The sequence below is a fragment of the Osmerus mordax genome, chromosome 16 (genome assembly GCF_038355195.1).
Source record: "Osmerus mordax isolate fOsmMor3 chromosome 16, fOsmMor3.pri, whole genome shotgun sequence".
Lineage (NCBI taxonomy): Eukaryota > Metazoa > Chordata > Actinopteri > Osmeriformes > Osmeridae > Osmerus > Osmerus mordax.
The window spans coordinates 8,765,795-9,050,245 of record NC_090065.1 but is presented as its reverse complement, the minus strand read 5'-3'; the positions used below and the strand labels follow the sequence as shown (position 1 = coordinate 9,050,245).

Genomic DNA, 284,451 nt, shown 5'->3' with positions numbered 1-284,451 from the left:
CTCTTTCTAATTAATCTTGTATGAGAGCATCCCCACTGTGGTTATTTCTGCCTGAGTCACCGGCTCTAACTACTGTACAGATGCCCTAGAGAAAATAGAAAGGACACACAACAGGATTATCAGAGGAGTTCTTTCCTCACTCTTGTTTCATTCAATGAACCAAAGAGGATGAGAAGAGGTTTTGTTTGGGCACTTCCTTTTCTTTCATTTATCTTCATTTCCACTACCTGTTCGTGTCAGCAGGTGCTGAAATAAGCAAGGTATGCAATGACTAAGAGGATATCCAGATGCTGTATAAGCCTGATTTATTGTATGGTTACATTGGTACAAAAGGAACTCCAGAAAGACTAGTGGTGGGTTTAAAGATCTTCAACTGGAATAAACATCCGCATGTGTAAATACATGCGTTAAAGTTTACAGGAGCTCACTATTTCAGAGTCCACATTTCCTCAAATTTGGATAAAGACAAAATGTAGTTACATTACATTTTTTATTACATTTTAAAGGGGATGTAGACTTTCTTAGTATAGGATAATATATTTATTTCCGCAGAATAGGCCCGTAAAGGCATTTCTAGTCTGACTGTCCAATTAGTCCAATGGAGCAAAGAAACTGTTCGAATCCCAGAAAGTGCTCACTCTTTCACAGCACTTAACCTGAGTTGCCCTTGTAGACACAGCCATTAGAAACTGAAACAATGTGTCAGATGTCAGCTATGTAAGCCGCTTTCTGCTATAAACTTCTATTCAGCAAAGAGAGAGTGAAAATTATCTATTTGGAAAAGAGAGAGAGAGGAACAAATGTCTGCCAGGTTGTTTTTTACAGTTGTATCTATTTGGTGAAAATGGGTACGGTTTGAGAGGGATGTTAACTGGCTTGGGGGTCACTGGAGTCATTTAGTTTTGTTAGTGAGGTGTGGAGTAGCTTCAGGGCTCTGAAAGGGTGCCATCTTATTACTATAATGTCTCAAAGGGTTCAAACGAAACAATTTCTGTAAAATATAAAGTAGCAACTTTCAGCTTTACTGTAAATGTATTTATTGGTTTGGGTTCTGACATGTACAAGACCTACAGTGCGTGGTCATATACGAGATGCAATTCATTGCCAGGCTTTGAAATACAAAAGGCAGTTGTGTTGCACTACAAACGAAAAAGTATAAAACTTTCATTGGGCTGTTTTGTAACTGTCTATGAACTCTCTTGCTATTAATAAACACATCTGCTTTTGTGTAAGGGGTCTTGTCTTAGAAATATCCTAAACTATAAGTAAGTTGTCTTGTTGTTTGTGTAGTAAAGGCAAATGTGTGTTTCTGGAAGCCTGAAGTCATGATTATAGATCTGGATTATGAACTGTTCCAAATTAGCAAATAATTTATTTTCTTTACACAAAACTCCATTGATGTGCTCCTTCAAAGAGCATCTGCTTTATATCAGATAATTTGGCAGGATGCATGATGAACATCAATGCCTAGAGCCTTCAGGTTCTTTAAAGGCTGATGACGTAGCATCCTTTCTGCTTTGATCAGGCTGACCAGACAAAGTGATTGTGACATTATTATTGAGCTATCTGTCTAATCAAAACCATTCAAAAGAGGCCTAGAATACTTAATACATGAAGCCCATTGGCTATGAGGTTCACAACCTCAGACCCAACCACCACAGCTAACCACCCACAACAACAGAACTAATCCTCAATGCATGAATCCCTTCACTGTAAAATCAATTTTTGTATTGATATAATGCCTTCCACGGGATGTGACTATGAGTATGTGGCTACTAACTAAAACCTTCTGTGTACATTTAGCATAGAGAAGTGCATGTCCTGCACCTCCCACTGATTCATAAGAAACGTCAATGACATACTCTGGGATTATACTATATTTCTCTGTCCATTCAACAAAACGTTTTAAACTTGAATTTTCCATTTAAAAATGAAGTTGTTATTATTCTGTACTCTATGTTAAGTTTAAACCCTCTTTTGGTTCTCTTTTACAAGAAAGGGCACCTTGACTTGGCAGTCATAAAGAGTTTGGGGGATTATTTTTCATGCCCTTTGAATCTTCTTAGGGGACGTGAACAGGATTTCTTTGAGAAGACGTCTTGTGAAATGACTATCTAAGGATGTTCAGTGAAGAACAACGGAAAATATGGGAGCAGAATTGAACTTACTGTGCTGGAACTAGCCTGAGGCTTAACATAAAGAAGGGAAAGTCACAAAAATATCCCTTTGTAATTTTTGTAAATTTGAGCTGCAAAATATATGGGGATTTTGTATTCTACTGAAACATTTTAAAATATAACCTCAACACTGTAAAACAATTCACTTTGAATGTATTAATGGATATATTCCAATTAAGTCCCTTTTAGTGATAGCAAAAATATCATTTTTAAATAATGTACTCTGCACTGTATAACATGGAACAAACTTCTCCAAACACAGCCTCTTGAGAAAATCCATCTCAGCCCCAAGCCCTAAGTCTCTTGTGTTCACTTAGACTCCAAGGTCAGATTTAACCTATCCCTGAAATTCAGGATGCTCATTAGAAATCTACACTCGTTCTTAAGTGTCCTAAGGGGAAATATCAAACTCAGCCCACACAAGGCAACTTGAATCTCCATTCATTGCTTGAATCAAAAAATCAAATTGCATTTTTTTCATGCACTTCATTTTCTACTGAGACTGTCAAGTGTGGCTACATACTGTAGGTTGAGTGCTCCTTCTCAAAGGGCACATGAGCTGTACAAGCCAATGGGAGTTGACCTTATTACTTTTTTCTACTCATTTCCACTCAAGTCAGTTCACTAAGTTTGTTCACTTTGGCTTTTGGGTCTTATGTGGCTTTTTTCTGACCCATCAACCCACCATCATGGTGACCATTTGTAGACAAATCATGTTTACTGTAGCTTGTTCACATGACTAGTCATTTAGACAAGATGCCAGGTGGGATACAGCAGATCAGCAGATAGGGGCCTACAACCATGTAGGCTTTATTCACATACTGTATGTGAACCATAGCAACAGGTCTAGTCTTCAATGTGGTAGGATAGCTGCAATACAGACACAACCAGGACATGGCACTAATCCTGTCTAGCTCTCTCCAAAACATCTAGAGAAATCCGTCATATGTTGTTTTCTTCACGATCTGCACCGCACAATTGCGGTACACGAATTAAAGTGGAAACAAATCGGATCTTTACACAATATTTACCCGTTGTCCAAGTGTGTTAAGCCTGATGGATAATTCAGTGGATCCTACTTCGGCTTATGTCCTAATATGTTGATGCACGACCAGCTGACCTGGCCATAACGGCTTCAGGGTTTAAAGCCTATTTTTAAGCTTGACATAATAATCATATCTTCGCTTTAGAGTATGGGAGCTTGAGAGATGAGCCTCCCTCAAAACAAGAGTCATAGTATTGGCCATACACTGTTGTGACGGAAAACTGCTTCTCTACTTTTCTCGACAGCTCCAAATTATGCGAAATATTCCAATGAGACTGTTCACAGAATAAAAGGAAGTCCCAAGAGAATCCATTTATATGATATTAAATGTGCAGATACAATAAAGTGATGGTGTAAATGTGAAGCATCTGTTTAGTTGTTATTCACACCCTTGGTCCTGTGAGTGTGACTAAAACGATAAACATTTGTAACTAACAAACACAAATGCAGACACACACACACACGTTGCTCATCAGCTGATGCAGGGATCAGCAGACAGACCCAGTCGATTAAGAGGTCCAAGGTTGCACAACCACTTTTGCATCACACAGCACCTTTCTGGCTCCTCTCCCCCCCCCCCCTCCCCTCTATCTTCATCTGTCTAACAATACATGGTGTAAAAATCCAAACTGTGGAAACACACGGAGGACATCCTATGTCAGGCAAACAGCAGTGACGTTAACAGTCCCCATGTGTTCACTTGACCATGAAGAATGAAAGGTAAACATTTACATTTATAACCACCTCTGGCGACTGTGTCATTCCTTTTTCCACTTTCCATGGCTGAAGTGCACTAACCCATTTGGAGGCTTAGTTTGCTGTGCACATTGATGTGCATTAAGACTGATCTCTATATTTTCCATTACCAAGAATAAATGTTGAAAAAATGCGAGCTCTTAATGAATGTTTGTAATGTGGCAATACATCTGAATTAATACATAAATTCTAAATTCATGCTTTCAACCATGAATAGCTTTTTTATCGAAAAAAATTGTTGTTCTATAAGCACAGGTTTGAAACATGCTCATACCGAATATGTTTGAAAGATTATTTGAGTCAACTCCTAGTGGATAGGATTGCGATTTACATTTGAGAGTATGCCAATTATCGTATGGGCTCTTTTTGTTTGAGATTGAGGAAGTGTGAGATTAGCATGATGTTTTTGTTCCTAAATCTGGTGATTGCAGTTGTTTCTCAGTTGTTGCATTATTGTCTCCCAGTTTAAGAGGATGAGACCCCAGGGAGCAAATAACTCTTCGAGACTGACTCTGAGAGACTCCCTGTGCACTTAACTGCATGTAGCTGTAAATGGAGTCTCTCTGGTACTGTCTTGCCATCATTCTATGAAAAAAAAGACCAGCACATAAACTCCAGGGTTTCACTTGTCATAATGTTCTGTATCTCTTCAGGCATGAGCAGGTATACGTTTTCTATTAGGACCTATACAATTGGACCCATTCAAATCATTTTGGGGTGGCACCGGCACAGGCTTGAGGCATCAGAATTCTTAAGGCAATGAATGCTTGGTCTATAAAATCCAGTGGAGAAAATACCACATGTGCCGGAAGACTTGAAATATTTACGAGTGCTTGGCCCATTTTTTCTTCTCACATAGCTTATTCCTTAGATGACAAAACAGTAAACTTCAAGTTTCAAGTCATCAGCTCCCTTGGTCCTCACAGGTCAAACCATCAAAAGTGCCTATGTTATGCACTCAATGCATCAACCTTTGAAGGCCAGCCTTTGACAGTGATGTCAAATGGACTAGTAACACAGACAATTTATCTTCCTGGTACAAGAAAGTGAGGGCACGGCTTCCGTGTTTACAAAATGTATTGGCAAGTCCAGCAGTTTAGGATTTTATCAATTTTGATTGCAGAATTGTATATGCATTTTCAAGTAATGTGCCGGACTTATGTGTGTAGTGACTTTGTGTCACAGAGAAGTTTTCTCTGTGTAGTCATTTTGATATCTGCATGTTTCTATCATTCCTTTCAAGAGCAGTCATTTCTGTTTGCACACTGTGCACTGTTTGGTTTGATCAATGTTAAAGACTCCAGGACTTCAGATGTTGCTTGTCCCTTATTCTACCCTATTAGAGGAAGACTTTTCAGTTTCTACATGTATCTACAGTATGTGTGTTTAATTTGTATGATCTTTTCAATTAAATTTGCTGATTGTGTAACAATTATTGACATATATTTGCTGGTTACATGTATTAGCTTTCTATTGATACAGACTTAACAACTAGTTAAGTCTATTTCCAGCATATGTCTTGGGATCATTTAACACCCTGACTATTTCCTCATAGCAACCCAATGTACAGCCATTAATCCAGAGCTATTTTGACATGTATATATCTAGACAGCAACTTTTGTGTTTGCCTTTGATAACTGATCTGCATGGTTACATTTTGACTTAATTTTCCTAAGATTTGGGAAAGCAAAACTGGTAAAAAAATTGGTACCCTGAGCCCACTTTACCCCTTGATGGACAAATAATCTTCATTAGTTCCAGTATCCAAAAATTAATGGAGATTATTCTTTTCTAACCTAATTCTTTTTTTAGTCCAATTCAAAGACAAATAGCATAAATCGCAGCTCAGGATCACTGAATGGGGAAAGTGTTCTCGGTTCACTGAGGGATGGACCCTTTTTCTATAAAATGAACAGGATGCTGCTAGCCTGCTGCCCAGTCATGTACCTGCAAGTGTTGGTAGCCTAGCCAATTCCTTAACTGCAGCGGATGGGATATTTTCACTCATCCCCACTTCATTTTAGTAGAGAGATTTTAAAGAGTTAGTGTAACCTATGTTTGTGTTTTTGGATCTATCAGTGGAAGTGCAATAATTTTAAAAAACGAATCGCAATTACAAATAGGCTAAGGAACACCTTCTGTGTTCTCCACGTGTAATATGCAACGGTTAAAAAGAGATGAAATAAGCTGAAATAAAATATTAAACTTACCTGTGAATGCCCCTGATACATAATGAAATTGGTAGGTGGTTAAAATGAACTCGACGAGGTCAGCTCCAGGATGAACTCTTAAACGTTCACTTGACACTATCCGAAAAGAAAAGGAGCTGTCCCTTGCTGTGGTCCTGCACACCGAGTTTACGCTCTGTTGTATCTGTATCCAGCTGCTATCCCATCGGAAACGAGGTCCCGGACAACAGTAGTCAAACGCTAGGCGCTCTTCTAACCCTTCCCTTTTTTTCTTGGACGCTTCTTAGACGTTAATTGTTTAGCCTGTAAATCGCTCTAGTTTCTGTCGTGCTCTTCTCTCGAGGTCACTATAAACTGATTCTCCCCGTCCCATATCCCGAAGTCAGATCCCGAGTAGCTTCTCCGGCTCACGTGCCCAATTGCATAGTGAGCGAGAACAGAGGCTCAATCAACGTGAGAGATGCTGATAGCTCGAGATGCATCTTTCGGTAAGGAGGGGTAATTGGGAAGTAGGCTACAGAATGTTATTTCTATTTACTAAAATAAATAAACTGCTCACATAGGCCTAGCAACGTGGTTTTGTACAAGGATATTTAAATGAGCATGTATATATTTCATAAAAACATCCAAATATTTTTCTTTTAGCTGTAGGCAAGTTCTTAAAACCTATGCAAGTTCAAAATAAATGTGAGATCTAGTGCCGACCGATAAAATACAGAAAACAATGCTACAGATGAGCAGCCAAATAGGCTGTTCCGTTTGGTCTTGTTGGCACCATAATATTTTTACTTGAGCCAAACATCTAGTAGCCTATACCACTATGGAGAGCCTGCAATGATGCCAGCTATTTTTTCAAACAAGAATAAGGGAGTCTGATTAAGTTCATTGAGCTGAGAAATTGAGTTACTGCATTCAATTCTGTCATAATGATTAACACGATCTCATTGAAAGGAGGCAGTCCCTATCAGTCTTACTTCTGGTTATGCATGGTATGGCATATATTTTAATTGAATATTGACATAATATAACCAAAACAATTATTAACTTCCATGATATAAGAAAGTTGACCCATGTATTATTTTCTAAACAATCAGAATTTAGATTATTGTCCTTATCTGCCAACAATCCCAACATCGGAGAAATATGGTTTATTCAGTTGTTTTTAAGGATAATATATACATCACATTGAATCAGGCTACACTCGAATGCCAAACAAGTGCTCATTATATCCTCTTCACCATTTTTATTGAGTGCAGTTATTGTATGCCCAACATTGCCACATGTTAAATAACATGAATAGACTGTCCTGATTTTGCTGACGGAATTCTGTAAAACACATGCTACAGGACCTTTAGGGACCTTTTACGGGACCCTACCTTTAGATTATTACACATGTCTGTTGTGGAGTCAGGATTATAATTGAATTACTGACATTTGATATTTTATCCACCATAGAGAGAGAGAGAGCTAATCTGTTACACAGATGGTGTAACCCAAAACTGAGCATGCTCAAATTACCATAAATTGCATCTGTGTGCTGTTGACAGAGAGTAGGACTTTATTGAGCTTTTCTCCTGACCTTATCATAACCTTTGTTGCATCCAATTCAGTCTGAAAATATCTAAATGTATTGATTTTCAAACGAGAATAGAGACGCACAGATAAAGGGGCCAAACAAGTTTACTGTTCGTTCATCAGAATTAGTTGTTATTTGTGAGAAGTGAAGGTACTGTCAGAAAAATATATTATTTGAATTCACTATCATACCTTTACACTAAATCTATGATTAAAACAAAACACCCACTCCCATCTACAAACACACACACACTGTTCCTAATCCTTATTCCTATTGTATGTATACTAACTAATACTAAGATACTAACTTGTGTCCTTGGGCAAGGCACTTCACCCTACTTGCCTCGGGGGAATGTCCCTGTACTTACTGTAAGTCGCTCTGGATAAAAGTGTCTGCTAAATGACTAAATGTAAATGTAAATGTAACTTTGGACAAAGGTAATAGGGCCAGGAGATGACTAAATAGCACAATGCTGTGTTTTTCAGACTCAAGATCTGTTATAAAGAACACTGGCACTCTCCATGTAGAAGGCTATCAAGAAACAGTGCATAAGTACATTGAATCCCACTGAACCAAGTCAGTCTTGAAGAGCCCTGTTGGGGGCTCAGTAGGCTTGTAATTGTGATTGACTGGCCTGAAGACAGACAGCTAGGCTTTCTCAGACTTAATCAGTTCTTTCAGGTGCACACTATTTCCTTTCCATTTAATGAGTTGGTGAGACTTCATCAAAGATAACATAATACCTGGTACATTATGCAGCATAATCCCTGAAACTGGGACATTCAAATGCTGCAAACTGTGAATGCTCGATGTCACCCTTTATTCTGACCTGTAGAAAGATAGGGTGGACAAATCTGGTATGGATGCAAACAAATTGTTGTTGGAAATGCTTTGATTGGTTCTTTGTCTTTTTTTCCGTTATTTTGCATGGATCCAGTGGCCACTTGAGAATCAAACAGAGGCTCCTGTCAGCTTTGATCATTTAAAGCATCAATAGTGAATTAAATTAGTTTTCAGATTCTTGTCAACAAGGTTTAGAGAACCCATTATGATGATAGATAGGATGACTTACCAACATCTCCCCTTTCTCTCTGCCCCCCTCCAGCTCATTCACTCTCATTTTGTCAGTTACATAAATTCCTACCAAGGGCATATGTTGTTGGCCCTTAAGGCGGCAACAACTGACTGAGAATCGATTAATGATCGAATTCTGCTCCTTACTGGGGAGTAAGGATTAGAAATGACATGCATTCCTTGTAAGCACAAAATAAGAGCTCTTCACGGATATATTCAATGAGGTCTCCAAGGTCTAGAGTGCGTGTGTGTACACACCCATGCATGTGAGTGTGTGTGCGTGCATGTGCAAGTAAAAATTTACTTGCTGATGGTGAGTATTCACAGTTATATATTACATAACATATTGTTTTTCGAGCTATTCACCATATACAGTAGCTTGACAAATTCTGAGAAGGAACACAACTACCGTCCTATTTTATCACTGGCACTCCTTTTTCGTAGGGACAAACATTTTACACTGACCACCTCTCGTTTTTTTGTTCTCTTGAGGAATTGTGTCAGCATAATTCATTTAATGCACATTAACATAATGTAATTTCAAAAATAGCTTGATGCTACAAAGGTTATATATCATACTTTATGGCCTTGCCATGCCTGAGTACCCACCAGCATAGGCAGCAGGAGAGGCCCCAGTAAGTAAATGTTAAAGACACTGAAAGACACTAACACAGGGTGAAGTGGCATAGCACTAAGAGGAGCACCCACAGTAATAATTTACAATGATTCACTTACTCAGACATGCGTGCATGCATGCCCTCCTTATTTTCGGCCTGTGCCTGTCTGTCTGTTTGTCTAACTGCCTGGCAGCCTGTGTGCGTGCCTACCTGCCTGCATGTTTCATGCATGCAGGTCTGTGTGCCTTGTGTTTGTGTGAGTCTATGCAGTCAATCTAGATGCACTGCTTAGATGTGGTGAGAGCTGAATGGGGCACCTTGACACTGTTTCACTGATTACAAATGATGGCACTAAAAACATAATTATAAAACATATCAATTATTATATTTCCTACGTGATAAATTTCACAGACAATTTCACAATGACAAGGACACAAAAACATTACAGTCTTTCCCCCCCCCCACCTGGGGTTTGGTGGAGATCTATTTAATTAAATGTCCTCAAATCCTGACATGTTTCCAGCAAGCTTGGCTCTCTCTCTACGTCTGTCCCGCTAGTCTGGTGAGTTGAGTGCCAGATTTCAAGTCGGCCCAGCTCAGGCTGACAGCAGTGCTAGGAAGAGGAAGCTGTGGATCGAGGGGGACATAACCCCAGGCTGTCAAACCTGCATGCCCTTCAGGTCAGAATGTGAGGCAGAAAAAAGTGACATAAGATCAGATAAAATTAATAAATGATATAAAAAGAAAAGCATAAAGGCACCCACTGTTTTAATTGTGCTGTTTTAACCAAATAACTGAGCATGAAGTCTTATTCACCATGCGGAAACACACACATACTGTAATTCTACAAAGTTACTTGGGGACATACTGTACATTTCAGCAGAGCCTGGGATAGATACTGTGTTCACTAAAATGACAAAAACCTTTTCATATAGTTTTTTCAAAGGTTTGCTCCTAAATCATTCACTGACAACAAACTGTGGTAAACCTCAACCTTGAAGGACCCCAATTTGTCCCTGTCCTCCTCAAGATGTCCAGGAACAACAAAAGATCAGCCAGCCTCTCAGTTTCAACAGTCCTTCATGAAAACATACTTTTCTCATCCAGAAGTTGTTTGTTTTTTCTCTTGCAGAAAAAAGGATGTATGAACCCACATGTCCCTATGATTTTGCCATATTCAATACACACGTTTTAAAACTTTGTTCACAGTCAAACATGACTTGTTTCATGGCTTTTTGACGATCAATTACCTCCAACCCCAAAGCAATCAACCTAGATCTACCATAATAGCTTGAAAAGCATGTCCCCTACTGGACATCCTGTTTTCTGTAGCGAGTCATTTGAAGTTATAACATTTTGCTTGCAGACCATACTGCTTGGTGGGCTCTTCAATCCAGAATTAAATCAGCTTCCTGAATCAGAAAACAGTATGACAGAAGTTTATGCCATCTGGCAATGTTCAGCTACAATGATGTTGATGCAAGTTTAATGGGAATGATTCACACACTTTCTCCATTTGCTGGTTTCAGAACAGATTTTGTCTGTCTTAACCAATATAAGACTTCAGTAAGTGAGTGGTGTAAACTCTGTCTTAAGCTCCTTTGCAAACTGGCCAGATGTCTTATGTGTGGACTCAATTCCACTCACACGATTGTTGGGTTGATTATGAAAAAATATGCAAATGAGAATGGAATGTCTTGACCCATAATAACTGGGCAAGCCAGGGCAACCTCTTTCAAGGCTGGATGCAGGTTGTATGTGTGTTGTTTTCAATCATTTAATATCTAGTTTTGTTTACACTTTCTTTCTCACTCTTTCAAACTCAGACGCCCACACACTCCTCTCTCTGTTATCCCATCTCTTCTCAGCCAGTGCTTGTCTCCAGCCAGGCATTCTGATTTAATTCCAGGAAACCAACCCTAATCTCTTGTCATTTTGCTGTCTGACAAAAATACACTGATTGAATATACAGTACGTTAATTGGATATACGTACATTAATTTATGTAATCGAATGACCTTTGTCTCTGTTCAAGTAAAATCACGAATCCCTTGCACCTACAGTCAGGCACTCGATTGCATAAACCAAAAGACCTCTGGTATGTCGACTACCTCTGATAAAACGTCTACCATGTTGATTCGATTGCCTGCAGATCTTTTCAGTATAGTAGTCAAGTATATTGAACATTTAACACATTCTTTTCTTTTCTGCCTTATCTTTTGCAATAGATTGCTTGATCTTCTTTCGTGGAATAGGCATCAACCTGATCGCTTCTCTTAATCTCTTGATGTAGTCAGATTGCAGAGCAATCAAATCACCATCCAATCAGCGTGGCTGGCACAGTTTTATGGATAATGTAGGTAGTAATGGGAGTTTGCAATGTCTGGAACTGGCAACCTATGTATTATGTACATGTCTTCTGTGATAAGCTTTTGTGAAAGTTAAAGAAAGGCAGGTCGGGTTGTTTACATTCTGACATGCCAATCACTCACAAGCATTTGAAGTGATGTTGAAGAATATGGTTCCATTAAAGTAAGTGACAATCTGTCATGGTTGTCCTTCACTCATCTGAGTCATTTCTGTCACACAGTAGGTCATGTGTCAAATAAGCTCTTTCCTTGTGTTTAGTCACTGACAAATGTAAGTTGTTTATCTTCATGTTTTTAAGCAAATCTTATGCAATGTTTGTAATAGAAGTGTGTTGTTATCCATCCTACTAGTAGCTCTTTTGAGTATGACAATATCCACATTCCTGAATGCATCATATGAAAACTCACACAGTGATGAATAGGCTACATCTTGGAAACAATCCACGGTTTTCATGGTCGTTTTCTTAGTTGAATGCAAACAAGGTATCAGTGTAATGCATGTAGTGATATGCTGCCATCTCCTGTTGAGGAGAAATCACCATGATTATTCTAAGGTCACTGAAGATTTTAATTATTTAACAGGGCTCTCAAATTGTATCAAAAATTTGGCCTGAGATTACCCTGAGATTACCCATGATGTTTCTGATTGGCTGGTTGGGCAGGTTTTCAACTCTGTATAACTCGAGACAACTATCAAATCGGCAGAAATCTCCCCTTGGTATGCCTGCGCCTCGTCCATTAATTGTATATAGCCTGACAATGTCCCTTATTTCTCAGTGTGGGAAATGGTTCATATGCGTGAGAAATACAAGGTGCGGCGTGAGACCGTGAGAAATTGTTGAAATGTGTGAGTCTCACGACGAATGGATTTGAGAGCCCAAGGGCAATACGTATTTTAAATTACTACATAGGTTCAATCAAAATGGTATTTAGGTATGATGGGGCTTATTTGCCACCTTGTATGAATCCACGAATTGGCTTATTTTACATTTCACTGTATTAAAATGTACTGTATTTTTTTCATAATGAAGAGTCATAAAAATATGACTTAAAAAAAGATACTTTTGTTTGTCCTCTGCATTTTGACATGGAACTAAATAATATGATTACGAATTATAAAATATTATACTTCTGTGCATTTCCACAAAGTATTATGCATTATTTGACCTGAAACGTAATGTATACAAATTACACAAACCCTACATATCCCAACATGCTTCTCTCACAGGAAGTGCTTACAACCTTCAAGTTACGTTTTGCAAACAGAAGACAGCATGGCGAATCCAGGTGTAAGTTCTTCTTAACCTATTACACTAATTGTCTCATACATTTCTGGGGGTACAAGTTAGAGATGCTTTGAAATCCACTGTCAATTGGCACGGCCAAAAACGAGTTTATGTCTTAAGTAGACAGTTAAGGGTCCACTACATCAGCTAACATTTGCCAGAGCTGCCTTTACACTACAGTCAGTAGTAGGCTAACAGGCACTTGTTACTCAGTATAGGATAGGGTCCAAAACCAACGTAAGATATCAAATTAAGCCAATTTAACTAGCAACAACATTGAATCAATTTGGGTCAAGTATCTATTGTCGTAGAAAATCAATGGTTTGACCTCCCTTGGAATCTAACGTTGAGTCATTTTGTTCAGAAAGGCATTTCCTCGAGTGATACCGCAGGTGACATAGAATACGGCATTCGAGGTGTCCCCACTCACCGGCTGGCCTTGGTTTGTGTACTGGAAATTGATTTGGATAACTTTTTGTCTCAATAGGGTCTGTTGCAGCAGCTAAGGCATATTGCTAGCAGAATGTCCTCTAGTCCAAGAGGTGCTGGACTTGGTGTCAAACTACTTATTGGGGCAGGAGCACTTGCTTATGGCTTCAAGGAAGCCACATACACAGGTAGCTGTTCTGGCCACTAAGTCTTACATGCTGCGTATAGGTATCGAAAGGGAATTCGAGTTTTTCTATTTCACGGCATATAATGGACTTGGTAGCAGTGCTTTCGCCTTAATGTGTGTGTGTGTGTGTGTGTGTGTGTGTGTGTGTGTGTGTGTGTGTGTGTGTGTGTGTGTGTGTGTGTGTGTGTGTGTGTGTGTGTGTGTGTGTGTGTGTGTGTGTGTGTGTGTGTGTGTGTGTGTGTGTGTGTGTGTGTGTGTGTGTGTGTGTGTGTGTGTGTGTGTGTGTGTGTGTGTGTGTGTGTGTGTGTGTGTGTGTGTGTGTGTGTGTGTGTGTGTGTGTGTGTGTGTGTGTGTGTGTGTGTGTGTGTGTGTGTGTGTGTGTGTGTGTGTGTGTGTGTGTGTGTGTGTGTGTGTGTGTGTGTGTGTGTGTGTGTGTGTGTGTGTGTGTGTGTGTGTGTGTGTGTGTGTGTGTGTGTGTGTGTGTGTGTGTGTGTTTCTGTTTGCTGACTGCATATATTTCAGCTACACTGATACTGAGTGTATGTCAGAAACAAGAGTAAGCGACCCTGTGATAAAAGTCAACTTGTCCTTTTTATCGCCTTGTGGCAAAAGTGGGTTCATTTGTTTTACTACCTGTTGAGACCCAGTACACTCACATTACTTCACATCACCAACATGGTGATGACATATCAAAATCTCTGCCTATGTGCTCATTTAAAGCATGCAGAACACATTGTATTGGCCTTCATATAGATTTCTTGTAGGCCTCATGAATGATTCCATCGGCAGTCATATGCCAAGACTCAGTTGGAATGTTCAATAAGTGAGATTCACTGAGCCTCTTTCCCCAGTGGAAGGTGGCCAGAGGGCTATCGTCTTCAACAGGATTGGTGGGATGCAGATGGACACAGTACTGGCCGAGGGACTACACTTGAGGTAAGTCTATCCATAAATGACCTATCATGACTAAATCCATATTTACAGGTTGTTACAGCCCTTGCAAAGCTGTGGCTGTATAAAAGAGGCTAAATAGTATGATTGTGTGAAGTAACATTTCAGTCTTGTTGACAGGATACCATGGTTTCAGTATCCCATCATATATGACATTAGAGCAAGACCCAGGAAGATATCATCCCTCACTGGAAGCAAGGGTATCTTGAGCTTTGTTGTTTTCTGAAAAGAGACTGGGGGGACTGTGGGATGATCTTAAGCATGCCACAGAAAGTGTTGTTGGGTTTTTTCTCACTGCTTTTTCCTTGATGCGATTATTGTAACCTCAGTGATGCCTGACTCCTTGAACAGAGTGATCAAAACCCAAACTTTTTTGTTGTTGTCTGTGTTGTACTTTTACTTATGTATGTTTTCCTTGGTGTTGGGGTAGCAACTCACTTAGCTTACAGGCCCACAAATTTGTATTACGTAATGTACCCAAATTTCCCCCGGAACAGTATCAAGTCTTACAGCTTGATATAATCAACAACAGGCACAACAATCACTTACAGACCTCTCACAACTGTCGTCCTTGTTTTACCCCCCAGACCTGCAGATGGTGAACATCGCCCTGCGCGTGCTGTCCCGGCCTCTGGCCTCCAACCTGCCCTCCATGTACCAGCAGCTGGGGAAGGACTACGATGAGAGGGTGCTTCCCTCCATCGTCAACGAGGTGCTGAAGAGTGTGGTGGCCAAGTTCAACGCCTCACAGCTCATCACCCAGAGAGCCCAGGTACAGCACTACTATGAAGGGAACTCCAGGCATGGGGTCTAGTATGGGGAACCGTGCCATCTACTGACTCACCATTTTATTAGACAGTATGCCTATGCCCATTTCACATCGGTCTTCAGTCAGAAGTGCACTCTATCTCTTTTCCATCAAGCTAGTTAAATAGCTGTTCACACAGGTTGACTGGGAGGCTCCATGCAGCATGATGTCACTCCCATCTACACAGAATACCACGGTGCTTGTAGACACAGTTACTGATGGCGAGCTATGTATTCTGGTACAGGTGTCTCTGCTCATCAGGCGAGAGCTCTATGAGCGGGCAAAGGACTTCAACATCATCCTTGATGACGTGGCCATCACCGAGCTGAGTTTCAGCAGGGAGTATACTGCTGCAGTGGAGGCCAAGCAAGTCGGTGAGCTCTTCCACGCACACACGTTACTCACCCCTAACTAGACCCCTGTCACTGCCACTAACATGTTAGTACACATTGGGTCAGTGGCCCTGAAGACCCCAAGCACTTCAAACCACATGTGGGGAGGTGATGTGTTCCCACTTGCACTTTGGTGTCCTTGCACCCCCAGCCCAGCAGGAGGCGCAGAGGGCCCAGTTCTACGTGGAGAAAGCCAAGCAGGACCAGAGACAGAAGATCATCCAAGCTGAGGGAGAAGCTCAGGCTGCCAAAATGGTGAGCTCGTTCATCTCTCCTCACCAGCCTCTGTGATGGGCGTCAGAGTACTTGCACTGGCCCGGGCTCTGTTCAGCTCCATCTGAAGTCAACCAATATGTTTAGCTTTAACAGTTTATGTGGACTTCTGTTTTAATTCTCAATTTGTGACAGGTTAGGACCAGGATAAGACCTTTTCGTCACTTACGAGAAAAACAATAGTTATGATTCCATTCTGTGTGAACTGTGGCTATTTGTACCAATCTGCCCTAAAACAATTAACCTAAATCCTTGTCTGAAAGCTTTATCTTTATCTAAATCTTTGTAATTATGAAAACCATTTATCATACTGTAATACAGTATGAACAGCTATCTCTGGCAAGATCAAGAAGATAGAAAGATTGGCAAGCAGTCATTGACACGGTGTTCTCAAAAAGCAGTCTGTCTCCATCAGTTATTTACTCAGCAGAATCTGAGCTGGTCAGTGTTCAGTATGACCACTATGAGCCATCACTGTCACAGAACCTCACTGTCACATCATCAAAAAACCTGTACTGGGTTATTTTTGTGTTTATGCTCAGTAGAAGATTATATGAATGGGAACATTTTGCCCTAATTCACTTTTGCACAACTGAGGAACTTGACTTGAATGTAGCCTTTATGATATAAACAGTGGGAGGGTCGCTGTTGGAATCCAAAGACTTGTAGAACCTGCAAGGAATCTAGAGGTTATATATGTATATTTTTACTTGTTGCTTTGCTTCTTTGTCTGGCAGTTGGGAGAGGCAGTGACAAAGAACCCTGGATACCTGAAACTGCGGAAAATCAGAGCAGCCCAGAACATAGCAAAGACGGTATGACCATTGAATATAGCTGGAGAAAATCAGCAATAGTACTGTTTATCCCTCTAGAACTAGATGGCGCATGATACATTTATGCATTTAGCAGATGCTTTTATCCAAAGCGACTTCCAAGAGAGAGTTTTACAAAATAAAAGCGCATTATGCACATTTCTATGGCAAGAAAAGCACAGTCTACATTACAGGAAAAAAACAATAGTTAAATAAGGTTAAGGCTTTATCGTACGGACAGATGATTGCATAAAACGTATTGTGTTGACGCATGACTTGTAGATTGGTGTGTTTAAAAATAATTCTGCATTTTTTAAGCATTAAACTACAGGTGATAATAGAAACTACTATTATCACCTGTAGTATAGATCAGTTACCAGTAGCACTTGCTTGAAAGTGTCCTTATCATTGTAGCCATAGTTTCTAGCATTTATATACTTTTCTCTCATAGTGATCTCAGTTGTAATGGTTTTAATCAAATGAACCGCAGTTTATATTGTGTATTTCTGTGTTTGATCTCTAGGTGGCGACATCACAGAACAAGGTGTACCTTAGTGCAGACAGCCTGGTTTTGAACCTCCAAGATAACTTGAGCTTCAACAAGTAAGTTCAAAGACTTATTTGCTTTAATATCCCAGCATCTAACGGATACACTTTATAGAATGCACTCATCATTATGTTTAGTGTATAATATAATCCTTATCTTTGACAGACATGATCATAGATGCAAAACTGCACTTTGACAACCACCGCTGTTGGTAGACAAAGATCATTCTAAAACGCACTCTTTCTCTTTCAGTTTGACGTTGCAGAAGTAAAATAAAGCATCTCTGAAGAGTGTATGCATTCCTCATGTCACGTTTGAGCCATCTCTGTGGATCACGTTTCACTCCTTCACTTCAGCAGTGCTGAACACAGGTCCTGAGGGAGACCCATGTTTACAGGTTGTCAGCCCAGATGCTGTCAGTGAATAAGGCCCAATTTGTGTTGTTAAGGACTCATTTCTGGGATCATGTTACAAAAGTAAGCCTGGTTTACCTCAATCATAATTGCCAGGTTTTTATAGATGAACTGAACAAATTTCCTTATTACAGTGCCTCAATATGGTTGGGTTTAAGCAAGGCATCATAATGGCAGTAAATCGAGTGAGTTCTCTCCATCAGTGTTGTCACTACACGCCTGCCTTGAATGAATTAGGTAGTCTCAGAGAACAACCTATTTGGGTCCTTTGTCCTATGAACAAAGGGAATTTACATAATCTATAGTTACCTACATTTGTGCTTTTGTAACAGATGACGTTTTGTCACACAGTTACCGTGTTTCATACTTCTTACATGTCTCAATCTCAGGTAAACAAAGTCCCTTCAAATGCCAATTACTATTTATATCAAGTGTGGAAAAAATGTGCTTGGATTTCTTTATACACAATATTTACCTAAACATACAAACTGTTGTGTGTCTATTATATTTAAGTGTATGTGATTGTTTTTGTGTTTTGTTTTTTGTTTTTTTACAATTGTTTTTTGTAAATCATGTGTCTCTCTGCTTAGCTTTGGAGAGGTTCTCAGTAACATGTTAGTGTCATGACGCGTTCAGGTACTCAGTTAAGTGTTGGAAAAATGTAAAAATAAACCCAATATTTATTTGGAGCACTTCAGCATTCGAGTCACCACTGTAGCGCTTGATCTACTAAACTGTATTAAACCTTGACATGGGGAAAATTGACAGTTTGTTTCTCTGGTCATTACTGTTGTGGCTAGTTTGCTGATGTAATACTCAATATACATTATTAGCCCAATTTCAGATGTGTACTGCCTGGCCAATGTATTTTCTAAACATGATAAAGCCACCATTTTTGGGGAAATAAACATTTGGATTGCATCTTTCATTCATTCTTCTGTTTCTCCATAACTTAACATGAAATTGAATGCATTGTAGACAGAAGTAGGTGAAAGGTCATGATATAAACTGCCTCTGTGCAGACTCGGAGCAATTGCATAAAGCGGGTTATGAACTGCATGGGTGAAATAAATGTACACATGTTTTTGTGGCGATCTATAGCACCAGGCTCCAAAAACAAAAGGCAGACCAGGGATTCATGTGGAGAGCCTAAAGGTCCTATTGTGTATCACAAGGCACTGCCAGCCATCTCACGTTCTCCCTAAAGGTCCTATTGTGTATCAGAAGGCACTGTGCCAGCCAGCTCACATTCTCCCACCAAGGATGTGTGATTGTGCCCTTCTTTGATGGCCAGCATGTCGTGGGGGGGAGGGGGGGGGGCAGCACGGTCATATTGCAGAGATCTTTCTTTTTCCCCCTCTGGCCATCTGGGAGGATGCTAGGTTTAAATATTCATGAAGTGAAGGGGGTTGGGAGAGGGAAGGAGTTTGGGATTGGCTCCCGCCAATTTACCACTCTGAGCCTTAGCCAACCAGGTGTGACTGTATTGTTTGAATGATACAGAGAAGGAAGTTTTATTATATATGAGCTGAGAATTGATGATGTGATGTGAATTCAGGTGTGAAACCCTCCAAAATTCAATAATATAACACTGCTTAAGCTACATCCAATCTGGCTCTTAACTGTCTTCCATGCAAACATCCAACACACTAATGATTGTTAAATATTTAATCACAGCTTATTTTGCGTTAAAGAAATACCAACCCTTTTCACATGCCCTAGTGGTAAGTTACCTCGTCGTTTCATCTCTGTGGTTTCAGTTTGTCTGCAGAGCATCAAGGGTGATTTGCGGAAATGAGCTAATAGGAGGATGGTTACTTTTGCAGCTTGGAGATACTGTAGTGAACTCAAACACATACACAGGACTCCCCTTCCAACCTCACTCTTTCTGCAGCACATAAACAAGGACAGATTACTGTTCAGTTGGTCCATCTCCATGGAAACACTAACCTCACACTGTGACCAGCATTGGGCCAGTCGTCATGGCGATCTTCCGCCACCCTTTGTCGGAGTGCTAGATCTGCCCCGGTCGTTGTAGTGCACTGCAATGCAGTTATATGTCGCGTTTTTCTATGGGGGGGAGTTAAAATTGTTCATTGGTCACGCATTCACATGTCAACTGTCAGTGCCTCTAAAGCAATCCTCCCTTACCTATGTTTGCCTTTTCAATTGTTTCCCCCTGAAGACTGTTAGGGAGACTGCAATCTGACTATAGCCCATTAGCGACCAATGACACTGTCTTTTTTGGGTGTGAACTGACTGCATAGGACTTGCCGGGGTGACAGCTTTACTGGTGTCATAATGTTCTCATAACAGATGGGATGTTGAGATTACTTTTGCACTCTGCTGTGAACTGGTGGCATGTCCTTGCTGATGCCACAGTCCCCAGGGATCCAGAAAAAAGGCCTTTCTTTTCTATTTGTGACAGGTTTTTCACCAGAGAAGGTAATACGGAGTGGACACACTTCAGGCTTATGACAAATCGTTGGCCATCAGGCTTGGGCCGTGGCTGAACAACATTACTACACAGAGCGACCATGTAATGTCAGCATCCAAGTCTCAAGAGAAACAGTCTTTATCAAGTCAAACTCTGATTTCCTGTATCATTTGCAGACGACTAGATTATCGATGATCTGGCATGGTGCTCTGAACATTGAGTTCCCAGCAGGTTTGATAAATATGTGCCACTCGTCGTTGGAGAGGCCCACTTGATTTGCTGAGCAGATTTGGCTAATTAACCTGCTTCTGTTTAATGGTTAGCCTCATTAAAGAGTCTAAGGGGAATAGGAAAATCTTGCCCTAGTTCACAGAACGTTCTTCATGCTTGTTTTCTCATTATCATTTAGAGACCTTTTACCTACCCGCAAAACTTGACTGACTCAGAATGATCATCTTTGCAAGCTTAACATTTTCCAGCAACTTGATTAACTAAACAACTTTAGTCATGAAACAGTCCTTTAAGTTAATTTCAATCATTTTGATCTTTTTGGTACAATTAATCTGGTACAATGCATAAAGTGGAAACATTTATGTAAAAAAAAATGGCCTACATGGTCACTTTTCAAATAAAGAATTTTTATAATAATACTTACATTTCATCATTCACATTGCATTTAGATAAAAGTTCATACAAGCAAGAAAAAAACTACCGTTGAGGTAAATCCAACTATTTTACAAATTCCAGTTCAGGCAGATACATGTGAACCAGAACATGTTGACAGTTCACCTTATAGCCTCAGGTTCATACTTGGCCATGAAATTTGAATCCCTTCTCTTTGTTTGAAGAGTAATTACTATTCTCACACTCAGTTCAATGAGGACAAGCAGAGAGCTATAAACAGCTTAAGGCTAAGTCTTCAGTGCTCCTGTTTCAGCTTCATGATACAGAATGAGGGGAAACTAGAATCTCTTTGTAGAGCTGTTTAAAGTCACCTAGCCCATACTGTTATGGTTGGGCCAGAACAGGCCTCTCACTACTTCCTGTTTCTTTATGCGACTCAGGAAGTAGATATCAATGTTACTCTCTGGAAACCTAAACTCTCTGCCTCTGCAATGTTTTTTTTAATTTGGAAGGCTGATTTAAGTCAAAAGACTGAACTAAAAATGTATAATAAGTATTTTGTGACCTTTTCTGATGACCTACATTGAGCTACTTCCTTGATTGTGTACTAATGTTACTAACCGTCTGCCATTAATGCTTTACAATGCGAAAGGTCTTATTTCCCTAAATTCACCACCTGGTCATGAATAACAAAACAAGTATACCGTAGCTTACTTTCTACTGAGAAAGGAACAGAAAGAGCATAAACAAAATAAACACTGATAGACCTCTTGTAACGGTTGATGGACCGAAACGTCCTTGTTTTTCAAATTTTCGCCTTGAATGTATCTCAGATATTGGCTTTCTTTTCAGAGGGAATGGGAGTGGTTTTTCAAGTTTCCTACAGCAACCACAGTTTCATTTTTGTTTCAACAGCGTTATCTTGTATAGGTGAAGAATAACAGGTTAACACATTGGAATGGGAAATTTGCTCTGATCCCTGTTCCAAAGACCAGTGTTTCCTAGCAGCCTGTATCTCCTCATGTGTGCCTTTGTGTGGAGTGTGAATGTTCGTGTAGTGTGCATGTGTGTGTAGTGTGCATGTGTGTGTAGTGTGTATGTGTGTGGAGTGTGTTTGTGTTTGTTTTCAGGACATAGCCCAGCCCACCCATCACTCTTTATCCACTCCTTGTTCCCGCTTTCCCAAGTCCTCAACCCGCCTCTCTCCATTTTGAGACTTCTTCTCAAGCAAGCCCATGTATGGTATGCGATGGATAAGTAAAGGGGGAGGAGAGAATGGGATGGATATTTCAAATCTCCAGTGAGGAAACGTAACTGGGAGCAACAATTTTTCTGAAATCCATCCGAATTCATATTTTTAGTTGTTATACGCAATTATGCAAGTTTCTGTGTGTGTGTGTGTGTGTGTGTGAGAGAGAGAGAGAGATGGGGTTTGTGTTCAAATTGCTGAATTTTTGTATTTAAAATCATAATATTTAAGATAGCACTATGGAAAATCAAAACATTGAGTTAGGCTATGTGTTATAGATAATTTTTAACTTTTTTGTAATTTCGTTTATCCAACACCATTTTTTATTTATTAATGCTGTCTGTAAAAAGAATAGGCGTTTGAAGAAGCAAAATATTGCTCCGGATCCAGTTCTAGATTGAGATCCGCTCCACATTTCATGTTTATTTTTCAATCCTCGGTTCAGATTTCACTGTCCTTTTCTCCTAGGTCCGCCATTTCACGTTGCTTGAAAGGGGTTTTCGCAAGTCGTGTCATGGAAGAACACATTAAAACGGTCTTTGTTTTCACGGCGACATTTATGCTCGGAAATGTGTCATTTCACTGGCCTAGTGGCCTATAGTCATTTGATCAATGCATTGGTAAAAATGGATAGTAAGCAACATTTAAATATTCCAAAATATATAATTTATGGCATGGATAAAGATAGATGTAATTTAATTTCCCTTAATGCCAAACAAAACCCAAAGGTGCATAAAAGTTGTAATGTGTGCATCTTCTTAACCTGGATACGGAACAACAGTGTACAGACCCCTAATGTAGCCAAGAAAAGGTGGATCTTACACACTTCAGATAATGACCCAAATACCTTTTGATGTAGGAAGGGGTAACAGGCAGAGTAGATTCTAGTTTTAATTCACATCCGTTGAAACATGATATGTATAATATTCTCAAATAAAATCATGGCATGTATGTCTAAATACAGTTAAGTCCAATGTAACAGCCAGCCACAATAGCTACAATACTATGGTGAACTGCCTGAGATATTGGGATAGCTCAAATTTATAAATCTGGAGAAAAAAGGGCTGGTTGGTATACTTTATGTTAATGAAATTTCTTCAAAAGTTTAGGAAGTGCTGAGTAGACCACCAGCCATTTACCTGTCATTGTCATGGATAGAGTTGAGCAAAGTCATGAATAACAATACAAAGGAAAATCATGACTTTGATCGGTAAACCCAGAGAGCCTATAGTCTGCATGATTTGTATACATTGCCAGGTGTATGACCATGGTGGTTGTAAGGTTAACAACGTTACACAAATGGATAGTGTACATTGCGCTCTCTTGAATTTCTATGTAATTTATTATTGGAAAAACTCTATAAATCAGTAACTCTCTTTGCATTTGTTGTGTCAGTACCCTGTCAGAAGAGGTTGTCGTTCATTGTTTTGACTTCCGCATCCTGTTTAGTGGGATGGACAACACTATCATCCTTAATAAGAGATATTTGTGGAGATTTTGTTTTGATCTGGATAATCTCCATGCAATGCAATCTCAACCCCATGAGCCTCACTAAATTCAATGGACGCTAGATGGCAGCAAGTGACCCAAAAGATCGAGTCTTTTTTGAAGTTTTCAAAGAGCAAACATGAAAGGGACCTTCTGAGCCAAAGGCCACCATGTCAATATATTTCAAATCTCCTTCTTTATTTCAGTTGGTTACATATCTGCAGTTGATTAATAATAAAGTAAATATTGCATTTATGAAATTGTAGTGACCTGTAACTTTGTCATATAAATCATTCATTCATGGGAAAGTGATTGGTTTGAAAACACTCTGTAGTATTCAGCCAACTTCTGCCCTCTTTTGACATAGGGAATGTTTGAGGCATTTAACTCAGGTAGCTCTGTGTCTGTCCATTTTTGCATGACGTGCCACATAGAGATTATTGATACGGATTCATTCATTTATGGTACTACATATAGTTTAATCTACATGTACAATATCTTGCCACAAGATGGTGATAAAGTATTGTAACAGCAGGTGAAGTAGTCACCTTTGAAGGCAGGTGGGTTTGCATCAGGCACCCAATCTGGAATTGTTTTGTTTTATTTACTGTATCAAACATGCATCTAAATAAATGTGCCTACTAAAGGGTTAGGACATGTGTAGTCTGTATTTAACCATCTGATCATACAGAATTATTTAAAAGGTAGCTTTTATGATGACTGTTGACAATGTTAAATGTAACAGTCTTGTATTTGTGCAATGTTGTACTGTAATCTTTATTTGTCAAAAAGGATAAAAATATATGTAACTTGGAGAAGTACAGAAAATAAGTCTTCTAAAATCTAATGGTTTGTAATGTTATTTCACTCATCACATAATGAACATGCTATAAATTCTAGTAAACTGGATCAGATATATCTAGCTTGGTGCCCCATCTGTATTAGATAATCTAATTGTAAATCCAGACAAACAAGCTGTAGAGATCAATATTTAAACATATTGTGTAATGGGCCAGGACATAAGACCTGAGAAAGACATCTGCTGTGCTCAACTGGCTACATATGCTTAGAGTGTGTGTGCGCGACATCTGTGTGCCTCTCGAACTATTAATATATGTATGTGTGAGTTTGTGTAGGAGACAGAGAGGGGGGGAGGGGGGGGGGTATAAATAGTATGTCCGGATGGATAGGTTTGAAAATGTGTGAGTGTAGTATCATAGCAAGGTCAGTGATGTTAGACATTCCACCAATAAGCCTCCATTTGACCTTGTGACCTCTGCCCTGAGTTTGATCTAAAGGGCATCGGCTTAGTGTGCTAAACCCCTACAGACAATGTAAAGACAGTAAACCCATTTTATTGACTCTCTTAATCTTTAAAACGTGTTGTTTTAGCAGCTAAGTACTCAATTATATAGTTAGAGCTAAGTACTCAATTATATAGTTAAAGTTAAAAAAATCTATGATTTAATCTGTCATTTTGTTAGGTTCTTCTTGCTAAATAGATAATTTGATACACATATATATAAAGGCTCTCTGACAACAAACTCCATGTACACCACATGAGAACTTAAGCACAGATAATTACTTTTCAAGTCTGTTTAAGTTATTAGGGCGGTATGGGCTCATGTTTTCTAATGAAAGTGAACACAGGAATTAGTCCAAATGCATTATTATTGGAAAATAAAGTGACAGTGTGCCCCAATTGGAACCTTCTCCATTCAGACACAATTACTGATGGACTGTGTGGCCCTGTTGTGTAATTATCCAGCGATATTTTGGACTGGAGCTGCAGCTACTCATGCAGATAAACAATAATGTGCTCTCAAATTCTCTCCGGGAAGTCAGTGTGAATCAACTCCTTAGTGAGCTGGCAGGGAGTTGATTCAGATTCAGAATTGATGAAGATTCAGAAACCCTCTCAAGATGTGGTCAACTCTGTGACTCATTAACAAACTCTCTAAAACCTGAAATCATCAAGTGAGCCATACATGTAACAAACTTTGGAGGGGAAACATTCAAATGAATTCAATAGGTTAGAAAAAATAAACATTCTGGGGCTCATTGGGAAAGAGCGAGCACCACTAAGGTTAAGGCCTTAATGCAGTCCATTTCTTGCAGGTCTTACCCTCTCAAACTTTCTTAATAAAAAAGGAAAAATTATCTATCAAAAAAAGAATTAAAACATAAACCCTTCTACACATCATTCTTACCGCTTAAGACTAACAGGAGAAACTATTCCTGCTGTCTATTGCTTGTCTGTCTGTGAGTGAAAGAGGACAGGCTATGTGGAGGGGCAGATGTGGAGCCTATGGTAGAATTGACTGGAGAAGGCTGGGGGAGGCAATTAACCAGGAAGTCATGTGGGTGAGGGTGCGGGGGAGGGTTCAATCTCTGCAGGGGTTCTCTTAGGAATGAAGGGGAGTTTCTCCAATAAAAGATCTGGATGTTGTCCTTGTCTACAAACCCCTTTCACAATAGAAATGTGAAATATACAGTAGTTTGTTTTAACTCCATACACTTCATATACTTCTTTGACAGAAAAAATACAGAATGTATGATAGAGGTTTTCCTCTGTCATGGTTCTTTAAACAGATAAACGTAATTGTTTAAAAAAACCCTAAGCATACACAACACTACCTTCCATCCTGATAGGTAGAGATAGAGGCTGATCATCTACTTTCCCTCTTCAAACTGTTTGGTGTCCTCATTCAAAAACCCTCCCCCTACTTATAAAATGCAAAATACTTTAGCATTTACCTCCAGTGAATTCTGTCCATGGCATATGCACTAATACTATGCAAGACACAGAAGCTTTTAAGTGGATTACAGTCATTGGCCTGAATTAAGTTTGCTTGGTGGTCAGGTTTTACATCAGTTGAGCATAACATTGAAGTTTATTGCAATATCAGTTTATCAGTGCAATAATTTACATGTATTCACTGTTGTACTTCAGACAAGAACACAGTCAAGACAAGTGATTTATTTATCATGTGCACAGTGTAACATAAGGTCATCCTGGACAATGAAATTCATAAACAGTTACAGGATAAATGGTTACATCTACATCTACAAGACCTTATAACACTTCTACAAACATAGCTTGTACAGCAGTAACCAGTTATTTCCTAATTCTTAAAGATGTGGCCCCTTAGCTTGCATCAGCACTAGAGCGCCATCTGTAAATTTGTAGGGCTCGTTACACTGAAAGCTGAATATAAATGTGATATCTGATCCATTTACGAGAATATTCTCAGGGGCTTTGGATGCAACTTAATATTTTTTGAGGTTTTTATTATTATCTGCCTCATCAACCAAAGTAGGACCAAAGTAGTTCATATACTCAGTGTTTCGCGGACCTTCACTGAAAGTGCTTATACTTTGGAAAATAGTACCGTTTGGACAGTGTTGGTACGTTGATTGTAAAGGTGAAAGAGGATAACAGCTTTGATGGTCATCGGAGCACAACACATGAAGTCTATGTGGGGACAAAGACTTTACCCCACAAGCTGGTGTTTGAGTCTTCCACAAGCTATTGTTACCAATAATATCCAATTATAATAGCTACAGGCATGTTTTCAGTGGTATTTAGTTTTCAAGTTAATGCATTTCCAACAACGGAAACACCTTAATGGTGTTTTCAAATGGTGTGTGCTTAAAAGGGGGTGGGGTCTGCAAGACACAGGCAAGTGTTACTGTACTGTATATAAAGGTTAGAGAAAGGTGGGGGGGGGGGTTATAGGGGAGGGTGTGGGTAAACTGCTGGGGTTTTAATCATCATATAAAATCAAACAAATGTGTACTTAATCTTATATGTCTAAATATTTATATCCGACATATCCACAATCTAACACAGATAAACATTTTCAGACTCCACACTGCACTGAAATGCATTCCCACCCACCTACCCAAACCACTTTTTTCTTCTCCTATTCTTCGATGTGTGAAAATCCATTCCCTGATGAATACGGCTTTGAAGTAAATAGGCAAATTATTCGAGAGGATGATGGAGACTCTTTATGTATGAAGATATTGTTTTCTTTTTATCTTTAACTCAATCCCCACTGTCTCAGCATGCTCTTCAAGCATAACTCTAATGCTAAATACTGAGCCTCAGGGTAAATATTCATAAAAACCTGCAGAGACGCCTTTTTTAAAACTTGCCTTGAAGTTACATAGGGCCACGGCATTCACTCACACGTGGGTGCACACATACACGTCAAACTGGTATTTCATGTCACTTCTAAGTTAAGTCTGCAGTTATTCCAGCCCTGTTGCCAGTGTGATCCATACATCCTTTAATTTTGTCTTTGTGTATTCATTATTTAAAGAATAATCGTTTATCACACCTGGTTAACACTACAAACTTATCTTGACCCACCCTCTGATCACCTGTACTGTCGATCTGTCTACATTGCACTACCCACCCCCCACTCCATCCCATCTATAAATCTGCATCCCAATCACATTTCCCCCATCCATCCCTTCACTCTTTTACCCTCTCTATCTCTCACTGTCTTTCGCTCCCTCACTCTTTCTCATCTCTCCCCCCTCCTTCTCTCTCATATCCTTTTGTTGGTCCACTTCTTTCCTCTTTGTCCTTGAAGAGGTCTGAGTCAGGCATCACTCAAGGGCAGGTGTGACACACACACACACAGGTGTTTATCAGTGCAAGAACAGAAAGAGAGAGACAGAGTGTGTCCTGTTAGCTTTATGGCACAAAACCTCTTCACAGCCAAACTCGTCTCTTTTCCAGTTCTCCTCCATCCACCCTATGTAATGTTATACATCAGGCATAACGCCCTTGTCCAAGCAATCGATAGAGAAAGGGAGGTGGAGAGCAGGATGGGCAAGGGAGGGAAAGGAAATAGATCACAAGATGATGAGAGGACGAAGAGGAGGAGACAGACCAGCAAGAGAGGGGAGGGGGGCGAGGTAGAGAAGAGAGAAAGACATGCAAGACTGGAAGGAACAGAGAGGAAGAGAGTGTGTATATGTGTGTGTGTGTGTGTGTGTGTGTGTGCGTGTGTGTGTGTGTGTGTGTGTGTGTGTGTGTGTGTGTGTGTGTGTGTGTGTGTGTGTGAGAGAGAGAGTGGGAGACAGTTACATAGAGAAGAAGAAGGGAACAGAGGGGGAGAGAGGGGGAGGGGGAGATGAGATGATAAAGCAGCTAGAGATTGAGGGAGAGCTAGTTATGAAGAGCGAGGGATGAAACAGAAAAAATTAAGTCAGACCAAGAAGTGTGGGAGAGACTAAGATTGCAGAAGAGAGAAGGCTGGGAGACTGTCCCAGCAAGATAGTGGGACAGAGAAGGATAGGGGGGCGGTCGATAGAGAAGGTGAAACAGAGAAAGAGGAAGAGCCTGAGGAAAGAGAAAGAGCAATGAAGACAGAGAGAGAAAGCTGAAGACAGTAGAATGCCAAAAGTACTACAGTAAACTAGCCCAGAAAATCAGGACACAAAAGCCATGCGACCTGTCAAACTCCACATACAGGATATTGGTATTTTACAACAACCCACACTGATTTCATTTACCACCACTATATGAAGTTGTACCTCAGAATAAGATGACTGGCTTGCAAGTAAGGTTAGAATTGTGGTCCTCTTTATGTACTGTGGTACATGCACGAGAGAGTGGGACTTTTAACATGAATCTGTTGTGAGAGGAAGTTGATGTCAGAATATCATTTCTTCCTCTGGTTCCTCTTAATGTGCAGAGTGGGGGAAAACCACATACGTACACACCCACACAAACACACACACAGTCAGGTAACACATCCTCTTATCTCCATTATAACACTCAGTGTCCTTTCTCATTGACAATAGCCTAAATAGTTTTCAGTGTTCATTTTGTTGTCCATGTAAACTGTATGTTGCTAGTATTGTTAATCCACTGAATTTGTAACTCATGTATTGACCTCTTGACTGGCCCAAACTGTACATAGAGTGACATTTGCAATTAGGTGATGTGTATGGTAGTCTAATAGGCCACCAATGTTAAATTAACATAGGCCCCAGTCGGTCTGATCAACTCGAACATAAAGTTATTCGTATCACATTAAATGTTTAAAACAAAATGAAATACCATTTAGTTGGGTCCAAACCAGGGTGATTGCTATACTCAGAATGCCGCACTAGAGGGCGAGCATATAACATCTAACAATCCAACCCACGAGCTAAAATGATATCATGTTTCTTCTGGTTTAAGGCACCAACTCAAAACCATAGATAGTACCGCTGGACTAGTGCTGCTCCCCCAGCTGTCGACATCGCAGAGACAGGTTTACACATGCACTCCTGCTCGGCCTAGCTTACTATAGAGAAAGGCAGCTATGGATTCTCAGGTGGTAGGAGTGTGAACCGAGGCATCTGCTCCGCAATTCCAACCGGTGAGAAGCACGAAGGAAAATTTAACAGCTTATGTCACATTGATTTGGAGGAATTCTTATCCCTGAAAGTGCTCTCTAGACTTGTTCGACGTCATCGGAAAGTTGTTAGCCTATATTACAGTTAAACACAGCAGAATTTGAATGTATTTGTAGATTGTATGTTTCAGTGTTTAATTGTTTTAATGGATTATTAATTGGCTGTGTTATTCAATATGTTAATATTTGTTCATTTGGATATTTGCAGATGTAAATCACCTGTCCCAAAAAGTTGTAGGTCTTTAAAATAGGCCTATAATCACACCTAGAAATATTTATCTTTTATCCTTCTATAACCTAAAACCTATTCTAAATAGTGCACACATGCATAAGGGGATTATGAACGTGGAGTCATGACAGTCGCTAGTACTTCGGGCAAAAAACTCAACACTGTAGACTCTTATTGTGCATGCATAGTGTACAAATCCATAATCCAGATCCTCTTCCAATGCTTATCAACAACCATTTCTATACCCTTGAAATGATTGACTTTCATAGTGACCAATCGTTGCGCGCCGATCGTCAAGTGAGTGTTAAATCTATGTATTCAACCAATCGGGTGACTTTGCTGCCAGATAATGCGTCATCAAAGTAGAATGCGAATGTGGGTTACTTGTGTTCAGCCAGGCGCTCTGTCTGGCGGTCCCCTCCCCCATACAAGCGCACAATGTCGGCATTTTGCCGCTTTATTCAGCGCTCTTCCAGCTTGTATTTACCATGTTCTATACTGGGTAAGAATCATACGTGTTTGCCCTCGTGTTTGAAAAGAATATACGTGATTGATAACACTGAGCACTGTTTTCGCACTTGTTTATAGCATGTATATGTGTAGCACTGCTTTTTTGTCACGACGCGCCATTATACATGGATGAAAGTAATAGCATATTTATTTGCCATTCAACCACACATTGTATGCGTATTTGTCGCACCATATGTATATTTGTGTTATGTGAGAATTTTGCTACGACCTTGACGCGTGAACGTATGTTAGTGGGCACACATTCATTGCTGGGGCTGGAAGGATGTTCAAACGTAGGCTATGTTAGAAGGGGAGGGGCAAGCATGTTTTTGACGATCGCCGGCTTGGTAGATTATAAAAGGTGTACGATATCCTCATTTGGGTAGACCTGGTTGAAATCTAAATAGCATAACAACAACGAAGCACAGTTATTGTGCACCTGAAAGTCGGCCGATTTAGACTGCTAAAGCCAGTTAATCTTAGGTCAAAGGCGTGCAGTCAAGTGCCCTAGTAATGAACAGAACTTCAATCAATCAAGCTGTAGTGCGACGTCAACTCCAGAAAGCCTGTCTCAATCGTTCTGGTTATGTTCTCAAAAAATATTAGCTTTACACGATAAGAACTTCTTCGTCCGAATTGTTTTTTAGTTGGTATAATCAAACTATTGGTTGCTGGTAATTGACATTTGCTATAGCTGGCGAATAGAGGTGTGTCTTGTGGGTTTAGAAATACTACCCATTGTTCAACTCCAACGCGCAAGACGCACACCTCTGCGTAGCCACTGACCAATCAGGTATCTCAGACCGCCTTCTTTATTCCGCCCACAAGCCTATATTAAAGCCTCCGCTGTTGGTTGAATTGGCAACTGGCACAATATTATAGTGTGAGCCATATCCCAGAAAGGATTGAATCTAAAACAATTTATTTTCGCCCGTCCATTTTATTACACACACATAATGGCAGATACAAAAGTTGACTCTGGTTCGGATATCTCTGCCAAGGTAAGACATTTTCTGCTTATCATTTCGTCGGCTGATTCATGTGATATTTAACGGACTCTAGATTTTTGTGAAGGATTTCCTCCCAATGATTCGCGCTCATTTAAACACCCTTAAAACACCGACAATGTTGGCTAATTCGAATGGTCACTTTGAACATAGCCTATTAACGCCGCACTGACTACACACTTTTATAGAAGTGGTGATGGAACGTTATACAATGTAGCAAGAGTATCGCGCCCGCTCGGTGGAAAGCGTTTGCTTTCATTGTCCGTAGTGTCAGTCTGCGCGGGTTCTTTGTTTATACAAGCGTGCCGGTTCTTTGAACTTTAATAATGTTAAAGCTGTTATTACACTAAATCCGTATCTTGATATTTCATAGTTTTTTCCACCAATAATCGGTTCGAGTTGTCTTTTCTAATTCATTCTCATCTGGCGATTTGTTAACAATTTCATACAGTATAGATGCTTTGATCTAAAAGCGTTTCAAACATGGTAAAGCTATACCGTTCTGTCTAACAGTGGACATGCATGTGCATCCTTAATTCACTGACCCTAAAATACAAGATAATTGTTGAGTTCAGAGCCCATTTGATTGAGGTGTGATGACTAAGTTCACCGGCTGTTCCGAGGCAGAGCTCGTCTGAAGGGACAAGGAGTCCATAAATAAGCGTTCTATGTAATGTGCGCACATAAAAGGAATGAATGCCAAATATATAGGCTACAATTAGCCTACTTACTATTACACACACCAATTGTAGGCTATACTATGATTTGCCATCGTGTTAAAATGGTCAACACTTATCGGCTAAGCTATAGCAGTTTGTAAGCTATAAAATAATATTTCTTATTGGCTACCGAGGATGGAGGCGCAACTCAGCGTCGGAATGATAACGCTTTGGGTAGTCTATAGCTGTCTAGTGTCTGCGGTTTCCTCAATGACTAGTCTAATTATACTTTTTTTCAACAAAGACGGCGAATACAGTTCAGCTACTACTGCCCAACCTACCCCAATATAACTTTGAGTTATATTTCACAAACGTTCTGCACAAAAGGAAACTGGTTGCAGGTATAGCCTAACCACTTTTCCCTCCCATGAGTAGTAGGTTATTCTACAGAAGGCTTGATTGTTTTCAAACGGAATATGTTTCCTGAGATCAACAGTCGGGCCCAAACAGTGGTCTTGATTACTAGTATGACCTTAATCAACAACAGTTATCTTCCGGATGCTGGTTTGGCCAACTAAAGGTGAACAAACGATTACGCACACAATAGAATAATGTTGTTAACGCATAGTCTGATGGGATCCAATATTCATTGTCTGAAGTTGGAAAAATAATTGTCACAAACTTTCAAGTCCAATACTCCGGATGCTAAAGTTCTCTTAAGTATATTTGTTTATCCTACATGCGTAGCCTAAGTGTAGGCGGCGCTGAGATGGTGCAGATAAACGGATTTAGGGATAAAAGATTATATAATGGAACCAATAATGCTATTTATCTGATCTAAGCATACGTGCTTGTTGCATTATTAATCGGAGTGAAACAAGGAAACAGATGAGCAGCACAGTGGTCACAATATATTGGTGAACTAGAAAAGTAGCCTACATAAACGTGATGCGTAGTAATAAATAGGTTTGCCCCGACTAATCTCGGTGTGAGTGTGGCCAATGGCGCACAATTACAGTTGCTTAGTCCAGAGCCATGTGTCGTTTTCTATTGTCCTATGCCTTCTGTTAAATTGGCCTTGCTCTTTCAGGCTCTAGGCTTTTACTTTAATTTAGCTTTGCACCCTGGGTATTGCAGTGTTTTCCCCGGGCGTGTCTAACGTGACATATGGTGCCAACGAAACCTGCTGAACTACAATATCCACAGTAGGCTACCCCCAACCACAAACATTAGAGTATCAGATTACAACACAGACAACTCCGTAAAGTAGGCGGGAGTCAAAAAGGAAGCGTTGCTTTTCGTTTATTTAAATCTCTGAAGCAACCAACATGTTTACTCGAAGCCATCTTTTGGCAAAACAATATGTAAAAGGGGCAGCTCATTGTGGGCTCTTGGTAGTCCTCCTGCAAATGTATAAATGTTATAATTTATGATGTAGGCAAATGCCTAAATCATACAATTGTGTGTACAATTGTCTTACTTTGTGGGTCAGTTTTTATTGTAACATACTAATACATTGTTTGTTTTTTTTCCTATAGGACCTCAAGGAGAAGAAACTCCTTGATGAGAAAGAGAATGGTAAAAAGGTTGCCACCAATGGAAAGGTAGGGTTTGAGATTGCTTTTCTCTTTACTGTAAATAAGTTTTACATCAACGTGTGCGCCTACCTTTTAATATAGGTTAGTAGATACTGTCCCAAGAGCAGGTCCCATATCTCATGGGAATATTAGACTATAACTTAAATCTAAGAACCTCAAGGTAGCGCATTCAAAGACTTTTGAAAGTACCAAATTACATTCGTGCCAGGTTTTTGATTGAGCTTTTTGTTTTTCCCAAAGGAAAATGAGGAGAATGGTGAGCCCGAGATAGACGATGAGGATGATGAAGAAGTGGAGGACGACGATGAGGAAGATGAGGGAGAAGGTGATTGGAAAACACAAGTTTTATTGTCCACAACTAGTGTTAAATATAAATTTGCACTGGCAGGGGGAAAAAAGGAAATGCTTTTTTTATGTGAATGAGGGACTGTGGGTATATGGTTCTGTTTCAATGTTGAATTCATGGAAATTATATACCGTTTTCAGGTGATGATGATGATGACGAAGATGATGACGATGACCTGGGGGGAGGCACAAAACGGGCAGCTGATGAGGATGATGATGAGGATGATGATGATGATGAGGTAAGGACAGACCTTTTGGTATGAGTGGATGACTGCATTTTATGACTTCAATAAGGCCCTGCTATTTAGACTTAACAAAAACAACCCTCTTTATTTTATAGGATGAAGTTGAAACCAAGAAGCAGAAAACTGACGATGATGATTGATGCGTTTTCCTATCGTGCTGAACACTTCCTGATTCTTCACCTTTGACCTTTATGTTGGAGGTGACGGTAATGGAGGACTCAAAAAAACATGGTCATTAGAAAAGTAAAGTTCAACATCCATGTCCACACAAACACCCCAACTGTAAATTTTCTAAAGGAAACACCACCACAGCAATGCAGATCAAGGCTCCACATTCTCAATGAAATACACAAAAGGAGAATTTGTTTGTATTTTTATTTACATTTTATATTTTTGTACATATTGTTAGGGGATCCGTTTCTGAATAGTGACCTCCTGTGACCAAATCGGTGCTTCTTTATGAAAGATTTATTTGGTTGACCACGTTATGATATTTCAGCTGAAGAGGATACAAAACATGTATAAATCTTAAACCGTTGAACTCAGAGCATTCCAGTAAATTTTATGTATGTTCTTTAGTTGTACCATAACTAGCGTTTGTTTGTATGGGAGGGCATGGCCAAAGAACAGGAGTCTCTATTCCTTTGATTTTTTTTGTCAGCAATTTGTTTTATGATGGCCTGTTTCGATGTATGTGTGAAGTTTGTTGTTTGACAATAAACCGGACTTTTATTTTGTGACTTGTATATCCTATTCCCTTATTTATTACACTGATGTGTTTGCTGACAAGGAAAACACCACTGCAAGGATCACAATATCGGACTGTCACATGGCAAAATCAACTTTCAAATGTTTCAAAAACCTCAGATTTTTGCTTGCTGTCACCAGAAGATTGTCTTACACTGAAGAAGGTAACCAGTGAATGGAAACTTGTTTATTAAAAGTATTGAACCTTTCTAAGCAAGTCCCTGGACAGAAAAAAGAGACCCAGCCTTCTAGGTATGCAGGCCACTTCCTTGGCTCCTGTCCACAAATCCACTGATGTCCTTGAGTGTGGGGTATCACTTGCTTTATTGTCCATGTACATATGTGAGTTTCGCATTTTTATGAAGTAATATAAATCCCCCAAATCTACCTCAAATATAAAATATGTTTTTTGACATAAGTTTTCTCTGCCCCTAACATGACCAATCATGAAGTAATCTCATTAAACTCTCAACTCTCTTTGTAATCTTTTCATATACTACAGCTAAGTTTGAAAGATGTTAAGTGTGATTAAACCATGGAACCACACAAAGTATCTAAATTATGTTCTATAGCAATAAGTCTCAAATAACACTCAAAACTGTTAGGACCTACAAACCTAATAAAGAAAATTCTGGCCTGATGTTGCTCTCCCATGTTTACCTCTAGTAGCTTGAACCCCTTACAACCGGCTTTGTATAGTCCCTGTTGGAGTCAAAGCACTGCAGCTTTAAGATTTTAGGATTCATGTCTGATTGACCTCAAAAGACAATTTAAGATTTCCTCTCCGGGAATCTGGGCTCTGATCTAGTAACGATGGAACACACCTTTGGAACACAAGGCTCTCTCTCTCTCTCCCCCTCTATCTCTCTCTCTGATAAGTTTCCTTTCATTGGCTCTTTGTTACAAAAGCAAATGTTAATTTAAAGAAAATTCCATGTACGATTATGCCAATCCCAGTTGATCAATATGAATGAAACACTGGACATCATGACAAACACAACAGCACAGTTTATTGACTCTGCACACAGGGCTTAGTTGTTCTGTTCTAGGCTGTCAGAACTAGCCTGTGAGGAGCAGCTTACTGAAAAGTACGTAACAGTGGCCCTGCTTTAACAGTAGGTCAGAGGGACTTGGGAGATCAAGCCAGAGCTTTCAGGTGGATTTCAGCCTGCAAGGGGAGAGATGCACGTAAGAGAAGCAGTCAGGCGTACTCTCTCACTATTATGTAAGAGCTAACAGTATTTCTCTCTTAACCATCTCAACTCATGTCTGTAAATATATACATACAAAAACACAAACTGTTGACAATGGGTGATGCTGATCTGCATTAGCAGAGCTCATTTGCACTGTCTAGACTGAATCAGGGCAGTGAACTCTGACTAAGCTTGCAGCAGAGGCTAGGCTGTGCACTCCGCACCTCAGAAAATCCTGACTAACACTCTCACCATAACCAACACATAGTCTAACTCCGCACTCATTGTCCTACCTGACCAAGAACATCAATCTAAGGTTAGGATTCACCGCAAAAAAAATGTCCAGTTGTCTAGATTCATAGTATACACAGATTTCAATTGAGAAATTGTACACACTAGGTATCAGTTTTAGTTTCCTTTCACAAGAAAATCTGAAAAGAATGATTTAATTTAATGTCATTTTAGACATTTGATAATTTTCATTACCCCTACGTGGTAGGTGATATACTATTGAAGAAGGATGAAAACACCTAATTAGAGAGATTTACCTCAGTGTAATGAGATAAGGAGACAATCTGTATGAGGTAAGGACTCCCACACACGCTCAGCCAGCCCATTCAGTGGTAAATACAGCAAACGTCCAGAGCTAAAGTTTTTAAAAAAGTGATAAAAAGAGCTTATCATCCTAACCATCCTCTGATTCCACAAGGTTGATTTCTGGATATTTTAGGGACTGACACATGCAAATTACCACTGAGGTGAGCACTATAAGAAAACTATACTATAAATACTATATAAAGGTATGACATTTACCAGACTGGGTGATTTCTTTCAGTATTGACAGGTATTTGGTTAACTTGCCATTGATTCCTGAAAAAAAAATCAAGTCTTAAGAGCCGCTGCTGGTATAAATGCTGTGTTTGGAATAAGGGCAACTTCTGGCTTTGTTATTGGACTTTGCTCCTCCTACTGTAGTATTTAGAGCCTTGGGTTGTTCAGGTGAGTCTCTGCTGCCACCATGTGGACAAATAAATCCTTGCATTGTTAGACACCCATGTTTTCACGAATGATAAGATTTTGTAAGTGTAGTTTAATCAATCTATTTAAATGACAAACAGTCACCCTATTTTTTTTTCTGAGCTCCTCTATGTAGAGATATTTCTGTTGAAATATTTTGTTGTTGTTACCCACGATGCCCATTTTTCTGATACATTGGATTGATTTGCTCAACCTACTTGATTAATGATACAGGGTGTAGGACAACTTGTAGAGGTTACCTGTTTTAGAGAACAGTCAGTTCCCAATACTCAGGCTTTGCCTCTGGAAGAAGATATAAACACATAAAAGACACATCCAGCTTCCCCCATTTCTTCTTCTGTCGTTATCTCTTTACTTCTCCCCCAACCCCCATGCCTCAACACACAGAGAAGAGAGAGACATGCATACACCACCCTGGGGGGCTTCGTAATTGCTGCTGAAAGGAACGCCCTAAGAAAGTCAATGGGGATTGATGGTTTTGGATAAGTAACAGAGAGTAGTAGTAATAAGACTCAGATCCTCTACCCACTCATCCAGCACCCTGGAGATAAGCACCCCCCTTCACCCTCCTGACCCCTCCTCCCTACATGTACCCACCCACCAACTCCCCTCCACAGTCCCCATAGAATATAAGGAATAAAAACTCCCACCTCATCCACACTCAGCTCACCCCACCCTACTAACATGTCAACCCCAAGAGACTACTACCACTCCCTGGCAACCATGACCTCGCCTAGCAACGGAGCCAGCCCAAGTCTCCCCACAGCACCGCTTCGAAATCACTTCCAAACAACGCCCTATAGTCAGTGTTGTGAAAGAGAGAGGTTGTTTTATGGCTTACAAGAAGATGGTGTCAATGGGTAGACCACCAACCAGACCTCAGCTGCATGAGTGGTCCTGAAGCAGCTCTCAACATGGGGCTTAATGAATGAGACTGGTTTTATGGTTGCTCTGTCCTTTGTTATTCTTTTTTTTTTTCATTGGAGAACCGCCATCTGTTATTTCTTGTCACTTAAGTTACAAACAAACATTTTGATGTTTCCATTTAGGACAGTGACAAAATGTTTACAGACTTTTTAATACTTACTTGAGTTGACTTTCAGGGGTATTGAATGTATTTTGTATATTCAATAATCGTGCGTTTTAGACAAGGGAGAGAAACAAAAAGATTGCTAAGTACCCCAAAATGTAAGGTCAGACAACCGTCACTGCTTTCGATTTAAACTGCAGTGCTCCATTTTAACCACTAGAAGGTAGCAATGTAAAACATTTAGCCCTTTTTCCCAAGTGTCATGTCATGCAAGAGTAACCAACAAGCCCATAATCAAAAAAGGTCATACAGCATATTAGTAAAATAATCTGGGATTGAAAACTCTTAGGACACACAACAGACCTTTAGGCATGACCTAAATGCATGCATTATACAGCGAGACTTTGCACGTGTTATTGCAAGAGATGGAAAGTAAACTGACCTATGATGTCATTAAACTGGACAGGTTATCAACATATTTCCGCAGCATCTTTGCAGAAGTAGGTTTACTAAAACGTGCATTTGTGCATTTGTGTCTACATTTGTACATGCACTTAAATGTAATGTGTGTGCATTTAATAGCTGTCCCTGGCCCCTTGACACACACACACACACACACATACATACATACATACATACATACACACTGTCCATACGTGTGTGTCTCTCTCCCTTAATCCTATTCTGGTTCTGGGTGCTAATCGGCTTAGGGGCCCTGCTTGGTATGTTTGGCCTGGGCTGATTACCTTCGATCAGGGGTGGCTTTGTTCCACCTCCACTCTGGAGCAAAGAGCAATCAGTTGTCTCTCTAATGACAGAACTTATACGTGATTTGTTTTATGCAATCCTGTGTTTCCAGTATCTTGCATTACTCAACATTAAAGAGACAGATGTGGAAAAAGCTCTGTAATTCTGCAATCTTAACATGTAATTTATTCAAATACAATTGATTATTTACCAAGACAATGAAGTAAGGTTGGGTATGTGCTAATTTGTGGTATTGATGGATCCCAGCATTATTAAACAGAAAGGGTGGTTTCTAATGCTTTCTTCCCAAGGGGCAACTATTGCATGTTATGTTTGTAACATTTAGTAATTTACTGTAATACAAAGCACAATCTATGCAATAGTATGCATGTTAAAGATGTCCTATCTTAACATAAGTTAGTTGGTGTTGGGAGGTCATAATTTACCTTTTTGGAAAATAAGAATCAAAGCTTCACTCCGCAGGGGGGCCAAAATAAGGCTTGATCCAGAGTGTTGTCAGTGTGACGTTATAGGGCTGATGCCCACCAATGCCCTATAGTCAGGATACCAGTTTGACTGGGACATCAGACACAGGTCTGGTCTAGGAATCCAGACACACAGTGGCGGCTTCAGTAATGCCAGTCTTTCCCCAAATTCAGAATCTGAGTTCACATAAATCCAAGATCCGTAGGTGAATCTGCACAACATCTTGGACAGACAAGCATGAGTGTTACTTCCAATACCATCCCCCTTTTATAAAAGCAATACTCAGTGTCTAGAAAGTGAGAGCAAACCCCTGTCAGTCTGTAAACGTCATCTTATCTTCTCCACTGAGCCGGGATTCTGGTCACTATAAGCCATCCCTGAGCTGTTTGGTAACCCTGGGTTTGGGCACCTACAGTAAACCACCTGACCTGCATTAAAAGCAACTGAGAGAGAGTAGAGGTCACCTGAAGTCAAGGGTTCCTATTCCACATTTATAGTTAGAGAAAGAAAATTTAAATACAATATGTAAATCTTCTTCCATCCATCCACTTCACTCGAAGAATAACCATCTTAAGAAACTGTACAGGATGTTTATTATCAATTTGTCTATGGGTTAGAAATGGAAATACATGCTCAAATATTTCCTGTATGTATATAAGATATAGCTCTTGTAGTACATGGACTGTACTTCAAATTACAGTTAAATGTTTTATGTTTTATTAGTTTTTGAGTTTACAGCAGAACAAATGGAATACTGTGAAGTATTTTTTTTTCTATAGTTCATTTTAACAACACAACATATTCCTTTGCCAAGATAAAAGGAACACTTCAATGGAATCTCACATTTGCCTAAGAATGAACCTTTGAATTTCCATGCTTGAAAAATGGGATAAGGCCATTGGACATTTGCATTACTAAGGGTGTGACATCAAACAGCTAGCTCTATTCATTTAGCCTCACTGCCATCCAGGATTTCAGTGCTTGCACTTGGTCTGTGAGTCTTTCAGTCCATGAGTCTATGATGTTACTAACGCAGCAGTGCCTTAAAGTAGCTGTGTGTTTATTTTAATCTGCAAAGTAAACCTATTACGACACTTCTGTCACTGCTGCATTTTGGTGAGGCAGGCTATACATGGCGCAATGACAAAACAATAGAATAGAACATGACATGGTGGAATAGAATAGAAAAGAATAGAACAGTGTTTCTTCATATGCTTGCAAAAGAATGTTTCCCTGCAAAACCCAGAAAATACATTATAGTCTTATAGTCTTAGTGACTCATATGACATTTCCTCAAGGCTTGTCATCCAAACTCGTTTGACAGAGAAACATTTTTTTTCAAGTTGAAACATGTTGGGGTGAACTTGCCCTTGCTGTTTAAAACCATTTAAAACATTGAGAACAACATTGTTGTTTTGACCAGATGTCACGTTTGAAGCTTTTAATTTGATTTTAGTTAAGTAGGCTGTGGCTATGTTAAACTATGAATAAGGTTTGATTCAAGAGGACTAGACAGGAGCTCACTTTGAGTTGCAATGGTCGTGTGAATGTGTGCTTGTGACAAGGAGGTGCTCACAGGCAGCCACATGCCTTCCCTCATGCCTCTACTTTCAGAGAAACAGGCAGGGCTTTTGTCCTGTCTGTCCAGTACACTGACGACCACAGCCATGACTGCCATCGCTAACTCCAACTAATGCCTGGTGCCTTTGTGCCCCCTCTCTTTCCTTTTTTTACCCTCCTCTTCATCCCATTCACTCTTTCTTTAACGGCAACCAGACACCAGCTTTTTTGGCACCAGGTCCTTCTTTGGGGAATTTGGGGTTTGCTGAGTGATGTGAGGGTTTCTCAGACTTAGAGAACAAGACAAGGCCCTCTTTCTGCTTTCTCACTCTCTCTCTTAGGTGAACTGGAAATCATGACGCACGCCAGTAACTTGGTTAGGGTGAAGTGCACAGACAAAAAAACTGCAACTTTGGAGGCACATTTCTGACAGCCAAGAACACGATGAAAACTGGATTGTTTTACTCAGGGACACAGTTTTGGTGATACTTACATGAAGGGATCTCAGCAGGTCTGGGAACTTGATCTAAGTCTTTCATTCAGTCAGAATGAATGGGACAGCATCAGTACTGAAGAAAATGTCAAGGGATATTAAAGTCGGACTTCAATTTAAAATACTTAATTGTTTCTCTATTGGTCTCCATTAAAGTTGCATTGACTAGGGCTGAAAGACAGCAGATTGGAGGTGTTGGTGGTCAGAGGTGTGTTTATACATAATTATTATTCTCTGTTCTCCAAGTTCACAGGAAAATCTGTGATATCAGGGCTTATATTTTACCTTTAGATCTAGACTTTGTGTTGGTTAGCCCTCTGCTGCTTGCCCATTGAAGGAGTCATGTTGCAGTTTGGATCAAGACTGGGATCATAGTGGGCAGGCAGATCATGACAAGACAGTGGGAGACTGATCTGTCTCATAGGATGCAAGATCCAGTACACCAGAAGTTTATCCATAGGGGGTACACCCAGCCTGTGTCAATAGCTGACAAAGACTTGTGTGGATAGTGTGGCACAGCAACTAGTTTCAAGAGCCACATCTGGATGGATTGAGAGCTACATGAGGGTTTCTGAAATGTGCAAATGCAAGTGTGTTTACTTATAGTTTTAGATACATTACTATTTATGTCTATTTTGACATGGTTGCTATGGTTATGTTAAGTATTTTTTTGTTCTTATTGTTTTGTTTGACTTCTGTATTTGGTCTGTTATCTAGACAAAGCTTGACAGAAAAAATACTGAATAAAGTCCATTTCAACTGTGGAGCAGCTTTCATCTGAGCCCAGGGAAAACACCAGCTTCAGAGTCAAACTGAGGGAAATAGTTAGGGTTTCCTGTCTGTATTTGATTTGCCTTGATCTGCTATTTTAAGTAACATCAACTTACTCAAAGAACACTGTAATTACCGAGCAACATCTGGAAATCATAAGAATACAGTGTAACCAGCAAAAAAACTTTCATTCTAAATAATAGAAAAGTATAGTCTGCAATGCTTGAAACATAGCCCCTGTGTTTATTACTGAAAGCCATGCGTATCAAGGGACTGATAAGAACTCTGAAGCAAAAACAAACTACCAACTACGAGAACAAACTCCTTCAGCCCTGGTGACCACCTAGTGGTCACATCTTTCCAGTTTTCTCAACAGGAATTCTAAGGGACTCCCAACTGTAAATATTTCCTCTTTGTTTGTACTCTCCTCATTCTAGAAGCTAAATTCTAGGATGAAGTACAGTACAGCTGCCCACAGTGGCAACATGTCAAATCAACACCAATGTTAACGGGTCAGAAAATTGTCAAAAGGGGAACTACTGTTGGGGTTGTTCCACATGCTACATGGAACACAATTCAAACCAAGGGAGAGCCTTAGTAAAACATCAAATCTTTAACCCTGCCAAAAATAGTCTTGATCTCTCACACATTTGTGATGAGTTCCAAATATTTAAAAATCCAAAGTCACTATCTGGCCAGAGCTCTCTGATGCAAGTTTTGCCCTGATAATTGCATTGCCATAAACAATGGGATTTTCATGAATGGTCTCGTAGGGCATTTTTCTCTCCCCTAACTCCAAGCCCCCTATGTCAAAGCCACAGCATGCTGGGCCCACATCTGGCCCCACTAATTCCCCAGCAGGGCTGTGCCGAGGAGGGCAGCCCTGAGGCATATGGTCCCTGGACACCACAGAAGGCTGTGACCATGTGGACAGAGCATTTTATTAATGAGTCTTCACGAGTCACAAGGTCTGCAGGACATGAGATGAACAACATTCTGACCACACATTTGTACATATTTGCACAGATGGGTGCATGCACCCTTCCATCCACATAAACACACATGCAAGCACACATGCACACCCCACGCAGTCATTGCTACAGTCAAAGTCACATGTGTGGGACACAAGTAAAACCATAAACTCTTACACATTAAATTATACACACATACATACTCACGTATTGTAGTCAATCTTTGGATTTCTTACAGTCACACTTTTGACAAGTTTGTTCACCAGTATTGTCTCTGGTTCATTGACCATGCGTCATCCTGGTGTTTGTTACCTATTTCCTACTGCATCGAGTATAGAGTTGCATTCTGTAATTGAATGGGCATCCTCATCTTTTACAGTAGCTGCTGCATTATTTCTGTCTTGTACTGTAGAACAAATTCCTTCTACTCTCCAGCTAATTCAGTCCATTGTTTCAGATTATTTCTGTCAGGCATGACAGGGATCGGGTTTAAGTTTAAGTGACAGTCAAATAAAGGACACTTATTCCAAATTCATAGAGAGGGAGAGGGAAAGAGAAAGGAAACAATAAAACGAGACACAATGGAAACATTTAGATGGTACTTAATGATTTTGAATAAGATGTCTTTTCATTATCAGTGTCCACAAATGGACTGTTATATATCTGATGACCCTTGTCATCATCTAGAAAAGGGACAGTATCTCATAACATGTCATGACCAGTGTCATGCCCCACTGACCTCCACTTAAAGTCTACACTCACTAACATACAATATGCTACTGTTTGACAGAAGTCTAGTGGAGTAATGCCATGACACACTATTGTACCACTATGACCTTCCCTGAACAAATGTAGAATTGTAATCCAAAACAGTGCTTAGGCTGCCTGGTGTGCTGTATGTGGTCTACAATGAGTGTACTGTCTATGAAAAACTACTGTGTATGAAAAGTATACAATGTGAACTGTATACTTGATACCACAGGTTAACACTTGGACTCAATCATCCTCCATTTAAATCCTGTCTCACAGTATTACATTTACTTAAATGAGCACCATATTAAACACATAAACACCACTCACAATTAGATTCGAAATGTAACTTTCTCCAGACAATTTTTTCCCATGGCTATTTTAATGCAAAGCACCCCTAAGCATTTGTAGTCATGGCAATCAATTTCAGCAGCTCCCTATCCTCTCAATAAGATACATTTTACCTCCTCTTGTATACAAGTTGACTTGGGGTCACTGCACAGCTTTCATGGAGGTAAAGTAAGAGGTGGGCAAGATGTCCTTAAGCCTTGTCTCCTGTGACCGGAGCTCCTGTAATAATAATAATAAGACTTTATTTATATAGCACATTTCATACAAGAATTGCAGCTCAAAGTGCTTTATATAAAATCAATAAAAACAATAATACAAGTGATAAAAGTAATAATACAAATAAAAATAAATACAAATACAAGCCGCAGTCTTTGTGGGAATCCAAAACACACAAGCCGCAGTCTTTGCGATATCTCGAGCCACAGTCTTTGTGGTATCTCGAGCCACAGTCTTTGTGGTTTCCCAATATAAATAAAAATTTAACTCAACAAAATACAATACTGTAGAGGGGGCTGCATTAACATACATATCAAATGATGTAAGGACAGGATTTGGTGGGTGCCATCTGGCCATTCAGAAATACCGTAAGCGTTGGGTGTCCAACTACTGGCGTTTTCATCAACTGCTTGGGTCAGTGAGGGGCTTGACAGGATTATCAGGCAATCCCACCCTCATTCTGGGCAAGGAGTGAAGCAATGGCTGCCAATCAGCTGAAGATTCCACGAGAGATAGTCCATACACTGAGTACTGATCCACAGCTGTAAACAAATGTTTGTGTTGGAAGAAGTGTTGCCTTTTTCTCAGAACAGACCTAGTGTTTGTGTCAACATGCTGATTGGATGACTGGTTACTGTAATTTCAATCAATTAATTTGTCATAATTCCGTAACATGCACCATACATGTGAACTGATGTCTACAAAGTCATATTTGAGAAAATTGCCCAAGTTCTAGCTGTGATATACAACATTAATGGCTGCAATAACCGTCTGAGCCTGGCTGTGATTTTGTGTGTGTGTATTTGTGTTTATGTGCGTGTTTTGTGTCTGTGTTTGTTTATAGTGTTGCAGAATGCGCTAAAGACCATGGCTGCCAAAGCCCAGATTTATGCCAAGATTAATTATGATTATGTTGTCACTATAGGGATGAAAAAAACATGACATCTGCAGTAATCATATTACAGTGTCAGATATCAGACAGCGCGTGGTATAACTATACAATCATAGAGGAGATGGTGCAGAGTGGTCACAAATTCCAATTGTCCTGATGGTGTTATAAATTGGCTTTATAGTATTGTCGTTGGAATGTATTCAATAGAATATGAGTGAAATTCAAATTTATTTAGGTAGGCTAATTAACATAAATAAATTACAGGTCAGACAATTGATTCTAGGAAGAGACCTACAATATAAAGGTCCAGCTACAGGGTAAATATGTATTTTAGCCACAATACTCATAATTTTTACTGCCAAGGATAGAAATACCGATCATTATCAAGGACTTCCTATGATATGAAGGCATTCCTAAAGACATAACATCCCAATATTCAAACACTTACCATATCACTGTAAACACTGTACATAAACACAGTAAAATTATGATATTATCCCCAATGTGTGCAACATATCATTTACCAAGACTGTTTAGAAACTGTATACACATAGCATGTGTATGTTAGATAATGAGACACGTGAGAGAAAGAGAGAGAAGAGCACAAGAGAGGCTTGCCTTTATATACTTTTACACAGAGCCAGCCTCCGAGATGGTCATTCATAAAACATGGCCATCTAAAAATAAAACCCTCTTTTACCAGAACTGCTTTCTAATCTGGGCCAGTGCGTGAATTGTTTGCATCTTTTCATGTTAGAGATGCATGAGGTAAGGCATGTTTGTTTGAGAGACGATGTTTCTTACTGTAGGCCTTACGAAAAAAACTATTACGTTTCAGTGCATGCTGGAGGTAGGCTTGATGATAAGCAACACACTCTAACTACATCATTTCAGATTAACACATTAGAACAAGATTATTCTTCTGACCATGTGATGCCAAAAATGTCAAACCAGAGCTGGATTTGTGTTTGTGTGAATAGTGTTAGCTCTCCAAAAGCTCTTACAACTGGATGCAAATTATATTATTACATAAAAACATACTTAGCATGTTGCAACATTAACGTTTCAACTCATTTTCAACAGAGCACAAAAATACAGATGTAGAAGCAAAGTATTTTAAGTAATGGGGAACACATCTGCCTAGTAGGCTATACTGTGCAGAGAAAACTGAAATTTAATAAATCCAACTGTTTGTTACAAACTGTCCAATAGAAGGAAATCCATCTCTCATAATGTATTTTAACCTACTAGTCTAGATGAAGTCATGATAATGTAGACTATGTGACTGAACTATTAACCACAACGGATTATGTAATCTACCAATGCTGAAATGCTGAATTTGGGAAGTTGCATGGACGGTAGACTGTGTTGGAAAGGTTCTTTAAGAGTACCACGGCTGATGCATCTCATTGATATAGGAAACTCACACCAAGTCTACATTTTGTCCCGTGGCTCCGCCAACGTAATTAGAGTGCTTCCTTGTACTTCAAGAAAATCTGAAGTCTCAGTTTCCTTCTCTTCCAAGATCTTTAAAGGTGCATGATTGGGCGGTCAAGGGTAGAGTTTGAAATCACGTGATATACTTCCAACCCAAAGACGCCATTTTGCAGGAAAGTTTGGAATTTTCTGTCATACTGTAGGGAGAAAGGAGGAGGGGTACTGAAATAAGTTTAGTACGAAGGTTTACGTTTATATTTCGCGGAGAAAAGAGCACAAGGAGCAAGTTTCTGGATTAGAAGAAGTAGTCGCATTGGCACGGGACGAGTTCATTGCTGCCACTGAACTACATTTGTGGTTTTTGAGTTTTTTTTCCAGCCACCCTTGCTGCAACCCTTACATTTTCTTAGTTGCGTGGACACCTGGGCATGCACGGATTTGGCGATCATTGCAGACGACAAAAAAGGCATTTTTGTGCTTTGTATGGATTTTAACGAGCAGTCGGACCTAGTTAGTATAAGACCGACTATAGCATATGTGGTGTCGTGGCGTCCCCTCTTTGCCGCTGTCAGGTTCAAGAAGTGCAGCTGTCAGCTAGCTGGTACTCGGTAGTTACATTTTTTGCAGGGATCTCCTGTCCGCCTACATTTAAACGGTAACGTTACTGTAGCTACCTCTTTTAGAAACACAGTGACGTGTTCTTTCCAGTTTGTTTGGGGAATTTTACATACGGAACTTGCAGTTTCATTGTGGAGCGATTTTGTTGCCCCTTGGCACTGATATTGGACACCAGCAGAGTGAAAGTGTTCCAGTCGCGTGCTCTTAACACATTTAGTATCTGCGACTGGCGGGTTAGCGAGCTAGCTGCATCACATTGGCTCGAGCCAGCCTAATCATGCCAGTACGAAAGAAAGGTAAGCGGCTTTTACCTAATTGTATCTAACGTTAGCAAGCTAGCTTACTACTAGGCAGCTATTAATGCAGGTAGCTAGCTACCTGCATACAAGTCGCTAACTAGTCTGGATGGAATGACACTGTGGCAAACGATATTTTACTTGTCTGACAATAAAATTACAGTGACAAGATTTAAATTACTATATAGTTACAATAGTAAAATGCAGTTTCCCCGGGTGATGATGAGCAAGTAGCTAGCTTAGTAACAACGAGCTGGTGGGCTAAGTTGCTCTTGGGGCACCAAGATCGCTTACCAGTTTCTAACCTGTGATCGAAGTCGGTGTTTCTTTGTCGCTAGATAGCTAATCACGCCTACTCAGTTGCACCGTGGCCAATTGAATGAAATGTTACAATTCTGTACCACAGTGTTAAAGTGTTTTTCACCTTATGTTTTGTTTTCTCTAATATGTTGCAAGCATGCTGCATGCATGCAGAATTTTATCAGCATGTCCAGTGTAGAGCCTGATAGTTGCAAGCATAGGCAAATAGCTACAAGTTGGAGGCCTATCATTTTTACAACTTCATTCGGGACTTATAACATTGTTTTGGCTAGGGTGAATTGATGCACCTTTGTCTTTTGATTTATATGTTTTTTTTTCTGTAGATGCACAGCGAGCCCTGTCACTCTTGGAAGAATATCGGACAAAGCTTAATCATACAGAGGACCGACAATTGAGACACTCAATTCAGAGGGTTATTGACATCTTTCAGAGTAACCTTTTCCAGGCACTCATAGGTAAGTTTACAACTTTTCAGTATCTATGAGTTAATATATACTGTAATTTATTGACTTCTGAAATAACTTAATAAGTTGACACATTAACGCATCAATAGTGCACATGATGATAATTGCCTACTTTAAGCTTTTACCTGGAGATATTCCACTCAACATGTTTTCCATATATTCCTGTAACCTGATGCCATTTGAGGGATTTATAGATGTTTATATTTGTCATGTAAGAAAGGGGTAGACATGGGTGTTTTTTTAAATTACATTCCAGGTTTTAGCCCTGAAATGTATTGTCAGCTGTGGTATGATTCTCTTCTTTTAGTGAATCTTCAGAACCCTGAATAGGGAATGAGGCAATGTGGAAGTGAGAACCTTTCTGCTCTTGATTAGTAACATTGAAGCTGCTGTGTCATCACACAGGAACGTTAGGTTATAAACTTGTCTTGATATCCCAATGGGACTCAGTTCCCACTGTGGCTTTTGAGGCTGTTTCATAGACATTGGGAACAGTTGCAGAAATGTAGAGGACTTGTCCTTTACATTTTGAGAGCTTTTTTAAAAGCTGTCTTTTGAATCTCATGTACACAAACATGAGATTCAAAAGACAGCTTTTGAAACTATATATATATATATATATAGTTTTGCATAGAAACGGTCAGAAATAGTTTTCCTATTTAATACATCTGTTACTCCTAAAACATTTAATGGATATTTCAGTGTGTTTGTTGTCATGCATGTCAAAGCTTCCTCCTCAGTTCCAGATACAGCATGGTGTTTTCACTTCCCAGTTAAGACGTGTGAGGTTCAATAATAATCAGCTGTCATGTTCCTGTGACTTGTCTAACTCCTATGAACCTCAACCTTTTAGTTCTACTTTTTATTAGGGTCCATGCACCGAATCTGCCACATGCATTCCTTTTTTCTCAAGAAGGTCCCCTAGTCACCACACATGGCCTCCTGTGAACTTACTGCAATTGCCCGTTTCTAATTGACCTGTCCATCAATTTTGTTGGACTATTTCTTAATCGAACAGGGCTATTTAACTAGACTCAAATATGGAGTAAAATTTGCCTCTTTGAGGAAAGTATCTGAGGCCTGAGGGCCGCATTTGATATACACTCCTTCAGGCTTTAACAGACGAACCACCAAGAGCAAACGCTCTGTGGAAACTAACTGAGCAGCAGGAATGTGGCCTGGCCTGTTTGAGTTTCCCAGGGCACTCTGGCTGGCTGGCTTGATGCCAGGTCCTCTTACTGTCAAGCCCTCCAAGGTGTAAAAAGCTCTGTGTCTTTAATGCCATCACCAACTGTCAGTCCATAGTCATAGACCAGGGTGTGGGAGGAGTTTCTATTTTTTACTAGAGCTAAAGAGCTCTGTGTTTTGAGAGAGAGATTTCTACTCCTGGTCCAAGACTTTATATTAACACACATGGTACTTTAAATTCAGTTTAACTTGTCAGGGTTGCTTGCTTCAGGCCATCTCGATCTTAAAAAAAATCTATATGTTCTAAAGGTTAAGAGCCCTAAATTGCTGTAATGATCATCTTTATGGTTGCAGTAATATCAATTTCTCCTGCGTTTCTCATCAGAAAGTGACATTATTATGGCCACTGTCTTTTCTATTAACCTTTGGCTACATACCATCACACTGCCTTAACTCTGAGGGGTTAGGCAAGATGCTGACCTTGCCAAGACAGGTCAATGCATCATGCATACATGTGTTACAAGCCCCATGTGAAACTCCCACATATACACTCACAGAGACTCATTGGTTCATACTCACACAAACAGTCACACATGCACACGAACGGCATACACATTTTGACAGGCGTACACAACCATACCCACACTTAGCCTGCTTCTTTTCAGACAGTCTCATACGCATGCCCGCACACAGACATTCCACCATCTCTGAGTGTTGCTAATGAAAAATAGATTGCTGTCACGGTTTCCAATCTACCCAAGGCCCCCCCCCTCCCAAGATATGTATGCATAGGGCCAAACAAAATGTAATCCGTCAGTTGACATGATGATTACCCAAGTCCTAATCCTGCTGCTGCTGCTTTACTGCAACAGCGGAGAGGGAGAAGGAGAGGACTACAGAGCAGAGAAAGGGGGAAGAGAGGGAGACGAAGAGAAAAAACTTGCCATTGAGTAGGTTCCAAAGTACGTGTGAGGATTAGCTGGCGTGTGAGGTGCTAATTGTAAGTTGCACATTGGTAGGCTACAGTGTAGGTAGATTGATGAGTAGTCCCTCTTTCTAAGGAGAGTCTTACAGTCTGCATAACATTGTAGTTCAGGTCTAAATGCTTACCAGTCCTTGTTCTGCTGATTTTATACCACAGATTATGCCTGTACCTACAAACCTAGGTAAACCAATGAGCTGGTAACCAATCTGTCAGTCCCCTGTTGTTTGGTTGGCTGTTAGTCGGCTGTGTGTGTGTGTGTGTATCTTAGCCATCCAAGTGGGGTGTTTGTGAACATTTATCAAGTATAAGAATCTAACGCAAGAGAACAAGTTTGCACTGTGAAGCTACTGTAACGCTTTTCCACAATTCCACAGTGGCTCTGTTTCATCGGATATCAATACTGCACTCTGTTTAAGGTCGGGCCTTACCCACAGTCTTGTCCCTCAAGGGTGTAACAGCAAACATGAGACAAGGGAACCTGGGAAAGCAGTGACACCAGAGACACTTCAGCATTTGTTTTGACATGCTTATTATTATGCAATAAGAAGTCTTGGTGGTTTGGCCATTTTTGTGTGAAGCTACAAGATGTTTGTTTGTAGTTAAGTTGTTAGTGACTTTGGATAGATTTACACTGGCTAACTGTATTGTTTGTACAGTGGACCATAGTAATGTTAACAGTCACATTAGTTATTTCAAACCACAGTTTGTATGTCATTGGTTGACCACTAATAATGTTGTAGTTGTAGCTGACAAGAAGTCTGTATAAAAGCCCCCTCCCCTGCCGGTGTGCAAGTGAGAAGAGGCATCCGGTTTCAAATTGACTCACTTACTCACATCCCAGTGAACGACGAAAAGACCAATTTGCTCAATTACGTCCTTTACAATATAATCCCCCTAACACCCCCCCCAGTCTGACCCAATTTGACCCCTTTGCCTGATTGTAATACCGATCGCTTCTTCTCATGATCTTGGAGGAGGCTCATCCAGTTCCAGTGGCGGTGTGATTTCTGTGACTGGCATTGACTCAAACTTCCTAGTTGGTGATGTGTCTGACGACTCGCTGTGTTATCAGCAGGACTCTTGCTGGGATTGCAGCTGGACTTTATACTATGGCAATATCCTGCGCTTGTCGTAAATCTGTCATTGTTACTGAGGGAGATGTTTTATATTGGATAAAGGTAGGCTAACAGATGTAGGCAGCATTAGAGAATTTGATCATGAGAAAGAAAATTGCACCCAACTGAAAATGGAGACGTGCAACAGCAGAACAGGATGGTGTTTTGTCTATGTTGTACCACTCGCTATTATTTTTCTTCAAACTGGTGTCACAGCTTTGTTGTATCTATTGAGCACCAACCAGTAGCAAAATGTTGCATAAAACAAACACACATTTTGATGTTCAACTTCAGGTGTCACCACACACAACCTAGATTTTGAAGGTTGCTGTCTTATTCCCCCAAGTCTCTCACAAGTTAGTGCCCAGATAGTTCAGAATTTCATCTGATATGTTTTCGCTTTCTTTAAATGAAAGCCGATTAGTATTTGCATTGATGACATGGAGAAAAGCAACTGGATTCATCGAAATTGGCAGCCTCTTACCCCAGTAGACCTGGTCACAGAGGATTCGGTTGTATTTGATTACTTCCGCTTGGAACAGAGTTCTAACACCATGCAGATTCTTTCTACAGATGGCGACTTCAAAATGGAATTGCCAGTGCTTCTCCTCTTCGTTGTGACCCTCCCCATAAACCACTCAGCTTTATATTAGTTCTTGTATCATTTAATATCTTAAGAAACAAAATCAAGAAAGATGTCATAGAAGGTATTATTGGTATGGTCATCCTGGGAGAGGCTGGATGACATGACATGAATTGTTTGATTGGATTTAAAAGACCCAGTGGATGCATGGTTTCTAGCTATGACTATCATTAAAGGGTGATCTGATGTTCTATTGGAGCACATCTGTGCCCACGAATAGCCCTGCCAGGTTAAAGAAAGACCAGTTATTTTTGATCCCTCCATTCCCGGTAAGCCCTAGTCAAATTGTGCGCCCATAAATATAGTATCATGAGAAGTATGTGACCACTTGCGGTTTAGTTCAAAAATACCATCTTCTCACATAGGAGTGTCAGTACTGACTGAGAGTTGGGCCAATTGATTCACCAGTTGCAATCCTTAATGAAGTTTGAGCTTAAATAATTGTGATGAGCTTTCTCTAGCCTTCAGGGCATGAATGTCATTGAGTCTAGTGTCCTGGTTTCAAGTGAAAATGTTCAAATATTCATGCTCACCATTAAGGGCACTTGTAAGTACAGAACATCTGGACTGTTGCGTAGACTTCATGTAAGAAAGGTTCACTCTCAAAGCTTATTCACTTCAAATCACTATTGTCTTCTGTCAAGTTGTGGTCTGTGTGTGTGGTACTGCATGCCTCCAAAGTGAGCAGACAGTGTGTCAAGAGAAGAAAGCAGAGCTGGGGGAATCACCCCCACCGATATGTATTATAAAAATATTTACTCTAATGACCCCTTGCTTCTCCATGTGATCCAGCAGTTATTTCGAGCGGCCTGTCATCCAATCTCTGTCTTACACTCTTTCTGGTCCCCTCAGATTTAGTGTTCTTAGTCAGCTCGCCAAGCAGAGCGTGAATCCAGACTGTACAGTAATTGCTTATCATTTAAATTTTTTTTTTTTATTATCCTGTTTGTAAACCCCTTTGCTCATTTATGGATCATTAACATAATTGGAATCAAATGGAGTAGTATATCAGATTCCAAAACAATTATTCAGTTGATGAGCATGTTAGAGTATGTGATTGAAGTGGCTTGAATGAACATGTCTTTCATACTTGGCTGGCATTGCAGGGGTCGGCTACGAGGCTTGGTCCTGCCTAGTTGTATGTCAGTGACAACTTTGCGAACCCCCACCCAGAGCGTTGAGGTACCAGCACAGTGTAGCAGTGTGGAATCCACCCGCCGTCCTGGTGCCCGTGAATGCCCAGATGGCTGCTAAAAAGACTAAACTTGACTTTTGCCAGCTTTTGCTTGTGTCACACTGAAAGCTATCCTCTGAATCTTCCAAGTGAAGACCAAGGTGAAATCTGAACCAGATGTTGCTAGTAAAGGATGGGTTCCCATCCTGTTGTTGTTACATTCATACACCGAACTATGAAAGAAGACATCGACAGATTAAAATAATTTGTGTGATTCAGACTGGTCGTTCAGGTGCAGAAGGCATACCTGCACCTTGTTGTTGGCAGATCCCTCAAACAAATTGACTGAGGCCTTTCACCTTAACAGCACCCTGCAAGACAAATGGGACTAAGCTGTTTACCTTCTGATGTGTCATCATTCACTGTTACTGGCATTTTGGAAGGGAGGTTGGAATCTCCTCTAAACCTGTGCTATAGTTGGTTAGGTATTGAGGTCAGGCAGGACTCCTTGAGGAACATGGCTCTCGACCAAAATAGGATTCGATGTGCTGAATGGCCAACAAAAGTTTATTTTGGGATGAGATGTGGGATGTTATATACTGCCTTGCTCAAGCTTTGTTCGGTGAGAGTTATGAGTTTCTCTTTCAGTCAGACTCATAGACAGAGCTGTAACAGGCGGACCATATTGTAGGCCACACCGTTATTTTGCTAGTTGCTCAGTAGCTTGTTCCAGTCATGACATGTTGTCATGATTAATAATTTCAAAATGTTTGGCTTGGAGGGCACAGATTACATGAAGGGGTCGCTTCACGCCAAGTCCAGTTGTTGCACAGACAAGAATAAGCGCCTGGCCTTCGTGCCACGCGCGAGTGTAACCCGATGAAAGTTGTAACAGCTGTGAATGACCTTTACAGCCCCTCCTCTTCTGTCCCTACTCAAACTATGTTCTGTGTGCTTGTCATGTCTAGGCTAAATTATGTCTAGTTCATTTCAGGTTATACAATTAAAGTTATGAGTGTCATCTCCAACAACACTCATCGTCAAGTAGGCTAAAGGACAGGTACACTGATTATTAAAATCTTCCAAAAATGTAATTGGAACAGCAAGACCTAGATTTCTGACAAGATTCCTGGAGGAGACGAAATGCCATTGCTGAAGGCCACTCGGAATTACTGAACTATTGTCTTAGTTCTGTCTAGTATCATCTGATCTTTTTATTTTATTATCTAACATTTTACTACCCTGTCTTTCCCATTTCGGTCAGTTTTTTCCTCAATAAGCTGTTAGTTCATAAACTACGGGTATAGTAACTGTCCCTCCCCTCTCTGTGTCTCTCTCTTACTGTCACAGATATCCAGGAATTTTACGAAGTGACCTTATTGGACAGTCAGAAATGTGTGGAGTCACCAAAGGCAGTGGAACCCATGCCGCCAGTCAACCTGTGGGACTTCTCCAGCCTCCAAAGCACAACGGTGACATCCGACACCCTGCCCAGCCTTAGCACCAGCATAGAGGTAAGCTAAAACTATGGTTGGTGCTTCTATGTCATTAATGCAACATGATGCATTATTTGACAGTGATTTGAAAGTTATTCCATTTCCAAGGTAGAGCATGGTTGTGTGATGATTTAGTTTTTCATCTATGTTAAAACAGGCGGCCTCTGGTGTATATTATGAGGTGCTTTCATCTTTGTGCATGTGTCATACAAATGTTGAATTGCATCGATTGTAGGTTCAGAAATAATTTATAATGTGTAAACCTGTCCCTGAGTTATCCTGGTGTTATGGCTATATTTGAGTGCCGCTGCCCATTGTGTCACTAAAACATGCTTCTTCCATAAAAATACATACAATCATCCACACTGAATGTCACCTTTGACCGGCCACTTCAAATATATGTATTTGCAAGGGTACAGTGCTTAATTGATGTCTCACAGTTTTTTTTTTTTTTTTTCTCCTTGAACATGCCATGGTTTGAGTCTTAAGTGAAGGAGAATTCCATTTCAGCTCCACTGAACATCCTTTAAAATCTCAATAAGAAACTGGTCAATCACAATGTGTGCATCTTTAGCTTTGGAAATTAGAGATCAGATAATGACTTTCCCCCTTTGAAAGATGCAAAACATTGATCCCTTGTTTGGTGTTTGAAGTACTCTGATAGTTGTTTTAGTTGTAGTAACAACATTGATTCAACATGTTAATATTGTGATGGCTTGAGTGATTCATTGAGTTGAGTGTGATTCATTCAGTTGTGTTTTTTGTTATTTCAGAAGTTGAGTCAGAAATAGCCTGTATTCCACTTGGGAGATTTCAAGACAACACTCCTTAGTGATCAATTTTGGCACAAACCCTCCCTCCCTCTCTCTCCCTCTCTCGCTCTCTTGTTCAGGCTAACCAGCAACTACATTTATTCATTTAGCAGACGCTTTTATCGTAAGCGACTTCCAAGAGAGCTTTACAAAAGTGCATAGGTCAATGATCATAAACAACGAGATAGCCCGAAAACATTGTGGGTAGCCAAAACATGAAGCATACATTGTGAAAGCAAATAAGTGCCAATTGGAAGAAACATAAGAGCATGTAGTTACAATTAAGCAACATGAACCTCAAAAGTGCAAGAGTGTACCTGTAGGAAAGCAAGCAACAATAATATAATTCAAAGCGAGTACAAGAAGTTAAATCAGGAACTAGAATAGTATAGGTGCTTAATAATTTCTCTTTTGATAACTGGGAGATGAACCAGCAACCTTTTTGTTTCTGTACCAGATGTGGGTGAGATGATCAGCCAACCATTAAGGCTAAGCTGCACACAGCATCCCATCTCAGTCCTAGGTTTTCCATTTCAGCTGGCCTGACATGTCATCACAAAAATTACTAATGTTTTGTCCAGCGCATTGCCAGCCCCTGCAACATGCCATTCAATGGACAGTAGTACTCTTGTGTATGGGGCTTGAAGGCAAATCGTTTCTTACAGTGGATCTAACAGTTTGTGAAGCATAACTCATTCTTATTCTAAGCTTTCTCTAAGCCTATCTCGAATGCTAATCCATCAAATTGAACACCTTCTCCCTTTTCCTCCTCCATTGTTTCTTGTTGTAAACACACATGTTCACTCTCAGGACTCTCCCCTTCTAAATGAAATACTGCACACGCTGGCACAGGCAAAAGCCTCGCCCTGTGAGGTCGAACAAGTAAGTACTCCACCTCTGTTATCGGTGTGGGTGGGGATGGAGCGCCTTCCCCTCGACGCATGTCCCATCCCGCTCTTGTGTGCTTTTGACCATACCAGGGTTGTCAGGGGTGGGATCTTCATGGTTCAGGGTTCATTGGGCTTCCATTTATTTTGGGCTTCTCTTGTTGGGTTGACTGCAGTACATCTCCTGTCTTAGAAGCCATGGTTAGATCTATTAATTGGCTGAGGTGGGATTCAAGTAAGCTTCAATGGCTACTAAGAATCTGTATTGGAATTTTCTTTTGAAAGAAGAGTACCGCTACATATGATTTGGATACACTTGTTGAGAGCAGTGTGAGCAAATGGATACAAACATTTCTTGAGTCCGTTGAGACTGGAGTTGTACTTTTTCAACCTGAGAGGTGGTGGTTAATTTGAGTTGTGTTATTGTGGAGGATGCGTTGGTGGAGTTAAGGAAACCCTTCACTTTTTTTCTGGTGTAACCAGTGTTTCCCCTAGGTTTACAGCTTTGGGGGGGGAAAACCTTTTTTCTTTTTTATTAACTTGACCTTCCAGGGGGGGCCGTTGGGGGGGGCAGGGCGCCCCCCTAATATAATGGTAGGGGAAACACTGGGTGTAACTACTATATATTGCAATCACAATGCATCTAAAATGTGTTTTCCAGCCATGTTTACCTTTACCTTGAGAAAAGCCATTCTTGAAAGTATATTTATCTTTTGTGTTTCATCTTGTCATTTAATTTTTAAACAGTTATTATTATTTATTAATGTACATTTGTATGGGTCAGAATTAACTAAACAAATGAGTGGATGACCATAGTGTGGCGTAAACCCCGTCTGTGTCTGTTTATGAAGCACTTCGTATTTTCGTAGTTTAGTCCCGGCCTTTTAGACATACTTCTCTTGAGAATCAACCCCGTGGCAGTATTTTAGACCAACACTCTTCATAAATCCAGCATTCCTTTGGCAGAACAGATCAGTCTAGTCAATGTCACACTATTTCTTCAATGTTCTCTTTGCTTTGAAGAGGCTTCCTCTGAAGGAGTTGAAGCACTGTGGAGTTGGCCCTGGTTACAACACACGGGCATCATGTGGGCTGGAGAAGCTGCTTTTAAGATGGAGCACTAATCACAGAATCTGACATCAAATATTTATCAGTGTGCAGCGTTTCAGGACACTGTACCTCACTACTGGGACTGTTCTCCTCCCCTTGTCTATCCCCTGCCCATGTGTCTCATGCTGGAATGTACCTCATCTTTGGTCAACATAGTCTCTTTAAAGGTGAACTCTTATTCACCTGTATTATCCATATTGTGGGCTTGGGGTGTGCTTTTTAAATGTATGTTTATGGATGTAGTAGAAACCATGCTCTTGACTTTTCCGTCTCACCATTTACCTCGTCCATAAAAGTACTTTTTGAGAAACTGTCTGCATTTTTTATTGGTTGCTTAGTGTACTCCTCCAGCTGCTCTCCTGCCCAGTGACCAAAATCTCTACAATTAGTTCTTGTAATGCGTATTATTAGATTATGTTAATGTATCATGGTTAATATATTAAGTAGCCTCAAATATTACATAAATAATGTCACCCACCAAGCAAGTTTACTTTTCGTGCATTATTTGTGTTAGTGGTCAAGTAACCCCCAAAATTTGAAAGGATAAAGGGAAAAACGGTAGTCCTATATCGCTGTTTCGGTCCGGTAAAGCATCTTAAATGTGATCTGTGTTTCCCTTGGGAATATGCTTATGACAAATGTATTGAGCCTGACCGCATACTGCCGTGCATTAATTTAACTGGCCATGGAAGTGATGCTTATTTCTCCTTCTCACCATTGTTCTGTAAAAGACCTAGCAGGCCCAGGCTACTTTTGTGACTGATTAAAAAAATAACTCATTAAATAATAATTATAATAAAAACTTTAATATTTGCATCAGTTGAAACTTCTCATGTGTAGAGGTGAAGCTAGTCAAGCTTTTTGTTATTCCTTTAGACAAGTGGATGGAAGCAAGCAAAGCTCATCCATGATATATTAAAGTTAACCTAAAATATTTATGATTTTGAGTTTCCACACGCAGAGTGCATCTCTATTTCCACACTCAAAAAGGCTAACTCCATCTCCTTTAGTTCTGCAAGCCCGCAATCCTTCACGGTTATGTTGTATCTGATCATTACCAGATAGAAGATAAGTTTTGTGAAGCAAGTAAGCATCTCTCTCTCGTGCTTGATTGTGCTTGTGATGGATGCGTCATCTGATGGCAGTATATGCCTCAGATCACTAACTCACTGTTCTTAGCCATTACGGATTCATGGACAAAGAACATTATAGTTACCTTTCATCCTTTTAGCGCCACGCGGTTCCAAGGTCTCCAACTGGTAATATACCCTACCGGTGAAGGGGGCAATAGATAGATATGTTCTGGTCACACATTTGTATGTATAAAATCGTAAAATTATTAGCTCATATAGAATATTTGCCGGGTAGTTTATTTCATTCGTAAGTGCAGCTTACTATTGGACAATTGCTATTGGATGAAAACGCACCAGATCGGCACAACGTCCCAATTGAGATATTGACAGTTTAGAAAGAAACTACCTTAATTCGATTTTTAGCTGGGACCAGCAGCTCTATAGTTCGCTTGGTTGGTTGGTCGGTGCACTGTTAATGCAAGCACGCGTGAATGCATGCGCGTACTTGTTCGCTGCTATTGCAAATTCGCTCGTTTCCGCAGGAATTAACTAGCATGATAACTATGATACAGTGGTAAATCTCTTATACTGTGTCAGGCTATCCCCAGCATTGAATGGGTTAAAGCTACGCTGGCAACATTTCCCACGTTTCTGGGTTGGAGTTGGCTTGGTCCTCTGCAACGCGTTCAAGACCATTGCGCTGTACCTACTCCTGCGCATGAAAATAATTATATTCTGGATACCACCAATTACGCATGGAGTAAGTGGAGAGGAGGGGAGCTCTCACCCCCCGGTGCTTTCACCGACACGAGAGTGAAGACTGCGCGTCTATCGGCGTGTGTGAGAGATTTCTGTAAGGAAAACTGCCCTGTCCCGAGCGCATTTGAGAGTAGGTGTGATATGAAATGCTGCTGATACTTCCGAGGCTACTACCTCCTAACACAGAAGGATGGACTGCATATGCATTGTCACAACCAAGGTAATTTATGTCGGAAATTGTCAAGATTGGCGCTTTTATCGAAGTTGTATTGTTTTCCCAATTGATAGGCAAACAGCTAATTTGTGGTTTCAACACACATTTTCTTAAGCTTTGATATAAAGTCCTATTTCACGTTGATAATGGTATTTATAATACAACATTTTCTTGCTTGGATATCTTGTAGCTTTCTCATAAGGATGCGTGGAAGTAGTAGCTGCTATTGTACTAGTGATCTGTTCCCACAAGGCATTTTATATGGCATATTTTCCTATTCATACAGTACATGCGATTGCTTAATTGGTCCATGTACTGCAGGCGTTTTTGTTGTTGCTGTGGTCAGGGGTTATAGGGTGAAAATCCTACTGTACTCATGATGATTCTTGTGTTACATTGGATTTATGTATTAGTCCTTAAATACCCACACCCACTCACTCAACTTTGAGAGCGCACTTCATATTGCTACCCAAGTCTTGGTTGTCATCTGTTCTCTGTAATATTTTGTGGTGGTAATTTTTGTGCTGTTAACAATGAGAAGGCCCGAAACTTGACCTTTTGGTTTGATCTTTAGACTTCTATGGCTTGTGTAGGCAGGTGCATTTCAGGCTTATAACACTCCATTCTTTTAAAGAAAGTGGTTGGTTGGTTGTAGTTCAAATGACTAGGACATTTCCCCCATGGCTTAAACGAATGACTCCACCTAATTTTGTATTAGTGATTTTAGATTAATTTTAGAAACTACATTTCATATACACCATTTAACTGTTAATTCTAACAAGAGTGATGTATTAATAGATGAAGTGCTTATAAGAACATAAGATTGTGTTCTTGTACTAGTTATGTAGATCCAGTTGAAAGCCCCTTTGCTCTGTAGATAAAATCAATGAAGGGTCTAGAGTTTTATGTACACTTGCTTTGTCACCTGTTTTTATGTAACCTACCCTTCTCCATTCACCTAGAATAACACAATAATATTGTGTTATATTGTGTTGTGTGGATTCTGCGGTGCAAATGGGCAAACCAACTGCATCTTCGTCCTCGTGATTGAAAACAACATGCCTGCTGTGGTCACTAGTTCCCTCCCCCCCTACTCCAACTAGACTACCTGCAACAGGGAGTTGTCCAACTGCCACAAACGATCCCCAGCCTGTTTCTGAGAGGTAGTGGAGTCTGCTTGTTCTGTCACACACTATAGCCCTGCAGGCTGATCGTGCTGCTCCTTTCCCCTACAGGCAGCAGTGGGTGTTTACATAGGGTGTCTTTGTGTGTCAAGGTCCCCCTCCCCCATCATAGACAGTTGTCCTGTGAGACAGCCGCATCCATTCCAGTCTGCAGACTCTGTGGTCCAGGGCGTTGGAGTTAGGGGAACTCTTACTTGAGCTGCAGGTGCAGAACAAACGGTGCAGGAAACGAAAGATGGCTTACTGCGTGTTTTGGGACCAGTTATATGCTGTGATATTCAGATTTATTCGGAGCTAGGATAAAAATAGGCTTTGGAGTGTGAGTTTTGTGTAGAGAACGTACCGTAAGGACTTTCTTGAAGCTCTTAAGAGCCACACAAAGTGAAATGTTAAATCTCGGTGTAGCTTGTATTTGTGTTAGAGCTATTCCCACACTTGTGAGAAAATAAAAACAATTAGAGGGGAACTGCCGCAGCCAATAAGGACCCCAATTAGAACCAGATGTGAACCATGTTGTTGACCCCTCACTTCCATGGTCTCCCAAACCTGTCCTGTCCTGTCCTGTGGTCCGGTCAGAGCAGCAAGAACTTGAGGAATAAGCCTCTTGTGTATATTTGTATAGCTTTAGATCCATCTGTGCTTTATGGTATGACTTAAGAAAGGCTTTATACTACTATAAATCACTCAGTGTCAAAGGGAATGAAATGGCAATACTAATGATTCTCCCAGTTGTGCACATCTAAAATCTTGTTTTTGCTTTGATACAGGTGAGCAGTACATTTGTTTTCTCATATGTACTTTTTAATGTATATTGTCAGCAGTGTCTGTGAGATGTGGTTCACAGTTGTGTATTTCTGTTCTAGTCCTCCTTGATTAAAGGCAGGGTGAACATAAGATGCACCAAAGGTCTATTCCTGTAAAACTTGTGCAAAAGGCTGTTGTCTGTATTTGCTTCATTTGGTGTTCCAGGCTATACTAAAGGTTGTTTGTTAATTGTAAATGCCTGGTAATAAAATCTCCTTTATTGCTGTAATAGGAAGAACACTAGGGTGTACCGTGTACACAGTCAAAATTAATCTGGGAATGAATGTTAATGTATTCCGTGTGCTTGCATCACATGGTCCATTATAACCTCAGTGAGCTATGCTGTCTTCTGTCTGTAGTGTTGGTGCATTACCAGGAATGTTTAGCATAGTGCAGTGCTGCATTAGCATGGGAGCGCATAGAGTAAGGGTGGAATGAGTCAGAGATCCTGCTTCTCACACCTCAGGCAGCCCAGACTCTGCTCACTCTATCAGAGGGAAGGTTATGGTGCTACTCTTGCGTCATGGACGCCACCACCACCTCCCACTGTGTGGCCTGTTCGGTCTCGGGATGTGACACTTGACATCGCTGTGTCTTTATGGGTCATTCGTCAGACAGTGGGAGAATTGTACTGTACACAAATTTATATGTACACTTGGCCCTCTTCACTGAAAAAGAAATATATATATATATATATATATATATATATATAAATATATATATATATATATATATATATATATATTAACATGCTGAAGAATTTTCCATGATAAATGCCAAGCAAGGTTTTAGTAACTTAGCAATTGAATATTGTGTTGTTTCTTTATACATGCTTTTTTAATAGGACCAGTTGGTGGTAATTTCCTTCCTTTCAGTTTGTATTTATATTTGAGTTTCCTATATTCATCGTGAAAGCCTTCACCACTGCTCCAACAGTAACTTCATTTGAATAGTTGTATAGGAAGCAGTTTCCTTAATAATTGACATTGAAATGTATGGGTACCTTATGACCCAGAAAGTACCTCCCAAGTACACAGAAAGCCAGTGTCTATATACATAATGTAGTATAGGCAAATATTTGCAAACTAAAGGGAATGGGTTGATTCATGCAGCATGTGCTTCAGACTAAGTCAGGAAGGAATACAACCTGCCTCTGTCAAACACTTCCCAGTACGGTCCTAACCTTTTGTGCTTTTCTGTCAATCAGACAGACACCCTTAAATCCTACAGATGGGTCAAATCAGTTGGCATTGCTTGTTTAGGTTTTTTTGGCATTGCAAAATGTAGTATTTAATAACATGGACTTGGCCCCCCAAAATCATTTTCTTTCTGACCAAAGCTGTTCAAGGGAAACAGGTGATGACGTTGAACTCTGCTGGCCTGTACCAAAGGCATGAAGGGATTCATGAATTAAGCTGTGTTGGCAGTCAATCATTCATAGTTTAGGATTGTTCTGCAGTTCCTGCATTACCAATTAATTGGTGGCAGACGGGGCCATGCGCATCTCTCGCTCCTCTCACTCCTCTGTTTAACAGGAAATCACCTCCTTCTTGTCTCCGAACAGTACTTCCTAACCCTCCCACTTCTTCTTCTCCTGTTTTCTTCACCTCTTAATTATCTGTCCTCTCTTCATTACATTGTTCATCCCACGATATGTTATCACCTTCTCTATTTCCATTCTTCCTCTTTCCTCTCCTTTTAACCTTATGCTTCGCCCACCCACCCTCTGTTAACTTGTCAAGGTGCCATGGTTTATGCCTGTGAAGGCTTGTGTGAGTGTGTGTGTGTGTGTGTGCGTGCGTGCGAGTGTATGTGTGTTCATGCATGGCCGCTCCTGGCCCATGGCTTCTCTGGCGCATGTCCTCCTTGAGGGCACATCAGTCTTGGCTCCAAGAGCACAGATTTCCATGTGGGCCTCTTGTGCCTTACTCCATCCATCCCCCCATCCATCCATCCATCCATCCTTCCACATCTATTTTCCCTCCATGTCCTTTCTCCTGCATCAACCTTCTATCCATTTATTTTTTCTCTAATTTGAGAAAGCGCTCAGCTCCCCACTTCTGTGATTTTTTTGTGACTGTTTTAGACCACTGAACTGCAGCTTAACTCCCTGCCTGACATCAGTTTATCAGAAATAGCCTATATTTTGTAATAACCTGTTTTCATAACTAAGTAATTTGGTTGTTGGGGATAGCTTTAGCTGCTCTAATCCTTCCTGCACTAATTACCACTTTCTCAATAAGTCAGTTGAGGTCAAATGTAACATATTTGAATGGGTCTCGTTAGAAGTTGACGCACCACTGGTTTTACAGACATAGACACACATGACTGAGTTTCCCTTCGTTTTACTGGGTCTACTTTTAGCATTTGTTAGCAGCCTTTAAAGTTTGTTTCTCCAACAATGCCGTTATTCCCCAATAAGTGGCTACTGTATGTAGTAGTACCCTTATTCTTAGGGAGTGTGGTTTTACAGTACAGTAGTACAAACCCTAAGTGGTGTGTGCAGAAGGTTAAACTAAGCGATTTGCTGTTTTGTACCCATTTCCCAAGCAAAATCACTGAACACTTCCCCTAACATCAAGTCGATAGTCAGAATGGAAAGAGATTCCCGTTAGCTTGTACACTACAATGACAATGACCGTTTTACATCAGAAGTGTATAATGGATGTCAGATTAATGACCTATTCATGTGTGATGAATAGGTGAGGGCAGTGGCTGTCACTTGGCTGAAGTCATGTGGAGCTAATGGAGTATTGAGCAGCTTCACTGTGGTGCATGTCGTGATGCCTATTTGTGTTCCATCCACACAGTTACGATAGTGAGATTGTCAGTGATTCCAAATGCCTTCTTGTTTCATCAAATAAATGACATGGGTTGTAGCTAATAAGGCTTAATCAACGTATGAGTTGATGCTGGTGTAGCAAGGCTGTTGACTTGACTTAAGCTTGAAAGTTTCTGAAGTCTTAACCCATGCAGGGAGTCTCCCTCTACCTTTTGTGTGATCCTCTAACACGCGCGCACACACACACTTGCAGTCATGTACGCACGCACACACACACACACACACACACACACAGTAATCCTGTCTGCTACACATTTGTATGCATAGTGAAGGAGAACCAGGGGTTCTCTGCATATTAAACTCAACTGTCATCTGCTGCAGCGGTGCTGTGTTCTTCAATTCTTTTAACTCCTGAATAATGCAGGAAGGGGGGTGGGGGGGGGGAGAAGAGAGATTAAGCAGGGGAGAGATAGTGTGGGTGTGGTATGCACTGTGTAAACTAGTTTGTAGTCTAGAAACTCCTAGGCTTGATTCCACAGGCAACGTTGACATCTCTCTGTCACGCATGACTTGGTGAAGCGTTGCCCTCCTTGCCAAGAGATGGACAGGTGGCCAACCGGCTGCCCGTCAGCGGGGTCATTTTCGCATTGAAACTTTCTTCTTTCTTATGTCTCAAAGGTCCTTTAATGTGACACCTGCACACAGTCAACTAATTCATAAAGGTGACTGTCTGTAGAATGGAGATATCACAATTGTTCAAGTGACAAGACTCTCTGTTTCTCGCTTTCTTTCACTCCCTCTTCCTCTCCCCCTCCACAACTCCCAACCCTGTTTTAAACATTTATTCATGGCTAGAAGCTTTTATCCAGAGAGACTGCATCTTTTAAAGAACACGTTTTGTATTCTAGAATGAGAACAGAACTGGGAGGACATTCCTGCTTGTCTTTATCCTGTACTGTTTGTCCTCTCATTGCCTTCAGCTCTGTGTGTGTATTTTGTTATAGTCATCTCAATGAACGTTTCAGTTCAATTCTTAGATTTAAAATGTTGGCACTAGAAAAGTACGTTAGAGTGGTGGGAATGTTGCATAACTCTGCCCACCTGCTTCTTCGAGTGGGTGATGCCTTTGGTCAGGAAGGGAAGGAACATGGGTCTTTTCTCCGCCAGTCTGGGTCCTTAGCATCAACTGCAATTCCTCCAAAGATGAGATCTAGGTTGGTTCTGCTCCAAGAAACATCCCAAAAGAGGTCCCCATTCTTTGCAGTCTAGTACCTGGACAGGACCATTGATCTTTAAATACTCATGTTTTATCTTTTAACTTCCACATCTTTAAATGAACATTTATCAAACATATACCTGGAGGCTCTACGCAAACATCTCTATCTCCCCTTCACGGGGCATTGAGGCGAGCCACTCATTGAGACGTTAGTAATGATGTTGAGTCTGCCCTTTGACCCTCCCGGCACTGCCTTCAGCCCCCTCCGGCCCGATCATGCCATCTGCAGAGAGACGGCGCCGCCAACAAGTTTCTCCTTCACTTCGTCATCACATAAAAACAGAAGCCAGCCAGCCAGCCAGTCACCCTACTGTATTGCAGCCTGCGTCCATTGACCCCACTGCCAGTGGGAGAGACGCATCTGATCCATAATCAGTCCTTAAGGGCAGGAGAGTTGTGACCCAGCCAGGGTCACATCCCCCCCCCCCCTTCTCTCCCCCTCTCTCTACTTCCTCCCCTCCGGGCCACCACTGCCATCTGTGTGGCTGCTTGCTTTTCTAAGGAGAGGCATCAGGCACGGGGCCAACTGTGGAGCTCCACTTCAGCTTGAAATCAGAACCTCCATCATCAGGCTTCTTGTAAGTGGCCTTACAGACTTGTGTTAGTCACTCTTGGATCACTTTTTACTACTTGTGATTAAGACGTCAGAATGTGACCTTTAGGGAATCTAATTTGAGTGGATCATAAAAAGTTAATGAGTAGAGTAGCAGGGCAAGGGAATTTCTTTTGAAGTTTAACAAGGTTTAATTTCTATTTTACATCATTTTGTGTGTTTATTCATAATATACATTTCTATTTATATAGTAAATAAATTAAAGGTTTGGGTTTTTAGTTGAGGTATTTAAAGTGGTTATTTTCTAACTTCAGTGCTGGCCTGTGTTCTGTGTACAGTGTGGAGCCCATGCTATGTATGGCAAAACTACTCTGTGGCCATCCTGACTTGTGTCTCTCCTTTTTGTAATGGAATGCTGCCCTCTTCTGTTAGGTGGTGTAACTTCAGAGGAGTCATGGGGGAGATGATTCTCAAGGGTTCACCTGAAGCTTCCGTTTTGTTCTCTTTTGAAGTGTTTTGAACACGGAGCTATGGCCTCCTCCTGGCTAACTTGGTTCTTCTGTTTAGGCTTGGGAAGGAGCAACTAGAAAGTGTAGAAATGCCACATGACATCTGAATTAAGATGTCTTAATTAAGCAGATTTAACAGTAACCTTTAGGTATGTAAACCAGGAAAAACTGGTTTGCTGCTGTTGCAGTGTTCTCTGGGTGACACCTTCGAGACCTTTCAAAATATTATGCACTAAAGACTTCCCATGTCCACCAGGGGGCATTACACCCATTAGAATGCAGCCATCAAGGTTCAACTATGCTTGTCCTTGCGTGACTGATAGCTTGGTTACTCACTGGCCCAGGTTTGTCTGCTTAAGATGATCAGTGTGTCAGTCATGTGTTTATCCTTCTTAAAAAGGATAAACAATGTATTTTCTTCCATTCCTCACCATACAGGAGCTAGGGCATTTACTTGTCCTGTGGGAATTTTGAGTAAAATGGCGATTAACGATTTAATCTAGAATTTGTACACTTCACGTTAGACCTGGGGTGTTTAAATCTTAGTGCCCGAACTTCGTACCGCCCTCAGTCATTTAGTAATCCCTTCATCCCCCTCTTCCTCCATTTCTTCATCCCTCTCTTTCTCTCGCTCTCACTCAAGCTCCCATTCTCCCTCTTTGGCCCCAATGGCCGTCATTAGAGACTGGAGTGGTCCTTTTGATGTGCCGTCCTGCTGAGGGCTTTCCCCTGCATCTCTGTCAGGAGCCCAGAGAGGATTAGCATGCCTCAGCCACACGTCCGGCTCCATCAGCCTCCCAGACTCTGTGGGGGACCTCCGGTCCCGATAGGGCTGCGGAGTGTTCAAATCCTGCAGACGCGCTCTCACACACGCTCACGCATCCTTTTCACACACACACACACACACACACACACACACACACACACACACACACACACACACACGCACACAGACTCATTTGTGTACCTTAAACGTAGGCCCACTTTTGTGTACATGTTGGCCATATTCTGAGTATGTAGGGAATGACGCATGTTTCTCACAGGGATAGTTGCAGCCTGACTCAGGCTTTGATCATAAAGCAGTCAGACAGCTGAACGAATGCAAATGGGGGTAATTGGTGCAAATTGTACAAATGGAACCATTATCTTCTGCCCTATTTCGACGCTCGCCAAATCCGGTCCCTGCTTAAGGTCTTATTGATACATTTTGCAGATTGTAATTCGGCCATTGTATGTCAGGCCATCAGAAAAGGAATTAGGGTAAATACAAATGCTAATTTTAATTGCCTTCATCATCATCTTCAACCATGAGCTACTCTGAAAACCTTTTACTAACAAAAGATAGATAAATATTAGGCTAAATGCAACTGTCAAGACTTTAAAAAAGTATATATATTTGATAATTACATAGGCGCAGTAATGTTGAGTGAAATATGCATGGCCATGCCATGCCAGCAGACAATGTAACCCTTTGAGGGACCAGCACTTCACACTTCATCCATGAACTCACCAAGGTGTGTGTGTGTGTGTGTGTGTAAACTATGTTGTTTGTCTAGGGTAGCTATGGAACTCTGTACTGTAAACGCGCGTGTGTGTGTGTGAGCGAGCGAGCGCACGCACGCGTGTTTTCAGAGTGGGGGGCGGAGTTTGTTTGCTCATGCAAATGCGTCTCCAGATGGCCTGGAGCGGAACAAGGCCTGCACTCTGAGCACCACAGCCCCACACCAGCTGAGTGGACTGATGATGCAATTCCTTGTTCTAATGACTTAGTGAGGAAGCACACACACACGCATAGTAAGACAACCTAAGAGAAGATGGGATGGGAAGAGTCACATTAGAAGACAGAGCTGCTCTTCTCTTCCTGTCCTGACTTCAAGGCATTCTTCTAAAAGCAACTTCTGAAGCTTTTGTCTCTCTCCACCCAGTTCTAATTGTGTGTTATCACACCATCTAGTTCCTCTGAAGATCTCGTCCCCCTCACAAATTGTCCCTCCAGGGGAATGATTTTGGCTCAGCTTCTGAAGATCTTATCGAGGCAGGTGGCACACTTGTCATATACCGTCGAAATACCTTGTCGTCCTTGTCGTCAGATGCGGTCTTTGCAAGAGTTGTAGTGGATACGGGACTGTAGTCTAACGCGCCTCATAAACATAAATGGAAATAGGGATGCCTTCCTTGATGCAAATCCCTGCCCCATTCTCTTGTTTGCAGAATTGCATTACCATCACCCAAAAGGGACGAGGTTTCGTTTGCATTATCAAGCGCCCGCCCCCCCCTCACTTCGCAAGTTTCCTCAAGCAAAGTCAGAGATCACTCCCCTCTTCCTTTTCCTCATCCTCTCTCACTGGCAGACACTTCATACAAAGGATTCTTTGCTATGTAAAGTCGATTGGCAGTAAACTTGAATGGGTCGAATGAATATGCATCCCACCTTTGCTGTCAGACGAGCCTGACATGTTATATGCAGTCATGTTGGATGGTTCTGTGGCTTTCTGTTCTGTGGTTGGGCACAATGGATCTACATTGAACGGTCCCAGCCAAGGGTAATCCAGTTAGCTGCCTTCTCTGTTCAGTCAGCTGATTGGTCGTCGGCTCTTCTTCCCCCCTCCCCCTTCCACATTTACAACGTTGCCCGCTATCTCTCCTAGATGTATACACACGGACGAGATCACACCATTAGCCGTACTCATCTCCCTCCAAGTCCCCCAGGAAACGCTGTCCTTCCTCTACCAACACACACACCCTACCCTACCCTGTCTCTCCTTCTTTCTACTCACCCTCAGGAGATGTCCTGCCCTCCTCATAAATGCCGCCTAACTCTGTCCCTTATCGCCCTTATCTCGATCGTGCCTGCACGTCCCCTCAGGAGGCAGTAGGCTGCCGTATCTCTGCTGAGCGCTGGTTTGGCCCATCCCCTCCTCACTCCTGCTTGGGGAATTTACTACTCAGCCTTGTCCAATGCTAACTAACCCGCTCTATATCGCTCAAAATTCCCCTAGGATATGTTTTCTCTCTCTCTCTCTCCCTCCCTCCTCCACCCTTTCCAAATCACCCTATCTCCCCTCATCCCTAGCTCTGATCTCTTCCCACGCGCTGAGTCTCCGCTAGCTGGGCCATGTGACAACAAACCGCACGCTGCTGCCCGCTTCCCCTTCTCCCTCTACCCCCTGCTCTCCTTTCCTCCTCGCTCTCTTGTTCTCTTACTCTATGCCTCATATTCTCTTTCTCTTCTCCCCCCCCTCTCTCCACTGAGGCTGTGTGACAGTGTCTCCCCTCCGTCTGCTAGAGCAGCGTTTGACAGACACAGTTCGGCCGTAGGTGCACCCTCAAAGCCCCGACAACCTCCTGCATCCTCCCACTCAGAAAAAAACGAACAACCTTAGACCACCCCCTTTCCCCAGCGTCCAATCAGACCCCTACAGATGACAGCTTAGCACACACGCACACACACACCCACACACACACACACTCTCTCCCTCTCCCTCACACGCATCATGGCTCCTCTGTGGCTCTGGTGAGTGCTGCTTCTCTCGGAGCACGTTGACTGCCGAGGAGCGTAATAAAGAGGGGGACACCATAGGGAGACGAGGAAGTGAGAAGACCTGAAAGAGAGGAGGAGAGCCAGTCATCCTCCAAAGTGAAGAAGCAGAAGAAGACAGGATAGGTAGACGACGAAGAAGAAGACTTCAACGACGTGGTGGTGGAGGAAGAGGAGCCGGGGAAGGAGAGGGCACAGGCCCCTGGATGAAGGCAGACCCCCGGGTGTCTTTTCCCCCCCACGACGATGGAGTGATGCGAGGAATGAGGGCGGATGGTGAGAGCAGGCAGCAGCAGCAGCAGCGGTGGAGGAGGTGGAGGAGGAGGTGCTGGCAGCGGAGGGGGAGCTGGGGGCAGCCGGAGAGGCAGGAGCAGGCACCAGTCTCGGAGGAGACGCGTCTCGGCCAACTGCCCCGGAGCCGAGAAAATGTCTCACAGTGTGAAAAACTTGGACTGCTTTTCTCCTATGCTGTGCCATTGCAAAGTAGCATGCACCAACAGCACTATCTCGTTAATGTTTGGGTGCAAGGTGGGTGATGGTGTCTCTTTCTGTGGTGTTGTTTTTTGTTTTGTAAGGTCTTTGAAGTTGACCTTTTTTAACTCAGAATTTGTGAGCTCCGTTGATTGTGTCGGCAGTGCTTTTTACTCGAGGTTGTTTGACTCAGACAGTTGCAGATATAAAAAAAAACAAAAAAAGACTGAGAGAGTCTGTTTACTGTTCCACCTGAGAGCACTATGATAGGTTGATGGAGCTGCCTGTCATCTGTGGCTATGTGAAGGGGCCAATTGCAAGGTCCGGATGTTGAGTGTTCAAGTAGTATTCGATAGCGGGGTGCCTTGGTGACAGATGAGATCGGTGGGCATGTGCATGTGTGCCTAACATGTGCTCTGTACCACAGCCTGTCAGGATATCGAAGATGTGATGGAGGCTGTTTCTCATGTCACAGAATATTACTCAAAATCCCAATTTGTTTTGATGATAAATCTAGTAATGAGATTGAAGAACACACTTGACAATAATTTATGGTGTTTCTTTTTCTTTAAGACAGTATTCCGTTTTGTCATTTGAAGAAGAAGAAAAATCTGTTAAACCTTTAAATACTGTAGTTTACGAATGTTTCAGTTTCCTCATACAATGAATGAAGGCTTGACTACTGTGAAGGAATGAATTACAACTTTAAACACCTTTGAACTCTTGGACAGGGTGACCTCAGGGATTATTTGTCATCTGTCTCTTTCAATGGATTGCTTTTCATTGTTAAATCTTTTGATTGCAAAGTTTACTTGTTTTATAGTGTCTAAAACACAGTTGTTCAATATAGTATCCTGCTGGAACACTTTTACAGTGAAAATGTGCAAACTAATGTGTTGGAATTTTTAAATATATTTGTCATTCAATTCAGTGTGTTTTGAAATGCAGTTTCATTGAAACATTATCAATGCAGACTTTGTAAAGAGCTTGAAATATGCACTGGAGAATTGAATGAAATCGCCCTTGTAAACTCTCCATGGCCACTCATATGGAATAATTTGATGTGCTAATTCTGGATTTGAAAGACATGTTTCCCCATTGTCGGATACTGCGTTGCCTTGTGTGGAGGGCTTTATCTAATCTCAGTTAACCTCCAAAGCATATTGACTGAGCAACATGTCATTAATCAAAAGTGACAGAACAGCAAAACCCTTTCCAAGCCATACTGTATCATGCCAGTATTAACATCCTTTCAAACACCAATTTGCATGACAGCTTTCAAAATGAATATATATTTCTCCTACCAGTCGTGTACAGGATATATTTTACTAACAAACTGAGGCGGAAAGCGGGGAATTATTTCCCTACAATGAATGGTAATTATGCAGTTGATTCTTCTAACTGTCTCCTTTCCTTCCTGGCTCTAGTAACATCGGCACAGCAGCTCTGTGTGTGTGGATGCCACTTGTGCCTATTTTTAGCCTCCTTGGCAGGCAGGAGTCGGCGGTTTGCCTTGGCCGGCCCTGCTGCTCCGGCTCCGGAGCATGATGCATCGATTTAACAGCGGCCGAGGCGTAGGAGGAGGCACTGCAGGCCTCTCCGGGCAGAGGTTGTCATTAGTGGCACGAGCGCGTGCCGGGAACACACGTCACAGCGGTGCTCTCATTCTGTTTCTTGTTCTGGAATCTCTTATTCAAATTCTCCCTTGTTCATGGTTTCCCTCTTGTCTGTCTCTGAGCCCATTCCCCTGAGTGACGGCCCATGCTTCTGGGCTGGATGACGTCGGTTGTTTCGGAGCCTCTGCCCCTCACCCGACCTGACCAATGACCTCTTGAGGGACCTTTACTCTGCGCTCATGGATGGAGCTCAGGTCATTCTGAGGCAGGAGTGGAGCTAGCATCGCCTGAAGGCTCCTGATGTTTCCCCCCCATCTGTCTTCTCTGTCATTTGCAGGAGAGCAGAAGTGCAATCTAACATACACTTATTTGAATTTGCTTGTTTATGGAATCCCATAAGGGGGCAGTTTTCCAGTTTAATATTGATATATCGACTTGGTTATAGTGCACTGTGTGTGGCCAACATGGGCTTGTGGATGTCGGCCATAATTGCCGCCTCTTAGTTTACCACATCAATAGTAAAAAGCACCTTTTAACAGACATCGCTACAGTGTCCACCGATGTGTGCTGCCTGCTGGGATGCAATTGACAGGATTGTCTTTTGGAGCAGACTGAGCACATGATCCAGTTTGAGCCTGTCCTCCTCTGCTCACTGGTGAACGCACTGCTGGCAGGTTTCAAGTCCCAAACCAGCTGTCCACGTTGGACCTCCTGACCATTTTCTGGATTGAGTTGCCCCCGGTGAATTGGTGTTAATCTATGCTCGTTGTTAATCTACACTGTGGTTTCCTTTTACTTGAATGGAAACCCCACGACAGACCGCTGGTTGTAATCAAATGTCCCTGGCGTAACCCACTCTAACCTCATCAAATACGACCCTGCTTCCAGGAGATGTGTGTAGGGTACGGAAGACGCAGTTGATGTAATTTCAAGTGTGTTTGACAGAGGTTCTCCAAAATATGAGAGGCACTTTTCCTATACAACTAACTCTATTGCTGTGCCCTACATTATTTCCTGATGTGTCATTTGTTAGAAAGTGTAAGAGACCCTTTCCTCTGATGGTTGGCAAGTGACAGTCAATGATGTGTGTGGGATCTGATTAGTGAGACCTGAAAAGCTGCTTATCCTCTAGAGATCAGAACACTGGTGTAGATTACATGATTTGGTCATGACAGTAAGACAGATGTTATACACTTTGAATTGTCCTTGAGATCAATTTTTTTTATTTAATTTTTTTATTTACTTAAGTAGGTAATGGCCACCACAGCCGATTGTAGTAATGGCTATACTCTGGGAGCTCCTGAAAAGAGCTCTGTCTTCTGACATGTTCTTGAATGCTGAATGACTCCAAAATGCAAATCCCTGATTGTTAGTCTGTTAGAATGGCCTTTCTCTTGGCACTGTATGGCTCGATGTGTATCCACACACTGTATGGCTCGATGTGTATCCACACACTGAATGTCACATTCAAATTTAAATAAGGACAAAAAATTGTTTTAATCATTACTGGAATTTTCCAGTAAAGTAGCTAAATGTAGTAGCAAAGGGCCTCCATGGCAGTGCTATTTATTCACTTGCTTTCTTGGAGCCTTTTTATCACAGTGCACGTGGCAGTTGGTCATGTGTTTAATTGAATTAAATGAATTGTAATTCTCCCAGCTGGCAGTAGCTTGTGTGGGCACTTTATTTTGATCAAGTTATTAATTCAAACAGTTTACATCTCTTTTTTTCCCTTTTCTCTTGTCAACTTAACTTCAACTTAACAATTCTAAAATCTCGAAAGGATAGGAATTAATTATTTATTTTGTTGGCATTTTAAATTGTCTGTGAAGCTCAACTGAACAGTGATTACAAACAGTGTTAATTCTTAACCAGGGGATTCAAGCTGTAGAGGGTTGTGACATCACATTCAGTGGTGCCACTGGTTGCTAGGAGATGCCTCCCTCCCAGGTGACCTACCCATCATGGATGTCCACTAGCTTAGACGATCTGCATTTTGACAGGAAACCTCTAGAACAGGAACGTGTAGAGAAGGAGTTGACCCAATTATCTGTACGAATATGACCTTAGTTACTTTAAAGTCTGTCTTTCAATTTAGACCAAGAATGTGTTTTGCATTGGATAATGGGTGATCTGGCCTGTGAAATCTTCAGCCATACCATTTGTTAGTTCCTTGTATGCCTCTCTAAAGAATATTCTGCCGCCTCAGGAAATATCGTTCTCAGAAATCATGTTGCATGTGGATCAATAAATACTGAGCTTGTAGGTAAGATCAACCTGCCTCTTCCATTCCCATAAGCTTCATGTCAGTGTAATCTACCTGTGTTTGAATCACTTCCTTCACCTTTCCCCCCTGGGTGGATGTGTTGGTTGGTTGTTCCTGTCAGCTGATGAGCCAGTTGCCTTGGAAACTGTAGCGAGGGGGGGGGGGGGATGTCAGTTACTAATGCACCCCACCTGACAACACCATGAGCCACCGCTGTACAGAACAAGGGAAAGGACACGTGTGCACACACCTACTGTCACGTCATCGAGAGTGCACAAGTACTGTCTGAAATAAGGTTCCAGGTTTAAAAACCTGTTTGTAGCTCCAAGGATTCAGGTCAAAACATCAGACAGCACCCATGCTCATTCTAGCTTTTAATTCTAGTATTGGCAAACCAAAATTGGACCATTATCAGTGTTGTCTCCTATTATCAGCTCTCCTATGTTATCAGAGACTGTTACATCCCAGATAAAGTTCCCAGGCTAGTTCTTATTTCCTTGTCAAACTCTAAGCCTGTTCTTTTGAAGTCGGATGATTTTACTCACAGGTTCACTGGGGGAAAAGCCCAGTTTTACCCTTATTCCCCACAGCTTAATTGTGCCGCGCGTTCCACGACACTGTGCTCTGTGAGCATGCGCTGTCCTATCGGTGTTCCTCCGCTGAACTCATCTCCTCGGTGTCTCTCTGTCCTCCGCAGAAGTACAAGCACCACGATGAGGACACGTCCCCCCAGGAGCAGAGCTCCCCCCAGCTCACAGACGAGAGTCCTGGCCCCGAGCTGGTCCAGGTGGCGGAGAAGAACCTCTCCCAGATCGAGAACGTCCACGGCTACGTGGCACATGCGCACATCTCGCCCATGAAGGTAGGAGGTCCAGCACCCACTGAAACATCTGACACTTTCTGATTCTCTGCTTGGAAACTGTATACCCATCTCAACAAGACACACACACATGTCCCCCCCTTTTCATTGTGTTACTGTACCCATGAATACACATCTCCTCCTCTCTCTCACACACATGCCTATTACCTACTTGATCTCGCCCACATTCACCACACTCTCATGCCAAGGGAGGATGAGAGAGTAATTTGAATGCTTGTTTCACTATCCATGTCACTCTTGTGTGCCTTACCGAGACAGTGCCCTTCAAAATAGTCACACATGCCATACATGTACTCATGCATACATGTATCCACCTCATGGTCTCAAGTTGGATCCCCCTGCAGTGCATCAACAAGGCTCTAGGTACCATGCAATGGTAATGAATTCAGTATTTGGAATACAGTCTAGGGTTGTAGCTTCCACATTGTCCAGTATGTACAGGCTACAAAGACCATCTTGATTTGAGCACTTTACAAGCCAGTCACTGCTCGTATCAGTGGATATTTATTCAGACCACTTAAACAAAACTGCTTATATTACATCGATTATTTACCAAAAAGATTTGAAATCTCTGGTTAGTTAGGGTGTTCCTATAAAATATTTGCTCTCCTGCACGCATTATAATTAAATAATGAATGCTATTTTTTGCATCCTTTGCAATCATAGTCTGCCGCAAGACATCTTTCAGTATAGTTTTGGCATTTGTCCTGTGGCATAAGTTGCAGCAATCATAGACTAGTGTTTTTGTTACTGTATGTTTTTCAGTCTTATGAGGTAGGTTGTATTGCAGTGATTTATTGTGGGTGTTTCTTGAGCAGTGGCTGTTGGCACCAATGAAATAAATGTCTGGCTTTAGTTTCAGCCCCCAGATGTAGTCTATACAGTAGCTCAAAGCTTAACACTTTTTTTCCCCTGTCATGACTCATGCGGCACCTTTGCAGGCAAAGTATAGTGTATTATCATTTAAAAACCCACTAGTATTTCCACCAGAGTATGAGATGCTTGGATTTCATGCCTCATATTGGAGCTATGTTAATTTTATTTGATTACTGTTCTTGTTCATTACCAGAGTTAACTGTCAGGAAGAGGAATTGACATAATTGATTTCACACAAGTAACTCAACTAATAATGTTGGGTTGTAAAGATCTCTAAAGGACCAATGCTGCCACCATGTGGTCATCCAGGCTTTAGTGACAGCAGGGCTATTGAACCGCTTTGCACTGCCTCCTCTGCTGTATCTGAACTAGCTTGAGGCTCAGCATGTGTGTTAGTTAATGGCACACTACTGCCACCCAGAGGCAACATGGAGTAAAGGCATGATATGTTGGCCTAATAGTCACAGTGATAACAACTAAATTGCGTTCATTAACCATTTTGCGCCATTGTTGATGCTGCAACGTTTGTCCTTGTGCCTTGTCTTTTGCATGGCGTTTCTCAGCTGTGGCATCGAGACGTCAATGCCAGCTCGTATTCTGCATCGGATTTCAGACCATGTTGATGGAATCCAAGATTGTGATGGTGCCGTGTGATAAAGGATCACACCTCACAGTCTGTCCTCAACCCCGAGGCTGTGTTGGAACTCGTGGTGATGAATGTGGTGTACGTAATACTGCTTGGAACTTCTGAATGTCTCATTTCATAAATGAGCAATTCCTCCCAATCTCCCTAGGACTGCCACAATTCAAGCCATTCGCCATGAAACACACATGTTGTGTTTTTGCCATGAAACACACATGTTGTGTTTTTGCTAATGGCAGGCCATTGTGTGTCATACAGTGTTGTAATAACCCAGTCATCCCTTTGTGAGCTGATGTGGCCGATCAGACAAAACAACCCTGATTGTTGAAGCCAGTTAGGCCGTTGGTCGGTTTGTTGTTTTGTCTGGAGCTTTGAGGTCTTCGCAGGATGTGTGTCTTGTTTCTACATTGTCTGAGCTCAACTAGAGTTCCTAGGGGCTCAACTGATCGCTGGTCCTGGAGAGCTTGCAGTGTGGGTTTGCATTCACCAGCAAAAAAAACAGCTCTAAATTACTCTAATTATGATAATTGCTTTAAATTGAAACAATCATGCTTGATTACACACAGTACGGAATATATTCGTGAATGATTCCTAAACTACCTATAAGAGAAATCCCTTACAACCCGCCACTGTAACAGCAGACCCAGTAACTCTCAGCGATGAGGATCAGATAGTGCTGCAAGTTCTTTAAAAAAAATGGTTTTATTTATTTTTGTACCTCTCCCATCGTATTAACTTCCCTGGTTTAGCCTAGCTGTTCTGTTGTCTCACCCACCGTGCAGGCTAAGCTGCCCTTGTTCTGTTCATCCTCCACATTGGCTTCTCCCACTTCCTCTTGTCCTTGGTTTCTGCTCTGTCGTCTTGTCTGCCTTTCCATTCATGTCTATCTTTATCTCACTGTCCATCTCTCTCTGTCTTTCTGTCTCCATTTCTTTCTCTCTCCCCCCCTCTCCCCCTCATCTCTTTTTCAGCCTTTCTTATTAACACTGCTTTTCTACTATTCCTGTTCTGTTTTAGTAACCCTTTCAGTTCCGTGCCCCCCCTTCTGTAGGTAGCGTCTCTGGAATGCATCTTTGACGGGTCGTCTGCTCTAGGACAGCAGGAAGTCCCTCCCCTCACGCCCACATCCCCGTACCCTCCAAGCGAGGACAGCCCCCTCCCTTCCTGCTCCTCTGCCCCCTACCCCCAAAGCCAGGCCCTGTTTCAGGTAACATTCTTCCCCCCACCCCGCTCGCTTGTAGATGCTTATTGTCAGTAGAGCAGGCTGCAGGTGCAGTTGATGTGGGGATAAGCTTGAATTGGGTGGCTGACGCGCTTTGCTAGCTGTGTGTGGTGTGAAGGATCTCGCCCCATGAGGTAACATAGTCCAGAATGCGGGCTTCTGTCTTACTCACATGGGTCTTGTTGCTCACCTTGAACACTGGATGCTTTGTGTCAGACATGGGTTTGTCCTTCTGTAAATAAGTGAGGTCTATGATGTGTTTCACCAAACTATCTACAGTATTGGCAATGCTGGATGCAAAGGTTGTCATGCTGATGTTAATTCCTGCTTGAGCAGGGCAGGGCATGTGGATGTAAATTGTTTTAAATATGCAGAGGCATGATTTGTTTTTCGTACCCGTCTTTTTTTTCATGGTTAATACATCTCTGTAAAAGGCCATTGGTTCGATTTTTGAATCACGATTTAGGATTGACATGTCTTAAACCCTGGAGAACAGCTCTTTTTTATTTTTCTAATTTATGATTTATTCACCTTTACCACAAATTTTGTGACAGAATTGGTGTTAAGCCACATTGCATTCTCTGTTAGTAAGAAACGAGTAAGAGAGCTCTTGCAGGATTAACAAATCAGTATGTTATTGCAAACTAATACACCTGTAAGTACATACTTTGAATGTCTACAGACACGTCCTAGAATGTGTATCAAGGATTGTTGATTTAAAAAAAGAATACATCAAGAAAGTCAGTGTTGCATATTAGTCATCCTTTCTTCCTTTCCCAACTAGTATGTGTGCGTGTGCGGGCCATTAATGAGGAGCGTAGCGCCGGCAGGTTGTTAAACCCAGAGAAACCTTGGCAGTGCAATTCTACATCCCGCAGTCCATTGTTCTCTCACAATTCATCTACAGCGGAGCTTCAAGCTGCCCTTTTGCCATCAGTGACGTCAGCAAGCCAGTATCTTCACCACCACCAACGCTGCTGCGATTACAGACATGAATGGAATCCCACGTTCTGGAAAGACGTCGGAGGTAGAAAAGTGACGGCGCAGCAGAGAAGAGGACGCACTGTACGTCTCTCGTTCCCTCGCCCCTTCTCTCAAGGAGCGCCGTGGAAACACGGGAGCTGAATGCTGACACGAAACCAAAGGAAAAACTGACACCAAGAAAATGGAGAACCTTGTATGAGATATTGAGGGAGAAGAGAAAAGGGGAGGGGGAAGAGAGTGAGATTGAGAGAGAGAAGGTTGAACCTATGTGGAAGGACAGATTTAGTGAGGCTTTCTTTAATGGGAAAGGTGGGATCGAGTGCAGCAGTGACTGCCTCCTATCCCTTGACCAAGATTTACAGCGCCACATCAGCACTGCTTACTTATATCCACTTAACATACCCAGGAATCCAGTGTGACGTACAAATGGCCCAAAAAATGTAAGCATTGATGTCACACTCAATTGAAAATCGATTAAACACAAATATTCGAAACCATCAGCAGCCACGGTTCTGACATCGACTTGCCACATGACGGCACAAGACGCCCTCTCATACTGGACCAGGACGCTGCAAGCTGATATGGTAATACTGGAGCACGGACGGCAGACACTAAGCAGTAATGGATGGCTCCCCGAGAAAGCTCCAGAGCATTCTGTTCAGCCTGTGGAGGAATGCAGGGATTCATACTGCCAGCATCCCCCCCCACCCTCCCCCTTCTCCAATCTTCCCCCCTCTCCATTGTCGGGGCGTTCAAGTCAGCGTTCTGCAAGCATGAGATTCGCCTGCTGACTCATTTGTCGAATGGGGGGATAGAAGGATGAGTAGGGCTAAATGCACCTGGATCCAACCCTGTACTACCCATGATAAATTAGGATGAAGGAGAGGGCAGAGGGGATGAGGGAAGGAGAGAGGGAGAGAATGGCCGGTGGTCAGAAGAGAAGAGGTTAATAAAGCAGCATTTTCAAAAACGCAGAGAGATTTGAAGACGGCTATCTCTCTCTCCCTCCCTCCTCTTCCTCGATCTCTCCTTCCGGCGGCTGTAGACCCTCTAGCACTGCCTCAGTGTCTGTGTGTGTGGGGGGACAAGGTGAGCATCTGTCTGGATCTCCCGACTGCGAGCCCACCTCCACGCTCTCGAAGCAGCCTGCGTGTATTTGTGCCTGCAAGAGAAGGGAGTAAGGAGGGGAGAAATAAGTGAGGGAGGGGGGGACACGAGCCAGTGTGAAGCTGGAGTGAAGACCCCCCCCTTCCTCCTCCTCCTCCTCCCCCTCCCCACCCGTCTGATTCTCTCCCCTCCAACCACCACAACCAGCAGCAGAAGCTCTCAGCCCCACAGCAGGCAACACAGCACCTAGGCAGAGGCAAAGACGGTATCAGCAGAAGCAACAAGCATGCTGTCCTCAGTGTGGTATGCCAAGAAGATGGGGCGCCGCATCATGGGCACCCTGCGGAGGACCAAGAGGTTGCACCGGCGCCTGCTGGTAGGTCGGTCACCCACAGCCCCTCGTAGCTTGACGCTGGGTGTGGAGGGAGAGAGAGTGGAGGTGGTGGTGGTGGTGGTGGGGGGGGGGGCTAGCAGGCAGGCATGATGGGGCTATGTTGCTTAGAGGAGGACTGAGTGACGCCCTTTGCCGTCTGAGTCATTTTATACGACGTGTCAGAACAGAGGGAAAACAACTGTGTGTGTGTGTGTGTACCAACGCTATGCTGTCTCGGTGTGCGCTGTGCTCCTGACTTATTTTGATTCATGTGGTCACAGACTTAACTCCTGTTTGTGTATTGGGTGGCTTGCTCTGCACATGCGGTGTCTGTGTTTTGCTGTCTTTGGCTGGGCGATTCAGTTTCCTTGTGTCATGTCATAGTAAACGGTGACAGACTTCATTAAAAAAAAAAACAAGCTGGTTAAAGGTATAGCATTGAAAGAGCTAGTGCTGCGTCATTTATAATCTGTACATTGTAGGTTGCAGATAACTGACTGTGGTAGCTAACGGCTACACAGTGAATACATACTGGGATGAGCTGTGTAGTGAGCGCAGCATCACAAGAGTAAAAAAAAAAAAAAAATGGCCTCGTTGATAATCCATTTGACATAACATGTCACACGTACTGTAATAATTTTAAAGGATTTATTTGCCTGCAGAGTTGTCAAAGGAAATGACATGTGACAAGGGCTGCAGTGTGCAGAACGGGAAGCTTCAAAGCAGTAGAAATGCATAAACTCCGTGTTGTATGGCGTTGTTGTGCGGGTGCGTCCAAGGTAATCTGATATCGATGCAGCATTTATTGGACGAGTCCTCACTGAGTTTCTCTATAAATTGCTCCCACAGGGTGCTACTAGTCCAAAGGTAGGGGTGTGGGGTCAGAGTGAGAAAATGGTTGAGTGGAGGGTTTTGCCCAAAAAACACTTTGCACTATGTTGGTATTCTGGTTTTCGGTCCTTGTACCAAAATATCTCCTCTGGAAATAATGATTAGTTGCATCTTCACTGTCTGTGTATATCAATATCCTATCAACGTTGTAATTAATTAGCCATGAATGAGATACGTCGGTGTACTATGAAGACTGCATAAACACTCTTGCGTAGTGAAGGGGCTGATGTTGGGAACCCCTGCAGTACCACATGCCTTTCCCTGCGTTGCCTAGCAACCTCTGGGCTCCTGACACGCAGCACTAACCCCCCTTCTCCCTATTTACTGCCTCAAACAGAGACTCTGCCACCCAGGCACTCTCTCACTCACACACGCGTAGGCAGAAGGACGAATGGCACCTGCCTCCATCGTGATGCTTCAATACATACAATCAAAGCTATATAAGTTTGAAGGCATCGGTACATTTAAGAATATTGGAACTCAAACGGCATGAAAACCAATATTATACTGCTCAAAGTTAGTGAGACGTTACATTGGTTAGTGCAAAGATGTTTCTGTAGCTGCGCTTCAGCTATGGGTTGGTATTAAGAATAGTTACAGTATAAAGCAAATGATATGACAGTCAATTGAACACATGCCAACCTGTAGTTACGAAGCAGTATGTTTCCGTTATGTGATGCAAAGTATTTAATTTATCAAGTTAGTTATCAAGTATTTAATTTATTGTTGTGTTTGACTTGCATACCGAATAGAGGCAGACATTTAGGTAGGGATCAACTTATTATGCCCACAGAAAGTGGGCTAAGGAGTCTACAGAAGAGAGAGTGAGGACTGGATGTCATACACAAACCAAACCTGCGTAGATGCGCTCTGTGTCCTGTAGATGGTGCTGGAGACATGTTGTTCCACAACCGCTCTCTAATCCTAATCCACAGCAGATCTCCAGCGTAATTTAGCATTATACCTGTCATTATATGAAGCCATATTTGAGATTAGAACAGTGGGGACAGCCTTTTCATGTCACAGAGGTGAATTTGTGTCTCAGACGATGTCTGTATGGGTCAGACAGATGCAAACGGCCTCCACCACACACACCTAAATTACTTTTCCTCCCATCAACCGTACTTAACTTGTTTGCTGTAGACCGATCGTTACATCCACAGTTACCACGTATTGATTTGTGCTCCAATACATGAATTTATATCAATAGATTTTGCAAGCCTTTCTCTGTCATCATGTTTGTTGGAAATTGTTAAACACACAGCGTATTGGTTTGTGGATTGGACTGGAGGACAGTTCCACACCAGGTTATTGGTTTTGGAGCAGGAACACAGAAAGGAGTGGGGGGGGGGGGGAAGGGATGTTGCTGCCCTGCTAGTGATGGCCATATGCACATGTGTAGATGAATTGTCACAGGACCAGTATATTGGCATATGTGTGTGGCAGAGGACAGTATCAGCTCTGAATGCTAAAGAGGGTGGAGCCCAAATGCTCCTCACCAACCATGGTACAGAAGCCTGCTTGTAAACCCGCTTATGAAATCCAGCCTCAGTCCTAATTGCATAGCCTTAGTTGTCATGTCAACTCGAGTATGTAGGTTATTCTCAGCCATATTTTCTGTTTTATAAATCATTGGTCCATTCATAATTTACTGTATGTAAAGGCTGTGTACTGTGTGTCCGTCTATACATGGCCATCTGTCACAGTGCTTAAGCCAGCCTTGCTTTATCGGTTGGGAGTGGTCCCCCTCTGTGGTAACAGATTTGTGGGGAACAGTAGGACTTCCAAGCTAAGCTGTCATCACTATGATTGCAGTTTGAGCTTCCTGGTATCATTCATCTTGAAGGATTTCTTCTGAGATTCTATACCTAGGTGAGAGGGACTTCTACACAATAGAAGCAAAGAGGAAAAACCGTCTTCAGTTCAAACTAGAACTTTATAGTATCCTTCCTGAAAGATGGTTTACCGGGTCATTATGTTATACATTCAGTATAAAATAATAACCAGAATTATAACTACAAAACAATTGTCGTCAGCAAGGTTGCTACAATAAAGGGCTGTTACAATAACTAAGAACTGTTTCAGAAATATATGGTTGAGTCTCTACTCAAGTTCCTTGCCCGATAACAATTTGAAGTGGATCCTTTTATCAACTGTGAAATGCATTTTTCATTAGCTACCAATGATGTACACTGATTCACTCAGCCAGTGATTCAAAAATACTTTGTTATTCAGTAGGTATTGAAAGTTATCATGTTTATAGATGTAGATTATTTAGTGTAACAATCAATATATATATATATATACAATAGACAATATTTATTAAATAGATACTGTCAACCACCATTTACTCCAGAAGTAAAGACCAGAATAGATTAGTAGTAAGTATCTACCATGAATATGAGCTAGAGTGACAGGAACCTTTTAACTATCTAGAAATTGCATATCAGTTCAAATTGAGAGTTTTCAAAATCAAAAGTGAATTTTTAATACCTTGGTCAAGTGGCCAGACTACAGGGTTAACTGTTTGCTCATCAGCAACAGACCTAACGAATGCTGATCTGGGCACGGAACACTCTCACATCAAGATTTAAAGAATGCCATGTTCACCTACCTACCCCTGGTTGTGAACAGTGACTCTGCGTTGCAATCCCTGTCGTCTGATGACATGTATGACTGTGTATCCTAATCCGGGGGCAACATTGATTATTCATGCCGGGAGAAGGGGGGCCCCCCCGTGCTGACATGTGCCATACTCACTGGAGCCTATTAATTGGCATGAGAATGAGAGGAGAGAGAGTGAGAGAGAGAGGGGGTGCGAGATAGAGAAAGGGAACGCGAGTAAGGGAGAAACCGGACGGGGAGGGTGTAAATACGCGAGTCAGTAAGTGAGATAGTCGGGTGAAGAGAGGGTGTTCTTTTTTAAAGAATACACAGAGTGCCGGATGGTTGATGGGGCTAAAGCCTGAGACACAGGATTGGCTCTGATCTATTGGCTAACAAGCTTCTCTTCATCGCTGCGGATCATTTTCTTGCGTCTCCTCTCACTCTGGAATCAGCTGTCTCTCATCTTCATCTGCTTAGCTAAAGAGAATGACCACCTACTACCCAAGACACGAATACGGCTCCAAGGCCTCCAATGGTGGGGAGCTTGGCACGACCAAACCAGTACCTGGTAACCCTGGTAACCTGCGGGTGAACCTGAATCTTCAGGAGTCCCTTGCACACCTTCACCCCCTTCAAAGGCAGCACGCTATAGAACTACACCAACAACAGCTCCAAAAACAACAATCAGAGCAGCAGCATCAACAACAGCTCCACCACCAACAGCAGCAGCATCAACCGCAGCTTCACCACCAACAACAGCTTCACCAGCAGCATCAACAGCCCTACCGACAGCAAGGCCATCCACCAGTTCAGGCATCCGTGGCAACGTTCACAGCCTGCACTCTCCCTGCCTCGTACAGAGCCAGGAGCCGTTTCATTAACCTCCGGGACAGCGTGAAGAAAAGCCCCACCAAAAGTACGGCTAAAGTCCCAGGTGGCGGAGGTGTGAGGCCTGACATACCGTGGGTCCCATTCTCCTTCGACAAGGTATACCTTACTATCATCTCATCAGTTCACTACAAAGAGTTGTGGTACAATTACTAGTGTCCTGGCAAAAGGAATGTGTGGCAAATATGTCCTTATTGTATGGACTGCAGTGTTAATGCAAAATCTTAGGCTTTATTGAACGTGATTGGTTATTTCTAACCAAGATGTTATAGTTCTTCACTTCTTTGGTCTTGGAATTTGAAGGGAGGGTGCTGGTAAGCTGATGATAACATGGCTTTCTGCCTGGACTCAGTTGATTGAACTGCTTGTTTATTTTGTATAAATTGTTTTTTATTTGGTCTTTTTGAAGTTGATTTTCCCCCTAAATTGTGGTTTTGACATCTCTCAACATTAGTTATAGTGTCCTGTTCTTTAAGCTCCTCTACAATTAGCCATAATACAATAACAATGCAATACAGAAGCTACTGTTCGTAAAGCTGATTGTTGTACTGTTCATTCATAGGCTTCAGTCTTAGACAATTCAATTTTAATCTCTGGTGTGTCGTGTGTTGCGGAGAGAGTTTTTATTCATTTGGAGCAATTAAGCACCATTGTGAAAGGATTTTCAAGCGGAGCTTCGAAAGTAGGGCTTGCAGATCAATGTTGTTGATCTGGGCTAATTTTAGCCGCAGTGCTTCATCTCTGTTTTCCATGGGTCTTGGTTCGGCAGTGATAAAGCCCTTCCCTGCTATGCTACTGCACTTCTGCAGAGCTTCATGAGACCACTGAGGTCAAAGGCTTGAGTTCTTGAGATGTGAGCATGAACGGTACTCTGTCCTAAATGAAGTGTTTCTGTCAAACATTCAATGGAAGGCTTTTTACTTTAAAAGATGACAGCAGGACAAAATTCAGTAACTGACTGAAGCAATGTATAATGATTTGTGGATGAGTCCATAAAGCTTCCTTTCCATAGTGATTTGTGGAAAACCTGCTCCTACAGTAAATACATGTATGGTAGTGAATGAAAAAATGAATACAGCATACGGTAGTTGGTACAATACTAAGCTCGCAAAAATGTCTCATAAAATCATACTTAATTTCTTAAAACAATTCTGATGCATTCAATACCTAAATGCCTCAGAAGCATGTCCAACAAATCAGTCTTTCTACTATTGAAAGCACAAACACGTATGACTCAAATCATGTCAGTCATTCTTGCAGTGAGTCACTTCACAAGGGTGTGAGTTTAAAGAACGCGTGAGCACATGGAATGATTCACACTCAACCAAACTCATGATAGTTCTGTTATCTATTCATACCAAAGAAAGTGTACATGGCTCAAGAAAAAAGGAGCTGGCCAAGATTTTCCAGAGGGTGATGCAACCCCTCTATTACACAGCCATCTGCCACTTGTCATCTTCTGCCATGGTGTTTGGAAACACCTCTTGTACTATGCCGTCAAGGGGAAAGATGCCTGGCCTCTCTGATGCACTACAGGGGGATAACTTGCACATCACATGACGGAAGTCACACAACAACTGAATGAGACATATTTGGAACCAATACATTCATACACAGACTACAAAGATTATACTTTTTTCTACTTTGCACTTAAGGAAACGGACATGTTCCCAGGGTTTTTAAGATGAGACCGGTTGTGCTGGGTAGTTGCAACACTACTCAAAAAATGTACACTCACTTGCTAAATAAGATGGCACAGTTTTAAGTTTTAATTTGCACTTTTAATTTTTTTTAAATTTCTAATCACAAAAAGGGTATCTGTCGAGGTCACCCCATACTGAGTCTCATCTACACACTGGGATTTGGAATTAAAAAAATAAATCCTACACACACAATTTCTCTCTTACACACATGTGCACACACAAGCATACACCCTCTCATCCTCTCTGTCCATATCACGTTCTCTCTTGCTGTTCATCTTTGTTGCAGTGTTTGTCTGACCTTTGACCCCCTCATGCTATTGTTTAGCAGACAGATGCCGCCCCGCCTTCCTCTCCCATAATCCCTGTGATCCCAATCTCAGCTGAGACTGCTGTCATCCCTCCGACGTCACAGGTTTTTTTCCCACCATCCTGTCCTTATTTATTTATTTTGCTGTATTCATGTATTCATTTTTTTCATCCCTGCCATTCCACTTTTGGTTTGATGGAGTTAGGAGATTACAGTGAGCGCGAGAGAGGGAAAGACACAGAGAGAGATTGTGGGAAGAGTGCCACACTTTCCCTTTTTGACTGAAACAGCCCATACGTGTGCTATCCAGGCTGAGATACAGTGAGTGAGGGGAAAAAGAGAGAGACAGTGAGAAAGAGAGGAAGTGGTGAGCACTACCGACGCAAGCCCAGAGGATTTAATTTGATTTATTTAGCCTTCATGCTTCAGCATTGCATATTCTGCAGTGTAAAATGCCATGTACGTATGCTCTCCATCCTGGTAATCTCCTCTGAAAGCCAGTCACTCCCCTTTTTCATCCTCAGTTGATGTGTAGCATCATGAGGAGAGTAAGTGAATGTTGTCTTTCCTAACCGAAGGGGCTATTTTAAGATTGTAAAGATATGTTTAAAAACATTTGAGAGTTTTTTTTCTGTCCGAATGTATAATGGAATTGGCAGGATTTTTGGAAGTGTACTGTGTGTCATACTTTGGAATGCAGTCCTGAAAAGCCAAAGAATGAGCTGATTTTGTTTCCGTTTACAGGCGAACCCTCCCCCTGTAGTGGTCAATACAGACAGTCTGGACACGCCTCCATATGTAAGTTCAACATGTTTGTTAATCTACTGTCGCTGTGCATAGCATATTATATCCTGTATTGAAATATCCCCTCTTTTCATTTGGATTATCATAAATGTATTTATATAAGTTAACAATACATCATTACATTGAGGTTTTCCCGGAATAGCTATGTACAGTACATTCTCATAAATCAAATAATCTTTTATTTCAGGAGAAAGATGATTCAAAATCTATAGTTCAGTCTAAATAGAAAGGACTGGTTTGTTTTCGTGTGTGTGTGTGTGTTTGTGTGTCTCAGTCAGAAACGTGTCGTGTATCTGCGGGTTCCGCAATAACCGACCAGAGTGCATCTCCTCAGTTAATTTCTTCACTTCATTTCCCATGAGGTCTGAGCAGGGGTCAGGGGTTAAGGCTGCCTATTATTCTGACTACTCAAGATGATGACATCTGCATCTTTTTCTAAAACCAAAGCCTCAGCAGCTTTGAAATAAGAACATCCAAAGCCTCATGGGATCCATCCTTTGAGTTGGTTCTCTTAGTGGAGCAGTTCTGGGATTCTATGATGTGATTTGTCCTGTTTGACATTCAGATGGGAGCAGTCTCCGATTGTGAGCTTCATATTAGAAATGTGCATGTGTCGTTAAGACTGTATACATTTACATTTTGTTAACTTAGCTGATGCTTTTACCCAAAGCTACGTGCAACATGGTGCTTACCTTCATTTCTTTAACCATTAGTGAAGAATACAACTTTATACTTTTGTTTGGCCTTTGTTACTCCTTTTATAGAGGGAATTGTGTGCTGTCCATGGTGCTTAAAGCAGATTGATGCTGGCAGTATATCCAAGCCTTATTCACTCCATGGCAGATTCAGTCAAAGCATTTCAGAATATAGGCTACCTGACAAAAGGCTACAAGCAGTATTTACGAAACATAAACGGTGAACCTGATGTTTGCTGGGATTCAGTTTTTATGCTATAATGTCATAATTGTAGTGTGTACCAACCTGTATGTACACCACCTCCACATGTCCTGTTTGGTCATATGAAGGAAGTGAGTAATGAGGGTAATGGCTGAATATATTATCAAACGGCCTCAGTAGTGTAAAGGATTCATGCCAAGCAATGACACCAAATGTCAAAAGCGGGTGAAGCGGCGTGTGTTCATATCCCTAGCTTTTCTTCATCCCCTTCCTTGGCCTCACACCAATCAGAATTAAACTGACGACGACAAAGCAGCCTTTAAAGTTGTCCCACACCTGATTTGGATCGGCAGTGCTCAAGACATTGGGTGTTGTCAGCAAGATGGGTCTTTGTCTTTGCAGGATTCATTTGTGCTGGGGGAGATAGACGGGATGAAAGCAGTAGACGAGGTTGCGCTGCTTCTCCAGGTTTTGCTGACTGACGGTGGTTCTCACTTCTCCGAGTACTTCTTGTGCGTTTCATGTCTTTAATTCTCATGAATCGATAATGGAAAGTACCTGTAGTCGCCCACGGTAACCATTGACAAACCGGAGGTCAATCTGAAAACGTTTTGTCATGATTTTAGGCCCTTTTATTGATGGATTTCATCAATAATTAGCTCCGACTACAGTGTAACGTCAGATGCGGGTTTCTGTGTTCCTCATGCAGACCTAGCCTCTCCTAGGTCCAGACACACCTCACGTGTGTGTGTGTTGTGGTTGAGGGTAGACGGACAGGCCTCAGGGCTGACTGAACGAACAGGAAGACGCCCACACACTATTGATTGTTCTACCAGAGTGAGACAATCGGTCAGCTGAGATAAAGTTTGCCAATCATCCAAACGGCATCATTCATCACCGGTCAAGAAACCTGTTCAGTTGTGGTTGGTTTGCACAGTTTAAAATGGCATTACCATAGCTGGTGTAATGGCCAGATCTGTCCCCCAACATATGCACAGTACTGGAGAAGATGTTTCAAGTATGTGTGCACGAGACAAGTCCAGCTCACGGGTTAGCTTGGCAGAGTCTGGACCAGAACAGGTTGTTGGTTACCAGTCCTGTTCACATTTGCACATTTTATATCCACTTGGCTGGACATTGACAATGCAGTGAAAGCCTGAGTGCCTACCTAAGGGCACAACAGTGCTCTGCTATTGAATTCATCCAACCATCTCTCTGAAGACTTTGGACAAACTTGGGATAAAAGCATCTGCTAAGTGGGTGAATGTAAATCAAGACAGTACAGTTGTGTCTGTACAGAGACTTGTTTAACATCTTCCTTGACCTTGACATTTAGTTACTCTGTAGTCCAACTTCAGAAACAGAACAGGTGGATTCTGGGTAATACCAACTCCTCATCCGCATCTCTTTCTCTTACCTTTTCAGGTAAATGGAACCGAAGCAGATTATGAATATGAGGAGATTACGCTTGAACGGGTAAGAGAGACCACTCCCCCCTCCTCCCCCCTATTCTTAGTGGGACTTTATTATTAGTGCATGTAATTTTCCAGATTTTTCCAGAAACAAGGTCAAATTTGCCCATTAACTCAAAGGGTCTAGTCAGTTTTGTTGCTTTACAATGTAATCCGCCCACAATATTGTGAAGTATTCTGACTTTGACCCATCTAAATTTACATGCAGACTTTATTGTTAATCCACATTTTGTGTGCTTCATTTGACCCCCACTTATTACACAACCTCCAGACTTGTAGAGAGATGGAGAGTCCTTGCTTAAATGGTACAACACAAATGTATACCCTCTTTAAAATCATACAAATAAAATGACACTCATTGAACACAGAAGTTATTAGACTGCATTGTGTTCTCCGCTCTTCAAGGACTCAAGTGATGAATACCTGCATTTTTTTTTACATGATACACACCCAAGTCTTTCACTTTGTACACCCTGGCCCCTTGCTAAATGTACCCGCATCTTAACCCTGGAATGTGCCTCTGGTGGTGTCTTTTAAAATTAAAATAAAAAAACATCTTTTTTTCGCGTGACCTAATTCAGCTGTGCTCTCTCAAGTGCACATTATTATTAACACGGCGTAAATAAAAAATGCGTCTCCGCAAGCTGTCTCCCTGCTAGCTCCTATCCCTGCGTCGCTGTTCCTCAGATGCGCAGACTTTCTCCCGTGTGTGCCTGTGTCCTGGTGCTGTTTACATGTGCTGATATTACCACATTGAAGTGGTTTGGAAACATCATAATTAGATGCTTTATAACCTTCCTGCCACACTATATATAATATTCCTGTTGTTGTTGACTAACATCTATGCGGCTTTCGCTTCGTTCTTTCTCCCCAGGGAAATTCGGGTCTGGGTTTCAGTATCGCAGGGGGCACAGATAACCCACACATCGGTGAAGACCCGAGCATCTTCATCACTAAGGTTATCCCTGGGGGTGCTGCAGCCCAGGATGGACGTCTTCGGTGAGGATCACAGACGTGCACACACACACACACACACTCAGACTGCATGACATGGCTCACACCTGATTGTGTGTATAGGTTTGTACAGAGATATTTTTCTCGACTGTTATACCTCACAGGGTGACCAGGCATAGATTTGGAGTACAGTGGCTACAAGTGTAGATATGTTCAGCTTATGAACATGTGCTCCTGGGGAAAGGAGACCCGTCCACATAGAAAACAAAGGCCTGTAGAAGGGCCTCGAGGCTGGATTCCACAGAATGCTAAGGACCCGGCCAGGTAGAGCCAGTGGCACCACAGGGGATCCCCTCACTGTGTCTGAGGGACGAGCACCCGTCACCCAGCTGCCCAGACGACCCCCAGAGGCTCGGGCTGATTTCACGGCTTCATAAATGTTTCAGAGAGTCCTGGCCAGGGAACGTAATCCAGGTGCTGATGACTGTCAGGATAAGGATAAGGTCACAGCCATGCTATTCTCCATCGTCGGGGGGGGGGTCAAATATGTCTCCCTTTATGGAGAGTCCAATTGCTCGCTTGCACAGGAGCGTTTTTTGTTTTGTTGTCGAGTCGGTGTCAAAGGGTCATGTTTCTATTCCCTTGTTGATAAAAAGATTAGGGTCAGTTCCATTTCACCCTGCAAATTCATTTGATTCAGGAACTATAAATGAACCCATTGAAAAGAGAGGACCCTTTTGACCAAATCTGAATTCTTATAGACAAATGAGTCCAGCTGGGATAAAGCCTGACTCAGACCCTGACCCGCGTTCCTAACCACCCCTAAACAGTGTCAACGATGTGATCCTGCGAGTCAACGAGGCGGATGTCCGGGACGTGACTCACAGTCGGGCGGTGGAAGCACTGAAGGAGGCGGGCTCGCTCGTACGCCTCTACGTGCGCCGGAGGAAGGCCGTCTCTGAGAAGCTGATGGAGATCAAGCTGGTGAAAGGGCCTAAAGGTACGGACGGAAGCATCACACACATCACATGATCTGCTCTTTTGAATGTAGTGAGATACATTATACCCAAGTTACATTTGACATGATAATAAGCGGTCTTAGTCATATTAAACCCCTGTTCTGGGGGACTCTTGAAATACATCTCAGCAAATGTCATTATTATTATTAACATAATTCTGTACAGATCCCCAAGTTATTATTAGTGCCTTTTAAACTGTTACTTGGATGTTGAGAATCAACCTTTCTGTCCAGTATAGAGGCTTAAGAATATTTTTTTTTCAACATTATTCATCTGTGTGAAGACAATTTAGAAGGAAAAGCACTTATATTGAGGAATACTTTTTTTTTTTTCTCCAACATTTTAGGGTTTAATCCTAAATGTAATAAAAGAAGCAATAATGGTAAATCACTTCTTTGGATTAAGACTGGCCTGGGGGTTCTGGGGGGCGGGGATTGTCCGAGTCACACTACCCTTCTGGCACAAACTGCATTAACTGGGGCTGCCTGCAACCACAATGCTGGCCTTCTCAGTTAGAAATGTATGTATGCATCATTATCCATGATGCAAAAGAGGACATTATTGTGCTTTTCATTTCTGGTTGGTAAATAATAAATATATGCAGATTTTTCAATCTGTTGTCTCTATTTGCCAAGTCGCTTTTGCGTTAATTCCCCCAGGGTCTTATGATTATTCAGACAACTGGAACAAATCTTCAGCTCCAATGAAATCTATAGAAAATGGTTTTTCTTTGTTAGAATGTACAGTTCCACCATTCGTCTGGGTGGTGTTGGTTTATTCTACTACAGCACGTTAAATGTTCCTATGGGTCTCTCCATAGTGGTCTGACAGACCTGCCCCTTTGTCTTGGTCTCTGGCAGGTCTTGGTTTCAGTATAGCAGGGGGTGTGGGGAACCAACACATCCCAGGGGATAACAGCATCTACGTCACCAAGATCATCGAAGGAGGAGCTGCACACAAAGACGGAAGATTACAGATAGGAGACAAACTTCTGGCTGTAAGTGCGCATTCTAAATGGTGTATTTGGACACATTAGTCCTTTAGTCTGATGATATAATGTTTATGTGTGTGTGTGTGTGTACCACCCAAGTGTTCAGCTCTCTGGTGTGTCCCTGTGCAGGTGAACAGTGCTTGCCTTGAAGAGGTGAGCCATGAACACGCCGTGACTGCCTTGAAAAACACCCCCGACGTGGTCTACTTGAAAGTGGCAAAACCCAACAGTGTCTTCATGAATGACAGCTTTGCTCCGCCTGACATCACCAACTGTGAGTATGCTTTTGTGTCGGTTTGTATTATCTCTCCCTTTCAGTCTTGACGTAAACATGTGCCCCCTATATTAAACAAGCTTATTTCCTGTAGATTTTTTCTCTCTGAATTTCTCTACTAATTGAACCTAAGAAACTTGGATGTGCATCTTAAATGTGCGTTTGTGACATCTGCTAAGTCAACAAAAAAGGAATACATTAATTGAATGAAACAATCGATGATACATTTGAGTTAAAACTTTTTTTTAAGGTTTGCACTTCATAGATGGCGTGACGAGGCCATTATCGGGATACTGATGACTCGTTAATTAAATTATTCCCATATCTGAGATTTCTTATATCCGACATGTCGTTTTACTGTTCCATTTGACCTACGGTAGCTTCCCGATTTAAGTGAAATGTAATGGATAACACCAGGTGGTTAACTCCTGTCCTGTGCGAGAAGGATCTGGGAAATAGATGAAAGGATTCCGTGAAACACTCTGACTCCTAACCACATTCAGCCCAGACGCATCAAATTGCACAGCAAAAGGAGAGAAAAAAAAGCCAGCCACCCAAATCACAAACCAATTTGCAAAAAACGACCAAATGTGCCAGAGAACCAGCCCCAGCTGGCCACCCCTGACATTTCCGTGGTACTGAGGTTGAAAGTGTGTCAGATCAGCCACCACATTGATCTGTCCTGCTCGCTAGTGGCGGTGCCGGGGGGGGGGGGGGGGGGCACTAACAGCCCCACAGAGGAAAGGACTCAAGCCCTATTGATTGGACACATCTGACCAAACTACCCCTACATACTGACGCCAATCACTCCCTCAGCCGTGAATGCCTCAGCAAAACGCCTCCTGATGGTTAGGTTAATGTATACACTGTGAAGCATCATGTCATCAAGTGATGTCGGCTTTAGCAACACGGCCAGCCAGTGATGATGCCCATCTTAGTCGTCAGATTGTTTCCCCAAAAATTTGGTTTATTCAAGGCTATGTGACTTATTTGAAGGGGGTATTACAAAGCAGATGACTTGCAAACCATTACTGCCCTGTGAGGACAGCAACGGTTTCCTTATTGGGAAGGTGAAGGAATGTTAGAGACACCAATGAATTGGATATTCTGCTTTTCTTAGTAAGTATAGTTTTCTAAGTATAGTTATTTGTACCAGAACAACATAGCCAAACATCAAGGTGAAAAAAAAGAGCCTTTGTGTGACCATCCATTTTGTAGTGAGAATGCCCGTCCCGCAGGGCACCAAAGGCCATGCCCCCCCCCACGTCCCAGGGCTACAGGCCTCTATAGACACACACCACACACAAGTTGTCTAAATGCATCCCAGTCATTTCTGCTCCAACTCATTATTGGGGAAGGGAAATTCACATGGGACCACAATTGATCCATCTCAACTAAAAGACAATGCTCCCTCTAATTTACTGTGAATGGCACGTTTCAAAGACCAAACTATGCAGCGCTTTCCTTAAGCACCGTCGGCTCACGTGCATTCGTGGCAGATTGCTCCCTTGGTGGATCCCAGCGTGGGGGATGGTGGGGTTGGGGTTGCTCAAGGGGGAAAACGGAGTTAGACTGTCAGTTTCTGCGTGGTACAGAAGTTTTCCAACAACACGAAAACAGGATGTGATGCTGGAGGAAAAGAGGCCAGCAAGAATGTGTACAGTAACATCTAATGTTCAGGGAGCCTCATTTAATATATTCAATTCATAAAGGATCATTTAACGTATCACCAGCAATTCAGTTGATGAGTTTGTTACAGCTGGGCAGAGATGGGGTTAGTGGAGTTAATACTGTACATTCATTTAAAGAACTACAGATTGTTCTGTGGATATCATCCCCAAAAAAGATTAATTCACTGTAATGCAATGCCATGAAAGACCTAAGCTAGTTCCATCTCCATCCATCTCTTCTTTAAATGATTACAAACTGTATACAATGAGGGTACAGAAGAGTGAATACATAGACATACAAACATGGTGAGTTATTAGCGTGACACTGACTTGACAACTGGACCAAAATACTTTTGAAATCCAGTAAAAAGGTCATCCGCACCACCTTGAGCACAATGCTAGAGGCGACTGTCACTATCAGTGTCTTGGCAGTCCCCCTCTCAGTCCTCTGCTCTCTAAAAAGCCCCTCTAACTGAAAGCTAACGCTAACGCGGTGCTCCCAGAGATCCCCCGAGACAAGCATACCGCTGTCATGACGTGTCCACTCACAGGCGTGAAGGACAAACGACAGACTTGAATCACAGCCCGCGTGTCACGTGCCTAGCTGCTGCTGATGCTACGACCGTTTCCTGCTAATCCAGACAGTAATACACTAATGCAGAGAACGGGGAGAGGTTGTGGGGGTGGGGAGGGGGGAACAATATTATAATGATGGTTCCCGCTAGGAAGCATGGAGAAGGATCTAAACCGGAGTTAATGAATGAGAAATAATTCTGTTAAGTGTGCACAATGGCTCAATAATGGGTGTTTGAGGGGGGGGGGTTAGGAAATGGGGACATGATTGTGTTGATGGGCCTTATGATGTGGTGTGCACTGTACCCTCATCCTTCTCTTTGGAGTTATCGGATGCACCAATTGGGTTGATTGGATCAAGAGAAGGGGCTGGGGGAGGGAAGCTGCAATTAAGTGAGAATCAAGGCTTAATCTCCCGTTGTTATATTTAATTGAAAAAAGGGGCCTGGAGATCAATTTCAAATGTAGAATACCTACCTGAAGTTGCATTAATACATGTCAACTTGTATTAATTCTAGTGTCACATAAGTCCATATTTGGAGAAAGTCAGTAACAAAGTGCCTATTCTGGGAGGTATTTGTGTGGTTACTTCAGGTTTGTTAACAAACATGTATGTCAATGTTCTCTTGAGAGATAATAAATTACATTTGAGATATATCACTTTCTGTGTCACATACACCATGCTCATTTCATCCGCATGGTTTACTGCCACTGGGACAATTAGTGAGCTTTTTTTGCAAGCACTGTTTGAGAGTGTTACTGCAGTCTTTTTTAGTAGATTGTATGTGGGACCTTAAGTGTTTTGTGTAAACCATGTCACTCACCATCTGTTAATTGCTGGTGATATTGGACTGTTTATGAAATAATAAAACCTAAGTTCTGTACTAAGCCTCCATGTTCCCAATATAGTATACATTCATCGTCATCTGTACACAGCAAGGGTACCAAATCCACAGACATTTGACTCAAGACAACTCCATCAAACCGTGACCAGGTTCCAAAGGTGCGGGCTCAGCGGACAATGTTCTGGAATTGGAATTGAGACGACATTATGCATGAGTCGTTAGCTGTAGCTTTGGCATGAAGGTAATTGTGCTTGTGAAACTGCCGACCTCCAAGCCTCATAGTAAAAAGCCTGTCAGAGGAACGACCAATCACAAGTCGGAACAGACTTTCATACAGTAAAGGGTAATATTGTAAAAATCATTGGATGGTCTTACAGTCAGCTAATGGAGTTCCCGGCCTCTAATTCATCTATGTAAAGTACAGCGAGCGTTGTCTGTGCTCAAAGCAAGCAGTTGGCAGTTTCTGTCATGGAGCTACAGTACGTTACCATGGCTCTCTGTCATGGAAATGGGAATGAGAGAGAACATCGGCTGTTGGCTTTTACTGACACGGGGGTGCACACTGGCACACCAACATCCCACCCTGGATGTACGAATGCTCAGGGTTGCATTACTTAACCCCCCCCCCCCCCCCCCCCCCCCCCCATACCCCCCAAGGTCTTCCGTGCCTCACACAATCACATCTGTAACTGTAGCCCAGTGCACATTAGCTGAAGGATTGAAGTCGAGACTGTTTCCCCTCCACAAGCTGGTTGCTTTGGCACTGTGTGGGATCAGATGTTGGAGATGTGTTTCAAAGACTTAACGGCTTAGAGAACCAGACCCCAGAGTCTTGAGAACCTTGCTAGTCACAGACACGTACCCTGCCGTCCGCACGGCTCTTCCGTAAAAGCTAGCGCAGGTCTACAGAGTTCAGCTTCTGGTTAGCCGTTTGACATCAGTTTCTGCTTCACCACACAGCACCAGTTCTTGGCTTGGGCATCTAAGACTCCTGTTTTTGTTTTGTCTCCGTCAGCCTACTCCCAACACATGGAGAACCATATCAGCCCTCCCAGCTTCCTGGGACAGCCCCTCCCATCTGCCCCCTCGGGACGCTACTCACCCACCCCCAAGAGCATGCTAGGAGAGGATGATGTCACCAGGTAAGGCAAAAATGATCGCTTTGAATGTCTTCTCGTGATTGATGATGCTCGATCACAGTGCGTGTCAACACACCTAGGGTATACTTCTCTATGGGCAGACTATGAATAGGAGACATTGAATGCTGGAGGGGTGTGTAAGTTGAAGATATGATAGGATAGAGGGACAGTGAGATTGATGGGGGGATGAATGGAGCGTAGTAGAGAGGTGGATGGATAGAGGCAATAAGGATTCAAATGGAAAAAGGGATGCCCTTGGAAGGCGAGAGAGTGATATAAACCAGGAAGATTTGTGTGGGGCTGGCCTTGGGCTGGCCTTGGAAGGTTTAAAGAGAGAGGGTCTTGGGAGATGAAGTAGCCTCCACCACGCTTCTCTATCTTTTTTTTATTTCAACTCTCCCCCCCAACAGATCTCAGCTCAGTCTGATGGCACTCAAGCCAGAGAGTGAACAGGATTTATTTGATATTTCTCCGAGGCCAGTCAGCCAAAAGCAGCAATCGTGTGCGGCCTTATGCCTCACGGGTAAACAGGAGGGCAGATGGCCAGTCCCCCGGCGATAGTTCTCTTTCTCTCTCACTTTGTCTCGCTCTCTCTCTCTCTCCGTCCCACTCTGTTTCTATCCACCTCATTCTTTTTTGTCTCTGTGAAGGGAGGAGCAGGGCATGAATGGGCACTTGACGGGCCTGAATCCACTTCCACAGGTTCTGTCACCTTGTGACCTTTATTGTGAAGGAGGGAACAGGAGGCAGAAGAGAAGCAGCAGAGGAATACCCTCAAATATTCAACATTAGTACAGCATGACTGTCAGGGGCCTCTTGTTGGATCGTGTTCGTCTAGGAAGAGGGGGACTAACAAAGGTCTACAGTGTTTAGTAGTGGGGGAAAAGGCTGTTTGCGTAGAACTAAGTCGACTCGAACAAACAGCACAAACACTGAATTAACCGACTGACAAGCAGAAGACAGGAAGGGTTTTTAATAAGACGGACACTGAGATAATCAGTTGGAAGCAGTTGCGGTAATGATGATCATTATGCATGACGTATAAGCAGCCAGTCACAGACTGTAATACATGGATGAGAAGGAGGAGAGAAATAGAAGGGAAGACGACACACAGACAGAAATATACACACTTGTGGCCGCAACCATGGACAAATGCAACTTGGGCAGGGTTAGAAAAAATCCTACTGTGTTCTTTTCTAACAAACTTCCAATGGACTGTTTTGTGTAATTTTGTTCCCAAGGTTGTACGTCTTTATACCCTATATATAATGATAGGTATCCTATCAAAGGACCAACGGCCATAGTAGTATTGTATAATGTCCTTATCTCTCCGGCGTGTGTAGCACCTTGCTGTGTATTTATGTGATAGAAATAACACTGCGGTTTTGCCCTCTAGTGGTCAAAGTTGTTCATCACATTAATAAACTGATGAAGCAAGGGATACATCAAAAGCATCATTTATTATTTGATTTGAAACTTTTTTTTATTTATTCATGTACTCAACTGGTTTAGCTTAAATTATTTAGATTCAATCAAGCCCTTGCCTCAAGTTTCAAAGTTACAAAATTGCTAATTTTGTTCTTTGAAATGACAACCCTTTAAAGAGGGAGCTGGATGAAAAGGAACTTTTTCTCTGCTCAGTGAATCTAATTCCTTTATGCCTTGTCCCCCAGAGAACCTAGAAAGGTGGTGCTCCACAGAGGAGCTACGGGGCTGGGCTTCAACATAGTGGGCGGGGAAGATGGAGAGGGCATCTTCATCTCCTTCATCCTGGCAGGAGGCCCTGCAGACTTGTGTGGGGAGCTGAGGAAGGGAGACCGCCTTGTCTCTGTAAGAACACGTGCACATTCTCACACACACACACACACACACACGAACATATAATCATATCAATGATATCAAGTATGAATTATCTCCCCCCCCCCCCAATTATTTAGATATCTAAAACAACCTCCACAGTGAATGATCTGTATCATCCCTGTCAGGTGAATGGTGTGGACCTGCGCAGTGCCACACATGAACAGGCGGCGGCGGCCCTTAAGAATGCTGGTCAAACGGTCACCATCGTGGCCCACTACAGACCAGAGGGTGAGCCACTTTGATATGATCTCCACCTATGTTTTGATTATAGGTCGATGGTGGATGTGTCAGCAAGTAAGATGTGAATTCCAATCAACGTAAGCTCACGTAAGGGTCGATCTTCTGAATTCTATTGAATTCATCATCATGAAATGCCTTTGGAGAGTGACTTCGGAAAGCGATTCGGGACAGAGGGTGTTCACAGCGGGAGGTGGGAGGAGGGAGCGCAGAGGGATTGAATTATTGAAAGATGAGAGAGGGAGAGGAGGTAAGTGAGAGGGAGAGAGGAGCCAGGAGGCTGGAGAGGAGTGCAGAGGCAGCAGAAAGAGGACTTCAGTATCAGTCACCGTAGGATGCTGTTTCAGTAGGCTGCAACTTGGTGGTCAGGACTGGAACAACTGCCGGCTGAAGTATTTGAACTTTAATGCGTTGGCTCCTCTTGTAAGTACTGACCCTAGTCACGAGGAAGACAGTCGCTGGTTTGTTTTCTAATCATAAACTTGACTGCTGTCCTTCTGAAGTATTTGACAGAACAGTATATCATGTATATGCTTGCCAGTATATCATGTTGACGCTTGCCTTCCTGCAAAGTTTGTGGGACAATAAGATAACAAGGTGAAACCATTAGGTTTGTAATAACATTAGGTTTATTTTAAAAGATTGGAATGCTTGTTTAAACTGCTTGGTGCAGTCTACATTAATGTGTTGGTGTGGACACATTTCTGGTGGGGTGTGAGTTCTCTCTTGCCGCCCCTCTAGCAGATTGACATCACGTGCCTGTTTGCTGCATGTTCAGTGCACAATGACAGGCGTGCTTTTTATTTTGACCTCACCCTGAATGTGTTATCCTTGTCTTCAATGAACAGCTTTATGCTATTAACTATTGTGGAAAATCTTTAGAAAAGCCTCAGTTTAACATGGGTAAAGTCTCAAAACGAGTCCATGTCTTACTGTTTTCCACGTAGGGCATTCAAATCAGCAGGATCATTGTAAGATATCATATGTCAGCTCAAAGCACCATGCTTTATTTAGCTAGTTTTGTCTTTGTCCTGGATTCAATTGTAAATCTATAGATTTGACCTTCAGGTTTAACTTTATCCAAGTTTTGATTTAGTTCTTAGTTACTTAGCATTAGTTACAACAGTCTGAGAAACACATCCTGTATATGCTGTTGAAGCTTCTGTTGCAGATTCGTGTAGCTTTTGCTATTTATTGTCTTCTTCACTTTCAGTTTTTCTTTCATATGCATGTTCTTAGAAATCTGGATCCTTCCGATTTTCAATAAAAATGTTGGGTCTTTTTGAAAATACCTTTTTCATTTAGTCAAATGTCATGCATGGGCCTTGTTGTTTTTGCTCCAGAGTACAGTCGGTTTGAGGCGAAGATTCACGACCTGCGGGAACAGATGATGAACAGCAGCATCAGCTCTGGGTCGGGCTCCCTGCGGACCAGTCAGAAGCGATCACTCTACGTTAGGTAAGATGGATAAATACTACCTCTGTCAAGGAAGCCAGCTCTACACACCCTAGAACCATCTGGAGAGAACTGCTGACAAAGTTCCCTGTCATCTATTTCAGTAAATGGAGAATATTTTATACATTTCACCACAAACCAAGATGTTTTCCTTACCATCTTTTTGATGTCTGCACCTCCAGAGCCCTGTTTGACTATGACAAAACCAAGGACTCGGGCCTTCCGAGCCAGGGCCTCAACTTCAAGTTTGGCGACATCCTTCATGTGGTGAACGCCTCAGATGACGAGTGGTGGCAGGCCCGGCAGGTGACCGCTGAAGGAGAGGTGGAGGAAGTTGGTGTCATCCCCAGCAAGAGACGGTAAAGTCACCCAAGATTGGAGTTTGCACACACGGTGACAGCACACACACTTTCAAACCTTCTTTCTGCCCTTCAGAGGTACAATAAAGAAAAAACACTTTCTGGTGCTATGAATTTCCCCAAATCAATATTTACTGTCAGGTTTTATGAACAAATCTTGAGTTTGAGAAGTGCCAGCCAGCATGTTGTCAGTTAGTATCAGAATGTATTGTATCTTTTTTTGGACAAATGTGCAGTTGATGTTGTTTCTCCAGAGAGAACAACAATGAACATATATTTGGATCTGAGAAACTCATAGCAAAAATCCACATGGCTCCATAGAGCAGATATCCATCCCTGGGATGGAGCTTTGGTTTCTTTCAGACAGTCATCCCTGAATATTTAAAGTGGCCTCTGGTAGCCTGCTATTGTGATGGCTCTGAGGGTCTGCAACCGGATGACCCTCCCTGGTGTCAGGTGTCCAGTTTCCATGGGATCTGAAGGCGGTGTGATATCTGGGAGTGTGGTCACGAGGAAGGGGAGCCATGAGGCTGTTAGTAGAGAACAACCCTTGACTTTCTGTCACTTTTCCTCTCAGGGTGGAAAAGAAGGAGCGAGCGAGGTTAAAGACGGTCAAGTTTAACTCCAAGTCTCGAGACAGAGGGGTAAGAGCATCCGTCTTGTCTACTTAGTTGTAAGGTGCTAGAATATCGATTATAGTGGATTTTCTAGTATATATATTTAATTTATAATAATTATTTTTTAAGTAATTGTGATGGACTGATATAGTATGCATGGAAATGTCTCTGTTTCAGCACATTGTGTGCATATCAAGTTTTCAACCTGCACTTTCAACCAAGCATTAGATGTTTTTTTCTTACTTCTTCATGTTGAACGATTGATGTCTCAAGTAATATAGGAACAGGATTGTTTAATAATAATAAAAAGGAATACTAATAAGTCTTGACTGCCTAATGTTCACTGACTGTCTAATGTTGAAAATGCTGGCCAGAAAGTTTAACAGCATGTATTGATGACCTTTTTTACTGTCGCTGCCCCAAGTCTAGCCGTCCTATTTGCCTTTTAATAACATGTATTCATATAAATATAACTGCACTGACATGCCTTCGTCAGCCACGTTCTCCGTCCCTTACCGTGAGATAGCACTCTGTGGCGTGTTCCTTCCACACGCCAGCCCAAACACCCAGCGCTGCCTCCTAACACGGCAATCAGGAAACCCCAAAACCAACGTGCATGAGCGGAACAAACCAAAAGACAGATACGCTTGCCATTGATGTCTGACTCTGCCTCCGCTACTTCCATCCTCACCACGCCCTTCCTCTTCACCATGCTGTCCTCCTTACCTCACTCACTCACTCTCTCACTCCCAGCCATCCTCCCCCCCTCTCTCTGCTGATCTGATCCTAACTCTGGCTGCTCTGAGTTTGTAACAAACGTTGCATGATCTAACGTCACCTATCTGAGGGGGAGAAATGATGGGTTTTTATTGAGTTTTGACGCGTTCTGCTATTGATTCACTATGAATTTTGAATAGAGGGGAGAAGTGTGTTTTTACATTAAGAGTACACAGCAAAATGTAAATTCAAGCGCATGCATCATTATTTTTAGAAGATGGCTTCAGTCAACTGACCATACAACCTAGAGTTGACAACATGGATTCTTTAATCATAACTTCAGGTTTTGGACCAGACATTTGCCTAAATATCATTGAATCTTACCTAGCCCACTTTTCCCCTCTCTGCATGTAAAATAAAGAAGGGGTTTTAAAAACAGTTTGTTTCATAGCCCTCTCTCTCTCTCTCTCTCTCTCTCTCTCTCTGAGAAAGATATTCCTTTCCAGTTGGACATTCTTATATATTGTTTTGGATTGAATGTACTTCTCTGATTCTGTGGCTAAGGTATTTTTGTTTTTGTATGGTTAAAGCTTTTCCAAATTTGTATTAGAATAAATGAATTCAACATTATCAACCATAACTATTAAAAGTATAATAAATACTATAGTATAATGAATACAATAAAACATATATATTTGATCAACTCAGCTTGGTGTGCCTTTACACTACAAATACCATACCAAGAGGAATGTATTGAACATACACAGTAATAACAGTATTATACATAATGCTGCCATATACAATTCCTCCTGTCAAGTAGCTTGAATACAGTGACAAGCTTATTCAATGCATTCAATATGTCCAACTTTGAGATTTCCTGCTGACTTGGCAGGAAGCAGCGCTAGCCACAGACTCAAAAGTACCAGGTGGTGGAGAGGGCTCTCATTTTCTTCATATCAACATCCGACACCCCCCCCCCTTTTCACCCCTTTTTGTTTCTTTCATCCCCCCCTCCTCCCTCTCTCCTCTCTTTCCTCTCCCCCCCCCTCCCTCTCTTCCTCAGCAGTCACTCAATGACAAGCGTAAAAAGAACCTCTTTTCCCGAAAGTTCCTTTTCTACAAGAACAAGGATGCGAGCGAGCAGGAAACGAGTGATGTTGAGCGTAAGTACAGCGCGAGCGAGAGATGAGGACGTACACGGGGGCAGCCTGTCAGTGCTAAAGGTCGGAGGTCAGGAACGAGAGAAGAGGCCAGAGAGGTTACCACCAGACAAAGCATCAGTCAGTGCAACAGGAGCAGACCACAATTTCTCCTAATAAGCAATATTAGGTGATAAACCAAATTTCCATAGAAGCCAATGAATGTCAAAATCAGCAATTACTACAATACATTAGCTGTTGGTAAATGTACACAGGGTAAAATGATGTTGGAGCCTTGAGTTCAACCTGCCCCTGAACCACAATGGCCACCCTGTTGCACTGGCCTAGCTGTGTCAGGTTGGAGTGCACCCCCACTCGTCTCTCTCTCACTGTAACTCCAGTAACATGTTGTCCTCTTGTGGTTGTGTTCTCTCCTGTTTGGCTTGCTCTCTGCTGACTGCTCCACAGGACAACCCTGACGACATGCTCTCGAAAGGCCAGAGTAAGTTCTCTCAGCTCCCAGACCCCAAACTAGGCTACAGCAGCTAAGGCATTCAAGCCATCCAAGCCATCCACCCAGTCTCATTATTCCCTCTGGATAAGAACCTTTCTCCATTCCCTTCTCCTTCAGTCCACATACATACAGCACCCTCTGTATATCCTGAGACGTCACGTACATCAGTACAAGCCTACTGCACACATACAATAAGTTTGACACATCCACGCAGTCCCATCATCCCTACAGCATTCCCAGTAGTGCCTCCAGTCCATCTCCAGCCTCTTGCATCCTTTCATTGGGCCTTCATAGAGACTAAGAACCATTTCCTTTTCATTTGTGTTTATGAAAAGCAGGTAAGTCCTCGCCCTAATCCATTATCTACCGAACACAACTATCTCGAGGGGGGAGGCACTTTTTACCCATATCCTTGGTTTGGTTAATTCAGTGTTTTAGACACCCTTTAGATAGGGCTAGCTTTGGTATGTGTACTATATATTCAGATACGTGCGGTTCTAAAGTGTATGTGGACTTTGGGAACATGGCACATTCTGCTCAATAGTCAGAGAAGAAACATGTGCTGGTGTGTGTTTTGTGTGTGGAAGTGTGTATGATTTGTCTAATTTTTAAATGTATGTTCCTTCTCAAGTGAAATATATAGATGAAGGAAGAATGAATTGAAACTCCCTCCGTGTATTTAAAATCTATATTCTCTTCATACTTAGCCAAGGAAAGCCACTGGTTTGAACCACACCGAATCGCCGTCCTTACTGTACTGTGGTAACTCACCAAACGTATCCCTCCTCTGTTGTAATTCCAGAACATGTGACTTCTAATGCCAGCGATAGTGAAAGTAGTTACCGTAAGTCTCACCCACTATTTTGGGCATTAACAGCTGTTAAATGTTCTGCCCTCCTGCTCCCCGGAACAGGCTGTGCGGAATGATGCAAAAATACTGACGCTAACCAATAATAACACACTAAAGCAACTGTATGTGAGCTACCAATGAATCCGTGTGTGTGAGGTGACACCGGCTCAGTCACTGGCTTGCAGCTGTAAGAATGCTGGTCACTTGATGTCATTAAATGGTCCCCAAAGCAGCATCTTAAATACTTGTTTTTCAAGGGGACTTTTCATGCCAGCATTGTTGATCACATAACAAGTAATGAAAGAATTAACTTCTTGATGTGTCTGTAAGTAGATGTAGACACACAAGCAGACTGCATGAAGCTGCAGTATTTCTTCCCCAACAGGCCAAGTAACCATAGAGATAAAGCGTTTTTATCTTGGTCAATACAACTGTAAAAATGTTAGTCCTTCTGCTTTTGGCTTGTTAATCCTCATTAATCAAGTATGTATGAAAGATATAAAAGGCTTGTGAGGCTTCTGTGTTGCATGCGTCAGCGTGGGAGTGTGTGTGTGGGGTTTGGAATGTGGCCACACATGTTTATGGTCTGCATGGTTAATCTTTGATCTTAACATGAAAAGGACAATGTTAGCATTGTGGACTAATCCGTGCATTATTGATATTCGTCTTACAAACAACACTGGGATCTCACCTCGTATAACAATTCAGGGGGTTGGATGCACATAGCAACCAGGAGATGGGGGTGTACTGTCAGTACAATCTATGAGGCTCCTACTTAAAGTGATGTAGCGTTCCCATATTCACTGCATATTCCATGTCATCCTTCCATAGCTGTCCCAAAAGATCTCCACACTGCTGATGTCTTTCCATAGATTTACTAGATTGGTTGTGTGCACAAATGCACACCACACTCATCTTACATTGTGTAGTTTAAAGTAATAGTCTACATTACATTTTACATGACCACTATGGCTATCAGCGGTAGGAGTAATAGCTGTTGCTAGCTGTATATGTTCTGTTAAACAGTTAAAACCATCTTTATTCACAGGTGGTCAAGAAGAATATGTGCTGTCCTACGAGCCAGTCAGCCAACAGGAAGGTAGGTCTTATTTCCTGTCCTCTTCTTCCATAATGTTGACTATGTTAGCAGTGGATTGTAAGTTGACAATTGCAATGAATGAAGGGTAACTTGACTTTATACGTAATGCCTCAGATATATAGTGTTTTTAAACATTAATTTATATGGAATTAATATAAATAATTCTTCCATTAGTGAACTACACCCGGCCAGTTATAATCCTGGGTCCCATGAAAGATCGGATAAATGATGACCTGATATCGGAGTTCCCAGACAAATTTGGTTCTTGTGTTCCTCGTGAGTATAATGTAACTTGTCAATGGCTTATGATGTGCCTGTAAAGGGCCATGTAAATGTAATTACAATATGTTTACCAAGAAACCCCCCTATATCGCTCTATTTGAAGTTGACCTATCCGATCACATGTTTACTACTGTGCATACGCATCAACGGTTAACACGCAACCCTCACAAAATCCATGGAGTGAACATTTGAATCCCTCAACAACAAAGTAGTCCTTTCTTCACGATGTACGTTCTGAAGAGAATTCCCCCTGTTCCTGGTTTCAGACACGACCCGGCCCAAGCGGGACTACGAGGTGGATGCCAGAGACTACCACTTTGTGGTCTCCAGAGAGCAGATGGAGAAGGACATCCAGGACCATAAGTTCATTGAGGCGGGCCAGTACAACAACCACCTGTACGGCACCAGTGTGCAGTCCGTACATGAGGTGGCAGAGAAGGTATACAACATGCAAATCCTTCCTTTAGTGGTTTTCATACTTTTTTTTTCTTTCTCCCCGGGTTATAAAAGATGTACTGATCCAAACAGTAGCCCTTACTGATTCTCAAAAGTGCCTGTCCCTATCCCACCTCAGGGCAAACACTGCATCCTGGACGTGTCGGGCAACGCCATCAAGAGACTCCAGCTGGCACAGCTCCACCCCATCGCTGTCTTCATCAAACCCAAATCAGTGGAGAACATCATGTGAGTGAGCGTGCTGTTAGCCAGCTGATGGTGCATCATGTGTCTCGGGTTGGTCACATGAACACAGATCAACACCTCATGATTGTTTCGATGTCAATTCCATATACACCGATCAGCCATAACATTATAACCACTGACACGTGAAGTGAATAACACTGATTATCTCGTTATCATGGCAACTGTCAGTTTGACGAGCCAAATTGCAATGGCTAAACGACTGGGTCAGAACATCTCCAAAAATGGAAGCTCTTGTGGGGTGTTACCGGTCTGCAGTGGTCAGTACTGATCAAAAGTGGTCCACGGAAAAGCTTTGAAACGGCATCAGGGTCATGGGCGGGCAAGGCTCAGTGATTTATCTGGGCAGCGAAGGCCGGCCCGTGTGGTCGTATCCAACACACAAGCTACTGTAGCTGAAATAGCTGAGAAAGTTCATGCTGGTAAAGTTCATACAATATCAGGCAGGAGTTCATAACGTTATGGCTGATAGGTGTGTGTGTGTATATATCCAACTAAACACAACCCGACAAAGCATGCTTCTGCCAATGTAAAAGGGGCCACAATGCTTCTCTCAACTTGAATTACCAGGGAAATGAACAAGAGACTGACAGAGGAGCAGGGAAGGAAGACCTTTGACAGAGCCACCAAGCTGGAGCAGGAGTTCACCGAGCATTTTACAGGTAAGATCCCCCCACACACGCACACAGGGGCATATTATCAGAAAGTTGAGGAAGATCAAAGAAGCTTTTCATTCTCATTCTAGCTTGGACCAAATGTACCTTGTCATAGACAATGATCTGATTTTGTTTTTGAACAGTTGTATACTAATGTTCTGATCGTCATTATTAAGATTATGACCTGTAATGGTAGCATTTCGATCACTGGTGTTTTCAAAGCAGATTTGAGACAAAAGTATCACTTTTGTCTCAAGTGATACTGTAGTGAAATAATGTATCAAGTAAACCACCTTCAAGGTAATTTACTGACTTTCCTTCTGTCTTTCTTTCAGCTATTGTTCAAGGAGACACTTTGGAGGAGATCTACGATCTAGTCAAACAGATCATAGAGGAACAATCTGGCCCGTTCATATGGGTACTATCCAAGGAGAAGTTATGAAAGGTCACGCTTTCGACTCTGCCATCGTCCTCTCTCTGTATTTATATTTTTATTTTTTATTTTTTTTACCAAACTGGTCTGCTGTAACTGCCCCCACCACCCCACCCCCCACCCAACTTCGCCCCAAACCCACTCCCGCCCAACCCAACTTACCCCACCCCTACTACCTGCTATACAGTCCCTGATACCATAATTATTTTTCCTACCTAACCCACCCCTCCCCTCTCTCTGCCAGGTTTCTCACATTAAGGTCAAAGTTTGTCAGACCTTATTGGCCAACCAGAAAACGTTGGACCATGTAGTACGAAGTCTTGAGTCCTCATTGGGGTCGCCCCCAAGAAGGGACACCCAGTGAACGAGACCAGCAGCGCAAAGCACACAGGGTGTAGGATTTTAAAAACGGTACAGTTCCTTAATGTTTAAGGGAGGTGAAACAAATGTGTATGTGTAAGTGGATTGTGGGTGCGTATGTCCTATTTAAAAAGGTTTTTATTTTGGGGGGGGGGGGGGGGGGGTCGAAGACGACTGAGGGAATTTCCGTCTCAGGCTTTCAGGCGTCAAAAGTATAGTGGAAACACAGAGCAAAACTTTGCACGTTATAGCTTTAACAGCATGTCTTTTAGTATATTTTCTCCCCTCCACCCCTTATCATCCTGTACCTTCAGCATACACAATATATCATAAAATTATTATTTTCCTTTTTTAACACATAGTTGTATTCACTTTTTCTCTCCTTACCAGTGTGTCCATGATAGAAAAGCCATTGTACTTTGCATCTTTGAGTGACACAAATATGCATTTTGTGTGTGACAGGATAGAACAAAAGTCTTTAACTCAAGTCCTGGAGATGGGTTTGTGGAAGTGTGTTCTGGGTTTTACAAAGTGGAGTGAACGAGAGGATGGTAACTGGCTTGTACTGTTCAGATTCAACAGTGAATTAATTGCAGATTTATTTTTTAACTAATCTGGCCAGTAGGTTTCTGGACAAATGGACATTTGCAAGGCTGTGTTTCAAAAAACTCAATGCTGATCAAAGGACGACACAAAAACGCACCGCTTCAGAGCTTGAGTTTAAGATCGCTATAAGAATGATGTAACGTTTTTTTAAGCAGTTATCAGTGTCTTACTGTTCAATGACCTATCTTTGATCATTTGAGTTATTTTTTTAAGAGTCCTTTACAAATGCGGAAAAGGAACTGCCATTGTAGGTGTCCATAGATCTGTCAGCAAAATGCAGATGCAACAATTGAAGAATTTATTGTACAATGAGATTTTAACAGATATTTAACCCTCCGTAAACTGCCTATTTTGTTATAATAAAAGTCTATATTGAACTTTACTTAAGCACTACTACTATGGGAATTATTTTCTTTGCATTGTTAATCATATATAATACAAAAAGTATAAAGATCTTTAAATATGAATATATTTTTCTTTTACGTTTCCCACAACATCCTCCTTTTGTCTTTAATTTTCTTTTTTAATCATAATAAAGTTTAGTATAGTAAAATTATCATTCTAACAATGCTCCCTTTTCTGGTTCTCGTGAACCTGTGGGAATGCTGGTTTATTTATGACTTGATACCTCAACTTTTTGTTCAAACAAAATACAAACAAAAAGAGCAGAGAAATTGACAGTATGTCAGGTTTTATAGGAATGTGAGATGTCGTTTTAGGACTGAAAACCAGCACAGTTGCTGTACCAGTGTAAGGGAGTGCTGCCCTCAGAGGATCAGGCTGCAGAGGGAAGGTGTTGAAACTGTATTTATTGGAGATAAGTCCTAGAGGGCTGGGGATTGAGCAATCATTCTTCTTACATATGTGATACAAGCTTTGATGTCTTCTTGTGAAATACTTCAATCAACAGACAGCCGAAAAGAACAGTGTTTATCCCTGCCCCACGGTTACCCAATGCCAAATCCCTGCATCTTGATGAAACTTTCATGCGAGGAATGTACTGGCTATTCTCGCACAGGTTTCTCCAGACTGGTTCTAGATGTGAACTTGCGGTCCACTAGAAATACCAGACTTTTTATATAGACTCTACCCAGCAGAGGGTGCTATACCTGGTCTCTCAGCAAAGGCCTAATCCTTTCCATTTGTTCCTTGGAGATGTACTGCTTTTTCTACACTCAAGACAGCTTCTACTTCCACCTCACCACCCCAGTCCTCTGAAAATCTCCTGGACTCTCTGGAAAATGTAAATATCTGACCGATTCTCATTCATGCCATTGGTCTAAACGAGGAGAACGGTTAATAAATAAAGAAAAAAATAATAGACTTTTCTCATACAGCTGAGTGTGTCTCTTATAATGAGTGGTCAGATTGGATGGTGTTCAGTTTGAATTGAAACATTTTAGTGTTGGTGTGTGTGAGAAAATTGTGTGCAGGTATTCTGAACCTGAGAATGTACATGTCTGTGTCCACAGAGTAAAATATAGATGTTACTATGAACTGTAGACTTCAATAATATTTTAAGAGTTTGCTTGGAACAACATAAGGTATTTCCCTCACAGTCAAAGATACAAAGACAACCTAGGCAACTCTAAAAGAGAAGAAGCGGATGACAGTTTACATTAAATAATTTGAATGGGGATCCAAATTTGGAGGCTAATACCCTTACCGTGATGTGCATTTGCCAGAAAAGTATAATATGCAATTAATGCAGTAAGGCAAAGAGCCAGTAGGACTAAATGAACGTTTCTATGTTCACAAAAAATATTTTATTTCCAATAGCCTGCATTTAAGATTCTATATAGTTGACATTTGGCAAGTATTGGGTATAATATTCATAGCCTGCAGAACGCAGACGGAGGTCAGTGGCTCTGCATTGCCATGTGAAGGTGCATCCACGACGCAGAAGAAAATCGCTTGAACACACCGCCATGAGTTGTCAAATTCTGTCATTTGTCTTTGTGTTTTATTTGCCTCGAAGCGTCTCTAATTCCGTTTTTCACGTCCTTGACTAAAGTGTCCCGGAGTCTCCCAACTTTCTTTCCCATTTCTCCGAAGTCCTTTGGAAGTTCTGAAGTTTCATGGCGTATCTGGCGCACTGTATTTGACTTCAGGACTTTGGTGGTTGCGTCTTTACCAGCAATTTTTGCCTTCATTAAAGCATAGGCTGTAATCTGTGCGGCCCGTCTGACCGGTCTTGACTCAGCTAGTTTTTCCACAAGCTGCGCTTTATTTAATAAAGCGGATAGGAGGTACTTCAACACCATGTCCCGTAGATGAATAAGAATGTCAAATAATACACACTTACACACAACTGAGGCGTATTGTCAATACAAGTCTTCCTTGCCACTTATTTGCCTGTTTTCAAAACCATGTGTAAAATATCGCCCTCTGTGGTACGGATGTCTTTAAAGAATTGAGTTAGAAGAGTAGCCGTGATACAATTATTTACACAGGTCAAACAGTTTGCATCCAATGCTGTAGCTGAAGATTTCTGATACAGAAGTGGAAGAATGGGAAACGTTATTCTCTCCCATTAATAAGATGGTTGCGGTGTAACTACTGTAACGCTGCACCTTTAAATAATGACGCAAGAGGGAGCCAATTCACACAAATGAATGAAGTCAACACATTAAAACTTTATGTAGCTACTTCAAAGTAAAATTTTGGTCAGTGGTTATAAATATATAGCCAACTGTTACTTGGGTTCTTGTATTTTGTAAGTAAATGTCACTGTCATTGCAAGTTCAGTCGAGAGATGTATGTTCTAGAAAGCTCAGCAACTTTAATTTTAGGGTTTTGTTTTAATAACACTTAACTAGCTTGCCTGACCATTTGTAAAAATAAATAAAAATTTATCGATGAGTATTAGTAAATAATAAATAAATTAAAAAGGAAAAATATTTTAACTTAGTTGTGTCATGCTGTCGTCGTCGTTTCTCTTTAAGAGTAAATGTCACAGTGAAAATACACACACAAAAAAAACTTTTTATACAAAATAATACATTCTACTTTTTTTTTTATCCATAAACTCTGGGTTCCACTGGTCGTCCTGAATTCCTAGTGGAACCTTGCGCTGGCATGTGATGACTTGGAAAAAATTGGTCTGGATGCGAATAGGCACATGGGTGAGGGAACAGGGAAGAAGAAGGGGACATCACAGAACACACCAGTGACACCTTAAAGTGAAACATGGCAGACTGAAATTTAACTGCAGATTTGGTTACTGACAGTGTGTTGGAATATTTATTCGCTTGGATTTAATATGTTTGATTCAGACATGTTTGTTTCCAGTGGTCTCTGCTGGTCCTAATCGTTGAGCTGGGAGGATATGGAGGTCGGACTAGCTCGCGGCGATTGCTACAGACCTTCTCACTGAATCAGCATGTCAGCAGGCTGATCTGAAACTGAAGTATAAATTGCAAATAGCTTGCTTAGGATACCCATGGGAAGTAAAATGGTTGTAAAATACTAGGTAGCTTCGTATGTTCCCAATTTGAATGGCTAAGGAACCAGCTAGCCAGCAATCAAACAATGAAATTGTGTGTGCAAGCTGGTTAAGGGCGAGTAAACTTGACGACCAAAGAAGGATTCTCTGATTGAAATACAACTTCGTTTAATTAGTCAACGGGTCGATAAAGAACGCAGCACCGGCATCTCTCTGAAGACCGCACTGTGGACTTTTTAGATTTTTGACTGTCTGATTAGTGAAGCTTTCTACCAAAAGGTGTTGTAGTCCTACAAGAATGGAGATCGACTCCCTTACAGGCGACGTGGATTCTCTTCACGGGGGACTGATTTCCTTTGAGCCCTTGGTGGACCGAATTCTGGTGGATTCGCTGTGCCAACAACAAGGATGGATGCGCGTGTATGGTAAGACATTCAGAAAACTTAAAACTGTATTTACTACACATTTGGTTGTCCTGGTTTTTCAACTATGAAGGTAGGTTATGTGATGGTTTCTGTCAGACAATATTACTAAAATCAGTTTCCATGTAGGCTGAACACGAAAATAACTAATTACATTTAAACAAAAATAGCCATTTACAAATGCCCAGGTGTTTGTATCTTCATGACCTCACTTGTCACACTAACGTCATTAAATGGGTTGTGTTCCTACACAATCGAAATAAGAGCCCGTAAATAGATAAGTTGCAAAGTTACACTTATAAAGTGTTTTATTATGGATAATGTGTTCTACAGGAGTTGTGAGTAAATTCTGATTTTGTGTTTTAGTATTTGATACTTTTTTGCTCTGACAAAATATTTTACATTCTTTGGCAACTGTTTCATCAGTGTGAACTTACCAAATATATATAAATATATGTTAAGTTGTGATTAGAAAATACTTCGAGTGTTTCAATTTCTAAGCTTCCACAGTTAACTGGACCCATGTGACCTCTAGATGAGTTACCCTGAAGATCTTGTTTAGGAGCTTGTGGTGGAGCAGCAGTGAATGGTGTGATTGTTTGTGGAGGCCAGAAGCTGAGTCTCACATGCAGGACTCTCTCAGGATGTTTGCCTACACTTCCCTGTTCCCTTCTCTCCACCCCCTCTTTTTGCCTTCTTGAAACGACTTGGTGTGGCTGTGATGTAAGCAGACCATTCTGTGAATGACCTCAGCGACCAGGATTCTAGAGCGGCCGGCACCAGTATTCGTCACTGCGATCCAAAACTGAAATAACTCAACAAGGACGCTTGTCCAATACAGATACCAATTATTTGTGTGTCTCTCTCTCTCTTTCTTTCTCTCTCTCTCTCACCTCTTTTTGTGGACATTCCAAATGCAGACTGTGAACATTTTACTTCCTAAATTAAAATTTAGGAAAAAAGCAGTGTTGTCATGACTGCTTCTCTCTGGGTCAGTCAAAGTCAAGATAGCATCACTCCAAAATGTGTTATTATAGTAAACAGACAAATTATTAATAGAAGTGTTCAGATATTTAACAGTCCAGAAACATAATCCAAGAATAGCATGTAACGCACAAGTGTACTTACCCCTGTGTGTTTCAAACTTTGAACCATACTGGTTAGGATTAGCCCCAGCCCAGGTCTCTTTAATGTGCATTGTCAGTGTCCTCCTTGATTCTTTTTAAAGCGATCACAAAGTGTAATAGCCGGAGAAAGGGTATTTTATCTAAGCCTATTAAAGACTGACAGAGGGAGGGAGCCCAAGGAAGGGGGCTATCTTTTTCTCCTGTGCTGTGCTGCAGTAACTAGTATTTAGCCCTATCAATAAGATACATGATCACACTGAGGATCACCAGATCCAGATTTGATTGATTACAGTGTTAACAATACCCAAATAAGTACAAATTCCAGACAATGGACATTGTCTGTTAACGGATTCCAATACTTTACCAGCCAAACCTATTCAAGTTCAATCGCTGTAATGGTATCCATGATAATGACAATGTAGGATGTGTGTTTTGTGTATCGCAGTTCTTTACCCATGAGGGTAGTCTATTTGTTGTTTATCCTATATGTGGATCGGGGCAAGTAGCTGATCTCTTCAGTTGCTATTGGTCCACCCTTTCCTCCTACACACTAACTCTGGCACCAAGACAGCCTTCTGGAATCCCAGGCGTTACCTGAAAACACAAAAAGCTCCCATCCTGTTTTGGATTCAGTTCCACATATTTGAAAGATCTAGGCTCTAAGAAAAAATATTGGTATTTAACAATTCCGTTAGATGAAAGGACTGGTGTGGTCTAAAGTGCTTTTTAATGTTGTAGCTCATCAGAGATGATTTGGTTTAATTTTGGTGTTAGGTTTGTAGTTTCTATGTTGCATTAGTTTACTGGTGAGCCAATTCACTATACCTAGTGTGACTGTGTGGCAAAGGATAATGGTTGAATGACTTTGTGGACCATGTTTCTTCTTACAGTATAACTATGTAACAATAGATTATAAAGTTCAAGTAATGTTTAGAATCAAAGTCTATGGTCAGTTTTGCAACTGATAAAGTCATTTATTTTCACTCTGCCCTTAGAGCAAGTAGGCCTGTTATCATCCAAGCAAATCTAAAAAGGTGCAACATTGCTTACATAAATCACTCATTTATTGATGGGCCCCATAACTATTGAATGACAATGGTTACTGTTCAGTGTTTTCAACCTGAGTGATACTGGTGTCCTAGCTGCAGCCTGTTTCCAAGTCTTTATTTTCCATGTGTCTTTGGCAGAGGACTGAATTATTTGTAGAGCCTGTAATGACATAGTGGGCTAGATGTCCTCAATGGTTGCTTCCTTTTTGTGAAGTATGACTATTTCACACAATGCATAAATTCACTGATTTAGTTTTGTTTTATCTCACATCACTGTGCAGCTATGTGAAGGAGACTGCCAAGAGAGACTGAGGCAGAAATAAATTGCTGCTGAAAATCCTGCTTCAGGGGTCATGAGAGCAGGAGCCGGTGGCTCGTCACAGTCTGTTCAGTTGCAGGACGCTCTTGGCAACTCGGAAACGCTTTGCGATATTTGGGTGCTTTGTAAAGTACCCTCTGATTGTATGATAGAAGACTGTTAAATGGGGTCAGGTTATTGACCACCCTGGAGATTCTGGATTTATATTGGATAGGGACTGTGGGAGTCTTGTCCTCTCAAGTGTTATACTTAATTCTCACCTGCCACTCCCGAAAGATGTAATGTTTTTGAAAGGGAAATGTTCAACTGTACGTTGATATAAAGTGGCGCCAAATTCTGTATTTATTAGAAAAATACCTTCAGAGACATTACCAAACAAGAGACGAAGAACTCTAAAACGGTTTAAAGTGTAGGATTATGTGTCATTGGTTGCTCTTTTACCCAACTAGTCAACAATGGCAAATGCAGAACAAAGTAGGAAATGGAAAGTTCCTTGTCTTGGTTGCTCCCTCCCCAGGTGGCTCCAAGCCACGTTGTAATCAGGGGGGCTGGGAGATGAGGGACAAGGACAGGATTTCCCCTTTGAAAACCAAACAAGAAACTAACCTGTCGTTTAAAAATAAACTGTTGTCTATTTCAGGATTTTGTCCCTGAGTGGAAAAACACATATGGGGTAGGTCAGGTTTGAGAGGATGAGTTAGTTGAGTCGTGGTTTTCTCAGACAAATGTCCTTTCCATGGCCTCGTTCTTCTAGAACATTAGTTCCAGTCGTGGGATAAACATGTTCAACTATTTTGAGATAAGAATAACAGCAATGTTTCCTCTCTCGACGTTAAATAATTGAACTGGCTTTTGGCTTGTTGGGTGTCAAATACCAAAACCAGACCCTGGAAATATCTCGCTGCCAGAGGACCAAGATCTGAGAGCAAGTGGCTCTGCCAGCCAGCATCATAGACATTGTATTACTTTACAAGAATTTTTGAAGGCCGTATTCCTCTTAACCCCACACCCACCCCCTTGTTATTCATCGGCTGATTTATTTCCCTTTTTATGGAAAGGTGCTATTTTTAGACCAGGGGGGTGTGCCTGCGCTCTTGCTCGATTTCTGGCTGGACAGGGCCTCCAAAAATGGATGACAAAGTGGCGGTGGATGAAGCCAGCAGCCCCTTGTCATTTTTCCTATGCTTCCGAGTGGAGACATTATGAGCCCATGCGTCACACCAGGAGAGGGGGCAGGGAGATAGCGCCTTTCAGACAGTTTGTGAGACTAGAATAGTAAGTGAGTCTGTCAACAGACAAGTTGATATTTCCCTCTTTATCTCTTCATCGCTGGATGATGATGTTAACTTCCTGCTCTGGTCTCGCGTCCGTTTATTTTTATGCCTGCTGCCGCCGCCAAGCCAGCGGTGCCGAGTGGCCCCTGGCCGCTCTCACTTTGGTATCTCTGGGACACAGATTTCTTAACTGTTAATGAGGTGATTTTGTTTGTTGTCTATACCATAGCCCCATTATTCTCTCTATGGACATCAGATGCACACATTAGTATCCAGGTTGCCTATGTGTGGGCTTAACAAATGTGAAATAAGAAAGGGGATGTGATGATTATTTGTGCTTGCCATTTCACTCATCTTGTTCCAGCCTTGATGCAAATTTCCTCATTGCGCATGGAAATGAGCTTCACACATACCCTTGGCTTGGATATGGGTTTGGATGTGGTTGTTTTGTGTGTGTGTCCTATTTATTAGGGACAATGAAAAGGCAATCAATGGAGACATGGTTATCTGTAGCGATAGTGGCAGTCAAAGGGGATCATTTAAGAGGCTTTTCTCTGTTTCAAATGTTGTCTTTTGGCACAGGCCACGCACACATTTCCACCATCAGAGTGACATTCACCGCAGGGGTCTCTGACACCAAAGGCTGCAGGGGTCCTTTCCCTGTTGGTGTAAATGCCATGTAAACAGGAGAGGTGAGGAAGCTGCATTTCCATCTTGTCTGACACAGACCTTTGAAACCTTCAGTCTGATTCTCACACTGTAGGTTTTACAAGGCATCCCTGTTGTGGCTTCTGGATAGGCTTCCCGTGTCCCAGCACTGACCTAGATGTGATGAATGTTGCTACTGAGCTTTGCTTTACCACCTCGTTATCCAATGAATGCAAGTATTTGGGTCACTTAGTGGGCCTTTTTGGATTTTTTCTAAGACTTCTAATGTACCTGGTGCTGTCCGTAACTAGATAATGTTCACTATGTTGTTACATGGCTAGCTATACCGTTGTAGTCGTGTTTGATATTTTGCTGGTCTCCTACTCTAAAGATAATGAGGCTACCACAGTGACCTAAAGCAATGTGATTCTTTTTTTCTGCTTCCCTTGGCTCAGAGTTTCAAGTTGCGCTTCAGTGCTGATAGGGATGTGTGCTCTAACGAGCCCCGGTAGTGACAAAGGCAGGGGTACAAACACAGCTCCCTGCGGGACGCCTCTCCCATTTCCTGTTGGATCACTGTGGACTGGGGCCCAGCCAGGGGCAGCTCATTCTCAGCCACTTATGAATATTTATGAGACACTGCATTCTCATGTAGGTGGCAGCAGGGTGATGCTACCCTGCTAGCATTTTTTTTCTCTCTCTCTGCTAATAAACCAATGTGTTAGACTTAATTATTCCACAATAAACGCTTGAGCAGTGAGCGTTGGAATGACTGGTGGTGATGAATGACAACATGGTAATTTCCTGTAGCCTACAGCATTTTTGGTTGTCTAGCCTAGTTGCAGGTTTTGGAAGATATTAATGAACAAGTGCATTCAACTCCGAGGCATATGTATGAGTTTTCTCTGTTAAGGAGATCATTTGTTCATGTTTAGTATCACTTCAACTGTGGAATTACCAAATACTATAATCATTTCCCTCTCCACTCAATGATCTATTTCCTTTTGCACGAAATGTTATAATTCCATCTCCATTCAATGAGTAGTTGTATGTGGCACTTGTCTCATTGTTCATCTCACACTACAGTGTTATATTCACACCTTGTACTGGTACTGAAATCATATTCATTGTGTGTATCCTAGGAAAGAAAGTCTGTTTCAGACCCGTTTTGAGTAGCCTACCAGTATGAACATTTTAAATATCAAATGTCAGACATGTTGGGATGTGCAGAGACAGCTATCCTGCCTATAAAAGTGAAACTATTGTAGTTGAGAGTTGATATGACTATTTGAATGAGATACGTGAACAGCCATGGACATGAACAGAAATGTGTTCTTCTATGTGTTTTCTAATATTGTCTAGACTATTATGGTCACTGGTAAATTACTCAAGGCATGAGCATGCATATGTGACTCACTCAACAGTTGAAACACGGAAAACCACAATCTGAGGCCTCCAGTTTTGCGACCTGTGATTGGACAGGCCTCAAGGAAGGCTACGCACTTATACGACACCCCACTTCCTCCTTCAGGAAGAGGAGCCAATGTCATCAGTCATTGAGCCAAATACTGAAGTCTGAGCCAGTGAACCTATTACTCAACTAGAGATGGAACGGAGCGTCTAATCGGTCATCAAAGAGAGATTCTTCAAACATGGCTTGGAGAATTGCTATGACGGAACAGTTACTGGTGTTGTGAATTCAACGGTTGGGATGCTGTCAAACAATTAGCCGTCGCACCCAGTTGAAGAAATTCATCTTTTGTCTTGTTTTATCGCTGAAAAAGCTTGGTTGAGATGACATCATGAGTCAAACAAAAACAGTCTCAGAGGAGAGGGAATATTTACGTGAAAAAGTATCTCGGCCTTTGTTTGACAGTGAGGGTTCTCATCACTGGCACCATTGGGGGGGGCCCTGGAAGAGACCCTACTCCCAGTCTGCTGCAGAGCAGCCTTTGGACGGTTATGTGTGGAGGACATCTGCTCCTCTGACGCCTGGAAAGCTGCCGTCCAAGGTGGCAATTTCAGAAGGGAAAGGTCAAGTAGCGGAACCTGCCCATCTCAGCGTGTTGAGCCTCCCCAGGAGGGTGACCAGTAGCATCGTCCCAGTACCCGCTGAGCAGAGTGACACATGGAGACAGGGGAGATGGGAGAAGGCCCGTCCCCTCAGGGGCCCGATAGCCTTCCACAGGTCTCTGTCCGAGCCAGGGGCTCATCGCCGCTCTGAGAAGACGGCCCTCAGGAAGGTGGGCTCAGACGCAGCGCAAAATGGCCATTTTGTCAGCGGCCTGTTTTCCTCTGTGTCACGGAGACTTGGTCGGATCCTCAGTATCAGAGATGAATCTGAGAGCCCGGTGTCTGGTAGGGGAGCTCTCTAAAACCCTCCTTTTAGAGTATCATCAGATGTTCAAATGTTTAATATTTTTATATGACTGTTTGACTGACTTACTTACTGGTTAATTTACTCACTCTTTGCTATTGTTGTGGATGCCTTGAGTGCTTCATATATCCCATGCTAATTGAGTCAAGCTAATCGCAAGTGCTAGCCTTTGGGCTTCTTGTATATATAATATATTCACACTTTAAGTCTTGATTCTTGCAGTGCTCGATCAAAGAGCAGAGACCGTAAACAAAAATTGTCGAAGGTTAAGTTATGCTAATTTAATTTTCTAATGCAAATCAAATGATGCAGGCCTCATGTTTCAGACTGCATGAGAAGGATGAACCCATGCTTTCATTCATTACTGATGGCTAAATTGCTAAATCAATCACCCAAAAAAAATGTCTTCTCATATTTGAGTTATAATTCACACTCTACTGTCTACTGTCAACACCATGGTACCAAAAAAACATCAGCATATAGGAGCTATACACTATAGCCCCAATCATTTGCCATGCTGGAACGGGAATTGTCTCATGCATTTCACCTTATAGCACACACTGCTATCTGTTCAGTCAAGTCAGTCACACATTTAGACCAACTGTATTTTCGAAGCAGTCATGGAAATGCTTACAACCATAGTTTTGGAATTTTTTTTCTTTCCCCATTGCACTTTCCTTCCTGAGTCATACAGTAGAAAACTTAACCAATTTTCTTTCATTTTTTTAGTGTAGTGCAAGGCTGAGAGTATGTTTTGTCTTGCTACAAAAGTAGGTTAACCCTTATCTAGCATTGTTAGTTAAATGTGGCCTAAAATCTTTGATGACATAGTAGAACCTTCCGGTATAGTAAAACGGACGGCTTGGAGTGAAACACAACCGCTGTTCTCGTCATCTTTCACTTCTCAATCATGGTCGGGTAAACAACGTTAGCTTCCTCATTGAAGGCTCACTGCACTCTACTTCCCTCAGGATAGCCTGATTTCTCACATTGAGACAGCTTTTCTCATAATCAAGCTAGCTAGTTGACTAAGGAACCTATATGCCTGTGCCATAACTCAAGGGGGCCGTTAGCTTTGTGCTATTTTGGGGACGATCAGACTAAATTGGATTGCTATGGGCCAAAATATTATGCTTCAAAGGTTGGCTGTTCTCCGAGAGGGTTGGCGTTGTGCAGGCTGACCCTGGGGTGCACAGCAAGCAAGAGGAGGAGGCAGGCTTCACAAAGGTAGCCAGCTCTTGCATAGCGAGAGAGGGGAAACCACATAGCCTCCTTTTGTATGCAAATACCCCTCACAAATAAATGCACACACGATAACAATAAGAATGTGGCAGCGCTACCTAAGAGGCTCATTAACCTTTCAAAGATCAGGCCAACAGTGGCTCTCTAGCAGTCCTGGGAAAAAGGAGGCTTTCCCCATTTGTATTTGGAGCATCTGCTGGAGAAAAGTCTTTTGAGAAGGGTGTTGAAGGGAGAGCTAGTACACAAAGGCAAGAAATGCTTAGACTTTCACAATAGTGGGATATTTTGGTCAGATTTGCGGATGATGAGATAAAGAATGCACTCAAGACATGTGACCGTGTTTTTCTGGGCTAAGTGATGACCATCATTCTTGTAAACTGCAAAAGCATTCTTGCAAACTGCAGAGGTAAGAGTTGACATCACCAGTCAACCCTGACATTGGTTGCCATAGGTTTGACCCTTTTCTACAGCAGAAGAAGAGAAGCCCAATGTGGGGAAAAATTGCTAATGGTAGCATACTGAAATATTTAACAATGTCACTCAGTGGTAGTGCTCCCCTGAGGAACACAAAACAGTTAGGCTCTGAGCTTGCTCAAGTCTAAATGTGATAAGTGAGACAGAAAACAGGCAAACCACAAATTATTTATTACAACTGATGTTTTGAACAGTTTTTTTGTGAAACAATTAATTTGTTTTTTTTTCACAAAGACACCCAACTGTTTTGCTGTCACTTCCACCTTTCCAAAAAAATCATTCTACATGCTTCATGAACATGTCCACCTTGGTTGTAAACCCAGCATATCAGATTCAAGGGACTGCTTCCCCAAAATAAGACAAGTCTCGGTCTATGAAGGAGCACAGACAACTGATCTAGGTTAGTATTGACATACTGACGTGGATAGGTCATGTTGATTCAGAGATTACAAAAATCTACAACCAACTCACCAGCAAGACTGGTAATTAATCTGTCAAACATGACAGAGAAAATATCCATTGGCTTGTACTTGCAGAGTGGTGGATCTGTTGGAGTAACCTGTTACAGTAACTGAAGCCAATCTTGAACCAATTGCTTCTGCATTGAAATCAATATAGAAGGGCTGGATACTGTTTTGTGTATTCATTGATTTTGCCTACAGATACAGCTGTACTATAGAGCATATTTACAGTCAAATTGAACTGTAATTTCCTATTGAAAGGCAACAGGTAATAAGCCCTTTTTATATGACCTGGAAAAAGCATAACTACTCCTTAATCATATTGTCTGTGTCCCAACACAGTTTGAACAAGAATGCCACACAATTTGAGAAAGACAGAGCTGGGGTTAGGGTCCTGGGGTTAATTGCAGTAATTTCCTCCTCCTTGACAATGGCTCAACCCCTATATAGCCAGATGCCAATTTTAAAATGCTAATTTGCAAGGTTGCTGGATTTAGTCCTGTGGGATTGTAATGGCAGTAGTAATGAGCAATTTGAAAACAAATAATTCACAAAATTACAATGCACCCCAGTGTTGTTGTATTATTGACAGTGTTTATATCTCGGGTCACGTTTTAAATAACTCTTTATCAGAGGCCCTGTCTAGTTCAAGTGGCAGCTTACGATACTAAGGGTAATTCTTGGTACCACACCCACTCTCTGTCTGTGTTTGTTTTCAACCTCAGTCACCACCTCCCCTCCCCCCACCTGTCGGCCAGTCACCAGCCCTATCTGGATAAAACCAGATGATGTCACTGTTTTGTGATTGGAGGAGAGGTGGGTATTTACTGGTTGCCATAGGGACGTGGTCCTATTGCTTTACAGCTAGGTAAAGGTTGGCCCATTGGAGGACATTGAGGTAAAGAGTATTGCTTCCTTAAACAAAGCATCCTCTGTTGTGCCTATGAAGCAAGTGTGGGGTGTGGACACACCTGGCTGACACCAGGAGAATTAAGTTTGACGACAATTAGCCCCTGAGGGTGAACAATTCGTTAACTTTAAGTCCTGCGTGATAATCATGTCTTTCTGTTTTGCCTTCAAGACAAAACTCCTCATTTGTTTCAGACAAAAGCAAATGTCCTCCTCCTGGTAAAACACAATATGTGGTCTTTGGGAAGCGTATTCACTTACTAGATATCTGTTCTCTCCTTTTATGAAATCTGAAAGAGAAAGGGCCAGGGGATTTTTTTGATGACACATTTTGCTGTTCAGCACTTCTGATGGGAAACACGGAAGTGAACTATTTTCGGTTGAATAAAATATGAGAAGTGGAAAATGATAAAGGTTCATATTCAATTCCTACGAAGTGTAGGTGATTGATTTTAGTCCGTCATAACCCCTTTGTGTGGCGGGTTGCTCTAATCTACCAAGGCTTGAGGTTAGGATATGATGCCATGTGATTGGGGTTGGTGACCAAACAGGTTTTGTTAGTTTATGCTGGTGTCTCTATGCATGCACACAGTGTGCACGTGACTGCTTATGTTTGAGTCTGTGTATGTGTAGGTGGGTCTACATGGGTAGTGGTGATTAGCGACCCCAGCCATGCTTCTGAAACCCCATCCAGGACAGATGGTAAGACCTCACCCCCTGCTCCCAGACATTCCATACAGGACTCAGGGAGGGTAGGATTTCTCCTCATGCACCTCCTGTGGACTACGGTCAGTCACACACAGCACTGCCTGCCTGACTTGTCTGGGATATTCATAGAAGCCACAAGTGTCTGTTGACTCAGTTTTATACATACATTCTCTCTCTCTTTCTATGCTCTCGTCTCTCCCTCGCTCTCTCTCGCTCGCTCGCTCTCTCCTGCTCTTTCACAAGTAACCTAGACACCCATTCTCAATAGTCTCAATGCTGGGGCCCGGGGTTCAATTCCTCCCTTGTATAACGCCATTAATGCATTATGACCCCCGCCAGGTCACAAACTGGCAACTTTAGCTAGTTTCCAGCTGGCAAGCATACTGCGCCTGGCTAATTGTTTTCAGCCTTGAATGCAGTACAAACAAGCATACGGACATTTGGGGGCACAACTCCAGGACACCCACACAGTGATTCTGACTCATTACTCACGCTGAATGAAAACCAAAGGCATGCCTTCTTGTATTGTCTGTAAAAATAATTTGGGGTTATTTTTCCACCTAGTTTTGATGTGGGCGGCCTCCACGGATTGTTTTTGGAATGCTTCTTTTGCCAGACATTATGTACACAGACTTTATTTCCAACGGCTTGTTGCATTAATAGCCTAAGCCTATTATTTGGCCTTGACTAGAATCTGTAGTACTCTGCTTTGGCCTGTAGTTCTAGACTGTTGGTCAACCAACACCATTACCAGAGCTCAGATATTATTATCTGTCTCGATTGGCAGTGACCTTTTAACATTTAACATTTAGTCATTTAGCAGACGCTCTTATCCAGAGCGACTTACAGTGAATACAGGGACATTCCCCCGAGGCAAGCAGGGTGAAGTGCCTTGCCCAAGGACACATCGTCAGTTGGCATGACCGGGAATCGAACTGGCAACCTTCGGATTACTAGCCCGATTCCCTCATCGCTCAGCCACCTGACTCCCTTTTAGTCTGTCTTTGGGAGCTAACTAGCTGTTTAAGTGACAGCAAAGACAAACATCTAGGACTTTTTATTTATTTTTTACCTGTCAAGATTAAATGTGAAGTTACTGAGAAAGAGTGCTTCCCATGGTCAATTCCAATATTGTGGTTTAAATTTCACAAACATTGCATTTCATGTAATACATAGTCTACTCGAATTGACTGGCCTCATTTGTTCAAATGAAATTTACACGCTTTGGCTTTGCAACATTTTTGTTCTCTTTAGTTGTTGCATTCAGGTTTCCTGGACATCTGACAGCCATGTAACATTAGTCGTCATAGTTAATTCATTGATTCAGACCTGTTTGAGTATACTCTGTACAACCTTATTATACAATCTTATATTCGCCAACATAGACTTTGGTTCTGGATGAAGGTATGTTGATGTTGTCACTTCACAGTATTAAATATGTGTTGTGATGTTGTCATTACACATATAATACTATCATATTAAACTGAACCGAACTCTGCAGGGGAAGATATATACTACACATATTTAAATATTTTGCACTGTTACAGTTTTAGCAAGCATAATGCATGCAGAGCTACATCAGCACTGTAGCCTACACCTTGTCTAAACCCAACAGTGTAAGAAAGGTGTTGGCAAATGAGCATAATGCTGGCACATTCGTTAGCAAAAAGGCCATAAGCAGGTTTTCAAACACCGCAGATGTTCTACAGCACACAAGGGGATGAAGTGAAGAGTTACGTAATATGAATGGCCAGTGGCTTGCACTCTCACACTATCTGAACTTGGAACAGTCGCTAGCCAGTTTTCTTATAGTCTTCTTTCTTATCTTATCTTTTTTTTTTTTATGCTCATCGGTTATTTTCAAGGGTTTTGACAGGCATATGGTGCTTTCCATAGGTGTGCTAGTTATTCTCACCAAAATAGAGACGCTCCAATTAGGCCTAGTCTACAGTATCCTTGCTTTGTAGAGGTGCTTTTGTGAACTTAGCCCTCTATTCCCCAGAGAAGAATGGCAAATTCAGACAATTCTTTGAGCAGTTGCAGGTGTCGAGAAGATTCTGTTCTCATGGATTCTCAAGCCAGCTGTGTGGTGCTGTCGTATGTGATTTAGTATGCTGCAATACAGTCGGTCCATCTTTGCTATCTGATTAAGCAATCCTAGTCCTTTTCAGCAGTGCAGTTTTGTGCAGCAGGCCTACTGTTCTAGGCTTTTATCACGGTTAAAGGTTGGTGGTTCAGTTCAGAAGACTTCTTTCTTTATGTCTCAAAGATAAAGGGTACATTTCATTTGATGGATTTAAGATCAGTGGTGGGTTAGAGCAGTTGAACTATTGGAATCCATACAAATGCATCTTGTATGACAATAGATTTTCCTGCATTGACGTCCATAGCTCTCTTAAGTAACTTCTGTAGGACTGTTTCATGTTAATGGTATGTACCTTCAGTCAGGGGACTGAGAAAGTCTTTTTTTTATCCACGCCTTCATGACTGTTAGATGGAAAGATTTGGTTGTGTAGTCTCTTGTTGGTTATTTTGGAAAGTTGGGCAGATTATGAAGTGTACGCACTTACCCATACCCATACCCAGAATACAGAAACATAAACAGTCTACTCAAACACTGTCGTCTCACTTCACCCACGTCTTCTACGTGTTGGGCCAGCTGCCATGGAAGTCTGTGTTGGCCATTTGCAAGACCCCCCCCCCCCCCCCCCCCCCCCGCGCACAGTCAAGATAGTCAATTTTCTTCCCAGATCAGACTCTATAAAAGCTGTTTACTGTGTCATTGCATCCGTATTCTTAAAGCAGTTGTAGTGAAAACCATTACAACTATCTGGCTGTGCTTTGTCGCTCTGTTGCCTTTGTTCTGCAGTGTTTATGGCCATGGGTATATGACAGGACTGTGCCCAGCTGGCATCGGGAAGGAATACAACAGCCTTTCAGTTCCAGTTCCCAGCCCCAACATCCTAGCAGCTTGATTATGGCAAGAGCAAATTGGATTGGTTGAACCATCGTAGACAATGAGTTGTGTTAGCCTATTAGGCCTTTCCCTAGGCCTAAATTATACTGGCCTATACTGTACACCTTGACCTCGTTAATTGTTGATAAAACCTGCAGCACAACTCGGAGCACTTCTCTGCTAATGACCTTTGCCCTCCAAGTCCCTATACCCTGCACTGCACTGTACCACTCACGCAACGCTGGGTTAAGGTAGATGAACCACGTCTAATGAACCTTGAGAGAAACACTTTAATTTTTAATTCCAAAAAGCCCTGCTTGTCATCAAATAGGCCTTGTAATTGTCAACTGCAGTTACAGTCAAAGCCATACTGGGGTCATATATAACGCCTATTTATATACTCAACACGACTACACAAGATTAGTGAAGCATTATGGCAATTCAGTTAGATTTAGCATGTTGAGGGTATTTCACATTGCCATAGGCTGGTTTTCAAACATGTAAATTCTTTAGGTAGCTAGAAATCCTAGGTTTACACTGCCCTCTGTAGATGCGTAGGAGGAACTGCTGTAGTAATTGCACCGGATCTCTGAACAGTTGGTGTTCAGTATTGTAATTACCTAGGGCAGGCAGTTGGCTTAATGTACAGCTGTGTCTTGTGGTATCTATTTTGGGTAAAGCACCTGTGTGTGTGTGTGTGTGTGTGTGTGTGTGTGTGTATGTGTGTATGTGTATGTGTATATATATATATTGTACAGTAAAATGACAGCATGAACGCACATTTATTTATATTTTTTATAACATTTACATTTAGTCATTTAGCAGACGCTCTTATCCAGAGCGACTTACAGTAAGTACAGGGACATTCCCCCGAGGCAAGTAGGGTGAAGTGCCTTGCCCAAGGACACAACATCATTTGGCATGGCCGGGAATCGAACTGGCAACCTTCAGATTACTAGCCCGATTCCCTAACCGTTTATCCACCTGACTCCCAGCCCTTATAACAGCCCTTGTTGATATGAATGAGTTCTCTGCTTGAATGGTCTCATTCATTCAGTCAGTATGTTGCATTGTGAAATAGAACATCGAAATGGGCATCTTTTCTCTATCTTCCTCTGCTTTTCTAAGGTGTCTTCTTTTGTGCTTATGTGTCCCTGTGCAGATGTTAAAGGACCTCCCTCACACCGCTTTTCCTGCGGCCAGTCGCCCTACTCAGCGACCAGCATGTGGGAGAGGAAGTACTGCATCCTGACTGATAGCCAGCTCATCCTGCTCAACAAGGAGGAGGAGGTGTGTGGAATTTCTATCTACCACCTTCCTGCATTCTCACACACACGCATGAGTATACACGCACGCACACCTATACAAACATATGCAAGTATACATAGGCTACACGTAGACAGTCAACCTTGAGTTCCCTCACACATGATAGAAACTGTTGTCACTCCTTAGAGAAAGCAACGTGTGCCTTTTGTTGTGTCCACTTAATCTTTGATTTCGGATTCATGATAACAATGTAATCAAGTCAGGATACAACATTTGAAAGATGATAATTAATCTACAATATTCTACATACAAATATAGAACTGTTACTAAGTTATAAACAACGTTAATTAAACTCCCTAATGTTTTTTGAGAACTTCCTACTGGGGAAGGAATACTGTTGACAAGAAAATACGCTGTACTTATATGGTTGCATATCATGCATATACCTTACATTATTATCCCTCCCCACACCCATAGCTGCCAGCGGAGGTCCAAGAAAGCCCCACTGAGTCGTCAAAGAGCCGGAGTCTCCGGCGAACAGTCAGCGTGCCATCAGAAGGACAGTTCCCAGACTACCAGACAGAGGGCGCCTCAATGCTAGGTAAAATACAACAGTTTTTTTCATTAAGCAGCTGCTTTTATCCACATCAAGGATGGCACACACCCTGCGCAACAGTAGCAGTGACCAGGATTGTACACAATGCATAGATTACAATGGGAAAGGGATGGGCGAGAGACTCTTACTTGTCTAGAGACTCTTCCTTGGGTTTAACATGACATTCTGGAATTGTTTTTTCATCAAGGACCACTAAGGCCTCTCTATTGTTTGATAAAGAGCGCTACCTGAACTGAAGATTCTGTTATTATTAATTTGAGGTTGTAGAATCTGGTGCTTAAGTTAGCATTTTGTATGTTGAAGGAAAAGTAATTACCTTTTTACATGCTGTTTTTGTCGGTTTAGTGACTCAAATTCTAAAACATATTCTGGGTTATATTCTTGTCTGTGTGTTGGAATTTCCGAACACTTGATTACTAAGCAGCATTCATATAAAAAATAACAGCAGCACAGAGGCTCTGCCTGAATTCGTTATGTAACCTCTGAGCCTTGTGGAAATGATGGCAGTTGCAATCTGCATCATCATGTGAAATAACTTAATTCTCCACTGAGTTCTGCTGCTGACCTCCTGCCTGGTCAGTGAAAAGCTCCTGTAAGCTGCAAAGAGAACAGAATATGAGGAGCCATCAACAGAGAGAAACATGATCACAAATGGACTTGTCACTTTAGGTACCGTGTCTGTTGATGAAGGGAGATACAGTTTAAATCTTAGAAGGTGTGGGTGGCAGGGGGGCTTTGAGAAGACATAGGACACCATTGCAGAGTGAATCATTTCACTAATGTGCAGAGTAGGTGTTGTTCTTTGGGAATGTTGAAACCGGGACAAAAGCCCCCCGTGTCCATCCATCTCTGTGGCCTGAGAGGCATGGCTGACCCTAATGCCACACTGTGGGTTGCTCTCAGTCAAAGCATTCAGCTGGGAGAAATTGCGGGGGTGCAAGGGTCTGGCCAGGAGCGCATGGTCCAGAGCTTGGGGGTTGGTGGGAACAGAGGGTCTTGCGATGGCGTAGTGTGACAGCGCTGGAGAGACAGAGGGATGGACGAAGCCTGTAACTAAGAGAGTCATTCATCTCTGTGACCCTCTTAATCTCCCCCTGTCTTGTGCTCCACTGAGGGGAGAGGAGGTTATTTATATGTTAATCTGTATACTTTTGTTTGACAAAAGTCTCCAGTAATGGGTTTCAGCCCAGAGAGTAGCTGTTACCTCAATGGAAATTCAACAGTCACTCTGATGACACATTTAGTAAACTAAAAGCAAAGGAAGTAATTTGAAATATGTAAGCTCTTCCTTGACCAATAACTTGCTTTAATATTTTATTTTAAAATATTTATATTACGCTTAAATATTGAATTGAGAGGTTTGACAGCGACAGAAATATATATATATAATAATAAAAAAAATGAAATCTTGTTTTGATAAGCATTGATAAAGTTCTGATATAAGATCAATAATTGTAATATTTGTATGTTGACAAAAACTATGCTTATTATATTTGTGTAGACTAGCCAGCACAAGTCCCCACACTCAATGTAACAGACATGAGGTACATAAACAAGCGGGACATCAAGGCGTCGCTCCACGCGTCTTGGGTATGGGGCTTGGAGATGGAGGGAGTACTATTGTTGTTCTCATTTCTAAAGACTAATAGAGTAGATAAAGGCGGTGGGTTTAACTGGCTCCGGCTCAGGCTTTTCTGCATTCCTCTCTTGAAGGGAGGTAAAGCAAGCAGACACACAGAGGGCGATAACACGAGCTAGCTTAGCTTGTGCTGGACTTTAATCGGAATGTAATTGTTGAATTTTAAAATATGGAATTAATTGGTAAGAAAACAACATTTCAACTTCTGAAGCTTTACGTACTGGTTATTGCATGACTGTAGCCTACTGTCTGTACTTGGTCACTCATTTGTAAAGGGCTGTCGGGCATTGCTAAACAAACTTTCGTGCGCAACCTGTTACATTTTTTTTCTTCACCTTTCTCATTCGTGAATTATATGTGAATTAAGTAAAGCATTCGAACTAAGATTTGAGTTATCATTTAACTGGCGGCATTAAACGTAACTGCGTTAATACCTTGTTTGTATCACTTTGTACACAGTGATTTGAGTCCTGTAGCTTTTTAATTAAGTGTCATAGGGTCTCCATTATAAACGACAGACAATTGCGTAGTTGTTTTAGCGTTTTGAACATATGTGAACCAATTTTTTCCGGTTCCCTGGATCTCTTAGCAGACTGTCAGTTAACCTACTTTTCGAACAATAGTTTTTGCAGTTGTCTGTATAATGTTATTTCAATGATTGGCCTGTGTAGGCAATCTGTTATGAATGGCTATTAGGCAGCCCTATAGACAATTTGTCTCTTTAACAAGTTTTGGGTTTGTGTAAGGCTGTAGAGCTAGTACTATACTAGAAACGATTGAGTAACTTTGATAATGGAACAAGTAAAAAGACACATGATGGTTTTTTAAAACATATTCCCAATGCTTTCTTCCCTTGTCAAACTAAACATCAACTGACCTACCCTCTAAACGTGTTGAACTTTGAGTAGAAACAGGTGGAATGGAATTTTATTTAATATTGTTGTTGTCCTGATCTTTTATTCAGGATTAGGTTTAGTTAGATGAACTCACTGGATTTGCAATGGATAGGCTACATACCATTGTTCCTGTCTACCCTCCTACATACTCTTAGAATATAACATGTCATACAGTAGTCCTATTTGAAGTGGTAAGTCAGTGATTGTTGTGCCCATAGGTAAGAAAACAATCTTACGTTTTACATATCCATTTAAGGGATAGTGATATATTTTCTATCCTGTTTTGTTTTACCTCTGATTATAATGTCCGTCTTTTGTTTGATACAGATGAATTATCTTCAAAACAAATGACCTGAAAGGGTTTACTCACTACATCACACTATGGTTTCTGTTTGTGCCTTGGTCTATTTCTGGGGACAATTTAACATACATGGTTTCCAGTTATGTTGTGGTGCTTAGAGGAGCACTGGAGTAGTTTATAGCAGTTTACTAGTTACCTACAGTATTCTTTTCCACCTAAAGCTGTTATTAATATGTATACATGCTATTATTCACATATCTCATTGGTTTATTTGAGCTTTGCTTGTTGTTGACCTCTGTTTGCTTGTTGATTCAGCGTGGTCGTCTTCAGAAAGGTGTTTTGTCTATTTACAACTTTGTTTAGCCTATTGTTAGTTTGGATGAAAATGTCTGATAAATGAGTCACAAATACATGTAAAGTGTTCCATGATTACCAGTGGAACGTCAAGTCCCTGTTGGTTGTCTACAGGTGTGCCTGTCTTGGTTTATGATTGGACACATACAAGAGTGTTGATTTCACATTCCTTAAATTCTTGATCCTATGACATCACACTTTTCCATTGCTACTCCCTCACAAATACTGTTGATGCTTATGACCTGCGAACTGTGCAGTGTTTGTGCTCTAGTCGTGATGGAATGCTTTCAAAACTCAGTTTGGTACAATATGGATTAGGTTGTGTATTACGATAGGGCCTTATTTTAATAGTTCCAAATCTTAATCCCACTGATTATATCAACCAATCAGTCCAACATTGAACCAACATTTGAGCTATTTTCCATCTTTAACTCCTGATGATGTTTTGTCGAAGGTTCTTTTTTAACTTGTCTTTTCTGAAACTTAAGCTTGAATCTCAAGTGTTGACTATGGTCCATCTATGGTCATCTGTGAAGCTCATTCTGACATCTCCAGTTGAAAGAGCAATACAAATATAACTGGATTTAATTTGATACAATGGAACCCTTGGCCTAGTGACTGTCAGTCTCCCCATCTGTGCCAGCTTTGATTTAGCCCAGTTTGTCAAGGTCACAACTCCGAGCTGGGTCTTAGGCTCTTGGAGTGGAAGCAGTCTGGTGGGGGACTAGACTCCTGCCAACACCCACCCCCTGCTGAATCCGTTCCTGAAAATCCAGTTAAACAATTGATTTGGCGCAGGGCAGCAAACATTCCTGAAATCAATACCTTGTTAAAAGATAACACCAGGGTTAAAATGCATAGCCTGCCACGTGGAGAAATTAGGCCCCTAACTGTAATTAGAAGTGATAGGATGGATTCCTGTCTGAACACCCTTTTAGGGAGTCTAATCATTGCCTGTGTCAATTAGGCCAAATGATTATGCAGGTTTTATATGAGCAGTTAATTGAAAAAGGGGAATAAAGTGGGAGAGTGCTCTTTAGCTATAAATCTATGATTGGAAACCTTACTTTGCCATTAGGCTTTGTGGCTTTATGAGTCATACGTGCATTATGTCATTAATGGAAAAGAAAGTGTAGGCTACTGTATCTCTAAAAATATGCTTTGTAATTTCCCAGCATATGGTGTTGGAAATTGCTTTCAAATACTGCTTTTCAGAAGTCCATTTCAAACTGTAAGATTAGTTTCATTGCAAGTATTCTTGTTTGCAGCTTTGGCCACTACCAACCTTATTGTGCTTGCGATATCTGATATGAAGTGTGGATGGTGGTCATTAATAATTCATATTAAGCAGTACTTCAGGCTATTATTGAACTTAGCCCAGACTCAGGTTATTGCTGAACTCAGACGCCCACGCTAGTTGCTATACTGCAAAGGACTTGTTAACAAAGCATATTTGTCTGTCAGAATGTATTGGGTTGTTCCAAATGTTCTTAGATAGGTGCTCTTCTTGCAATATTTATTTCCTCACATCATGGACACTTCCAGTTACATCGGCTGAGTTTAACCAGAATGCTTGACCATGACGAACAGTCCAACTAACCACTTTGTAGGAGCTCTGCACCATCTACCTCACTACTTTGAGGACAGATTCTCAGTAACTTAATAAATAGTTCATAAACTCTTAGGTTTTGTATCAGGAATCCTGCCAAATCTTACACTGATAGTGCTAGACATTTCACATGTTCTGTTGCTGATTTATTTCCAGACTAAGTGGGTTTGACTTACGCTTGTGGCAAGGCTCTCAGATCATCTTGAATTGCAGTAACTGACCTGCGGCAAGCACCAGTTTATAAAGGTGGGGGTTCATACTATGTCATTTGGAAATGCATCGTAGCCCCTTCAGATAGAGGCATTTGTAAATGAGTATTCACTGAGAACTGTGAAAGATCCAAGCACCTAACCGATACCTGTATCTATTTTCTCTCTATCGCTCTCTCTTTTCTCTTTCTCTTTGTCTCTCTCCCTCAACTACCTCCCAGCCTATCATTTATATTCACCCCCTCCCTTCCCGTCCTGTTCTCTCTCTATCCATCTTTCACTTCCTCTTCGGGTAATAGGAAAAACCCCCAGAGTTGTGTCCTACATCAGTCGACTGAGGGGAACTTATTTAGTAATTAGCCTTAAAGTGTGGCTCTAAATTTGTCCTGTGTGTCCTGTGGCTCCAGCGTGTGAGGCTGCATTTCAGCTGCAGTAGCCGGGCAGACGCCTCTGTAGAGAGAGAAAGGAGGGAGAGGGCAAAAGATGAGAGAGAGAGAGAGAGAGAGAGAGTAGGCAATAGAGAGAGAGTGAAATAGAGAGCAGAGAAGAAGGTGGGGAAAAGGATACAGATTGAGGAGCGATGTAGAGAAGAGTGAGAGGGTGGACGAGAGAGAGGGGAAAAGAATAAGAGAGAGAGAGTGCTTTAGAGGAGAGACTGGAGAGGTAAGTAATTGCAGTTCTGCTGAGGGGAACAGTGGAGTGCAGTTACAGCAATTGATTGAATAAATGCGGTAGAATCCCAATCCGCTAGCATGCCAAAAATGAGAGAGAGAGGCTGATTACCTAAAGGTTACTCTTTCTGCTGAAAGGAGAGATTGACAGAATACCGTGTGAATGATACAGGAAAGATACTCAGAGAGAGGGGGTTCTGTAACAGTGGGAAAGCTTGCTGAGAGAAGAGAGCAGGAGGGGGGGCAGTGACAAGCTTGCTAGGAGGAGAGAGAGAAAGAGGAGGGGGGACCGTGACAAGAAGAGCAAGGATAGAGAAAGCAAGAGAAGGGGAGAAAGAGGACAAGGAGGCATGGAACACCAGTTTTAGGTGGGATGCCAGGTTTTTGGGGCCAAATTCCTTCAGCCCGAAGGTTCTGCTTATCAATGGGAAGGCTGTGCACTGCAGAAGATGGACATGTAAATGGGAACAACTTTGCCTCATTGGCTGATTGCGCAAGGCATTCTCTGTTTAGCCAATCTGGTGCTGACCCTGTCCATCTCCTCCTTAGATAATGGGGAACAGCTGTGATCGAGGTATTGGCTCTCTCTGTCTCTGTCTCTTTCTCTCCAATTACTTTATAACCTTGTCTTGTTTTAAATGTGTGATTATCATGTGCAACAGCCTTGAAAGGGCATAATGTCTCAAGTTTGTCTGTGTAGGCTACTGCTTGCATCATATGTGGAGCCTGGTCTGTACTGTACAGATCTGTACTATATTCTCAACTGATGTTCACATCAGCATATAATCGCACATAGGGTGTGTTTGATATTCTTGAGTATTCATCATTACTTTGTACTGTGTGTCCTGTAATTGATGATGTACAGTGATGGAAGGTTATGTGCATGAAGTTTGTCAAGGTCCCCATCTCTTGCTAGCCCCCTGGGGGCTCACTCTAGTCTGAATTATGATGCATGCAGCGTTTCAACAGAGCTGCAGGGAAGCCAAGAGGATAGTGGCTGTAGAGAACTTGATATAGCACTTTGCAAAGTAGCTTTTTTTTCTTCTCATAAGCGCTGACTATTGCATGCTGTATCTCATCCATGGCCCACAGTTAAACAAGATAAATTAATTACAGTATAGGCCTAAAGGCAAGAGTTTGAATCCCTCTAGAATGTCTATGGTGATTATTGAAATATAGATCTATAGCTCTCAATGTGTAGATACTTTGCAATATAAAGCATGATTCTTGCTGAATATAATAATTTATTCCCACTTTTCCATTTGTAAAAACATCTGCATTCATGTCTCACAAGCCTTATCCTCAGAATGCTTGAGAAAAGGGCTAAATTTAGCCTGGAATCAATGTGTCTTTGGATACCCGCCAGGGATCCTTTACTGGGTGTGGGATTTCTGCATTTTGGAAAGTCATGACTTCTTTCATTGTCACATTATTGTAGAAGCAGGCCTTGCAACAGTAGCATTGTCTTGAATAAATGGCTTTGGAAGCCAGGTACTCTGGGATGAGAATTTCTAGGGTCTTTTTCACATGACGGACAGGTTCCACCTCTAAATTAACCTACCTTGGCATAGCTCCAACCTGGCAGAGGCAGTGTTCTAGTGCCCGTGTTTTCTATGGCTGAACAGTCAAGTCAAATGTATTTCTATAGCACAAAGAACAACCAGTGTTAGCCAAAGTTCTGTACAAAATAACTCCCATTTATCACAAGGACACATGCACAGACATATGAAAACATTGCTGTACTTGCATAGCGTCAAGCTAGGGGGAATAAGTGGGTATTAAGATTCATGATTTAAAAACATCAATAGTAAGAGAGGATCTAAATGGAGCGGTAGACTTTTCCAGAGCCTAACAGATGGAGGACAATGCTAATGGTATCAAGAAAGCTATAGCTGGTGTAGCTAACTTGCTTTGTACTCTCATGTTTCAGTAACACACTTTACTGGGTGGTATGGTATATTGAATCATTCTTTGTCAAACTATGTTATAAACATACAATAAAAAGTAAAGAAAACAATGCAGTTGGCATGAAAGGTATAGATCTCACCAAGCCCAAGTAAATTGCTGCAACCAGGGGAACAAGTAGTATGTGTCCTGTCCTGTCCACACACATCCTTGACACACAAATCTGCAACCTTAGAGAGACATAATAGTTTGTCAGAATGTGCCAAAAATATTGTACCTTTAGCTATTTCCATGTTTGTTACCATATTTTTTTTAAATCATGACTGAAGTTACAAGTTTAGCTATCAATACTGTAAACCCAAGCGGAACATTCTAACATTTTGCTACGTGTGCCTGGATGATGGATTATAGGCTACATGGTATAACTTTGGGTCCTGCTTTAGTTAGCTAACGTGTGCTTATGAGACCCTGCAGTACTTTGTGTTTTGAGTTAACAGACTGTTCAATACCGCTGTCAACATGAGAAGCCTGTCCGCCACAACTTGTAATTCCATCACTCTGAAACCCCTTCCCTCCAAATGTCGCCACCAACGCATCTCATGTCCACATAATTCACCCTTCAGTCTTTGAAGCTGTTGGATTGATTGACTTGTCGGGTTGGTATCTGCCTGCCCTGTTCTGTCTAATGGATGGTCTTCTCCTTCTCTCGCTCTCTCTCTCTTCCACCATCTCTCTCAATCTGCAGAAGTGTCTTCAGAGAGGTCCCCAAGGAGAAGGAGTATCTCAGGTCTGGGAAGTTCAGAGAAGAACATATCAGTGGAGGCTCCCTCCTCTCCGTTCAGAGTACCGGTAAGTGTCGGGGCAATTATGAAGCATCTTCAGATAGTTGCCTATAGGTATTCAAGCCATAAAGATGCTTAATGGTTTAGTCGCCATAACTAATACACTGCCTCATGTTTTGTAAAATGCATATTTGACTATTGAGACAGGTGTTCCTATATAATCCTTGGTTATGGCGTTCCATGGTGACTTTGGCTTCAGTTGCGATGCCCCATTGGTCTTTAAACAAGACCATTAAAAAGATGGGTGCCATTTTGATTTGTCGTTCTTCTTACTCCCTCAACGTGAAGACGAGCTTGACGAAAGGTATAAAAGCAGTTACCTTGTGAAATCCTCCACTAGTTCATTCTCATTATCCACTTATTATTTTCTTTCTCACACAATAATGCAGGTGAAGCAAATTCCCTCCAGTTGTTACAAAGTAAAAATGTGTGTGTGTGTGATGCTGCATCTCAGAGAACTTCAGTTCACTAATCAGAGCCCAACGTGGGAGCACGCCTCACAGGACGGCAGGAATTCACAGCGAGATGCTTTTGATGATATTTATATCCCAAGGAATCGGGGCCATCACTGACATTCATATACTTGGCATTTCATAGAAATTTTTGTTAGGAAACGGAATATGTATGGAGAGAAACTAATGTGCTCCTGTCTCTTGACAGGAGCACTTTTCATTCGCTCCACAAGACGTGTCATTGATCATTGTTGAGTCACCATAGAGCCTAGCCTGCTTCCGTCAGTGAATATTAGATAACATCTCCAGGTAGAACAATCAGACTGTATAGTGACTAATGGCTGTCTGGCAGTTCCTGGATTAAACAAGAGAGGAATTCTTGATTAAACTTCTGGAGAATTGTGACTGTAGGCAGATAGTCATAGCAATGGAATACAATATGTCATTCCCGCTGTCTGTTAGGGGTAGTGGTCCAAGTCAGAATGAAGGCTGCTGTCCACTGTGTAAATGTGCTGACCAGGCAGGCTGTATACATGCCTGCACCTGCTCAGGAGGGGGAACCTTGTCTCCTTCAGACTGAGAGTGGTTCAGTCCCACCTCCTCCACATTGCCAAGGTGAACAAGAATGACGGAAGAGATGACCGAGACTTCCTGTTGGCATCCCCTCCGCGGACCTCTCTTTACTGCTCTGCCTCCCACGCTCTCTCCCCCTCGCTCTCTCCCCGTCTATCTGTCAAGTTCATCTCTCGTTATTCCTTCTCCTCCCCTCTATCTCTGTCCAGTGGACCTCCAGTCTTTGCCTAATGTTATTACATTGTATCATATTCTCTCTCTCTCTCTTTTTTATTCTGCCTCTTGAGACAAACACCAACTCTTTCCAAGGAAGTCTCCTGTCCTCCATTCCTCAGGCTCATCTCATGTTTATCATACAAACGATGAGTCATTTTACATAGAGCAGCAACACCTAATATAGCGAAGCGCACTCCATAATGTTTACTGCCGCACTGTAAATAAGTAACACAGGCTTCCTTTTGTCAGTGCTCTATCACTCAGCTGGCAGAGGTCAGAGTGTGCTCTAGGAGTTACATTACTGTATCTTATGTCAACATGCAGGCAGTGTAAGCATTATGGTTAGAACACAAAAGATGGCCCTCTAGCCGCACCTACCAAGATGTTCCAGTTTCTGTCCCAGTTTTTACCACAATAGCTAAAATGGTGTCGTGTCTATTGTTATCTGGTAATGTATGTCTCTTTTCACTCTTTGCTGATGTCATCAGAAGGAAAGCAGTGAGGCCTTGTTTTTTTGTACTGGTAATATATTTGTAGATGTAATCTTTTTTTATGATAATTCTTTTTTCTGTGTAGGCTACTGCACTATGACCCTGTTTCTGAGCTTTTTGGTTTGTGTGTGGTGGGGTCTCATTTCAGAAATGAGTAATACTTGGTTTTTCAAGGTCGGTTGGTTTTTATTTGCTCTGACTCAAGTCTGGTGTAGGTTACATCATGGCTGTCTGGCTTCTCTGACCTAAACTTAGCCATTCCTGTGACACGTTGAATGTGGCAATCTTAGAGGATGTCGATTCTGACACCATTGACTGTTTCCTCACTGTATGTCTTCAGAGTTACAGTTTTAGTTGACGACATATTAAGTCAATTACATAAGCTATATACAGGCATTACAGTAACATACACGGCTGTGTTTGTTGTTTAGACTCAGTTCAAGGGTGTTGTTTTTTGTTGCACAGGAAGGTTCATGACCTATGTGACACATCGGTCACTCATTCACGGCACTCCCTCCTATACAAACACCAACTGATTCTGGTCTAGTCTGGTCTTGCAGAGCTTGTCGTCAGTACCGAGATGCGCCTCCCATGGTGACTTCTCCTCTTCACGTCTTTCAGGGCTTCTTCAGCAAACGACTGAAAGGATCCATCAAGAGGACAAAGAGCCAGACCAAACTGGACCGCAACACCAGCTTCCGACTGCCTTCCCTACGACCTTCGGAGAGTGACAGGTAGGCCGCTTGTCCTCCTCCTAAAGCCACGGTCCTTCTGTTGCTATGGATCCGTGTTTCTTTTGGGAGCGTTCGTTTTGCCTGTGTTTGGGTATAGACCTTCATCTAATTAGGTCAATGCTAATTGATGTGTTCATGTGCATGATGACAACGATTTGAACTTTTGGGTGCGTCTGTCTGTGTGTGGGTGTGTCTGTCTGGGTGTGTGTTGTCTGGGAGATACACACACGACAGCTTCCATCCTATGGTCTGATTATGAATAGGGTTTCCGAGGTGGCGGTTGGCCACTCCTCTGCCCAGCCTTTTAAGCAGCCAGTCGCTCCTTACATTATGTTCCCCTGCATCCATTACCTGAGTGCTATTCTGAGAAATGTTGCTTTGATTCCAGGATTATAAACTCACTCAGTTAAAGCCGGAGATAATGGTATTACTTTAATCCACAGTCTTTCTTCTCTCCAAAAGAAGATAGTCATTGGTGTGTTGCACATGTGAATCAACTGTTAATCTATTGCGTTGCAGTCTGCCGGTCTGAAAAGTGAACTTTTTTGGCATGTTGTCGGCTGTTGGCGTTTCATTGAGAGTGAATGGGCATTGTTGGATAGAGAAGGCTAGAGGATAATGTCACCAGGCAGGGTTAACAAGCTGCCAGTCCCAGTGTCCTCACTCACTCACTCAGTGGGTGTTTTCTCAGTGTGGCTCGCCATTCCCAACCCCTTGCTAGGTACTGCTAGTGCATTTATGACTGCCTCTCTGAATCCCCTGCTGTTCAGATAAAGCAGTGGGACAGTGTGTGCCCCAGCAGCAGGGCACTTAGAAATGCTCTGTGACGGTGTGTAGCATGCTGGTCAAGTCAGTTGGTGATGAACTAAACAATACTAACCTAATACCATTGAATACACACAGCTCATGAAGGTGCTGGCCAATCTATTACCAGAGGCTGGTGGATGTGTTAAAACAAGAAACAAATATTTCACCATCTTTCATTCAGTTGATGCAGTTTCGTATGCTCTTATCACAATCTCAGGCCAGCTGGTACTGAACATGCGTGCTTTCATGCTCTGCTGTGGTTGACATCTGTCAGTGTGTGTGTGTGTGTGTGTGTGTGTGTGTGTGTGTGAGTGACCCACGTGGCCTGCCAGTGAGTGCGGCGGACTGATGGTAGCGTTCAGAGGCTTAAGAGCTAACAGGAGGTAGCTAGTAGGGATCACGGCTGGCGGCCGTTAGCTTGCTCTCCTGCTCACCTCTGCTCACTCAAGGAGTATGGATGCCACCGCCTCTCTTCTGAGGAAGGCTCGAAGCGTCCACCTATCCAAAACACTGATCTTCAGGTAGGGGTTACTCTGCTGCTTGCTGTTACAAGCAGCAGGGAAGTAGTGTGGCAAGTAAGGCTTTTGTTTGTGGCAGGGTTAGGGTTACGATGCATTAACTGAGACACTGAGTCTTTCATTGATCGAAGAAGCATTTGATGTTGTCCTAGCTTCTTTTTTGTGTTATATTAGTCGTCCTTTTTATGTTTTGCAGACAGTCTAAAGGGACAGTCACGTTATCACTGCTCTCTGCATTTTAGCGTCAAAGTAGGTTGAACATCTGTGTGCTTCTCTGAGCCACAGAACACCAGATTACTTGGCATTGAGTTTCATCCAGAAGCAGTCTGTGTCAGACTCACTAGTGTGCTCATGAGCTGAGTAAGTAGTTCTCTTCCTCTAGAAGTATCCAATGTCTAACTTAATGCAGTGGACATGACAACTCTGGCAATCACACAAACAATTTGATTAGCTTTCTAAAGGCTTGTAGGATGTGCCCAGTTCTTGTGAAAGAGAGTAGATTCCCTGGGTAGAAAGCACAGGCCACTCAAATGTATTGAAAATGGGTACTAAGTGTTCATTCCGTGCTTTACAACTGCGGCCAAGATGCAAAAGTGAGATCATTTTGATGATGTATCAGTCTCTGATTGGGAATATATTTGCCAAGCTCAAAGCATGACAAGTACACGTTAAGGTTTGTTTACTGACTATGGAATTACGGGGTATCAGTGGCTCCCGGATGAAGCCAGGCCCCTGGATCGACCACGTCGCTGTCCTTATCCCCCATATCATGGCTGGATTGAGAGGGCAGATCTGTGTCCTCTCCAACCCCGTAATCTAGGTTTACATAATTCAGCTGGCGAGCCCGAGACACATCGAGGAGGCCGATGCCAAGAGATTACGTTGGCACTTATCCCCACTGCAGTAAGAAGGAACACAGAGGAAGTTCTCTGTCGTCATTTTGTTAACTGTCCCTGACGTGATGTTTTTTTAATGCCCTGCTGCGGTTTATTTGTCTTTGTTCATTTTGTACACGTACTCTTTCCTTAGTGACACTTTGAGTTGGAATACATTTATACTTTTTAGACGCTGGTGAATGTGTGAACGTTAGCAGTGATGGGATCGTGTAAAAACTGAGCAAGAGTTGTGTTGTTTTTCACATGTCCTTATGTGTTTAAGATTTCTCACGTACCCATCTTTTCTCGGTAGAAATGCTGTCCTTGTCCCTTTTAAAAGCTCTTGTTCTGCAGTTTCTCATTCTAAGCTTTTTTTTCTGGCTTCTTCAGACAGTAATATATTACGTAAAACATGCATATCCATCTGCCAAAGAGTTTGATTTGAGCTCTATTAAAGACATTTCAACTTTCAGCTTGCTGTGCCTCCCGCCCCTACACAGAGAAATAAAAAGGCCATGCTTTGCTAAAACCCCATATTTTCTACAGAATCCAGTGAGCACTTTGAAGCACTACCTCATCAGTAACGGACTGATAATGAAATGGCAAAATCATTGTCATGTCATTTGGCCAGTGAGGTAGGATGGTTTGTAATGCACTGAAGTCTGGGATTATGATTAATTATGTTAATAGGCCTGGCCAATGTCAGCAACAGCGGCCTTGTCAATCTGTTGCTTTGTGCATGGAGGACTGCTTATCCATTGTAGTTTATTACACAGTAAACATACTGTATTCAGACTGCTAGCTGCGGAATTTTTATGCATTGTTGGTAAAGCGTTGTATTTAGTTCCTAGACTGGAAATATTTCATTGGAGTGTCCTCATTGTGCAGATGCCCGAGATGTAGACTAGGCTTTATATCTGTGTATGAGACATCAGGATCCATTATGGTTACACATTATATTCTTCAGGTGCGTTTCAAGACATGCAAGGTTGCATTAAGACTATTCATCATCTTGCTAATGTCTTGTAGTTCAAATATTTGTTTGACTTTTTCACCAGCTCTCGGGAACCCCTTATGTCTTTTCTTAGAACTTCTGGTAGATTCACTGCATACTTTGCTCTAATTAACTGACTCGTGCAGCCTCTCAGAGTTTAATGTTGTTACACTCATAGTCATTTGAAAAAGCCTCCAGACTGCTTCTTTTTTGAATTGACAATCTGTCTTCCATGGGTAGTGAATGTACTATTGATTTGGCTGGCATCTCTTTCTCTCGCTGAAACGCTGTGCTGAGGTGCCTCTTCTGATTACGGCTGCCCATGGCGTTGATTGATCTTTTGTATGAACTATCCTAGTTGACAGTTCACTTCAGCAAGGTAGCCAAATCATGCAAACGATATGGATTTATATTGCAACGGTCTCTCTGTCCAGGTACTTTTGGAGACTTTGGGAAGTCACCATATGTTTCGGATGGACAGGTTTTTGAGCATATGTCCAACCCCCCTAAGGCTCTTGAAAACTAAAATCCTTCCTCACTTATATGAATTATTACCCCCAACCACGGGGCTAATCCGAAATGTACTAAATGAAGGTGCATGATGTCATAATGTGGTAGGCTACTAAGTAAGGGTGATAACCTAATCTGCTTCAGTGTCCTTCATACACATGACAGTACTAAAACGTACTGCGTAGGATGGGTACAAGCTTCAAAGGATGTTCTTTCCCCGTTAGTGGGGTTTTGTGAGCTAAGCACAGCAACAGCGAACCTCCGTCACTGTGCTACCTAGAGCCCTGTCTCCTAGAAGAGGCTTTCCCATGGAAACAGACTCCAGAGGGGGGCAACGGATTGGCCAGCCCAGGACCTTGTTTACCATCATTGAACCAGAAGGCAAATTGCACTGTTGGGAAGGTGACATTGACTACGGCTGCTTGCTGGTTGGTTCACTGTTACATCTTGTGTGTTCAGGGAAGTTTAAGGAAGTGTAGTTGCGGTTTGATGATACCGAGAGCTGAGAACCGTGGAGCTAGGAGCTGGCATTGAAGGGACAACAGCCTTCCCAGAGGGAAGCGATGAGGTGGTGAAATGCTCTGGGGAGATTCCTTCAAGTTCCTGTGTGGTTGTTTTTCGTAGGTATTGCTACTTCCTGGAATGTTTCTAATTTGGCAGATTTATTGGCAGTGTGGGTCTTTTTTGTGTGTTTCAGGACACTCGTTTTTGTGGTGTTTTTATTGGTCTTAAGTGAATAGTTAATAATGGATAAAAGTGGTTCCTTGTTGAGTAGTCAAGAGTCAATTAAATAAGTATTGTAAATCAACAGAGGAGTGTGCCTGAGCGTGAAATACAATTCTACTGACTTATGAAGCTGGTTCATTAATTCTTACCCATCCTATAATCTATGCTGTTCTGTTGTGACCATACAAATCCTGCATTTGCATTGTCTTGTCCTTCAGATCGCGAGGGCTGCCCAAGCTAAAAGAGTCCAGTTCCCATGAGTCTCTACTCAGCCCAGGCAGTGCGGTGGAAGCCCTGGACCTGGGCATGGAGGAAGACGTTTACATCAAACCTCTCCACAGCAGCATCCTGGGCCAGGAGTTCTGTTTCGAGGTAGTGCCCCAAAAACTCTCCTCTGCTTTTTTTTACCAGAGGGCATTCTCATGACAGCTATACAGACTCCAGCTTGAGTATGGTATAGCTACCTGCTGTAGCACAGTATCTATCTAGGAGTTGGCACCATTGTTCTAAGTTGGAGTTCCTCACACCTTTCCTTTGCTCCACAGGTGACATACTCAGGCGGTAGTAAGTGTTTCAGCTGTACGTCTGCGTCGGAGAGAGATAAATGGATGGAGAACTTGAAGAGAACGGTTCAACCCAACAAGGTCGGACATCTTGTTTGTTATTTTTGCTGAAGCACTGTTTCCTGTTGTAAGATGCATTATTTCAGCGCTCGTCCAATGTTCTTGTCATGTTGGTTCATTATCGTATCGTTGTATGGTTATACCCTGTACAGAAAGAACCACAATGACACATATTTATAGTATCTATTTTCCAATGTGATCAGTAAATACAGACTGTTCCTTGACTCTTACCACAAAAATGACAAAGAACTAATAACTTTTGATCCTTGACCTTCTGCTGTATTTATATACCCCAGGACAACTGTCGGCGTGCGGAGAACGTCCTCCGCCTGTGGATCATCGAGGCCAAGGACCTCCCGCCCAAGAAGAAGTACTTCTGCGAGCTCTGTCTGGACGACGTGCTCTACGCTCGCACCACCAGCAAGATGCGCTCTGACTGTCTCTTCTGGGGCGAGCACTTTGAGTTCTCCAGCCTGCCCGCCGTGCACAGCATCACCGTGCACATCTACCGGGACGCGGACAAGAAGAAGAAGAAGGATAAGAACAACTATGTGGGACTGGTCAACATCCCCATCGGAGGGGTGACGGGGAGGCAGTTTGTGGAGAAGTGGTACCCTGTTAGCACGCCAACCACCAGCAAGGCCAAGGGAGGAGGGCCCTCCATACGGATCAAGTCCCGCTTCCAGACCATCTCCATTCTCCCTATGGAGCAGTACAAGGAGTTTGCGGAGTTTGTCACCAACAACTACACCATGCTGTGTTCGGTGCTGGAGCCTGTGATCAGTGTGAAGAACAAAGAGGAGATGGCGTGTGCGCTGGTCCATATTCTACAGAGTACCGGACGGGCCAAGGTAAAGACGTAGGGTTATCTCAAGGCCTCTTTTTGAGGCTTGGAGTGTATTCTTCATTCTGTTGTTCATATTGTTCAGGCAGGTTGTGTTGTTCACTGTATCTAGACTGATGTCTGTTTTGTCCAGTCAGACCTCCGATAACTGACCTTGTAACCTTGGAGCTCTCATCTTGTTTTTCCCCTGTGTGTTCAGTGTCAAGTATTGACTATAAAGATTAACTCCACCATCCAGTTTTAGCAACCCTTTTAACTTCAAATTGTTGAAAACAAAATGATAGCCTAGCACATTGATCTAGTCCTTATTGCAGGCATTGCAGTTGTAGTATTTTGATTAGCTGTAAAGCCTGTCTTGTCCCCTCTGTTTTTCCCCCTACTCCTCCCTTCCCCCATCTTCCCTATCTCCTCTCACCCTCCCCCCCTTTCTTTCCTCCCCTCATCCCTCAGGACTTCCTGACAGACCTGGTTATGTCGGAGGTGGACCGATGTGCCGACCACGACGTGCTCATCTTCAGGGAGAACACGCTGGCCACTAAAGCCATCGAGGAGTACCTCAAACTGGTGGGACAGAAGTACCTGCACGATGCACTTGGTGAGAACATTCACACACAGCTGTGTTGGAAACGATTTGAAATGCGTCTGCATTGAACCACATCTTTCGTAAAATCTGTCTTAACCTGGCTCGTGTCTGTACCGGCTACTGTAGGGGAGTTCATCAAAGCTCTGTACGAGTCGGATGAGAATTGCGAGGTCGACCCGGGCAAGTGTTCCAACAGCGAGCTACCAGAGCACCAGAGCAACCTGAAGATGTGCTGCGAGTTGGCCTTCTGCAAGATCATCAACTCCTACTGGTGAGACACACTGCCTCTGCTGGAAACATCTAGAAATCCAATCTGTCTTCTTTGAGGTAATCGAGGAGCTAAAATGCGAGAGGCTGTGTGGAAACGCATCCAATCTTCTTCATACAGTGACTGCCAATGTACTTGAGCCAGATCAGCTATTTCCCTGGGGACTTTGGCTAATGCTACTGCGGTGTATATAGAATGGTTTTGGAGAGATGGGAAAAAATCAAGGTTTCCGATCTCCCCCTGCTGTCCATTTGGAGAATATACACGTGGATGGAATGTCTCAGTCTGAATAGGCAAAGTTGACTGGTGTGTGTGTGTGTGTGTGTGTGTGTAGGAGTGCATGTGCGTTGGAAGGCCGGCCTTTTCTCCTGCGCAGACGTGTTTGTGTGTCGTAACCCAACCCGACCTCTGCTCTACCATCAGCGTGTTCCCCCGGGAGCTCAAAGAGGTGTTTGCAGCGTGGAAGCAGCAGTGTGTGTCGAGGGGAAAGCAGGACATCAGCAAGCGCCTCATCAGTGCCTCGCTCTTCCTGCGCTTCCTGTGTCCCGCCATCATGTCTCCCTCGCTCTTCAGCCTCATGCAAGAGTACCCCGACGACCGCACGTCACGCACCCTCACGCTCATCGCCAAGGTCATCCAAAACCTCGCTAACTTTGCCAAGTACGTGTACGCCGATTCGCGATGTCCCAGTTGTTGTTTTTTTAATCCTTTATCCTTGCGTTATTATTTACTGTTAGTGCTATTATCGTATAGAATTGTGATCAGACACATGTAAAGCTGCGTCTATGGTGGGATCACAGCTCTCAAAGCGAAACAAAACTCAAGCCGGTTTCTGAATAACGTTTTTCTCCTTCAAAGATTCGGCAACAAGGAAGAGTACATGGCCTTTATGAACAACTTCCTGGAGCACGAGTGGGCGGGGATGATGCGTTTCCTGACTGAGATCTCCAACCCGGAGACCATCTCCAACACACCAGGCTTTGAGGGTTACATCGACCTGGGCCGTGAGCTTTCCATTCTCCACTCTCTGCTTTGGGAGGTGGTGTCCCAACTGGACAAGGTAAGAAGCCAAACACAGGGTGCTTCTATGCCTCTGCTCAAACTGGAGGAGTGTTGGAGTAGGGGTGGAATTAATATGTAGTTACCAACCTGTGGTGTAGATATGCACCAAGTCTTAGAGGTCTTAGAGAGAACTTCTGGTGATTGAATATGTATGGCTCAGGCCTTGCAATGTGCCACCAGTGGTGTGTCATTTCCGTTCTCCTGAATGAGTAGAGGCATGGCTGGGTGATGTCTTGCAGTGATGACTCTCAACACGCTTAACAAGGAAAATGTCTTACTTTAAATAATACTGAATATATTGTTTGTGTGACTACTATTAAAGTTTTGTCAGTGTTGGTTTCATATCTATTTGAGGACTAAAATGTGTTACCTAACCTAGCTAAATCCACATTTGTTGACTTGGTAAAAGCTTGACATGGTAAGTTAAGGCAAAGAGTAGATACCATTTTCAAAGACAGTACAAGATTAATTCAGAATTAAGAACGTCTTTCTTCATTTGCACTTGTTATAGGGGTCAGGTTTAATCTGTGTCTAGGATACTTTTCCTTTCTCTCTGGTTGATTGCCAGTATGTTTTGAGAGGCTAATGTCAAGATAGTCTAAATGTGCCACCCACTCATCTTATCAACACACCATACTGAACCTCCAGACCTGGTACCCCAGTGGGCTTCTGCAAGCCCTCACCAGCATGTTTATTATACTGCATTTTGCACCCCTCTGCACAAATGCTCCTGGTCTATGAAGTATTCATTTCAAACCCACCTCCCTGCATTTCGCTCCGTAACATCCTCCTATTTTAGTTTGCCCCTCAATGCATGGCCTGCGTTGCAATGGCTTTGACGTGTAGTGGCATGTTTGGTTGTTTTTCGTCTTTTTTAGTTTTCCCCGTACCTAATTTTTCCTTATGTTTTCCCCTCCCTCTCTGTATCTTTCTTTTCTGCCCTATTCTACCCCTCCCCTCCTACACTCCACCCCTATCTCGGCCAACACACTCTGTCTCCATGGTTACGTTGTCCTGCCACCAATGCATTATGGTGCCTCTTCATGCCAACCCACAACACCAACCCCCCCTCCTCTGCCATCCTCATACCACAACAAAACATTGGGGGGGGATTATCGGTCAAAACGGCGGTGGTTGCCACTTGCCCGGGCCCCTCCCTCGCTACCTATCGGTATGACCTGCCAAATCCAGGGTGAAAATTCCTTCCTGCAGGCCACCGTAGCCAAGCTGGGCCCCCTGCCCCGTATCCTGGGCGACATAGCACGCTCGCTGGTGAGCCCCACCCCCATCCAGCAGCAACTGCGGCGCTTCCAGGACCACAGCTCCTCCCATAACATCAGCGGCAGCATGTCTTCGGGCCTACAGAGGATCTTCGAGGACCCGGCTGACAGGTATCTAGAGCCTCTGTACATTCTGACAGGGAGCGCTCAATGCTAATCAGTATCAAATGTATCAACCTCATATTTAAAACATTACCAAAAATCAGCTTCAACAGTAAATGTTTTATGTATGCCTACAGGGATAAGGGTGCATCTATATGCGTACACAAAGTATATATACCTGTAGATATGAATGGGAGCCTTCTATAATGTGCCTAATATATTGTGTCCCTTATCGATTCAGTGAAATTCGCAGCCTCAAGTCACCGGTGCAGGAGAACATGGAGGGCCTTCTGCGGGGGAAGCATCCTCTCCTGTGCCAGCAGCCGACCTCCGCCCACAGCATGAGCTTCTCTGACCAGGAGGAGAGGGAGAATCTCCTCCCCAACGGTCGCTCCATCTCCCTGGTGGACCTCCAGGACTCCCACGCCCTCCAAAGTACCCAGGGACCCCTGGGTCTTCACGAGGCCCCCCAGAGGCTTAGCCGAGTGGGCTCTCAAGTCTCCATTGGACACCCCCACAACCCCCAACTCCAAGGCCTCCACCCGTACTCCAACCCCCACACGCCACACCAAGCCCTGCACGCCACCAAGACCTCGTTACGAGACAGCCTGCCTCAGAGTGCACCCCAGGTGCGCCGGCCACTGCCTCCGTCGCTGAGTCAGCAACGGAGCCTCCAGCCCTTGTCATTCCAGAACCCTGTTTACCACCTCAGCAACCTCACCCAACACGCCCTGAACCGCTCCACGCACTCGCTACAGCACGACTCCAGCTCGGAGAACCTGAGTACGGAGAGCTCCCGGAACAGCCAAAGCAATTCGGAGGACTTTGGCGGGAGCGGAAGCCAAGCAGGGGGCAGGGGGGGGAAAGGCTGCGTCGCATCCAACAGCAGCCTGGAGGAGTTCGGAAGTAGGCGGAGCGTTCAGAGCGAGGAGTGCTCCACACCGCGGCGCCACACGCTGCCCGAGCACGGGGCGGCCACGGCCGTGGCCGTGCCCAGGCAGAGCAGCACGGCGGGCACCGCCCACATCGTCAGGGTGGAGCAGCAGAGTCGAGGCGCCGGGGGAGGGAGCGCGGGGGCGCGGACGCCGCACTCTCTGCCCCACAGCGCCTCGCTGCGCAGCAGCAACAGCGCCAACACTGAACCGGCGCGCCTGCAGTCTACCTGCTCAGTGGAGAGTCCGGTCCCGTCAGTGAGGAGTGTGGCCAAGCAACAGACCCCCCAGCAGGTACTGTCTCACACACACGCACGCACACCCACAGACAACTTTACTCTCAAGAATGAATGCTGTCGCCCATGCTGTGCCTGTAAAGCATCAACTTAGCTATTATCCTTACGAAGAAATAATGGTTTCACTCATTGGCCCGGAGGATAGATTTGTTCAACTGGTCATGTGTGTGTGCGTGTGTGTCTGTGTGTTTGTATGCATGCGTGTATGTCGGCGCAGGTTCAGTCTCCGGTAGAGCCAGTCACCATGTCCCCAGTAGAGAGAACGGCAGCATGGGTACTGAACAACGGCCAATACGAGGATGAGCAGGAAGGGGACCAGGGCAGGGAGGACAGCAAGCACACAGAGAAGGTAAAGAGAAACAAGGGGTCACAATTTTGTGGCTCAGAGGAAGAATTATCCACCCCCCAAAAGCATTTACAAAATGATTTGCAGATTTACAGGTTATCTAATTCTACTTAAGGATCAGTTAAATCCTAAAATGGATGGAAGGATATTTAATAATTTTACCAAAAATGTAGAAGAGTGTTGTCAATCAGGGTGCTTTCAAATAAATAGATACAGAATAAAATCAAGTATGAATATGCGTACTAGTTTGTGCCTGGGTATGGACCTAATCATGGCTAACACAGCCCACCCCTACGTTCTTGTGTATATGTGAGTATGAATGCGTGTATCATCATTGTAGCCATTGCTACACGTCAAAACATGGCAAAAACATTACAAGCAATGCTTCTTTCCCAGTCCCAGTCCTGCTGTTATCCAGTACAACCTCAGCTCACACCTCCCCCCACTCCTCTTCTCCTCCTCCCCCCTCCCCCTCTAGTACGAGCAGGAGATCTCCAAGCTGAAGGAGCGTCTGCGCGTGTCGGGCCGGCGCCTGGAAGAGTACGAGCGGCGCCTGCTGGCCCAGGAGCAGCAGATGCAGAAGCTGCTGCTGGAGTACAAGTCTCGGCTGGAGGACAGCGAGGAGCGCCTGCGGCGGCAGCAGGAGGAGAAGGACAGCCAGATGAAGAGCATCATCTGCAGGTACGGTCGGAGGGGTCGTGCGCCCAGAGTGACCACAGCAGCGCTGCTTTACTGGAGTCAGAGATACAATATTGGATGTGTGGAATCCTTTTGACTTTGATAGGCTTGAATGCATTGAACTGAAGCCTGTCCGTTTTGGAACAAGCAAGGAGAATTCACATCTATATTTGTGTGTTGAGAAGCACAGTGCTCTACATGACCAAAGTGCTGTCTGTAAAATGAATGTAAATGCGGGATACTGCAGGTGGGGAACTGAATTAGAAATGACCGTTAACTGCTTCTGCTTCCACCCCCCAGACTAATGGCTGTGGAGGAGGAGCTGAAGAGAGACCATGCAGAGATGCAGGCGGTCATAGATGCTAAACAGAAGATAATCGATGCACAGGTAAAGTATAATTAGGTATAATGATACATGTGTACACATGACCAAAAACAGAGACAGCAGGTAGGGCACATCATGGGTCCATGCTCAAGGTCGCTGGGAGTGTTTCTATGGATATTTTCCCTGACCCCCCCCCCCCCACACACACACACACACACACACACACACCCTTTGCAGAAGTCAAAGAAATGTAATGAACCCTCCTTGCTAGAGGCACTTAACATTTGATCTCTTGAGTGATTGCACACCCTGTCAACTTTTTTGTCTGGGAACATTTGCCATGTTGGCTGCCTGATTGTTGTACATGTAGAGAAATGCTGGCCAGGAAAAAAGGAATAAAAAAAACAATGAATTGTTTAATAATGTACAATGAATTCTATATTCCTACTGACTTTAATTCACATTTTCATCTGATAAGTGCGGAGGTCTGGGTTGGAATCCGGCCTGGACCCTTTACTGCATGTCATCCCGTCTCTCTCACTCCCCTGCCTTTCCTATCTCTTTATACTGGCACAAACAAATGTAAAGGTAGAAGTGAATAAGCTTCTCGTTTCTCCTTATTTTTATACCAGTTGACAGTAGAACTCTCCCCTCCAAAATACTATAATAGTGTTCCGCTTCGTTCTTGAGACATTTTGACTTGCTCATTACCGTTGTGTTCCGCTATGTTGAATTTCCAGGTCAGTAAAGGAAGTGGGGTTATCCAAGCAGGCAAGTAAACCAGGGTAACTCATGGTTTTGGAACATGGCAAGCCTTGGTTGAATGCTGAGCGCAACTACACTCGACACGCATTCTTGTTATGCTTAACACTGTAACAAGGGTTAACACTGTAAAGCACAGATCAAGCACAGACTGAAAAACAGCTGGGCATTACACACAGATCTATGATTAAATGTAGTGATTGGTTCTGGAAAAATTTGATCAAATAGTTTAGGAGGTTTTGTTTGGTTGTTTTTGTTTTTTTCCTTTTCTTTTAGGATTTACTTGCCCTATGCAATGTTACCACGTGTATCCTTTGAATACTTGTATTCACTTTTTATCAAAGATTCATCTCTTTTACATAAAAAGGGTTATTCTATTGTGTTAAAGTTAGAGGCCTCTTAAGGGAAATGTTTACCAAGTAGGCTTTTCGGTCTTCTTGTTTCTCAGGAATGTGTGTTTGTAGGTTGCGCTCTTTACAAAACTTTTTGTTAGCCTCCAGCTTTGGCTGCTTCCTCTCACCCTGCCCTCCTCCCAATTTAGCTACCGCCCCCACCCAAATCTCACCTCGGTTTTGACAGAACAGTGCCATGACCAGGCTCTACAGTAGAAGGTTGCCCCCCATTGGCTTGAAAAATCTATGTTGAAAAGCGTAGTCTAAATTTTTGCAATGTCTTCATTACAAATATATCAAATATATCATACTGTATTTAGCGGTTTAGGGACAGCAACCATTTTCGCTTTAGAAATCAAATTTGTTATGTGTCTGCTGTCCAGGATGTTTCCAGTCTACAGTAGTTTGCTGATGAAAGCCATGTCACTGTTGATGGGTACTTTGGTCCTACGTTTCAAAATCTGTTTTTTTATCATTTGTCTTTTATATAACCTGAAACAAAAGTATGCTCCAAAGCTTGTTTTTTTGTATTTTTTTTTAAATATATGTTTATATTTTGGTGCCTGTACAACTGAAACACTTTTTTTCAGACTTGGTTCAGCCCCCTATGTCAATTAGTCAACTTCACCATACTGCTCTTTGCCCATCCTTTAAGATTATTTTACACAACTTTCTAATTTACTCATGTCCTATCCCGCCTTTTCTATTTCTTTCTCTCCAGGAGAAGAGAATAAGCTCGCTGGATGCAGCCAACTCTCGACTCATGAGTGCCCTCACTCAAGTGAAGGAGCGCTACAGCATGCAGAATATGCGCAACGGCCTATCACCAACCAACCCCACCAAACTGTCCATCACTGAGAATGGTGAATTCAAAAACAGCAGCTGTTGATTGTCAGACATGCTGTTCATTGCAGGGGGTCACATGCTCCTGTCTTATCAACAAATAATGCGTGAAGGAGCTCTGTAATTGGACCATATAAATCTACGAAGAATGTCTAGATATATTAATGTATATACCTTGTATCTTGGTTGTGTACAGAGATTATTCTAGAAGGATGGGAGCAGTAGGTCAACTGTTGTCATAATATAGTGAATATGTGTTACAAATTACATAATTCCCATATACAGACAAATACAGATGAATTATAGGTTGAAAGTATTGTCAAATGAAGAGAAGATTTATGGAAAGGTTGTACATATAAAGTGGGTTTGTTTCAGATAAGCACATATTGAGCAGTTAGTTACAAATGTATTGAAGTCATCACAGGAGTGGAAGGGCAAAAATAATATTTTATGCACTCCGTTTTCTAATCCAATTTTTTATAGTTTTTTAAACTTCAGGTTTTTTTTTTGTCATAAACAAGTTGCATTTGTTTTGATTAGCTGGTTTTTAAAGAAATCGGGACTGTGCAGTGTGAGCCTATAGCCACATCTTTGTTTTTTTAATTTATTCCTATACTGTCAAACCGTCATGGCCTCATGAGAAGATTTGACTGCCCTCCTGACTTTGAACAATGTTCAATGTCATATTGATAACTACTGTTAAAAAGAGTCTGCTGTTTCTCACTGTCACAATAGGAGCAACACTCCATACAGGCACAGACTTTTTTTGTTGCACAGGAACTTTGAATGAACTGGTCCATGTCAAACATATTGCATAATTGTCAGTGGTTGAATGTTGATAATAAAAGCTGCCTGTAATTGTGTGTGTGTGTGTGTGTTTCAAATTAGTACAAGCTCATTACCAATGGATGAATATGTAAGAACTGTAAAACATGGATAGTGTATAATGCTGCTCTTGTTGAATGTGGCATCTACATACTATGTATGTAACATGAATGATACATAAATAAAGTATAGTTAGATTTGATTGCCATATTGTAATTGGTTTTGTTTTAGGTTTGTCCAGATGGGTAGTCTATGTACATTCCCTTGTGCTGTCATAGACTTAAATAGTTAGGATAATGATTTAAGCAAATAGACATCATTAGCTGAAAGTAGGAAAAAGATTTGGTATATAAAAAGTACAATCTTGACAGCCTTCAAAGCTAGAAAAACAGGATGATTTTAGTACTACACTGACTTTGGGATCACTCTGGTTACTCATACTAGTCCGCTCAATGTACAGTGAGAATCATTTGACGCTGGGATATAGAACATAAATTACATGGGGGGTGCATTTCAGGGCAGGATTGTGTCTTGTCCAGAAATGCCTAACTTTCCATAAAACCATCGAAATGTGCTGAAGTAGTAGGTAGCGCGCTGCCGCGAGGTGGTGCTTTTCCAGGTGGGGGTATATCTGAGGGCACAACACCGGAAGTGGATATAGCTAGAGCTCGATAGCCACTGGGTCTATGGTCTATCCACACCACTAAACACACTAGTTCACGATCCTGTTAACAATACACATCTGACTGGTTGATTTCCAAGCCTTTGTGGACCAGGAGTGAGTAGGTTATGTGAATTGAGCATCAGTTTGGTTTCGTTTTTGGTTTCCATTATGTTATTTGTATTGCTAGCTTAAGATGTTGCGCACGAGATGCGACAAGCAAGCTAAACCAGGGTTAGCTGTCATTGCCATCCTGGTCGCTAAAGGCTAGCTATCTAACTAAACGTTCGCGTGCCGTTAATCAAGCTGGTCAGCCTGCTGAATGTTCCTTGCTGGCCAAACTACTTTTTCAGACATGTTTGTAAAGCAGGAATTGGGGCTTGCAATGTTTTTCAGTTCGCAAATAGCATGACCTGTTTGGTGTCTGTTATTCTGTCGCAAAGCTTTTATGTAGCTAACCGTTTTAGCTGTTTGTAGCTAAACACTACATATGAGACCTTTTATAGGCGCTTAGAACAACATTGGCCAATGAAGTCTCGATATTTGGGTTCACTTCTAAAAAAAAATCTTTCCACAGGGGGTCATATTAATCCACAATGGCGGATATAAAAAACTTCCTTTATGCCTGGTGTGGTAAGAAGAAACTAACTCCTGACTATGAAGTTAAAGCAGCTGGAAACAAAAACAGGCAGAAGTTTTTGTGTGAAGTGAGTCGTCTTTGATTAATGCATAACTCTATAACTGCAACTGGAGAATCGTATCGCTATTTCATTTGCATGTCAATTGATATATTAAATTACCTCCCATTTCTCAGGTTCGTGTTGATGGCTTTAGTTACACTGGAATGGGCAATTCCAGCAATAAAAAGGATGCCCAATCCAATGCTGCCAGAGACTTTGTCAACTACCTTGTCCGAGTTGGTGAAATGAATGGTGCAGAGGTCCCAGCACTGGGGGTTAGAAAACCGTTTTTATCTACAAAATTATGATATCACAAAGTTATTGAACTTTTGGCTAAAGAGACCAACTTTTTTTATTTCAGTGTTTTTATTGGGTTTTCCTCTTACCATAGGCAAGCGTTCCTGACTACAGTGTGCCGGATGGTGGTGGAGCTGGTGCTGATAGCTTTGGAAGTCTTCCTCCCAGTGGACCTTTACCACCTCATCTGGTGGTGAAAACTGAGCAAGGTAGGATGGATAACCTTCTTAAACATTTTTGGACAATTAGTGGTAGTAGTTTAGAAAATGTGAGATATGTGAGACTCATGGTTCTGTTGTAAAACTATATCTGTGTGTTAGCAAATCACTCAGGACCAGTCCCTGGCGTGACTGGTTTGGGATACTCTGGAGGTGGAGAACATACCCAGTGTGGTGGTGGAGGCGGAGGGGCTCCGTGGGACCGTGGAGCCAACCTGAAGGAGTACTACTCTAAAAGAGATGAGATGGAAGCACAGGCGGTAAGGCCTCCAACTCCAATTGAAAATGGGATCAATGCCCATGGTGACACATCACTGACTAAAGTGCAAGTTCTGTACTCTCATTGCACTGCACTACCGTTTACGACCAATGAACACTGCACTAGCATCAGTAATTTGTGTTAATTTTCACTGGGTAAGTGAGCATTGACAGAATATATCCATCACCAGGGATATTTATTCATATTTATTGGCCTGGTAAATGTGTAAGTTGTACTAAAGAGTCAACTAGATCCAGGAATTAAATCACTCTGTGTTTTTGTTCCAACTAGACTTTGGAGTCAGAGGAGGTTGATCTGAACGCGGGTCTCCATGGAAACTGGACCCTTGAGAACGCCAAGGCCCGTCTGAACCAGTTCTTTCAGAAGGAGAAGAACCAAACTGATTACAAATATACCCAAGTGGGGCCTGACCACAACAGGTCAGGATAGAAGCAGGGAATGCAATATCCCCTGGACCACAACTAGTATTCAATTATTTATTCATATAATCCTAAAAGATATTTATGGCAATCATATACACACCTAGATGTGGGGCCTGTATGTTTTTGTTCTGGACTGCTACTATAATAATGGACTACTAAATAATAATAATACATTTCATTTGGGGGACGCCTTGGACCTTGTCATGGACCTCTTACCTAAAATTGGCCTATATAGGTGAATTAAAAACAGTGGAGGTTAAAAATAAATCTAAAATCAGTGGACGGATTTAACAAATACACTGGGAAGGATAGAAAACAGTCTAAAGGTTATCGGCAGTTCGGAATAGATCTGTTTGGGGAGGGAGGTGCGTTCCAGAGTCTGGGTGCAGAGCAGCTAAAAGCACAGCCTCCCATGGTTCAGAGGCAAAATGGGCACAGAGGAATGCTACAGAGATGAGACATGAGACCCCTAGGGTGTGCTGGAAACACCAGAGTGATCTCAAGAGAGAACCTTTCTGTTTTGCTTTTGTGAGTTGTTACTGAAACAGTGCCTCACAAAGACAACACTGATCCCATTCAAACTGAGATGAAGTGTTCTTAAGAGTAAACGACGTGGACAACGGTGACGCCAGAGATCCCAACCCTACTTGTCGAGACATGCGACATCATTTAGGATGCACTAAAGTTGTCGCATGGTAGCAAAGGATTTCCTGGTTGTGATTTTTGGTGTCACTGTTCCACTGTAGGACTGAGGCTGTCTATGGACCAGAGGTGAAAGTCTTGATTCTTGTTTAAAAGTCTGACTGAAAAACATATGGGTATCCATGGGGTTTGTCGTCAGAGTGCTCTGTAGGCTGCTTAGTGAAGAGGTCAGTTGGTCCAATTATCAATCAAACACTTTAAGTCTTTCCCCAGACATTCTACAGTGAACTTGGGTAGATGGCCTGTCTTATTTTCTCTCTATCCAGGAGCTTTATAGCAGAGATGCAGTTGTTTGTGAGGCAGCTGGGTAGAAGTAAGTACTAGAGACATGTTGGTCTATATTCTCATTGCTATTAAACATAGTGGCATTTCAAATTCAACTTTTAAATTGACATGTAAACAAGATCCATTTTGTCCTTTAGAAGTCATAGCTCGAGAGCATGGTTCAAATAAGAAACTTGCGGCCCAGTCCTGTGCCCTATCGATTGTCCGCCAGCTGTACCATCTGGGTGTGATTGAGACCTACAGTGGGATAGCAAAGAAAAAAGAGGGAGAAACTGTAAGTTAATAATATAAATATTTGTGTAAATGCTGATGCATCGACTCACTTCTGTCTAAAGGTGATCTCGACATGGTTTGAAATGAGAATTTGGTGGATGTCATTGATATAATTCCAGTTCTTCATTGCTTGACTTGTTTCTCTGCAGTTGGAGGCCATTGAGGTTAATGTTCAGGACGATTTGCAGAATCAGTTGCAGAGCTTGGTCCAAGACATGGGTGTTGAAATTCCTCCAGCAGTAAGTACCCCAGTATAGAACAATTCATACAAAAATATTTACACTGACATTTCAGAACCTTCAGAACTGCCTAATTCTTCGTGGCATAGATTCAACAAGGTGCTGGAAACATTCCTTTGATATTTTGGTCAATATTGACATTATAGCATCACGCAGTTGCTGCAGTTTTGTCGGCTGCACAGCCATGATGCAAATCTCCCTTTCCACCACATCCCATTCGTACTAATAGGTGCTAGATTGTGCGAACTGTAGCCTCAGTTTCCTGTTCTTAGCTGACAGGAGTGGCAAAATCTGGGTTTTCCATTCAGAGATGCTCTTCTGCATACCTTGGTTGTCTGAGCAATTTGACTTACTGTTGCCTTTCTTTCAGGTCCAGTCTGGCCATTTTCCTCTTTTTGGACTTTCTCTGTTAACCCTAAAGATGGTTGTGTGTGAAAATCCCAGTAAATCAGCAGTTTCTGAAATACTCAGACAAGCTTAACTGGCACCAACAACCATGCCACGTTCAAAGTCACTTTAATTAAATTTCTTCCCCATTCTGATGCTCAGTTTGAACAGCAGATCATCTTGACCATGTCGACATTCCTAAAAGCATTGAGTTGCTGCCATGTGATTGGCTGATTAGATATTTGCCTTACAGAGTAGTCGAGTAGACGTAGCTAATGAAGTGGGCGGAGATGCCGGAGAGTTTATATTTGTGTGCCACTTTTCAAAGTCAAACACAGTAAGTCTCCTTTATCTCCCTCAGCCTCAGGATTCCACAAGTCCACCCGTGTCTCTAATCCAGGGGAAGATGGCTATGTTTGAGCCTTCTCAGAGGCAGAGTATGGCAGGGGTGGTACCCTGGTCCCCCCCCCAGATTAACTGGAACCCCTGGACCAGCAGCAACATTGATGAAGGACCGCTGGCATTTGTGAGTATCTCTCTGTCTTGTTTTCTTTACCGACAGCTGGTTATTCCTTCTTCTTTTATTGTCTTTCCTTTTCGGGGTCTGATTGGTTACAGTTGATTCTCCCTCTTTCCCTTGACATGTCTCACTTCTCCCTTCCAGTGCACACCAGAGCAGATCAGCTCAGACCTTCACTATCAGCTGACCGAGCAGCTGGAGCAAGATGTCAACCTACAGAAGGTATGCTGTTGTGGAAACACTTCCTGTCATCAGCCATTATGTTATCATATTTTATATTTATATATTTTGAATATATTTTTTTAAATATATTTAAATATGTAATTTTCCAGATCATTGCGGAGCGAGATGGCCTTCCAGTGAAGAAGTTTGAGTCTGAAATTTTGTCCGTCATTGAGCGCAACCCAGTGGTCATCATCCGTGGGGCAACCGGCTGTGGTAAGACCACCCAGGTGCCCCAGTACATCCTGGACCAGTTCATCAAGAACAAGCAGGCATCCAACTGTAACATCGTTGTAACTCAGGTACGACCGACAAAACAAGAAAGAACAACTGACATCTCTTTGAAAATGTACTTCAGACAAATGCTTTCTTCGCCATTGTCACACAAATCCAAACAAAATGGACATTGTGGCCTTATTTTGTCCTCAGCCGAGGCGCATCAGTGCTGTGTCTGTGGCTGAGCGCGTGTCTTACGAGAGAGGGGAGGACGTGGGGAACAGCTGTGGCTACAGCGTCCGCTTTGAGTCCATCCTTCCTCGTCCACACGCTAGTATTCTTTTCTGTACCGTCGGTAAGTGTCCCACCAGCCATTATAAGAGTCTGTCATAATAGCCAGGCCCCCTTTTTAAGTCTTCTAAAAATGCCTGAACTTTTCCCTCCATTTTCAGGTGTGCTACTTCGTAAGCTAGAGGCAGGCATCCGAGGAATCAGCCATGTGATTGTTGATGAGATCCATGAGAGAGACATCAACGTAAGTTCCTGTGGCCAGATTTTAATATACCAATATACTATTAAATACCTTTTTATAGAACATATGGTTCGAGCAGGAGTTCCACCCACTTCTTGGGTTCTTGCTAACAGAGCAGCATTTTATCCACTTATAACGTTTGTTTTTTTTACTTGCACAGACTTAGCTGTGAAAGAAGGAAATTGAATAAAGGGACATTCAGCAGGTGTCTTCATATTTCAAAGTGTGTGTTCTGTTCTTGCCAGACTGACTTCCTGATGGTGGTCCTGAGGGACGTGATCCAGGCCTACCCAGAGGTACGGATAATCCTCATGTCTGCCACTATTGACACCACCATGTTCAGCGAATACTTTTTGAACTGCCCTGTCATTGAGGTCTTCGGACGGACATTCCCTGTACAAGGTAAGAGTTGTGTCTCACACAACAACAACAAAAGTAACGCATTTACTGCATCCATACTAATTGGCGGCTGCTTCAAAACTTTCAAATTGATGTTCTGTTTTATTCTTTTTTTTTTTCTTCAGAGTATTTTCTGGAAGATTGCATTCAGATGACCAGATTCATTCCACCCATGGATAGAAAGAAGAAAGAAAAGGATGACGAAGGTGGAGAGGATGAGGTGTGATGTCGTCTTTTCAGGCATCTGTGAAGCCCCTGTAAAAACGGCTATACAAATAAGATTTGAATGTATTTCAATCTTGTGTACTGATGAACATCCACTGTAAAAAAAAAAAAATCCTATCTGGCCAAACCATTCCTTGTCTTGTCCACCATCTATTACAGACAAACTGCAATGTCATCTGTGGGCCCGAATACACCCCTGAGACCAAGCGCTCCATGGCCCTGATGAGTGAGAAGGAGACTCCGTTTGAACTTGTGGAAGCCCTGCTCAAGTACATAGAGACCCTGCAGGTGGCTGGAGCTGTGCTGGTTTTCCTGCCTGGCTGGAACCTCATCTTCTCCATGCAGAGACACCTGGAAATGAACCCTCACTTCAGTGAGTATTAAAGACAGAATTGGGTTGGTATCTTTCTCAAGTAGTTAGCGAAGACTTAAGCCTGCCTTAGAGCCAGAGTAGAAGTAAAAAAAACAAAAAACAGAGTAGTTTCCTGTCAGTTGTGCACATATTAACATTGGTGTCTCTCCAGGGACTTGTTTCACAGTATTTGGTTGTTCTCTCTAGGGAACCAGCGGTACAGGATTCTGCCCCTCCACTCTCAGATCCCCAGAGAGGAGCAGCGCAGGGTGTTTGAGCCTGTGCCTGATGATGTCAGGAAGGTCAGTCTCAGAGCATCACACCGGAATAAACAAACAGGAAGCTTGTAGTTGCTAAATTTGTAGGTGATTTTCATTTAATGATTGCATACAGCTTTAATGATTGCAATTGTTTGATAACGCATTTGACATTTTGCAGGTGATCCTGTCTACCAACATTGCCGAAACCAGTATCACAATCAACGATGTTGTATATGTCATCGACTCCTGCAAGTAAGTAGCCTTCATTTCATGTCTTAGCAAATGTCTCAGTCCTCAAAAGAATAATTATGAATCTAAATATTTATTGTGAAATATAGATGGATCAAAATTAATAACTTTCTACTAAAGTAATGATTTGTTCCTCCATGTAGGCAGAAAGTGAAGCTGTTCACATCCCACAACAACATGACCAACTACGCCACCGTGTGGGCGTCCAAGACCAACCTGGAGCAGAGGAAGGGGCGGGCAGGACGCGTTCGTGCTGGATTCTGCTTCCACATCTGTAGTATTGCACGCTTTAACAAGTAAACATCCAATTTGACTTCCTTGCTTCCCGCTCCACTGTTTAGTGATGTATTGATGATAATTGTGACCCCTTTTCTTTCTTTCTTCAGACTTGAAACCCATATGACCCCAGAGATCTTCCGCACCCCTCTTCATGAGGTGGCACTTAGCATCAAGCTACTGAGGCTGGGAGCTATCGGCCACTTCCTGTCCAAGGCCATCGAGCCCCCACCTCTTGATGCTGTCATCGAAGCCGAACACACGCTGAGAGGTAAATCCTTCTACCCTATCAAAATACACGTTATACTTAAACCCCTCTGAAACTACTGTATATTCTTCCACTGTTACTGCAGGTGACTTAAGAACATTACCCCTAAACATTGCTAACTTTTGAATTGAGATAACATTGGTTTAAGATTAAGTTTAACTGGCTTTGTGGATGTAATGCTTCCCTCAAGAACTGGATGCTCTAGACGTAAACGATGAGCTAACACCACTCGGACGTATCTTAGCGAAGCTGCCCATTGAGCCAAGGCTTGGGAAGATGATGATAATGGGATGCATATTCAAGTAAGTGAGAAATCTTATACAAATTTAATATGAAAAAATGAAATATTTTGATGTAAAATGCTATTTCTTTCCCTTGTGGTTCTGTAGTGTTGGAGATGCAGTGTGCACCATCTCAGCTGCCACTTGTTTCCCAGAGCCTTTCATCAGCGAGGGCAAACGATTGGCTTTTGTGCACCGCAACTACGCAGGCACCAGGTTCTCTGATCATGTGGCACTGCTGTCAGTCTTCCAGGCCTGGGACGATGTTAGGTGGGTCAATTGGACATGTATATTTCAAATACAGTATTTATTTTCCCTCCTGCACCTCATTGAAGTACTAGCACACATAAGGCAGGCAAATTTACGTTTCACTTGTATGTAACTTTCCAAATTCTTCCACCTTTTGCCAAATGGTGACTGCAGTATGCTAAGGTATTGATGTCTGGCCCTTGTCCTTGCATTTCAGAATGGGCGGAGAAGACGCTGAAACCAGATTCTGTGACCACAAAAAGCTCAACATGTCTACTCTGAGGATGACCTGGGAGGCCAAGGTACAGCTGAAAGATATCCTCATCAACTCTGGATTCCCTGAAGGTAATAACGGATCGCAGCTATTCTGTCTTTGGATTCAAACCTAAATATCCCACCCCCCCTCCCTTCAAAGCCATTTTTCCATTTCACGCGCAGAATGTTTGATGACCCAGATGTTCAACAACGTTGGACCAGACAACAACCTGGACGTGGTCATCTCCCTGCTGACGTTTGGCTCCTACCCCAACGTTTGCTACCACAAGGAAAAAAGAAAGATCCTCACCACCGAGGGGCGCAATGCCCTCATTCATAAGTCCTCTGTCAACTGTCCCTTTAGCAACCATGACATGACCTACCCCTCGCCCTTCTTTGTCTTTAGCGAAAAGGTGGGGAAATCTGGATCTCATTTAAACAATTTGTAAAAAGATTAATTGGCAAGGGCACTGCATTACGTTTCATGTCAAGACTTGTAAAAGCAGAACATTCCCAATATGAGTCAATGGTCAATTTAAATTCCAGTTCTGTTTTCCCACAGATCCGAACTCGAGCCATTTCGGCCAAAGGAATGACACTAGTCAGCCCTCTGCAGTTGATCCTGTTCGGCTCCAAGAAGATCACATCAAACGGGGAAATCGTTGAACTGGATGATTGGTGAGCGTCTTCCTAGCGGTGCATACTGTAATTAACAGTTTTCACTGCATATTTGACCTTTAGTGCTTTAATCTTGCCCTAAACTTTCAGCATGACCATGGCGAGGTCAAGCAGATAACTAGTAGCCAAGATCATTTATTCTCTGTGACTAGGCAAAGGGAAAAAGATCAATCAATGAATACTTGTCTTTGTAGGATCAAACTAAAGGTTCCTCATGAGGTGGCAGGGAGCATTGCGGCTCTGAGGGCTGCTATGGAGGCCCTGGTTGTTGAAGTAACCAAGGACCCAGAGTATATCCGACAGCTGGACCCCACCAATGAGCGGCTGCTCAACCTCATCCGTCAGATCTCCAAGCCTTCTGCGACAGGGCTTAACCTCATGGCCAACAACCAACGGTTAGTAAGCGACTCCTGCCTAATCTTCACGAGTGGTCGCCACAAGTGACCAGTCTTCACAGCTCACTGAGAAAGGGAAGATTTAGTTTGATAAAAATCATTTGTGATGGCAATAATGGATTTTAAGCATCTTTTTGTGTCTGCTATATACATAGCATCCAGGATAAAAGGATTTGAGTAAAAGAAAAAAGTACATTGATGGCAATTAAGAAATGCTTTTAAAATAAGTTTTCTGTTTTTCTTTTTTCTAGTTTTGGTGATGGCCCCCGTCCTCCCAAGATGGGTCGTTTTGATGGAGGTGGTTATCAAGGAGGAGGTGGAGGCTACAGGGGAGGGGGAGGCTACAGGGGAGGAGGGGGAGGCTACAGGGGAGGAGGGGGAGGCTACAGGGGAGGAGGGGGAGGTTATGGAGGAGGGGGTTATAGGGGTGGAAGTAGTGGATACAGAGGTGGTGGTGGTGGTTCTGGCGGTTATCGAGGAGGGGGTTATGGTGGAGGTGGTTATGGTGGAAACAGGGGTGGGTACTAGAACACCTCAATGTATAGTACATTTTGTTGTGATCTTATAGGGTTTACAAGTTTACCATGTGGTAAACTTGGAAAAAGTTAAATCAGCACTCAGTAAAAGTGCTGATTTTAGCTAGCCGACACGTTTAACCGCTGTCCCTGGGTCCTGTGATGACCAATATGTGGGTATTACCCTTGTAATACATTTTTTGTTGATGTCATGTTATTTTTAACCCTTCTTGAGATATGTGTCAATGTTTTGGGGCACTCATTTATTGTTGTGAGCCTTGTTTTGTCCAATTTTTCAACAAAATGTCTACAGAACAAAAAATATAGAAATTAGCAAAAAAAGAAAGTGTGTGTGTATAATGAATTTAACATTTTGATTGAATACTTTTTATTGAAATGCTCAATATAAAAACACCATACACTGAATGCATGAGAGCATAACTTGTCTTGAACCATTGCTCTCAATGAACCCTTCTTAAAATGTGTTATCAGTGCATAAGAAGCACTGATAAGCACTTCATTTAACTAAGAAATATACTGCATTGGCTTAAGTACTTTCACAAGACATCCAATTAGACAACACTTCAAATGCAAATGAGGTACTGTATATCTGAAGGAATGTAATGACTCATTCTAAGAACTGACCCACATCTTGCGCTGCAAGCCTATATTCCCCATTGTATTGGACTCAAATTTGTTGGTGTTCATCTCCAGACTGAGCTCCTGCAAGGCTTTAGACAGATGGTCCGACTCAAGTTGGTCCCCACTGGCAGTCTTTTCAAGGCCCTCTTCACTGGCTTGGTAGTGGTGATCAGGCACGAGGATGGACACCCCGTAGCCGTGATTGTCATGGATGTGGTTGTCCGACATCTTTAGCTGGGGCTTAGGAAGTACCTGGTCATAGAAAACATATTAGTCTATAACTATAATATACCTGGGTTTGGGAAGTTTAGATATTATGTTTAGGTACAGCATGTACTCTAATGCAACGCTAACAAAAAGAAATCCCATTTAATAGTTCTGATGTCAGATACCTTGAGATTGATAGCACCCATTGAGCCTTTGGCTGCCTGGTTGCTGCAGTGATGAATTTCGTTCCCATGCAGCTCGGCAACGCTCCCTGGGAACAGTTCCACACCTGGCCCCTGATAACATCATGCAGTAAATGTGTCAGTCCTGACATGAATCACAGTTACAAGTCTCCCTGGTCCAACAAACCAGATTCCAATTAATGTTACATAAAATGATCACGTTTATATGCAGACTAACCTATGGAAATAACCCAATCTTAATTTGTAATACACAAACGTTTATTACAAATAAATCTCCCCAGCTGAACCTTTACCTGGGCACCTGATATTTCACAGTTCTTCATGATCAAACAAGCGCCAGTTAGGACGCACACTCCTGTGCCATCACATTTCAACACGCAGTTCTCCAGGGTCATCTGTCCTGCCTCCACCACCACGATCCCATCACAGGTCCCCTGCTGCATCAGCGTCAGGTTACAGAGGGTCACCTTTGCGGCTTTGGAGGCCACAAAGTTGTTGTGCGACGGACCTGAGAAGAACGCCACCTCCTGCCTCTCTCCTTCACCTGCATGATAACAAATCTATTGATGCTCTCACATCACTAAGTCATTCTCACCCAGAAATGGCAAAGAGTAGAAATGATGAAAGTAAACATTTTGAAAGGGCAGTTCACTCAAATAATATTGATTTAGGATATTAAAATACAAATGTAGTTTTCATGTATTACCTTTGATGACTATGTCCTCAGTGAGGGATGCCAGTGCATGGGACTGATACTCCCCAGGGAACACCACCACCACGTCTCCGGAGTAGCAGGATTCTAAGGCTACTGACAGACAGTCGTGCTGCTGGATCAACGCGTCTGAGGAGAAATTCTTAAACTGTGATGTAGGGGTGCAAGAGAAAGAAAGAAAGTCCAAATGAAAGTAAGCTGAATTATTCTTCAGTTTCAGTGTAAAGCTGTTAAAAAGAGTCAATTACATTTCTGCTTATCGCTTGACAATTATGTCATGTAAATTCTTAACATCTGCGCTAGCAGACCAACCATATCTGTTGTCATCATTTGGGCCACAATGTGTGTCACAGGTCTTCCAGATGCCCTCTGTCCCCTTATGCGCTTGCAGATCCTCGGATAGAAAGGTCCATGGCTGCTGAGAAATGAGATTTAACATATACAACCAAGGTTTGCATCCAAGTCTTAGCAATGTTCTGTAATGAAACTGAAAAAGAAATAGCACCTGAGTCGCATATCTTCCCAGAACTTTAGGAGCCCACATAACATCAACATTTCATAGTATTTCTTCCAGCACTCCACAGCCTCCCCTGGTAGGGTTTCCCCCTGAATACTGCTCTGGAACTTTGTCAGCTCCAGCCGTTTGCTCCGGTAGTCTTCCAAGGTCTTTCGGTAGCGCTCATTGATTGGACCAGGAATGGTTCCGTCATGGATGTCATAGTACCTACCAAAATTCAACATTATTTCAATTACTTTTACAGCACTTACAGAGATATTGCAAGGGGGTGTGTGTTATATGGTAATGATAACATGTCAAATACATGTTTAAAGTCCTTACAGTTGTATACGTTTTTCTATGAGCCCTGCATAATCATCATCACCCTCCTCTTCGTCATCCCAGTCTCTCCAGAGGAAATCGTAGAAAAACCTAGAGATCAAACAGAGGTCGAAATCAAATATGCAGTCTAGAAGACCATTTGTCTCAAGGAAACTCAGAGACTGAAAGTATTAAATGTATTAAACATACTCATGCTGAGAACCGAATATGAAATGTATTGACATTTTTACCGAGCATGTTCCAGAGCCTCTGCTATGCAGTCAACGTCAGCCCCCAGCCCTTGTACAGGATAGACATCCAAGACCGGCACAGAGTAGTCATGTTCCCTCAAAACATCTTCAACTAGTTCCCTTGGCAAGTTGGCAATATTTGAGGAAAATGGCTCGGCCACAGAAACTGAAACTCTCAGAGGGATGCTTTTTCCATCAAATGGAGTGGCTTCAACCTAAAAAGAATGCACGGGTTAGTGGATTAGTAGTTAATTGAGATGTTTACCAATACAGGCGTCTCTATTTGGTAGTTACTATTAGGCAATAGGTTTTTCAACTAATTTCTATTCCCTATTGTAGCCTAATTTTCATGTGTTTGTTAACCAAACGCTTGATGGACCCCTGGCTATCGGCTTAACTTTTTACAAAAGGTGTGACACATAGACATAATGATCATTAAACTGAAAAGAAAACATGTCTGCTTGTCTTCAGTTTCTGTACAGTACCTGCATGAGCACACCAACGAAAGGTAGGTCCCCAATTTCACAGTGTTCTAATATGAGTTCTGGAGCCGTTTTCCACACTGCGGTCCAAGAAACTTTGCTGGCAAGTTTCTTTAAAATGTAAAGGCTGATGGCTTCATCTGCGTCTTCTGCCTAATGTGAGAAAATAAGCATGATGTAGCTAGTCAGCTTACCACCTATCGGTACGTTTAAATTAGCTCTACATATTTCATTGACTTGCTAGCTACCTAGTCTGGATAGCTACCTGTTACAGTAGCTAAAATGAATAAATGTAGGCTAGCTGGCTAGCATTTGTATTTATTTACCGAACACTGGCCAATCATCTGATCGCAGAATAGGTCGACTCTGTCCTCGTAAGTGTACGTCTTATTGGAGATGAAGATTTGTGGCAAGAGTTTTGCATATTCCTCCACATCTTCTGGTTCTTTGTTAGGACTGGGGGACTCTTGTTTACTTCTAACTTTACTCCTGACAATTTGAGGAGTTACACTATTAGACGTTGATGGTGAGTCGGGATCAAGTCTAGGGTCCTCCGCTTGTAAACTGTCGTTGGATGGAGTTTCGGGAGGAGTAACGGTCACTTTCAGGTCGGTTTCTTCATCGAAATGGTCACATTGAGCTGATGTATCCATTATAATGACTATGTCATGAATGAAATTATAAACGCTTTGAAGATAATTTCTCTAGCCTGAGCTACCTACAGAATCAACGTTTCTATTTGTGGCTAAATGCGTGACTAGCTACATAGTGCTAATGTGGTTTAACCGATTTAGTCAAATACGTTCAAGTCATCTGTCACACGAGCTTAGATCATGATTTTTCTTTTTTCTCATTGGCGGGAAAGGAAATGCCTCGCTCTGAACTGAAAAGACTGGCTAGTAGCCTACTGTTACAAACTTAATGAGAAGCATTGTTGACAAAACGTACTTCAGTCTATGAGTATTTTCCTGCTTTGCTTTTTCAGTGTAAAGTTTGTCAAATCTAGGTGGAGATGAATACGAGGTTAAATGCCATACCAAGTTCTTTATAGTTTATTGATAAGAAATGATGCATGCAATCAAACAAGATGTGTTCAAAATGGCCTAATACAAACTGAATTGTGGATTTGCATTGCCACTTTGCCAATTAAATTGCCCTTTGAAAATTACATTGCCGTTTGAATAAAGAGTCTAAAAAACCTTGTCAATGTGATATGCAATTTAATAAGCTTTATTCAAAATTGTAATCAAAAATAGTCAAACTTAATTGTGGATTGCATTGTCATTTGCACATAGAATTGCAATTTGACAACTTCTTTCCCATTTGAATTGCGGATTGCATTGCCACTTTGCACATTGAATTGCCAATTGAAAAACGCATTTCCGTTTAAATAAAGAGTTTAATAAACTTCAATTGAAATTGCCTTAGTCCTTAAATGTAAGAAAACTCAGTTTAAAACGAATTACAACCTTTGCAGTTGATCATCCCAGTTAGTGTCTTTCATGTCAAATTTGGCTTACCATTGGGAAATTTAAGTTATTTCAAATAATTCCGAAACCTTATTAACGCATGATATGGAGTGTTTTAGTACTTTAAGCCAGCTACATCCACGTTCTATTCTTGGCCATACCAGACTCCTGCCCCACAGAGTATATTTAACCTTGCCCTTTGATCCTTCAGCACACAGGAACATTATCTGCTCTAAATTCAGTGTTTCCTCCTCCATGACATATCCCATGAGGGGCACTCTTATTACAATTTTTCTCAACTTAATTTAATATTGAGTCTAAAACAAAGCTTCATATTACACAAATACTTCAAGTCATCATCATCTGCAAATATAACAAAGTTGAATAGTTAAATTACAAAAGAAGTGCACAAACGTTTTGACTTTTTGTTTGTTTTTTTGTTATGGTGAGCTAGCGTTTTTTGATACTATCCGATTTCTCTGCATATGAATTGCGCCCGCCTGTGTCAATTCTGGGTGGTGCACATGTAGGCCTAACAAACTACCTTTTTTACACAGTCGGCAGATCATCAAAGCACCTTAGTACGGAAGTCGACGTAGGGAACTTTGACTTGCGCAGTAGCTGCTAGGGTGTAGTCGGATATAGTTCTTTTCCTTCTGAAGTTTATCCATGGCGGTGGACACAAAGCACTGAAACCGAGGAAGTTTGCGAAACAGAAAGGGGGTGCGTGAGAGAAAGGAGAAGACTTTGGGACTGACCGAATGCTTTTGGAAAGGAGCAGCGAGTGAACTAGTTTTCCGTATGGTTGTATTTGTTTCACCAAGAACGCGGTAACTGGTTTGTTACCACAAAGTTGAAAGTTTGAAGGTGTTGGGGTGATACGTGTAGCATTAGCTGAAGATCACTTTTGTCTAAGAGAATAGCCCAACTCAAAATGCGGTCGTTTTTCAAAGTTGTAATCTCATTGACTTGTTTGGCTGTATGCAGCCACGGTGCTATGGATGAATGCACTGATGATTCGGGTCGGCCTCAGCGATGCATGCCAGAGTTTGTCAATGCTGCTTTCAATGTGACTGTAGTTGCTACCAATACTTGTGGATCTCCACCCGAAGAGTACTGCGTACAAACGGGGGTTACGGGGGTCACCAAGTCGTGCCACATCTGCGATGCCCGGGACCGTAGTCAACACCACAGCGCTGTATATCTCACCGATTACAACAACCAACATGACACCACCTGGTGGCAAAGTCAAACTATGTTAGCGGGCATCCAGTACCCTAACTCTATCAATTTAACTCTTCATCTTGGTAAGTATCCTATTGCACGCACAATGTTTGGAACATTTGAGTCTTGGGCTACACACAATGTTTTGTTTTGCATGGATAATGACAGACTAGCAACGTTCGACTCAAGTCATACATAATATCTAGGCTACAATGTTTTAGGTAACTCGCATAATATGTTCGCATAATAACTCGTAAAGTCTCCCAATTATACTATGTAAAGTAGTAGGCTGCAATGTTCAAATATGGATGTGGGTGACTTTAGTCATGCGGCCTTTTGGTTTTCAAGGGGAGGGCTGATGGTTTTTCGATGTGCAGTTTTGCAAGCCAACTGATGTGCCTTGAGCTGCGGTTTCTTGTTGAACACCTGAATTGTTTTGCTTTTGGATAAATAATAATAATACATTTGATAGACAGTCATTGTGTCAAGAATGCGAAATTAACTGATGTTTAAGTGACTCGTGTAACACACCCCTCGCAAGGAAACTTTTTTAACGACTGCATTTAAATTATTTCAGATTTTTGTTAATTATAAGACGCCAGTGGGATATAGTTCTAGGTACCCAGCCCCTCTGTTTTAGTATGACTTGACATTCCTTAGAAGTTTAGTCATAGCAAGTAAAACTATATTTGTAGTCTAAGGTAATAAACTGGGATCATGCTAGCCTACACACCTCTTTAAGGTTATTAAGTCAAAGCAATTTCCGTTAGTGTTCTTCTCAGTCTGTATAATCATAAAGTTTGTCACCCTAATCCCTAAATTATAAAACGAATGAAATGCCTGCTTGTATTGGGTCTAATTCTACAAATCTGCCATATTCTTCTAATATTTTAGTTTGGAAATTTGGTAATCTACACACTGCTCATATGTTACATTATGTGCATTGCATAATGTATTAGACTAGACAGAAGTTTGGATTGCATCCCATTTTAAGGAAAATATGAATGGTTCAGTCTGTCTTCTTGGCTCTGATATATAAAGGCTGGAACATTTGACATGGAGTGACTCCTACTTGTCTTCCATTATCACTCTAGAGGCATGAAGTTACTGGATTTGTTTTCCACTTTACACAAAGAAATTAATTTAAGATACAAAGCAAAATGATAATATGTACAGTAGTAGGTTATTATTATTTATATATTTTGATCATTTTGTGTTGAACTGTTGGCATGGTCTCCTCATAGCCTTATATTCAAGCACAGGATGCAGCTTTGATGGATTCAGTCATGGCGATTTCAAGCTTGTGGCTACAGTGTTTGCACATGGGCTATGTTTGTAGTAAGATGTAAGTTTGTTCTGGTATATACTCAGGACTTTGATGACTTTCATCTCTGTATGCCCTTGAAGGGCTGGTTTGGGCATGAAGAAGGCATGCCCTAACTTGATATTACAGTACTGCTTTAAGAAGAGATTGTTGGCTGCAAAGGTAGTTGATGTGGAGAGATAAAAGAAAGTAGACATGTTAGATGAAGCAGACGTTTAAACATTAACAGGTATATCCACTCATACGGGTTTGTATTATACTCTGCTCCAATTACATCCAACAATTCACATAATAGACGCTTAAGTGACGATTGGCATGGTCAGGAAACTTGTAGCGTCTGCAAATTCTGGTGCTTAGAGGACTGAATATTCATGTGGCAATCTGAAGGAGACTCTGAAGTTAAACCCTGAAGTGTCAGTCGCAGAAGAATGTGAACAATGAAGAGACATACCCTTGAGGCCTCTATTTCGGTGTACTTAAAAGGCATTTGTTCCGATCCCCAAGTAGGAAGGAAAGCTATTTTGTAAATTACTAATGTGTCCCCTACACTGCTCAGATTGTTAGCATGCCTTATCATTCATCCAGTATGCAAACCCCGTAAACTCAGTATCATACTGTTTGCTCCCTGTGAGGAAACTTGGTGTGGCACCTACAGTATAGTCTGTACTTTCAACATATCTGTTCAGAAAGTAGTTTATTAACCCAGGTCAGTGACTCCAGTAAGACTGTGACAGACCCAGACACAGTAACGGCTGTGCTTGTTTATCATAGGGATGCTCAAACTTATGAAATTGTGAAATTACGTTATAAAACATTGCCATTGCCGTGACATTCCCATACCAAGCTTGATTTGAGTCCTTATCATTAAAGTCTAAACATAAAAGTATGGCGCTTTGTTTTTAAAAGTAACTTTCCTGAATTGAATAGCTTTCAGGAAGAAAAGGCAACAGTATGCGTCAACAGATGTCTTGAATGTCTTCATCTGTGTGTCCTTTCTTGTCCTGGACCTTATGTTCCGGCCAAATCATAGCGTGGGCCAGCACACAGGAAGAGGTTTGTGTGTCCCAGAGATGAGATGAAGCACAGCAGTGTGGGAAAGCCAAGAAGACTCTTTCTCTGGCCCCCAGGGTGCTTGTCATGTTTCTCGTAGGCTTTCCCAAATGCCTTAAAAGACGGAGTCTTCTTTTTTTTCTCAGAACGGCCAGCTGTTGCAAATTATACCAATCTGAAAGTGGAGGGGGACTGAAGGGAATGGAGTAGTCATCAAGTTAAAACCTATTGTTTTACTGGTGAAGCAATGATCTCAGTGTGGGAAACGTGTATGTCCAAGGCTCTCTAATGACACACATTTTTATTGGTGAAAAAGAAGTGTATACCAGTGAAAATGGCTGAATTACCTTTATTAATTGTCTAGCTCCATATGAAGCCTGTCTGATCTGCTTGAATTGCATTTTGCAATAGATGAAAAATGTATATTTTTAAGAAGTTTGCTTTTGAGTATGACAAAATCATTTTGTAAGGTTAGAAGATACATGAAGTTGTTTAGTATTTACAGACCTGGAAGTATTTGGTGGTACTGAAGTGTGTAACAGATCTCGCTTTCCCTACTTAATTGGTCTAAATACAGCTGTTTTCAAATGCAATGGAAGAATAATTCATGTGACAGTTTGGATGTTTCCCCACAGTGAAGAATAGCATATATTCTTGCGCTGGACTTTTTTCTCTCCATTTTTCTAACAACACTAAGGTCAAAAAATAGAGTTATCTTCTACTGTAATATTCTTCATATATTTCAGACTCGTCCCATGTGTTACTGTTTGTGATTGTTTCTTAAACTAAATCTAGACTTTTTATTTTTAAATCTTCTCATGGACTGCTGTGTTGCATGTTGAATCAGTATTCAAACCTTTGAAGGCACCAGGTGCTGTTGTTGGCGACCCTGACCTGAAGACAGTGTATGGAGAGACTAGCTGTTCTTGGATATTTTTTTTGCAACCTTTTAAAACTGAAATCTTGTTCAGCGTTTGTACAGAAGCATATCTATGGCTGCAGTGGCATGGGGTACATAACTTCAGAAAGTGGGCCTTTTGATATTGAGGTGCTCCTGCTTTAACAATATTACTGGACTTTAATAGGCCTATTCATAAGGCCATGAGTGCAGTTTGTTTCCTGCCTGCAATATCCCTTGTCTGTCTGGCCAAACATGATTTCTTCCTCTGTAACAACATGGCCATTTCTTCACTTTGTTGTGACATTCCCACCTTTGTACAAACAGCCACTGCACAAGCTTAAGCGGCTAAGCACCCAAAGTATTCAAAAGCTGGCCTATTTTCTTACTCACTATATAGTATAAAGGTTTCTTCATTAGGAAAGGGGAATATGTTTGTTTCCAAATGGGTGTCATGGTTTTTGCTCCTCAAATATCATATATATGCACAGTAGTAATTTACCATACAGACAAAATTGCTTCTGGTGATTCTGCCAACTCTTATTCAAACGTTTGGTACCATCTTAGGTGGCATCAAGTCAACTTAAGTTTTTTTCTGAGATGTGTAAGACCTTGAACGAATTATTAAATGTACAAACTTGTTGGAATTACGTGATGAGATCAGCAATGATTTAAGTATTTTAATGCAACATCAACCGTTACCTTAAAACACATTTTATTTGTATAGCCCTTTTGAAAACAACAGGCTTCACATATGCCCATAGAACTTTCTCTCAACCAACCTATAGTGGAGTTAAGCTATAGTGGATATAACCAATGACATTTTGTTCAAATGTTTCAAGAAATTGAGAGAATGTATCAACAAAGCACACATTGTTTCTTTTGGTGATAATCAACTAGAATGTCTAGGTATTTTTGTTTGATTTTGACGTCTATTAGAGCGTCCTTGAATTCATAACCAACCGCAGTTTAGATCATGTGTCTGAATGACCTGCCATAGCCAGGGGCATTAAAGAAAGAAAAGGCAGTCATTTTAGGAATTCCGTCAGTGGCAGTTCACTTTTAACTTGTAACTCTTTGAATAACCCCTCTCCCTCCTCATCAGAGTTCCCTGTAGTCTCGCAGACGACGACAGAGTCCTATCTTTAGATCTGAGGCATGGGTGATCGCTCCCCACCTTCCCCTCCTCAAGTCCTACAACCTCACAAAACTCTTTTGTTTTTTTTCTTTACATGGGGGAGGGGTTATTCAGGAGGTGGATAAGCCTTTTTGTTTGGTCATTCCTACCCGTCTGACCATATCGTCCCCTGTCCCTCCAAATCTTTTTCTGTTAGGATCTCCCAGTCCTGATTTACCTGTCTCCCTTTCCTTTTCAAATTATTAATTCTCTCTCACAGTCCACAAGACTATACTTTTTTTGTTGAGACCTTAGACTCAAGATTCACCTTCTTATGGTAATCCTTGAAAAGCTTAACTACAGCCTATGTTTGCTGTCCATTCATCAGTGTTTACTTTGAAGTTGAAACTTAACATTCTTGCTGCTCAAAGCTAATTAAAAGGCCAGTGGTATGTTTAGGGGCAGTCCTTTGCACGACCAAATCAAAGTACCTTTGGTACACTGTCACATGCTGTCACTGTGGTGTTGTCAGAAACTACTACCCCCCTTAAGGCAGCACAGACAACCGTAGACAACCCTTGTTCTCAAGATGTTTTGAGACGTCTGGAGATGGCTGACTTACTAAAATCAGACAGGCAAGGGACACTCCTAACCCATGATATTCCATTACCAAATGCATCTGAAATAGTTTCTAGTTGCAAGATAATAATTGTTTTTACTCATTACCACTCATTACAAACTTGGATGTTTTTACACAGGGTGTGATGTTGTGATATGCTTTTATTTCAGCTAGGAGGTCAAATGTAATGTGATTGTTCAGAATTTCAGCCACTTTCTAGAAAATATACATCCATGGAAACATCTAACATCTGGATTATGCCTAATAACCCCCTGCATACTGCTTCTGGCTATTCAGGAACTACCTGGAACAAACAGGGAAATAATTGGGCCCATTTACACGAGGCATAGCAAAGTTATAGCTCGTGTTTTCCCAGTTAGCAATTTAAATGCAATGACAAAGTCTATATTGGTACCTCTATGCAAGCTGTCTTGTGTGTGTTATTAGGCGATGCACCAGGAAAGCTGTAATCGGATTTGCAAAAGCTACGGCCTACTATCCTGCATATCAAAAGCATTTGCTCTTACAGATAGTTTTTAGGCATGTGCTTAGTTATTGACTGGCTCAAATAGAAATTAACCAGATCTCAACACTGACACTATCTTTTGAGACAACTCAGATTTGAAAACAATCTCGATTCGAATTGTATGCCCTCAGGCTAGTCTTATTGTGTTTCCAAACAAAGCCATTTGGATGCATGTAGTGTTGAATAGCACTACTAATTTGGCACTCAATGCCACCATTTCTGTGTATTCTTTCTGATCTGCCCAACTAACACAGAATATCAGGCTGAACGTGTTTCAAGTCCCATGTCAAAAGTACACATTTCAATCTATTTTATCTGAGTGTTCCTAATGTAATCACTAGGTCTAAGGATATAATATTGTGACTGGTTTAAATTCGGCCTGTTCTTAGTAAATTTCTTGGTCTGCAAGAACGTGTTTTGAGTTTCTTGTCCTTTCATGTTTTTTGTTGTTGGTTTTTACTCTTAAGCATTTAATCTCTAAATTTCTCAATCAAACGATGCAGAGATGTAATCTTAAAAATAATTCATCTGTTTTTAACAAAATTGGACCTGAGACTCATCTATTAGGGAAAAGATATGATGTATACTTGTTGTCTCTCTACAGACTAACATGGCAAGCCGCTTCCGTCCTGCCAAAACCTTAAGGCTGTGGGAAATGGGTTGACAGACTTGGCTTGGAGAACCCCTTGACTTCCAAATATACCAAAAGGAAGTGTACTGCATGGGGGGGCTATGTCATCGTCTACATTGAGGAATTGTGATTTGCTGTGCCTAGGAAATGATTTAATGCCCGAGGGAGAGTATTTATTAATATTACAGACGGTCTACGTCTGTGAAAAGACAGCAAGGCATTACACAGGCATGCAGATGCTTGCAGGGTAATTTCAGCCTGCTCTGAGTGTGGAATGATCCCCTTGTGGTTGAGGGAAAGACAGGTAAAAAGTGACTTTTTTTCAAAGCACTGTGCACAGAGTAGTAAACAGATAATTATGGGGAGTGTGTCAGGCATGTGAACTGATTTACACATGGGTTGATATTTGATAGGGTGAGTCTTTGTTCATGTTTTCCAGCTGCATTTGATAATTGCACAGGTGATTGAGATGCGATGAAAAGGTAGACCTCCAATCTTCGTTTCCTTACTTATTAAAGTGGTCTATTTTATCAGTGGTATACAATACAGAATATTCAACTAAACGTGTAGAAATCATGCTACAGTTACTTGTATCTTTGCCATTTGTACACCATTAGTTTATTGACAAGTTATCTGCATGGATAATTTAAGTAGGGATGGATGTTGTGCATTGGATGGGAGACATTTTCTGCTTCAACACCCACCCAGGGCAATAATCTGAATCTCTAGGGTCCCTCTGGCCCCCCCTGTGAGTAGAATGCTATTTGAGGAGGAGGGCCGGACATGAGGTTTGGAATGACTTCAGTAACTGTTTATGCAGCTGTTGAATGTCTGACATCCATGCTGAAACATGCGTCCGGATATACTCTGTTTAATACTCATCAAACCCATGGTCAGAACTGGTTTGTTTAATCAGCTTGATTAGCATATCTTTCTACGTTCAGTGTCTTTAGAAGATTGATAGATCCTAAAGGAAGTTCAATCCTCTTATAGGTTGTGAATGGACATCACAGGACTATTATGTCTGCATGGTTCTACACTATTGACAAGCCAAATGTTTCATACCTTTAAAAAAAAGATCTGCATTAACTTAATTCCGTAAACGGTTTCAGTTACAGCAGTCATTGTTATGTGTTATGTGAGATCTCATTGATGTGGTTTTAAGGGATCATTCTCTGTTTAAACTTGTGTCTCTGTAGTGTCATTTCCCACAACTGAATACTCGCCTTAACTGAATACTCACCTTAACTCACACTGTCTCTGCCTTTTTATGGTATCTCTCAAATGACACACAATTCAGTCAAAACATGGCCTTAGAGAACAGCTGGGGGAGGGCAGTTGAGAGACACTGTGAACAAATTGTTCCTGCTGAGTCCTGCAACTGTCTTTTGTCTCAATTAATTTAACCAGGGTGGGCCACAGGGTCGTTTTGTTTGTTCCTGTCATTGTTGTCAGAACACAGGAGTTTGGGTGTCTGCATCTTAGGTGGCCCACACAATTAAAGTCTAGCCAAATAGTGCAATGTTTTGTGACCTACAAATATACATCACAAACAGCAGACCAGATGTGAGTGTCTGTGCTTCACTAACATCTTAATTATACTGAATTTTTACTTTTGTATTTTTACTCAGGGTTGCTGCAAAATATTGTGTATTATAGAAACGACACATTCTTGATTCAACATGTTGTTCACAGGAAGCTATGTACTTAAGATTCCTTATGACATTAGCCTATTTTATTTGTACATTTTACTCTTTTGTAGCTCATTCCCAAAACCTTTGAATTAGCCTTTCTCTTGACACGTTTTCGGGAAGTAGAGCTAGTCTTTTTGTTTCACACTGGTAACTAAGCAATGAAATCCCGCCCAAAGTCCTGAATGAGTAATGACGGGGCAGTGCTTCAACCATTAAAGGCAATCATTACCCACCTTCATCCCTTCCTGCATGTCCTCCTCCACTTAATTGGAGACTCCACAGATCACTTGGGAGCACCTCCTCTACCCCCCAGGATACCACACCTGCACATTTCCACCTAAACAATGGCCTATGATAATTAACCTATATTATTTTGAGGATGTTCTTCAAACTTAATCTTCTCACCTGAAATCTGTGCCTACAGGCTGCTGTGTTGCTTATCACCAAAGCAAAGGGAGATAAGTTGATAGGACTGGCATTTTACAGTTAGAAGAACAACTTTTGGAACTTGTTTTTCTAGTCTGTTTTTGTTTCGTAAACTTTTTGCTTCATGACTCCAATCTTTCATGGTAGTTTACATAGATGGCGGATATTGCTGGTTACAATGTGTATGTGTGTATCTTTCAACTTGAGTGTCTATGGAATGTTTATTGGAGTACCCAGACCCACAACCTAGCTATACATTTACAAACAAATTAATATATGTTTAACCATCAGTTATTATAGGTACAGGTATGTTGCTTTTACATAAAGCATACATCTGCCAATCTGGCAGTGAGAAGAGATTGATTGCTTTGGCCATTTTTGGTAGTTCATTTGATTGGATTGGAGACTATGTCTGTTCACTTTCTCATTGAAACATGTGTCTGAACTTGTTGGGTGAAGGCAAGAGGACTATCAGACACACTGTTGGTAAAAAAAACACGTAAAAAAAAAAACACAACCTTTCTAAGAATTCACCTCTTGACTGTCTGGGCTGTTTGAGCCCCTGGACCTGCCGGAAATAGTTTATTTTAGAGATGAGCCAGGGAGGGAGGATCTTTACACTGGTCTGACAGTTCTCATCAGGGCCGTTAGTAACGGGCTATCTGCCCTTCAGATGATGAACTCCAGCACATTCCTCAGATTCCTAAATTGTAATGTGCCCTCCCTTACCCTTTCCTAAAAACCTCAATTTGTTCAGCTTTTTTATCTTGAGTGGTGCTCACTTGTCACACTGATCTAGCGCCTGTATGAGAAAGAAAATGCACTGTTGTGTTATATGGCCACAGACTATTGTCCCTATTGCAGTCTGTTGGGCTTGAAGTATGCACTTGACAGGACAGACATGGTGTTTAAAGGAATTTGGACAATTAGAATGTATTCCCACGGATATGGGGAATACATTATTAAACGTTTTTCCTCTGCATGGATTTTATGTACTGATTACCCAAATGTCACTTTATTAACTGTTAGAGGCATGGTTGCTGGATCCTCGTGCTTACCCATGTGTTACAGCAGCCTGTGGGAGTATTGACTTAAACAGATGTTCTACATATCTCCCGAGCAGATGGGAGAAAATTGTGTACAGGAAAAAAAAAAAAAAGCTTGGTCATGACCACACATTAAAAGTCAAAGACATCATTGTTCATCTGGCAAGCTAAAAATGCGATGAGATCATGGGAGGAAATGTATTTGGACCATGCTGTGTTTTGGGGGCCTGCATTTGGGTGTTGGGAGTTGGACTCCCACCCCACAACAACCATAATCCCCCAGACCCTCCCAGCTCTCACCCTCAGGCTGTGCTCCGCTGGGTGCAAGGGGTTTGGAGGAATTTAGCAAGAGGCCCAAATCACACAGTCAGAGCATCAGTGCCTCTAAAGGTGCAAATAGGAACACGCCTTAAAACAGGCAAGTATGTACATCTGAAATATTGGACTATAGGTCTCAAAACCTAGAAGCAGGTTTTTAAGGATAACCATGTCCTTTATAAGCAATAATCAGTTTTTACAGACAGGAGTGTGGGTGACACAATTACTCTTAAGGAGGGATAGGAGTTTTACAGGTTTCTACTGTGATAACATGAAAGATTTCTCTTCACAAAAACTTAATGAGACAATTTTCTTGTCCAGTCTCTCAATTCTTGAATATTCATTCATGTCTAACGTGCCCTGAAGCTGTAGGCTTTGTTAGCTGATACCTTTGTTATAATATCAATGAAACTTTGCCCTGCACCCAATCACTAATCATCAGCTCGATCACCTCCCTTATCTCAGAGACAGCTGAAAGGTGTGCTTAAAGGCTCTTCGGAAAATAGCCAACAGCTAAACATACTGCCTTTGTCTAACCCAAGTATGTCAACATTCAGCGGAATGTATAGAGCTGGAGTCTTTAAGAAAAGGTTGCGCGATCCTATTTGGCATGTTTATTAAATGCAGTGCTAATGAAACAAATCTATTTAAAGTTTCACTTTACAAGTAATATAGAATAGCAATATAACCATTTAGCAAACTGAAAATTCAGGGGTCACACCAGAAGGTTCAGAGGATTGAAATGGAAACACAAGTACAAAACAATGTAAAACACATTTTACAACAAGGATGGCTGTCTTCCAATCACTTTCAGCTATTTTAAATAGCTGAAAGTGAACATGGCACATCTGAATGAAGCAGAAAGACAACGATATTTAGAAAAAACATTGATTATTGGCTGCGATCCATATTTATTACCGTCAACTTTATTTTTGTCAGCTATGTCTGAAGACATAGCTGCCTGCCTGCCAGCATAAGATGCGGTCTACCGGGCAACATTCTCACTCAAATTTCAAGACTTTCGTAACCCAAATCAAAATTCTGATGTGACAGATCAATGGGGAATCGACTTTTCTCTTTAAGGCTGTCCTTCTCGACCTTTTTGGTCTTTTTAAATCGAACTATTTGTATAATCCGTGTACTTTTCTAGCCATTATAAAGGCTATCCTTTCCCGGTTTTCTGCAGCCACATTGCGCGCGCATCCCGAATGTTTACAAACAAATAATTGGTCTATAGACACTAACAGCATGTGTTGCCTTCATTATAAGGCTTATATATGGCTTTTAATTTTTTGCGGCTCCAGACAGATTTGTTTTTAGTTTTTTTGGTCCAATATGGCTCTTTCAACATTTTGGGTTGCTGACCCCTGCCTTAAAAATATATAACTAACTCTCCATCCCTACATACACAGGGCAACTTATTTGAAAGAAAACACCATTTTATTTGGCAAAGTTTTGAAATTCCCAGCATTTAACAATGTTTATCATACAGTTCAAGGATGATACAGAGGGCAGATCAGACACACTCCCAGGCTAGATTGTGAACTCACAACTGTCTTCATGGGAATAATATGTTTATCCTGTTCTCAAGGATCACTGCTATGTTCAGGCCAGATTTATTACAGTCTTATGGTGAAGTTAACATCTGGTCCACTTGCTGTCTTCACAGCGTATGAGGGAAGAAATTGTCTGTCCGATCAGAAGGTTGTGGGCTCTACTTAGATATTTCAACCTTTTAAAGTTTACTGTCAGTCTTTGACTTTTAATTTTATTTGTACCAGCATCCCCCAGCCAACCTCCTGGAATGTCCCTCTCCTTTCTTTCACTAGGAGATCCCAGATCTGCTGGTTGAATAACTTTGGTCTTGTGAGGTTTGTCTACAACAGCAAGTCCTAGCTTGCTGTGGTAACACTCAACTCATGTTCTAATGACAAGTTAGGCTTTAGGAAACCAGTCTGTGGTTTGTCAGAAAGTTAAAAAACTTACTGCAGCACTGCTTTGTGGTGGAATTTGGAGTTGGGAACACTTGTGTTGGCAACCTAGCATACATCTGTGACTGTCACCGTATAGAAGGTGCAGTGTGTCTTTTTTAATCACTAAAGTTGCTGGACTGGCCACTTTTTCCGACAACATGAGTCAGGTCAGTTTTGAAGCAAAAAGCAATCAGTGCCAGCTGTAGGAACATTCCTCATAAGAGAATTTAACCTTATAATATATAATGTGTTTACAAAGGCAAAAAAAAGAGAAATTATTATTCATTTTCAGATCCATTCAATGTTTAGTTTGCTAAACATTGAAGAAAATGTATTAAAAGGAATTAATTATGATCCATTCGAAGTTCCGAATCTGAGCACTTTAACGGAACTGTCTATATTCCCTCCATCTGCTCTCACTGTAGACTTTCTCTGGGTCTCTTGTTAGCCCTCCCCTTGACTGGCGTCACTCTGCCGAGCGGAAGCACATTCCAGCCAGTTCACTCCCAACTCCCCCTCCCCCACCACCACTACCATACCACCATGTCACAGCCCCACTCAACTAGAACATGCTTGAGAAGTGGGCAGGTGCACACATGGTTGAAGTCCCCTTCCAAAGTTCTCCACTGTCACTCAACTGAGGGGCTTTTCATTTAAAACCTCTGCTGGGCCTCTCTGAGAAGTGTTTCAAAGGGTCAGTGCCATACAATGGTGGGTTTAAGATGCTTTTGCCAATACCAGTTAATTGAGTATAATCCTAGTAGTTTAGGCTACTTGAAAATGAATTATGTTCCTGTTTACATGTGTGTCAGTTATTTTAATATTACGTGTTTCAATTTTTTTTTTTACCCATTGACAATTCAACCTAATGTCCATGGAGGTGTAAAAGAAAGTATAGGCCTAAATGGAAAACAGACTTGTATCCAATATGGTATTCATCCAGTGTTGTATTTGGCTTCTTATAGAGAAACACAAGAGGTCCCCACAGCATAGGTTGTTTGCTGTAGAATTATTTTGCTCATCAATACACTGATTGTTCTGGAAGGAGAGTTGGAATGCCTCTTGGCTTTATGCTCTGGACAGCAATGGGCCAACTAAATGAGGTAAACTCATGGATCACTGCCATGCTTCCATCTCAAATAAAACCACCGTTGGGCCCTTTTAAATGAGAGAAGTATTGTGCAAACAGTCCTAAGTAGACAATGTCATGAATTTGCTAATTGTTGTCTTCTAAATTGTTAATTTGCCCAATTCAAGCATTGTTGACATCTAAAGTGCTGAAAGCAGTATTTGGAAACAACTAGTCAAGTCAACATTTACAATGTGATTTAGGCTACTAAGGCTTATTCATGGTTTGTTTGTGTAAGCAATTAGATGTGATCGTTGCATTTCAGTTTTAACTCCTTTATATTAGAATTGCGGTTGTCTGTAAACTGAATTGTCTACTTTTCCTGTTCATTATGAACGGTAGACTAAACAAAACCATAGGGGTGAATACCTGAATTTTGCACCCACAATTTATTACACCTACATTGTATCTAGAGATGTCAACTAACTTGTCTCCCTTCGAAAGCATCATGCTGTGCAACACACTAAACTCGACTTCCACCAGTACAGACTCCTTCCTTATTGTCTGGTTAACAGCAGTTCCTATAAACCAATAAAGTCCTAGTACAGGGACCACCTGTATTCAGTGACGACGCTTCCTTTGTCTGCTTTGAGTGGGTTCCTCTATATTGGACTGACGAGGACTCTTTGTTGTTCGCCCCTCTGCTTTGCCACTTCATTGCTGCGCCAACAGATGCTGTTTGTCTTGTTTGAGAGGATGCGTGGGTGGTTTCAGAAATGCGATGTCAATGACAGAGTTGTTCTCGTTGCGTGACATTCGCCTGATGGCTGGAGCCCCCTTAAAGATGTCCTCTTTGCAGAATGTTTCATTCAAATATATTGATGTCATCTCATTACATTGTGATGGAAGTGTCTGGTGGGGAAAAAATAATTGTTTCCATGAAATGATGGAAGATTGTTTTTTTAGTTATGGTAAAAAACATTTCTTGAATCCCTTTTAATTACATTTCCTTTTACAGAAAACTTGTTATTTTGTTGTTGTTTATTATCATTCCATAGTTCAGTCTGTATTTAAAACTTAGTACAGCAATATCTTTTGAATTGATTCTTAAACTAGCTAATAGCATGTCGTAAAGAATATACTGCTTCAAATTAACCTTGACCCATAAATCTTGCCGGGTTAACAGAGGTCCCTCAAAAGTCAGCAAGTTCATTGTCATGGCGGCAACCACAACACACAAAAGATTACTCAGGAGGAAATTGATTTGTTTACAAATGATTCATTGTTGCCTGTACTATTCCTCCTATCCCACCCCTTTGTGTTTAAAACATCAATATTCGCTGTCAACTCCATGACTTCACCTATATTTGCAGTTGTCACAATGGTCCCCTGTATAGGCCCCTCTTTAGCAGTTCTGTTTGGAGAGCAGATTCTTTGCTAAAGCAAACAATTGTACCCCCTGTCGCCGTGTTGAAAGATGGTGTCATTTCTTAGCTCAAAATGAATGACGTCTCTCCATAACATTTCCCCATGTTCCTCCAGATATAGTCTGTTGTTCATCCCTTCTACAACTCCTAACTTGCTCAGACTTGTGAAATATGTTTTCCAAAGGTCCTCTGGAGTTACAGGCAGACATTGGAGGCCTTCTGAACCATGCTTAAATCACTATTGACACGGTGACAATGTATTTAGGAGTTAACAATGAATTTGGAAAATAGTACTTTAGGATGAAAGGATGAACAATGAACTTGGAAAATAGTACTTTAGGAAATTGTCATTGTTAACTCATACTAAATACATTGTTGTATCTGTAAGATTCTCAATGACAAGCTACGATAATATTTCCTCATACATTTTCAGGTAAATCTTTTGACATCACCTACGTGCGTCTGAAGTTCCACACAAGCCGTCCAGAGAGCTTTGCTATCTACAAGCGCACCACTGAGAACGGCCCATGGCTGCCCTACCAGTATTACAGTGGCTCCTGTGAGAAAACCTACCAGAAGACCAACAAGGGATTCATCCGCACCGGAGAGGATGAGCAGCAGGCCGTGTGTACAGATGAGTTCAGTGACATCTCGCCCCTCACTGCTGGCAATGTGGCCTTCTCAACCCTGGAGGGCCGCCCAAGTGCCTACAACTTTGACAACAGCCCCGTGCTTCAGGTAAACATGTGATGGTGTCATTTCATGTGATGCTTCTTATTTCAGCTCCAGCACTTTTTGGATTTTTTCTTTTTTGTCTTTTTCCTTTCAAATTACATTTACAATCCATGTTGTATTACATGGTATCTCAATATGGTGTGGCATATTCATTCTTTGTAATGTCAGTCGCTTTGCAGTCAATCAATGATAGTGGCTAGAGTAATGATAAGTTGGCCTGTCGACTTAGATATTTTGGCAAGGCCTACAAGTGTTGGCAGGCTGGTCCTGTGGAAGCGAGCTTCTGGAGTCCAGGTGGGAAAGTGTTCTTGACCAGTGCCAAGTGTTGCAAAATGTTGCTAGGTAACACCCCCAGATTTCCCACTACAACACTGATTGAATTTGGCTCGACAGAGAAACAGCTGGAAATGTTTGTTTGACAAGGCTTCATCTCACCCACATACTTTGTCAGTCTCTTTTTCTCACTTGAAATGTTTAACTTTTCACAAATGGCCCTTTCAAATCGATTTTAATTATAAATTATAAATACAATTAAATTGTATATTTCATACCTCTTACCGTCAGTCTGACATGATTGCCTTTTTTCAAACATTCAAACAACTACTGTGGGCCTGTGTCACCAATCTGAATAGACTGCTCTTGGTATCTTATTTTGCCTGTTTGACATACTCTGTCATAAAAGACTTTTCCTGTACTATGTAATGCTCTACCTCTAGCAAATGAACACATTTAGCTCTGGCAACATATAGGCCTACTTCCTTATTTGACTTTCTCCTGTGGCATATAGCTATTTATACCAAAGCCCATTACTCATTTTGGTATGGATACCTTTGAGGCGTCAGTTGTCTGTAACAGGTCAGTTGTATTTGTCATTTTGAGGAAGTGGAGGTGACTGACACCCACTTTCAGCAAACTAAAAGTATGACAGAATGAGTAAGTGCATTCGGGCAGCAATCGGTAAAGCATTTAGAGTAATTTTATGATAGCCACAGGTTGTTCTGGAATGGTCTGCATTCTAACTTCAAGAATAAACATGTCCTGACTTTGGCATGCCTTTTTGCAAAAAGAACAAGATAATTGATCACTACATGTACACTTGGTGATTGTTCTATGCCAAAGTAACAATTATTCCAAGACAATTTCATTTTATGTGCAGTAAATGTACTGAATGTGTTCTCACCACATACAGTAACTAGTATTACAAATTGACCTAAACATGTGAACTTTTGTCTACAAATGAACAGTATAACAGATCCAAATTTAAATTAAGTATCAGCTTTGGCTATAGTGGATTATATGAGTTAGCTGGATCAGCATAGCCATTGGCACCAGGCCTCAGACAGCTTGCTCTGCGTCATGGCTGCCTTATAGATGTGTCAAGAGGATTCTAGCAGTTACTGTCTTGGTGGCAAAATGCCTCACAGCTGTTGTGAGCCAAAATTGTAGTCTGAATATGTCTTTAGAATTCCTGGGAATACGTTATATTTTTGCTGTTCTCTGCCTTGTGAGGTGGCAAACAAAAAACGAATGTTGTTGTGTAAAGAATATTATAGACTGCATGCTCAACTTTGCTGTCCCTTTCCTTTGAAACTTTGTTTCAGATTGAAAATCTTGTTTTTGTCATGTAAACACATTTAAAATAAATATTAGATCATACTTTTAGCCTGCATAGTCTTGCATTTACTGCAATGGAACAGTCCCATAAGTGACAAATGTGATTCCCTCAATCAAACATTGTGTAGTTCTGATCCCTGTAATTGACCCAGATCCATTCTTTCCCCAAAGAACACCCTTTCATTTTTCCGGTTCTTACTCCGGACTCATCATCCCTTTTTGCTCTGATCCAAAATAAGCAAACAAAAAAGTGTCTGTATCTTTTTCAGGGAGCCGTCCCAATCTATGAAAATGTTCCATGTTTGATTTAGATAAGCAAGATCTATTTATTTTTCTTTCAACAGCTGCACTTGGAAATGACTGTCTCAACCAAATATAACTGTTCAACTCGATAAGAATTCTTAGCCAATGTCAAACAAACCTATTGTTGCCATTAACTTTGCAATCTCAGTTCCGCTCTCCCTTTTTTTGTGTCTGTCTGGCACCGTTGCTATTGAGTAACTCTGTGTCCATATTTCACCGGCATTTGAGCAGGAGTTTCTGTAGAAGTTGACCTAGCCACACTTTAACACTGTCCATTTTATGTATCTTTGCAGGAATGGGTGACGGCCACTGATATCAAGGTGACCTTGAACAGACTCAACACGTTCGGAGATGAGGTTTTCAACGATCCCAAGGTCCTCAAGTCCTACTACTATGCTATCTCTGACTTTGCAGTGGGAGGAAGGTGAGACCCGCTCCCTTAGGTTTCAGTTATCTGTGTTCTGTGAGGATCCGGCCGCTTACTCTATCTGGCTTGTTTCCTCTCTACATGAAGGGGAGAAACATGTGAATGGATCACGTAGCAGAAACTTCATGTAGCAGAAACCACTATTCTGCAGTGTGTGTCCTTTCCATTGAAAGTATTACAAAGAATGTAAAGTAAGTTGTTTTTGTAGACAATATTTTTCAAGTAAACACATCTGTTTTCCTGCAGAGTACCCTCAACCGCCACCAGCGCTTTTTTTTACCTTCTCGGCCTTTGGTGTATTGTCCTGAAATGCCAACTACAGAATTCAATCAGTTGGATCAAAAAAACTAATCCATGATGGATATCAACTCTGTGGCGGCAACAAAGATGTTTTTGTCTGGGGGCTGGGTTCAATCTAAAGTAGAATCGTCTGGTAGACTTAAGTCCAGAGCAAGTTTATACCACATCCCATTCTCAATTTCTCATTGTGTGGGTCATTTCCTTTCATTGCGGCCCACCAATGGTCCTATTAAAGACCCCCACTGAGAGGCTGAAGGAGGAGACCCTCCAAGTATTAAACAAGTGTTAAACTGCCCCCTTTGCTACTGCAGTGTCTTTTCACCCATAATCTGTTTGAAATGTGGAGCAGATTTCCATTACACAGCTGCATTCCTGGCATTCTTGCCTGGGAGTGCTGGATTACAGCGTACAGAGACCGGAATGGGGTGTACCACGGAACATGAGGATGGAACGGATGAGTCCAGGGACTGTGGGCTGAGCCTGTCAAGGCTGCCAGAATGTTCTCTACAGCAAGGGGCATCAAGCTTTTACGCTGAAGCACAAAGTAGTGCCACTGGCCATGTTGTGTGGTGGAACAAACAGCTATTCTTCCTAATAGGCCCCTCTAATGCCATGTTCTTCCTTCCTGTCTTCACTTTTTCCGCACCTCACTGCCAAAGAACACCTGAAACAATAGCCAAAGGTGGCTCCCATGCAAGTCTTCTCTTGTTGTGAGGTGCTCTGAGAGTAGAATGTAACTGCCGTCCTTTCATTGGCATATTGCAAGAGTTAGCAGGACTCTAATAATGTCTTCAGACTGTTACAGTTGATTAACATAGTGGGATAATTTATTTGAAGGCTCTAAATAATATCTTATTTAGAGTCAGTCAGTGTTTGTCTTGTGACTTGGAGTATAAAATTAACAGTACGTGAATGGACTATATCAAGTTACTGGTCTGTCAAACATTAAAATATAGAGGTTGTTGATGAGCACCTATTTGTAGGTTATAGTAAATATAAACATATGTATGACATCCTGCGTTGGAAATTACCTACTCACTTTGGAGTACATACACAAATAAATTGTCTGGTTTGATGTGTTAAATGTCTTGCAAAAGTGTGGTCAAAGATTTCCTGTCAGAACTGAATTTTAACTTATTTAAATGTTTCCCCCAAAAAGTAAACGGAAACCCCTTTTTTCCCTTCTCTATCTGTGCTCCAGGTGCAAGTGCAATGGACACGCAAGCGAGTGTATAAAGAATGGTCAGGCCAAGCTGCTGTGTAACTGCAAACACAACACTGAGGGTGATGACTGCAGTGTGTGCAAGCCCTTCTACAACGACCGTCCCTGGAGGAGGGCCACGGCTGAAAACCCCAATGAGTGTCTACGTAAGTCTTAACACACAACTTAACCTGCCGGAGCTGGCCTGAGGTGTACTGCCCACACTGTTACACATTCCCCCAAAGCATTCACCGGGTATCTACCATAGTTCCTAGAACTAAGCCCAAAAGGACAATGTGGAAATCGACTCTCCTTGGCCCATGTAGAACAGTTCTATGTCGTGTGAACTGTAAAGTCAAAGCACCAGTTCCTGTCTGTTGCAGCGGGGCAGACATTCATATCATACTGCAGATGCATGACTAATCCGATTCAGAGCGGTCCTACACACAACCGTACTTCTTCTCAGGCTATACAAATTCACAGTCCTCCTAATCTGTCTCCCAAGACTCAAACTGTTTCTATTGGCAAAAAACGTAATAAACTGATGTGGAAAATGTGAATGTCTCACTTACGGCTCCAGGGAATGTTTTCCAATCCTATCACATTAGCGTATTGACCCAACTTCTGTTTTTAGTTTTCAACCACACATTGGTTCACAGTGTTCTCATTTATTACCGATTACAGTTTTGTTTTTGTCCCCGTGAGCATAAGAGAAGCTCCAGTAAAAACAAATAACGCTCAAAATACATAAACAAACTGTAAATCAACAACATGACTCTTTAGCTGGGCTAAAACTAAACGAGTAAAACTAAACAAGAAATGTGTACTTTGTCCATCCCTAGCCTGCAATTGTAACGACAAGAGCGCCGAGTGCTACTTTGACTCTGAGCTGTACCGCGCCACCGGACATGGAGGACACTGCCGGAACTGCGCCGACAACACAGATGGGCCCAACTGCGAGCGTTGCCTCGACAACTACTACAGAGACGGCTCCGGCAACCGCTGCCTGTCCTGCAGCTGCAACTTCGTGGGTGTGTACTGATCCTCCATTTCCCAGAAGGCTTAGCTACCATATGGTGGTTCTAACCGGGTCTGTTTGGGATTGTTCTTAACAGTAGTATAGTGAGAACGGCACGCGTAGGCTGCTTTATGTATAACCATATTACATTTCACATAGAACAAAATTGTATTTTGTATCAGGGTCAGGTTTGTAATTGTCTCGTGCTATGGGAATAATTATGTTTTGGGAGGCTTTTTACTGGATTTGGTGACAAACCGCATGTCGTAATTGGTCCCAGATGTGGTATTTCACCATTTGTGGGAAAACGAAAGTCATATGTAACCCATATGTGGAAACTCTCCACTAATGAAAACCACCGCAAAACGCTAGTGACAAGAAGGAACACTTAACTGCGGTGATTAGTCGTATTTGCAACAAGACTGTCAGTTTGTGGTTCAGATGTCATGGGCAGTTTAACTGTGATTGTATGCATGTGTTTGAAAGTGTTTCAACCTAATCTTGGTGCTGTGGGTTCACCTCTCGTTCCAGGCTCCCTGAGCACCCAGTGTGACAACACGGGACGCTGCAGCTGCAAGTCTGGGGTGACGGGAGACAAGTGTGACCGCTGTCAGCCAGGCTACCACTCACTGACCGAGGCAGGCTGCAGGTATGTGTAGTCACCAGCCACCCCCCCCCCCCATCGAACTCCCTGTCCCCCACGTTCTCTCTCTGTGTGTCTCCCTTCTTCTCTCACTCTTCCTCCCTCTACCACCCTCTCCTCCTCTCTGTTTGCATTTTTTACTACCTGATTCAAATATCTCCTCATTTATTTGCCTAGTTTTTCTCACCATCGGTTGATTTGGAATGGGGGAGGGATGTGACCGCCCTGAGTCTGCTACCTACTGTCTAGCGTGTGAAAGGAAATCCCATAAAACCTTTTTTTAAAGTGACAAAGTAGCAACCAGCAGGGTGATAAACACCGACTTGTTTAGGTTGAGAGTCTGTCGACCCCATGCTGTTTATCTGAGTGGCCTTACTCCCTTCTCTCTATCTCCTACGACTCCCTTTCCCTCCCCCAGCCCCTGCTCCTGTAACCCTTCCGGAAGCACCCAGGAGTGTGATGTCCAGACGGGCCAATGCCAGTGCAAGGACAACGTGGAGGGCTTCAGCTGTGACAGGTCAGAGCCTCCCTGCTCTGACACTTAGGATTTCATTTCACACACACGCACACACACCCACACTCCCACAAACGTATAGACTCTCTCACACCTTTAGAGGAGAATCACATTCACAGACACACATCGAAGTAGGCAGAAATACACTTTTACACACCAGACACAGTACTTCACATGGATTATTTGGAACCAGAGTACACAGTTACATAGTGTATTAAGTAAGGAATGTCTTTGTCGTCTGAAATATTTATGGGATTGGAAGAAATAAGAGCTTGTTGTTTTCTGACAGTTAAATACGAGTTGGCTCCATGGTGCCTGTTGCAACAGAATTGTCTAACACTAGACAAGGGCCAGAGAGACTGCTAAAGATTCTATATAACTTCATAGAGCTGTATTTCAGCTCCTCTTCCATCATGAGAATTCTTAGCTTAAACCGCAGATTTAAAAACGTCTCTGACTCACCCAGACAAACACAGGGAGAGAGCAGCCTCTGTCAAAGAATCCCCTGTATGTGTGCAAAATAGAATTAGGCTGGACCGTTCCCCTAGCAGCAAAGGAGAAAATAACCCATAGATAGCGCACACACACACACACCCTCCCCCCCTTCCCTTCCCCGCTGAGACAGACTGGCAGCCAGGCCATCTATGGTTTCTCCAAGCCTCTGTCCCGTCATCACCAGCAACGCAGCTGGGGTTTGCTCGGTGACACTCCACTTCCCTGGTGGACCATTCGACCCTCCCCTCACACTCAAGTCACCCCTGTTCACCACCCCCGCCGGCCGGCCGGCACTAGCAATTACCACCAACACCTTGGTCCTCCTAAGCACTGCTAAGACACAACGGGAGGAGCATTCCACACAGCCACCCTGCTGGGCCCCAGATGGAGGGCATTTGACCCCACCCCCTCAGCAAACAAAGATACACACACGCGTAAACCTACTGTACAAAGACGCTCATATTAAGCACGTCCCCCTCGCACAAACACACATCCCATAATGACACGAGTGGTCGCACGTAAGGGACAGAAATGAAAGGCTGCTACTTCTCTGTCTGCTCAGTCTGCCATTTAGGGAGACAGGGAAACTAGTGTAGGTTCGGTATCTGTCATCAAGTTTCAATCTCATGGGGGGAGGGGGGGGGGGAGTCTCGGTGGAATATGATGCATAGACTAAACGTCAGGAGTCTGTACCTTGTCAAGTGCAGTATTACAACCCCCAAAACGGTTTAATTTAAAAGATATTTGAACACATAATACTACGGACATAAACCACTGAACCCAAGTTTCCAATCTCGTGGACTCTTAATTCATAGTCTTTCTTGTTAGAGTGTTGTGTGTGATTTGACTGAATCTGTGTGTGGGTGTAGGTGCAAGCTGGGCTACTTCCACCTGGACCCCCACAACCCCCAGGGCTGCACCCCGTGCTTCTGCTTCCAGCACTCCTCTGTGTGTGACAGCGCGTCCGGCTACAGCATCCACACTGTGACCTCCACCTTCGACAGGGGTGAGGCAGCCCGCTCTCTACTCCTCCCTTAGGTGGCTGTACTCTTAAAGAAGAGGGACGCTAACCTTTTGAGGGGGGTTTTATTGGAATAAAGTACAAATACGTTTTGTGGTTGGAGATGCAGGTTTCATGTAGTCTCTCCCCCCCCCCCCCCCCCTTATGTTTCTGTAGATGATGAGAAGTGGACAGGCCAACAGCGTGATAGCTCCAGTGTTCCAGTCCAGTGGTCAGCCGGCAGCCAGGAGATCTCCCTGATCTCTGACGACTACTTCCCCATGTACTTTGTTGCTTCAGGTACTAAGTCCTCCCCCACACTGACCTATGAGGATCTAGTGCTTTTGTTAGCCTGGTGATCTAATGCAGCTCATTGGGTGTGGGCCATTATACCCCTTTATTTATCTAACCTACTTATCAACTTCATGAAAGCACACGAAAACAAGAAGTTAACACTTTTGTATGCAAGGGATTGTCTTCAATTCAAAACATTGTGGAGTCTTGATAATCCTCGTTGTCATAACCTCCTTACCACAGAGAAGTTCCTGGGCAACCAGCTGTTGAGCTATGGCCAGAACCTCACCCTCAACTTCCGGGTGGACAGACGAGACACGCGCCTCTCAGCCGAGGACTTGGTCCTGGAAGGCTCTGGCCTGAGAGTGGCCGTGCCCCTCATCGCCCAGGGCAACGCCTACCCAGGAGAGAACATGCAGACCTACGTGTTCAGGTGGGTGGAAATGTCTTGTCCTATCTTTAGACAGACAGAAAAGTCCCATCAATGTCAGTACATCAAATGCATAGAAATATGGTTACGATTTAGAAGTTGTTGAGTTACTTACGAGGCATGTTGATATTTTTGCAGGCTTCACGACAGCACTGACTACCCCTGGAGGCCCACCCTCATGCACTCCGAGTTCCAGAAGCTCCTGCACAATCTGACTTCAATCAAGATTCGCGGCACCTACAGCGAGAGAAGTAAGCCCAACATGCTTACATATGTGCAAGCGCGCACACACACAGTACACACGCTTTTCTGGCTTGGCTCGCCTCATTTCACAAAATAAACAATCCCGGGCCAGCTAGGGAGATCTGAGCACATGGAGCGCGGAGCTAGTTAGGCTTCTAACTCCCTGTTGACGCCTGGATTTCAGCTGCCTTGATCAGTTAGGAGAATATCAGTCACCTCATCACCGAGAGGATGTTGAACATTCAACTGAGTCATAATACTGGGGCACAAGTGAAGGCTGGATTTCTTCCATTTCTCCTTAAGACACAACATGGCTCTCTTTGCACGAACCACTGAAATCATTGCCCGTGATCGCCCAGTGCAAATATCCAGATAAGCCGCCGCAAGGTTGAGCTTGCCGGTGTCCGATTAGTCCTGACGAGATTCGGAGTAAAACATTTGACCCCCGTTCCTTCTACAGGCGCTGGCTACCTGGACGACGTGTCCCTGGTGACCGCTCGCCGAGGCCCCGGCTCTCCGGCCCACTGGGTGGAGACGTGCACCTGTCCCCAAGGTTACGTGGGACAGCACTGCGAGCAGTGCGCTCTGGGATACCGCCGCAGCAGGCCCGACCAGGGCCCCTTCAGCTCCTGCGACCCCTGCAACTGCAACGGCCACAGTGATACTTGTGACCCCAGCTCAGGTCAGTGACAACGGTTGGAAAGATAGACGGGATATTTTTATCCTGCTGCCAGCACTAAATGTGTCTGGGTCTGGAACAATGGGGCTGCAGTGAAGGTCCCCCCCAGCTGATGTAACTCTCACATGAACTCGTGACCTGGCATGGATCTTGTCCTCTGTGCTATCAAATACATTTCACTGCAACTTCTCAAAAGTAAAACAAAAAACGTGAGAAGTGGGTCCCTTGTTCCACTCCTCTGTCAGAGACTGCCCCCTAGTGGAGATGGTGGACACTACATCCTGGACCTCACCCAACTTTTCCTCCTTTTTAAATGTGTTATTTTAGAAAAATCCTTCTAGTAGTGGCTACAGAAACCGAATATTAATATAATAATATTAACATTTGATTCCTGTTATGTCTGTGCATGTATAGGAATGTGCAGCTGCCAACACAACACTGCAGGGCTGAGCTGTGAGAGGTGTAAGGACGGTTACTACGGAGACTCCACAGCGGGCACCTCTACTGACTGCAAGCCCTGCCCTTGCCCTGGCGGTGCCACCTGCGCTGTGGTGCCCAAGACCAAGGAGGTGGTCTGCACCAACTGTCCCACAGGGACCACAGGTGACAGCTTGTTACTCCCACTGCACACATCGTCATGCTTTAGAGAACTATATTGTTTTTATGTGCGAAAAGACAGGCTTCGGTGGTTAAAAAGGAACACTGGTAAATTATTTGCTCTGGGTAAACTACTTTTTCTATCGTTCGCAGTCTTTTGAACTATAACTATGTCCAAGTTATCTGACGCTATTCCAATCCCTCCCTCCCTCACAGGCAAGCGTTGTGAGCTGTGTGACGATGGCTTCTTCGGAGACCCCCTCGGCAACAACGGTGCGGTGAGAGCGTGCCGCGCCTGCAAGTGCAGCGACAACATCGACCCCAACGCTGTGGGGAACTGTGACCGCGAGACCGGCGAGTGTCTCAAATGCATCTACAACACCAACGGCTTCTTCTGCGACCGCTGCAAGACAGGCTTTTACGGAAACGCCCTGGCCCCCATCCCGGCCGACAAGTGCAAAGGTAAGAACGCTAAGCATGCTACGTATCTTCCTATATAAACGTGTAGATTGGAATTCCTTAAATATGATATGAGCCGTAACTGTGTCGTCATTGTATTACTGATTTGTTTGTCTCGGCTGTCCATAGCCTGCTCCTGCTCTCGCTACGGCACTGTGGACCGACAGACCAGTTGTATGCAGGTGACAGGCCAGTGCCCCTGTCTGCCCTACGTCACCAACAGGGACTGCGGTGCCTGTGAGCAGGGCTTCTTCAACCTGCAGAGTGGCAAAGGCTGTGAACGGTCAGTGCCCCTCCTGTCCTCTCCTGCCCCTCCTCTCCTGCCCCTCCTCTCCTCTCCTGTCGTCTCCTGCCCCTCCTCTCCTGCCCCTCCTCGCCTCTCCTGTCGTCTCCTGCCCCTCCTCTCCTGCCCCTCCTGTCCTCTCCTGTCGTCTCCTGCCCCTCCTCTCCTGCCCCTCCTGTCCTCTCCTGCCCCTCCTGTCCTCTCCTGCCCCTCCTGTCCTCTCCTGCCCCTCCTGTCCTCTCCTGCCCTTCCACTCCTCTCCTGTCCTCTCCTGCCCTTCCACTCCTCTCCTGCCCCTCCTCTCCTGCCCCTCCTCTTCTCTCTTGCCCCTCCTCTCCTGCCCCTCCTCTTCTCTCTTGCCCCTCCTCTCCTGCCCCTCCTCTTCTCTCCTGCCCCTCCTCTTCTCTCTTGCCCCTCCTCTTCTCTCTTGCCCCTCCTCTCCAGCTCCACCATCATTTGGCAGAGACGGGCTCATCTCAGCTTGCCTTTTTGGTTAAGAAATAAGGATTGAGGATGCTTTCATGATTGCTATCATGTTTTATCACATTATTGCACATTATTTTTTACAGACTTGATTTTGTTATTTAATTTGATAAGAATGTTTTTTAAGCCTATCCAACAGGAGGTTGGGGGGATTATTTTTAAATGATCTGTTACAGTCTGACTCATTTCCAAGCCTCAAAGCTAAATGGAGTCGGTCTCTCTATTTGTAATGTGACAGGTGCAACTGCAATCCTATTGGCTCCACCAACGGGCAGTGTGACATCACGTCCGGTCAGTGTGAGTGCCAGCCCGGTGTCACCGGTCAGCGCTGTGAACGATGCGAGGTCAACTTCTTTGGATTTGGATCATCTGGATGCAAACGTGAGACTCTCGTTCCCCAGCACAGTTTAGTTTGACCCGGCATTCTCAAGAGGGCATTACCATGTTCGAAATGTTGCTCCTTTTAATCCCCCCATCCCCCCCCCCCACCCACAGCTTGTGACTGTGACCCAGAGGGCTCCCAGACCGCTCAGTGTAAAGAAGATGGCCGCTGCGAGTGTCGTCCAGGCTTTGTGGGAGCCAGGTGTGACATGTGTGAGGAGAACTACTTCTACAACCGCTCCACTCCCGGCTGCCAGCAGTGTCCATCCTGTTACTCTCTTGTGAGAGATAAGGTAAAAAATATTTAAAAAACATTCGGACTCCCAAGTCACAAACCACCACCCTTTAATAAGGTTTATACCTAGAAGCCTTAGATGTACCTTTACCCAGCTAATGAGACACAAGTGATTTTCTTTTGCTTAAGACTTACGGAATGATGTTGGTTTTAACAGGTGAACCAGCAGAGACAGAAACTGCATGACCTTCAGACTCTGATTGACAACTTGGACTCGAGCCAGGACACGGTGAGTGACAAGGCCTTCGAGGACCGTCTAAAGGAGGCAGAGAAAGCCATCATGGACCTGTTGGAGGAGGCCCAAACCAGCAAAGGTATGGTTAGATATTCTAGAAAATATGAATTTCCCAATCCTTATTAAGGGCACTATACTATTAAACTAAATGCATACAAAAAATGCTGTTTGCATATAATTTTTTTTGCCTGATTTAGTTTTTATGAATGACACCAAATTATCCTTGAACATATGTGAATCTAATCTCCGACACGGCAGATGTGGATAAGGGCCTGCTGGATCGTCTTGGCAACATAAACAACACTCTGACCACTCAGTGGAACCGGCTGCAGAACATAAGGAACACAGTGGACTCTACAGGCAACCAGGCTGACAAGGCCCGCAACCGGGTCAGAGAGGCAGAGAATCTCATCGACCGGGCCCGTGAGGAGCTGGACCGAGCCAAGGACGCCATCAGTAAAGTGGTGAGTCCAAGTGTTCTCAAGCAGCATGAAAACATTGAATGTCGTATAGGCTTGTGAATTTGGGAACTTAGTCAGAGACCCTTTGGATTATGCTGACAAACCCTGAGATATCAAGTCTTGTTATAGCATGAAGATGTTTTTCTTCTTCTTTTCTACTCATGTTTATGATTCATTTCTCAAGGACATCAAAACACCCACAAGCACTGGGGACCCGAACAACCTGACGCTTCTGGCAGAGGAAGCTCGGAACCTGGCTGACAAGTAAGTTGAAGACTAAAATGATAAAACATGTTATTGCTCTCTAATACGACGGCCTCAGAAAAACCTTCCCACAGCAAATAATTTCTTATATGCACTGCTTCCAATGGAATATAAAAAATGTGCTAAGATTTATTTTATTATTGTAATTGTACATGGTATAATGTACTCTTGAATAATTCAAACCAATCATTATGATATGATGTGTATTTAATTTAAAAATCTTTTCTCCAGGCACAAGATAGATGCTGACCAAATTGAGAAAATTGCCAAGGATGCCAACGACACCTCCACCAAGGCCTTCAACCTGCTGATGAAGACTCTGGATGGCGAGAGCAAGACCGGCCAAGATATAGATGAGCTTAACAAGAAGTATGTCACTGTTAACACATTATTTCCAACATAGGTTTTTGGTTTGAATGTATATCAAATATGCCGTTCATTTATGTGAGTTTAACATTGAACTCAAATGTAAATCACAGCATGCTACTAGCTCATAAAATGTGATATTAAACATCAAACACGTCGTATACATCTGAGAGCTTGAAGTTCTTAAGTCACAGCAGCTTCACTAAGCTGACGTTTTCAAACACTTCTTTGAGGCAATGACGGGGTCTCTGCCCCCTCAGGTACAATGACGCTAAGGACCTGGCCAAGAACCTGGAGAAACAGGCAACCAAAGTACAGGCAGAAGCAGAGGAGGCTGGAAACAAGGCCCTCAAGATCTATGCCAATCTGACCAGCCTCCCAACATTTGATACCAAGTCACTTGAGGTGAGCTGAGCGAATTCTGGAGGTGGACACGTTGCTTATTGACCTTTTCTAATGAACGCGACTAATGGTGGTAAAGAATTGCTTCAAAGATTGTGAAGCAAAATGTATGGCCTGTAAAGGCCTGTATCCTAAAAGCTGTAATGGTGGGACTTGCAGTTCAAATATTGTGTTATCTGAGGATTCAATCGACTTTTTTTTCAGGATGAATCAAACAAGATCAAGAAAGAGGCGACTGACCTGGACAAACTGATAGACAAGACTGAGAAGGAGTACAACGACCTCAGGGATGACCTCAAGGGCAAGGAAGTGGAAGTACGCAAGCTCCTGGAGAAGGGCAAGACAGAGCAACAGGTAAGGAAACTTTAAGGACATCTGATTTTGTCATTAGCAGGTGACATGACCTTAACATTTTGGCTAAGAGGTTTGGAAGTGTGTTATTCTATGACTCTTTCTATTTATAGTTTATTGATAGTTTCAATGTCAGTTGGAAACGCTGTCTAGAGCTTTTTCTGGTCTGGTTATGTATTCAGGAAAAACACATGGGCCTACATTTGACCTTTTTCTCTAAATAGTCTTAAGGTTTAAAAGATGGTTTCATCACCCTGCAAATAGCTCCAAGTGTGTCTCAGTCTAAGATTAGCTGCGTGCCCTGTGAAATTACAAATGACCACATGGCAAATGTGACAAACTAAGGATAGTGCGAAGGAGTGGGATGAAAAATCTAACATCAAAACATACATTTGTTTTAACAAAATAGAATTAAGAAATGTCAATGGGTTCACCTGTAGAAATAAAGGACACATTCAATGAAATCTTGTCTCCAGACTGCAGATCAGCTGCTGGCCCGAGCTGATGCTGCCAAGGCTCTGGCGGAGGAGGCGGCCAAGAAGGGCAGGTCCACCTACCAGGAGGCCCAGGACATTCTGGCTAATCTGAGAGGTAGGAGGCTGTGAGCAGCGACGAGGCACAGGCGTGGCCAGAGAGAGGATATTAGGAAGAAATGTGATGAGGAAAAAGGTGGGCCATGTCACCTATTTAGACTGTACAGTGTCTCCAGAGAAAGAGATGAAGATCTCTTTCTGGACTCTAATAGACCAGAGGCTTGAATTAGTTGAGGAAGCTAAAGTCTGTCAGAGAATGGCTGAATTAAACTTGTGTTAGCTTTTCGACTATAACTTCTTTCTCACATTCCCTCTTGTTGCCCCAACCAGACTTTGACAAGCGAGTGAACGACAACAAGACGGCCGCCGAGGATGCCATGAAGAAGATTCCGGAAATCAACGCTACCATCATCGCAGCCAATGAGAAGACGAAGCAGGCGGAGGGAGCCCTGGGTAATGCCGCCACGGACGCTAAGATGGCCAAGTCCAAGGCTGAGGAGGCAGAGAAGATTGCCAGTGCCGTGCAGAAGGCAAGTCCAGCACCATTACTTGACACCTGTGTGATCCTTTAATAATACGGCGTGATCAGTCACTTAACAGACTAGTCAATTATTTGTGACATTAGCTACCGAAAATATATTTATACTGACAAAGATATACATTTGGAGATAAACAATGCAAGTTAACAAACGTTTGGCTGTAGTGTAAGCAGAATGTAAGCCCAGCGGTCTGTATGTTTCCCCCCAGGATTCAGCTAAGACCAAGGAGGATGCTGAAAAGGCTTTTGAGGAGACTGTTAAGCTGGACAAGGAAGTGAAGGGAATGATGGACCAGCTGAGCGCCGCAGAGAAGGAGCTGGCTAAGAAAAAGGCAGAGGCCGACAACGACATGATGATGGCCAACATGGTACATCAAATAAATTACTAAATGCCGTTGTTTTCTGTCCGACAATGTGTGTGTGTGTGCACTATAGAAAACAAAAAACTAATTTGTAGCTGTAGTTTTGTGTTTTCATTGCAACCATAGAAAAGGTTTTACCTCTGATAAATACAACTGCAGTCAATCTTTTTATAACAATTGTGTGAATAACAATTCACAACAACCATTTGAGCTCATCAAGCTTTCAAGACACAGTATTCATGAATTGGCTCTTCAAATATGTTGTTTGGGTGTTATTTTGCAGTCAATTTGGCATTGGTGTAGTCAGATGTCAACAGTTTTGAGCCCAGTTAAAAACTGTCTGAAAGATTTATTTCCTGTCCCCCCCCCCCCCCCCCCCCCTTCACACCACCTCCAGGCCTCGGACAACGCCAAGGAAGCAGAAGACAATGCTCGCAAAGCCAAGGGTGCCGTCAGGACAGTGTTGAACACCATCAATGACCTGCTTAAGCAACTCGGTGGGTGTTATTTGAGGTCCAATGACCAAATTCAATTTATAAATATAGCTATTTTTGTGTGTGGAGGGGAGACAACAAGTAATTGGTTTCCTAAGTCCAGTGATTATCTCCCAAAGTTGATTCTGGTATACAGTAGGTTTCTAGAGGTTATATTCTACCACTGAACAACATTTTCATAGAATGATCTGCTTTTTATAATTCAAACACTTATTATTTGTTGTCAATGTACATTTATTCAAAGTTGTATCAAATGCACGTGTTTGTTTATAACAGTAAATGCCTTCTTTTAATCGATATGTAATTCTTGTGCATTTGTTTTGCCATAGCATAGACCTAACATATATCTGCTGTTTCAGGCAACATTGACAAAGTGGATCTGAGCAAACTGGATCAGATAGACGGATCACTGAAGCAGGCCAAGGACAAGATGGCCAACAGCGAGCTGGACCGCAAGCTGAGGGAGCTCAATGACGTGGCCAAGACTCAGGAGGAGATGATCACAGACTACGATAGGCAGATCCGCGAGATCCGTGCAGACATCGCCAACCTCAACGACATCAAGAACACGTTACCCGAGGGCTGCTTCAACACGCCGTCTCTAGAGCAGCCTTAACCCTCCAACTCGTCCCACCAAGCCCACATTTCCACCTTCCGTCTCTCCTGTACCACTCCTTCCCACATCTAACGCTCGGGCCAATATGCCACCTTTTTACCAAAACATGTTTCTATTTTTTTCCGGACGGGGGAGCTCATTTCAATCCAGGTTTTTAAGGAAAGAGAAGAGAAGCATTTATTTTGTTTATTTTTTTTACATGCAGTAGCGTGAAATGAACTAAGGGAGGTTCACAAAACACATCCAGGCTCCTTAGGTGCAGCTGATTAGGAGAGGTGGCTTCTTCTGAGATAATGAAAAAACCCACATGACTGCACCACCTCCAGACTGGTCCTACACTTTGTCATAGAGGAAGTTTTCTCACTCTTCTTCCAAACCACCCTAACAGAAAACAACAAATGCCCTCAACCTCAAGGAGGGGGGGGTCTACTGTGTATCATTCATTTGTTGTATTTTTTTTTTTACTTTATATGATATCAAACAAGTTATCTACCCATTGTTCTAGACCGAATGGCTTGTCGAGACTGGTTTGTCTGTGAGATTTCATTTATTTTGTGTAAGTATTGTGCAACTTCCAATACACACTATACATCTATCTATGGTGTTACCAACCATTTGTTTTCAAAACACAGTGAAGGAATCTACTACGTAGTCTGTTTAATTTGCCTTAACTCTCTCCCAAAGCTACATGTGCGCATTAACAACGGAGAAAGTTTTCAACACTACAAATGTATTTTACAGTATTCAACACTACACATATTTTACTTGTTTCTTGTTTACACATCACAGCTGAAAAGCTGTGATGTGTAACCAGTAGATTACGAAAAAATGGCTATGATACTTTGACGTTTGAGATGGGCTTCTTCTGTCCCCAATGAAACATCATGGTTGAATATCATTTCATGTACTTATAATAACACTGCAAATCATGTTTTTGTCATTGTTTTTTTCTCCCGGAACTGCTGCTTATTACAGGTGTACTGCAAATCTGACATTAACATTTTTAAGGCAAAATTCAACACTATGCAACTTTGTACATTTGCGTAGCAAGACTTTATCTGATACACTGGTGCTAATAATTATTTCAAATGTTATATTTTTGTGTGAATGTTTTTTATGATAGAGTGAGGAATTTGTTTGTGTAAATATATGCTAAAATGATTCAGGATTGGCTGATTTTTTTAACGCAAAACCCAACAGCCACCTAGTATAGGTTCTGTCACAAAATAAATCAACTGAAACCTCCACATAATATATAAATATATATGATAACTTCTGTGGTATAATATGCTTGCTTGTATACATGGCTCAGTGTTGTCGCCTCATAGCTCTGCCATTGTTTCAATTTGTGTTTGATTTTCCATGGGGTGGTCACAAATTTATAGAAAAACAATTTGCTTCTTTGTTTGTGACAAGAACCTTTTTACCCTCGACTGACACTATCAGGACTTGCCTACTATATGTTGTAAGGACAGTGTTTTACAAACTGTCTCTCCACTACGCCTAACGTTTCATATTACTGATTTATACGCTTGACTCCAAGAAAATAAGCTTGGTCACAAGTTGCTAGTTAACCATTTTAATTAGTGTTTTGTGCCTTAATGTGTTTGGAATATTCACATCACTTAGTCCTAAATGAGGGCGTCATGTTTATTGCACACCTTTCATACTTGTCCTCACACATACATGGTGTCTTCACATTTCAAGTAGAGAAGCAGGGATTTCGTCCAATGGATCATTAAACTCTAAAGCATCTCTCCTGACAACTAAATCTGTTTTTTAATTATATTTAAAGTGTAACTAAACTCCAAAAACTTATTTGGGTTAAACCCTTATGTTTAATACTTACACTTAAACTCATCAATCCTGATCTTGGTTCCAAAAATCTTGGTAAGGGTTTTGTTAAATGCCCCAAGTGGTCAAAAACGTTTGAAGATATTTGAGTGCCTTTTCAAAAACAATTCTCATGAAACAATGTTGCCATGTTCATGCAACATTGATACCATCACTTTGAGTATTTCGGGAAGTCCCAAATGGAATATCCATAAATATTCCCTCAACTACAGTTTTTCCCCAGTGTTTTTGTAAAAAGAGTTTAGTTACACTTTAATCAATAATTTCAGCTACTTAAGTTTCTCCAAACTGTTTAAAAGTTTTTTCCAGGTTATATTGATGTGGCAGGGACAAAAACCAACATCATTTTTTCCGTCTCTTCCCCCATCCAAGTCAGCCACACTGCTGTGGAAAGATGTGCAGCGCATACAACAGTTTTATGTATAAAACAGTATTTCTAATTTATATTGTATCAGTTATTTGTATTCTTATGTCCTTAGATGATACGTGTGTGTTGCACCATCTTTTTGTGGTCCTTTGGTCATGGAGGGTTTTTCCTCTTTCTTGGTCCTCTCTCTCAACAATAGTAGGTGTCGTTTCAATGCTATACCACCAAGAAAAGGTGGAATTTCATTGATACGCCTGTGAAGACCTGACAGATCCCTGCTTTGTTACCCATTTGCCTGTAAATCCAATCGTAACATTTGAATAATAAAAAAATATTACAGGAAGTGTCTGTATTCAGACTGTAGTTTGTCTATATTATGCCAATGTTTGGTTTCACTGCTCTGCCTTTGAAGGGTTCCCAGGATAGTTTCCAGCGAGGTGATGTGTAGAATACAATTCTGTTCATAAGCCGATGAATAGCAATTGATGCCCCACATTTGTCATCTGTGAAGTGTTGGGGGAAATATGCCACAAGTGTTTTTTTTGTATCTTTCACAGTACAAAAATAGTTGAATCTCCATGTTTATCCCTGAGCTTTAAGAGTCAGCCAATGCTATATTGAACAGTGTAGTCCCACTACACACATCAGAAATACCTAACTTTTGTTTAAAATGGATTGTATTGTCAGGATATTGACAATGGTACCTCAATGACAAAAGTACTATATACTGACTCGTATAGTATAGTATCTCCACTTCCTTTTTTATCTCTTTTCAGTGTGAATCAAACTTAATCACCCAACCCAATGAATCACTAACATTGAGCTCGTATTTGGTTGTGTGAATACGTATAGGGTGTGGTGCTCATATCACCTTCTCCATAGCAGCCAAGGTACAGCTGGGTGTGCATGTAACGTGAGGCAGTGCCGCACCCAAGTCTTGCTACCTCGTCAGAGCATGAGTCTTCAAGGGTGTGGTGCCATTAGCAAACAGGACAGAACCCATAGCCCCGAGGCACAGTTTTCTTAACCGTTCCAAGAATGTTGCTCATCACTGAGACATATTTTGATTGCTGTTTGTCTGGGTAACGTCTGATTTGAAAGGTGCAGCTGTGTAATCAAATAACATAAAACAAATTAGAAAGACTTTGCACAAAACAAAACCATTGTTTTTATCAGTGTCTGCTGTACATTCTTAGAGACAAATGGCTCAATGAACTTCAAAGCTACATTCCAGAGATACTAACTTAAATAACATGCTAAATTCTTGTTTCATGTTCTTTGCCAAGTCCTTTTTGTGAGGCAAGACATATTCTGGTTTCTATGGGAACTGTTAATAAGATAAGAAACAATAGGAACCCTACCTATATATGAAGCTACTTGTTTGATCTTGTTCAGGACTTTCTTGGTTGTTCAACTGCAATTACCAGAAAAATATCAAAACCATATCAAACCTCATGGCCCCAATCAACCATGTCAGGTGGTTTCTCTGATTGCAGTTTAGTTTTGCGTTGCAAACATTTAGTTGTTCTTAATTATCTAAGCTTGCCAAATATTGTCAAACTAATTAATTTGACCTACATGGACAGTATTATTTAATTTTGTAAGTAGAACAACACTTCAGAAATAATTGGATCATTCATTTAAGTACATTCTTATTATTAACATTTCCTTTGACAATACATCTATATAAATGTAAAGCTTATCTATAGTCAATATTAAAATCCATAGTCTCAGTGCTCAGGCTCTTCGTAGAACAACGCTCCCTTTTCATTCAGGTCTCGACAACATCCAGTAGTGATACAGTAGTGAGTTGACCATTTCCTGTGCACCCAGGCAGGGTGTTCCAGAGCAGAGGCTCTGAATCACGCCTGAGTAAACCTCCTGCTACTAGACAGACAAGACTGCATGTCCTGTCATGCCACATGGAAGGTGTTAAAAAGAGCCCATTTGGGGATGTTGGACAGAAGAAGGTGTAGCCAGGTTGATACGCACCTCATTGTTTGCTGCATCCCACATATACTTCTGAGTGGATTTTTGGGTTGAATACTGACCTACTCACTTTGTGAGACTATCTGTGACCATGAAGAACATAAGTTGGATATCCCTATGTGGAATGTTTCTTTTGACCAGGTCGGTTCAAGGAACCTTCAGATATCAAGGTGAGAGATCACAACACTCCTTCTTTACGAATATACAAAATGTATTTCTTAAAGTTTTTATTCTTTAATTTTTCTCTTGACTTTTCTCTCGGTTCATAGTGGTTTCCGATGAATCTCAATGTTTCTCAATATCTGATGATAGACTGCAGTAAAGTTCAAAGTACAAAACACAATTACTGTTCCATTCTAGGGTGTTCCTTTTGTAACACCTGACAAAAAAAGAAAACAAAGACAGAAGTCATCAGAAGAACACATTTTTCATATGACATAAAGAAATGTGTTATTTTGTAAGTCCTGTATGCTATAGCAATGGATCGATTTGATGTTTAAATAGCCCACTAGCTTATGTTCTCTAGGAATCGTCAGCTTAATTTTTAAAAGTGTAACTATCTACCCATCAAAAACATGCACGAGTCAACCCTTTCTGTTGCTTCTTGTGGTGAAGGAAGGGCATATCTAGTTTAGCAGAGGTGCTGAGCTCAATTAGAGCCTTAAAGGCATTGATACAGGGTTTAAAGCCTTGGTTCAACACATTACTGATGTGCTGCTGTTGTGAAGTAAGTCTCCTCTGATAATATTGTTGGTTTGAGGTCATTGTCTCAATGTTGCCTCAACAAGAACAACAACTACAAGAAGCAACTTGCGTTGCCACAGGAACCTGATGAGGGTAATAAGTGGTACATAAAGTATAGATGTATAATGAAGAGGACATCTTAAGGATAGCTCAAGCTTGGGAAAATGCTCCTTCAGCTGTGTGGTTAGACCATTGGGTTTGGCTGGTTATTATGCAGTGTAAGGGTTTTTCAGAATACCTAGCTAAGAGATGCCATGAAAGACACTTTGCAATCTACGACTGTACATATTGAGTACAAGTAGCTGTTCAGTTTAACAACTTTTCAGTGAAAAAGACTGATATCGAGAGACTTTGATTAAACTTTGAGTATCTTTAGCCTCAAGGACAGCTAATAAACAACCAAAGGAACCTCCTAATATAACCTAAAATGTACCTTTTTTTTCATTCTCAATGTATGGCTCTCATTATTCCCAATTTCCCTTCCAGCATCAGTTAGTTGTGAATGCAACGGCAAATCGACCTATTGCTACATTGACACCTTGGGTCTCCATTGTGTGGACTGCCAGGAGAACACAGAGGGGAGGCATTGTGAGAAGTGCAAAACTGGATTCTACCACCAGAGGGCAGGAGAGAGTTGTGTGCCCTGTGCTTGTAGTACAACAGGTGAGCTCTAAAGGTGAAAAGAGGCCATTGAACAGGGATTTAAAATCAATCTACATTCTACATGTCTAAACCCTGAACAAGAAAGGCAAAAACCAAACCCGATCTCTGTTTTGAATGTACAGTGGTCTGTGAAAGATTACACAGTGTCCTTGACGTTGAGATTGTTCGTGTATGATGTATGTTTTCCATTTTACCACCTGTCAGGTTCTGCTGGTCCAAACTGTGACAGCAGAGGGCAATGCAGCTGTAAGACAGGGGTCATGGGGGACAAGTGTGATCAGTGCCCCAACGGAAAACCTCTGACGCCTGCAGGCTGTGCACAGAGGTAAAATTCAACATGTTGCTTTTGAAATGCACATCTTTGTTATGATATCTGGTATTTATTTAAACATGTAATCAAGACAGTGTTTGAGGGAATTTGTGAATTATTGCTACTTTCCTTTTCAGTTTATTCGTTATTATCTATTATTTATTTCTGGCAAATTTGGCATTTGGTGATGATGCGTTTTGGTGTAATTAAATAGCTGAATCTTAATTGTGCAATTAATTCTGAATTAGTAATTGCAATAACTGTCATTGTACAATGCTACTTCTGTTTTGCAGCAGTAGCCAGCTCATAGATGACATGGTGAAGCCCTTTCCATGCTTTTGCTACGGACACTCATCTCAGTGTTCAGTGGCACAAGGGTACTCTGTTTCCACAATCTCTTCAACTTTTGACAATGGTAAGTTTAAAACATTTGGCGCCTGTGCCCAAAAATAAAAAGTGATTTAAAGTGAATTTATCTTTTATTTTTCTATAGTTTTTGTCAACAAAGTATCCTACATATTTCTCATAGTTTGCTGTTCTTTCAGGGCCAGAGGGATGGCGTGCTGCCACAGCCCAGGGAGTGACCCGGTCTCAGGTCCAGTTCCGTTGGTCCCCCAAACATCAAGACATTGAGGTCATCTCTGAAGACATCATGCCTGTCTACCTCTATGCCCCTGGTGAGTCCTGTTTCTCCTTTTTTCTTCTTGACAGTGTTTACCCCAGTGTTTTTCATTAGTTTTTTACTCATTCATATTCCAACATTATTTAATTTTGTCTTCTTGGAGAATAGAGACTGTAATTGTAAAGTTTACTCTGGGGAAACATGATTCAGTTAGTACTTAGTTCATTATTCAGTTCAGTTCTTTAATTGTGTTCTTTATGCCTTCTACACAATGTCTAGACACCTACCTGGGCAACAAGTTACTGAGCTATGGTCAGAACCTATCTTTCTCTCTGCGATTGGACCGAGGGGTCCGATACCCATCCACCAATGATGTGGTTATGGAGGGCTCAGGCCTGAGGGTCGCTTCCTCCCTGGGGAACCTACGCACTGTTGTAACCTGTGGTCTGAAGATCACCTACACATTCAGGTGAGAACCAGGTATCCACTGGACTGGAGTGGGACAGAACCTGGGTATGTGTTTTTACCAGTGAAAGTACACTAAGCTAAAGCCTTAAAAGTCTGTTGGTGGGGAAAAGGACTAGCGTTTAGTCTCAGCTTTTTGCTAATATTAGCTTTCAGTCAGTTCTGTCATAGCCTCAGCATTTCCAATACACAGATGTCATTCCTTCCACAAAACATAATTCACAGGTGTAGAACGATGAAGGCCAAATAAATTAATTGATAAATCACACTCTTATACTGTCACATCATAATATCATAGCTGGGTGTGAGGCAGTTGTCATTAAATATTTGACCACAGATTGCACTGCAATCATTTATCAAAATGTATGATATGGTCACAACAGTTCCTCTAAACTAACATAGGTTAACTTCATCTTAGATATTGGGCAATGTCCAATACAATTAATTATGAGTGTAAATAGTGAGTGATATCACAATGTATGTGTTTACGGCTATGGCTTTGCTGGGCTCAATTAATACTTAGTATTTTCTTTTGTGCACCATGCAACATTGATTTACTGTGAGAGTCAGCATCATTAAGCAGGTAATTCCAAGAGGAAATTGGTTGGGACTGTGTTCTAACAAATAGTTGTGATTATATTGGTGAGAAATGTATAATGTTTCTTTCTCAGATTGGATGAGCAAGCAAGCAGCAAATGGAAACCTCACCTGTCACCTTTCCAGTTCCAAACACTGCTACAGAACCTGACAGCCATCAAAATCAGAGGGACATTTGGTGAAAATGGTAAACCATTTCAGACATTTAAGACGCTATTTGGTCCATCATATGATATGAGACAGAGTAATTTCACCAAAGTTAACCATAGTTATAGTAGGTTCTCTTGAACTGTGCTTTTCGTTTTAGAGATCAGTACCAGTATATGTACCAGTATATAGAACTATCTAAACAGAGCCTGTTCTTCTGAACTCCCCTGGCCTCCTCAACCCCTCACAAAGCGTTGTTGTATCCATGGTCTCAGGGCGTGGCTACCTAGACAATGTGCGCCTGGTGACTGCACGTCAGGCCCCGGGAGCTGACACGGCCACATGGGTGCAGAGCTGCAGCTGCCCCAGTGGATACGAGGGCCAGTTCTGCGAAAGTTGCGCCGCAGGGTTCAAGAGACGCTCCTTGAGCGAAGGTCTCTTCAGCTCATGTTTGCCCTGCAGCTGCAGAGGAGGAAGCTGCGATCCTGAAACTGGTTTGTGGACGTTTTTATCCATTCGTTTCATTTTAAATTGCGCCGTGAGATTTCACAATGATGAGGTTGATTTGATATTGATGATGAAAGTGATGGTGATGGTAATGCTGATGAGGGCATTGATGATTGCATTCAATGAGTACTATTTGTGTCATGCTGTGCAGGTGACTGTTACTCTGCGGACGAGACCCCTAATGGTCGATCATGCCAGTCTGGCTACTACAGTGACCCTGCGCAGCCCCAGTCCTGCCGGAAGTGTCCCTGTCCCACTGGAGTTACCTGTTCCATCAGGCCTGGGACTGTGGAGGTCCAGTGTAACCGATGCCACCCTGGCTCCACTGGTGGGTGTTATGATCAATCTATATACATCTGTCATTATGATCTATCTTTTATCATATTCATTTGACCATGCTTGATGTGGAAGTTAAATGTTATAAATACCATTATGTATTATTTATTGTTATCCTAATGGTGCTCCTACACATACCCATCCTCTCTTCCTTCCCTTTCGTTCCTTTTCTCCCTCCTCCCATCAGGTCCTGGTTGCCACACCTGCGAGGATGGTTTCTATGGGGATCCTCTGGGACAGCGTGGTTCTCAGCAGCCCTGCCGACGATGCCAGTGCAACGGGCACATAGACCCCAACGCAGTGGGTAACTGTGACGCCCAGACTGGGGAGTGCCTGAGGTGCTTGAACCAAACCAGGGGATTCAACTGTGAGAGCTGCCTGGAAGGTCACCACCACAGCCAGCCCACAGAGGCGTGCAAACGTATGAACACACATACCTGTCCTTCCTTCTTTTTGCTTGTACATGCCATAACCACTCATTTATTCATTCGTTTACTGTTCTGCTAATTCAGTACAATGTTATGGTCCTGCTTTTCTCTATCATTCTACAGAAGATGGTGTGGATACTGTACATGATTATTGTCTATCTAAATAATTGTTTTCCCTCTTTGTTGTCTAGCTTGTGCCTGCAATTCTCAGCGGTCCTTGTCAAACCAATGCAGTGACATGGGTCAGTGCTCATGCAGAGAGGGCTTTGAGGGGTTAAAGTGCCAGCGCTCTGCTTGCCCCTCTTGCTTTAATCCCGTCAAAACTAAGGTATTTCATTTTGTTGGCAGGGCTGATCCACAATTTAAAAAAATACTCTGCCCCCTCCTCTTCCCTTTCTCCTCATATTGCTGTGCTCATAATCAACAAGGAAGGAAGGAAGGCCACAAAATGTTGTTTTGAGGGGGAACTTACACATGGGAACACATCTCGGAAAACAACATTTTACAAGGAATTTCCTCAGAAACTTTCTTACCTATAGACAAGCTGTCTTATTTGTTACACCAAAGCACCACATTTGAACTTATTTTTATAAACTATTTACCCAATATAACACAATACATTAAAACACACAAAACCAGTTAACGCATCTTGAATCTTTTTTGAAAGTCAGCGACAACAAAACAATGATATGAAAAGGTATAAATAATCCCAAATCCCTTTTTCACCCCATCTCTGCCCTTGGGACCTGCATTACAGATGGAGCGATACACTCGTAAACTGCAAGAGCTAGAGACTCTGTTTACAGGCATGGAGACTGGAACGTTGCCAGTCAATGACGCCCAGATGGAGAGGACAATAAGAGCAGCTGAAAAGCTAGTATTAGACCTGCAGAGCAAAGCTGCAAACCTCACAGGTAAGTCATTCAAAAGTACTGAATTATATCTCACCATCAGTTAAGGGCCCATATCAGCAAAGTGAATCTCATAATGATGGGTTCTTTTTATTGTCATTCTGTAGGAATAGAGAAGGACCTGCAGGCTCATCTCTCAGACATCAGTCGAAGCCATAAAACTGAGTTAAGAGATATCGGGGCCATCTCAAAAACCGTGGATGACATAAATCTGCAGGAGCAGAAATACAGGGAGAAGGTCTCCAATGTCCAGCATCTTATTAAGGAGATAAGGCTTCTGCTAGGGGAGGCAAAACTCACCATCAATAGTGCTGTAAGTTTCAGTCTTCTACCTGAATCACCTAATAATGATCTCTTAAGCTGTTATCATCTAAAGAGAACACAATGTCTACAGCTTGTGATGATGATGATGATGATGATGATGATGATGATGATGATGATGATGATGATGATGATGATGATGATGATGATGATGATGATGATGATGATGATGATGATGATGATGATGATCATTCCTATTTCAGGACCTCCCTCAAGCTGATGCCGTATCTGGTGTGGACATCCTCCCCACTTTGGTTCAGAAAGCACACATTCTTGCTGATGAGTGAGTTTAATCCCTATACAAATCCTATATCCTCCAAACTATATTCTATATCTTATAAAATATCATACAACTAGATGTGTTGTTTCCTGAAAACTTTGTTTATTTTTTAGAAACAAAGGAAGGCCAAAAAATAATTTTATTCAAATCTATACTGTAGATGCTAAAACCATCTCTATATATATTTTAATAACTTGTGCATCTGTAATTGCATGTGTTTGTTTTCATGCAGATACCTGATTACATTATTTTATGAAACGATTACAACATTTATGAAACGAAGAGTATGTTTTGCGTTCCTTTCTTAGTCACCAGAGCACAGCGGACACAGTAGTGAGGACAGCCAACAGCGCCCTGGCTGAGTCTGAGAGGGGTTTGGCTCTTATGAGAGCCGCCATGAATAAGGAGAACAAGATTAATGAACTTATCAGCGACCTCAAAAGCCAGTAAGAGATTTATGTCTGTTTGGCATGATATATAGAGTTAAAAGATGCATTACAAAACATCATATGCACATTCACATTACTAATGAAACATATTGTGCATTGTCTTGCACTTTACAACAGTTTCCACGAGCACTGTTGTCCAATCAATGCTTTCTACATTATTCCTTCACCCTACTCAGGTATGATTTAAACTCAGCCAAAGTGAAGGCTCTGGAGGCTCAGGCCACTCGAACGAGCAGTGCAGCTGGAGATGAGAGCAAGATGGCGATTGACACCCTGAAGCAGATAGCTTCCCTGGAGCAGAACCTCCCAGATCCTCTCAAGGTAGCACACTAACCTCTGTCAGGTGCTCCTTTTTCAGCCTCATATCTATATAACACAATGAAACTAATAAGGAGCATAAACATGAGTAAGCAGGAAAAGAACAGTGGGGGATCTCATTAAAACCAGACTTGTGAGGAGGAATCTAGGACAGGTCTCCACAGATTTCACCAGTGTGTGTAATTACACTTGCACTACACACCACAGCTCACTGATGCTCCTGTTGTGCTGTATGCAGAAGGACATTGATGCAGTGGTTGCCAGGTTGGATGGCCTGAAAGATCAGGTGCAGAAGAACCTGACAGAGTATGAGGTGCTCCAGAATGAAGTCCAGGAGGACAGGGCTGCATTGGAGGACCTCCTAGTCCAGAAGAAAGCAGCTCAGCAGGTAGGGATTTGTCTACCACACTTTTCATCAGGGCTGTGTGGTGGTGGTCTAAGTGTAATGTTTAAATTTAAGTTATAAAATTCCAGTAAATCTTCCTGAATTATTACACTGGTTAACAATGCTTTATTATTTAGATATTGTGTTTGTTTCATGTTAGCATTAGAAATGGAAACTGTGCTGTGTGTTTACACCTGACAGTGTTCTGTTTTTCTTGGATTTGATTGCTGCAGGATTATGACAGGCTCCTTGCCAGGGCAAATGCTGCAAAGGCAGAGACGGTGTTCGCTCTGAATGGGTTCACTGACAACATGAATAAGTTGGATGATACTCTAACCAATCTTAAAGGTAAAATAAGTAATTAGTTAGACTAACTCCCATTAATAACCATGTGTATACCAGACAGAGATGGTGATGTTACTTCACACGTTGGCATTCAAAGTAAAACAAGCAGTTCTCAGACACAGTATCATTGACTTGTTTACTTTATTTCTGCAAAATATTCAGCAGTTGTTTCATGTAATCACAAACATATGGCATTGTTATTGTATGGGAATCTTTTACATTTTAAATTTACAATTTACATTATTGCTAGAACAGTGTCGTTTGTTTACCCTAAATGTCCAACCAAAACCCTAAGAACAAACTTTGACAAGTACACCTCACGAAAGTGTAAGTGTAAAGGGTAATTGTACAGTGTGACCTCATCACTAAGTCTTTGGAACAACAGTTCTCAAAACAAGTGAAATATCTTACGTGAATATGGACTTGCTGTACTCAGTAAAGGAACATTTATAGCAATGTCCATTCTTGTGCCTGCTAGGATTTGATGACCAGATCAGCAAGAACAAGGCTTTAGCTGATGATGCCATAAAAAAGCTACCCAGTATCAACGCCACCATTCAGCAAGCTGTTGGCAACAACTCCGAAACCCTATTCATCATTGGGAGCGTATCCGGAGACTACGATGACGCACAGGGAACTGTAAACAACTTAGAGGCTGTTGTCTCTCAACTAGAGGTAAATCTAACCGACTTCTTTCAATGGAAATGTCCAACTGGGCTCCATATAAATGCTAATCCACAGTTTCTGCATCTACACTCTAAAAGAGTATCAGACATACACAACAATGAAGCCAATGTCTTGAGTTACTTATGCATATAAGCTCATTGACTAAGAGACATGGTCTGTTAGACGAACAAAAATGTTATAATTTTAGACCATTGGGCATATTTCCAGAAATTACCACACAAAACTGACATGGAAACTCCAAAATGGGTGGATTTTGAGTGTTTGTTGCTATCCACAGGAAATGTCTGGTTCCTTGCCGGGTTATGGTGATCTGGTGAAGGACACCACCAAACTGAGGGCAGACCTGAAGGGTCTGCAGAAGCAGGCTGTGGACATCGAGGGGAAGATGGTTTCAGAAACGGGAAATGCCCAGCTGCAGAAAGACAGAGCTGAGGAGGTCAGCCTTAAAACCTTTTTTATTTTAATCGAGCACACTTATTATTCTTATTAGTATGGGATGTACCTTTACGTATTTAAATGTAGTGTAATGTGTGTGATGTATATTGGTTACAGGCTGCAATGAAGGCCACTGGTGCTTATAACAATGCCAGACAAACCAAAGATGCAGTTGATGAGACTCTTATAATCATCAACAATCTCCTGGGCGTAATTGGTAAGTATTAGAATGACTCATAATGCAGACTTACAGGAAGCAATTTGTCAATTCAACAGCTCAGAGTGATTTTTATCTTTATACAAGACCCACTGCAGTGATAATGGATGCAGACTATTATATGCAGAACACATGGTTGTTGTTGAGATTTTAGAGGGGTATTAGCTGTCAAATCACCCAGTAATGGCCTGCCATACTACTCTGGCATACAGACAGGCTTGGGTTATTTTATTCACAGCACACAATCTTGTACAAAACTACTGTTGTTGTTGTTGATGTTGGTTCCATCGTCTCACAACACACATGGATCTTTCTTGCCCAGGTGAGCCAGGCAGCGTCGATGAGGAGAGGTTGGCTCAGCTGGAGGACTCCATTGCTAATGCTCGTAGCCAGGTGAACCAGCAACTCAGGCCACGCCTGAAGGACCTTGAGGAGAAAGAGGCTGCTCAGAGGGCCCGGCTGTCAAGTCTTGACCTTGACATCGACACTATCTTGGACAACATCAGGAACCTGGAAGACATCCGGAAAACAGTCCCAAAGGGTTGCTACAACTCTCCTCCCATTGAAAGACCATAAGGTGTAAAGCGTGCAAAGTTTGGCATTTTGATTGTCTTAGGAAATGGAACTGATTTACTTTTGCTGGGAATTTAGTTTAATCTAATCAAATCAATTTCACATACATTTCCAAGTATAGAAAATGTTTTTTGTCACTTTCCTGGCTTTTTGCATCTGCCATTCAAAATGCTGCCTGTTCAAAAGTATTTGTAAATCCCAGTATGTGATAATGGTATGTATGTTATGAAATAACATCTGCAGATCTGCAGATCTGTGAAGTTTTCAACTGATCTCTAGTTTTGCCGATAACTAATGTATTTTCTATTCTGTCCAGAATAAACCAAAATATTTATATTTATCTTTATTGAGGTCTCAAATCACAAATCAAGTACAATGTATAAATTTCATACTCAGACATTTATTCTTTTAAAGCAGCATGATTTCATGTTGTCTAAAGATTTGTATTAATGTTTACATATTTAAGGATCACTGCCATAGAACACTGCCAAAATAAAAATTATAAGATTCCAATATGAGAATATAATATGAGAGAAGTTTGGTATAAAACCCCAAATTAGATCTAACTAAATATTAGCTTTTCAATCAAAATCGTCCAGCACTTCTATCAATTTGAGTGTCATGACAATGCAACTTTTTCTTACATTTTATTTCCCCCAAAGCACGTTGTTTTTGAAGTATGAAAAATCACTGATAGTAAGTATTCTACAAGAGTAGCCTGCAGAGATCCTGATTTTGGTATGCATACTCAAGAGAAGTATGTAGAAAAACAATCTGGTAGAAGTCATATTGTGCACTGTTCCTATTCTTCAAGTACAAAATAATTGATGTCAGTGTAGCAGTAGAGGATATGATGTATTTGTATTGAAGATCTAAAGCATTTCTGTGCACAGTGTTATGCAATATGCTGCAGTACAGTGATAGCCTTGTGTGTCACAACACTGGTGCACACGACAGTAACAACTAGATAATGTAGTCACATTTCCTGTACATTATGTGACTTCACTCTTGTGTGAAAATCACATTTGCTGTAAGCACTGGAATGTATTGTTTTTTTTCTCATTATCTTCATGTACACATTCAAACATGTATTTAAGATGTTTCAGTCACAATGAAAATATGTGAGACATTATTAGCATCATTTTGCAGCATTTCTTGACATAATTTTCACAACCGATTACATATTTATATCCCTGTAATACCATCCTTTCTCTAATTGAATCTCTGATATTAAATTCCATGGCTTGACTATCTTGGGTACTGCAACATTATAGGCAGCAATCTTTGTTCCCACTTCCTTTGCTATTTAATGTCAGAGCACTTTTATTAATTGATTTAAGGTTAATGGTATGACAGTGCAAGGAATAATTAGACAATCTTTGAATCCATTCTTATGGTCATTAAAAGGGACTTCCTGTATACAATGTATGCTGTTACAATTTAGATTTCAACTATTCTGAACACTATTCCAGACAGACTCCCAAGAAGCAATATACGTAGCACATGAAAATAACAAAAAGGTAACTTTTTTCTGCACTGTGTTATTTCTTATTATGGTGAACAGGAGAAAAGGTATTTTACCCACACAAACACTCAATGTGAAAATTATTCTGTCATGTGCAAACAGTTGTACAATTTGAAATAATGCCCACTACAGACAAAACGTTTAGGTATCCATGTACAAGTTCAAAGAGACATGGATACAGGTGTTTTCTGAACATACTGTAGATCGTACAGTAAATAGAAAATGACATAATGGGTGGATAGTCCCCACTATAGGTGTTTTTCTGCAAACACTTTCACAATAAGTAATTCCTAAGAAGTACATAAGTACTCATGCCAAAACAAACGCTCTAAGCATGCAATCTAATAATCTATAGTCAAATTAACAACAAAGGGCCAACATTCAGTTGCCATCCTCACTCCCTCTTTGTATACCATACAATCATCCTCCAGCTCACAATGACCACATGACACAACCACCACAGTAGGTATGTTTGATTTCATTCACACAATTTGCCAGGTAGGTGGAGTTAACACTTCAGAACCAGTGGCATGGTAGAAAAAGAGGAAATCCCCACCCACCTGGCACTGAAGGCAAACTAAATCATGCTTGAGCAATGCCAGTGGTCCACCTGTCCTCAGTCCTCAGGCACCTTGCTGTACATCCACAGGTCCGATGAGTCACCATGATACAGTAAGAAGGGACATTGATACCTAATGCTCCTTTTGTATGGAAAAGCGATAGCTCAAGAGGAGTATACGTTTCACACAGAAGACAGACAAGGAAGTTGGGGGGTGGGGGGAGAAACGTGTTTATTATTCTTCCCCCTTCTCATGCCAGTACTGTGGGTGCGTTTTTTTATCCAGAGGCATTGATGTAAAGCTGACTCTGCAGGATATAGTCGATGACTGGTTGACTCAGGTAGTCCACCACATGACCATCTCCATGTTGCAGAGCCAGTCTGCAGAAAAAAGGGGTGGGGGGAGGGAAGAGGTTAGAGGTTAGGTTCGATCAACTTGTTCTTCTATTCACATATACAGAAGTGCTCTATTTGGACCAAGATGTGCATGTTAAGAAACAGATGAATAATTATGCAATGGAGATGTAGGAATCTTCATGGCAATTTGAACAAAAATATACAAATCAACGCTTACCTGCTCTTGGTTGAACTGACGATGGACATGGGGTGGTTGATATCATCTTTTACCACAGTGATGTTATCCTGAAAACAAATGTATTATTTAAAACAAGCATAATCAAAATAAGGAAACTTTTACAAAGTAAAAGAGACATTAATGACATTTGAAAATTCATATTATTATGCACTGACCTTGTACTTGCGGAGCACAGAGGAGTGGTTCATGATCCTCTCCGTGTCAGCTCCATCTCGGGGCACGACAACAATGCCAAAATCCCCCACAATCACCTCCATCTGAGGATCATAACAAAGAATACTGTAGCCCTCCTTCAGGTGTGTTGAGATACTTGTAATATGAATAACAATATGAGTGATTTAGTCATGAGTAAAACATCCATGTTTTCCATTCCATCAGTTATTTGATACCCAGTTGCTCTGTTCATCTGACTACTTCAAGATACTTATAGGTCACAAAAATAAAGAAAAAATAAGAAATCTAAAAGAAATTCATTTAACCGTGGGTTACACGAGAATGGTACTTTCTCAATTGTTCGGGAAGAGGAGGAGGAAAGGAGAGACAGGAAAGGGAGAATGAGTGGCCTTACATCACTGTCCTTCCACAGGCCAGGGATGCAGAAGGATTCTAGAAGATCACTGCCACACAGGAGCAAGATGCGCAACTCTGGACAGACAAGCAGTGAGGAAGACACCCAGTAAACAAATCAGTAAAAGGCTCATGGAGAGGAGAGGAAATGTCTAACAACAGGAACATTACAAACAGGCTTTAAAGGGCAGAAATACATGACTAAATATGGGATGTTATTACAAAGTTATATTTAATTACATTTTAAGTAAGCTTCTGCTTCTTCAGTAACATAAGAGGGAACCAGATGACAGACGAGATCAGTAATACGATCAGATTTCAGAATGAAACAGTCGGAGGACATCCAAACCTTTGCCAAGGCAAAGAGTATCCAGCACGTTATTTGGATCTGATGGTTTTATCCCCATATCACCCGACCACAATATTACATTTTCTCTGTTTGCAACAACAGCACAAGAAAAACAACACAAAAAACTCACCTATTTCTTCATATCGCATTGCAGTCCCAAGGTTGGCATTTTCATCTTCAGAAATAGAACTGAATGTTAGTAGTTTTCAGTTTTGTTGGTAGTATGCACATGCCTACTGTTCTGGTATTCAGTTCTACTTACCCACAAAGGTGAATCGTTCAATGTGGGGGCGAACACAGCAGATTTTTCCAAAGTTCTCAGTCATCTTACCCCACAGCTTGACTAAACAGGTAAAAGTACAGCAATCTGAATGCATTTCTCCAACAAAATACTGAATGAGAAAAATGTATTCAGGGAGACAATATTAATCTGTATATTTATTGTACTCTGTTACATTTTATTTTAATCAGCCTCAAAACGAAAGAATAAGATGAACAAACGAGGCAAACATTAAAATATGTTATGCTTGTCTTAGCTTCAATGGAACCAAGTTGCATGAGTGCAAACTTAGAATGCAAGTTCCTGGTAATCAAAGGCTTGGTTAATGCAGCATTGAACATCTCAGTCTATCCAGGTCTGATGTTTTACGATGTCTGATGTTGCACCTTCCTTGTTTCTTACCAAAAATGCACATTGCAATCAATCGAGATGTTTGATAAATGTGTACTACACACTTACTGGCAGTAGGCTTGTTTGCATTGCTATGGTTTTGATAAATTGTTGCATTCTGATTCTGTGGCTGGCCAATCACTGGAGTTGAGGAGGGTGTGTTTACATTGGAGAGAATACATCCTGTGACTCTCTGTGGATGAAGGAAAAAACACCAGCTGTTTCAGATATTGGACTCTGCTTCTGTCTGGTAGCAACATACATAAGTAGTCAAGATCTTAATTAAACAATTTCGACATAAATGGTTTTATACAGTGCAGGGGAGGTGAGTATTGTTGCCATGGTAACAACTGCTGGGTAGTACCTATAATAACGATTCATGTATAAGATATCAAAATAAAAATGGGTTAAATGGCTGGCCGTCTTCATAGTTGAAAAACGCAAACATGACATATACACTAAATAGCTAGTTGGTCGAGCAGTAATTAACCATTTGCATACACTTGTAGCTTGGGAATATGTCAAACTTGCAATCGATGAACAGATTCACACCACTCAAGTCTACAATTAATGAAGACCAAAAAATGTGCTGGATGACCAACTGGTTTGTTTGATCTTAAGGCTTTTACTTAGCTTTGAATTTCCTATCCAAGTTTATATGCAGGGAAGGTTATACTTGTGATCATATCAATGTGAATTACTTTAATTTCATTAGTACACATTAAACTATTATACAATAATTGCATTTGTATTAAGAGAATTGCCTGTATCTCTGTCCTTGTTCAAATGTTGTAGTGTGACACTAACAGACCTTACCTTCATAAGGTCACGATGATGTTCCAGAACACTGCATGTAGTTTGCCATTTGTCCTGAAAGCACTCCCAAGGATCCACTCTGCATAAAATGGGAGATTAACAAGCTTAATATTTCAGTGTCTAGAAATGAACACCTCTTCAAGTGCCCCTCTGCATACCCCAATTTCTTGAAATTGGAAACATGATAATCTTGTGCTACTGTTTTCCCAAATTCAATCAAGTACATTTGTTCATCAGTACTGAATGGTGTTGACTCCATGTTGGCTAGATACAGTATGATATAGTTGTCCTTTTGTTGATTGTGTATAAAACCAGTACTTGCTGCAGTATATATAAAAATAAAAATAAATCATACTAAAATAAGTATAGTAAAACTAGAAAATGTAATTAATGGTTACTGCATAGTTTCTCACCTAATCCAATCAGAGGACTGAACAGCCATCTGACACATGGTGAGGCGATGTTTGCTTGTGACCAGGCCCTATAAACACAATTAACAAATCTTTAAGCACTTGGTCAGATGCCAGCATGTATATGTGTACAACATGGTCATGGAGTCTCAGGTCTTCATTTCCCCTCATCAAAATATATCTAACATAAAGTATGTATCGAAGATAAAGTATGTCTGTGTAGACATACTTTATGTTAGATATATTTTGATGACAGAAGTCAATGACTGTAGTAGCTGGGTTTAGATGTATGTCTTTCAAGTGATAAAAAATGCATTCAAATGGTCTCAAACTATCCACCTCAGTAAGCATCTAAAATAGTCATTTTACACCAAATGTACCCTTGATCAATCAATGTTTATTTGCTTGACTGGAAGAAAATCTATTTCAAGTGTTGAAGATTCATGATCTGATTGAAAAAATGCTGCTCGAACATTTATTATTCATGTGTTCTCTGTTTCTGTTGCGAAAGAGAAAGAAAAACTAGGACAAGCTTTACATTAATTTCAGAGATGACTCAGGAGTCTGGATGAAGATTGTACCAGAGATGGCTTCCACAATATGGGTGTTGCATTAGTGGGTGTATGAACAGGGCCACACAAACTGGTCAATCCTTTGTGGAAATGAGGAGCATTTATGGCTTTGCTAAGTTTGCCCTCTGATTGGTAGTCCCAGATGTTGCTGTTTGAGGCACAGTCAGCAGTGCCTTAATGTTTTTCCTATAATGATTTTGACTCAACAGAAACACTTCTTAGTTCTTTACCACTGGTTAGGTAAACAAACCCATTTCCAATATTCATGGTATAAGACCATTTCAAACATACATAAGCATTTCAAACAAACATAGATACATAATGAAATAAACTCTTACCGGTTTGCCATAGGAGTCATGTACAGGTGAGATGATGCCCCCGATCACAATGAAGCGGCCTGTTTTGTGCAGATATTCTCTTGCTTTTTCTGAAAAACAGTATAAGAGGTTTTCTTGAATTCCAAACTTAAGTTAAACTTTTAGGCAGTATTAACTGACAGTAATGACCCTTTTCTGTTTCAAGTTGATTGATGAAGGCTTTTTGTTCAAACTCCAGGGCATCCATTCATCTATACACAAAGGGATTTGTGCTTGGGCCCCCATTTTGTGGAGAGAAACCCGAACATGTAAATCAAATGTATGTTTGTTCCATGTTTTTCAAGTCACAGAGCAAGAGAGATAATATGTTTTCTTGGATTCTAGGATGTACAACCTTTCCAGAAACTCATAAACCATTGACAATTTTACAGAGTGTACAGAGGACCCAGTTCCAATAAATTCTCTTAGGAAAGGGATGCCACAAAAATCAATTTCTTACATCCAGAAAGCCAATCATCATGTATCCTAACAAGATTGAATTTACAATCTTACATTACATTTATACTTGTTTTACATGGTGGTTAACAAACAATAAATTATTCAGACAAACAATACAAGACAGATATCAAACATAAAATTCTCTATACTATGACAAGGCATCTTGATTATGTGTTGACCTAGATGCAAGAAAACATGAAATATGTCACGTGAAAAGGTGGTTGGAAAAAGTAGGCCACTGAAACATAAAGGCTCTTCACTGTCTCATAATATTCGAAGTTTTCCTTTCTGCTGCATTTCACTCACTTAGTTTCCTGTGCCTTATATTAAACTGCATTCTGTTTGTAAATAGCATACATTTACGAGTGCACCATTATAGGATAGTGTGCACTATTCCACCATACAGATTTTGTACCACAATCACACTTTAAATCAACTTTGGATCGGCATGTAGTGTTTAACTTGTGTAAACAAATAATACACTTAATAAGATAGATGGTCAATGTTTGCGTCAATAGTTTGGTAAACATTGCTAAATAATTACAAATCTTGTATTTATATTGTATTTCCAATGTCATCAACTTGATGAAGATAATATCATAATAATATAATAATATATATTATAATATAAGTGAGTGTTGAAAAAAAAGAGTAAAATAAATATATCAAATTAATTGTGGTATTGAATCAAGACTCTAATTGGTGAAAACCACTAATAAACCATCAACATGAAGATAGCCCTTGGATATAGTTTTTCAACGCATGAGATGAAAATTGGTAGACACTGTAGATCCTAAATAGCAATTTGCGTCTGACGCAAGACTAAATTCGTAAAAAAGTCCATGAAAGTGGCCTATTTCTTTGGCATTCTGACGTTTCTCTGATGGAATAATCTTGTAGTTTGACATTATTCCAGGAACAGGGTGGCATCATAGACATAGATGTATATATGTCTATGGGTGGCATCCTACGGTTTACTTAATTGTTTGTGACGCAGAACATTCAACAAAAGAACCTAGGCCTCCTTAAAAGGGCGCATGTAGCATACCCACTACATGATCAATCTTGTATAATAAACATTTAGTGTATTTTTGCTTGACATTTATTCAAGAAGAAACACCTTGTGTAATTCACTCCCTGTCTTCATAAGCAATGATCGGCCTATGCAGCACAGTTATTTTAATGTGCGCTGAAACGAATGAGCCTACAAGCAGTCGTTGATTCAACCAAATAAAAACGAGTTAACTTGCCCTCTGTTAATTGTCAAATGATAACAAATATCATTTTAATTTTGTTACATTCATATTTTCGTCTCTGAGGCCGTCGCCCATTTCAGCACCCACCTCTCGGACAGCGATTCCAAGCCTACGCCGGACATAACACCATGCAATAAAAACATATAGCCTATATATTTGTTAAGAGATTTGGCCAACTAAATTCCTTTCTGGTTAAAGAACAACCTGCTGCCAACAGACTGATCTTACAAAGCATCTGGTACCTTATTACCTTGTACAAAGTAAGAACGCAATTTATCTTACCAAACATATGAATGTGTCCTTTAGTGATGGGGTTAAAACTTCCACACGAAAGCAAAATTACGTGGGTTTTTGTGTTCTCGGTCATTATAACTTTGTCTTCGTCTATTTTCCTAAAAGTGAAGATTGATTTTCCTTTGTTTTGCTGTTAGCAACCGCAGTGAGAGGCGAGGTTCATTTAGTTGCGGCAGTGTCCTCTCTAGAAGATGGAGCGTCAGTGCACTCTCCGTTTTAAAGGCGCAGGACCAAAGGGCATCAGGAATGAAAATCACAACGCTCATAATTTTTGCAATTTTAATAGGCTTACAGCTAAAACACAGGGCACCACAAATCCATGGCGTTGAGAAACACATGATTATTTTACCAACATTTTTAATCCTTCGACTGTTGATCATTTTAATAAGGCTTTTTATTGAGTTGGAGTAACAGTCGCTTTTAGAAGACATTAACATTTGTTTTCTGAATTTAGTGCTTTGCAACATAGATTAGAGATTGGAATTAGGCTATGTCCAATAATTGGTTAAAAAAATCAAATAACTTCGCATCGTTTCTAAATTGTTTAGTTAGCCTATTAGTCAAATATTCATAAAGGGGTTGATTGACAAAATCATCATAACAAACACACTTTGAAAAATTGGGAAATCAGTCAAAGCACAAGTATCCTAAGTTTAGTTTCCTTTCAAGAAGCCCGGACATTGGTCTATATCCACACAGACATCACAACATAACCACAACATAATAGGCATATGTGCATAAGTTGCACATATGCCTATTGACTACTCTTAAACTCGGCATTAGCCCTACCAGTTTATTGAGTCTGGATGAAAAGGATATACATCCCCAATAATTACTTTGAAGTTGTCAGTTGCCTCTCCTTGTCTACTGGCAAAACCAATGTGACGCCAAACCACCCTCCCCTCTTGTCTGTTTTGGATGGCATGTTGCAAGCTATAATACATTTGGACTGGTTGCTTTGCTAAATGAGACTGAGAGGAACAATATGGCGCCGGGAGTAGCTCTTGCTTCTGGACCAGTCGTTCTCTAAAAGACCGGCGATCGGGCAGGATGAACCTCTGCGCCCAATATTTACGGTACATATATGAAATAATTTTTTCGGTACAATTCGAATGCTGTATTTGAGATATCCAGCTGAAACATAAACTATATTTGTGGCATCACTACAGCCAGGGGAAACTGTTTCATTTTCGCTATCTAGCAAGCTAGAAACACACCGGTGGTGCTAGCGGTAGCTCTAGAGCTAACAACAACATAACGAAACGGGCTTTGTGTGTTGCTAATCAAAGTTGGCTGTGAAAATAAACGTATATCACAGTCCGATGACAAGCACTGACTAGTTCTTAGCTTATTATAATAATGTTTTCCCTAGCTGCCACTAGCAAGGAACTATTACTAGCTAGTAGGCTACATGTAACTGGCTAGCGCGCTAGATTTAAAATCCAGCGTAACTAGCTAGGCTAGCAAAGATAGCTATCTAGTGCTAGCTTGTAAAACCCAGGCGCCTAACCATGATCTTAACGTTAGGTGTCTCATCTAACAGTAGCTTGTACAATTTTCAACAGATCCATTACCAGTGTCCGGTTGAAGCTAGACACTAATATTGCAATTGCAAGGCAGCCTGTCCATTTGAAGCTAGCGTTATCTTGCTTGTAATGAGTCAACACAGTGGTTAGCCTAACATCAACCTTTTTTAGGTTGCTAGCAACATAGCTTGCTGCTGCCCAGCTAACACAACAACATGCATAGATACTACAGGCCGTAGTTGATGCTAACGTTTCTGTCTAGATAGCTACCATAGCTCTATTCATTGTTGATTTTCGCGCATTCGTGATGTATTGGGGTCCAGCTGAACTAGCTACACTATCAAGGATTATAATAACATACTTTGCTGGTCTTCATCTAACTACCATTTTAAACAGCTAGCCCAGTGCTAGTGATTGGCTCATATTAGCCATTTAAGTTAGCTTGCTAGGCTTTCTTTATTGAAAAACTAGAAGGGTAGCTGAAAATATCCGGTTTTGTCATCAAGTAATTCACTTGACAGATAGATGGCTGACGTTTACTCCATGCTCTTCAACAGTTCCTCAGTGTAAACTGTACTGTGTCAGCTAATCGCGCAAGCAGTGTTAGCATCCCGTCGTCAGGTTGTAAACATGATCCCTTTTAAGGAAAACAGTAATATAGTTAATCTATAATTATACTTTCATGGTGGTACCATTTGTGCTACTGATTTTATTTGCATTCCGTTCAAGGTAAACAGTATTGACTGGTATATTTCCTTGTAGCCAGGTATAATGTGGAATAGGCAATAATAATGATCGAAACATTGTAGTTTATAGTGCTGCGTGACAGGGTTAACAGAAGAAGAGGGTAGTTGTTTCATAACTGGATAACAAGAAAGAAAAAAGTAACTAATCTTTTGCTCCTGGGATTGTTTCTCATCCTAAGCAGTACATTTCAGAAATTGAATTGGCCATTGAATGTGAATGTTACAATTTGTTATATAAGTCCTCTTTGTTTTGAGCAGGCAGGCAGAGGCCCTGAAGGCTGACATGACAGGTATGTTTGTGTGTGTCTCCTATTGCACCTTTGTACGGTTCATATACACTTATATTTCGTCTCTGTGTAACAATGGGCTGGGGCCCCTGTTGCAATTATAGACACTCTTTACAAAACAGACAACTAAGAAAGCCTGTGTTTCCTATTATTTTCAGATTCTAAGCTTGGTGCTGCAGAGGTCTGGACTTCAAGGCAGGCCCTTCAGGATTTGTACCAGAAGATGCTGGTGACTGACCTGGAGTATGCTTTGGACAAAAAAGTGGAGCAAGATCTGTAAGTCACACACAACTTTGAATTAGTTTATTAGCTCCTTTTTTATTATTATGTAAGAATTGCTTATTGTTTCAAGGTCACATCAATTTATTTTGTGAGGTTTGTTTGTGATTAATTTATAATTCTTTTAAGTTAAACATTGAAGTTATTACAATGTTGTATATTAGCAAGCCATCACGAGTCCAGCAGATGTTTTCTAATGTCAGTTTGACCTTCAAGGATTTTATTGATTATCACATATCATTTTTCAGTTGGAACCATGCTTTTAAGAATCAAATAACAACACTACAGAGTCAAGCCAAGAACAGAGCCAATCCTAACAGAAGTGAAGTGCAGGCCAACCTGTCTCTCTTTCTTGAGGCTGCTAGTGGATTCTATACACAGGTGAGTTGCTACATTATTGACTATTGTTTATGCTTATGGTTTTCTCATGGTCATTTAAAATGTACCATAACGGTATTTGTTATGAATGTCGGTGTCAGCATCATGATCCATCACACTGAACTATTTCAAATTAGTCAAGTCCCTTGTCATAAAATGCTTTATATGGTACATTATAATGTCATTGTACAACTATATTACATTATTGTTGTATGATAGAATTGTAGAAAACAGCAAAGCATAACTAACACACATTTCTCTTTAGCTATTACAGGAGCTTTGTACTGTGTTTAATGTGGACTTGCCTAGTCGTGTGAAGTCATCTCAGCTTGGAATTATCAGCAATAAACAACCCAACACCAGCGGCATTGTAAAACCCCAACCCAGTTCTTGCTCTTACATCTGCCAGCATTGTCTTGTCCACCTTGGAGACATTGGTGAGGACTGAAGTACTGTTAGTGTTGGTAATGCACCTAAACCATGCTCTAAAGGATTAGGCCATACTAATTGCTTTAATTTTCTCATAGCACGATATCGTAACCAAACCAGCCAAGCAGAGTCCTATTACAGACATGCAGCTCAACTTGTTCCCTCAAATGGTGAGTATAGTCCTCTGTGTAGAACCAGAGCTCAACATTCCACATTTAACTATATCATAACTATTTAACTGTACAAGTCAACTGGCATTTTCTTATTTTCTATGTTGTCACAGGTCAACCTTACAATCAGCTGGCCATCCTGGCCTCATCCAAAGGGGACCACCTCACTACCATCTTCTACTACTGCAGAAGCATTGCAGTCAAGTTCCCCTTCCCTGCAGCTTCCACCAACTTGCAGAAAGCCCTATCTAAAGCCTTGGAAAGGTATGATTGAGCCCTTTATTGCAGCTTCCTGGAGTGTTTTTTAATGGCTACACAGCGGTATTGCTTAGGCTGTTAACTGCAGTGTTTTTGTTTGAAATTGAATGATGCAACTTTTTTGGGAGTCAGGAAAACTGAGAGCGGCACAGTTTAATTTTCTGTTTGTAGAAGCCAACTGTGTTGGTGGTGGCGCCCAACTGGGCCCACATTGTTTAGGATTTTGTCCCCAGACTTGCTAGACTCGCCCCTGTGTCTGTTCCTTAGCCGTGATGAGGTCAAAACCAAGTGGAGCGTGTCGGATTTCATCAAGGCCTTCATCAAGTTCCACGGCCACGTCTACCTGAGCAAGAGTCTGGAGAAGCTCAACAATCTGAGGGAGAAGTTGGAGGAACAGTTTCAGGTAAAGCATTTGTAGCAGTTCATTTATGGATGTTGCATGCTGTAAATTCTTTTATAAAAAGAAGAAAACCTTTCCCATGCAAATTGTTATTATCTAGAAATAAAAGCTGGTACTACCTGTGTGGTTAAGTCACTTGGGACAGGCACATTTAATACTGCATACCATAAACTGCCAGACTATTCTGTTGGCCTTGTGTATTGTTTTTGATGGAGTAACAATGAACATCACAAGCTGTTCAAACTCGAAGCTGAGGAATCCTTTACTTATCCAACCATCCATGGTCATTTTCGTTTTGCAGAAGCTTATTCTTCAGAAGGCCTTCAGCTCCCAACAGCTGGTCCACATCACAGTCATCAATCTGTTTGAACTGCACCACCTGAGAGACCTAGCCAATGAAGGAGACGACCAGACCTACACCTCCGACGAGCAGATCAGTTGGTTCCAGCTTCTTGGTCTTTTCAGTATGTATACTATTCTAGATAATTCACTCGTCTAGATATTATACTATTGGTATAACAGTAGGGATTGATAACCTGTGAGTGTGAATTATTTAGTGCTCAATATTCTGGTGTGGGTCTTAGAAGGTGGCCTGACTAGTCGAAGGGAGTGTTGTTTTTAAGGCCCCTGTTCCTTTCTTTACAGTGTCCTTTCTGGGTGTGATGTGTAGCCGAACCTTGCTGAACAAGAACAAAGAGGAAATTATGGGAGAGTGTCCACTGCCAGCCATCAAGGTGTCCCTGGACTGGCTCAAACTACGTCCAAGTGTTTTTCATGACAGTGCGGTGGACAAGAGGCAGTAGTAAGTGTTTTCTCTACCTAATCTGTCCACATCTGGCCTCCAGGTGTCATGTTTTAGCTTCTCATCTGCTTGTTGCAATGTTGTTCAATGTGGATCTTTGCATTGGCAGTGCTTTGTAGGGGTGGAACGGTACATGTATTCGTATTGAACCGAAACGGTACGGCCGTCCCGGTTCGGTGCATGAAATTACACGGCGAATACATGGTATAAAAATAAATAAAACTTGCGTGCAAATTAATTAATGTAATGCGGAACTACTGTTAGATACTCGTGTTCTTTAGGGAGACCTAATCTGTTGCCCCGCTTTAGCTCTGAAGCTCTGATTGGCGCCGCCTTGAGTCAGAGATGGCTAGCCACACTGAATGGCGAGTGGTGGCGACCCACGACAGATAGAGGACCCACCGGCCTCTTTAAGATCGCAGGTTTGGGAAAACTTTGGTTTCCCATTCAGTTACAGTACTACAGGCGAGAGAGTGGTGGATAAGACAAGGACTGTGTGTCGGCGTTGTTTAGCAGTTGTGGGGTATGTGAGTGGAAATACATCTAACATGCTAACGCATATAACGCATCTGGATAAGAGCGTGTGCTAAATGACAAAAAATATCCGATGCCATAACCAGGTGTGCCAATCACTGGAACAAGACAAAAAGAACTGTCCAACTTCTCCCTACAGTGCTTAACCAGCCTTTAGATACACAGACAAATAGGGCCAATGAAATCACTGACGCAATCGTAATTTACATGTCATCTTCAATGCGCCCGTATTCACTCGTAGAGGAACCTGGTTTGTTTTGCTTTTCCCTCCGTTGTACCGAACTCGTACCGAACCGTGATGTATGAACCGAACCGTGACTTCAGTGTACCGTTCCACCCCTAGTGCTTTGACATGGAAATATGTGATTAAGTAGATTCTTTTTACTGATACATTTTTTTAAACATGCATCTATTCTTGTCCTAGTGTCTGGCCATGGCTGGTGTCAATTCTGAACAGTTTCCAACCTCAGGAGGACGATGTGTCCTGCGCTTCAGGTAATATGAATACAAGATCAGCTCTACAATTCTATCTAAAGCAATTTCATGATTTGCCTACAATTAAGCATAATTACTATATGTTTGGCTGTCCATTTTAATGTATTGATAGAAGAATTTATATATATATATATATACATTTTCTTCAATTAACTCCTTCTTTATGGCACTTTGGAATTCGTAAAATAAAAATAAAAGATGAATCCTTAAATTTCCTTTGTCTGCTGCTCCCTGAACACTGCTTCACCATCTTTCTTTCAGTGACTCCACTCCCAGAGGAGTTTGAGCTGCAGGGTTTCCTGGCCCTGAGGCCAGCTCTACGGTAAGTTCTCATAGGGTTTCTACCGTATAGACTTATGTCGTTTAGTAGAAATGTACTTGCTTGTCACCTTTTGTGTTGACTTTACTTAGCTTTTATTTAATATTTCAGGACTCTGGACTTCACCAAGGGGCACCAGGGCATAGCTGTAGACAAAGATGGACTGCCAGTCCAAGCCAGGCACCAGAGGCTCATCTGCTTGGGGAAGTGGGTGGCTGACAATTATCCAGGGTGAGACCACCTCCGCCACCCCCTCTCGATTATACAAGATTTGTTATAAATTAACCTGCACGTTATCAAAAATCCTTTTCAAATTAATCATAGCAGGTGTTTGTATCAAAACGTAAGTCTGTTTGAGCAGGCCTGCTTTGTGATTTCTACAGACTGATCCAGTGCAGGGCGAGCGACGGCCTGCTCATCTTCATAACCGATATCCCGGAGCTCGCAGTCGAGGAGCCCCAGGAGAAGGACGTGCCCGTCCTCCAGGAGTCCTCAAACGGTGAACAGACCCCCAACGAGGGAAACGCAGGCCTCAAGTCGGTGCTGTCCATGGGCAAGACCCCCAGCAGCAGCCTGGAGAGTGGAGAGAGGCCAGTGGTGACCTTCAAGGAGAACATCAAGCCCAGGGAGCAGACCAGGGATCCCACCCGCAACCACCACCCGAAGGAAGGAGTGAAGGAGCGGCGGGACTTCAGCAAGGGTAATGGAGCCCCTGGGAAAGGAGAACAGAAGCGCGATGGCAAGAGGAAGAGCGAGGTAAAGAAAAACTGTCACGAGAAAGCTGTGGATGCAGGGAAACAGGTAGGCAGGAGGCAGTTGTTGTTGTTACGGTTACCTTGTTTGTTGAAACAAAGCATGAAGACCTGTTAAAAAAAATGGTTCTTGGGTGTTTACTATAGGGCTGCTTGCTACATTTCAAATGAGGGTACAATATAACAAGGAGAACTTGTGTTTTGACTGTAAGCTTGTAGTGAACTTGAGTCTTTCATAAAACCCAATTGTGTGTGTGTGTGTATTTGAAGGTTAAAGCCCAGCCTGAAATGAGGAAGACCCCTGTGTCTGAGGCCAGGAAGACACCAGTCCCCCAGACCCAGACCACCTGCTCCTCTCAGTTGATCCCCATCCACCACCCTGGAGCCTTTCCTCCCCTGCCTAGCCGGCCAGGTACTACATACATGCTCATATAATGTTAATATAATGTTTCAAAGTAGCTTTTTTGGGGGGTGCTTATTCCAGTTCTGCTTCCATCCCAGGGTTTCCTCCCCCAGCCTATGTGATCCCTCCCACTGTGGCGTTCTCCATGAACCCCGGCTTTGCCTTCTCCACCGGCGTGTCCGTCCAAGGGCCCTACCTCCAAGCCGCTGCTCACTCGCAGGCTGGCACCCAGGTTCAGGCTGGAAAGCCGTCACACATTCCCTACAGTCAGCAGAGGCCCTCAGGACCAGGGCCAGGCCAGGGGCCCACAGGACCAGGGCCCATGAACCAGGGCCCTCCCCAGGGCCAGCAACCGTCTCAGCAGACCCTGCCACAGTCTGTCCAGCTCCAGGTCCAGGCCATGGCCCAGCAGCAGCAGTCTCCTACCAAGCCTGTACAGCCAGTACAGCTGGGGAAGAGCCCCCCTCACCATCCTGGGATGCAGCAGGTAAATGGTCCATTGTGGTGGAATTGGTTACCTTAGTACATGATGATGTAATTACTTTATGTAGATTTCCTAAATGGCACATTGAGAAAGCAATTGGAAGTATTAGTTCAGTTGTGATGTTGGCGCTTCCTTTAAGGGTTTTAGTTCCCCAAGGACAAATGGAGGCCTGTTAGAAAAGTTTCTGATTCCTCCTCCTCACCTGACCAGTACATGCAGGTGTCGGAGCAAGCAGGCCAGATGTGGAGCCAGCACCAGGCCCAGTCTGCCATGCAGAAGATGCCCATGCAGATGCCTGTAAAGCAGTCCCAACAGCAGCCATACTACATGCCCCCCCAGGACCCCCTTAAGCTCTTTGAGCACCAGCTCCAGTCTGTGCCCATGCAGCCACCACAATCATCTCAGCAACAACAACAACAACATCAGCAGCAGCCCACCATGGACAAGAAGATGAAATACCCTGATGTGAAAATGCAGGATTTCTACTGGGAACCTCCTTATCGTATGGGAGATAACAGGTCCATGATGGGGGAGCGCATGGTGGCCAAGAGGCCACCTGGGGGCTTCTGCCCAGATCATGAGAACATGTCCAGGGGTCCGCCATTTGAGGTGAGTGGGCTAATCCAGAATAGCTATTTTATAAGTGAACGCTGAACTTTATGGGTGGTTTTGTATCTCGATGGCGTGTAGGGTTCTTCGCCTGATGCGCTTCATAAATGTTTTTCAGATTTCTTTTTCCTCTTGTTTTTGCTAACATTTCTGCTGCTGAGGGACTTGAAGGAACTTGATGAAAGATGATGTAGTTTGAGCAAAGTATAAATATGATATTTTTTTGAACTATTATTTGGGTTGTTGTTTTTTACAATAACTAATTACTTCCAAAAGTTTGCAGACATTTGAACCATATAAAATATATTGGGCCATTATGAGGCTTTTGTAGACTTTGGGATCTCGTGCTGTCGAGTGTAATCCTGTGCTAGTATTTATCGAGCATTTGAGTAATGCACATTTTAATTTAAAAGGCACACCTTATTTGAAGGATATGCTGACTTAATTTGGAATTGGAGGACTTTGATCGATACAGCTTTAACATATCTGTCACATCTGTGTCAGTAGTCCTTGGGCTTTGGACTGACCTGATGTGGACTCTTATTCGAAGCACTATGGCTCATCCATGTGTCTTCTGGAAACCAACCAGAGCCTTTCCTTTGAGCTACCATGTACATGCTTGCCTTTATTCTTAAGCCTAACTATCACTCTGCCAACCTTTATCTTACTGGCTTTCCTTTCTGTTTCTGTCTTTGTTTTTCCCCTCCCCTCTTTTTTTCTTTTCTTTTTGCTTCGTCTCTCACTAGGACAACAAGAGCTCGCCTCTTCTACCTCCTGACCTGTTAAAAAGTCTAGCAGAGTTTGAGGAGGAGGAAGAGCTGGTCTTTACTAAGCCTCATGATTTCTACCAGGCCTTGGCCGGTCCTCTTAGCACTGCTCCAGGACGAAACATATTTGTATGTAGTCTTCATCCTCAACCCTCCTGGCCTAAAGCCACAATCTGTAGTTGTGTGTTTTCGCCCGAAAGTACTGTAGGTCTGTTATAAATGCGGGTGAATCATTGGCAATTGGATGTGAACCATTGTTTCATTCTTTTCTGTCACTCAAATTGCAAGCTTGTTTCAAATTGAGGAACCCAATCTCAGATTTATTCTACCAGATTGTGGCTTTCACAGCATGCAAAAATCATATTTTGTGTACCATGAAAGCAGCCTTCATCAAGTCAGCAAAATAAGTAAAACTTATATAAACGCTTTAATATTTTAAAGAAGAGTGAAATGCTTTGGAGCAGCATCAGCCTCTTTCAAAATGTGTTTCTATTATTTTGATTTCATTAACGGGATGTCAAATACACAAAGTCTAGTTAATATTTATTTGCCACCATTAGTTTTTCTAAAGATTGATCTGTTTGACTTTTTTTTTCATACCATTGTGGGTAGAAACTTGATTAACACTTGAATCGATTATCATCTGTTAAATTGTATAAAGTATGCAGGTCATTTTGTTCACAAATCATATAACATGAATATAATATCGCATTCTACACTTCCTAATTCTTTTCTGCAGTTGCCAAACCAGTTACGAATGGAGAGTGCACCTGAGGTTATCAACCAGTCATCTTCCCGTTTGCCCTTATCTGGATTCCCAATCCAGGTCAGTTATCAGGGGAAGCTCATGTTTCAAAGACCTTCCTCAAGACTTGTTTTGACGTCTGAAGAAAATATTGTCTGCATCTGAGATTCACCAGTCATGTTCTCTATAAAAGGCTTTTGTAGCTTAGTCTGGCTTGTTTAGGCTGATAAAATGTTATTCTATAACATTAACTGAAGGGGAATTGGCAGTTGGAGTATTGTGACTTAAAGCTCCTTATCTGTTTTATTTTTTAGGAGAGTTCTTATCAAAACAACAGCATCTTCAGCCAGGCTTATGGGAAAAACATGGCCCCCAACCCCAAACCTGATAATCCCATGATGCACCAGGAGCCCTCTCTTTACTCCCTGTTTGAAGGAACTCCCTGGTCCCCGTCTCTCCCAGCCAGCTCAGGTACGTGCCTCTCTCCTCCCCCTTGTTGCCCTCAATCAAATATGAAACATATCCTTATCCAATCCTTACCTGTTTGCCACCAATGGCATTTTAGAATAGTAAGTAAGCACATTAAATTTCGAAAGCGCCTTTCAAAACAAAAGTTACAATTGCTGTACGATGAAGACACGTGAAAAATATATAGAAATAAAATGACTGAAATAAGACTGCTTTAGAAATTGACAACAAATTATGACTTGGCAGTGCAGCATTCTCTTTGGCCTTTGGTTAATTACATTTATACTTATTCATGTCTCCCATGATAGACCACTCAACACCAGCAAGCCAGTCCCCCCACTCATCCAACCCAAGCAGTTTACCGTCCTCTCCGCCCACACACAACCACGGCTCCATGCCTTTCTCTAACTTCGGCCCCATAGGGACCCCTGATAGCAGGGACAGGAGAATGGTCGACCGATGGAAGGTTGAAAAGACCGGTGAGTCCTCCTCTGAATCCTAAAATCTGTTGTCTTTGTTTGTGCTGTCTCACTAATTCCTTAGTTGAGTTCAATAAGTAAAACATGTTCATATTGACACACATTTTCAAAACTGTATTACTCACTTTTTACCTCATTAATCCAAGTTGAATTCAACCGTACTCTGGTAGTCCATCTACTACATATCTCTGTGAAGATTTGTCTCGACCTCTGCTCTGACTCAACATACGAAAAGGACGTTGCATGATAATGAGTGTCTCTTGTCTCGTTTGCCAGGAACAGTCAGTGGATTCGGTCTGGACTACTTGCCAGCCGCGGCGTCATCGGCAACCTCTGAAAACAGCTGGCATCAGGGTGGCGGGCCCAGCAGCTCCTGGGCTGCCCAGGAGACGCCCATGGAGGACTCCTCTGCCGTGCTGCTGGACAGTCTGAAGGTACTAAACCTGAAAGTCTACGAGGGTGGACCTTTCATTGTACAATTTCTCCTTTTCTTAGGAACTTTCTGTTTCTTTTTTTTCCCCCCAGAGTCAGTTTTGTGTCAGATAGATAATGCAGATGTTCGTTCCGTGTTATGCCCAGTTCTGTTGTGCTTGTGTGTGTGTGTTGCAGGACTGTTGTAGCCGTGTTGTTAACATTCTCCCATTCTCCTCAGTCCATCTGGTCCAGCTCCATGATGCAACCGGGGCCTTCGGCCCTGGAGCAGCTCCTCATGCAGCAGAAGCAGAAGCAGCAGAGGGGCCACGGAACCATGAACCCGCCACACTGAAGGGCCTCAAGTAGAAGCACTTGTGTCAAGAAGAGTACGTTAAAAAGAAAGGAGAAGTTTAAAAAAAACAAGCTCCAATCGGAATTACCGGCATATGGAGGCTGGGGAAGGCGAACGACCCAACCAAGGCTCAAACTCCCCCCCTCGGCTGACGAGGAACGGTGCAGCCCTGTCCCCTCTCTCTCTGTGCCTCAACAAGGCAAGGAGAGCGTGCGAGCACCTCCCACACAGCGCTGCTGAGCACGAAGCTACTGCTGGGCACACGCGCAGGATCTTTAACATTGAGGAAACTGAAAAACCCATCGGACTGCCACCACCACGCCTCCTGTGGGACAACGTCATCTTCCATCTCACACTGGGGATTCTCAGGCGTCTCCAGATTTCCTCTTTCGCTGCTCTCGGTGTGGATATACCGGTCTTTGTCTTGATTTTTCCCTACCGTACAAGAGAGCAGAGGCTTGTGTGGTGGGTTGTTTCGGTGTGGGCAAGGTGGGCCTATAAGGGCAGACGTGGTGAAAAAGAAAGACTGATCTTTCCGATCTCTCGATTCATTTTCTTTATCTCCGAGGAGGACGAGGGGCTCTTTGTAGCAGAGTTACGAATGAAGGAATGAAGGAGTTGTCATGGAGTTGGTAGAAGTGTGTGTGTGTGGGGGGGGAAAGTGTGCCTCTCATTTACTGTGCACAGAAGCGTTTTGGAAGCAGATTATGCTATGGAAGCAATTTCCAGGAGTGCTGAATTGGACTGCGGATTGCTTGTAAATGTTTCATTAGGATATGTTTTTTCTCCAGGTCAGTTGAGCGTGGGAATTTCAACCCAGCAGGAAGAGGAAACAAACGGGGATGAGGACTAGATTTAGGGATAGTACAATTAGCTGCAATAGAGATTGCAATTACTAGAATACTGTATTTTGTGATTTGTTCGTAGCAGTTTTAGCTTCATAAAATATCTGGTAAATATGTCCAGTAGTTTACTGCTTACCGGGGAAAGTCTTTATATTTATATTTTCCCTTCCTCCACCTTGCCCTCTTCTGCCCTTGCTTCCTACTTTTACCCATCTTTCTTTGAGTAAAGTGTAACTGGCTAGCTTACATGCATAATTGTTTCTTTTGTTTATGTCCTGCCTTTTTTTATAGTTTTAAGCAGCTTTATTGGCTCTCTTTGTGCCTGGTCAGTGTTGTTTTATAACTACTATCATGGTTGGCACTGTCATGAAATGGTAAAACTAGCAAAATGGGGTCCAGCAACGCTGCTGGTTCAGCAATATGGGGCACAAGCCTGACGAGCCAGTTTACCTGGACTGGTAGAGATGGGAGGGCAGAGGACAGGTGAGACTCCGATGAGCTTGGACTTGGTTCGAGAATGTTATCTGGCAACCTCTCTGAAACCACTTGTATAATGACAACAGTTGACAATAGCATCAGAAAAGACACGTCTTCGTCCTCCGTGATAGTGGTTCTTACTGTTTGTAGACCCTGAAAAGTTGACTGGGCTTTAGTTGTAGCTCGACTCTACTAACCTGTGACTAACTGATCTTGCTGTTTTGGATGTGAAGATTTTTCACCGGAGTGCACCAACGTGAATCCGTTATCCGTAACTTTCACTGTTATTTCACCATTGTGACACTTAAGGCAGGTGACTCACTGATTCGAGTAAAATGCTGATGCTCTGAGTGACAATCGGTAGACCAAGAGGCTCTCCAGATCCCTGGGTAGAGGCACAGCTGTACACTTTCCGTTAAGGCAAGGACTCACTATTGGATAGGGTTAGAAATATAATTATATACAGTAGTTACATCTTTATGGTTTAGGCAGCGGAAAAGTCATTTCTCATCTAAAGGGTTGTACACAGAAGATCGAATATCTTGTATGAGGGGAAAGCGTGTTTTTATTTTCATGTAGAGAACATCTTATCAATGCCAACTTCAAATGATGTCTATTTTCTGTGTGATTGTGCTTTTCTTGTTGCATTAAAATGTATTTGAAAAAGGAAAAAATATAAATACACTGGACTGAATGTTGGGACGAAGTTGGTCAGAAGCTGAAAAAAAACATCAACATTTCAGGGGAGCTATGCTGGAACAAAATTGGCTTTGTTTTCCCTTTTGGATCTGCTCATTGTAAAGGGTTATTATGACTGTGTCAAATGGTTCTTAAATTAAATGGAATACAAACGGATGATGAAGAAGAACCTTACTATTCGAGCAGTAACTACATTCCATTCTATATCCTGTGGGATACGTGAAATAATAGGATGACAGCAGTGATAGTTCCCCTGTGCGGTTGACCAACATCGAGCACTGAGCCCTACTTCAAGTTCATTATTAAGGAGAGAATCACTTCAAACTCTGCATGAGGATTTGGCGGTTAGAAGGCTCCAGAGGTTGTTGGGAATGTTTTGCCCTGTTATGTCAGAGCATATTGATATTGTTGGAGGGAATGTTGTTCATTCAGAGCTGGGCTTGTGTTCTGAGCTTTTGTGTTTTGTCTTTTTGTAGACATTCAGAAACGATGGAATCAGCTATGCCTTTAATAAAGTAAACCATGTCTCCCTATTGCTGAGTTATCAATTTTTTAAGATGTATTCACTCCATCCTTCCTTTGTTCCAGTATCACATAAATGAGGGGGGGGAAGAGAGGAGAGAAAAGCTGACTTATCGTTTATCACAGACAGTGTCTCCCAACCACACATACTCAGGAAACCATAGTGGTTTCAGATTTGGTTGCCTTTCTTTCTTATCCATACCAAGCCCATTGCAGAGTTTTTGCTGTGGAGTATCTCATTGTGTGGACTGGGATACCACAGTGATTCAAATTTGTTGGGTGCCTGTACAAGAACCAACTGAACATGAATATAACAAATATTATGGAGTTCAACTTCAGTGTAAACTCATGTCATATAACATTAGATTTTCACTGTGTCTGAGAGAATGTAGACTAAGGAGAAGATGGCTGTTTTGTTGATAATATCAAATTGAGCCAATATTTGTTAATCCAAACAACAATCCCAGTGGTGAGTACAAATTCGAAATTACAGCAGACAAACACGACAGCTACAGTATTGTAACTAGTATCGAACTATGGGGAACCCCCCCCCCCCAAATACCATAACAGTAAAGGTTATGGTATTTGTTTTATTTATTTACGTTCTTTTGACTTTTTTTCACAAACCCCTACATTTGTTGATAGGCAATATAATGTAATCTTCAGTATAATATTTAATAGCCAAAAAAATGTGGGGCCTGCATAAACATGGGATAAGTAAGTTCAAGTAAGCAACAATGTAGGAAGTAATTGTCAGCTCAAGGTTGACAGTGAACTCAAGGTTTTTGAGTGGCGAGGTTTCACTGTGGGGTGGGATATACCACAGTGACTCAATTTGCATATACCATCATACAAAAACCTTAAACATCAATATATTTTCAACTCATCGACATCACAGTTTCACTATGGATTTGTTTAGAACACAACAAACAATTGGCTTTAAGGTTAAGGTAAGGTGATGGTCGGCTTTTTTATAGCATAAACAATTCAGTTTATTTGGTCAGTTCATTACAGATTCATATAACGTCTGTTATAGTCACTTGTATAAGTATAAAAAAGATAGTTAGATTAATAATTAATAATTAATTAATACTTAATAATTTCTATAGTGTTGTCATTAAAATGTCGAGTTGAGATTATTTAAGTAAATTATGATCAAGTGTCTTGTCACAGGTTTTTGCAGTGGCCCATCACACAGTGTGTTTCCACGTACGTTCGGAATAGGCATCTCTCTTACCGTTAATCCCAATGGTAAGTATTCTGAATTTTCAATAATGAGTTAGTAAGTGAGTTAAGTAATTTGTGTCATTGTAATTTGATGAAAGTGCTTAGAATAGATTGTTTTGTGAAAGGAATCAAAAGCCAAAATCTGAAAAACTTAAGAGACTCGAGAGATATTTCTGTGGCAAATTTAGATGGCAATGCATGTAAAATGACATTTTATTCATGTGGATCAGCGAGCATTGTTACAAATACCTAGTTACTTTATTAGATTTGTTGTGAATGCATTCAAATAAAAATGTCTCAACCGTTTTTTTAAATGGAGGTCAAAATCCATAATTCCCATGGATTGTAAATGCGTGGGGCAGAGAAGTAGTTTTAGCGTCACTTAACTTTTCACTTTTTAGATAGAAGTCCTATTGCACCATCCCTGTCCATCCTCACTCCTCTGAGTGGTGATGCCGAAGAGGTATGCCTCGCCACTGGGTTCTTCCCCAAGGACGGACAAATGCAGTTAACCCTGCGTGATGCCACAAACGTCTCATTACACACGAAAAAGGCTGTCATGTCTTTCTCCGCCAAATCTTACTACTTTGCCGGATTTTCCAGCAAAAGTATACAGTCGTGTAGCATGAATGGCATCACTGTTGAAAAAAAGTATGATGAGCCAGGTGGGTCTCTCATTATCTGTGCAGTAATTGTCCAGAAAATTAACACTTTTGCTACAAACAGAAATGGAAAATAACCTCCTAAACTATGAATTATTTTTTACTTCTGCAGTGGAAACTCTTCCAGCCACAGTTGAAACTATTGCATCTAGCTGTACTGTTGAAACAATTGCTGATGAAATTGAATATGCAGGTAAATACTGTTTCGCCTACACACCATGAACTCATGGTGTCAATGCTTTATTGCTTACTTTCTGATATTTAATCAAACCTAAGTAAGTTAACAATAGAAATAACTTTATCCAGATTGTTATATATATGTGTGATATTATTATTGTTGTTGTTTTTACAGATTTTATAATGAAGATCAACTTCTCCTCTATACTTGTTAATGGATTACGAGTGGTGTTTGCCAAAGCAGTCGCATTCAATGTGTTACTAACTGTCAAGGTTCTAGTGTTCTAGTGGTAAGTAAACTGTTGTGCATTCTAAATGATAAAAAAAAGTATATTAATTGTTAAAGTGTTATTATTTGTAATGAATATACTGGAACAATTTTGTAGTCAGGTAGGTTTGTTCAAAATAATTTAACAAGAATGAGACAATTTTTCTCTGCTGTTTGATGCTGTTTAATGTAAGTTGTACCTTTTTCTCTTTTATAATACATTATCTGCCCCTACTTGTCTGTTGGCAGTGTGCATGCTTTAAGACATATTTTATACATTCAACTGTATGACTGCATATTAATTAAATCTAATTATATTAATGGCATATTCTATGAATTAAATAGGCCACCCTTAAGAAAATGTTATTCATTTCTTCAACAGCACATTTGAAACCACAAAAACAGTCAAACCAAACAATACTGATAAAGATCTTGACATGTTGGCTTCCAAGAAATGGCAAGATCAGTTGCTTTGAGTGTGGGTGAGGCTACAAGGATACCAACAGACATTAAACAAATGTTACCCTTCTATGTCAGTGTTACTGTTGCCTATACTTATGTCCTTGTTTTGTTGCTACTTACTTACAATGCTAAATCTCAAGTAAAACTTGTTCGTTAATATATCTCATGTTGTATTTGTACATTTATTGACTGTAAGCATCCCTTTAATTATTATTATGTCATATTAGAAAATGTGTCAAAGTAAAAAGGCTTTGTTATACTCAATATTCAAGTTTGCGAATGAGAAGAAATTATGTTTAGACAATACAGAATGTCCACAGTTCTTGTATGAAGCAATAACGCCCCCTGGTGGAGGAATAGATCTACAGATGTCTAATTACTTATCTTGCACATCATTTCTGTAAGACTAATTGGCTTGCTGTACATGCTTACTCACTTTGCAAAATCCTAATATGCCGCAATAGTTTATACATATTGTGCTGTTACAGATGTTGAGCATTAACTTGAATGGGAGTCAAAGATAATTGATTTAATGAATACAATGTTGTACAGTTTGTTATTGTGTTGATGTTGGTATTATAAAAATGCATATGGGTACATATGCAGATGTACACAATACAGCCCTAAAAAAGAAACATTAGTTAAATGAGAAAGAAAAAGCAGATGCAAGTGATACAGATGTAATACAACTACTTGTATTACAGTCAGGTGGCTGAGCGGTTAGGGAATCGGGCTAGTATTCTGAAGGTTGCCAGTTCGATTCCCGGCCGTGCAAAATGATGTTGTGTCCTTGGGCAAGGCACTTCACCCTACTTGCCTCGGGGGGAATGTCCCTGTACTTACTGTAAGTCGCTCTGGATAAGAGCGTCTGCTAAATGTACTTCTGGTTACCAATTATGATACTAATCTTGCAGAAAGGCAGTATCTTAGTAACATTTGAGTGACTTACATATCTCATAACGTTTCATATAGGAATCACATCACAATTTAGACACACTTGTGATGTGTCATTTTTTATGATGCTGAAAGTTTAGTGATTATAGATCTATAGAAATATAGGTCACAGGTGAGGCCATGCATTTACATTCTCTGTGGAGAAATGTAGGCTAATAGGTCAAAAGTATGTTCACTATTTAGGTTTGAGGTTCCTACAAGACATAGATGATATGATAAATAAAGGTATAAATGAGTACTGCAAGAAAGCAGTAGTCTTGGTTTGGATCTTAAACTAAGTACAGAGTGACAACAATAAGTTGACTTATTGCAGCCATTATAAAGGTAAGGGAACATCTACAATTTCTTCAATAATGACTGTCCCTATATTCAATTTGGACACTATATGATCAATGAAGATTTGTGTGCTATGAATCCCAATTGACTGTGCTGCAGATACCATTACATGTGATGAAATGTAAAGAAAGTGTGTAATAGCTGATTAGTAGGCTAACCACTGAACATGTTCTAAAAAAATTCTAGTGAGGAATGGAACAATGTATCTTCTAAACCTGGTAACTATCTCTGCATTTCTTATGAATGGTTTTGTTGATTAAGATATGACATAGTGTCTAATTGTAACATATTTTTTTCCATTCACTCTTAGTGAAGAAGATGAAGACTTGTTGACGCTGTGCACACACTGCTTCTGGCTAGAAGCTCATCTTTGGATCTGAAGTGAATATCATTGAGCAGTATGGTAAGTGCTATACTTTATTAAAATTAATTGTAGTCTACAGTGTAGGACAATACTGTTAACATGCCTTGAGTTTGGTGAATGTATGCATAAAAAATGATGTGATATCTTTATCATAATCCCTAAAGATAACAGCATATCTTGTAAAATCGGTCTATATAGTCTATACTATTTTCTGAAAGGAGTAATTGCCATGGGTTGTAGCTCAGTGTGAATGCTCAGAGTGGAAACAAGCTTATCTTTGGTAGTGGAACTAAATTGAATGTGGAAACAGGTAAGTTTTATGTTGATGTCTTTTTAAAATCCCTTTAAATACATCAGGAATATATTTGAAACAGATACATGAATTAGCCCATGACATTTTTGGATAAATGCATTTGAGGCTAACTAGGGTAACATTTCAAACAAAAGTTACATCAATGTAAAACATTTGTTTTTTTTTTAACTCCGCTGATACTACACAATTAAATATTAAGGTATAGATTTAAAAGCTTATGATGTTATGGCCCCAATCTAAAGTATCCATCAAAATACCCCAAGCCTATTAGAAGGTCATCATTCCAATTAATAATGTTAAATTACTATTATTAAGCAAAGCGGCAGTTGATAAATGATTAATGTTAAGTGTTGAAAAGGAAATCAAAATTTGTCAGGTTTTTAGTCAGCAAGAATACATTGTGTGACTAACTCCAACAACAAAATGATCTTTGGACATGGAACCAAAGTAGTTGTAGACAACGGTAAGATTAATTAATTACTGCATTCGCAAACACTGCAATGTTCTTACACTTCATACTCAATGTGCTAATATATATCATGTGTTTTGTCTTCATTTGACCTATTTCTCAATCATGCCATTGTTTCATAAGGTACAGAATGAAAGAGCTTTCTGACAACTCTATAACTTTTTCCTTTGAGTTTCACATTGGAGTTGTTTGTCTGGCAGTAAGAATAGACATATTTATTTATATTTGGCTATTCTTGACCAAAACATTGACAAAAGTGATGATTTTCTAAGAGGTTTAAGATGAACCAGGTTTTACGTAAGCTAGAATACATTGTGTGAGGACATCAGGTGATAAACTTATTTTTGGACAAGGAACCAAGCTGTTTGTTGAAAGAGGTGAGATTATTTGAAAAATACATGCTATATTTGGTACATTTTGTTTAATTTCAACTTTGTGTTAGATGTCAAACTGATGACATTGTTTGGATGAAGTGGGTGAACACATGAACACAAAACATGATTCTGTCCATGGCTTGAGATGCCTTATTTGAGTCTGGTTACGCATTGTATTTAACCCTGGATTACTGTATGTCCTAATGTATCATTATATTATCTTGTGAATATTATGGTAATACATTATGTTAAATACGGATGGAAGAGAAGCCTAGAAGTCTTTTAGCAGGTTCCAATGGATTTATTATATGTCTGAAGCTACCAAGACAGCATTTATTTGGCCTAAAAAAGACAGGAAAGGCACAGCCTGTGCAATAAATGTGTATTTATTGAGTTGAATAGTTGAAAGGAATAGTGTTATAATCATCTTGTAAAAGTTGACTTGTGTGGTAACTCTATACTGGTGTAATTGTATTGTGGTGTAACACTGTGTGAATACTGGGGGAGCAGGAAGATTGATATTTGGTAGCGGAACCAAGTTATTTGTAAATACTGGTAAGTGAAATACTAAACATACAGTATGTTTACCCACAGTATGACTGAAATGCATTTTTGCTTTGTATTAGATTCAATTATGAAACCACATCCATTTTGGTTTAGATTTGTAGCAGACTGTTTAGTTATGGTAATGAGGGGACCTAGAGTCTAATGCATTGGCGTTTGTGTACTAGAGTATGAGGGTATGGGAATCTTGGTAACATAATTACTTTTGTTTAGTTTGATAGAGTTCATGCAGGTTTGGTGAAAGTGATAAGATAAAAGGACCTACAGTCTAAACCTTAGGGGTTAATGTACTAGTATGTCAGGCTGTGTGAATGCGGGGAACAAAATTGTTTTTGGGACAGGCACAAAGCTGCTGGTGTTAAGTGGTAAGTGTAGTTTGTTACATTTTGGAGGTTAAGGTGCGTACATTTTGGGGGGTTTACTTTGGTAAAGAGAAGTGCCATATCACTTATTTGAACTTCAATTATGTGTAGTGCAAAATCTATGCTATTTTTGAAAAGAAAAGTACCTAAATGCAGATTCTTATCTGTCACTCAAAGTAGTTGAATCAAATGAATTAAGTAAAATGTTGTACATTTAAAATCAAATGAAAAATCAAATGAAAAATCAATTAATCAACCATTGCTGACTCACATACAGAGTCGAGTATTTGGTATGGAATGCTTCTAAGTGTGACTGCCCAGGGGGGTTATAAGCTTATTTTTGCAAGTGGAACCAAACTCATTGTACAACCATGTAAGTAGAATCAGTAATCATCTAAACCATTCCTTACGTAACAAATTCTTTTTTTAGCAAATCAATAATTTATTAAATATTGTTTACGATATACAGTTAAAATGTCTTATGTAGCATACCAACAGGGAATTGCTCAACTGCTAGTTTTTCAACTATTGACACTACATTCTGAAGTACTTTACAGTGTGATCTTATGTTTTTAGCAAGCACTTGAACACTGTGTGACTAGAGGGAATAACAAATTAATTTTTGGAGATGGAACTAAATTGTTTGTTGAGTCAGGTAAGAAAATCAGTAACATGTAAACCCTGTTTGTTCTCTTGTAATCAATTTAGTTCAACTAATAGTACAACTAAGTTTAGAATCAAAAACGTCATCGGCTGTTTACTTTTGGCACTAAACATGTGAAATATGATCATAATCATGATTCCTTTCCGAACTTTACGAGCCTTTTTAGAAAGTAAGGATATACATTTGACTTTGATCATCGATTTGATACTGTATAGTTTATGTAGTGTTGATTCATGTTGTGTGAATACTGGAAGTGGTTATGGCAAGCTGATCTTTGGGACTGGAACACAATTACACATTGAACATAGTAAGTTATTGAAATATTTTTGTGCATGTTTTAAATCTTAAATCTTATCATAAAAGTTTGAATGCTAATGGGAGAATAGATAAGGGAGAAATAGAAAAAAATATGTCTGGGTGTGAGAATCGCATCTTAAGTTGTTACATATGGTACATTGTATACTGCATCAGAAAAGTACATTTACATACTGATTATAGTAACTAGTAAGTTTCATAGACTGTACAGTTTACGTAGTGTGGATTAATGATGTGTTACTACTGGAAGTGGGTACAAGATGTACTTTGGGAGTGGAATGAAATTAAAGTGCATGTTAGAATACTGCATGGTTGCAGTATGTCCTACAGAGATTAGGAAATTATGTTGATGTTTGATGTCTGAATTTAGTCCAGAGATCCCTTGTGAGTAATTGCCGTGGTAGCTAACACTGTGTGACATCAGGATACAAAGTCATATTTGGTCAAGGAGCAAAACTGATCATTGATTCAAGTAAGTTTAAAATTCAAATAAAAAGATTTTAATGATTTTTTCCTGCTATTTAAGATGCAGCAAAACAGTATACATACGATAATATTATGTATACAGGACATATTTAGAATGTGAGTTAGAGAATAGCTTTGGTGCATGGTTGTTATTGATAAGGACTTTCTCAGTGTGTGTATGCTGGAACACAAAAGCTGATATTTGGAGCTGGAACTACCTTGTTTGTAAACTCAAGTAAGCGTTACTCTCTTCTGAATGATACATTTCATTTTTGTAGGGCTTAGCATTTGTGATCGTAATTATTATGCAGTGACAACTTCAAAGTCCACACATTCAAAGTACCTAAAAACATTCTTCTGAAGAGCTGTGCTTCATTATAAGTTACACTTGTAAAAAGAAATATGATAGAATGGGATACTTAGTTATTGTTCAGGTCAGATGCACTGTGTGACTGCTTCGGGAATTGGAAAATTGATATTAGGAGAAGGGACCAAACTGAACATTCTGACCAGTAAGTAGTTTTCCTGGATTGAAAAGATTTCCAGTATCCCATATTGATATGCTCTGGCTAGCTATATTTTTTAAAAATCTAGATGTTGTACATAGCTTTCATATTGGCTGTCATAACAGATTGTTCTTGACCTTCAAACAAGTTGGAAAAACATGGCTCACTTGGCTGATAACCACCCTTTAGTAGGACTAGTATAATCCAAGATTGAAGGGTTTTTGCAGTATGGTTTCATGTTGTGTGACTACTGATGGATTCAACAAAATCATCTTTGGTACTGGAACAAAGTTAATAGTTGATTCAAGTAAGTTACATTAACACTATTTTAACTTATATAATGACTTCCACCAAATGTATGTAATTCAAAATGCTGACAGGTCTTAAGTACAAATATAAATTGTAGCTGTACATATATTTCCAATAAGTCAATAATTGATTATGACACTAATAAGTAACGTTGAGCTAAAAATGTACAAAAGATCATTTACATTTAGTCATTTTTTTTTACATTTTAGTCATTTAAGACACAGAACAGTTAATGTACTGTGGACTCATGTTGTGAGACTACTGGATATGGCAAGCTTTTATTCGGGACAGGCACACAATTACTTGTTGAATCCAGTAAGTAATCCAGCAACTATTTAAATGCTCAAACACATTATTTAAATTCCTGTTAAATGAGAAAATCTTACACAGTGTATGCGTACAACAGGCTGTGTGAAAAATATACATTCTAAATAAGCTTACTATTTAAAAAAACTATGTTTAAACTCAAGAATCTACTTTACAGGCAATATTTTCTGTTCAGTAGTTAAATGGACTGTTCAGTTTAAAAGTAAATGATTCATCCCTTGAGTGAAGATCTTGCTACACATCAGCTTTATGTAATGTGGGTTCATGTTGTGTGAATGCTGCTGGCACGAAAATCATCTTTGGGACCGGCACAAGGTTAATAGTTGACTCAAGTAAGTTAATTTAACCAAATATCTGTAGAAAATACATGGACAATAGTGACCTAAAATATCTTCAACATACGATGTAGTCTTACTGATCAAAGCTGTAGAAATTATGCAGGTTTGGCTATTATAAAACCTGTCTTTCACCATACAACGTTTCACCATAGACTGTACTCAGATTTTGTAGTGTGGATTTGTATTGTGTGTCTGCGGGAGGAGGTTTCAAGGTTATCTTTGGAAAAGGCACAAAATTACAAGTTCAATCCAGTAAGTCAAAACCTTATTAATGCTCAAACTGTTTCCTTGAGACTGACATGGATCAGACCTGAAAGATAAAGTTAAATTGAATGAATACATTTGTTTACAAAGGTGACCTAGGTTAGGCAGGTTAATGTCTTTTGGGTTCATGTTGTGTGAATACTGGTAGCTACAAAATCATCTTTGGGACTGGCACAAAGTTAATAGTTCACTCAAGTAAGTTTATTTAATTCAATATCTTTGCAAATAATACAATTCTTTGTAATTACAAAGCAAGTCTAATTTATTAATAAAAAGCTAGAAGTGACAAAAGCAGGGTTTTTTTTTACAATAGAGCTTTGCTTAATAATTTATGTAAAAAGGGGATGTTTATGTGTATTATAACATTTGGTCAATGTAAAAGCCAGACTCTAACAATTGTCATAGACTTGACTCTGATTTTGTACTATGGATTTATATTGTGTGAATGATGGAGGTTTCAAGATTATCTTTGGGAAAGGCACCAAATTAAACGTGCAATCCAGTAAGTCAAAACCTTATCAATGCTCAATCAGACATGGACAATACATTAATATAAATGAAATGAATCGGTTTAAAATCTAGACATGTCCTATAAAAATATGATCATAGGGGAACTGTCCATAACTGTATGATACAATATGCATCGACTGACACTATTCTACTTCTTTTATGTGACCAGCTGGTCATAACAGTGTTTAAATATTTGATATGGTACAATTCAATAACAGCAAACAAATGCGCCATTGTCTAAAATATATATTCACCAGATAGAAACAACACATTTGAACATATTAATTCTGTTTTCTCTTGTGAAATGGTCCATTCAGTTTAAAAGTTTACGTAAACGAATACTCCTTTTATTAGAATCAAGTACAGTAATGATCGTGCTATACAGAAGGTTAATGTGATGAATGTTCATATTGTGTGAATGCTGGTGGCTTCACCAAAATCATCTTTGGGATAGGCACAAGGTTAATAGTTTACTCAAGTAAGTTTATTTATTTCAATATCTAAGTGGCTTTTCATTTCAAAGCAAGGTCACAATGTTCTGTACAATTTAATAGAAATCTATCCTCAGATTCTACACAGATCAGGTAATATATCAAGTATGATGCAGTGATGAAAACAAATCGGTCATATCACAAAGAAGATAAAAGATCAAAGTAAACAAATGTTGAAATCAATTAAACCATCTATTTAAAATATTCTAAATGTCTATTCAAAGTCAGTTTAAATGTGAAGTAGCTATTGCTATTGATAGCAGGTTTATGTAATGAGCATACATGTTGTGTGAAAAGTGGAGGCTTGGACAAAATCATCTTTGGTACCGGCACAAAATTAGTAGTTGACTCAAGTAAGTTAATGTAATCCAATATGATTGTTTATAAACAAAAGCTACTAACTCCTTTTCATTTCAAAGAAAGACCAAATATGTTTTTCAAATACATACTGTATGTAATCAGTACACAGTATGTAGAGTATGTAATCACACTGACTAAAATGTACACATTTTGGTCTAGAGATGTATGTTGAAAAGTTCCCAGGTAATGTTGATTAACAACTACTTCTCTGGATATTATTTGCCATAGACTACTCAGATTTTGTAGTATGGATTCATACTGTGTGACTGCTGGAGGGTTTCAAAAGGTTCTATTTGGGAAAGGCACAAGATTACAAATTGAATCCAGTAAGTACCATTTATTGAGAAGCATAATGATATTTCATGGACCAAAAACATTATTTGTGTATTGAATACAAATCTGTTGTAGTATCTTATAAGTATAAAGTAACAAGACTAATAAAAAAATTACTTACAGTATTAAAGTAAAAACAAATCTAAAGTAATTTAAAAAAAGGTAAGCTTGGCAGAGGTTAAATGTGAGAATATTTAGTTATTGGTGTGACTGCATCAGAGAGCTATTTGGAGAGGGGACCAAAGTAACAGTTGAAGCCAGTAAGTACTGCAACAGTTAAAATGTTTTAGAGACAGCTGTACTAAAACTAAGACTATACTAAGTACGAAAAAATGCCAGAAACAGAGTAAATGCCCAATGAAGAGCAACACTGAAATTACTTTACTCCTCTGATCTAGTCAGCTAGACATGTATTTAATCAATGCAATCATTTGTACGTACATAATACAGTAAAAAACAACAACATTAACCCCTATTGTTAAAAGTTACTTCAATGTTTAATTGAAGTGGCTAGGGCTTTTGCTATTGCTACACAGTAGGTTTATGTTATGTGAGTTTATGTTGTGTGAATATTGGTGCCAACAACAAAATCCTCTTTGGATCTGGTACAATGTTAAAAGTTGAATCAAGTAAGTTAATTTAATCTTATATTTGTTTAACGTACATAAAACCTTGACTACTTTTCATTTTAAAGTCTGAACTATCAATTTTTTCTCAAATTGATTTTCTCATATTTTGAGCTCTGATATAGCATAGATATTAAGAAGAGTCAAGTTTTTTTACGACTACTGTTTTAGATTTTTTCAGGATTTTTGCAGAATAGGCCAACATTAAACCAAATTATTAATTATAAACTGTACTCAGATTTTGTAGCATGGATGCATACTGTGTGACTGGTGATTCAGGGGGTCGCAAGCTTATCTATGGGAAAGGCACAAGATTACATGTTGAATCCAGTAAGTTGAATATGATAATATGCACACTATATGTTATAAAATTGTTATACATGTTATTAAACCTATTTCTTTCAGTTACAAATTATAAGATTTGAAAATAAAATAGTTAGTTGTTGAGGGCCAGTGCATAGTGTGACTGCATCTGTAAAATTTAAATGTATATTTAGAAAGGATACCGAACTTACAGTTGAAACAGTAAGTAGTAGTTTAAGTCATGCTTAACTCAGACCACCTTGGCGATGAAAATCCTTAATAAAGGATTTTGATAGTCAAGAATGTTTTGTCGAATAGTTAAGCTTTAGATTAATTTGTACAGCATGATACTGCGACCAGACATGTTAAGCTGGTTGATAGGTGACATTTTGTTGACTTGATTGTGACTTGAGCCTGTTACACTAGATATTGTGTGATCACAGATGGCATCAGAAAGATGCAGACTGACACAAAGTTAATAATTGAAAATAGTACATTTATTTAGTAATATATATCAGTAGGTGTATAACAAAAAATCGAATATTTTCTCATGTTCAAAAAGTTACATTATGTCCTACTTTTTACTTTTAAGTTGCATTGATTGCATATGTATGCTTTCAAAATAATTAAATAATAGTTAAACAAGGGGCTTTTTGCATTAATAGATCATCATCGAAAGTCCTTTTGCGATATCCAAATAGGTTGCATGGTCAGCAGATTTAAATTTACGTGCAGTTTATATACAGTGGATTCATGTTGTGTGACTACTGGAACTGGCATTAACAAGATCATCTTTGGCAAAGGCATGCAATTACATATTGAACCCAGTAAGTAGAATTTTGGTTTACTGGAACATATCATCTGGTCCATTTTGATCATACTGCTCAACTGATTTGAAAACGTTTTTGGCTGCACAGTAAAATAAGCATTATTTGCAAGATGATTTAGTAAAAAATGCCGCCATCATTTATATTTAGTTATGTGTCAGTTTCAGTTCTAAATAAAAAATTGGTTCAGTAAATACTGTCTGTGTGCTCAAAAGATTATATATAAAAACTAACTGTAAGTAATATAAAAGCTGTCCTCAAATGTCCTCAGAGTAGTCAATCAGTAATTGTCAAAGTATCTAACACAGTGTGACATATAACAAAATCATTTTCGGTCAAGGAATACAATTAACCATTAACTCAAGTAAGTTTAAATTCAATTTTAAGATCTAAACATTATTTTGTTTTTACCATGTAGTTATTGTTCAGGCCTGATGCTTTGTGTGACTACATCAGCAGGAGGCTGGAAATTAATATTTGGGGATGGGACCAAACTAGTTGTGAATGCCAGTAAGTAAAATATTTATGATACATCATGGTTAAAACCTATGTATCTCTCATAAAAAATATGATCGTTCACAAACACACATAAATGATCTGAGTCGACTGTATACACAGAAAAATAGTTATGCTATGTGTACAATGCTGTTATTGAATGAGACACATCTCTTAACAATATTGTAGTTCAGCTGTATGCATTTTCTGTATCTTTAGTTAGTGACTTTCTGTGTGTATTTGTCACACATTACAATATTATTACAGATGTAATGTATTCTTACAGCCTCCAATCATTGAAACAAGTAGCCAGCAGGAACACAGAACCATTAATGTAGTATGAGTTCTCAATGTGTGACTACTGGAGCAGGTTACAAGATTATCTTTGCAAAAGGTACATCATTGCATGTTGAATCCAGTAAGTTTCAACCTATTTTCAGTGACTTAGAGCGTGGGCTTTGTCAATGCATTTAAACATGTTGACATTCTTAATGGTAAACAAGATTTTACCAAAGCAATAGATATTTAAGTGCTCTACAATGAGTGCAAGAACTCTTGTTCAGAGGTCATCAGTGTTCAACTCTGTAAGTATTTGTTAAGGTATCAAACACTGTGTGACATACGGTGACAAGATTATATTTGGCCAAGGAACAGAACTAACCGTTGACTCAAGTAAGTAAACACTAAATCCACGATTAGGCCAAGGAACAGAACTAACCGTTGACTCAAGTAAGTAAACACTAAATCCACGATTAGGCCCAAGATCCACTATCTTTAAAAAATATTAACATGACAGTCAAATAATATGTTTGGATATGCTTGTTGTTACGTGAATTAGCCAAAACTAGAAGACAATGACAGCAACTTTGTATTCATTGTCCTGTTGAACCCTATGACGTTCAGCAAGCAAAGACAGGGACATACAATTAAATGCCTTACTTATCAGGTGTTGTGAGGTATCTTTTTGTGATGATAGAAACTTGATCAACCAAAAAGTCTGTTGGTCTGTAACATGTTATCTAAAAAAGTAAAAGTTGTGTGACTTCCAATGGTCTTAAAATCTTCTTTGGGACTGGCACAAAGTTGAAAGTAGATTCAAGTAAGTTAATCTATATAAACATAGACAAAATGAAAGATGAGAAATTATAGAAAGATTTTAATTTGTAGAATTTTTTTTATAAATCAGTGTGTTACTTTTAAAGTAGCGATTGTATTTATAGACAACAACAAGTGTTTCGAATTTAAGTTATTGAAAAGGTACCCATCACAGTGTGACTACTGCAGTGAAGGTTTTGTTTGGACGTGGAACCAAGTTAATAGTCAACTCAAGTAAGTGTAAAGAATAAGTAGCATACACAACAAAATGTCAGAAATAATAGTTGTGATAATTTGTCCCCGTGAGAATATGTTTTAAACCCTAGAGGCTTTTGAATGTTTCAAAAATGTATCTTTATTAGAGAATGAGGTTTATGTAGAATAGGATGTTGATGTGTGACTGGCAGTGGACTCAACAACATCGTTTTTGGGACTGGTATCAAGTTGATAGTAGACCCAAGTAAGTCAGTTTAAATATTAACTAACAACAATGTATGGAAGATAATAGTAATAATACAATTGTATAATGCATATTGTAATGCTACTTGTAGCCAATCAACAACCAAATGTTCTTGAGAATAAAAAAAAAAAAACTAAATTAGATTATAGTCATATACCAATAGAGAATTATCTCAAAACTAATGCAACCCCATCAACTCCATTAATGTATTACATACAGTGAATAACTAGTGAATAGTTGTTTTTGCTGAGACAAATTTCATTGTGTGAATGTTGGAGGAAGAAAGCTAATCTTTGGCCGTGGAACATCGCTATTTGTAGGAACAAGTAAGAAAATATATTATGATGGAGGGTTTTTTTAATAACTAAAATGTTTAAAAAACTAAAATGAACAGCCATTTATAATACATTTCAGTTAACTTGCTAACCATCTATACGTTTATCATAAATGGTTATAGACGATCACTAATTCACTGGTAAATGTATGCGGGTTGGTAAAATGTTGATGGATCTTGGTGGTCTTGGATTTTTGTTAGCTTCGTTCGTTGACCATTTTAGCATTGCACAAATTCGAATGCTAATGAGTAAGATTGCTGAAGTTGAGAAGTTCTTACATCACTGTAATGTTTTAGCTGGGACAATCTTCATTTTTATATGTTGATATGAGAAATATAATATTTTATATGTTGAGCAAGACATAAACATTTGAAGATATTGTCAGAGAAAGATGAAGAAACTCGTTAGAGAAAGATGAAGAAAATCATCAGAATCATCTTAAGTAATTACTGTCTTTCACACTTCTAAAGTATCTTAGAAGTGTTTTTGTTAAATGAATGATAGTATGTGAGGAACTAAATTGTGGAATTAATCAATAGAATTTAAGTAGGCTATTGAATTACCAGCAATATACAGTAAGACAATTGAATAATATAACAATTGAAAATTGTTGCTTACTAGCTGCAACCAATTCGTTTTTGGCAATGCACCAAGCACAGTGTGACTGACTCGGGACTGAGAAAAATAATTTTTGGAACTGGCACTAAATTGGTCATTGAAACCAGTAAGTAATGTTTGTCTTTGACTAACAATCTGTATATCTACATTACATACAGACTTACTTACTATTTTTATCCAAATATTCAACGTAAGTACAAGAGAAACAGCCCCAATGCATTCAAACAAGTAGTAGTTTTGATGATTATACATTTCCACCGTAATTACAATCCAATCTGTAATTTGTTGTTCACAATATAAAAATGTCAACAATTCCCTACATTTCGCACAATAGTTTGGTTACCTCTTAACATAATGCACACAGATACCAGATACTGTTTTTGTTAGTAATGTAGGAGCACACTAACAGGAGCATTTAACAAGATACTAACTAAATTACAATAATATCTCAGGGCTAAACTTTGATAAGTGGTCCCTGTAGTGTAACTAGGATGCAACATTGTTTGTGTTGGACCCTAAATCACTGTGTGAATGACGGGACACAGAAAATCTTTTTTGGGAAAGGAACTAAATTGTCTGTGCAATCTAGTAAGTCATCTTTCCATCACAATTGACTGATACAACTTATATTTATGTAGGAACAATTTACAGAAATAAATCCTATAGTCTACTTAAAAGATGCATTTATTGATAATCAAAGAACAACACAGATCATGAAACAATAGCATATATTTATAGCTCAGTGGTTATTATAATGGTCTTGGATTAGTATTGCTGAGGACTAGTTTATGCTTTATACAAACAAATGGTAAAAAAAAACTTCGAGTGTAATGTGATGAAATTGCATAGTTGACAAGCTGATAAGTTGAATATAGTTTTCAAAACACAGCAAGCATATTTTGGAGAATATCAACATTGAGGAAAAGGTTATAGGTCAGGCATTTCCTATTGTGTGACTACTGGAATACAAAAATTACTTTTTGGGACTGGAACCAAACTGGTAATTGAGACAAGTGAGTAAGACTTTAAACTTTTTATTATAATAATTGATTATAATCCCTCAACACTTTTCAAGAAAAGATAAGACAGTGTGCAGTATACTGTAGTTGGATTTCAACCTATTTTTTGTGACTTAGAGCGTGGGCTTTGTCAATGCATTTACACATGTTGACATTCTTAATGGTAAACAAGCTTTTACCAAAACAATACATATTTTAGTGCTCTACAATGAGTGCAAGGACTCTTGTTCAGATGTCATCAGTGGTCAACTCTGTAAATATTTGTTAAGGTATCAAACACTCTGTGACATACAGTGACAAGATTATATTTGGGACGGCGGGAGTCAGATGGCTGAGTGGTGAGGGAGTCGGGCTAGTAATCAGAAGGTTGCCAGTTCGATTCCCGGGCCGTGCAAATTGACGTTGTGTCCTTGGGCAAGGCACTTCACCCTACTTGCCTCGGGGGAATGTCCCTGTACTTACTGTAAGTCGCTCTGGATAAGAGCGTCTTCTAAATGACTAAAAATGTAAAAATGTAAAATATTTAACAGAACTAACCGTTGACTCAAGTAAGTAAACACTAAATCCACGATTATGCCCCAGATCCACTATCTTTTTAAAACATTAACATAACCAGTCAAATAATATGTTTGGATAGGCTAGTTGTTATGTGAATTAGCCAAAACTAGAAGACAATGACAGCAACTTTGTATTCATTGTCCTGTTGAACCCTATGCCTTTCTTGTTCAGCAAGCAAAGAGGGGGACATACAATTAAATGTCTTACTTATTAGGTGCTGTGAGGTATCTTTTTGTGATGATAGAAACTTGATCAACCAGAAGTATTTTGGTCATGTAACATGTTATCTAAAAAAGTAAAAATCTTCTCTTCATTAGAGGCTAAGGTTTATGTTGGAAAGAATGATGTTGTGTGACTGGCAGTGGTTTTCACAAAATCTTCTTTGGGACTGGCACAAAGTTGAAAGTAGATCCAAGTAAGTTAATCTATTTAAACATAGACAAAATGAAAGATGAGAAATGATAGAAAGATTTTAATTTGTAGAAAAAATATATTATAAATCAGTGTGTTACTTTTAATGTAGCGATCATATTTATAGACAACAGCAAGTGTTTCAAATTTAAGTTATTGAAAAGGTACCCATCACAGTGTAACTACTGCAGTGAAGGTTTTGTTTGACCGTGGAACCAAGTTAATAGTCAGCTCAAGTAAGTGTAAAGAATAAGTACCATACACAACAAAATGTAAGCAATAATAGTTGTGATCATTTGTCCTTGTGAGAATATGTTTTAAACGCTGGAGGCTTTTGAAGGTTTCAAAAATGTATCTTTATTAGAGAATGAGGTTTATGTAGAATAGGATGTTGATGTGTGACTGGCAGTGGACTCTACAAAATCGTTTTTGGGACTGGCATCAAGTTGATAGTAGACCCAAGTAAGTCAGTTTAAATATTAACTAACAACAATGTATGGAAGATAATAGTAAGAATGCAATTGTATAATGCATATTGTAATGCTACTTGTAGCCAAAAAATAACCAAATGTTCTTCCATCAGTTAGTTATTGACACAAGTTACAGTCTGACTGATGGGGTCTACAAAGTTATTTTTGGATGTGGAACAAAGTTAATTGTCAATTTCCATTCAAGATGAGAAAAATTAGAAGATAATAGTCATATACCGATAGAGAATTATCTCAAAACTATTGCGAACCTATCAACTACAGTGAATTACTATTGAATAGTTGTTTTTGCTGAGACAAATTTCATTGTGTGGATGTCGGAGGAGGAAAGCTAATCTTTGGCCATGGAACATCGCTATTTGTAGGAACAAGTAAGAAAATATATTATGATGGAGGAATCTTTCAATAACTAAAATGTTTAAAAAACTAAAATGAACAGCCATTTATAATACATTTCAGTTAACTCTCTAACCATCTATACGTTTATCATAAATGGTTATAGACGATCACTAATTCACTGGTAAATGTATACGGGTTGGTAAAATGTTGATGGATCTCGGTGGTCTTGGATTTTTGTTAGCTTCGTTCTTTGACCATTTTAGCATTGCAACCAATTCGTTTTTGGCAATGAACCAAGCACAGTGTGACTGCTTCTGGACTGAGTAAAATAATCTTTGGAACAGGCACTAAATTGGTCATTGAAACCAGTAAGTAATCTTTGTCTTTGACTGACAATCTGTATATCTACATTTTATACAGACTTACTACTTACTATCTTTAGCCAAATATTCAACTTAAGTACAAGAGAAACAGCCCCAATGCATTCAAACAAGTAGTCGTTTTGATGATTATACATTTCCACTGTAATTACAATCCAATCTGTAATTTGTTGTTCACAATATAAAAATGTCACAATTCCCTACATTTCTCACAATAGTTTGGTTACCTCTTAACATAATGCACACAGATACCAGATAATGTTTTTGTTAGTACTGTAGGAGCACAATAATAGGAGCGTTTAACAAGATACCAACTAAATTACAATAATATCTCAGGGCTAAACTTTGATAAGTGGTCCCTGTAGTGTTACTAGGATGCAACATTGTTTGTGTTGGACCTTAAATCACTGTGTGAATGACGGGACATGGAAAATCTTTTTTGGAAAAGGGACTAAATTGTCTGTGCAATCTAGTAAGTCATCTTTCCATCACAATTGACTGATACAACTTATATTTATGTAGGAACAATTTACAGAAATAAACCACATAGTCTACTTAAAAGATGCATTAATTGATCATCACAGAACAACACATCTCATGAAACAATAGCATTTATTTATAGCTCAGTGGTTATTATAATGGTCTTGGATTAGTATTGCTGAGGACTAGTTTATGCTTTATACAAACTAATGTTAAAGAAATTCTGGTGTAATGTGATGAAATTGCATAGTTGATAAGCTGATAAGTTGAATATAGTTTTCAAAACATAACAAGCATATTTTGGAGAATATCAACATTGAGGAAAAGGTTATAGGTCAGGTATGTTCTATTGTGTGACTACTGTAACACAAAAATTACTTTTTGGGACTGGAACCAAACTGATAATTGAGACAAGTGAGTAAGACTTTAAACTTTTTATTATAATAACTAATTATAATGCCTCAACACTTTTCAAGAAAAGATAAGACAGTGTGCAGTATACTGTATGTGTATAGGACATAAACCCAAAGAAACAAAACATGAAACATCTCAGTGTAGTATTGTTAAATACCTACTTAATTGCTGAAACTAACCAGTTATGATTTTGTTGAACTAGTCATACAGTCGAGTAAACCAGGCCAAAATGGTTATAGCAATTGCTATCCACAACAACACTGTCATTTATGGGGAGAACAAGCTTGTATTTGGACATGGCACAAATATGTCAGTATATTCCAGAGAGTATATATTGTGTGACTTTGCTGGTTACCAAAACAAAACGAAACACAAAAGCCAAATTAATAAGATTAATATTCCCAATGTTTTTGCTTTGGCTAGACATTATATACATGACAGGATATGGGAACTTGTCTTACAAGTTACATGTACAATATTGTAATATCATTTAATGTATTTCTGTTTAATAACATTGATACTTTATTTTTATTCTAGCTACCCTAAACACACGGCAAAGATATGTAATGGAAATCCTTGTTTTCCATGTAATTGTACAGTGTACGGAGTATTGTTAAACTGTTCTAACTTTATAGAGAAGTCTCATCCTTATAAACATTGTCTATTCAGAAACTTGACCCTAATACAAAACAAATAGTAGTACTAGTTCTACTTTGTATTACTATCACAGAACTGAAACACTTTAATGAAAAGTGTGACTTCAATTAAGTTAAATTCTCCATACTTCAACACCCTGTTGAAGCACACAATTATTGTTAATCATAAATGTAATTTATGTAACTTAAAAAAACAACACTAAAATGTGTAATGTCTAATGGCATTTACAATTAAATTGTGAATTGCTTAAACAACTTTCACTTAGTGTAGAACCTTAATGTTCAGCACTTAAACACTGTGTGAATAGCAACAACAGGAAAATAATTTTTGGTGCAGGGACAAAACTACCAATTGAAACAAGTGAGTACATTTCTAATGAATTTAATACCAACTTTCACATAAATACAATTTCTTCTAACTTCTTAAGCACAATTTGATTTGTTAAGTCCTGAAATTTGAGAAAAGCACCAGATTCTAACACTAACACATTTATTGAACATGAAGGATCATGTAAATTATGTGTCACACATAAATCACTAATATAAGTATGTATTATTTAAATTAATGTGTTGAATTGTAGTGTGAAAGAAGTGAGTTTTGGTAAGGTATCAATGAATGTGTGAATACTGGATTCCAAATTATATTTGCAACAGGAACTAAATTATATGTCCAATCATGTAAGTAAACCTCCATATTCATCCACCCTTAAACATCTTATATTCTGTGTAATCTAAGCAACAAGTCCTCATATTGACAGATTAATGTACATTTCCCACATTACAAGTAGCTCTAAAAAGAGTTTCAGAAAAAAAGTATTGTTCGGTCAGGATTTAAAAAAAGAAAGATTATTTAACAATGGGTAATACAACAAAACAAACAGACTGATGTCTTATGTAGTTGTGCAAGGTTTTTGTTGTGTGTTTTTTGTTTGTGGGAATGATGGATTTAAGATTACGTTTGGAACTGATACCCAACTAATCATACACTCAAGTAAGTTATACTATGACACTATGTATCATCCTTTTTAAAATAAAATCTTGAACCATAAATTTAACCCTGCACTTAACCCTGCATGCAATACAACCCAAAACCAACACAGTGTAAATACAGTGTAATTTAGATTACTTAGGCACATAAACATTCCAGTGTCAACACCACTACCATTACTTGTACTATGATCATATATGTACATGAATAACAATAATGTAGCACAGTGTGAACTATTGAGGTCAAATGTATGCTGCTTAAACATGTCAAAAACATGACGTTCAAAATTCATAACCAACTAAATTAGTTAGATAAACACTTTCAAATGCACTCAGTTAAGTACGTTATTGCCCAGCACGTATACACTGTGTGAATGCTAACAACTGGAAAATCATTTTTGGTGCAGGAACAAAACTTACTGTTGAGACAAGTGAGTAGACTTTAAATTAACTTAATCTTGTAAAATCCAAACAATAAACCACAGATATTTTTTAACTTCTCAAAATCTGATGATTTGTTATCTACTGAGGTGTATGAATACCACATAGACTTCCATTGTAACACGTTACCCATGTAAGTTTCTCAAAAACGTATTTTGTAAGGTATTGTTGACTAATACATTTTAATTAAATCCATAGTGGTTTTACAGTTACCCTGTAGATTAAATGTAGACACTCAACCATAACAGCAGTGTTGAGCCATCAGGCGAAAGAAAATGAATAAGGCCATCTTTAATACCATTGATACAACCATGTACTGTAATGTATACAAAACATTCTGGCTAAGAGTTACAAAATCCCAAACCCTCTGGCCTCACTGGCCTTGGTCTTCAAATAACTACAAGGTCCTACAGAGTTTGTTACACAAGTAGAGGGTTTATGTATTGCACATAGATGTTGTGTGAATACTGGATATAATAAGATATACTTTGGAAAAGGCACAACATTGATCATTAATTCAAGTGAGTCTCTCTTATATTCCAAGATTCATATCCTTGAATAGAATTAGAAATTAAAAGCTACTCTTTCCACAAACTATTTGCATTTATGACTTTACAAAGATTTCCGAAATCAACAGCTTTAAAGGTAGCACCTGCAAACATTGCAATTACAATAGAAAGTAAAATTTAATTGCAATTATTTTCAGCAAACTTCACATATAGGTGTATTTTAAGCATATTAGGATCTCTGAACAGCAAAACAAAACAATGGATTGTATTCTGTATAAATTGATCTGAGAATGCAACCTTTTTCAACACTTCAAAAGATTGGAGTGAATGGTAGGAATTCTACCTGTGTGACAAGTGGCTTAAAAATGACATTGTGTTAATACCTAGTCTACGGTCAAATGTAAAACTCAGTATTATGACATAATACAAATTCAGTAATTGTAACTGAAGACAAACCGACAATATACATTTTAGGACTGTAGTAATTGTATTTGGCACTGCCTGGTTTTTGCCACTGGACTTATTGTTGTGTGAATAACAATTTCAAAATAGTATTTGGATCTGGCATAAAAGTAATTGTCCAACCAAGTAAGTACTAATTATTAGTACATAATATTCCTAAACTTCAGCATATCTCTGATGTATGCAATATTTTGCGGTGTAATAGGTCTGTTTGTTAACACATAGTGTGCATTATGATATAATCAAAATAAGATAACTCTTCATTTCACTCAGAGGCAATTGTGACAGGATAGCAAATTCTTATATATTTAAACATTGAATCTCAAATTTAAAAGCATAAATCAAGGGTTAACCTATTTGTCTTAGCTGCGTTTTACTGTAAACGGCAATTGATATAGGTGTTAAAATAAGGAATGAGTCATGTAACGACAAAGGGTCAAGGTTAGTGTTAGGTTTAGATATAGTTGAACGTAATGAAGTGCTAGTTAGGAATGTGTGTTGACATTGTAGATGCCGAACTTGAGCCCAAAAGTGTGTTGTCTGTAAACCAAAGCCAGACGGTTATCGTGCAACAAACATGCATTGTGTGACATCAGGAACTAACAAACTTTTATTTGGTGCTGGTACCAAGTTAAATATCAAAACAAGTGAGTAACCATCTATTTTTCTGTATCAAATCATCAAATATACCACATTGTGGACATTTCTCTATGAATATAATCTATTTGTATCAACCCTACTGAATGTAGTGAAATTAAACATAAAACTAGGAATTATAGGATATTCTCTTAGGCTTAGTTGGACATTCCAACTTTATATGTAATAATAATCCTTCACCTTTAAGATTAATTTTTGGGGTGCCCTGGTGGCTCAATGTGTAGGGCATGTGCCATATGGACTGAGGCCCTAACGCAGCAGCCTGGGTTCGATTTCCAATTATTTTGTCTGTCCAATAGATTATTTTGCATACTGTACATTCACTCCAGAAAGAGAAGTTAATTTTACACTAAATATACATTTAAACTGATGAAGTACAAAGATAATATGTGAACAGATAAATCCACAATTGTTCAAACAGGTATAGTTTTATCTGGTAATGCACAGTACTGTATTTCGAACCACTGATGATGAGGTGTTTTTGCAGCCAGACATATGGTTGTGTGAATAACATCAAAATCATATTTGGATCTGGAATACAAGTTATTGTCGTGCCAAGTAAGTAAACAATCAACACTTAATATGTATACTTTTTAAACTAAATATACAAACTAATTTTTGGAAATGGAACAAAAGTTGTTATCCTTTCAAGTACGTAAAACTGCTAGTCTTTGGCTATATACAATATACTTAATAGCTCTTCATTACAACAATGCAGCCCTCAACTCTTTTTATTGTTCACCGTGCCTGAAATATCGTGGTAAAATTATTGCAATTGTAGTACTATCATTCGTGTCGTTTCATTCTAGTTGTTTTAGGAAGAGGCTTAACCATTGTGTGGCTGACCAGAGAAAGGACAGTTTGTACTATGTTGATGTGTGTACAAATGCATTGAAATGCACCTTATTTATACCTGGAATCATTATATTATGACAAATGTTGTTCCTTAGCTGTGCTGTCCACATCACTCCATAATTACACATGCAAAGGTACTAAAGATGCCTGCAAATGCTAACTTACTGTAAGCAAGCTTTCGATGTAATGCTAATAGCAAATTCTCATGTATTAACATGAGAAATGAAAAATAAGTAGTTTTTTCTGTTTGGTCCTATTTTTTATTCTAATCCCTGCACCTACAGAAGACACTTTGCCTCTTGCTAGACTACTGCAAATATTTTCCTTTTAATGTCGCTACATATCCATTTGCATGCCATGTCACAAGAACCTCACTGTCCAGAATGACCCTGTGGTGTACGATGCACATGACAAGAAAAAACATTGAAATACAAATGTGTTCTAATTAAAGATTGTTATAATTGTTAGACTAACCATAAACCTGAACCCCAAATACAGCTGCAATGCCTAACCCTAACCTCCACCACCATGAGCAGGATGCCTAACCCTAACCTTAATCACATACATTTAATTTCTAAACTTAACCAAAAGTTTTTAAGTGGAAAAACAGTATAACATATCTATAGCATGGTTTAAAAATGTACTCATTGGTGTCTGGTCGTTTTAAGTCTGCTGGCTAACAATTATGAACTTTTTGATGTGTGTTTTAACAGGGGAGAGCATGGAACCATCTTACTATGATTTGAAAAAGGATGAAACAAAAGCTTGTCTGGCAACAGATTTCAGCCCATTCAACTCAAGCATATTTAATGATCGCATCGAAGCCACCAGAATGGAAGGGGACACATACTACAGCCAGGTTGCTCTAGGCCAAAACTGCCCCTCTAATAACAGTAAGTGTCTACACTGATTTACTACAATCACCGCAGCAATTCTAGGCAATGAGGTTGAAACTGAAAACATTCCCACATCAACATTCCTAATAAAGTTTTTTCTATTTTGTATTGACAGCTTACGAAGCTTGTACAGCACAGGGTATTGAATCAGGCAAGTATTTTTATATCTGCGAATGTTATATGATGAAATATTCCTGGAGCATATTGAATGCATTGTGTTTTAGACTTTAATGACTGTGACTTCATGGTTTCCAGATGTAAAGACCAGATTCCTATCACTGACCATTCTGGGCCTGAGAATCCTGTTGGTGAAGACCATCATTTTCAATGTGCTGATGACTCTTCGGGTGTGGATCAGCTAGAGTAAGTACATTAAGTAACACATTTCACAAAGGTTATGCTTTGCCAAAAGTAATAAATTAGGCCAGGCACGATACAAATTTAAATGACTTGAAACCACCAAACCAAAGTGTTGCACATTACCTTCAGTGTGTTACTGCCAGCTCCCATTAACCTCCATGACCATCCTTCAGCGGATAATGTAAAACACCCAGTGTGATGACATCATTGTAAAAACAAAACAAGCTGAATTTGACGGCCACGTTCTTATTTAAGAGTATTGTCATGAGGACCTATTGTCTTGTTTACTAATACATTTTGGTTAATATTATTTAATTTATTTTCCAGATACAGCAGTCTGTCAAAGAAGACAACAACATTCGCCCCATGTCTATTTGGAAGCATAGAAATGTTATTTGCCTTATGTCATAATTGTAATTTTCTTTTGTAATATTATGTAGTATTCTAAAAAAGGTTCATGTGTGCCGTTTAGTATATGTTTGTAGTTAGTAGTTTGTAGTTGAGAAACATGTATTATTAGTAATTTGCTAAGTAAGAGGACTACTGTGTTGTACAGAAGAAAAAAAAGTATGTTGGTATAGATGTTTTTTCCCCCCTCTTCAACGGTTAAAACTATTATTTGCATCTTTGTCTGGACATGGATTGATTTCACCTTCGGATATCATAATGCTTAATGTGATTATTCTGTATTTACAGTGAACTGTCAATTGTTTAACAACTAATCCAAGCATCCCTCATACTCTGTGTCCACACTGATGTACATTCATTTGTATATAGTAAAAATGATTTAAAATATCTTAGTTTGTATATCAGCCATAAATGTGTTTTTGAAATGTTCTGTATTTATGAAAATATTTCAGCAATTAAATAAAATAAGAATTTGAAGTTATTTGTTTTATTTATTTTCTTTCATGTCAGAAATTGGGACCCAGGTAACTTACTTGACCTCAAGGCCTACAATATATACAGCACAGTTGAACCTTTAGTTACACTTCATTGAGTACAAGAAGGAGCTCACCTATGGACCATACTTACATTACCATTGCATAGCGTATAATTACCTAGTATAGTACGTGTGGGCCCTTGACCCCATTTTTTATGAGCTAATGGTTTTGTCATCCATTATCCTTAAATGTGTCAACAATATAGTGTTGAAGTGCAGGGAAGGTACAGTAGTCAAGGTGCTTTATGTATTTAAGGTTCTTTTTGGAAAATGGGCAATTGGCAAACAAATTAAGGCTCTCCTCATTGAAAAATCATATTATTTGAAAAAAGTTAAAAAACTTCAATACTGATGTTTTGGCATGACCTTATGGAGTAAAATACCTTTGCGAAAAAAAAACACATCATAGTTGTGGAGCTATTAAGCGTTTCTCTCTACTGATTACTCCCTGGAGACATGCCATGTGCCAGCCTGTATCAAGACAGGGGGGACAGGGACAGCGCACAATATCAAGTCCTCCACCATCATCTCTGTGCCCAAAAAGCCAAGGCCAACAGGACTTAATGACTACAGACCTGTTGCCCTGACCTCTGTGGTAATGAAGTAATTTGAGTGTCTGGTGCTGGCACACCTCAAATCCAACAAGGATCCTCTCCTGGACCCCCTGCAGTTTGCCTACAGAGCCAAAAGGTCTGTAGACGATGCGGTAAACATGGCACTCCACTTCACCCTCCAGCACCTGGACACACCGGCATCCTATGCTAGGATCCTGTATGTGGACTACAGCTCTGCTTTCAACGCCATCATCCCGGCTCTGCTACAGGACAAGCTCTCCCAGCTGAACGTGCCTGACTCCACCTGCAGGTGGATCACTGACTCCCGGGTCATCAGCACTGGATCTCCTTAGGGCTGCGTCCTTTCCCCTCTGCTGTTCTTCCTGTACACCAACAGCTGCACCTCCAGTCATCAGTCTGTCAAACTCCTGAAGTTTGTGGACGACACCACCCTTTGCACAGACAAGGAATTTGCTTTGGCAGGAAGGTGCAAACATTAAACATATAGGAATCAAAAATTTAAACATGAGGACTAACTATACTAAGGGTACATAACTAGCAATACTACGTGGAATTAGATTAAAATAAACTATACAATAAAATATAAAATAAAATATAATATATATTTTAGATTCATCCCTCTGACGGGGATGAATCTAATTATAGGTGGGAAGCTGACAACCTGGTGACCTGGTGTAGCCAGAACAACTTAGAGCTCAATGCTCTTAAGACAGTGGATATGGTTGTGGACTTCAGGAAGAATACAGCCCCACTCACCCCCATCACCCTGTGCAACTCCCCAGTCAACACTGTGGAGTCCTTCTGCTTCCTGGGCACTATCCTCTCCCAGGACCTGGGAACTGAACATCAGCTCCCTCACCAAGAAAGCACAACAGAGGATGTACTTCCTACGGCAGCTCATTAAATTCAACCCGCCAAAGACAATGATGGTGCACTTCTACACAGCCATCATTGATTTCATCCTCACCACCTCCATCACCATCTGGTACGCTTCTGCCACTGCCAAGGACAAGAGCAGACAACAGCGTATCATCCATGCTGCTGAGAAGGTGATCGGCTGCAATCTGCCTACCCTCGAGGACCTGCACACCTCGAGGACCCTGAGGCGAGCGAGGAAGATTGTGGCTGACTCCTCTCACCCTGGACACTCTGTTCCGGCCACTCCCCTCCGGCAGAAGGCTGTGATCCATCAGGACCAAAACCTCCCGCCATAATAACAGTTTCTTTCCATCCACTGCTGGCCTCTTCAACAAGGCCAAGGACTCACACTGACACTTAAAACACTTTTATCTATTTCCATCCCTAAGTCCCATCCACCACCCTATTTGCACATGTCATATTGCACTATGCTGCCCTATTTTATATATTTCTTGTAACATTTTATATGTATATCTATTTTATATCTTACATATTGTTAGTTCTTTAGTATTATACTTTTTTTAAATACATTTTACTTTTTAAAATTAAGATCCGTACATGTTTATTGTATGCACCTTCCTTCCACAGTAAATTCTGTGTTTGTGTGAACTTACATGGCAATAAAAACTAATTTTGATTCTGATCACAAAATCATCTGTTCATTTCAGGATTAATTTACCATGTGGTGACATTCAGGATTCTGGAAGAAATTGGGATTTCCTGTGTGCTTACATTAATCACTAATCAATAGAACTAGTCATTGGATACTAGTTAGTACGTTTATCATGTAAGCTTGCTATTAATAACAGTATATTGTGTCTATGTGTCAGGTTAATAGATGTTCGGGGTCAGGAGAAAGTACTGGCTAAACGGTCCTTGTCATGACTACAAGGAGAGCTCCAACTATGAACTCTCTAGTGTGAGAGTTGTTATGTGTTGGGAGCAGTGAATCTTTTTCTCTGAGACTGTTGTAACGTCATTCCTGCCTGACTGTCACAATCTATGTTTACATTCTTGTGCCCTATAAAAGATGGTCCTCTGGCTTTCGGAGTGGAGAGAGACCTGGTTGAGGCCTAAGCTTGGTGTTGTGTTGTCATTTATGGTCAGAATCATAGTTGGAGCTCTCCTTGTAGTCATGACAAGGACCGTTTAGCCAGTACTTTCTCCTGACCCCGAACATCTATTAACCTGACACATAGACACAATATACTGTTATTAATAGCAAGCTTACATGATAAACGTACTAACTAGTATCCAATGACCAGTTCTATTGATTAGTGATTAATGTAAGCACACAGGAAATCCCAATTTCTTCCACAGGATAGATCATCAGGAGGTATTTTTTGTACCTCTTGTACCTGCCATGGAAAGACCATTGAATTGGACATCTTGGAATAATTAAGGCATTTTAGCTAGAGGTTTATTACTATTATTACATTTTGTACATTCAGTTATTGACAAAACCTATGTCACAGATGTAATTGTTTTGCTTCTCATCGTTGCTTCCAGATTCACTTGTTCCCTCAGTGGGGTTCTCTGCAATAACAATATTCAGTATGTAAGTAAAACGTCAAAGTCTCTCCGAGGTACAAATGTGTTTTTATGCATAACAGAAAAGCAACAGATAAATTCTATCAACAGGTGGTCTTCAAAATGGAGTAACTCAATTATGAACAAGACAGATTTCATGTGTCAGGCTCAATCTCTCCGAAAACCTTCACCAGCCACAGGGCCTCAAATATCTATGGCCTTAGGTCCAGGCTCAGATCAGCTCATAGATGTGTGTGTTGTCTGTAATTGAGAGTTTGTCTTAGTTTGTGTTCGGGCAACAAATGGCAACACATTTTGTTGCCCAACACCTGTTGATTGTATTTCTTCCGTTATTCTTCTGTTATCCATGAATTCCTTTTTAACATCATCCTCTGATTTTAGTGCCACAGAGAGACTTTGAAATTACACTGATCTATTTAGCATGCTGAGGATGAGATGAACTGTCTTTTTGTAATGGAAGTAATTTAATATTGCATAAAACGAGATAAATGACAATTAATTATATGATTTAGGATCCTAATAAACATGACTTGTCCCACAGATTATGAATAACATAAACAAATGGTTAATACATAAATTTCTCCCACAGGCCCTTCTTACTAAAGTATTCCATCAGCATTTTACATCATATTTTGGTAATTGTTACCGTGTTGACTTTGTTTACCTAACCTAATTGGGCATTGCAAAAGCAACAAGACAACTTTGTTGCTTTTCCACTTTAAATGTGTCACACTTTCCAGGGTTTACCAACACGGCTGGATGAATGGAAAGTCAACCATGTGACCTGCAGCTGTCAGCACTGAGTCTGTGAATACCACAAATACATCCTCAACCCACATCCATGCCACCTGTTTTCCATTTCAGTAAAATCACTTGCATATCCTTGTTTTCTTTATCTGTGTCACCCTATATGACATCTATTGATAGATCCACAATTAATTTGCAACAATTTAAGGTGTATATCGTATTAAAGATGCAATAAGTGGCAACAATGCATGCACACGTTATCTTGAGTAAGAATGAGTAATTATGTTCAACTGAAAACATTTCTGGACTAGAAAGTAAACTATAATAATTATTTTACATTTTGTGGATTAGGTAGCCATGAGACTTCATATCATTACAATGTTAAGTAACAATGTATTTGCTTAACCAATTTGAGAGAGTTAAACAATATGTTGTATTCACCCACCATGATGGTTTTAAGTATTTCAAAATAAATGATTATAAAAGCATTTATTTTTTACAAGGGTGCTTGTAAAAATTTAGTTTTTAGAACTAAAATGGCAGATCAAGACATGATAGTCTCCCCCTCGATGAACATTTGCTTAACAGCACTTGTTTCACATTCACACATTCATCAGTTTCAGTTCATGTCACAGACAAGATTATGAGTGGAGAAGAAACTCTCCTCCACTCATAATGTGCTGAGAGTAAAGAGACTCACACAACAGTTGCATTCCCTGTGACGTTCTAATGGAATTCAAAAAAAATTATACACTGCATTTATAAATACTGTAACAGCAGTTTGATGAGAATGAAGCATAATGCCACTTAGTGCATCATTTCTGCAATAAAGCATGGAGCACATTTTAACACCTTGGAATGCCTGCCTGACTTTATTCTTAACTTCTGTATTTCAGTACACTTCAAGACATTACAGTTTACCTTCTCTGTTCTCTGTTACCATCATGTTGTGCATTTTAAACTGGGTTTTCAACTCAGTGATGACCACATCTTAACATTGTCAAGTCTCAACAAGGAAGTAGGCCAGCTAAACTAACTGTGTGGTAGTCATTGGGATTTCAGTGAAAGGGCCACCATAGTCTGGTTGAGAAGGGAGACAGCAGTTGGCCTAACTAGTGTTTGCATTATGCATTTTAATATGAATGTGTTCCTACTGTACAAATGTTCTTGAATGTCTTAAAGTATGGGTCAACATTGTTTATAGTTTGTCTATACATTGCTAGTATGCACTAAAAGCATCTGCAAACACCAAAACCCCACATAATTATAAGGTGTACAAATGTATAAGGTGATAACATGTTTGCTGATCACAATAAGCATCTCTGTACATCTTAAAAATGGTTTAAACTTTGAACTTTAATGAAAAGAGTGGGGACAATGTCAGAGAAAGATTTACTCTCTCAACAAACAGCACAGTTCTTTTATTTCTATAAAGATTGGAAGAAGTGGGTAAGTGGAATGGAACAACATGAGGTGAGGGGTGTGGGTGTCATGCATTATTATTTCCACAGGATGCGGTCTCAGCAGAGATGTACGAGGGATGGGCTGATGCTGGTTGCCGACGTCACAGGCGTCTGCGGTTGTTTCCACGTCAAGCCGTTCCTGAGACAGGATGTCTGTGTGTACGCATGTCTGAACAAGCGAGCGTGTGTGACTTTGCATGTGTGAGCACGTGTATGTGGGTGCTTTGCAAGGAAACAAGGACAAGCATGCTCTGCACTGTGTCGAGTGGAGGACTAGCATCAGCTGTGGTTATCTGCAAACATGGTCAAGTGTAAAAGTCTGCGTGTAAAAAAGGCTGTCACACCTTCAGGCTGTCAATTGCTACCATAGTAATTATTTTATTATAATCAAACATGCATGACTGGGTAGAGGCAGTGATAACCAGTGATAAAAGGCATAATTATGACTTCCACAATACAGTATATGCATGAAGAATAACACTATTTCAGACAACGGATGATTGTGTCATGTTTGACAATATCGTTATCTAAGCCTAACCCAAAGAGATTTACGTTGGAATTGACAATTTACTAAATTTGAGTAGTTAATAAATTGTTGATAGTTTGAGTGTCTGATGAAACTTTCAAAATAAAGAATTAACTCAAATAGTACTTTGTGTACAACCAACATCATTATAGCAATGTCACTTGAATTCCATTGAACATAAAATGTATCAAATGTATCTTTGTGACATTTCATATATTCGTTCAATTCATGTAAAAAAATGAATTGCACATGAATAAATTGTATCATTTACTCATATTCATAAGGACTGAGGGACAATTGTTACCGCTTACATTACCTGAGCGAAGCCTTGTGTGTGTGATAAGGCTTTGAATCCCATTGTAACCAAGATGTCTCTGTATGAATTGATGTCAACAGCACCACTGCTAGACTTGGTACTGTACATAATCAAGAGGGGCTGTATACTACCTATCAAGTTGTGGCAATTAAGAAAACTAATGGAAAAAAATCTAACATAGAGCGATACTGCTCACTTTTCCCTGGTAGGGTAGTACCATGTACCAATTCAGAAAGTGACCGATAGAATCTGGTCCTTGTTTCAGCAGTAGGCTACATCTTTGAGTACACTAATTGCGATTGCCTTTTTTTCTGTAGAAATTAGTTTCATGTATTAATTAGCAGTGAATATGGGGGGTCAGATGGCTGAGCGGTTAGGGAGTCGGGCTGTTAATCAGAAGGTTGTTGGTTCTAAATGACATGCCAAATGACATTGTGTCCTTGGGCAAGGCACTTCACCCTACTTGCCTCGGGAAAATGTCCCTGTACTTAATGTAAGTTGCTCTGGATAAGTAATCATATAGTTCCATCTAGTGTTCTAATGTAAGCATTGGTAAAATGTAATAAATAAATACAATTATGGTGATTGCACACAGTCTCCAGTAGATGGCAGTGGTGTACCATAGATTTGAGCTATTTTCTGTGTTCATTAATTTCATGTTATTCATTTACATTTACATTTAGTCATTTAGCAGACGCTCTTATTGGATGTAGATGAAGTCAGCGCAAAGACACTGTTGACTCACGACTGATACTTGTGAACAATGAGCAGCAAGATGTTCAGTTAGGTAAGCTATTGAAATGTTTTTAATTATTTGTAAACACACAATAGTAAACAAGGACGTACAATAGTAAACAAGGATCCTGTGTGCCAATTTTGGAGAAGATTGTGACGTGAAAATGTTGAAGCTTTTCTTTTCACCTGGGGTAACAAGGGGGTGGCAGAGATGGTGTGACCTGATGGCATCATCAATTATTGTAAAGTTGTAGTTTGAATAATGCCAATAATAATATTCCTGTCATATTATTGTCATGCCCTTCATCTTGTTTCCGTCTTTCTCCGTTTGTTTTCCTGTGTGTGCTTGTGGTGGGTGTGGCTCCGCCCTCCGGCCCTGATGACATCGCTCCACATTCCCCCGGTCTCTAACCCTGTCTCCCATCAACTCATCAGACCCACCTGGTTTTCCTGTCATTCATCGCCGCTGTTGTTTCTACACTTTCAGCTGCACTAGTTCAATCTCAGTCTGAACAAGTGTTTTTTGTTTCGCTAACTTTTGTCTGGCCTGTGTCGCTAGGTGAACAGGGTGATCCTGGAGACACAGGCCAGACAAAAGTTAGCGAAGCAAAAAACACTTGTAATGAGAGACAACATTTGCACCTGCCTTACCCACCCTGCCTGTGTCTGCCTGGAAATTGCCCTGCCAACCCTACCGTTTCTGCTATCCTCATTAAATACCCTGAAACCTACCTAGCTCCCTGTCCTGTGTCTGTGTTGAGCGCTTGGGCCCTCTATAGCCACCCATGTTACAATTATTAAATGAAATGTACTCTAATGTAACACATTTTACATTTTTGCATTGGAAGATTGGGGTGGGAAGTCTTTTTTTCTTGCCTCACTTTTGATCTGCCAATGGAGTCCAATTTTGGGGGAAATTGTGTGCTTACGGCCACTGCAGCAGGAGAAGTTTATTTAATTACATAACCAGTAAACCTATTAAAACTCAAATCAAATGTCTTCTTATGTTCCTGAGTGCAAGAAAAGGTAGAACACACTATGGGAAAACACAAACAGAAACATTTGAATCATAAACTTTATTCACTTATTCATTAATTATATGGGTGGAGTAGTAAATTAGAGTATACGAATTGTGAAGTTCTTCAGTTGCTGTAGTTTTTGTACAGTGTGTCTGTGTTTCCTGTCACTGTGGGCCTCACAGCACAGTAGTACAGAGCAGAGTCTGTCACTTCAACAGAGGAGATGATCAGATCCAGACGGTCTTTCCCTTCGTTCAGGTTAGCAGATATTCGATTGTTGAGGTTGCTTGTTTTTTTTGAGGACTCAAATCCTAAGACTGACACAAGGAATCCTGGTGGTTTTCCATGATCTTGTCGATACCAGTAGATTTCAGCACTAGCTGTAACAGTTTTGGGGTAGCTGTAGGACAGAGTAACAGTGTCACCCTGTAAACTGTTCACTTCATTCTTCACTGGACTGAGGTCTTGACAGAATATGCCTGAAAAGACAGTGTATTCACAAGTGAAAATACAGTACTTTATAAATGTTGGTCATATACCATTTAATTCAAGACTATAACAGTAACTCAGTACATCACCTACCTGAAAGTATGTTGAGTAAAAACACACAGTACATAATTTTGGAAAAGAAAAAGACACTGTAGCTTGTAGCTGTAACACACTGAAATGATGTTGTTATCAGAAGAGACACAGTATCACAGCTAGTAATGGAAACTCATGATGCTCCTCTTTATGTATCCCCACATAACCTGCATAGTACCTCCCCTGAACATAAGCCCATCCCCTGTGTTTCTATTGTGGATAATGGTAATGGTTGGTACAGCTACAAAATAAATATGTTTTTATGCTTCAGTCACTCTGACATGTTCTAGTCAGGTTTTTGTACAATGTGTCTGTGTTTCCTGTCACTGTGGGCCTCACAGCACAGTAGTACAGAGCAGAGTCTGTCACTTCTGCAGAAGAGATGATCAGATCCAGGCGGTCCTTCCCTCCGTTCAGGTTAGCAGATATTCGATTGTTGAGTTTGCTAGTTTTATTTGCAGAATCAAATCCATAAAGGAACAGGATGTATTGTGGGGGTTTTCCAGTTTCTTTGCAATACCAGTAGAATTGATCTTGACCTGTAACAGTTTTGGAGTAGCTGTAGGATAGAGTAACAGTGTCACCCTCTAAACTGTTCACTTCATTCTTAAGTGGAGTGAGGTCTTGACAAAAGATACCTGTGAAGATAGTTTTGTCATCAGAGCATTTTTAATTGACCATCAATACATGTATTCAAATCTGGATATCACAACAATTTAAAGCTTTATCTACCTGAAAGTGTAGCAAGGAACACCTCAAAGTACAGAAATAGCATCTTCAAATAAAGTTATTGTAGTATGTAATATGCTCTGAAAGTGCAGTCTTTGTAGAACAAAGAGGGAAACTGTACGACAGTATGTTATGCCCTGTCTTAAATGATGCTTTTCTCTAGTATGCATCCCCACATAACTTCAATAGTTCCTCCCCTGAAAATAACACCCTCCTGATTATTTCTATTGTAGATCATGGTAGTGGCTGGTACAACCACTGTAGAAGGATTGTTTCATTTTTCAGTTCCTGTGATAGGTCTACTCAGGTTTTTGTACAGTGTTTCTGGGCTTCCTGTCACTGTGGGCTGCACGGCGCAGTAATACAGAGCAGAGTCTGTCACTTTAGCAGAGGAGATGGTCAGATCCAGGTGGTTTTTCCTCTCATTCAGTTTAGTAGATACTCTAGTGTCAAATGAACTAGTTTTAATTGAGGACTCAAATCCTGAAATTAACAAGAGGAATTCAGGGTTTTTTCCAGAGTCTTGGCGATACCAGAAGAAATAATCTCCAGCTGCAGCAGTTTTGGAGTAGCTGCAGGTCAAAATAACAGTGTCACCCTCTACACTGTTCACCTCCTTCTTCACTGGAATGAGGTCTTGACAATACACATCTGTAATGACAAAATACCTTTTATTTGTAAAATATGTAATTGTTTAAAATTGTATATATGCACAGGTCTGTCAGTAAGTCTGTAAACCACCTACCTGTAAGTATGCTGGCGAACAACACTGAGTACAACAGCAACATCATCTTAGATGAAAGAGGTACTGGACCGTATCAGACACTACTGCCTCTGAACATACCCTATTATTATGTGTGTACTGTACATGACCATGTACATTCTAAACTGTAGGGTTCAGTCACCTCCAATACTAAGAACGATCTAAACTTGAGGAAAGTTAATGTAAGTGTTGTAGGCTTCCCTGCCCTCATATTGACTTTGGAAATGACTGTGGGTGTGGTTTACAACTGTAGTTCATATTATGGTTAGAGGGAGGTTTTTGTACTGCGGGGTACTGTTTTACTGTCACTGTGGGCCTCAGAGCGCAGTAGAACACAGCAGAGTCCGTCACTTGAGCAGAGGAGATCTGCAGATGCACAAGTTTATCCTTTTTTTGAATGTAAGATGAATAACGAGGAAATGGTGTCGGAGCATTGAATACAGTCCCATCTTCTGTGATGTAGAGGATGAATTCTGGTTTAGATTGTGGATACTGGCGATACCACTGTATATTGTAGATGTTCCCATCATATTTGCAGGTCAGATTAACAGGACTCCCCTCTACAATCTTTTCCTCTGTCACTTTGGGGTTTATTGTATCCCCAGAAACAGATTCTGCAAAGTGTAAAGCTGGTTTTAAATACATGCTTACATAATTACTCAATTGTATTGTGGAATTGCACTTAATATTTATTATTCCAAATAGAATATTACATTTATGAGATATGGTTAGGACCCCCCCCCCCCAAAAAAAAAAAATCCAATTGACAACTCACCTAAAACAGCTAAAAAGATTAAAGTGAAGAGGTGCCTCATCTTGACAGGGGGATCAGCTGAAAGATTTGAGAAATGCATTCCACCATCACAATAACATACACAGTACCACTAACCAAAGCCCCTCCTTTTGACACTAAAGTGGATGTCAATGTTCTGTATTTATGGGTGATTGTGGGTGAATCAAGGATTTCCCACTTGCCTATGTTTATCTCAATTGGTAGATAAGCTATTACCTTACTACCTGTTTATGTTATATATTTCTTTGTATGAGTTTCTACTGTAACTATTGCACAGTGTACTAATGTTCCATCTTCTGACCTTCATGCCTCAGAGAAAAACTACCACAGTGTCTGATGTGGTCATTATTCTTGGAAGTGTTTCACAACTCTCTCTCCAATCAGCTGTCAGTCTAATACATCATCACATTGTAATGACTCTTGTTGTCAGGCAATGTTGAACACAATTTAAAATAATGGAATTATTCACACTAACCATCATAATAATATTTGTATTTTTTATCATTCAATTTCAGTTTTTGTACAGTGTGTTTGGGTTTCCTGTCACTGTGGGCTGCAAGGCACAGTAGTACAGAGCAGAGTCTGTCACTTTAACAGAGGAGATTTTCAAATCCAAACTGTTCTTCTGGTCATTCAGTTCAACAAACAGTCGAGGGCTGGTCAATTCAGACGATGTTTTGAACCCTCCTTCATTGACCAGAAGCAGGTATTGTGGTATTGATCTGGGATGCTGTTGATACCACAGTAAAGTATCAGAATTCACAGAGCCACTGTAATTGCAAGAAAGAGTAGCTGTTTCTCCCTCAAAAACATGTTGTTCAGAAGTAGAAGATGTTATCCCTTGTTGAAAACTGTTTCCTAGAATGCAAAGTTTAACCATTTTATTATTATTGTTGATGAATTCATTAATTTGTCAAATATAAATGCTTTATAGGTATGGATTATATAATAATGATTAAAATAACAAACATTTATAAACTTACCAGTGAAAGAAAAAATTAAAAGAGCACAAAAAAACATAATCATCTTTAGAGCCACTGACAACAATGAAACAATTCAACCTCAAACATGAGTATGAGAATTTAACTTCCACAAAGACCTACACTACTGTGTACGTACAGGAGGAAGCTGTTTCTGATGTTAGATCGCCTCCTCCTGGCACTACAGTAGAGTACTGATCAGTGAGAAGGTGGTTGCAGCGTTAAGCTTTACTGTTACTTCCAGATATTTAATATTTAAAGACATGAAAAATAGCTACATGTTATTACACGTCTATAGAAACACATTCACAGCTAATCTCATCTTTGCTTCGAGGGACCTCTTTTTATGAAACTTGAGCATAATCTTTCTCTTTGGATTACATAATACAGTGAATGCACAGCATGTAAAAATAGGTTTCATATGAAAGGACAGTGTTTCTACAGCACAAGGTACAAACCTTGAAGGATTACAAAGTATTGTCTATTTTCATGTAAGAGTCAACCCTCTTATAAATGCACATTCAGGTAGTATACACAGCATTGACATTGTTGGGATTAAAGATCCTGTAAAGTGGAATTGAAAAGGAGTTTTAAGTTCATCACACCACAGAAGAATGTGTTGTTAACTACCAACCAAATTCGAATGAAAAAACCCCACAGACAAGTATGTTAAATAGGCTTTGAAATCATGAGAAAATCAGCAGTCTTCTCTGCTTGAGGCTGGGGGGGGTGTGTTGCCTGAAGGAGCTGAATCTCCGCCCTCTCGAATTTATTGAATTTAGCAACAACAGCAACACTAGCTAAATCAATGGCAGATATCAGAAAAGACCGACCTGCAGTCTCTGAGTGTTTTATGTATTAATTACTTTGTCTTTGCATCATACCAGCTGAGTAACAGAATGCAACCGTCTGTGATCTGACGTAGATAGGTCGCTGTGATGTAGATCGGTTGGGTTTTGGCTCTGCCTATACAAAACCTGAGCTGAAAACGGAAGAGAAACTGTTCAACGGTCTAACTCCACATTTCAGTGCGACAAAGTTTCAAAGCTTTGCACATGCTTTCAGGAACTCATTTCACACGTATATAATGTACTGAGAAGCAAATCATGGAATTTGCTTTACAGGATCTTTAAAGGAACCAGCTGTACTTGTGGAGCCCAATCTCTTAAAATGCACAATAGGAATTTCTAGTGTCCGGGCAGCAAATGCAGTTGTTTTATAGTGACAGTTAGAATGGTTTCATAGTTACCACACATGGAGAATGATAATGGAGGGTACAACTACAGTATACGGATTGTTAAGTGCTTCAGTCCTGTAGTTTTTGTACAGTGTGTCTGAGTTTCCTGTCACTGTGGGCCTCACAGCGCAGTAGTACAGAGCAGAGTCTGTCACTTCGGCAGAGGAGATTATCAGATCCAGGCGGTCTTTCCCTCCGTTCAGGTTAGCAGATATTCGATTGTTTAGTTTGCTAGTTTTATTTGAGGACTCAAATCCTAAGACTGACACAAGGAATCCTGGTGGTTTTCCATGATCTTGTCGATACCAATAGAATTCATCTCCAGCTGTAGCAATTTTGGGGTAGCTGTAGGACAGTGTAACAGTGTCACCCTCTACACTGTTCAACTCCTTCTTCACTGGAGTGAGGTCTTGACAATACACATCTGTAATGACAAAATCCCCTTTATCTGTAAAATATGTAATTGTTTACAATTGTACAAATTCCATATGCACAGGTCTGTCAGTAAGTCTGTAAACCACCTACCTGTAAGTATGCTGGCGAACAACACTGAGTACAACAGCAACATCATCTTAGATGAAAGAGGTACTGGACCGTATCAGACACTACTGCCTCTGAACATACCCTATTATTATGTGTGTACTGTACGTGACCATGTACATTCTAAACTGTAGGGTTCAGTCACCTCCAATACTAAGAATGATCTAAACTTGAGGAAAGTTAATGTAAGTGTTGTAGGCTTCCCTGCCCTCATATTGACTTTGGAAATGACTGTGGGTGTGGTTTACAACTGTAGTTCATATTATGGTTAGAGGGAGGTTTTTGTACTGCGGGGTACTGTTTTACTGTCACTGTGGGCCTCAGAGCGCAGTAGAACACAGCAGAGTCCGTCACTTGAGCAGAGGAGATCTGCAGATGCACAAGTTTATCCTTTTTTTGAATGTAAGATGAATAACGAGGAAATGGTGTCGGAGCATTGAATACAGTCCCATCTTCTGTGATGTAGAGGATGAATTCTGGTTTAGATTGTGGATACTGGCGATACCACTGTATATTGTAGATGTTCCCATCATATTTGCAGGTCAGATTAACAGGACTCCCCTCTACAATCTTTTCCTCTGTCACTTTGGGGTTTATTATATCCCCAGAAACAGATTCTGCAAAGTGTAAAGCTGGTTTTAAATACATGCTTACATAATTACTCAATTGTATTGAGGAATGAAACTTAATATTTATTATTCCAAATAGAATACTAAATTTATGAGATATGGTTAGGACCCCCCCCCCCAAAAAAAGTCCAATTGACAACTCACCTAAAACAGCTAAAAAGATTAAAGTGAAGAGGTGCCTCATCTTGACAGAGGGATCAGCTGAAAGATTTGAGAAATGCATTCCACCATCACAATAATATACACATAACCAAAGCCCCTCCTTCTGACACTAAAGTGGATGTCAATGTTCTGTATTTATGGGTGATTGTGGGATGAATCAAGGATTTCCCACTTGCCTATGTTAATCTCAATTGGTAGATAAGATATTACCTTACTACCTGTTTATGTTATATATTTCTTTGTATGAGTTTCTACTGTAACTATTGCACAGTGTACTAATGTTCTGACCTTCATGCCTCAGAGAGAAACTACCACAGTGTCTGATGTGGTCATTATTCTTGGAAGTGTTTCACAACTCTCTCCCCAATCAGCTGTCAGTCTAATACATCATCACATTGTAATGACTCTTGTCGTCAGGCAATGTTGAACACAATTTAAAATAATGGAATTATTCACACTAACCATCATAATAATATTTTTATTTTTTATCATTCAATTTCAGTTTTTAAAGTAAAGTATCAGAATTCACAGAGCCACTGTAATTGCAAGAAAGAGTAGCTGTTTCTCCCTCAAAAACATGTTGTTTTTGAGGGAGACGTACAGGAGGAAGCTGTTTCTGATGTTAGATCGCCTCCTCCTGGCACTACAGTAGAGTACTGATCAGTGAGAAGGTGGTTGCAGCGTTAAGCTTTACTGTTACTTCCAGATATTTAAAGACTACATGTTATTACACGTCTATAGAAACACATTCACAGCTGATCTCATCTTTACTTCGAGGCCCCTCTTTTTATGAAACTTGAGCATAATCTTTCTCTTTGGATTACATAATACAGTGAATGCACAGCATGTAAAAATAGGTTTTATATGAAAGGACAGTGTTTCTACAGCACAAGGTACAAACCTTGAAGGATTACAAAGTATTGTTTGTTATCATGTAAGAGTCAACCCTCTTATAAATGCACATCCAGGTAGTATACACAGCATTGACATTGTTGGGATTAAAGGAACCAGCTGTACTTGTGGAGCTCAATCTTAAAATGCACTATAGGAATTTCTAGTGTCCTGGCAGCAAATGCAGTTGTTTTATAGTGACAATTAGAATGGTTTAATAGTTACCACACATGGTATGTGTGGTAACTGATAATAAATGATAATGGAGGGTACAACTACAGTATAACGATTGTTAGGTGCTTCAGTTCCTGTAGTTTTTGTACAGTGTGTCTGTGTTTCCTGTCAATGTGGGCCTCACAGCACAGTAGTACAGAGCAGAGTCTGTTACTTCAGCAGAAGAGATGATCAGATCCAGGCGGTCTTTTGCCTCGCTCAGATTAGCAGATAGTCGATGGTTTTGTGGATTTGCTTTATTTAGGTGGCGAAGACCATAGAGGTACAGGATGTATTCTGGTGGTTTTCCAGTTCCTTGTCGATACCAGTAGAATTCATCTCCAGCTGTAGCAGTTTTGGGGTAGCTGTAGGACAGTGTAACAGTGTCACCCTTTACACTGTCCATTTCTTTTTTTACTGGAGTGAGGTCTTGACTAATGATACCTATAAAGACAAAGCACTTATATGTGAAGATACAAAACATCCAACATTTCATTCAAGCCAACATACAGTATACAACCACAATTCAGGCAATCTCCTACCTGAAAGTCTGTTAAGTAAAAATATAAAATACAGTAACATGTTTTGGAAAAGACACTGTAGCTTGTCGCTGTAACACACCCTGAAAATATTTTGTTTTCAGAAAAGACATGGTATGACAGCTTGTAATGCAGACTTGTGTATGCATTATGTATCCCCACTTAACTTATATAGTAGCCTACCTCTGAACATAAGCCCCTCCTTTGTGTTTCGTTTTTTGACACCTTCAAGTCAGGTTTTTGTACAGTGTGTCTGGGTTTCCTGTCACTGTGGGCCTCACAGCACAGTAGTACAGAGCAGAGTCTGTCACTTCAGCAGAGGAGAGCACCAGATCCAAGCGTTCTGCATCTTTATCATGATTCAGAGTGATCCCCGTTTTCACTTCTCCATGCTGCATTATCAACAACTGAGGAGCTGATTTGGGGTATTGCCGATACCATTGAAGGTTGTCACCAAAGGAGTATTTAACTTTGCAGGAAAGAGTAGTACTGTCTCCTTCCAAAGCCATTTCAGTGTCTGCTAATGATGTAATGATATCTTCACAGTTGATACCTAAAAAACACAATCTTTTAATTTTCAGAATAAAATGTTCTCTATTCAGATACATGTAAAATATATCATATGCCACAACATAATGAAACAGATTACAGTTATATGAAGAATATGAGAATTATGATCTATATTGTAAATGTTAGAAAAAAATCATTAGTGTCTATGAAACTTCCAGTATTGAGTCACTTACTTTTGACAGTTGTTAAAAGAATAATTACATTTAGTAACATTGTTCCTGTTGTTGCGGATGTGCAGACAATCTGGCATTTGGAACCGACTGATCAACTGATCATTGTACTGTGTTTTATTACCCTACAGTGTGGCTCCTCCTTCTGAACTGGATAGTCTACTTCAAATGTATCTTTAAAAGTAAGTAATCAGTACATTTTATTTGTATTTTCCTACTTAATCACAATTTAAGAAGGAAAACAGTGTACTTACTTACTTACTGTCAGGTTTTTGCACAGTGTCCCTAGGTTTCCTGTCACTGTGGACCTCAGAGCACAGTAGTACACAGCAGAGTCTGTTACTTCAGCTGAAGAGATTATCAGATGAGTATGTTTACTGTCTTTCTTGTGATCAAGAGTAAATTTGTCCTTCATCTCTGTCTCCCTAAACTCCATTATCAGCAAATATGGAAATGATTTGGGATATTGGCGATACCACTGCAAAGTGTCGCCAGCAGAGTAGTTGCAGGAGAGAGTAACAGGTTTTCCCTCTGAAGCCAGAACGGAATCAGTGAATGGTGTAATTATATCCTCAGAAGTTACTGCTGTAAACCAAAGGATACAGATTTGAACAAGACAGGCCTTAAAACGTCTAAATTGGCAGTTGTGTAAATATGTTATAACAGTTGTGAAATGTAACCTGTTTGGTTGAAACTGAAAACACACAGAGTTGAAGCTAATGCATCACTTACCTTTAAGGTTTGCCAACAGCAGAATTAAAGAAAGCAACATTTTGTCACAGAAATATTAAGATAGATGGGAAGCTCAATCTGTACTTTTTCAATGTTCAAGATGCGCTTCTGAATCAGGACCCCCAGTCAATATGGAAGCTTCCCCTGCAGGCAATATAAAGAGGCACCGCACCAACAAACTAATGAATGATGATCATACAGTGTGCTCAGGAAAACAGCACC

At 41.0% G+C, this 284,451-nt stretch overlaps 12 protein-coding genes across 26 annotated transcripts; 10 read left to right on the top strand and 2 right to left on the bottom strand.

The window, feature by feature from the left end:
* Positions 1-13,046: 13,046 nt before the first annotated feature.
* On the top strand, positions 13,047-18,794 carry phb2a (prohibitin 2a). The gene is made up of 10 exons (XM_067253136.1): positions 13,047-13,091; positions 13,576-13,705; positions 14,556-14,640; positions 14,776-14,855; positions 15,243-15,427; positions 15,708-15,837; positions 16,007-16,110; positions 16,866-16,943; positions 17,464-17,543; positions 17,740-18,794. The coding sequence occupies exons 1-10, from the start codon at positions 13,077-13,079 to the stop codon at positions 17,756-17,758; spliced, it is 906 nt and encodes a 301-aa protein (XP_067109237.1). The 5' UTR covers positions 13,047-13,076; the 3' UTR covers positions 17,759-18,794.
* Positions 18,795-31,708: 12,914 nt separating this feature from the next.
* On the top strand, positions 31,709-35,453 carry ptmab (prothymosin alpha b). The gene is made up of 5 exons (XM_067253966.1): positions 31,709-31,860; positions 34,064-34,129; positions 34,364-34,448; positions 34,610-34,707; positions 34,809-35,453. Exons 1-5 carry the CDS (start codon positions 31,816-31,818, stop codon positions 34,851-34,853), a joined length of 339 nt encoding a protein of 112 aa, XP_067110067.1. The 5' UTR covers positions 31,709-31,815; the 3' UTR covers positions 34,854-35,453.
* A 12,146-nt stretch (positions 35,454-47,599) lies between these two features.
* On the top strand, positions 47,600-110,933 carry dlg1b (discs large MAGUK scaffold protein 1b). Of its 8 annotated transcripts, none has more exons than XM_067253984.1 (25): positions 47,600-48,309; positions 48,954-49,085; positions 55,550-55,713; positions 76,247-76,411; positions 88,052-88,135; positions 88,775-88,828; positions 91,157-91,207; positions 92,078-92,202; positions 92,988-93,157; positions 94,037-94,173; positions 94,297-94,441; positions 98,545-98,671; positions 100,342-100,498; positions 100,654-100,756; positions 102,109-102,223; positions 102,403-102,579; positions 103,157-103,223; positions 104,977-105,076; positions 106,369-106,410; positions 107,465-107,515; positions 107,690-107,791; positions 108,064-108,236; positions 108,372-108,481; positions 109,067-109,158; positions 109,488-110,933. In XM_067253984.1, the coding sequence occupies exons 1-25, from the start codon at positions 48,291-48,293 to the stop codon at positions 109,592-109,594; spliced, it is 2,769 nt and encodes a 922-aa protein (XP_067110085.1). In that variant the 5' UTR covers positions 47,600-48,290; the 3' UTR covers positions 109,595-110,933. The 8 variants fall into 8 exon arrangements, with proteins under 8 accessions (XP_067110085.1, XP_067110086.1, XP_067110084.1 ...); XM_067253985.1 differs by lacking the exon at positions 104,977-105,076 and adding an exon at positions 105,521-105,554 and having other exon boundaries at positions 88,049-88,135; XM_067253983.1 differs by having other exon boundaries at positions 88,049-88,135; positions 104,980-105,076.
* Positions 110,934-113,714: 2,781 nt separating this feature from the next.
* rasal2 (RAS protein activator like 2) lies at positions 113,715-155,365 on the top strand. Of its 5 annotated transcripts, none has more exons than XM_067252798.1 (18): positions 113,717-114,421; positions 129,125-129,252; positions 129,706-129,829; positions 138,174-138,277; positions 140,624-140,736; positions 145,385-145,538; positions 145,712-145,810; positions 146,086-146,640; positions 147,084-147,228; positions 147,343-147,487; positions 147,908-148,144; positions 148,343-148,544; positions 149,759-149,937; positions 150,170-151,154; positions 151,374-151,505; positions 151,981-152,183; positions 152,481-152,568; positions 154,381-155,365. In XM_067252798.1, exons 1-18 carry the CDS (start codon positions 114,295-114,297, stop codon positions 154,546-154,548), a joined length of 3,888 nt encoding a protein of 1,295 aa, XP_067108899.1. In that variant the 5' UTR covers positions 113,717-114,294; the 3' UTR covers positions 154,549-155,365. The 5 variants fall into 5 exon arrangements, with proteins under 5 accessions (XP_067108900.1, XP_067108899.1, XP_067108898.1 ...); XM_067252797.1 differs by having other exon boundaries at positions 113,718-114,421; positions 149,738-149,937; XM_067252796.1 differs by lacking the exon at positions 113,717-114,421 and adding an exon at positions 120,474-121,193 and having other exon boundaries at positions 149,738-149,937.
* A 619-nt stretch (positions 155,366-155,984) lies between these two features.
* Positions 155,985-165,858, top strand: dhx9 (DEAH (Asp-Glu-Ala-His) box helicase 9). Its single transcript, XM_067253550.1, has 28 exons — positions 155,985-156,105; positions 156,566-156,695; positions 156,803-156,943; positions 157,060-157,174; positions 157,286-157,443; positions 157,734-157,882; positions 158,854-158,900; positions 159,010-159,146; positions 159,295-159,384; positions 160,133-160,297; positions 160,436-160,513; positions 160,624-160,815; positions 160,943-161,084; positions 161,182-161,264; positions 161,507-161,663; positions 161,786-161,880; positions 162,045-162,258; positions 162,445-162,539; positions 162,676-162,749; positions 162,890-163,042; positions 163,133-163,293; positions 163,481-163,592; positions 163,680-163,841; positions 164,038-164,165; positions 164,259-164,488; positions 164,638-164,753; positions 164,948-165,148; positions 165,400-165,858. The coding sequence occupies exons 2-28, from the start codon at positions 156,585-156,587 to the stop codon at positions 165,674-165,676; spliced, it is 3,783 nt and encodes a 1,260-aa protein (XP_067109651.1). The 5' UTR covers positions 155,985-156,105; positions 156,566-156,584; the 3' UTR covers positions 165,677-165,858.
* Positions 165,859-166,177: 319 nt separating this feature from the next.
* Positions 166,178-169,630, bottom strand: LOC136958899 (testicular spindle-associated protein SHCBP1L-like). Its single transcript, XM_067253027.1, has 10 exons — positions 169,304-169,630; positions 168,981-169,130; positions 168,496-168,710; positions 168,266-168,355; positions 167,933-168,151; positions 167,740-167,845; positions 167,422-167,575; positions 167,009-167,259; positions 166,698-166,808; positions 166,178-166,557 (listed from the first exon to the last, which is right to left on the bottom strand). The coding sequence occupies exons 1-10, from the start codon at positions 169,628-169,630 to the stop codon at positions 166,297-166,299; spliced, it is 1,884 nt and encodes a 627-aa protein (XP_067109128.1). The 3' UTR covers positions 166,178-166,296.
* A 1,518-nt stretch (positions 169,631-171,148) lies between these two features.
* On the top strand, positions 171,149-205,369 carry lamc1 (laminin, gamma 1). The gene is made up of 28 exons (XM_067252643.1): positions 171,149-171,753; positions 186,222-186,526; positions 188,734-188,864; positions 190,369-190,535; positions 191,211-191,399; positions 191,918-192,035; positions 192,448-192,546; positions 193,908-194,044; positions 194,216-194,338; positions 194,576-194,765; positions 194,901-195,013; positions 195,466-195,687; positions 196,099-196,287; positions 196,498-196,743; positions 196,870-197,023; positions 197,745-197,887; positions 198,002-198,180; positions 198,340-198,496; positions 198,676-198,881; positions 199,063-199,142; positions 199,374-199,511; positions 199,769-199,913; positions 200,115-200,264; positions 200,738-200,852; positions 201,125-201,324; positions 201,542-201,700; positions 202,092-202,191; positions 202,548-205,369. The coding sequence occupies exons 1-28, from the start codon at positions 171,381-171,383 to the stop codon at positions 202,802-202,804; spliced, it is 4,785 nt and encodes a 1,594-aa protein (XP_067108744.1). The 5' UTR covers positions 171,149-171,380; the 3' UTR covers positions 202,805-205,369.
* A 1,613-nt stretch (positions 205,370-206,982) lies between these two features.
* lamc2 (laminin, gamma 2) lies at positions 206,983-217,276 on the top strand. Of its 2 annotated transcripts, none has more exons than XM_067253107.1 (22): positions 206,983-207,184; positions 208,245-208,421; positions 208,626-208,746; positions 209,028-209,146; positions 209,277-209,408; positions 209,633-209,822; positions 210,490-210,602; positions 210,838-211,056; positions 211,221-211,397; positions 211,593-211,826; positions 212,025-212,161; positions 212,591-212,747; positions 212,852-213,057; positions 213,269-213,348; positions 213,654-213,791; positions 213,971-214,115; positions 214,351-214,500; positions 214,731-214,845; positions 215,321-215,517; positions 215,807-215,965; positions 216,082-216,181; positions 216,504-217,276. In XM_067253107.1, the coding sequence occupies exons 1-22, from the start codon at positions 207,106-207,108 to the stop codon at positions 216,755-216,757; spliced, it is 3,399 nt and encodes a 1,132-aa protein (XP_067109208.1). In that variant the 5' UTR covers positions 206,983-207,105; the 3' UTR covers positions 216,758-217,276. The 2 variants fall into 2 exon arrangements, with proteins under 2 accessions (XP_067109208.1, XP_067109207.1); XM_067253106.1 differs by having other exon boundaries at positions 209,025-209,146.
* A 583-nt stretch (positions 217,277-217,859) lies between these two features.
* On the bottom strand, positions 217,860-225,368 carry nmnat2 (nicotinamide nucleotide adenylyltransferase 2). Its single transcript, XM_067253109.1, has 11 exons — positions 225,171-225,368; positions 223,156-223,244; positions 222,249-222,316; positions 221,836-221,914; positions 221,089-221,212; positions 220,612-220,692; positions 220,480-220,524; positions 220,002-220,078; positions 219,589-219,690; positions 219,413-219,480; positions 217,860-219,219 (listed from the first exon to the last, which is right to left on the bottom strand). Exons 1-11 carry the CDS (start codon positions 225,253-225,255, stop codon positions 219,117-219,119), a joined length of 921 nt encoding a protein of 306 aa, XP_067109210.1. The 5' UTR covers positions 225,256-225,368; the 3' UTR covers positions 217,860-219,116.
* Positions 225,369-226,162: 794 nt separating this feature from the next.
* Positions 226,163-239,832, top strand: smg7 (SMG7 nonsense mediated mRNA decay factor). Of its 3 annotated transcripts, none has more exons than XM_067253395.1 (23): positions 226,163-226,258; positions 227,713-227,744; positions 227,900-228,017; positions 228,269-228,401; positions 228,664-228,835; positions 228,926-228,997; positions 229,111-229,261; positions 229,523-229,658; positions 229,957-230,119; positions 230,301-230,457; positions 231,416-231,486; positions 231,748-231,808; positions 231,917-232,036; positions 232,189-232,561; positions 232,828-232,969; positions 233,059-233,447; positions 233,655-234,053; positions 234,800-234,949; positions 235,560-235,646; positions 235,880-236,036; positions 236,342-236,512; positions 236,789-236,946; positions 237,165-239,832. In XM_067253395.1, the coding sequence occupies exons 1-23, from the start codon at positions 226,233-226,235 to the stop codon at positions 237,276-237,278; spliced, it is 3,552 nt and encodes a 1,183-aa protein (XP_067109496.1). In that variant the 5' UTR covers positions 226,163-226,232; the 3' UTR covers positions 237,279-239,832. The 3 variants fall into 3 exon arrangements, with proteins under 3 accessions (XP_067109496.1, XP_067109497.1, XP_067109498.1); XM_067253397.1 differs by having other exon boundaries at positions 226,186-226,258; positions 232,189-232,606; XM_067253396.1 differs by lacking the exon at positions 234,800-234,949 and having other exon boundaries at positions 232,189-232,606.
* A 1,108-nt stretch (positions 239,833-240,940) lies between these two features.
* Positions 240,941-243,171, top strand: trdc (T-cell receptor delta constant). Its single transcript, XM_067253744.1, has 5 exons — positions 240,941-241,072; positions 241,450-241,713; positions 241,823-241,903; positions 242,063-242,177; positions 242,538-243,171. The coding sequence occupies exons 1-4, from the start codon at positions 240,973-240,975 to the stop codon at positions 242,173-242,175; spliced, it is 558 nt and encodes a 185-aa protein (XP_067109845.1). The 5' UTR covers positions 240,941-240,972; the 3' UTR covers positions 242,176-242,177; positions 242,538-243,171.
* A 1,822-nt stretch (positions 243,172-244,993) lies between these two features.
* LOC136959206 (M1-specific T cell receptor alpha chain) lies at positions 244,994-266,791 on the top strand. The gene is made up of 5 exons (XM_067253472.1): positions 244,994-245,047; positions 265,364-265,543; positions 265,662-265,697; positions 265,802-265,909; positions 266,234-266,791. The coding sequence occupies exons 1-4, from the start codon at positions 245,008-245,010 to the stop codon at positions 265,906-265,908; spliced, it is 363 nt and encodes a 120-aa protein (XP_067109573.1). The 5' UTR covers positions 244,994-245,007; the 3' UTR covers position 265,909; positions 266,234-266,791.
* Positions 266,792-284,451: the final 17,660 nt, after the last annotated feature.

Bases quoted from the DNA above. Each gene is read 5' to 3' on its own strand.
- phb2a (XM_067253136.1), top strand. The intron at 14,641-14,775 runs GTAAGTCTATCC...TCTTGTTGACAG, and splicing joins GCCGAGGGACTACACTTGAG to GATACCATGGTTTCAGTATC. The intron at 14,856-15,242 runs GTATCTTGAGCT...TTTACCCCCCAG, and splicing joins ATCCCTCACTGGAAGCAAGG to ACCTGCAGATGGTGAACATC.
- ptmab (XM_067253966.1), top strand. From the start codon at position 31,816: ATGGCAGATACAAAAGTTGACTCTGGTTCGGATATCTCTGCCAAG. The intron at 34,130-34,363 runs GTAGGGTTTGAG...TTTTTCCCAAAG, and splicing joins AGGTTGCCACCAATGGAAAG to GAAAATGAGGAGAATGGTGA. The intron at 34,449-34,609 runs GTGATTGGAAAA...TACCGTTTTCAG, and splicing joins TGAGGAAGATGAGGGAGAAG to GTGATGATGATGATGACGAA.
- dlg1b (XM_067253982.1), top strand. The intron at 76,412-88,048 runs GTAGGAGGTCCA...GCTATTGTTTAG, and splicing joins CGCACATCTCGCCCATGAAG to CAGACAGATGCCGCCCCGCC. The intron at 92,203-92,987 runs GTGAGGATCACA...ACCCCTAAACAG, and splicing joins GCCCAGGATGGACGTCTTCG to TGTCAACGATGTGATCCTGC.
- rasal2 (XM_067252796.1), top strand. From the start codon at position 120,638: ATGAGTCAAACAAAAACAGTCTCAGAGGAGAGGGAATATTTACGTGAA. The intron at 146,641-147,083 runs GTAAAGACGTAG...CTCATCCCTCAG, and splicing joins AGAGTACCGGACGGGCCAAG to GACTTCCTGACAGACCTGGT. The intron at 149,938-150,169 runs GTATCTAGAGCC...TTATCGATTCAG, and splicing joins TTCGAGGACCCGGCTGACAG to TGAAATTCGCAGCCTCAAGT.
- dhx9 (XM_067253550.1), top strand. From the start codon at position 156,585: ATGGCGGATATAAAAAACTTCCTTTATGCCTGGTGTGGTAAGAAGAAA. The intron at 157,444-157,733 runs GTAAGGCCTCCA...TGTTCCAACTAG, and splicing joins ATGAGATGGAAGCACAGGCG to ACTTTGGAGTCAGAGGAGGT. The intron at 164,489-164,637 runs GTGGGGAAATCT...GTTTTCCCACAG, and splicing joins TCTTTGTCTTTAGCGAAAAG to ATCCGAACTCGAGCCATTTC.
- LOC136958899 (XM_067253027.1), bottom strand. From the start codon at position 169,630: ATGGATACATCAGCTCAATGTGACCATTTCGATGAAGAAACCGACCTG. The intron at 168,711-168,980 runs GTACTGTACAGA...CATTCTTTTTAG, and splicing joins TCGTTGGTGTGCTCATGCAG to GTTGAAGCCACTCCATTTGA. The intron at 168,152-168,265 runs GTAAGGACTTTA...GAATTTTGGTAG, and splicing joins ATAGAAAAACGTATACAACT to GTACTATGACATCCATGACG.
- lamc1 (XM_067252643.1), top strand. From the start codon at position 171,381: ATGCGGTCGTTTTTCAAAGTTGTAATCTCATTGACTTGTTTGGCTGTA. The intron at 196,744-196,869 runs GTAAGAACGCTA...GGCTGTCCATAG, and splicing joins CCCGGCCGACAAGTGCAAAG to CCTGCTCCTGCTCTCGCTAC. The intron at 200,265-200,737 runs GTAAGGAAACTT...TCTTGTCTCCAG, and splicing joins AGGGCAAGACAGAGCAACAG to ACTGCAGATCAGCTGCTGGC.
- lamc2 (XM_067253106.1), top strand. From the start codon at position 207,106: ATGAAGAACATAAGTTGGATATCCCTATGTGGAATGTTTCTTTTGACC. The intron at 207,185-208,244 runs GTGAGAGATCAC...TTTCCCTTCCAG, and splicing joins AGGAACCTTCAGATATCAAG to CATCAGTTAGTTGTGAATGC. The intron at 213,058-213,268 runs GTAAGTTTCAGT...TTCCTATTTCAG, and splicing joins AACTCACCATCAATAGTGCT to GACCTCCCTCAAGCTGATGC.
- nmnat2 (XM_067253109.1), bottom strand. From the start codon at position 225,255: ATGACCGAGAACACAAAAACCCACGTAATTTTGCTTTCGTGTGGAAGT. The intron at 223,245-225,170 runs GTAAGATAAATT...ACTGTTTTTCAG, and splicing joins AGGACACATTCATATGTTTG to AAAAAGCAAGAGAATATCTG. The intron at 222,317-223,155 runs GTAAGAGTTTAT...TTGTGTTTATAG, and splicing joins ATGACTCCTATGGCAAACCG to GGCCTGGTCACAAGCAAACA.
- smg7 (XM_067253397.1), top strand. From the start codon at position 226,233: ATGAACCTCTGCGCCCAATATTTACG. The intron at 231,809-231,916 runs GTAAGTTCTCAT...TTAATATTTCAG, and splicing joins GCCCTGAGGCCAGCTCTACG to GACTCTGGACTTCACCAAGG. The intron at 233,448-233,654 runs GTAAATGGTCCA...TCACCTGACCAG, and splicing joins ACCATCCTGGGATGCAGCAG to TACATGCAGGTGTCGGAGCA.
- trdc (XM_067253744.1), top strand. From the start codon at position 240,973: ATGATCAAGTGTCTTGTCACAGGTTTTTGCAGTGGCCCATCACACAGT. The intron at 241,714-241,822 runs GTGGGTCTCTCA...TTACTTCTGCAG, and splicing joins AAAAAAGTATGATGAGCCAG to TGGAAACTCTTCCAGCCACA. The intron at 241,904-242,062 runs GTAAATACTGTT...TTGTTTTTACAG, and splicing joins TGATGAAATTGAATATGCAG to ATTTTATAATGAAGATCAAC.
- LOC136959206 (XM_067253472.1), top strand. From the start codon at position 245,008: ATGATCTTTGGACATGGAACCAAAGTAGTTGTAGACAACG. The intron at 265,544-265,661 runs GTAAGTGTCTAC...TTGTATTGACAG, and splicing joins AAACTGCCCCTCTAATAACA to CTTACGAAGCTTGTACAGCA. The intron at 265,698-265,801 runs GCAAGTATTTTT...CATGGTTTCCAG, and splicing joins AGCACAGGGTATTGAATCAG to ATGTAAAGACCAGATTCCTA.